This window comes from Papio anubis, chromosome 8 (genome assembly GCF_008728515.1).
Source record: "Papio anubis isolate 15944 chromosome 8, Panubis1.0, whole genome shotgun sequence".
Classification (NCBI taxonomy): Eukaryota; Metazoa; Chordata; class Mammalia; order Primates; family Cercopithecidae; genus Papio; species Papio anubis.
Window position 1 is genome coordinate 20,007,577 of NC_044983.1, and position 234,482 is coordinate 20,242,058.

Sequence of the window (234,482 nt, forward strand, 5' to 3'; positions counted from 1 at the left end):
CCGCAGAAACCTGTAGGGCCAGTTGTACAGCTGGGTCCCTGGCTCGGGCCCACCCCACAGCTCCAGGGCACTCTCCCCAGCCCGGAGGGTATAGGACCCCCGCAGGTGGCACCTCTCACTGGCTTCTGTAGGTCTCATGGTCACAGCAAATTCCTTGTGGGGGGCAACTGGGGAGAAGAAGAGAGAGAAGGTGAAGGCAGTTAATGGGAAACAACTGGCCTGTCTCACCACTGCCCAGTTCTAAATGAGTGTACCAGAAGTTTTCTAGAAAGAGTATTATCCACGCACTCATGGCCCCCTACCTGGGCCTTGGAGGCTGAGCTGCTCTGTACCAGGTCATACTCTCCAAAAGGTCAGGTACCTCCACCACCTACCCTAGTAGGCATCACGCCCCTACCCACATCCACCCCAACCTCATGCCCACATCCTTCCTGCCCCTGTCGCCAGAGCCACTCTTGTCTTCCCCACCCCATCTCTCACCCAAAACCAGCCACCACCCCAGTCCCTATGGTCACAGCTGCAGGTGAAGCCTTGGCCCTGCCCTCCCACTGCCGGGGCCCTGGGGGTGGAGCTTAGATGGAAGACAGATGAAAGCTTCTCCTTCCTCCACCAGCTCCCCAAAAGCAGCACCCAGGGCCGGGCGCGGTGGCTCACGCCTGTAATCCCAACACTTTGGGAGGCTCAGGCAGGTGGATCACCTGATGTCAGGAGTGTGAGACCAGCCTGGCCAACATGGTGAAACCCTGTCTCTACTAAAAATACAAAAAATCAGCCAGGCGTGGTGGCAGGCACCTGTAATCCCAGCTGCTCAGGAGGCTGAGGCAGGAGAATCGCTTGAACCTGGGAGGCGGAGGTTGCAGTGAGCCAAGATTGTGCCATTGCACTCCAACCTCGGCGACAAAAGCAAAACTCCATCTCAAAAAAAGAAAAAAGCAGCACCCTCACCTGGGCCCCCTGCCTTCCCCTCTCCCACCAGCAGGCCCTAGGTAAGATGAGGTGAACCCAGGGAGAGACTCAGGGCAGGGCAGGCTCCCCTAGGTTGGGCTGCACCCGGAAGCGAAAAGGAGAGGCTGATAAGGGGGCTGGCCCAGGCTGGGAGTAACCACAAGGCAGGAAGACTCGGGGCCAGCAGCTAGCCAGCCCACACCTCCTCTCCACCTCACCCTGGGGAGAGCCCCCGGGGGAGAGCAGGGCAGCCCCCGCCCCCTCACCTGTGGCCGCGCTGCTGTACAATTCATTTTCCTCCATGCAGGGCCGGCTCTGCTTTCCCTCTGGCCCCGAGAGCTCCTTCCTCTGCCCCTAGGGAGGAGGCCCCAGGTCTCACCACCTTCCCCGACCAGGCCCCCCTCTGGCCCAGGCCTTCTTTCAGGCCACCTCAGCCTGCTGGCTTTGTCTGCACACTGGCTTCGGGTCCCCGCCATCGAGGAAGCACCCCATTACCCCGACCTCATCCTCTAACACTTGCCCACAGGAAGCATCTAACACCCTCGGTCTGCACGCCCCCTTGCCCTTTCGGCACCCCGGGCGACTCACGGGGAAGGCCAGGAGGCAGATGGCCTGCACCCAGTCGCCGCGCTCTGCAGCAGGGGCCGCCAGCAGGTACAGGCGCTCCTTGGTCTCCAGTAAGAAGGCACTGGTGTCCCGGGGGCTGCTGGCCTCTCCGCCGGCCTCGGCCACCCGCAGGCAGTCACTGAGGCGGATGACCTTCCGGGCAGCCTCACCCCGACGTGGCTTCTCCGGGCCCTCCTGCAGCTCCAGCCGGGCCAAGGCGCAGTCCGATTCTCCATACAGTGAGGCCCCGAAGCGGCGCCATTTCTGTGCCAGAGGCGTGGGAGGCGGGGGCGGGAGGGAGCCACCCAGAGATGGGAGATGGTGAGCCAAGGGGAGAAGAGGAACCGTGGAAGGGGGACTGGGGCAGCCACTTGGAGATGGGGAGAGAGAGGTGAAGATCACAGGAGACCCAGGGAGGCAGAGAAGAGGACAGTGACTGCAGGAATTAGAAAATCGGAGATCAGCCGCCAGCCCCGAGAAAGAGGGCCACGACCAGGAGCAGAGACTGCCCAGGCAGAAAGCAACACAGGGATGAGCCCAAAGCAGGCTGCAAGAAGGCCAAACAGGCCCACCGCAGCGGACTCCGGTCCCGGAGAGGAAAGCGGGGCAGTGGCCGAGGCCCAGAGGAGGGAGTGAGGAGGGCGGCATGTGACCCGGGCTGACGACTTATTTTCCTTCCGTACAAAATTCTGATGGCAGCCCTGTTCTCCAGGAACTTCTCTCTACCCTCCTGAACCTTGCTGCCTCACTGCTTGATAGGTTGGGCCATGAGACAGAGACAGGTATTCCCGCCAGTATTGGTTGGGGGACGAGGACTTCCTGGTTCAAGGAGGCCAGGGAAGGAGAAAGAGGATGGACAGCCGGCTGGGATCCAGGCCCCTAGAGGCCCCAGCCCAAGCTGAATACCAGCTACATGCACCCCACTGGGGTGGGGAAGGAACCTCTACTGTCATCCTAAACTATCCCTCCAGCTGCCCATTCCATTCCCTTCCCAGGTGTCCAGTGAAAATAAGTCAACACAGAGCAAGAGAGCAAAAGAGGCAAGAGATGAAGCCAGCACAGCGCCCTACCCCCACCCAGGGCAAACAGCCCTCAGTAAAGAGCACAGCTTGGGACCTGGTTGGGGCCTGGTTCAGGAGACAGAGTCTAGTAGGAAAAGAGCCCTCCCAAAGTTGAGCTCTGGGTCTAACTTGGTGGGTGCACAGTCAGACCTATAAGGGTTTTGAGTATGAAACTCCCTCTCCACCCCAGGAATTCTAGCAGCCCCCCAGGCCTCCTGTCCAACCCCAGCCCAGCCTCACTCCTACCTTTCCAAACGTCTGTTGCTGCTGAAGATACAGGAAGCCTTGTTTCACTGCCCCGTCTCCCATCCTCTGACCATCTCCGGGCCCCAGGCTTCAGCAATCTCCTTCTCTCCTGCCCTTGCCTCTCTCTTCTCAGTCGTGTGTTCCCCTTCTCTGAAGTTCATTTCCTCTCTGCCTAGGGTTTTCTACACTATTCTAGTCTGCTCGATGACGACAGGCCGATAGGCCCTGTGGTTTCTTCTGAGTGTGTGTTCTTTTTTTTTTTTTTTTCTGAGTGAGTTTTATACTCAAGCTTCCTGCATTTTCAGTGAGTTAGAGACAATTGCCAAAAAGCCAAATGCCAGCTCTTCAGTGAGCAACAGTTCAGGTACAGAAGTTGGCACAGGGAGGCACCAGCAAAGAGTGGCTGACCGGCTGGAAAAGAGACCTAGAAACCAAACTAGACAGTGAAATCAGTAGCAGAAGGGCCCCACCTTAAGCTGTACACAAGTTGGAAGGGACAAACCACTAAGTTACCTGAGGCTTGGAAAGTCTGAGGAATTTATTTGAGGCCACCAAACCAGAACCCAGCCCTCTCAACTCTTAACAGCTAGAACCATACACATGGCATTGCATGGAGAGAAATATAAGACAGCTCATGTGGGCCTAACCAGATACCACTTTCACATATGCACACACACACACACACACACACACACACACACACAGAAAGAGAGAGGCAACCGTTGAACTACATGGGACCACTCCCTGCCTGCCAACAACACACACTCACACCAACCCTGTAAAGATTCTAGAAACATGATCATCCCCTCTGGATGGAGATCAGGAGAAGGGACTGACTCCCCAAGTACATTTCAACTGTTGGATTTTTGCCTTCTTTCAGGCGTTCCTGAGCATTAGAAAGATACTTAGGTTTCATCTGCAAATTATGTTAAGTTTCAATAGCAATCACTTTCATATACATTTTGAAAATGCTTCATAGTTACCGAAAGTGCTTTGCAGCTCACAAAGCTTCTAGGTATCCACTTTTCATCAGCCACACTGTACCTTGACAAAGGCAGGGCTGGTGTGAACACATTTATTTGCAACTTGCCTGAGGTCACAGAGGTAGTTGTGGACAGAGGAAGAAGTAGAGACCAGGGCTCCTGATCTGTAATTCGACATTTTGCAGGGCCCCTAAATGGAATCCAGATCCATGCAAAAAGATCCATTGCTGTGGAGAAATCCAAGCTGCTCAGAGAAGTTTAACTTAAAGCCAGATGGTTTAGAGAAGCAATCTGTATGGAGGCACAGTGCAGAAGTGTTGGAAAAAACTTGAGACTCAGACCAACACTCTTAGGGTTAATCCCATAACAGGTGCTTATATAAACAGGCCCGTTTCCTCTACAACAGGGGTTCAGTTACCCTGGCAAGGAGCAAGCAGCACTGTGCACAGCTCAGGCCTTCTGCTGTACATGCCATGGACTGGACCAAATCAGCTTGAAAAAATGAATGTCACGAGCTCTGTGAGGACAGGGCTGAGTCACTTCAAGCTGACTGCCCTCAGCCCTGATGCCTGGGTTTGAAGAGGTTGATCCAAAGCTCCAGGGAGAACCAAGGATACTGCTTTGGGAAAAGCACACCTTGGGAAGTGGTTAGGGGTATGGAAATGGGATGTGGCCTAATCTTCCTCTTTAGTCCTTAGGGAGAGTCAACTCTGCCTGGGAGCTGCATGGTCTTCGGCTCAGTGAGTGAGAAGAGGAGAGCTTTAGGGCCATCCTGGGGGCTGCCAGAGCAGTGCCTTCCAAACTGTAACATGTAGATCTTGTTCAGAGTAGATTCCAATAAAGCAGGTCTGGAATGAGCCCTGAGATCCTGCTGGTGGCGGCTGGGCCAAACCACACTGAGTAGCAAGGTGACAGAGGATGTCTCCTGGTACCCTGCTCGCCTTCCCTGAAGGTAAAACAGACACGTTCCACTCAGAACCACAGGGGGGCACCCAAGGTTACCAGATTACTTGAAAGCTGTTTAAAACCGGAGGCCTGAACCCCAGGCAACCCAGACACTCCCAAGTCATCCGTTGCTTATGGAAGCTGGAGGAGTTCTCCAGTAGCCGTTGTCTGCAGAAGATAGGGCGGCAGAGTAATACCCTTGAAATCCTTCTAGGCTCCTTCAACTGTCCCTAGCAGGATTTGTGGCGACCCTGATGTAGAAACACTCACCCCAGTACCTTCTTCCTAGCCGTGGGGAAACCCTGTAAGGAGGAGCCCAGAGACATTGCTCCAAGACACAGCAGAAGCACGATGAATGAGAGGCCCTTAAGGTCCTCAGTCACCAATGATGTGTAGAAAAAGCACCGTAAAGGAGTTTAGCGTGCCTCTTGGCTTTCAGGAAGAGGCACTCCAAACCCCACCTGTGGCTCATTCTAAACCACTGGGATCCTGCCCTTTACAATGGTTTCTCTCAGCAGAAGTCAGGAACCACAGCTCCAAGAACTTTGTTACTATTCTGCTGCAGTGATTAGCAACCCAATCCTAACATAAGAGGGCTTGGGACCTTGTCTTTGGGGCAACAAAGGAAGAAGAGGAGACTTTGTCTGACTCCTTGGGCAGGCTTGGGGATTAGGTAACCCTCAAATGATGTGGAGGTAGGGAAGCTAGCTAAGGGGTAGCTCTGGCCACACAATAGGTTAAGTACATATAGGATGGGCAGAGAACTGACATGGGCCTGAGACAGGTGAAGGACCAAGTGAAGAAATCAGTGAGCGTGTGTTCTGAAAGATCCCATCCCTGGCCCTTCCTCCCCCAGTGCTCCCTGACTGTGGGGGGTGGGAGGGGGACAATGCCAATCTCTTGAGCTTCATTTGTAGCCCCCACCCTTTCTCCATTAAGTTTATCACTTTTCTCAGTACTAAGAGAGAACCCAGTTCTAGAAACCTACTGAGAGGAAGGGCCTATAACATAACATAACATAACATAATGTAACATAACATAACACATGTCACCTAACAGTGACATAATATTTAGAATGCTTTGTCTTCATATGAAACCCACATGCACCCTAGAATGAGACATAAAGAAGTTAATACTTCAACAATTTTTAAAATTTATTTTTATTTATTTTTTGAGATGGAGTCTCACTCTGTTGTCCAGGTTGGACTGCAGTGGCACGATCTCGGCTCACTGCAACCTCCACCTCCTGGGTTCCAGTCATTCTCCTGCCTCAGCCTCCTGAGTAGCTGGGATTACAGGCGCACACCACCATGCCTGGCTAATTTTTTTTTAATTTTTAGTAGAGACGGGGTTTCACCACGTTGGCCAGGCTGCTCTCGAACTCCTGACCTCAAGTGATCCACCTGCCGCAGCCTCCCAAAATGCTGGGATTAAAGGCATGAGCCACCATGCCCAGCCTCAACAATTATTTATTGAGCATCTACTCTGTGCAGAGGTACTAGTGATACAACATAGACAGAATCCTTGTTTATACTATGTCTGCCTCTAGTTGGACAGACTGACAATGAGTGAGTAATAATACGTAGTTTTGGACAGTGATCAATGCTATGATAGTGATAGGCACAGGGGGCAACTTTCAAGAGGGTACTGAGAAAAGCCTCTCTGAGGAGGTGACAAGTGAGCTGAAAAGTCCATGAGGAGAGTGAGCCAGCCACTGCAAGATCTGAAGGGAAACCAATCCAGGCAGCAGGAGACCCTGGCTTTGCAGAACTGCAAGGCCAGAATGACCACAGAGCATTGAGCCAGAGGGGGCATGGTAGAGATAAGGTCAGCTCATATGACCTCTTGAGCCACAGCAAAGATTCGGATTCTAAATGCAACATGAGGCCACTTGAGGATTTTAAGTAGGAGTGTAAATTACCTGAATTATGATTTTAAAGGAATGTTCTGGGCAGGCATAGTGGCTCACGCCTGTAATCCCAGCACTATGGGAGGCAGAGACGAGCAGATAACCTGAGGTCAGCAGTTCCAGACCAGCCTGGCCAACATGGTGAAACTCTGTCTCTACTAAAAATCCAAAAATTAGCCAGGTATGGTGGTGGGCACATGTAATCTCAGCTACTCGGGAGGCTGAGGCAGGAGTACCGCCTGAACCAGGGAGACGGAAGTCGCAGTGAGCCGAGATCGTGCCATTGCACTCCAGCCTGGGTGACAGAGCAAGACTCTGTCTTAAAAATAAATAAATAAATAAACAAATAAATAAAATAAAGGAATGTTCTGCAGCCAGCTATATGGAAAATGGGTTATCAAGGGGCAAGACAGGAAGTAGGGAAACTAATTAGGAATCTATTATCAGAGCACAGGAGAAATGTAATGGTGGCTTGGACCAAGGTGTTAACAGTGGAGATGGGATGGAGAAGTGGTCACACTGGGTATATATTAGATACAGATTCAACAGGACTTGCAGGTGACTTGCATGTTGGGGACTGATAAGACTTGAAGAATCAACTCCTGAGTGTTTATTAGGATCAACTGGATGAATCGTGGTACCATTTACTGAGAAAGGGAAGACACAGGGAGAAACACAGGGAGATTGGGGTACGGGGGTGGGAGATGGGAGGGCGGACAGAAATTTGGGCTTGGCTCACTGTGAAACTGTTGCCTCTATTAAGTCCAGTAGCTAATCCAAAAGAATTTCCATTGCAATTGTGACTCTGAGAGTATATCATTGCCCGATGCCAGGTTCAGAAAGCCACTGACCCCACCACCCTGCCTCTTTATACTCTCGGAGCTAATGATTGGACACTGGGAGGTTTTGGGGAAAAACAAAAACCCAACATCTCAAAAGCTCTATGCTTGCTAGAAGTTAACAGTCAAAAGCTATGCCACTTAAATCTTCTGCCTCTTAAATCTCTGAGTCAGCCTAATTGGCAGAGCCTAACTTGCATACAGAACCCTAGCTGCAAGGAAGTTTGGGTAATGTAGTTTCCAGGTGCCCTACCTCTGCAAACCAGGAAGCCGAGATCTCAAGTAAGAGGACGTAAGTTCAAATGAATGCTGAGCACAGGTCCACTATATCCACCAAGGGTGTGTAATTCACTACCACCATCGTTTGCATATGATGGTAGCCCTCTGTAAATACAAACTTAAAACAATCAGTGTTCTCAGAATCCAGCTATGATCTAATCTGGGGGCCTTGAATGGAAGCCACAGTGGAATCCAATGGAAAACAGGAACCGGCATTATCTAACAGATAATTCCTAGTGAGGAAGACTGGAATTGGCCTCAGCATGCAGGGGCTGACCTTATCTGACCCAAAGAGATGGCTTTCCCACTCATACCTCCACAAGACCGAGCCTAGTGGTCCTAACCACCAGCCCCGCTGCCTCTTCCAGCATCTAATCCCTCTCGGGAGGCAGTCTAGAGTACTGGTGACGATAACAATGTCTTTGGGAAGATAGAACTTTGCCTTCGTATGTTTTGATCATCACCACTATTCGGTGGTTATTTCCGTGAATGTTTATCAAGGACGAAAGGACAGAAATGAAAAACACGAGATCAACCACCGGGGTTGCTGGTGAAATCCAGACCAGAGAGCAATGGCCCTGGTCCAGAAAGCTAGACAGACACAAGCACAGAATCGGCCCCCGTTGAGAAGAGGGCACTGGAAAATAAGGAATCTCGCAGGTAGCCTAGGTGGGGTGTGGGCGCGGGCGCCCCGGAAGACTCCTCCCTGGTGTGGGGGTCACCGTAGCTGCACGGTGGGGTGGGGGTGGGAGACGTCCAGGGGCGAGACAAGGGGGAAGACGGTTGGGAAGAGAGGAAGCCACTGCGTGCAGGAGTCCCGGGGCGGCGACAGATCCCGGCCCCCATTCAGGAGCCCTCACCACGCAGACGAGCAGAAGGCAGCGCCAACTCCCACTCCAGCGCCCGCCAGCCGGAGCGAGCGCGGCCCCTTTAAAAACCATGTAAACAAAGCTTTGTTCCCCCAGCCGCCCCTCCTTCGCGCTCCCCGGGCCCGCTCCTTCCTCCCACCCGGCGTCTCCGTGCCGCTGACGTTGCCCGCGCCTTTACGCCGTCCCAGCGGTGCTGCGCATTCTCCAACCACGGCCCGAGCCGCCGGGGCCTGCGCAGCTGAGCGGCGCTACGCCACGAGCGTAGCGCGACGAGCCCCCAGCGCGCAGGCGCAGCGGCGACGGCGTCGGCGGCGGCGGCGGCAGCGGCCCCGGCCGAGGTGCGCGCTGGGGGGGAGGGGGGGCCGGAGAGGAGCATGAATGGAGCAAAATGGCGGATCATGTGCAGGTGAGAGGAGCCGCGGGGGGGAGGAGGCGGCCACGGAGAGCGGCGAGTGGAGTGGGGGGCGCACGCGGCCCACAGGGCGCCAGCCGGCTGGGGGTTCGCCAGGCCCACGCCGCCGCCACTCGGGGCTCTGGAGCCGCCGCCCGTCCCGGAGCCCCGGGGCCTTTCCCGCCTCCCGGGCCGGGGGCCTCCTTCGTCCCCTCCCACCCGGTCCCACGCCTCGCTCGCGGGGCTGCAGGAGCAGGAACGGGCGTCCCGGCGCGCGCAGCCCACAACGCTCGTCAGTCACTGTCTTCGTGCCCAGGGGAGGCCTCCGTCAAGTCCTCGGGGGGCCCCCCCCCGCCCCACGGTGAAGCGAGGGGGGACCCCCTTGCTGACTCTCTCCTGAGGGGGACGCCCCCATTACGCCCGCCATCCCTCAACAGATAACAAAAAGGAAACCTCGCGCTGATAAACCTCGCTCTCCGGAGTCTTTCCCGCCGCCTTCCTCTCACGCCCTGGAATATGGGAGACCCCCCAGCAACCCCGGCCTCCTTCCCCCTCCCACGGATGCGCCCTTCGCTCCTACACTCCAAATCGCACAACCCGGAGGGCCGAGCTCCCCGGTCCTCCAAAATGGGTGCTCAGGCCTCGGCCCGCCTCTCCTCGCGTCCTCCTAGCCACAGTGAAGGAGTTGAGCGCCCACACCTACCATGAAACACTGGGTGGAGGGGGGTGTGTCTGAAAGGAGAGATGAAGGGTTGGGTGCAGACGTTGCTCGGAAGGGTCTTGATCCGGCTCAAGAAGCTGCCCCGAGCGTGCTGTGGGACCAGGCCACTCTCCTCAAAGACAGGCACAGGCCCTAGAAAGGGACAGCCCACATCAAACCCAGTAGCAGCTGGAGGACTGCAGGGTTTAATTTCTTGCAAACTAGATAAAGTTTTTCCTGTCCGTGCCTGAGATCTGATATTTTTATGACAGTTATTGATGCACGTCCATTGTGGGGAACCTTCCAATTTTCTAGGTAACCAACTGCACAGGTTTTGTGTTGTGGGAAGGAAAGATTAGAGGGCAAGAAGTGTCGCCTTTATACTCTATGGCATCATTCCTCAAGTGAAAAGAATGATGTCATTCTTAATACGTCTGCAAGAATCTGGAGTGATGTGACTTCTGCCCCTTTCTTTGTAGAGAAGGGACTAAATAAAATACTTAATTTTCGGGCCAGAGATCAGTAAAGTAGATCTTCAGAGTGTGCGGGACAAGTAGTCAGGACAGAATTATAGCAAGAAACCTAACCACAGATGGAAAACCACGGGATTTGTGTTTCAAAGTCAGTACCTTGGCTTAATTCAGAAGTGGCAGTAAAAGTTGATACAAGGAGATGATGATAATAATAATAATAGTGTAGCACCTTGAGTTTTATAGCAGCCATTTCTAAGAAGCGTGAAAGATTTTATGTGATTTTTAAAAATTCTTGCATCTTAGAAGACTCAGTAGGCAGGAATTACTTCTGTCATTTAAAGGAACAAAAACCAAAGCACAAGAATGATAATGAGATTTGCTTAAGATAAGGCTAAGTGTCCCAAAGTCTTTGGAGGTTGGATCTAGTGCGCTTCCTTACTGGGGGATGGGGGGTGTCTGTGAGCATTCTAGAACAGACTTTGAGTAGATAGCATTTCTGAACCGTGCTTTGGAATGCAGAGGGGGTCAGTACTTTTATGAATATACATCGTGCTATATTTGCTGTTTCCCGTAAAGAAATCTCTCTTAATGTGATCTCCCACGTTTTTGAAGCGAAAAGGTTGTCATTCCTGTGAAAGTCAGGATGCATCAAAGCAATCTTCACGGCATTTGTCGCTCCAAGGAAGGTCTGTTTTATTTTTAGTAAGATGGTGTTCTCCCACTCACCACTCAGAAATCTACGGAAGTAAGAATTTATTAACTTTTCAAAACAAAGGGGAGCATCTTGGTCAATGTTTTATTTGTAGCCTTTATTTACTTTTAAGAGCTGCAATCTGTTGGTCTAAATTAGTGCTTAGTGGTCTTCATATCACCGGGATAAGTTTGTGAGTGAATTTTTTTCTCTTTGGAGAGAATGGGACATACTGCTTTTCTTTGTTAGACCAGTAAGTGTTAATAGTATTGGGCACTCACAGACTTTAAGGTGGTACTTTATTGTGGCAGAAAACCTTCCTATGAAAAAGATACACCCTTCCCTAGGTAGAATGAGTAATTGAAGGATTCATTAAAGACCTGTCTGCAATGAATTGTGGGGAGGGTGGCAGGGATATTTTTCTCATAACACTGATCAAACGTGAAGTTTATATAGGTGTCTGTTACAGATTCATGACTGATTATTTGAGAGTTGCATTTGTAGAACTAAATAGTCGAGTCATTATATATCTAGTGCTTTTCTGAACCACCAGGGTGAGCAGTTTTTTCATAATTCAGGCTGAGTGTCATATGATTCTCGGGTTCTCTCAGGCTTATGTCTTGGATGTCTCTCTTCTAAGGATATGTGTTTTATGGACGATTTTAAGTGCTATAAAACTTTAGTAATGGGGAAATTACAATATTTGGTTTGCTTTTTAGCTCTTGATGTTATAGGGAAGTGTCTGTAGAAGAGTGCCCTTAAGCAGCTTCTCGATGTGATGGGTTTCTTACTCTTGGTCTCAGATAACCTTATCTAACTTTCACCCTGAAGAGAGGGTGGTTACAAAGCTTTGCCTGGGAGAAAAAAAATCAAACTTGTGTTTTGTGTTTAATTATCTTTAGTTGCCATTCCTTTCATGTTTTTTTTTTTTAACATATCTAAAGCTGGCAAGTTATTGCAAAGAGGTGAAGACAATGCTCAGTGAACAGTGGTGATGAAAAAGATTAAGAAGAATCAGATGTTTTAATAGTGCTAGCTGGTGTTCAGGAGCTCGAGAGGAAAAGGAAAGAATATGATTTATATGTCGAATATGCTATTTAATATGAATTAGCTATACTATAAATAATGGAAATGAAGACTGATTTTAGGATTTTGTTGGAATTACTATGTTGTTGTATTGGGTCTTATCCCAAATCCTGAAGTATTATTTAGTGGGCTCTGCATTATGACTATACTAGCAGAATGTACTATTTGCAAAGTAGTCATAGTTTGTTTTAAATTCCAGGCACAGTAATTAAATATTGACTGCCAGTGTAACTCTAGAGAGTTGCGAAGAATCATTACAACTTGTCAGGTTAAATTTTAGCAGGGTGCAAAAATTCGGCCTGATTATAGCAAAAGTGATGGTTGTTTTTTCAGATTTTAACAATACGCAAGGAAATGATAAGTGCTATGGGTAGTCCATTTTGAGAAGGGAGTTCCGTATAACTTTTGAGAGTTTTAAATGTGAAAAACAATAACTTTTCTAACTTTTTTCCAGTTCAGCTAATACCAGAATGCTTAGTGTGTGCAAGGCCCTTTCTGTGCTGGGCACTGCAGAGGATTCAGAATGAGAAAGACCCTGGAGCTAGGCTGCTGAAATGTTCAATTCTGTTGCTCTTTTGGCAGGCTTCAGGAGCACACACGTAGATACAAGAAAGAATACATTGATTTCAAATCCCAGCACTTTGGGAGGCCGAGGCAGGCGATCAAGAGGTCAGGAGATCGAGACCATCCTGGCTAACACAGTGAAACCCCGTCTCTACTAAAAATACAAAAAAATTAGCCGGACGTGGTTGCGGGTGCCTGTAATCCCAGCTACTTGGGAGGCTGAGGCAGGAGAATGGCGTGAACCCGGGAGGCGGAGCTTGCAGTGAGCGGAGGTCGCGCGACTGCACTCCAGCCTGGGTGAGAGAGCGAGACTCCGTCTCAAAAAAAAAAAAAAACAGAAAGAATACATTGATTTCAAAACATACTACATCTGTGTTGGGTGATAAGCAATAACTATGTCCCATTACCCACTCCCACCCTGATATACCTCTTTCGTGGGTTTATACAAATAATACGTGTGTTTTATTTCATTATTTTACTTCCATTCACACTGGAAATGTCTGTATTTAAAACATATATATATTTACTTGATTACTCTGATTTTAGTATATTTCCTCTGAAAGCCTTGGGAAAAATTAAGGGATGTATAAGTACATGTGGGATCATTCAGACACTTAACATACACGTAAAAAAATACAGTACAGTGATGGAAGAATCTCTAATTTAGATGAAGGTATAGAAAGAAGTATCAGGAAGATCCCTGTTATATATCTTACAGAGAAATTAGCTTCCATTTGACCCAGAAATTGATGTTCATAACCACCAGCTGTATTTTCTTTTTTCTTCGTTGGGTTTTGAAAGCAATATTGTACCACAGCCTTTCAAGGTGGGAAAGTTGCCAGTTTAAACCAATAAGCTAATGTCTCTCTGTAGGTACAACTACTGAGGCTACTTTCCCTGCTTCACTATGTTCAAGGAAGATAGTGTTTTGAAACTGCATCTTTTTTTTTAAACACCTAACATTATCTCACATTTTCTCAGAGTTAGGAATCTGGGAGTGGCTTAACTAGATGGTTTTGGTTAGGGGTCTCATTTGCAGTCAGACTCTTATCTGGGGCTCCAGGCTGCATTCAACCTCAGCGTTTGACTTGAGGATAGATAATTTTCTTTCAGGTTTACTCACAGTGGGCCTGGTCAGGCCTCAGTTCCTCACTGGCTGTTGTCTGGAGACTGCAGTTCGTTACCAATGGACCTCTCCTAGTGCATCATTTTTAAGGACTTCATTAAATTCTGCAATGATATATGCTGTGTATAAGTGACCCATCTTGTTATTTGTTTCAAAAACTTTTTATTTAAATATATACCTGCAGACAGGTACAGAAATCATAAGTGTTCAGCTTGATGAATTTTCACAAAGTGAATACTCCTTTGTAACCAGCACCCAAATCAAGTCAATATTATCGGTGCCCCAGAAGTCCTCTGATACCCTCTCAACAGCTACCTGTAGCCCCCGACACCCTGCCACTAACTACTATCCTGTCATTTGAGTTTTAAATCTGCTTTTAGAACTTAAGCTGAGTAACTTGAGAGTTTTAGCTTCAAAGCCAGGGGGAGAAGCAGTACAGAGCAGTGATTATACAGCTTTGGGGGGATTTATTTCAGAATGTGATGGAAGCTATGTTAGTGCTCTCTGGTAGGGGTGGGGAGAGTGTGCCTACACAAAATTTTACCTACAATTTTAGGCCATTCATGAACCTTGTTAGAGTTTAAAGATGGGTGCCTTTTTAGATGAAAATGCTTACAATATTTTATTAAGAAACTGATTTACAAGTATTTCTCTTTTGACTTATTTGAAACCTAGTTCAGGACCACGATAGATGTTCCTGGAGAGTTACATGTAAGCTGAATTTTTAAATACTGAATTAAATTCTTGAGGATGATTAATGGTGACCACTTAAGCATCTACTAATATCCCATTTTTGTTACTGTGCAGACACATAGAAGGAAATATAAGATATGATATTCTACTTTCAGGGCCTTATATTGAATTGAGCATCCTAACAAGCCTGGTCATTGAGTTGTGAATTTGTAATGAGACTGGTTTTGTCGACATGTCCCTGATTGAGGGGGCAGTTACTACCCCATTATATTTTTCCCCCATTCCGATACATCTGAGGAATACATTCATTCCTAACATTTATAGTGACTCATTACTAGGAAATTCTCAATGGAATGGGATTGGTACCCGGGAGGCATATCAAAATCTTGGGGGAGGAAGGACAGTTGTAAAAACCTAGATCCTAAGTATTTCTGATACTTGTTTCGATGGCTGTTCACCCCTTCACACATGTGTGCATACACACAGGGACACACACACTCCTACTGCCATAAAATGGGAAGGATGTATTTAAGAGAAGGCAGAATTGGAAACTTCATGCCAGCATTAATTGATCTCATTTAATGCTCACCGCAGCACTGTAACATCGGTATAGAGCTAATAGTAATAGAATTTTCCTTGAAATAAGCTGATTGAAAGACCTTGTATCTCTGGAAGACCGGAGAACTCGCTGTTGGAAGATTTAGATGATGTTCATGGTGGTGGTTATTGTAAGACTTACTGGAGTGTGACTTGGTTGGGCATAGGGAAAGGGGAATACCAATATTAACTGAGTGTCTGTTATATGCCAGGCACCATTCTAAGCTTTTTATAGTGTTATGCCATTTAATTGGGAAACTCATTTGGTCTCTGAGCCTGGATTAAGTGATCTGTGAAGTCCCTTGTAGTTCAAGCATTCCAGATGGGATTTCCAGTTGTCATCCTTGTATTCTCTCCCCAATATACCACTGTGCTCTCAATTCTTTTTTTTTTTTTTTTTTTTTTTTTTGAGACGGAGTCTCGCTCTGTCGCCCAGGCTGGATCTCGGCTCACTGCAAGCTGCAAGCTCCGCCTCCCGGGTTCACACCATTCTCCTGCCTCAGCCTCCCGTGTAGCTGGGACTACAGGCGCCCGCCACCTCGCCCGGCTAGTTTTTTGTATTTTTTAGTAGAGACGGGGTTTCACCGTGTTAGCCAGGATGGTCTTGATCTCCTGACCTCGTGATCCGCCAGTCTCGGCCTCCCAAAGTGCTGGGATTACAGGCTTGAGCCACCGCACCCGGCCAATTCTTATGTACATGTTTGTAAAATTTCTTAAAATATTTATGCTCAAACTAACATTTCCATTTCATCTAACTTAAATATCTCTTCCTCTTCTTTATGCCCAATTTCTTAAACTCCCAGAGTTTTTTTCTGTAAGATCTAGTCATCTGTAGCACTTCTCACAAATTGAGCTCTCTTATGCCCCAAACAGTAACAAAAGAGGTCGCTTAGTTGGACAATAAGCAGTGAAAGATATTTCTTATGGGACAAGAAATTAACATTATTACTCAAATGTTGATGCCCGTAGGCTGAGAAATGATTCTCACTTAAAACCCCTGGGTTTTAAACCTCTCTTAGAAAAACATTAGTTAGATGGAAAAAAAAATCAAAATAATTTTCTCTGGAAAATAAGGTTCCTCTGAAAACAAGCAGATTATTAAAATATCCCTTATACTACTTCAGGAAATTGTAATGTTATAGCTGTGGTGGCCTTTTAGCTTTTAAGTATATGAACTTGTGTTGGACACATGCCGATCTCGTTGGTATTTGCATAAGAATAATATTTAAAGTGTGCAGTCTCAGAAAGAATTGAGAGTTTTGCTAGACATTTGCCCTAAAGTTTTAGTCAATTTATGGTTTAAAGGGGTGTATTTAAAGCTAGAAAAGGGAAATGAAGCGTTTTCTTAGGATTTTTTCCAATTCTACTTAGAATTGTTTGCAAAGTTTTGAAAGCATATGTCATGAGTTTGGCAAAAATTATTTCAAAGCTTGTTTGTTTTTTTTTTTTTTTAACGTCATTCACCTCCACTAACTCCTGAACTTCAGTGCTTTATTTCTGTCTTCCAAAAAGACATCTAAAATCAGTCATGAAATTTAACTTAACTCTAAGAACCTGTAACATAAAGTTTGCTCTGAAAAACATCTGGGAAACCCGATGTATATTTCTCATATCTATACATCTGTACTCAGTTGAAAAAAAATCTAAATTTTACCCAGTATATAGCCACAAATTATTTAGAATATAATGTTTTGTGTCAGTAGGTGATATTTTTATCTTCAGCTTGTCATTGACCCATCTAAGGATCCCTGCAGGGTCTTGTCAAAAACTAGTCTGGGGCATACCCAAGAATTTTAAAGATTAAATAAAACTTACTGGAAAATGTGACTTTGTTTTCCTTAGTCTTAATATTTTGAACTGGTAATGTTCCAGAACTGACCAACTTTCTTCAGGCTTTCGTAAAACCAGTATTAAATTGTTTTTAGGCAAATTGAACCTGAGCAACAGGGAGTATGTAAGGATAAGCCAGGCAGGGGCACACATGCTTATAGTCCCAGCTACTGGGGAGGCTGAGCTGGGAGGATCACTTGGGTACAGAAGTTCAAGTCCAGCCTGGGTAACATAGCAAGACCCCAAGTCTTAAAAAATAAAATAAAATAAAATAAAATAAAATAAAATAAAATAAAATTCAAATAAAATAAGGACATTATCCCACGAGTGTTACAAATGAAAATTTGTTGTAATGTAAAAGATTATTTGCTAGTTCTTGGAACTCTGCAGTTAGACACACTCCAAATAGGGAGAGCAGAATGTTGTGAGCAAGACGTTTTAATTTCATATAATTCCTAAAACCTGTCCATTCAGAGCTGTTTGGTTTAGGTTACTATTAATGTACCTTAGAGGTTCCCAGAGGCACAGTTCCTGTCAATATTGATAACATTGATAGAGTGAGACTTAAAAACCAGCTTCTTTTTTTTTTTCAGATGGAGTTTTGCTCTTGTTGCCCAGGCTGGAGTGCAGTGGCGTGATCTCGGCTCACCGCAACCTCTGCCTCCTGGGTTCAAGCAGTTCTCCTGCCTCAACCTCCCGAGTATCTGGGATTACAGGCATGCACCACCACGCCCGGCTAATTTTGTATTTTTAGTAGAGATGGGGTTTCTACATGTTGGTCCAGCTGGTCTTGAGCTCCTGACCTCAGGTGATCCTCCCGCCTCGGCCTCCCAAAGTGCTAGGATGACAGGTGTGAGCCACCACGCCCAGCTGACCCAACTTTGTATCTATTCCTCCCATACCTGTCACCTCTAATGTAAACAGCACTCACGAAAGTAGATATTCGGTTCATAAAAAGATGACTTTTGGGTAAATCTGATGCCAGTGGAATAAAATCTTTCCTTTTTACTCAAATTTTATGTGTACAGTAAATGACATCCATTTAAAATGTACAAATTGACAGATACATATGCCTGTGACTCTGGGATCAAAATATGGAACATTTCCATTTTGCAGTCTGTCCCTCCCTTAGCCCCACACAACCCTGTTCTGCTTTCTGTCACTATAAATTAGTTTGCGTTTTCTGGAATTTTATATAATGGACTTACTGTGTACTCTTGTTTTCTGACTTCTTTCACTCAGCAAGGTGACTCTGAGATTCATTCTCATTGTTGCATAATAGGAGTGCTTGGTTACTTTTCATTGTTGACAAGTATTCCATTGTATGAATATATCACACTGGATGTATCTATTCACTCTTTGGGAGACATTCAGGTTGTTCCCAGTTTTTAGTCATTGTGAATAAAGGTGCTGTGAATATTCATATACCAGTCTCTGTATGGATGTACATTTTTATTTTTCTTGAGTATCTGGGAGGAGAATGGCTGAGTCCTATGGTGTACGTTTACTTTTTTTTTTTTTTTTTTGAGATGGAGTCTCACTCAGTTGCCCAGGCTGGAGTGCAGTGGCGCAATCTCGGCTCACTGCAAGCTCCACCTGCTGGGTTCACACCATTCTCCTGCCTCAGCCTCCCGAGTAGCTGGGACTATAGGCACCCACCACCACGCCCGGCTAATTTTTTGTATTTTTTTAGTAGAGATGGGGTTTCACCTTGTTAGCCAGGATGGTCTCGATCTCCTGACCTCGTGATCCGCCTGCCTCGGCCTCCCAAAGTGCTGGGATTACAGGCATGAGCCACTGCGCCCTGCCATGTATGTTTACATTTTTAAAGAAACAGGCAATTTTCCAAAATGACTGTACCTCAAGTTATTTCATAACTTCACCAATATTTAGTATGTCACTCTTTTGCCATTCTAGTAGGATCTCGTGTTTTTAGTTTGTACTTCTTTGATGACTGACATGTTGAGCATTTCTTCACGTGCTTACTGACATTTGTATATCTCAGACTTGCAAACCAGGCTGGTGTTTTGGCCTGACAGCCTATTTTTGTATGGCCTGCACCCTGAGAATAGCTTTTACGTTTTAAATGGTTGAAAAAAATCTAAAAGAATAATACTCCATGTTGCATGATAATTATATGAAATTCTGATTTCACTGTTCATAAATAAGTTTTATTGAAACATGCATTCGTCTCTGTATTCTCTCTGGCTGTTTTTGTACCACAGTGGCAGAGTTGAATAGTCTTGACAGACATTTTGGCCTAAAACATTTACTCTCTGGCCCTTTAGAGAAAACATTTGCAGACTCCTGGTAGATCTTCTTTGGTGATGGATCCCTTCAAATCTATTGCCTGACTTTTGGGTGGAGGAGGTACCAGCCCAGTATGTTTCTAATCCAAGCCCAGTTTGACAGGAACTGCATCAAGTTCTTCAGTCGTGCCAACCACGTTTCAAGTGCTCAGTAGCCACATAAGGCTAGTGGCTACCATATTGCATAGTGCAGATATAAAATATTTCCACTATCATGGAAATTTCTATTGGACAGTGCTACTCTAGAATAAACTTGCCACTGAACCAAAGGGATTAGAAGCAAAGTGGAACATAGGTTATAGGATTGCTTTCCTAGATATCAGTAAAAATAAGCTAGATCCTCGTCCTCTCAGATGTGTGTGAATGCAAATGGATATATTTTGTTATCAGTGTATGTCCTGTTCTCTTGGCCAAGTGATGAGAGAAAGCAGTTAACTCATAAAAGAAATTCAGAATTTTACTGATAGGAAATAATTTTAAGAAGAAAAATACAAGTGTTAATATATTATCTCCCAAAGCATTTTGCAAAGAACAAACCTTCTAAAATTCCTATGTATTTGTAACTATTTTACAGATGACATGGAGGATATGGAGGGAAATATTAAACCATGAAATCACTTTTTCCTGGTGCTAAGTCCTGATATACTAGCAATCCTAGTTCTCTTCAGCTTCTAATTTTAAAATATTATTTACCATAAAGTTTTTCATAATAGCATGAGCTTTGAAAATAATGCAGAAATATTCTAAGTTGAAATGGCTAAGATGGCCTATTTTAAGATTGAATTTAAAGGGTTTTTTTTTTTTCCCCCCTGAAAACTGTTTTGTGTGACTGTGCTGAGGGGCAGGCATAACTGACTCTAAAGAGTGAAGTGAAAGTCAGTAAATCTGTGATTACATAGTCATTCTCTTTGGCAAAAATATTATGTAATTATGCATTATTTTGTTCTTAACATAGAGATGTTTGTAAGTTTTTGGTGATTCATCACTCATGTCAATAACTTCCTAATCCATCCTAGAAATAAATGTTTTGCTGAAGTGGGAATATAAATGCACCAGCTAACATTGAGAAAGTGAAGGAAATGTGTAATGAGTAAATGTTTTAGAGGCATCCAGAAAGATACGTTTTAAAACAACTTCTACCATTTCTGGTTTCAAACATGGTTTCTGTCACATTCTCTAATTGACCAGATATATTTTATGTGTACCCTAAATGTTCACCTATTTAATAGAATAGTATTGTTTAGAATACTATTATCCTCCTGGTTACTTGGTGAGATACACACATCAGTAAACATTCCCTCATTTGGCTAGTATTGTTTGGTCATGTATTGTGTGCCAGATTGTTAGGCAATGGGAATATAAATGTGAATAAAATACAGTGTCCTTGTTCAAGGACCTGAATAGATAGAAATGTACACCAATAAGGGTTATAGAGTGAGATCAGTGATAGGACACTTTTATGCATAGAACATAAGACACAAGTGTCAGTCCTCCCTTGGAGATCCAGGAAAGCCTTCTTAAAGTGGTGAATCATTAAGCCAGATCTGAAAAGGCCTGGTGTTCTCCAGATTGATAAGAGCACACCAAGCAAAGTACCATAGATAAAGCTATATATATGTTCACGTAACATTCCAGGAAAGCAAATATGGGTTCTATAGAGGAAATCAATGTAATGGTAGGAAGAGACCAGAACATGAAGTGCCTGTTGTAGCATAATAAGGAGTTTGTACTGTAGGTGTATAGTTGAAGGTTTTTAAGTAGAGTGACAGAATAATTACTGCAACAGTGGTATAGGAAATTGATTGTTTATCTGTTATCAAGTTGAATTAGAAGTCATATTTTTTTGATAGTGAAATTCCATTTCAGTAGTCTTTAGATGTTGTAAATATAGATGTCAGCTGCTTTGTTGCCCAAGCTGGAGTGCAGTGGTGCGATATCCACTCACTTCTGGGTTCAAGCATTTCTCCCACCTTAGCCTCCCAAGTAGCTGGGACCACAGGCACACACCGCCACACCCAGCTACTTTTGTATTTTTTGGTAGAGACAGGGTTTCGTCATGTTGGCCAGGCTGGTCTCAAACTCCTGACCTCAAGTGATCTGCTTCCCGAAGTGCTGGGATTACAGCCATGAGCCACTGTGCCCAACCCATGCCTATCTTATTTCTCTCTCTCTCTTTTGTTTTTTTAGACAGAGTCTCGCTCTGTTGCCCAGGCTGGAGTGCAATGGCGCAATCTCAGCGCACTGCAACCTCCGCCTCCCGGGTTCAAGCGATTCTCCTGCCTCTGCCTCCCAAGTAGCTGGGACTGCAAGCACCTACTACCACACCCAGTTAATTTTTGTATTTTTAGTAGAGGTGGGGTTTCACCATGTTGGTCAGGCTGGTCTCGAACTCTTGACCTCGGCCTCCCAAAGTGCTGGGATTATGGGCATGAGCCACCGCACCTGGCCCATGCCTACCTTATTTCTTATTAACTTACAGCAACTGCAAGACTTGGGTGAAACACTGATACTTTATTCTATTTTGTTTGCTGGAACAGCCTCTGATTCTGTTACCACTGACAAGAGTAAAATGTTTTTTACAGCCAGCAATGAAATAGGCATGCATTTAATGCAAAAAAGAAGAGGTCGTAGTCTCAGGAGTTTGAATAAATCATGAAATGCTGACTACTCTGGCCGCCAATACCCCTTAAAGGTTTATACCAATTCTATCTTACCTACCCTTGGTCTGTTTTGTTTCTCCATCCCATGTTTTAACTGTTAGAAAATCAGGTTCATTTTCTTTATCCTTTATCAACTGTTGTTTCAAGGTTATCTAGAAAAAGACTTCTTTTTTAAAATCTTCTATTCTGTTAGATTATTTTATTTATTTTGAGACAAAGTCTTGCTCTTGTTGCCCAGGCTGGAGTGCAGTGGCACGATCTTGGCTCATTGCAACCTCTGCCTCCCGGGTTCAAGCGATTCTTCTGCCTCAGCCTCCTGAGTAGCTGAGATTACAAGCACCTACCACCAAGCCCAGCTAATTCTTATATTTTTAACAGAGACGGAGTTTCACCATGCTGGCCAGGCTGGTCTCGAACTCCTGACCTCAGGTGATCCGCCCGCCTCCCAAAGTGCTGAGATTACAGGCGTGAGCCACCACGCCCAGCCAGAAGCTTCTTTTAAATATGCTGTTTGCCTGGTCTTCCTTGTTTGCTGACTTGATTAATAAAAAGCATTTTCCATAGATCATACAGCAGTGTAAACTTGAAAAGCAAATGGATATTTTACAAAACTGTTAAGGGAAAAATGATTTAGAATTCCAGAGAACAAGAAAACTAGCAATGTGTGGGGCATGTATGTCAAAACTTCCTAAGAAACATTTACTTAATATTCTTTTTTGCTTTTTTTTTTGTCAGAGGGTAAATATGAAACCCCGAATTCTTTGCTTCTGTGAATCAAAGTTCAGGGTTCCAAGATTAAGTATTGTGATTGCTTTTATCTTTCTTCCCTTTAATGTTCTGTTTTGAATTTCTTATGCCTCTTTCTTGCCGAGTCTTCTAAAGGAGTACACACAGTATTTAGGGTTTTCTCGTGGGAAAAGAGATAAGGAGGGCTGAAAAGCTTTCTTTTGAATTTTTATGCCAGTTAAAACTCTGTCTTCTTCCTTTATGCCTTTATTTCTTATCTCTTCTTTTATTATTTCTAACTTTTAAATTTTTGTTTGTTTGTTTGTTTGTTTTTTGAGACGGAGTCTCGCTCTGTCGCCCAGGCTGGAGTGCAGTGGCGCGATCTCGGCTCACTGCAAGCTCCACCTCCCAGGTTCACGCCATTCTTCTGCCTCAGCCTCCCGAGTAGCTGGGACTACAGGTGCCCGCCACCTCGCCCGGCTAATTTTTTTGTATTTTTTAGTAGAGACGGGGTTTCACCTTGTTAGCCAGGATGGTCTCGATCTCCTGACCTCATGATCCACCCGTCTCGGCCTCCCAAAGTGCTGGGATTACAGGCTTGAGCCACCGCGCCCGGGCTATATGTTTATATAATAATTGGACCGCAGTTCAGTAGGCCAGAGGGGATGCTAAATGTTAATGTAGTCTAGCAGCTAGGCTATTCGTTGTTTATACCCGTGATACAAAGTTCATACCTGTCTAAACTGTAGGCTATTCGTTGTTTTTACCTGTGATATAGAGGCGTATACATGAATAAATAACATACAAAATGGGAGCATTCAAGGAAAGTTGGCTGTAATGTATATTTAATATTCACATTGACCTCTGTTAGAGAATCAAAGGTGTGTTTCTACAGGCAAGAAAATATTCATTGGCATGTGGTATACTGTAGTATTTTACTGCCAGGATTATAGGCATACATCACATTCTAAGGTTTTAGAACGTGATGGAAATTTCCTTCTCCTTTTGCCGGATTTTTTTTTTTTTTTTTTTTTTTTTAAGATGGAGTCTGGCTCTGTTGCCCAGGCTGGAGTGCAATGGCACGATCTCAGCTCACTGCAACCTCTGCCTCCTGGGTTCAAGCGATTCTTCTGTCTCAGCCATCTGAGTAGCTGGGACTACAGGTGCATACCACCACACCCGGCTAATTTTTTCTATTTTTAGTAGAGACAGGGTTTCACCATGTTAGCCAGGATGGTCTTGATCTCCTGACCTCGTGACCCGCCCACACGGCCTCCCAAAGTGCTGGGATTACAGGCGTGAGCCACCACACCCGGCCCCTCCTTTTGCTGGATTTTACAGTGTTATTGTTGTTACCGTTATTTAATAGATAATATACATTTGAAAATTTCTCTAATTTTTGGCTTCAAGGCTAGATCTATCATTACTTTCCTGAGCACATGTACACAAGTCTATTTAACATTGAAATAGTACCCTGACTCTTGTTTTTAAACAGAGACAGCATTATTCTATTAACAGTGTAACATTTTTTATATTATATTTTATTTATGTGGTGGGTCTATTAAGAAAGCATTGTTAAGCCAGTTAACATTTCTCTACCGGGTCCACCCCTTTTGTTTGCCCATAGCTGAATATTTGTAGTGTTTCATTTGTGAATGCAGAAATTTTACTGTGTATCCATGGTGTTCAGAATAATAACTGTTATCAGGTTAATGAAGTGATGTTAGAATCACATAGTTTTTAAGCTAGAAAAAAATCTTAGAGTATGATTATGCAGTAAAAAGAATTCATACGCCGTTTTTGTAGAGGGTAGCTAACTGTATATTGCTTGTTAGAGATAATGTATGAATTTTTAACTTTTCCAGCCATCAAAATCTTAATTTTGTTTCATTGTTAGCATAATGAAAGAAAATATACAAGTAAACATGCTTAAGGTTTAAACGAGAAAATTTTTTTTCAGTTGTATATTGTTACGGGGCAAATACTGTGCTACATACTAGAGATAAAACGGAAAACAAAATAGACATGTCCTTGCTTTCATAGTGTTTATAGATACTCAGTAAATTATACCAATAAATATATATTTATAAATTGCAATGAGTGCTGTGAAGAAAAAAGTTGTAATGAAATATTTTTATTTTGGGGTGACAGTATTCACTGAAAGAAGGGGACAGTGTGCCAGACAAAAAGAAATAACATGTTGAAAGTTCCTGAGGTGAGAAAGACCCGGAGGAACCGTAAGGAGACATCCCGACTAAACCTCGAGGAGCTAAGGAGGCAATGGGTTTCAAGAGATTAGCAAGAACTAGAATATGATAGGTTGCTATGCAGGCATTCAAGTCAGATTTCCAGAGATTTGAGTGATTTATTAAAATGCGAATTCCATAAATTAGGACAAAGCAAAGAGTGAAACCTTGCGTAAACATCTTGACTATGATTTTCAGTTGCAGGGACTCGCACAAGGTGGATTATAATAGCAAACAACTGAAAGTACGCCACAAAGCAGGTTGTGATATCTGTGTGATTAATGAAGGAAAAACTTCATATGTTTTCAGTTGGGCTGTTTGTTGGAATTAGATCATGAGAAATGATAAACTGAACTAAGGACATTTGCATTGTATGCAGGCATTACCAAGACCAAAATCCACATTTCCCGTTTGCATCAGGACAGTCACAAAGGAGCTTTCATGCTTACTGCTCTGGGTTTTAGTTGTCTTCGGTTTGGGCTCTAATTGATTTTGCCTACTCTTTAGTTAATACAGCCAGGCATCTAAAAGGATTTTTGTATTTAAATAGCAGCTGTAGATATTTGTGGCAGGAAGTTTCGATGCTAACTAGTTTGCCATATTGCTGGAACCAAAAGTCTCAACCTAGTTTACACAGTTTTCAAATGCATTATTTCTTTTGATTTTTATGTCAAGGTGCAGGCTTCTTTCAGGAGAACAAACTAATTGGAAATTAAAGTAATTTGGACATTTTGCCTAAAGTCCTACAAACAGTGAGAGTCAGGATTAAAACTCTAGTTTTAAGCTTCACGTTCAGGTATCTTTCCAGTACTCCCTCCTTTCCGTTAAATACAGATAATCTTAACTCATATATTTGGCGTGTCCATTAGTTTTCACTGATTAGCTTGACCTTTTGCTTCTTTCTCATAGATAGAACTTTAAGAGGAATTTGTTTCATTAGACTGAATTTGGAGGGAGCATTGGATTTCGAAGCAAGATCTAAATTTTTTTTTTTTTTTAGATGGAGTCTTGCTTTGTCACCCAGGCTAGAGTGCAGTGGCACGATCTCAGCTCACTGCAGCCTCTGCCTCCCAGGTTCAAGCGATTCTCCTGCCTCAGCCTCCCGAGTAGCTGGGAATACAGGCACATGCTACCGCGCCTAGCTAATTTTTGTATTTTTAGTAGAGACGGGGTTTCACCATCTTGGCCAGACTGGTCTAGAACTCCTGACCTTGTGATCCACCCGCCTCGGCCTCCCAAAGTGCTGGGATTACAGGCTTGAGCCACCATGCCCGGCCAATGCAAGATCTAAATTTTAATCCATTTAATAGTGGCATGACCTTGGACAAATAACTTGAACCTTCAGAGCTTTAGTTTTCTTATATATAAAATGGTGTTGGGCTTCCTACTAATTAAAACCATGGCCCTTCTCATGCCCATGCAGAGTCCTCATGAGGGGTGGTATGGGGCCAGATCTCTCTCTCTCTCTCTCTCTCTGTCTCTCTCTCTCTCTCGTCTGCAAATCCCACAGACTCAATCAGCTTTCCTTATTTTTTGGTAGTTGCCACTATTCTGTCCCTTGGGGTTTTGTTTTCTCAAAACCTTTTTGTGGACTATTTCTCTCCAACAGTAACAACAGTATTTATTGAACTCTTGTCACCTATCAGACAATGTCTGCTAACCCTACCTCTGTTAAAATTGCCTGGGACCACATTTGAACCTACTGAATCAGGGTTTCGTTGTGGCGTGTTAATTTTTTTTAAGATCAACACCCTCAAGTCATTCCGATTAGCAGCCATTTGTGGATCACTGATAATTATTCCTTCTACCATGGCCTCTGTCTCTGTGTCCAGAAGATGCAGTCAATCAACAGAACAATTTTTGCCCTTTTATTTCATAGATGTAATTTGAATATTGTAGTCTGCAGTCTTGCCTAGTATGCAGGTCACTAGATTTCTGCTCTGTAAAGAATGTTTGATGCTTGTTTTCACCAATGTTACTATGTGTATTAAATGATACATATTCTAAAGATAGTCTCAAAAGATTAATCTCCCAATTTTGATGACTGTTCAAATTTTGTGAAGCCACAAAAGCAGCATTTCCTAAGTATTTTGTGTCTCGTTGGTCTATCACCTATTGCCCACAACAAGGATTATTTGATCTTAAAGTTGGAAACTATGTATTTTATCTTTCTCTTAGAAATTTTTGGCGTATATTAGCATACTAAAGACTCTTACGAGTTCTTCTGTTTAAAAACGAGTTAACTTCTGTTTAAAATTGGTTAACTGGGCAGTTCCCAAATTGGAATTTTTTTTATCGTGTAATCCTATTAGTGGTCAGTGTGAAACACCGACTGCTCTATAGGTAGAATTTTCTGGGGGTTTTTCTCTTTTTTTTTCATTTGAAAAAGAGGAATAATATTTACTTCATATGGGGTAGTTTTGCAGGTGAAATGAGAGTTGAGGGGAGAGCATTGTTGAGTGGTTAACAAGGCGACGGACTACTGACCTAAGTGCCTTGCTGTTACATACTGGCCTTAGCAAAATAAAAACTCACTCTGCCATCAACCTTTAGATCGCTCTTAACAGACTCAGACTTTGACTAATCTGTTAGTTCCAAAATTATACCTTATTTTTAATGCATAGCACAATAAGAGGTTAAAAATTTCAAAACTGCCTATCTTGTGGAATTTTTGGCATGGCTAGAAAACGTTTAGATTAACGTGTAATTTATATAATCATTGGTAGATTATGAACGACCACCATAGGGCATACACAAATTCATATTAGTCGAATAAATGAATGAATCTTATTTGGATGTGTTAAATGTATTTCCAAAACACACTTGAGTTCGGTCATTAAACTGTTTGCTTTTTAAAACATCTTGATCTGTTACGTTTCAGGCTGAAGCACTTTTAATATCTTACGGTAATAGTTACCAAGAAGATTAAACCTCTTAGTACTCATATAATAGGGAAGACTTTTAATTGATGTTTTGCTGGCAGACTCCACAGGAGCTGAGTTTAGTGTACTTTTCAAACTGTGCTTGTCTAATTTCCTAGGATTCTGAAGTAGCTCATGGCTGTTTCCCTCTGTTCCCGTCACTGCTCCTGTCACTGCAGTGTCCCCATCTACAACAGCTACCATTTGTCAGCACAGGGAAGAGATTTCTCTTTGGAGTTAGTTCATTAATTATTAAAAGGTTCACTAAAATCATCAGAAGTTATTTATTGGTAACCCTGTTTAATTGTAGAGGATCAAGCAGAAATTGAAGTACCCTGGACCAAAAAGGAAGTCAGTATCCGATTCTTGGTATCTTTGTTCCTCTTTTATAAAAGCAGTATATATTTGTTAAGCAGATATGTTCAAATTAATCATTAGTTTTTGCAAGTAGAAATGTTACGTGAGTAAATGAGAATCTTAAAAGGTTTTGGAGTAATTTATAAAGTAGATATAAATTTTGCATTAAACTCCCACTTTCATTAAACTTTTATTACTAAAGTTTCAGAGAAATAAGATATAGATAATATTTATGAGCCTTTCATATCAGTTTTTTTTCAAACTTTCTTAATATATAGCCCCCCTTTAAATGGCTATTGGTGTCTCACAAGCCCTCTGGTATTGATTCAAATTATTTTGGTTTTAATGCAACAGATATTAACAAACATAAAAATAGATGTAAATTCCTCAGGGTTGTCTTCTTGTGCAACTATAAACTGATTTACAGATTTAAAACAAACCACAAAACCAATTACGTTCAAATTAGCAACATATATTTAATATATTAGATGATAATGTCTATAATGCTGACTGGTATACCATACTTTCTTTTCTTTTCTATTTTTGTTAACATTTACATAACATAAAACTTAAAATTTGAAAGTTAGAGAATTCATTGACTTCCAGTACATTCACAATATTGTACAACCATTAGCACTATCTGTCTAATTCACATTTTCATCACCCCACAAAGAAACCCTATACCCATTAAGCAGTCACTGTAAGTTCTTTTTTAGTTCAGTATATCAAGACTGCTGGTATGCCATGTGATGACTCAATTTTCTCACCATTTTTCTGCATTCAAGGCACTGAGAAACTCATTCATAATGTAATTTGGCTTTCACTTGGTAGGATGCATCGTTTACATATTAGGTTCACCTCTGCTCCTTTTATTTAGTCCTCGACGATTAAATTATAGCTACTTGACACTAGTCACCCCTAAACAGGAATGTGAAAACCAAGCATGATACAGTACTAGATATGAAGGTGATCAGCCAGATGATTCCGAATACCCTTATATTAACTTTTTTAACAGTCATGAGAAAGAAAATACATCATTAAAAAAAAAAAAAAACTCATAGAGAACTCATGGAGCACTGAGACTTATCTCAGGATCCCAGATTGAGAAATGTTATAAATGATTCTTGAGGTTTTATGCATGCTGCTTAATGAGAATGAGGAGCCTGGGCCTTTTAAATCTCATATTATACTTTTAAGTGTTTAGGATAATTGCCCTTCTGCCTGAAAATTATCTTTTTGGGAAAGTCTTATTCATGTCTCATTTGGTAACAGCAGGATTTTATTTACATAATTTTTTTTCACTGGGAACATGAAAAATACTCCCCTTTGGAAATTTCAAGGTGATAATAAAATGAAATAATGTAGTTTTTAGCTCTTATATCCTTATTTTGTTCTTTACATATTCTTTCCATCTTAAAAATAGATAGGTGTAGGTTTTGCCTATGGAATATGCCCATTGTTTTCAAGCAGTAACTTGGTTTTGGATTTTTTTTTTTTTTTTTAAAGGTGGAGTTTTGCTCTTCTTGCTCAGGCTGGAGTGCAATGGCGCAATCGCAGCTCACTACAAGTTCTGTCTCCCGGGTTCAAGCGATTCTCCTGCCTCAGCCTCCCAAGTAGCTGGGATTACAGGCATGCGCCACCATGCCCAGCTAATTTTGTATTTTTAGTAGAGACGAGAGTTTCTCCGTTTTGGTCAAGCTGGTCTCGAACTCCCGATCTCAGGTGATCCGTCTGCCTTGGCCTCCCAAAGTGCTGGGATTATACGCGTGAGCCACCGTGCCCGGTCTGTTTTGGATTTTTAAAGTTGCTTTAGGGCAATTACTTCCAACAACCAAGTAATGATTTTTTAATGCCAAAATTAATTGAGTCCAATTCTTGTGGAATACTTGTAATATGAGCTGTCTCTAGATTTTTGTGGATTAATTTTTAAACATATCAGGAAAACAGTATCTCCAAAATGGACAACTTTTTTTAATACTACCTGAAACGATCAGAGGATAAATGACAAAGTGGCAAGAAATGAGACTGAAGAGACCAAATCATAACGTGCTTTATGAGCTAAGCTAATGAGATTTAGTTTTATTCTGAAAACCAAGGGGAACTCATTGAAGAATACTTTCAAATGTAATTAGCAAACATTTACTAGTCTTTTAAATTTTATCTGAATTTATTTTCTTTGTATATGTGTTAAGAACGTTATACTTTATAATCTCCCTGAATTCTGTCATATTTTTGAGAACTAATGAGTTATTATCCTTTTCAGAACTGAAATACCTTTGCTGATGGAAATATACCTTTTCAAATGTGAAGTTGATCTTCACACTTCTAAATCTAAATAGCTAAATCTAGTCCTTAGTAGCCAGAATGTGCTGTTTGAAAATTTGGCAGAGATTGATCAAATATGTTTAAATCCATGAGTTCTTAATGATATTTTAAAAGTAATAGTAAAGATAACACCACCTTCAGAGGATGGTAGAATACCAATACCAATTCATTATCTTGAAAATTGATATAGGAAAAGAATCAAGTATTTACCCTGCCCTTTTGTGAGCTAAACCAATAGATAACCAAGTAGTAGATGAGTAATAAAATGTTTTGTTAAGTGTATTCTGACTAATAACTGAAAAAGAAATGATGGAATTAAAGTATCACCATTTTGTAGTCCCCACTGACTGGAGAGACGTGGGAAGTATGGGTAGTAAGCAACAGTGGCTCATGGGATTACAAAAAGATACAAAGTCAAAGTCAGGCTTTTTTTTTTTTTTTTTGGAACTGGAGTCGTTACTCTGTCACCCAAGCTGGAGTGCAGTGGCATGATCTTGGCTCACTGCAACCTCCATCTCGTGTGTTCAAACAATTCTCCTGTCTTAGCCTCCCGAGTAGCTGGAATTATAGGCATGCGCCACACCCGCCTAATTTTTGAATTTTTAGTAGAGACAGGGTTTCTCTGTGTTGGCCAGGCTGGTCTCGAACTCCTGACCTCAGGTGATCCACCTGCCTTGGCCTCCCAAAGTGCTGGGACTACAGGCATGAGCCACTGTGCCTGGCCAGTGGTCAGGCATTTTGATCATCCTGTATAAGTCTTGTCCAAAACACTACCTGTATGTAATCTTGCCATTAGAAGAACCTCAGTCTGATCCAGTCTCCGGATCTATCTGTTAGTTTTCAGGAAATACCCCAAACAGAGGTACATGCTGGATTATACCAAGTATCTGTAATCAGCACAACCTAAAACTAGGGAACTCTATAGGTCAAACAGCCTGGGTTCTTCAATAGGTAAATTACAGTCATGCCTTGGTGTCTATGGAGGATTGGTTCCAGACCTTCCCCATATATGTAAATCTTGAGGATACTTAAGTCCCTGATAGAAAATGGATTAGTATTTGCATATAATAAGTATATCCTCCTGTATGCTTTTTTTTTTTTCTTTGAGTCAAGGTCTTGCTCTGTCTTGCAGGCTGGAGTGCAGTGGCACAATCCTGGCTCACTGCTACCTCGACCACGCCACCAGCCCACTCCTTGGACTCAAGCAATCCTCCTACCTTGGTCTCCCTAGAAGGTGGAACTACGGGGGGTGCCACCTGACTAGTTAAGAAAATTTTTTTTGTGAGACGGGGTCTAGCCCCATTGCCCAGGCTGATCTCAAACTCCTGGGCTCAAGCAACCCTCTTGCCTTGGCCTTTCAAAGTGCTGGGATTATAGGCAGGAGCCACTGCACTCAGACTCATATACTTTAAATCATCTCTAGATTACTTGTACTAGCTAATACAATGTAAATGCTATATAAATAGTTGTTATACTGTATTTTTTGGGGAATAATGACAAGAAAAACAGTCTATACATGTTCAGTACAGACAGACAAAATTTTGTTTTCCAAATATTTTCAATCCATGGTTGGTTGAGTCCATAGGTAACAGAATCCACAGATACAGAAGGCCAACTATATAAGGAAATGAAAGGGATGCTGGAGAAACCTGTGGATTAAAAGAGACCTAAAAGGTATTTTCATTTGTTTGTTTGTTTGTTTTTCACAGACTCTATCTTCTAGGCTTAAGCGATCCTCCCCGCCTCAGCCTTCCAAGTACTAGCTGGGACTACTGGCCTATGACACCAGTAGTGAATTTTCTAAATTTTTGTTGTTGTTGAGTTGGCGTCTCAGGATGTTGCCTAGGCTGCCAGTTTTTTATTCTGATGGACAAAATAAATAAACTATAATGTCTAAAGAAGCACACATAGATGCTAAAACCATAAAAAGAAAATGACAAGGAAGTGATTACTATAAAAGTCAGTAATGGGACGGGCGCGGTGGCTCAAGCCTGTGATCCCAGCACTTTGGGAGGCCGAGACGGGTGGATCACGAGGTCAGGAGATGGAGACCATCCTGGCTAACACGGTGAAACCCCGTCTCTACTAAAAAATACAAAAAACTAGCTGGGCGAGGTGGCGGGTGCCTGTAGTCCCAGCTACTCGGGAGGCTGAGGCAGGAGAATGGCGTAAACCCGGGAGGCGGAGCTTGCAGTGAGCTGAGATCCGGCCACTGCACTCCAGCCTGGGCGACAGAGCGAGACTCCATTTCAAAAAAAAAAAAAAAAAAAAAGTCAGTAATGGTTACTTACATCAGGGAGGGGAGGGTGTTATGTTTGGGATAAGGCACATGGAAAGGGCTTCTGGGGGTGGTTGGCAAAGTTCTGATCCTGGACTTGAATGATGTTCTTATAATAATATCATTGGTCATACATTGCAATATTGGAGAAGATACAGAGGTAGCAAATAGTATTCCTAAGTATTTCTTGGTAAATAAGATAAAGTAGATCATTTGTAAGTCCTACTGTGTGTAAAGAGGCGCGGGACTCCCCAGGGGGAAGCTTTTCATCATCTGTAGCAGCAGTTCCCAAATTTTTTGGTCTTAGGGTCTTTTTACACTCTTTAATATTTTCAAGGACCTCAAAGAGCTTTTATGTGGCTTACAGCTAAAATATTTGCTGTAGAAATTAAAACAATTTTTAGAATATGTGATTCATTTAAAATAACCTTCTTAAACCCATTATAGACATTATTGTGAAAAGCTTTTTCAAGCCAAAGCACACAATTTTAGTAAGGTAGCATTATTTTATAATTTTTTGTAAATTTCTTTAATATGTATCTTATTAGAGTACAGCTGGATTCTCATAGTTACTTCTGCATTCAGACTATTTATGATACATTGTTTTGGTTGAAGTGTGTGATAAAAATCCAGCCTCACACAGATACGTAATTTGAAAGGGGAGGAGTATTTTAATAGCTTTTTAGATAATTGTGAGTATTCTTCAACACTTCTTCAACAAGTGATAGTTTTGTAAAGGTTAATTGCAATGTGGAATCTGAAACCATATCTGAACTTTCCTTACTCTTACATGAAAACCCCTTGGTATGCAGCAGAAATATTTATTTATGCTTCCCATATTGTTGCATTGAATAGTACAAAGATGTGTCCTCAAGTTGAGATTTAGTAAAAATAATACTTTTTCTGCTTCTTTATGAAGGGCAATCTTACTTTAAACTGGCTCGGTTTTTGTTTTGTTTTGTTTTGTTTTAAATGAGTGTGTGGCAGTGAAGAATATAATGGCTCCCACTCCACTTTGATGCCACTGCCTTAGTTTGTGATAAAGTACCAGCTGTTTTATCCACCATGGCCTTTGTACCTTTGGTGTACTGTTTGTGCAAATGTCAGTATAGCAAAGTATATAAATAATGTCTTGGTATTGCTATGAAAATAACTTAGCTCTTAGAGACCTCCTAAGTTTCAGTAACCCCCAGGAGCCCATGGACCACATTTTGGGAACCTATGAACTGAAAAACTTCATATATCCTCACTGGCTGTTATATCCAGCACTCTCAGGTTAATTTTTTAGAAAGATGAAACTAACTACTTGGATTTTTAGGGAATTGGCACACAGTACAGCTTTCCCTGGCTTGTCAAGAATTAAGAACTTGATATTTTATGGCAGTTCCCTTCAAGTGTCATGAATTAAATAAAATATTTGGGACTTTAGTGTTAGAATGCTATGGTGATTGACAGCATGTTTTAAAGTATTCTAATTCACATCATGTGAGAAATGTATAGCCCCTTTTATTCTTTGGATTACTGTAACTGAATACATTTTTCTCACAAGCGTTTCTTGCCGTAATTTATTTGAAGAAATTTAGATTTAAGGATATAAAACCAGATTTTGATACTATTAAAGGGTGAGTCATTTTGTTAAACGCGTAAAATGTTCCTTATTTCCCTCCCTTGAGAGTAAATACAGAATCCTATTTTTTCCCTCCTATTTTCCCACTAGTGAGGGTAGGGCTAAGATGAGAATTCTCGTTTTCTCACCCAAATATCTCACACATTTGAAAGACATCCTGCTATTAAAAAGCATTTATTTATTGACTGCTTGCTGTATGTTCAACACTGTGGAATATCATGGGAAGATAAGTTATAATCTTACTAAATAGTCAAAGAAAAAGGCAGCATACGATTAAAGTATTTAAAAAGTATATTGCTGAATTCAAAGTTGTGCCGGAGAGAGTAATATGGTCTGAATATTCAGAAAAGCTTCATGAAGGATTTAAGACAAGCTAATAATGTTCGTAGAAAAGGGAAATGTTAGAGACAAAAATGTATCTGGAGTTTAACAAAGCATCTGATAAAATCTCTCTGAATACCCTCATAGACATTAGGTAATTGACTAAAATGTAAAATTTAATGCAGTCTCAAATATTCGTTGAATCATTGAGTAACTAGTTGAATGGCCATATCCAAGAATGGTAATCAGTGAATCACTGACAGCTAGGAACAAAGTCTAAGGCCCAGGACTCTGACCATGAGCTTGTCCCGTATCAGTAACTTAGATAAGGACATTCATTCAGTATGCATTTATTGAATACCCCCTGTGAGTTATACATTCCACATGCCATCAAAAATAAAAAATAAGGGCCAAACGCGGTGGCCCTGTAATCCCTGCACTTTGGGAGGCCTAGGCGCCTGGATCACCTGAGGTCAGGAGTTCGAGACCAGCCTGGCCAACATGGTGAAACCCCACGTCTACTAAAAATAGAAAATTAGCTGGGCGTGGTGGCGCACAACTGTAATCCCAGCTACTCAGGAGGCTGAGACTGGAGAATCGCTTGAACCCAGGAGGCAGAGGCTGCAGTGAGCTGACATCACACCACTGTACTCTAGCCTGGGCAACAGAGTGAGATGCCATTTCAGAAATAATAAAATAAAATTTTAAAATAAGGAATGTTCTTTCCTTTAATCTCAAAGGAATTACCCTTTACTCGCGAAGGAAACTCACATGAAAAACTGCTGGGATAAAAGTCTTAACATGCTGGTCATAGACGGGGGGTAGATTATTTGATAAGAGCTAGAAAGATGTCTAAATTATACTGGAACAGTTCTCCAAATCTGACAAGATAAAATTTCATACAAATGCAAGATCCTGCAGGTAGGTATGAAAAAACTGCATAGGTATAAAACAGGAAAGATATAGTTTAACAACATGTTTGAGAAAAAATAGGTCTAATGAAATTTTTAGCGTGTGGCATGGTACATTATCTGAAAATCCTCCTCCTATACAACATCCAAAAATGCTTAGTAAATAAAATATTGAAACAAATCCTTTTAAATACATAGTCAGCCTTACTCAAAGTAAGGAAAATCCGTTGGGAGCAAAAATGAGTAAGAATTCCATTTCCTATTGTATGGCAAACCAATTATTCTAAAGTGCCTTATCACTGTACTATAAGTAGATCCTGTTTAAATTTGAATAAGCCTCCTTTTTTAATACATTGGCAAGCTTGCAAGAAATAAGGGAAATCTCAATACCCTCGCTCCCATTAATTAACTTAAATGAACCTGTTCGTCAGACTGGAGTGTTGGGAGTAGTGAAGTCAAAATTGCTGTAGGGTCAAATGCCAAAGTGAAACACTTACACCCGCTGCCAGATGAGGAAGCCGAAGCTGAGACTTCAGGACCCTAGAAAGCACCTTGGAGTTGTTAGCTCTCCATAGCCACTAACAGAAACAGGAAAATGGAGGTGCTCGGGATTTCCATAGATTTGTGTCAACATATTATGAGCTTATAAACAAAAACTACCACACATACATGCATCTGCATGGGAAAAGCCACCATAGAAGAGATTCAGCACAAGCTGCAAGTAGCAGGTTTAGATTACCCCATCCTCCCACGCTCACACATCAGATACTGACTTCAGATACTGGAAAATCATCAGATACAGAATTTAAGTTAAATGCTTGACAAAATAATATTTAAAAGGAAAAATAAGCAACCGAAAAGTCGTCAAAAACAACAAGGCATACTTGAAAAAGTATCCAATATAAGTTTAAAATATAACAGTTGAAATTTAGAACTCAGTGAATAGATTAGCATATTAGATAGTGTAGAAGAGAACTAGAAGATCTGAAGATACTGTTCAGATTACAGCACAGGGTGACAAAGAACATGAAAAGTACAAATGGTTAAGAGACATGGAGGGTAAGATACCATGAAATAACTAGAAAGAGACTAGAGGAGAGGCTTTTCTAGAATGGAAAAAAAAAAAAAAAAAAAAAAGCATGAATCTAAGTTAAAGAAGTTCCACATATACAAAACAGGATTTTTTTTTTTTTTTGAGACGGCGTCTCGCTCTGTTATCCAGGCTGGAGTTGCAGTGGTGTGATCTTGGCTCACTGCAGTCTCTGCATCCTGGGTTCAAGTGATTCTCAAAACAGGATAAATGTTTAAAACTCATACCTACACACTTTATAGTAAAGCCACAAATATTAAAGACAAAACATCTCAGAAAGAAAACATCACCTACGGAGAACAGACTGGCAGATAAAGACATCTCAACAGCAACCTGGAAGCCAAAAGAGAAAAGTGAATGTCAGCCTAGCATTGTGTGCCCAACAAAATTATCTTTCAAGAATGAGGGCACTGAAAGTCATTTTTAGATAAACACAAACTGAGTTTACCACCAGCACATCTTTACTTAAGGAACTTCTGTAAGGGATATACTTAAAGAAGGAAAGTCCCATAGAAGTGTTTGGTTATGAAAGCAGTAAAGGTGACCAAAGAAATTGGTAAGCATAGGTAAATCTAAACATTGTATGATATAATAGTATTGTTTAATTTTTAGGGCTGTGGAGACAAAGCCAAAATAAGGGACAGTAACAGCGTAACACAGGAGACAACTGATTGGAGTTTATCTTCTAAGGTCACTGTTACTCAAGACGGAAGGAATAAGATACTGCCTAATTTTGGACTTTTTTTTAGAATATGTGATAACTAGTACTGGGGAGAAAAATGGAATTCAAAAACAAGCAAAAACTTTAAAAAAGGAAAAATAGGACAAATATAGCACAAAGGAATAAGGGACAGAGGAGTCTGAGGTATATCAGTAATCACAAATATTAAGTAACCTCAAAATGAAAAGCCAGGTTGCGTGAATTGAAAATAATACTGTAAAGGAAATTAAACCTTACTAATACCATCACCACTACCCCTGCAACGTAGACACATATCATACACAATACTCAACAGGCTTTTAGATCTTGGGTGAAAACAAAAGAAACACAGCTCTTAGAAGATAATAGAAAAGAAGATGTTTATGACTTTAGGATAGGGAAAGATTTCTCCAACAGGGCAAGCAAAGGACTCATCATAAAGGAAGATAATGATAAATTAGGCTGTGTTAAAATTAAGAATGTATGGTCATCAAAAGATGACCACACAAGGGAAAAAGCAATCTACAAATGGGAGGAAAGATTAATAACACATTCTGACAGAGGCCTTTACAGATTACAAGAGTCACTAAATAACAAAAGATTGAGCTCCTCAAGTTGTATGTGCTTTGTGAAATAGCTTCAAATATATACAGTAAAAACTGATAGAACTATAGGATAAAACTACAAAACAAACAAACAAAAAACTAGCAGGTCTGAAGCCCAGAGAAAGAAGGAGCACAGTGGATTTGAAAACCAGAGAGACCAGAGGATTCTCATTGAAGAGTAATGAGAGAGTAAGTTTAGAATAGATGAATTCAAAGTCAGATTACTTATCAAATTTGTAATACTCTTACTCTCATATATTGACCTAAAAGTGAAACCCAACCCTTAATTAGAAGCAGAGTGCAGATTTCAAAGTGCATTCATGCCCTGAATAGCGACATTTTGGTCAACGATGGACCACATACGTGACAGTGGTCACGTAAGATTATAATGTAACTGAAAAATTCCTGTTGCCTAGTGACATAGCTATCATAGCACAACATAGTACTTTAAACATACCTGCTTATGTGTTTAGATACACAAAGACCATTGTGTTACAGTTGCCTAAGGTATTCAGTACAGCGACGTGGTACAGGTTTGAAGCCGCGGAGCAGTAGGCTATACCGTATAGCTTAGGTGTATTGCAGGTATGCCATCTAGGTTTGTGTAAGTACACTCTGATGTTCACACAACAGTGAAATTGCCTAAGGCTGCATTTCTCGGAATGTATCCCTGTCGATGAGCAAGGCATGACTATACTTTAAAGGAGTTTTTAAATGTTTTTATATACTAGATTGACTCACATAAAATTGTCATTTTTACCAGTCAAAAATATTTGGATATTTGGCATTTTCATATGGTTCAACCTAATATAAGATGAGGAACTGAGCTTTTCTAGTTTTTTTTTTTTTTTAATTCATCCTTCTCCAGAAAAATAAGTATTGAGAGGCCAGAATTCAACATCCTATGAAAAGCATCTATGCCAGAATCTTCCTGAATTCATTTAACATTTTACACACCAGAAGGCATCACAGGTTTTAGGAATGACACATTCTCAGACTAGATAGATGTGGGATTATTTCAGAGAAACCATTTGGTTCCTCCAAGGATCCTTTAAAAAGTCACCCTAAAGAGCATAGCTACTGATTGTGTAGACTCATCCATAGTTATTTGAGTCATTACCAGGAAATATGCCCCTCAGTCTGTGGGCTTCTGGCAGCAGTCGCAAGTTATGGGCCCTGAGATGAGAACAGATGAAAGTTTCCACAAGTCAACTTAGTTTTCTAAAGGTTTGCTGATCTCTCTGTTCAAATGATATCCCTGCTTCTAATTTCTGTTTTACTGTTGAATCACATTTTTCAGAAAAATCTCATGAACTGACACGTTAGTTCCAAAATTAACGTTATACATAAAATTGTTTATTCTCACCCTGTGAAGTTTAATTTCTGCATTTATAATTAAGTGACTTTAGTTCCTAGGGTAGCACAAGTCATGGGGATTCCGTTGTTGCTCTGCCAGCCATCAAAATACAAAATACTGACCCAGACATCCTTAGCCCATTGCCTGCCTAGAGGCAGTTGCCCATATAGCTGCCCTTGTCTGAAGCCTACATACTGATAGCATGGCACTGATAATTCTTAGATTCTTACTATGTGTGATACTTCTCTCATTGTTTCCACTCAGATGGAACATCTTTTTTATGCGTTAATTGTGTCAGAGTAGTTACAGAAAGGGTTAGCATTTAAGAATTCAGTTAAAAGCAATGTGGGGGAAGAAATTTTAGAAGAGCAATATAGTGAACACTATAGGAGTGTTACCTATAGTGTTAAAGGCCATGTGGTTCATGACTTTCTTTCCCCCATGTAACAACAAAGGCATGGCAGCAACTGCCCCCTGCCGGAAGTCAGGTGAAGCTCAGTCATGCCCAGGCTGGTGGTGGTGGTGGTGGTGGTGGTGGTGGTGGTGGTGGTGGGTGGTTGTTTTTGAAATGGAGTCTCACTTTGTCGCCTAGGCTAGAGTGCCGTAGCACGATCTCGGCTCACTGTACCCTCCATCTTCTGAGTTCAAGTGATTCTCCTGCCTCAGCCTCCCGAGTAGCTGGAATTACAGGGGCATGCCACCGAGCTAATTTTGTATTTTTAGTAGAGACGGAGTTTTGCCATGTTGGCCAGACTGGTCTTAAACTCCTGACCTCAGGTGATCTGCCTGCCTTGGCCTCCCAAAGTGCTGGGTTTACAGGCGTGAGCCCCACTGTACTCGGCCCTAGGCTGTGTTTTTAAAAAGCACTTGACCTCGGTGTCTTCAGTCTCTTGCTCTCAGGTATTGTTCAGTTCTGAACTTGACTGAACACTGTTGGTCATTTTGGGTAGAGATTTGCAGGTAGACATTTAATGTATTGCAGTTTGGGAAATCTTTTACGTTTCTAACGAAAATGTGGGTAGTTGTAAGGACTTTGCTTTAAACCTAATCACCAAAGCAGAATCAGAAATTTAAGTTCCAAAATAAATTTTTAAGGTCATTTTTAATCTCACTTGTTTCATAGACGTTCAAGGACATTTTCAAAGAAACACTTACCTGAAGGTTTAATTAGCTTTAGTGCCATTCATTGATGGAATATTTCATATTCCTAAACTATAGGATCTAATTTTTGTTCTTCTGAAGAGAACAAAAGTAAGAATTACTCTCTCTATCAAATGAGTAAGATTTGTTGGTGAGGTTATGTTGACATGTTTAGGTTGCATCGTGTGTATTTTGGGGAACATTAGCGGTGTTTTCACTTAGGTTGCTAGATTGTCAAATTAGTTTCAAGTTATCTTTATTAGTCTACAAATAATATTACATGGACTTTCCTTAGATGAATTCGAATTGATGTATCTTGCAACAGATGATTGTTAATTTAAAAGAGTTCTATGAATTAAAAACATATAGTATATACATATATATTCCTATTTGTTTTTCAGAAGCCTTTCCTTGAATTAATTTGTGTAAAATTTATATTTGCCTTTTACTTTTTAGAAAATGAAAATACCAATGGGATTTTGATATTCTACCATAAATTTATATAGAAAATGAGGTATATGTAAAGTACCTAGGGCCTGGCGTGGTGGCTCATGCGTATAATCCCAGCACTTTAGGAGGCTGAGGAGGGCGGATCACTTGAGGCCAGGAGTTTGAGACCAGCCTGGCCAATATAACAAAACCTCGACTCTACAAAAAATACGAAAAAAAAAATTAGCTGGGTGTGGTAGTGCGTGCCTGTAATCCTAGCTACCCAGGAGGCAGAGGCTGGGGTGAGCCGAGATCATACCACTGTACTCCAGCCTGGGCAACAGAGCGAGTAAAATAAATAAGTAAATAAAGTAAGTAAGTAAGTACCTAGCACAGGGATCAGCACATAGTTGGTACTCAGCAAACTGACAGTCTTTCCCTTTTGAGGACTTGGTGGGCATTATCCAGAGAGAATCCTTGTTAGGTGACATAGGTAGATGTGCTCACCTCTTTGGTTAAGTACCTCCTTTTCTTTTTTTTTTTTTTTTTAAACCTGCGAGGCCTACCTTAATTACCCTTTTGAATACTGCAACCTGCATTTCTATATACCCACATATACTCTTAATCATCCTTACTCTTGTCTGTTTTTTTCATAGTATTTATCACCTGCTAACATACCCTATAATTTATTATAATATGTTTAATCAACCATTTAGAATTGTGCTTGGCACAAAGGTACTCAGATATTTGTTGTTGTATGGATCCTGTTTCCCATGTAATGGAATAGAAACATTCAAGAATTAGGGTACTTCAGAGTCACATAGTCTAGGACAGAGCTGCGCATAAAACCACCAGTTAAAGGCCTTTTCTGATTTGCATGTTCAGTAGTCTGCTTTTCTGCCCATTTTCTTTGAATATTAGTGCAGCTTGTCAGCATCTGGTCACACTTAGAAGAACCAGTAGCCATGTAAGTGTGTTGTCAACTGTTTTGTTATTGTCTCCAGCTATTGCTGAGGTTTCTCAGAACCTCATGTTCTCAACCCAGTATTTTGGAAAATTCTTTCTGAAGAGTATGTATGGTATTGGAATTTACATTAAGTCATATTAATTATGAGTCTTATGACTGTCGATCCTGATGCTGTCTCTACAGTGTGAATCCCTAGAAGTGATGGAGACACAGCAGTTAATCAGAATAGGAGGGATTGATGATAACCAGCCCAGTCTCAGCAAATTTCAGTAAAAATCCAGTATCATCCCCACATTGTGGAAAAATGTCTCCTCGGCATTAATAACATGTTCAGCAGGTGTTACTTCTCTCCTTTCATAGGATGGCCTTTGTGAAACTTTGTGAAACTTCCTTTGTGAAACTTTGGCCCAAAAAATATGCCACTTTAGGATGTGAGGGATGGTAAAATACCTATAGTCATTTCCTGCAACAAGTTCTTAAATGAAAACTATTAGGAATATTCAAAAATAAATGTATTGGTATGCTGCACACTGACTTTTTTGTTAAACAGTAACATATCTACTGTGTAACAACAAATCTGCTACAATTTACTATCAACCCTGTTCTTCAGGTGAATGAGTATTGGAATTTTTTTTTTCTTTTTTTTTAATGGAAGCAAATGCTTGATTGAGCTGCAGGAACTTACAGAGAAAATATTTTCAACTGTTGAAGTATGTCAGAATTGTATTCAGAATTTTGAAAGGAGGGTAGAACACCAGAGATGCTATATTTTAGAAGACCCATACAGCAAACTAAAGTATACTTTTCTGACCTACCTGTAGAGACATATGTTTGGATGGGTGGCAGGCAATAATTTAGAAAAGTAACAGTAGATTATTTAATATGAGCATTACTTAGAAATGACTTTATAAATCTAACTAATTGAAGGACTTTCTATATAGATCCTCTAGCAGAAAAATATTTTATACCAGATAGGTACAGTATGGATTCTAGTTTAGATGGCAGAGAGCCACGCTCGGTTACATTGGCTTTGACAGTGAATGTCAGTGTTATAACACCTGTGTTTTCAGCTAGAGAATTGTAACCATTCTGTTTCTATGTCAGGTGGTAGGGAGTGGGAGTTGGGTGTGAAAGCTAGGATATAAAATGTCATGTTTTAGTATTAAATATTGATTAGTAAACCAGCCAGTATTAAGATAAAACTCTGGAAGGAAGAATAGGACGTCTTAAACTGGCAAATTAGATGTTTTTACTGGACTTTATTTTTTAGAACAGTTTTAGGTTTATAGAAAAATTGAGCAGAAAGTACAGAGTTCTCACATACCCTGTTACCCCGAACATCTTGCATTGGTATGGTATATTAACAATTGATGAGCCAATATTGATACATTATTAACAACTGAAGGGCACTCTTAGTGTTGTGCTCTGTGGGTTTTGACAAAGAGACAATGACATGTATCTACAATCATAGTATCAAAAAGAACAGTTTCACTGCCTTAGACATCCCCATGCTCTGCCTCTTCATTCTTCCCTCCCTGCCTCTGTCACCATCATTTCTCCCCGCTGCAAACTCCTGGCAACCACTGTTCTTTCTGCTGTCTCTATTGTTTTGCCTTTTCCAGAATGTCATATAGTAGTCGGAATCATCCAATAATGTAGCCTTTCATATTGGCATCTTAAACTTAGCAATATGCATTTAAATTCCTCTGTGTCTTTTTGTAGCCAAGTTTTGGTAATTATGAATAAAACTGTTATAAACATTTGTTTACAGGTTTTGTGTAGACATAAGTTTTCAAGTCATTTGGGTAAATACCAAGGAGCGCAATTGCTGGATCATATGGTAAGAGTATGTTTAGTTTTGTGAGAAACTGCCAAACTGTCTTGTAAAGTGGCTGTACCATTTTGCATTCTCACCAACAGTTCCTGTTGTTCCACATCTTTGCCGGCATCTGGTGTTATAAATGTTTTGGGTTTTAGCCATTCTAATAGGTATGTAGTAGTATCTCACTGTTACTTTAATTTGCAGTTTCTTGATGATACATGATGTTAACCATCTTTTCATATGCTTATTTGCCATCTGTATATCTTTGGCGAGGTGTCTGGTCAGATCTTTTGACTATTTTTTAATTGGGTTTCTTATTGTTGAGTTTTAAGAGTTCTTTGTATATTTTGGATATCAGTCCTATATCAGATTTTTGCGAATGTTTTCTCCCATGTGGTAACTAGTCTTTTCATTTTCTTAAGCAAATTAGATTCTGTTTGTAAATGCAATTTCTGTCAATCCTGGAAATTTTAAGAACTAGTAACATATTATAGAAAGAAAAGGGGCACTGGGGAAGATATTCTCTGGGTCATTTTATGTATTTGGCTAACCTAATAATAAACCTGAGTATAATTGCTTGAATCTAAAATCCTTTTTATCTAGTCATTGTAAAACATGATGATAGAGCTTAGTGATTGATGGCCTCAGAGAATTGGTGATTGTGTGTTTTTGATCGCTTCCTTTGCTCTATTATATATAATGCAGTGTTTAAATGGAGGTTTTAATAGGATTCTGTACAAAATACACCCAATAATCCATTTTGAATGTTGTATCAAATTGATAGTAAAAACATAAACTTAAAATAATAAATGTGGGCTGCGTGCAGTGACTTACACCTGTAATCCCAGCATTTTGGGAGGCCGAGACAGGCGGATCACGAGGTCAGGAGTTTGTGACCACCCTGACTAACATGGTGAAACCCCATCTCTACTAAAAATACAAAAATTAGCCAGGTGTGGTGGCACACATCTATAATCCCAGCTACTCGGGAGGCTAAGGCAGGAGAATCACTTGAACCCGAGAGGTAGAGGTTGCAGTGAGCTGAGATCTTACCACTGCACTCCAGCCTGGGCAACAGTGAGACTCCGTCTCAAAAAAATAAGATAGATAGATAGATAGATAGATAGATAGATAGATAGATAGATAGATAGATAGATAAGATAGATCGATCCAGCCTGGGCAACAGTGAGACTCCGTCTCAAAAAAATAAGAAAGAAAGAAAGAAAGAAAGAGAGAGAGAGAGAAGAGAGAGAGAGAGAGAGAAAGAAAAGAAAGAAAGAAAGAAAAATAAATAAATAATAAAGAGAGAGAGAGAGAGAGAGAAAGAAAAGAAAGAAAGAAAGAAAGAAAGAAAGAAAGAAAGAAAGAAAGAAAGAAAGAAAGAAAAATAAATAAATAATAAATGTGTCCCTCTGCAGTATAGCTTACATAAGAACTCAAAAACAAATAGCTCTTGGAAACCAGAACTTAATGAAGTGAGTTTATACAACTCTTTCTCATATTTTGACTCCTTTAATATCTAGCCAGTAGGTTATCATTTTCTGAACTTCAGAAGTCAGTTGTTTGACCTTGCTTGCTATATGGTAAACACTATTTGTAAGGAAAAAGTTGATAAGACATTGAATTGATCACATCAATTTAAGTTATTTGAGATGTTGGTTAACATTCTTAGGAGTACTGAGCTATTACAGGATTGTTCTCCCAGTATAGACCTGCTTATAAAAATGCAGTTTTTAGGGAAATGGTAATATAGCAGAAAAGTTTTATTTACATACGTGGTTGTTTCACATTGCAAATTTGGGTTCTCAAATAGCTGGATATTGGCATCCTTTCTTCAAGTAATCTGCCTGGCCTGTATAATCTTTCATACTCAGGCATTTTCATAGTGGAGTACGTTGTTTTGGTCTTTTAATATTGTCCATGCAGAATCAAGTTCCATAAAAGGCATTAAAAACCTTCTTTTTATAAAGAAGGAGTGGAGGTGGCAAAAGCCAAGTATATTGGTTTTTTCTCCTCATCAGAATTCAAACTGTCTTTTGTCTTCGGAACATTAGTTAAAAATGGTGGTGCACCTTTGTAGAAAAACTTTCCAAATTTAAAGTACAGTGTTTACTTTGTCAATCGAGGGCTTTTCTGTGCACTAAACTTCAACATGGATTAAGGTGAAATCTTAAATGAGAATTCTCATCCAGGTATTCTGTCCTCAGGTTAAAGCAGGCAGTGGTGGCAGGGATCTTGGTGATGATTCTGTGAACATGACTTGTCCCTAAAGCCACACTGCTTGAATAAGACCTGGTTGCTCTTAATGGCCAACTCACAGTTGTTGTCCTGTGCCCTTCACTGTCGTTCCAGGGGTTTCCTTGACATCCCTCTTCTCTGTTGGGTTTCATAGGATCAGCATGGCCATATAACTCATGACCTGTAGTCTTACCTTTTTTTTTTTTTGAGACGGAATCTCGCTCTGTCTCCAGGCTGGAGTGCAGTGGCGTGATCTCGGCTCACTGCAACCTCCGCTTCCTGGGTTTATGTGATTCTCCTGCCTCAGCCCCCAGAGTAGCTGGGACTACAGGTGCCCACCACCACGCCTGACTAATTTTGTATTTTTAGTAGAGACGGTATTTCACCATGTTGGCCAGGATGGTCTTGATCTCTTGACCTCGTGATCCACCCGCCTCAGCCTCCCAAAGTGCTGGGATTACAGGCGTGAGCCACTGCGCCCGGCCCCCGTGCTTACCTTTTTATGGAACTACACTTTACTTTGGCGTGAAGTATATTCCTTAGTAGCTCTTCAAAAAGGGGAGCATGGAGGATAGATTTTTGTGGCCTTACACCCTCAAAGATAGCTTTGTTCTAATCACACATGATTCCTTCCTTGACTGAGTATAGCCTCCTATGCTGGAGCTCTTTCTCTAGAAGATTTCATAGGAATTGTTCTGTTGGCTTCTTGTGTCCAGTGTTCCTTTTGTAATGTCCAGAGCCATCTGATTCCTGATCTTGTTTTGTTTTCTAAGTTTCTGTCTCTGCTAAAAGCAGCTTATAGAATCTTCTGTCTGTCATCAGATTTCTGAGGTTTCCTAGTGGTGTGCCTTGGGTGTGGGTTGACTTTCATGTATTATGCTGGCATTGGGTGGACACTTCATTCTGGCAACTGATGTTTTTCAGTTCTAGGAAGTTATCTCAAATTATTTTGTTCATAACTTCCTTTCCTTCACCATTCTCTGTTCTCTCTTTCTGTAACTCCTGTTAATTGGATATTAGGCCTGTGGAACTGGGTCTCTGATTTTTTTAAACTTTCCTCTTTCCATCTTGGTCATTTTGCTCTGTTGTCTGTGAGATTTTAACTTTATTTTCCCACCTTTCAATAGAATATTTTGTCTCTGTCATTGTATGTTTATTTTCTAACATCTCTTTTTATGTTCTTTGAATGTCTTCTTTTTTTTTTTTTTTTTTTTTTAAGCACAGCCTGTTATTCCATACTTGCAATATTGGGCTTAATTATATGTTTTCATCTTTCATTTTTTGGTCAAGTTTCCTTCTCCCTTTATAGTTTTTACTTGTTTCAGATTGCTTTTTGTGTGCTTGTTTAGCTCTCCATCTTCTTTGTTGAAGGCTTTCTTCAGATTTCTGATAATACTTGATTATTTGCTCAGGATGAAGATTAAGATAATACAGAGTTGACTGGAAGCCCTGAAAACGTGGCGAGGCGTGTCTGCTGAGGCATCACAGCAGAGTAATCGGGTGTGCCATTTGTGGGGTACCCTGCATATTAGTGTATCTGCAACTTTTTGCTTTGTAGCTAATGAGATTCTCAGGGGAAAATCTTCCAAACTCCTTCCTAAAGAGTATGTCTGCTCACTGAAATTTCTCGGTGGAACCCAGTGAGGGAAGACTCAGCGGCACTCCCACTTCATCAACATCAACTTGTTACAGGGTGCCCATAGCTTCAGATGTGATTTTGACTGGCTTGGTGTCTCCCAGTCCGAAGAGAGGGACAGTTACTGAGAGGCATACAGTGAGGAGGACTATCTGGGAATCTTAACTTCTCAAAGATACTTTCACCCTGTTTCTCCTTCTTTGGGCCACCCCACTTCACCTTAACATCTGAGCATGTAGTGTAAATGAGGTTTGTTTTCAGCTTTCCTCACTGCTGGCTAGGGATTTGGCTTTCTTAGGTCATTAAGTCAGTTACCATTGATTTTTCTATATTCCAAAATTATGTTGCTATTGTCCCATTCCTGTCTTCCCTATCTATCTTTGTGGGATCGTGAGGATTTAGGGGTTTTGTTTTGTTTTTAATACTGTTAGTGTTGTGTTAGTTGGGTTTTGGGAGGGAGTAAAATTAGATATGTAATCAGTCTGCCATTTTAATATGAAGCTCCTTTGAAAGCTTTGAGAGTTAGACTTACCCAATGTTAAGACATTCTTAGGAAGCTCTTACTCTGTGCCAGACACCCTTGTACTTTCCATTTCCATACCAGTGCATGCACTGTGCTCACTAAAGTCATAATTCATGAGTAATTAATACAACTGGCGATTTAAGCAAACATTTGAGACAGTTGTACGGACATTAATATGGAAATTACATAGGCTAACAAATACTTCTATTGGAACAAATACCTTTAAAAAGTGGCAATAAATATAATTAAGTTTGTATGGGGAAGTATGTGCTGAATCCCACCCAGTGATGCCAGAAATAGAACTGATCCTCATTCCTTGTTGTCATGTTCTATAAAGTCACCGAGAACACAGTTAGCAAATACTGACCCATTGCCCCTAGGGGAAGTATAGGATTAGATCCAGGCCACCTCCTGGTCACCACATTTGCATCAAACAAGCAATATGTAACCATGTTTCATTTGTTATTTTGTTTAAATATACTTTAACACATGTTGTTGATTTATTAACATTAAACTAATGGCCAAAAGCACAGTAACTCATGACTGAATGAAATTTATTTAACACACACAATTTCACCATAAGTTACATCACAGCCTTCTTGCACTTAGGAGCTAGATGTAGACAGCCCTTAGCACTCTGTGGGCCATTTTAAGCAGTGGAATTAGCAATAAAAAGCACAAAACTGCAAGAAACAAGCAGTGAAAAAAAAGACCCCATAAAGGACCTTACAGTTTTTACATTGTGAAAGCTGAAACAGAAGGCAAAGCAAGGCCGGGCATGGTCGCACATGCCTATAATCCCAGTGCTTTGGGAGGCTGAGGCGGGCAGATGACCTGAGGTCAGGAGTTGGAGACCAGCCTGGCCAACATGGGGAAAACCCCATCTCTACTGAAAATACAAAAACCAGCCGAACATGGTGGCGCACACCTGAAATCCCAGCTCCTTGGGAGACTGAGGCAGCAGAGTCACTTGAACCCTGGAGGTGGAGGTTGCAGTGAGCCGAGTTCACGCCACTGCATTCCAGCCTGGGTGACAGAGCAAGACTGTGTCTCAAAAAAAAAAAAAAAAAGAGAAGGCAAAGCATGGCAGTGTTCTGCCTGAGCTGGGAATGTGTAAGTCAGGTAACTCAAATTGTTGATCACTCTGTCCATGTGCATGAATGACTGCGGAAGCACCCTGAGCGAATATCGATTTGATGATTACAAATACATTTTAGTGAGTAGGTGAATTCACAAAACAGAATCTCCGAATAACAAGGATCAATTATATATTTTATCCCTGATGCCCCTGGCCCTACAGGGAAAGGGCGTTTATAATCCCCTTAGAAGAAACAGTGCAGATTTTGTGTGGATTTATGCAAGCAATAAAAAAGCTGCTCTTCTCCAGAGGTTTTGATAGCCAGTATAATCGATAATAGCCAGTAATAATTAGCAGTGCACACACATTACTTCATTGATTTTTACAACCTTGTAAAGTGGGTGTTATTTCTATGTAAAAGAAAGAGAAAACGTTTGAATGATTTGAGTAACTTAATCATGCTCCTACAGTAGATGGAGGGGTAGGGATTTGTCTGGCATGTAAAATCTTACCCATTACTCTGTATTGAATCAGCTCCAAAAGAAACCTTGTTCCTGTTGCTAGGTCACTGAAGTTGTTTGTGGGTAAAGATCCTATGCTACAATCACAAGGATGTGAGTGTTACCCAATTTATTTTTTAAAATATCATTCTCACTTTAAAAAAAAAAAATGTCCTAATCATCATTTTCATGATCATTTTAACTTTGGTATTTGTTTACTTGGAATTCTGATTCACTAATATAATTAAAATATGAAGGATAGTATATTACAGTCAAAGAATTTTAGAACTGGAAGTGTCTTTTAAATATCATAAAATAAAATGCATTTACTTTACCTATAGAGAAACTGAAGTTCCTGAAAGTTAACTCACCCACAGTCACACATTAAGACCAGTATCTAACGATCCAGTATCAACCAAACTCTTCTTTGCCTAAGTTTTATGTAGTTCCTTGTGTTTTAACCCAATTTGGTGGAGCAGTAGTATCCAAAGGTAAGCCCAAATCTGTTGTTCTATCATGCATGCTGCTTTTTAAATTTGACATCCAGGAATGAACCACTGATAGGAGACAAAATTGCCGGAGATCAAGAGGAGAAAACAGCTGTCTACAGAGGAGCCATGGGGAACTAAAGAGAACCTGCCCAGGAAAGCACTCCCTCTGTGACCCTTTGCAGACCCAGTGCTTTCAGAGCTTCTCATTTTTCATAGGAAGCTGGAAAACCAGATAGTGTGAAATATTGCCAACTGTGTCACTTTAAAACCACAGTGCAAGACAAAAACCAAAAATGACTGTGGGCCTGTTTCAGGGCGCCAGATTGAAACCTCTTCTTTAGCGGATTCACCTTGCCCTGCAGCTTTCATTCCTCTGCACCATTAGTGACAATGAGAAGGAATCCAAGCTAGTTTCTAGTGACAACTTAAGTGAATGCTTTTGGGTTAAACTTATAAGTCAATAAACCTTTAAGTGACTAGGTGCATTCTGGCTATTTACTTCATGAAATAATTTGTTTACATGTGTTTTGGCCACATATTACCCATAACACAAAGATCATCTGTGTTTATTACAAGTTAGAATTGATTAGTATTTTGAAGTAAATGTAGAATTTTGCAGTCTCATGTGGTAGCAGACTTGCCATCCTTATCTCATGCACGCCAGGCTCTGGCATAGTATTATCACTTGCTGAAAATATGTATTTTATCTTGTTTTACCGTAGTAGACATACACAGCATCTGCAACCAAAAGTGTTACTCGCTGTCTTAGTCTTACCTTAGTTCTTCCTGAGAAATGAATGGGAGTCATGGTTATAAAAACATTTAGTGTTGTAAAACTAAAGCATTCTGAATCTGAAGTGCAGCTGTAGGTTGTTGATGAAAACTTATTTTCCATTAGTATTAAAAAGTAATCTATGACAATAAGTAACTAGAAAATTTGGGCAGAACTATGGCATTCATCCATACATATACAAAAATACATGAATTATAAATGTACAAATAATTAAAATACGCAAATTAGAAATACACAAACTCAGTGAATTTTCACAAACTGCACATGCCTGGGTAGCCAGCACACAAATTAAGAAATGAAACATCCGGCCGGGCGCGGTGGCTCAAGCCTGTAATCCCAGCACTTTGGGAGGCCGAGGCGGGTGGATCACGAGGTCAGGAGATCGAGACCATCCTGGCTAACATGGTGAAACCCCGTCTCTACTAAAAATACAAAAAACTAGCCGGGCGTGGTGGCGGGCGCCTGTAGTCCCAGCTACTCGGAGGCTGAGGCAGGAGAATGGCGTGAACCTGGGAGGCGGAGCTTGCAGTGAGCCGAGATTGCACCACTGCACTCCAGCCTGGGTGACACAGCGCGAGACTCCGTCTCAAAAAAAAAAAAAAAAAAAAAGAAATGAAACATCCATACTGCTATTGATGGGCATTTGGCTTTCTATTTGGGAACTGTTAATGTTTAGTCCTGCCATGAGTGACCTTAGTATGCATCTCTATTGAGTGTATATCTAGGAGCGGAATAGCTGGGTTGTAGGGTGTTTTTTGTTGTTGTTGTTGTTTTTTGAGACAGAGTCTTACTGTGTCACCCAAGCTGGAGTACAGTGGCATGATCACAGCTCACTGCAGTCTTGACCTTCCAGACTTGTGCAATCCTCCTGCCTCAGCCTCTTGAATACTTGGGATGACAGGGGCACACTGCCATGCCCAGCTAATTTTTTTGTTATTAGTATTTGTAGAGACAGAGTCTCCCTGTATTGCCCAGGCTGGTCCCGAACTCCTGGGATCAAGCAGTCCTCCCATCTCAGCCTCCTGAAGTGCTGCGATTATAGGTGTGAGCCACTGTGCACAGCCTCCATATGTGTACCTTTACACTCCCAGTTTTCCAATGTATTTGAATCAGTTCAGACTAAATTAGCAACATACGAGTTCTAGTTGTTCCACATGCTAACTAACACTTGATGTTGGCTTTTTCATTTTAGTCATTTTTTTCATTTTGTTTTGTTTCTCTGAGACAGAGTCTCACTCTCTCGCCCAGGCTGGAGTGCAATGGTAGGATCAGTGGCAGGATCTTGGCTCACTGCAGCCTCCACCCCGAGTAGCTGGGACTGCAGGCACACACCACCACATTCAGCTAAGTTTTGTACTTTTAGTAGAGACGGGGTTTCGTCACGTTGGCCATGCTGGCCTCAAACTCCTGATGTCATGTGATCTGCCTGCCTCAGCCTCCCGAAGTGCTGGGATTACAGGCGTGAGCCACCACGCCCTGCCTCATTTTAGTCATTCTAATGGCTATCTCATCGTGGTTTGAATTTACATTCCCTGATGATTATTGAGGTTGCACACCTTTTCATTTGTTTATTGGCTGCTTGGCTTATTCTCTTGTAAAGTACGTAAACAAGTATTTGGCACTGACTTGGTAAACTTTTTCCATAAAGTGAGTTTAAAAAATAAATAGTGTACATTTATAAACATTCAAAGAGCAAGCTGGTTTGCCCTGTGAACTCCATTGTAGTAACTTTTGAGAGGTCTACTGATACATCTGTAAACCAAGACGACTTTGGCCACCACGATTGCCTTTCGTATAAATTTATAAACAAGAAGAACCCTTGAATATGCTTTTCAGGCCACTGAGGCTACCAGCATTGGTAAGAAAAAAGAAAATAAAATTAGTAATAAATGCAAATGCAGTTTTTTGTTTTTTAGCTTTGGGAATAGCTTTTTGTCTGTTTGGTTTTATGAATTGTTATATGAATTCTGATTGGTAACAGAATCAGCTGTTAATTAGTAAAATGTTACTAATGTGAAGAGTTAATTTAGGAAAAGAATGTAGCTTAAATTGCCCTTTTAAAAAATGCTTATCTTTACAGTTGTTAGGATTTTTTTTCTGCTTACAGAGGAATACGTGGTTGTGGTCAAAATTTCCAAGGTTACAGAAATTGAATATTCTCACCTCCCAGAGACAATTAAGTTTGGTTTGTGTTCATCCAGGTTTTCTTCTATAAATTTACTAACATGTATCACAAATGGTAATAAACTCAACATACTGTTTTGCCATTTGTCTTCTAATCTAACAATAATTGTTGTTACTGAATTTTTAAAGTTTCTTTTATTATCTATGATAATTGGATACTCAATTACTGACTAAAAGAATGCCTTGTTAAATAGATAAAAATGTAATTTATATGTCAGTTAACCTTCTAGGTTCTTAAAATGATTCATTTTCTGGCACGGTCCGGTATAAATATTTTAATTTACTCGATACAGTGTTTCCCAGTACACAGAAAAATTGCAACTAAGGGGGATGTAAATTAAAAGGGTTTGTGAAAAGGGTGAAAGTGGCTTGGGTTTTTGACCATTCTTTTTATATTTGTGGCATTAGAATTATGATAATTCAGCTACAGAATTGGTAAATCTACTCTAAGTTTGCTAGAACTTCTCTGGATTGAGCCTAAATTTTGTAACATGATGGCAGCTTCTGCTCATCTCTGATGGCCGGGTGGCAGTCAGGTTAAGAATGTGCTCTTCAGAACACCTGCAGATCTGACTGGTCACCCAAGGATTATGCTTGTGTCTAGTTCAGTACTCAGTATTATTGGGAGTGTCATTAACTCCTTCCTAAAAGCAAGAATCCTGGTCTCTGATTGGAACTCTCCATGTGGATTTTTTTTAAGCAGTGAGGCTAATTTTAAAATATAGACCGGGCACGGTGGCTCACGCCTATAATCCCAGCACTTTGGGAGGCCATGCCGGGCAGATCATGAGGGCAGGAGTTCAAGACCAGCCTGACCAATATGGTGAAACCCTATCTCTACTAAAAATATAAAAAATTAGCCAGGCGTGGTGGCACGCGCCTGTAGTCCCAGCTACTCGGGAGGCTGAGGCAGGAGAATTGCTTGAACCTGGGAGGCAGAGGTTGCAGTGAGCCAAGATTGCACCACTGCACTCCAGTCTCTGGGCGACAGAGTGAGACTCCATCTCAAAAAAAAAAGTATAACCACTGGGCTATTTAAAGAGCAATTCTATACAAATAAAGTAAAATCTGAGGTATTCTGCTTTGTGGAGTAATATAACATCTAATGTACAAACAAAATCTTTATTTTCCCCTAATTTAGAGGCAACTTGCCAGACAAATTACTATATTCTAAGTTCTGTAATCTCAACAAATCTCGTCTTATGTTGAAATAAGAATAACTTAGCTGCATATCCTCTATCCAAGTTGAATAGACTAAAATACTGGTGTTGCCAGATATTAAAGAAGATGCATTATTTTAATACCTTCATCGTAATTGTTGTTGGTGAAATCGGTCTGATTCTAGGTTTGGGAATTAATCCTCTTGAGTTTCTTATGCTAAAAAGCAGTATTTTGCTAGCTGAAGATCACCTTTCACTTTTATAAAGCATTTTACCAAATGTGCTTTTCTGTTTCAGCGAGACCAGGCAGAATTTTCTCCGTGGATTATAGGCAATTTTTCAGGAACAGAAAATAGACATTCTTCTCTGGAGGATTTTCTCTGACCAAAGTGGCGTCACAGAATAGATATCCTTAATAAGAACTGACGAATAGGAAAACATTTGACATAGATGTTGTCATGCCAAGGAGAGTGCTGTGGTGTGTTTTTGGCCACCCTTAGTGTGAAGTACTAGTTTTAATAGCTAATCAAATAATTGTAGGATAAATTATTTTTTGCTAGGCCAAAAAGAAGGTGATTCAAAAGAACCTAACCATTAGTTTTGTTTGGGAAACGCTGGTAACTAAAAAACCATAAATGTTAATGTCTCATTCCTCTCTCCTTCATTGGTAGTGTGGGCAACCCAAAGAAAATGACCCTGTTTTTCAGATGTTTCCACTAATTGTTTGGGAAAACATAATTGTTTCCCATTTGTTCTTCTGGGAACAAAAAAAAATGGGGCTGTCGTTCTTCAAACTGTGTAAATGGTCAAATTGCGTTTTTGTTTTTTAAACAGTCTTGTTTCCTGAGCTGAGAATGCATTACCAGACTTACCCTGCAGTATGTTTTGTCTGCTAAATTAAAGCAAATCAAAACAAAACAACAACAAAAAGCCCACCATAACCTGCATGTAGGTTTTTAGCAGTAAGGAATTACCTGTGACAGATGCTTAGCCATTGTCATGTGAACAACTTTGTTGTAATAAACATAAACAAGAGTTGCATGGGGGAACCATGGGAACTGATTGATCAGACTTTAAGAAGAGCCATTATACCGTAAGCATCAGGACTGTTTAGGGAGTGTCTGTTCAGAATGTTGGAAAGCTCAGTGTGTGATGGCTGTGGAGGTTCTGAGGCTGCTGCTACTCCCGGATACCTGATGCCAGGTTTTATAGCAGCTTACGTTTTAGTTACAGTGTCTTTCTCTTGATGTCTTTCTTGTTACCTATTTTCCTAAATAATTTTTTTCAATAAGGTCTTGAGCAGTACTGGCAAGCATAAAAATGGCTTTTGCATGTATTTTATGGAATGTATGTAATCAGCCTTACCTTCTACTTGTGTTCATAAGCCATGTGAATAAACTCAGGTCCTACTTGTAGAACTTTATTGCTTGAGATCTGACTTTGCAATTGCAGTTTTCTCCATGCTCTTGAATTGAAAAAGATATTAAGTGGGACCCCTGGAAATCAGAAACAGGTTAAACATAAGCCTAATCAAAGTCCCAAGATTATTCGAAAGATGGTTTGTTTTGTTTTAAGGGCAAGGTTGTTGTGTTTGTTCTTTTGGGGGCTCTCTGAAGTGAGACTGATGATCTTAGGGTGTCAGTATTCATCGTTCTTAGGGTGTCAGTATTCATCGTTCTTGTTTCTTTTCAGTTAGTGTTGGAAATTTATTAACCAGGTTGAGTAAAATATGAATCCTGCCCTAAGGGCTTTCCTGCTTAGTGGAAAAGCTGTGATTTATAAAGACACAGTGTAATGAAATAAAGTGATAATGAAAAGCCTTGGGCAGACTGGCTGTGTAATGTATTTTAGGCAATTTACACAGGTTGGTTTAATTATTATTATTTTTGTTCTTGTCAGAATTGTCCTTTCTAATAGTAGGATCTCTCAGACTATCCTTGCTGCTGGTGAAAATAGGCTCCAGTTTTTTCTTAAAGTCCAAACCATTCCTTTAAAGGCTAACAGATGTTTACTCTCCACTTCAGTCAGTGAAAGGTGATATTTAAGTATAGTCTTAACTAGTTACTTTCCTCTTTGCCTTTAAATACCACATTAAGTGCAAGTATATATGCATCCCTGTGGGTTTTTGACCAAAGCACACACCCATACCCCTTCCTGCCTCCCTGGAACTGGTTCAAGATTTGGAGAGAAGAGTTTGCTTGTGGGTGTTTCCCTTGTCTTATCTCTAAGTGAGCATATGCTAGGGTTGAATTTATTTTGATCCTTTCATTTTAAATTTGGAACCGAAGTAAGAGTTTAAAGTGCAACAGAAGAGAGTCTGCTGAACTTTAGACATGAGGGATCCAGGGAGGAAGGTGCGTAAATACATCCTGAAGCTTTCTCTAGAGGTTTTCTCATACAGGTGACCATCTTTACACATATACAGTATTGTAAGCTAATAACTACTATTCAAAGGAATATTTAAAGCTATATGAAAATGTATGTGGCACTTATGTCATGTTTATGTGCTTAATTTTAGTAGCCGTGCCTCTAGTATTTCACACTTTTTACATTAATAGCAGAATAAGTAAATTCTGAATTTTTATTTGAAAGCCTTTTAGGAAAGCTTAGGAGGCTGGGTATTTGTAAGGGGAAAAATGTATCATGTATGATTGATCTTCAAGGGAATGATGAAAAAGTATATAGGTATTTTAAGCATTTTATCATTTTGTCTTCTATAGCATCAGATAAAGAGACCTATAAATGGTTATTAGGTGAATGTTACCCAGGTCCTCCTCAGAGTTCAGAAGCAATTCTTTCTTTACTGATTATTATTTATCTTTGTTCGTTAATTTTAAGCACAGTTGCTTGCATTTGTAGTAGGCTGAACTGATTTCTTTCCTGACTGATCTTTTCCAGAGCCTGGCCCAACTAGAGAATCTGTGCAAACAGCTGTATGAAACCACAGACACAACCACTCGACTCCAGGCAGAGAAAGCCTTGGTTGAATTTACCAACAGCCCTGATTGCCTGAGCAAGTGCCAGCTACTCCTCGAAAGAGGAAGTGTGCGTAAGATCTGAAAATCCTAAAGGATAACGGGCACTTAGGAAACTTTATTCTGGTTGTCTGTGTAGGGATGGCTTGGGATAGCTTCTGTTTCCTGATTTTTCTAGGTGTCCCTGACTTATTTTCACTTTTAAAAAGTACCATACCTACCAGGTTGGCAAAACGGCCATACAGTCTCATCAAGAAAATCTCTTTGTACATGCATTTCTGTTCTGTAATTTTTCATCCTAAATTTCCAGAACTTGTTTTCTGCTTTTACATTTAAGTGCCATATCCTATCCTTTCCAGAATAAGATAGGACTGTAGATAAATGACCTTTTTATTTATTATGTTTTTTTTTTTTTTTGAGACGGAGTTTCAAAAAAACTCTTTTTGCCCAGGCTGGAGTGCAATGGCGCAATCTCGGCTCACTGCAACCTCCACCTCTTGGGTTCAAGCGATTCTCCTGCCTCAGCCTCCCGAGTGGCTGGGATCACAGGCATGCACCACCAAGCCTGGCTAATTTTGTATTTTTTTTTTTAGTAGGGACAGGCTTTCTCCATGTTGGTCAAGCTGGTCTGGAACTCCTAAGGTGATCCACCCGCCTCGGCCTCCCAAAGTGCTGGGATTACAGACGTGAGCCTCTGCACCCAGCCAATAAATGACATTTTTATTTTTATTTTTATTTTATTTATTTATTTATTTTTTTTTTTGAGACGGAGTCTGGCTCTGTCGCCCAGGCTGGAGTGCAGTGGCTGGATCTCAGCTCACTGCAAGCTCCGCCTCCCGGGTTCACGCCATTCTCCTGCCTCAGCCTCCCGAGTAGCTGGGACTACAGGCGCCCGCCACCGCGCCCGGCTAGTTTTTTGTATTTTTTAGTAGAGACGGGGTTTCACCGTGTTAGCCAGGATGGTCTCGATCTCCTGACCTCGTGATCCGCCCGTCTCGGCCTCCCAAAGTGCTGGGATTACAGGCTTGAGCCACCGCGCCCGGCCTTAAATGACATTTTTAATCCAAAGTCCTAATACAAGATCCTCAGTCTTCTCTGTGTTTTGTGTCCTCTCTGCCACAGCTGCTGTTTATTGCCTTGCAAGTCCAGGAACAGTGACCTTGACAATGAAATTACAGGAGATTGTAGGATTTTAAATGGAATTAGAACCTCCTCCAGCTTAAAAATGTCATTGCAGTGATCAAAATAATGTTCCTAATGAGATATAATTCGATAAAATCACTATCTTTGGCAAGATGGAAGTGTTGGTAAGGGCAGGATCCCCCCAGGGTCCCATGAAAGGGCATCATGAGAGGCAGATCCCAGCTAGACTTCGGCAGCAAGCACTGGCCTTCTTTAAATAAAGTGGCAACGTACAGTGCAGTCCTCATATTTTCCCTAATCCTCAAATAGCTTCCCAGTCGTGCTTACCTATATTACGCTCTTTCACAGATGAAAGAGAAGACACCAAGAAAAGGCACATATATTAGCCATCATTCTTGTGTGTGTGAAAAAAGAAATGATAATGCCATGTGGTATTCTGAACAACAGTAATCCCTAAAGAATTAGTTAATCGAAATTTGCTTTCCAAAAGTTTCCATAAGGCTGGAATGAAATGTGAAAAAATGAAAGTTAATTGGTTGAAAGGATAGAATTCTAGTTGACTTTATTTTTGACTTTTTATAAGTATCATAATATTGTTTATACAATAAATAGAACAAATTATAATTGGTTGAAATTATCCCTTAGTAGCTGAGGGATATAACTTTTTCCCCAAGTATCTGAATGATACAAAGTCATGGTCAGAGATTGTGTGGTGGTCTGTTCTGAGTTTTATGCACATAGTGTTTTATATATTTCTCTTAAATCACTTGGTGTTTGGATTGATGCGCTTGTATTTGTCCTGTGGGAGATGCCTGCCAGCTAACTCCTGCTGGAGCGACAGTACAGTCTCTCTCACCACTAATCTTATACCTGGTGGTATTATGTAATACTAACATAAGTGGATAGTCTGAAGGACTACCATCTTAAGGACTTTCTGTGTCATAGACAATTGTCCTTGACCCGTGATTAAAATACTTTAATGGTTCTGAGCCTGTTCCTGTTTTATGGCATTGTACATAATATAGCCACATGGAGGAATTCTTCCATGGCTCCTTTTTAGGCATTTTGATCAAATGGAATGCTTTGAGTCTCCATAAGGTTAATACTTGTTAAAGCCACATTTGAGAATGTGATGAAGCTATTCCATTGCTTAAGGCATAATTTTTATTTCTCACAAATAACCTTAAGTTTACTTTTAAACTATCATATACATTTCCCAGCACAATAGCTGATTGATAGCTGCACTGATGGAAAGATACAATTTGGAGATTAATTATACAGCATAGTATGGTGGTTTCCTCTAATAATTCTTTTCTTTTTTCTCTAATATGCCGTAGAAATATTTTGAGGTGAAACTGTTTGAAATATCATTATAACAGATACTGAGGGGAGATTTCTTGGTTTAAATAAGGGGAGAGATTTTTTTTTTCTAATCTCTCTCTTTCTGAAAAGTTGCCCTCTAGTGTCTGTCCCTCAGAGTGAAGCAGATATCTGTATTAGATTCAGTTTGATCATACTGCTACTTTATCTTTCCCATTGTTCATTGTTGAAATCAGCTAAATAAACTTATGCTATGTGGTTCATTTTTCCTCAGAGCAGTAGACCCTCTAAAATCCAGAGGATCAAATCTGCCAAAACTGATTGCCTTTTCTTGAGTCTGAGCACAGATCTCCAAGTTAAAAACCTTGTGGCTGGCTTGCTCAAAACAATTTTAAGTCCTTTTTCCCTCTCTTTTCACAGTCCTCTTACTCCCAGTTACTGGCAGCTACATGCCTTACCAAGCTTGTATCACGCACAAACAACCCCTTACCATTGGAACAGCGAATAGATATTCGTAAGTGGAAAATTTTCTGTTCTGTCTTGAAGAAAATAGTTTGTTTAGTGATGCGCTAGTAATAGTCAAATGTATGTGTTTGTTCAGTGATGTGCTGAGATTGCTAACCATACAAAAATGTCTAGAATCCAGCTTGTTTCCAGAATTTGGGGCTTATGAAAGTGAAGGGCCCAACGCAATTACTTCTGAATAAAGCCTAAGTCCCCCCTTTTGTCATCAGAAGATTTCTTTCATTCATCTTTTCTTTACTGTCGCTAATAACTAAGAAAAACATTGTTAACGATTTTGAATTCTGTGTAGACCACATTCTTTAGCTACCTAGGAGTAGAGTCATAGTGGCTATACTGCAAATTCTTCACGTGACAAAATAAAATTCTGAATTAGAACACCTACTAATCTTAAATTTGGAACAGTAGCATAAAGAATTAAGACAGTTTGGGTTAAATAGTCTAAATTTATAATTTCTTGGCCATTTAGCATGTCTAAAGATATACACCCTTCTCTGGCAGAGCTTTCTATTATGTGGATTGGTTTTGTTTGTTGTTTTTTTTTTAATAGGGAACTATGTGCTCAACTACCTTGCCACTCGGCCAAAGTTGGCTACTTTCGTGACACAAGCACTTATTCAGTTATATGCCAGAATCACAAAACTGGGCTGGTTTGACTGTCAGAAGGATGACTATGTCTTCAGAAATGCAATCACAGATGTCACAAGGTTTTTACAGGTACAGTGTATATATTTGATGTAATGGGAATGACAGAGCCAGCATATACATATATATAAACACACACACACGCTTACACGCTTATCTACTTTTTAAACATGACACAAAATAGAATTATTTGATATATTCTCTTCTGCATGTTTTTTACCCTTAGTGTGTCTTGGTAGTGTTTGCATGTTGGCAAAAACAAACCTTGTCTCAGTCTTTCAAATCCCTATATATGGTCCCAAGCGAAAATATGATAATTTAATTAATTAGTTAATATTTTATAGATGGGCATTTCCTGGGTTTTTTTTTTTTGTTTGTTTGTTTTTTGTTTTTTGAGTGTTAAATTAATACCTCAGTGAGTAGCCCGGTAGATTTATTTTGAATAAGTGTGTATGTAGGGTCAATTCCTAGCCTAGGAAAGATATTTCCAAGTTATCTTCAAAAAAGTTATACAGCATGCACTTCATAATGATGTTTTGGTCAACAGTAGACCACATACACAACAGCAGTCCCATAAAATTATAATGGAGCCTAGTGATGTTGAACTGTCTTAATGTCGTGGCACAATTTATTTTTTAAGTAAATTTAGTGTAGCCTAAGTGTACATATTTATAAAGTCTGTAGTGGTGTACAGCAATGTTCTCGGCCTTCACATCCACTCACCACTCACTCACTGACTCACCCAGAACAACTTTCAATCCTGTAAGCTTCATTCATGGTAAGCGCCTAGACAGGTGTAGCTTTTTTGAAAAAAATCTTTTATGCTGTATTTTTACTTTATCTTTGCTATGTTTAGGTACACAAACACTTACCATTGTTATAGTTGCCCACAGTGTAGTCATGTGGTATACAAGTTTGTGCCTAGGAACAATAGCCTGTACCATATAGCCTAGGTGTGTAGTAGACTGTACCACGTAGGTTTTTGTAAGTACACTCTATGATGTTAGCACAACAGTGAAATCCTCTAATAACACATTTCGTAGAATGTATTGCCATCATTAAGTGACTCATGACTGTATCTACTTCCACCAACAGTTGATAAGAGGACCTGCTTACCTCAGCCCTGGAAGCTAAACTTTTTACTTTTTCCCATTTAATAGGTTAAAAAAATTGGTATCTTATTGTTTGGGTTATGAGTGAGACAAATTTTCATATGCTTGTATTTATTGCTTATATTTGTTTTTCTGTGAACTTCTATTTATATCTTAAGCACATTTGCTCACATTCTTTACCTTTTGCTTATTGTTGTATACAGTCTCTTTGTAAAATGTGTTGCTTACTTGTCATTTACTTTAGTGATGTATTTTGCAATTTACCTTTTTAAAATGTATGTGCTATAATGTTTATGGGAATTTTTTTAATGTAAAAGTTTTAAATTTTAATGAAGTCAGATTTCTCAGTGTTCCTTTGTGGTGACAGTTAGGTTTTATGTCCAGCAAAAAAACAGTTTTATGATTCCTTGCTGCCTTGTCTAGGCAGTTTTACTAATGACATAGGAGGCCATCATTCAAAAGTATGAGTGCATGCCAAATGCCAAAACCGAGCACCCATGACAGCTCTTTCTACCTTATGCTTTTTTTTAACCAGGATAGTGTTGAATACTGCATCATTGGTGTCACAATTTTATCTCAGCTAACCAATGAAATTAATCAAGTAAGTGCTACAGCCTTCCTCATTGAAGTAAGTGCCATATTTTTTCTTAGTATTGGTGTTTTCTGCTGTGTGTGGGATGATCTTTTTTGGCAGTTGTGTGCTTTTGCGGTAAGTGATTAATGCCCTTTTGAAACAAAATAGTTCCATTGGGTTTTCCTCTGTAAGTGCAACTCACTTTTTGTCCTGTTCCTCTTCTGTCTCCAGGTTATTTTCCCCTTTTCCATTTTAGCTTTTTTTTTTTTTTTTAAATTGGTACTAATTTTCATTTTAGAGATAAAAGCGATCCCAGCACTTTGGGAGGCCAAGGCAGGCGGATCACCTGAGGTCAGGAGATCCAGACCAGCCTAGCTAACATGTTGAAACCCCGTTTCTACTAAAAATACAAAAAATTAGTCGGGCGTGGTGGCATGTACCTGTAGTCCCAGCCACTCGGGAGGCTGAGGCAGGAGAATCGCTTGAACCCGGGAGGCGAAGGTTGCAGTGAGCCAAGATCGTGCTATTGCACCCCAGCTTGGGCAACAAGAGTGAAACTCCATCTCAAAAAAAAAAAAAAAAAAAGGGTGAAATACTACTGCTTTGCCCATGAAAGAGAATGACTTCAAAAAAGAGACCATAAAGGTCGACCTTTTGTGTGCCCCTTCTGCTCCTGTATACCTTGAAAGTTTTAAATGGTCATTGATGTCACAGAATACTACAGAGGAAACACCAGTGGCTTTCTTTTGCCCTGGCTATATTTTAGTCATTTACTTTTTTATCCAGCTAAAAATTTGTGATTATAAAGCAGGCCCGTATCAATATTAGTTATAACATCTCACCCTTAAGTTGGAAGCATATTAATGATATTAGCATTACTTTTGCTATTGCTCATAATTCTGCAGACATTTTTATTAACCCTGAGAAATCTTAACTGTGAGTTGGTCCTATTTCAAATGTGTTAGCTGAGAGCCTGTGAAAATTGGGAGTCCCTGTTGTGTTCTCTTGCCACATGCAGTCCCCATTGTGATCAGTAATTACCAAAATAAAACAGCTTACACTTTTGAGTGATCACTGTTACCACCATTCTAAGCACTTTATAGTAACTAATTTTATTCTCGAAACAGTCATATGAGGTAGGTACTGTGTTTATCCCATTTTCTGGATCAGGAAACTGAGGCACATAAAGATGAAATCATTTGCCTAAGGTTTCACAAGCAACGAATGTGATTCAAACCCAAATAGTCTTATGCTAGAGCCTGTGTTCTTAACAACTAATGTGCTGTTTAACCACTCTTACCTTTGCAGCAGAAGAGCAGATACATTAACTAAGGATAGAGATTGTGGACTTAATGTTTTCCCCTTTGAAGCTTGGCCCCACAGAGTACATACATTTTGATATATGTATAATAAAAAACTTTTCAAGATTTTACTTTTCTAAGAAAATGATGAAATTGTGTGTACCATTTAGTGTGTAGTCATTCTCTGTATTATGATCAGTATAACATTATATGATATATAATTTGGCAAGACCTTTATTATGTAAGACACATGATAACACAATGACAGAAGCAAAAATTGGAGAATATTTTGAGCCTCTAAATCATTTGAATTTTCCATTGTTTTGTGATTGTCAGATTCAAAAAAGAAAGTATATTTCTGCCACTATTCTTACTTAGAACCTAGAAATAAAATTAGGAAGACTGGTTTATCAGTAATCTTGGCTGTGTTACACTTTAATGTGGCAGAAACAACATGAGTCTCCTCTTGGATGAATTGATCAGTAAACAGAAGAGATTTAAGCTTTCAGTACGTGGTTAGATTGAAAATACTCTTGACAACTTTGAAGTTATTTTATTCCACATGTTGAGTACCTACTGTGTATTAGGACTAGGAGCATACTAAAGAAGTAAACGATTTAGTTCTTAGCCACAAAAACATTTATAATTTAGCTGAAAACACAAGAACAGCGAAATAAGAGACCAATACAACCACTTAAATTAAGTTTTCACTTCTGCAGTATAGACAATATGTTGAAATAGGTTAGAAAAGGAGGCAAATATTATGGGCTGTTGTCATTTGGAAATTCTGCAGTAACTTCACGTTGAGGTTTTGTTTTTATTTTTGTTTTTGTTTTGAGTTTTGCTTACCAAAATCAAAGCCTCATTACTCTGTCTGTGGGTGTTTAAGAGACAGGATCTCACTCTGCTGCCCAGGCTGGAGTACAGTGCAGCCATGAATGCCTGGACTGAAGGCCCTCCTGAGTAGCTGGGACTTACAGGCATGAACCACCACACCGACTTTTTTTTTTTTTTTAATTTTTAGAGGTGGTGGTGGGGGGTTTCACTGTGTCTGCTCCTGGGCTCAAATGATCCTCCTGCCTCAACCTCCCAAAGTTCTAGAATTACAGAGGTGAGTCACCACGCCTGGCCCATTAACCCACAGTACAACATGAAAGTAATTATCAATAATGTCTGCCAACAATTTAAGTTTTACCTCCCTGAATACAAAGGAAAATAAGAATTTGCAGCAGAGATTATCTCTCCTTTTGTTTTCCTTCTGTAAGCTAGAGAGAAAGGATACCCTGGCTATTAGCAGTTTACTATCCTACATCCTTTCACTAGATATGGTTTCACAATAATTTAAATGTTAAAAATGTATTTTATGTTTATGTTGCTCTTACTGGAAATCCTTCTAGTTTATTTGAAGTCTACATGAAAAATTCTTTTTTTGCAATTAATTCTTTGCATTGGTTTCTTCTTTTTCTGCACAGGCAGACACCACCCATCCTTTAACCAAGCACAGAAAAATAGCCTCTTCTTTTCGCGATTCATCATTATTTGATATCTTCACACTTTCCTGCAATTTACTAAAACAGGTGAGCTTGTAGTTTGGGTCATGTTTCCCAGTTTCTTTTGAAAGAATGAGAATAGATGGGAATTTGTTAAATGTCAGCTTGTAACTGACCCTATAAGAGTTTATGCATCTCTTTAATCATCATCTCTTACATAAGACTTATAGAGGTGTTGAAGGAACTGGTCAGAGTGACCACTGAGGTTGGAGAAATGATTGTCACTTCCCTATTTCAGATCAATTCCTCTAGGTAAAGAGAAGTAAGTGAGCACTTATCCCATACTCCTATCTTAAAGGGATCTGGTTTACCTAACTCAAAGTTTGAAGTTCTGTTGTTGTTGTTTTTATAACCACATAAAATATTTCTATATGGTGTGAAAGCATGTTCGTTTTATGGTGTTTGGATTCTTAGTGCTCTGAAAGTAGGTTCAGACTACATTGTTAGCATACAGAAATCAGGCTGGTTCTCCTGTCCCCCGCTGAGTTAAAAGCAGCACATAAACAAGCAACATCTGTAAGGAAAAGTAGATTTTGAATTTTTAACATCCATTTGGATTTAATAACCTGGAGGGGTAGACAGTATCACATAAGGAAATTACCTGTGTTAAAATTGAAAGTTGGTGTTTCAGTTCATTTATTGATAGAGCTGAACTGAGAAAGAAGTGTTAAGCTGGGAGTTCACACAGTTGCAACACAGCTCAGATGCTTTGTCCCTATAGAAAGCTAAATAGGGTTGGCCTCTGGCTTTTTGTTCATTTTTGTAGTTTTGTTCTCATTTTCCAACATTTCCCAATTTTAGTTTTAGAAGCCAGTTTGTATTCTTTCTGTTATTCCAGTTAACGATATTCATCTTTTTCCTCAATTACTTAGTTTTACCTTAGAATTCCCAGATAATCCTCAGGTTAAGCAAAGCTGCCTAGCAAAAGCTGTTGCACCCCCTGGAGGGGAAAAGCTTTTAAGAAAACTAAGGATTGAATCCTCCTTACTGATACCATCAGAACAAATAATTAGCCAGCCAGTCACGAAGGCTCAGCTAGTGTAACCTTGGAAGGGACAGGCACGGTAGCTGTGGCCAGTCCTCACCTGTAGTCTGCAGGTACATTGCAGATGAGGAAATAAAATTCAGTGATGATTTTAATTCTGGTTTGAGAGATTTTTGGTAATAGTGGTTGTAAAAACAAGGAAAGAAAGTAGGGCAGGGTGCTACTTTCTCAGAGCTCCCTCCAGAGTTTAATCCCTGCCCCGTCTAGAAATAACTAGGATCTCACATGCCAATAAAATAATCACAGGAGCCATATTGCTTCAGAATTCTCTGTGATCATTATGTCTACATTGTGTGAGGAATAAGTGTAAGTGTTAAAACGGGGCTTTCTTTAAATACCAACTTCATGTTTTTATAGTAAATATGTTTTAATAGTATATAAGGAGCTAGGTATTTTCATAGTAACAGGTGATAGAAGTACGGTATCTTTGGAGAGAAGGGGACATTTTACTGTGCTCCCACATAGCCCTCCTTTTCTGACTTAACAGCTTTGTCGAGTCTGGTAGCAAGCTGGGAAGAGAGGAGTGATTTTGGGGGCTCATTATGTGGTAATTTTTACAGGCTTCAGGAAAGAATCTAAACTTGAATGATGAAAGTCAGCATGGCTTGCTCATGCAACTGCTCAAGCTCACTCATAACTGCCTCAACTTTGACTTCATCGGCACTTCCACTGATGAGTCTTCAGACGACCTGTGTACAGTGCAGATTCCCACCAGCTGGAGATCAGGTAACAGAACTCCCTCCACCTCAAAGGCTGTCACTCCCCTACAGAGTGTCTGTAGGATGATCTAAAGAACTCCTGGCAACCCCTGTGTATTCTTTTTTTTCTTTTTTTTTTTTGAGACGGAGTCTCGCTCTGTCGCCCAGGCTGGAGTGCAGTGGCGCGATCTTGGCTCACGGCGAGCTCCGCCTCCCGGGTTTACGCCATTCTACTGCCTCAGCCTCCCGAGTAGCAGGTACTACAGGCACCTGCCACCTCGCCCGGCTAGTTTTTCGTATTTTTTAGTAGAGACGGGGTGTCACCATATTAGCCAGGATGGTCTCGATCTCCTGACCTCGTGATCCGCCCGTCTTGGTCTCCCAAAGTGCTGGGATTACAGGCTTGAGCCACTGCACCCGGCCAACCCCTGTGTATTCTGAGGGAGAATTGAGAAAAAATTCGAACGTCTTTTTTGTTCGTTTGTTTTTTAAAGACAGGGTCTCACTCTGTCACCCAGGCTGGAGTGCAGTGGCACGATCACAGCTCACTGCAGCCTCAACCTCCGGGACTCAAGCAGTCTTCCCATCTCAGCTTCCCAAGTATCTGGAACTACAGGCACATGCCACCACACCCGGCTAATTTTGTTTGTTTATGTTTTGTAGAAGTGGGGTCTCACTATGTTGCCCAAGCTCATCTTGAACTCCTGGGCTCAAGTGATTCTCCTACCTTGGCCTCCCAGAGTGCTGGGACTACAGGTGTGAGCCACTGTGCCCGGCCAGTAACATCTATTTTATAATGTGGGGGAGGTTGTTGGAGTGATCTTATAGATCTGCCAGTGTCAAAGAACTTTTAAAATTGCTGATGAATAATAGTTACGTATTTCACCTTGCATTAATTGCCCAGAGACTTCTGTAATCTAGTTAGGATAATAACTGTCTTTAAAAACAAAATCAAACAGAACAACTTGTTCTTAGTTTGTCTTTGTATTCCAGAAGGATAAAAGTTTTGAATTCTTTTTATGGACAGAGGTGTTCAGATTAAGTTCTCAGAGAATTGAAAGAATGAATCTGTTTCTTAGAGAAGCTAAAATAGTACTTTCAAAAAAAGAAGAGGCTGGGCGCGGTGGTTCACACCTGTAACCTCAGCACTTTGGGAGGCCTAGGCAGGCGGATCACGATCTCAGGAGTTCAAGACCAGCCTGGCCAACATGGTGAAACCCTGTCTCTACTAAAAATACAAAAATTAGCCGGGCATGGTGGCACGTGCCTGTAATCCCAGCTACTCGGGAGGCTGAGGCAGGAGAATCGTTTGAACCAGGACCCAGGAGGCAGAGGTTACAGTGGGCTACAGGGGGAGACTCTGTCTCAAGAAAAAGAGAAAAGAAAAAGGAAAACCGAAAAGCCCCTATTTGCTTATCACTTCCAAACGAAATAAATGCTCTGTAAGATAAGTAGGCATAAGGATGTGCTCCCTGATGTACAGTGCTGGAAGTATGCCAGCGGCAGTGTTCATCCCTAATAAAGTGATGTCTTTTGTCTTTTTCTTCCCCAGCATTCTTAGATTCTTCAACCCTGCAGCTGTTTTTTGACCTGTATCATTCCATCCCTCCTTCATTTTCACCTCTGGTGAGTCAGGACTACTGTTTCTTAAAGCAAACCTATTTCTAGAAGATAGCAATGGTGAATGAGCCTTATATTCATTTTGTTTTATAAAATTACACAAGTAAAGCATAGAAATACTAGGCTAGTTATCTAGTCTTTTGAGATTAAGCTTGTAGCCTAAAGGTTCTAGCCATAAAGTCTTAATTATTTTTAAATTATTCCTGTCTAAAGGCCAATTCCTGCAGATGGTCAAGCTCTTTTGGGTCTCATCGTGTATCTGACTTTATGCTGTTCCTGAAATGGCCACAGGCTAGCACCTGGGGATTCACCTAATACTGTCTAGTTGAACTATTAAGATTGTCCTGACTTAGAAAACCCCTCAGGTGTACGTTAGATTGTCATAAATGGAAACTGTAATGGGAAGGCTAATTTGCATACTTACCCTGAATAACATTTGAAAGCTATTGGGAATGGTGTATTTCTCCTTTAAAGCCATAATTAACCTAAAACCTCAAAATTCATTCAGGTTCTAAAATGCTATTGGTCTGGTATTTCAGATTGTTGGTGTAAATTACTGGTTGGTGTTGTACACAAAATATATAAAGAAAACAGTGAAGTAATGAGTGGTATGCGTAGTGTTTGTGCAGTAGAGGACTTTTCTGGTCATTGTAGCACTTCTCCAAATTAATATAGACCTTTATGGTCGCTGAAACATGATTTCAGTGTTGTTGGATGTATCGTTAAGGTTACTGCAAGAAAAAGTAGCACAGTCAAGAGGGATAATTAAGAAAGTACTTCTTGCAAAAGTGTGGTAAAAATGAAGGGACACCAACACGGGGTGGTGGTACATGCCCCTGGGGCTGGCAGTAGTGGGGAGCCTCAAAGGGCAAGTGAAGGAAATCTGGAGAGAGTTGAAGCTGTGGCCTAGAGGAGGGCTGGACAACAAGAACCATGGCCATCACTAGAGAAACTCTGCCACCACATAGCCAGGTGGATGGTCGGAAAAGGGGTACCATCTTCCCTCTGCCCTCTGATCTCCTGCTGGTGCTTTCCATTGGTTGAAGCCAACTAGAAGCCAGAGGCAAGGGAGCTTGGCTGCTGTCCTCAACAGAGGTCAGCCTCCTAGGGAATAGGGCAGGGTAGAGAAGGGTCAAAAGCAGATCTAGAGGGGCAAACACAGAATATAAATATCTAACAGCAGGAACAGGGGGAAATGTCTTCAGGGATAAAGCTGGCTTGTGTTTTTTTGTTTGTTTCTTTGAGGCAGAGTTTTGTTCTTGTTGCCCATGCTGGAGTGGAATGGCACAATCCATGGGTTCAAGCGATTCTCCTGCCTCAGCCTCCTGAGTAGCTGGAATTACAGGCATGAGCCACCATACCCAGCTCATTTTGTATTTTCAGTAGAGACGGGGTTTCTCCATGTTGGTCAGGCTGGTCTCAAACTCCCGACCTCAGGTGATCTGCCTGCTTCAGCCTCCCAAAGTGCTGGGATTACGGGAATGAGCCACCACGCCTGGCCAAAGCTGATTTTTTTTTTTTTTTTTTTTAGGGCCCAGATTTTTTTTTTTTTTTTTTTTTTCTTTTTTTTTTTTTTTTTTTGAGATGGAGTCTCTCACTGTTGCCCGGGCTGCAGTGCAGTGGCACAATCTCGGCTCACTGGAGCCTCCACCTCCTGGCTTCAAGCAATTCTCCTGCCTCAGCCTCCCAAGTACCTGGGGTTATAGGTGCCCGCCACCATGCCCAGCTAATTTTTTGTATTTTTAGTAGAGACGGGGTTTCACTATGTTAAGCTGGTCTCAAACTCCTGACCTTGTGTTCCGCCTGCCTCAGCCTCCCAAAGTGCTGGGATTACAGGTGTGAGCCACCGCGCCCGGCCGATATGCTTATTTCTTTATAGCATGTATTGACATAAGCACATAATATCTACATGTCAAGCTCAGATTAGCCAAGAAAACTAAATGTAAAACTTTAAAGTATAAATTGCTTGATATTTTTAAGGGTGAAGTAATATATCTTAGCAAGAACAAAGATGCCATTGGAGTGGTCAAAGGAATTTGTACCTAAAGGAATTTCCAAACTGAATTTAAAAGACTGCTATGGTCTGGTTGGATCTATGCTCTTGTCTTTTCTCTTTTTAAAATAATGTTGTTTCAGATATCCTAAAGAAGGATATTGTAGGAGGTGGAACGTTTCTGGTGAAAATAACTGTACAGTCTTTTTAATCATTGTGTTTGGGTTCTGCCCTGCATTTAGGTATTATCCTGCTTGGTACAGATTGCCTCAGTCAGAAGATCCCTGTTTAACAATGCAGAGAGGGCCAAGTTTCTCTCTCATCTTGTTGATGGTGTTAAACGAATACTGGAAAACCCACAAGTAAGTTTATCTGAGAATTTACATATGTATAGGATTAGTGTGCACCCAGCTGTTATGAGTCAGAAGGAAATCCATCCCAAGGTCCAGTAAATAATTCAGACTGTTGTTCTTCAGGGAAGACTGATGTGAATCTCTATTTGTAGGCCAGTTCTGAGAGCATTTGCCCAAAAGAGGAGCTTACATCCTCCAGCTTCAGAAATGTAGGAGTTATGGGAAAGAATCACTTTGCTATAAGGAAATAAGGAAGAAGCTAGTCATTTTTCCCCCAAGAAATTAAGAATCTAACATCGCCAGGCACAGTGGCTTACACCTGTAATCCCAACACTTTGGGAGGCCAAGGTGGGCATATCACTTGAGGTCAGGAGCTCAAGACCAGCCTTGCCAACATAGTGAAACCCTGTCTCTACTAAAACTACAAAAGAAATTAGCCGGCCGTGGTGGCACGTGCCTATAATCCTAGCTACTTGGGAGGCCGAGGCAGGAGAATCGCTTGAACCCGGGAGGCGGAGGTTGCAGTGACCTGAGATCGTGCCATTGCACTCCAGCTTGGGTGACAGTGAGACTCTGTCTCAAAAACAAAAAAATCTAACATTTGCTTTTTGATTTTGTTTACCATTTTTAAAAAATGTTTATTAGTAACCTAAGTATATAGGACTGCTTTTAGGTGGGAAGGCATATACTTCTTTCAAATGTTCATTTCATAACTCGATTGCCCTTTTTGTCTTTTGAAGTCCCAGTGATTCAGTATTTTTTTGAAAGTATCACTTCTCTACACTAGAAGAAAATTAAAAAGCAGTTTATTTTAAAATATACTCAGTTTTGTCCCTCTTTTTAAAATTCATTCATTCATTCAACAAATTATATTGAGTACCTACTCTGTACCAGGGATACACCAGTGAACAAAACAAAGTCTTATTCCACATATGCCAACAGAGGAAGACATATCAGGAAACATACAATTAAATATACTGGTAGAATAGATTTTAAAATATCTGTAATATTTGTTATAACTATATCATATAAACAATATATGAATAAATTACAGTAAGTGATATAAATGTATGAAACATTTGTATAACTTTGCTAACTATTGGTTAGTTTTGCTTAATGATCAGTTTGACAGATGTGGAAATGAAAATTTCATTAGATTCCTTTTGTTGGTAGCAATCAATAAGCAGACAAGCTAGTCACGTCTTAAGTTGTGCCCACTTCTGCCATAATGAGCTTTACTGCCTCAGTGTGATCCTCCTGGGCTTCTGTTTCAAACTCTGTCCATTGAGGCTAATAATGTCATCTCATGGAGTTATTATTGTGAACATATGAAATAATAAATGTGACTGTCCCTTTTCAAAGTGACTTTTTAAAAAATTGTTTCTGAACATTATATAGACGTATCATTCTGAATCATGACCTGCAGCCCAGAAGTTAAAAAGTAGATTTTACCCCTTCCCCCATGCCATCTCAAGTATACATCATTCTTGAAGTATGTTGTCACATTTTACATTTTTATTTTTCTCCTCTGCTATTGCCAGAGTTTATCAGACCCAAACAATTACCATGAGTTTTGCAGACTACTGGCCCGATTGAAGAGTAACTATCAACTGGGAGAACTGGTAAAGGTGGAAAACTACCCTGAGGTCATCCGATTGATAGCCAACTTCACAGTGACCAGCCTACAGGTTTGTCTTTGATTACGTGTGTCTTCCATCCTAAATACTGTAATCTCTTCTCTTGCTTGTTGGTTTTAACCATGTAAGAATATATTTTTTTTCTTGGCAAAGGTAACCATAAATACAGTATGGCCTTGCAGAGTAGTTACTATTGTGGCCTGTGATTTATATTTACACAAGTGCAAGTAGTGTGGGGAGAGGAAAATGTGGGAATTACTAGGATAATATTTAGATTCATCCCAGAGAGAATTCCCTCATAGTCACCCCAAAAAAGCCAAGGTTGGAACAGGGAGCTAGACAGAAGAGTAAAAAGAGAGTTGATGCCCTATCTTTCTTAGTCGTGTAATATAGAACAATGGGTCTCAAATTTTATGGCTTGTATCACAGTCATCTAGGGGACTGATGAAAAAATTTAGATTCTTGAATCTTATCCCCATAATTTCTGGTTCACTAGGTCCTAATGGTAGAGCCTTGGTGTGTCTTAACAATTTCTTCAGGTGATTCTCATGCATACTAATGGTTGAGACCCACTTATACATGGCTTTCCTTGTGGTAAGGCTTACACAGCCAGCATAGAGCAGCCCTTCTCATTAGATGCTTACTCTCTGAAATACTAATAAACACATTTAACTAGTTGTCATACACAGACCAAAGCCCACAAAAGTCTATCCTCTTTTTTAAAAAAAGAAAAAAGTCTTTATCTTCTGTGTTGATAGTATGGGACTAACGTGTACAGAAATGAAAAATGTGCCTTCTGCTTGTCTACTTTTCTTTAGCACTGGGAATTTGCTCCAAATAGTGTGCACTATCTTCTGAGCCTGTGGCAGCGTCTGGCAGCCTCTGTGCCGTATGTCAAAGCCACAGAGCCCCACATGCTGGAAACTTACACTCCTGAGGTCACCAAAGCCTACATCACATCCCGGTTGGAATCTGTGCACATCATACTGAGGTAAGGAAACTTAGCCTCATTCATCCGCGCCCCAGTGGTCTATTGTCACACTTCCTAGAGATCAGACACCCCATTGGCAAAAAGGTATTCGAAGGTTGTCTCATTGGAGCTGCTGCTGTTCATGATTCTTTTTCCTTGTCAGCAGAGTAGCCTGAGAGCATAAAGCCTGATAGAATGGTCTTGTTGCTTGAACCTTTATATTCTATTCATATTCCCCCTTTTCACTGTCCATAGCAATATCTTTGAATACCGAGTATATCCATATGTTCGTCCTTGTCGCTGTTTTTCTTTCAATGTGAGAAACATTTATAAGATATAGATGATAAGAATTATAATGTGTAACTTATAGGTGCTTAATGTGAACTCCTAAAGAAATAAGTGGATAAAGATTACACAATCTAGTTGTCAATTATAATGCCAGAGCTAGAACACATAAGAATTCTAAGCCCCTGATCACTGATTGCATTACATTCACACATGGTTTCTGTCTACATTGACTTAACTGAACCAAAAACCCGTAGCTAAAGAAGTGTCAAGCCCTTTCAAAAATGACCTATATTAAATGAAATTATCCCTGTTTAGATAGCTTTCTTCTTTTCACTGGCTGTTTGTCAAGAGAATTTACTTGGAGTCTAAGGGTCTGGGGCCTTTTTAAGTTGGATTCTTAATTTGCTTAGCCCCAAGTGCATTGAATAGTCGTGAGTTATAGTCTTAACTGTTTATGACTTGAATCAGTTCAAAATCTGAGTATTCATGAAGTTCACCAGCAGGCCTTCTCCTGTCATCTCCATAGCTTCCACTCCTGAGGATTCAGCTGGCTTTAGTGAAGCATTGTTGGGGAGTGGTTATATGTTTGTAGGCTCTGGGGCCAGATAGCCAGTTAGTAGCTGTGTACTCTTGGGCAAGCTGCTCCATTTCTGTATTTGTAAAATTCAAATAATAATAGGCCTACCTCATAAGATTCTTACAAGGATTAAATTAGTATGACCTGGCGCAGTGTGTAGCACGTGGTAAGCACACAGCTAGTTTTAGTGCTGCTGCTGCTGCTGCTGCTGCTGGCATTATCATACTGCAGTGTAACAACAGAAAAGCTCCTCAGTGGACAAGATGTTAAAATCTAGGAGCTGGCAGATAAAGCAAGACCTAGTATAGGTCCACAATGCCTTGTCTGCAATTCCAAAGTCAAAGATGTGACAAAAGAAATTTCCTCATCAGTTTGGCATTAGAATTCACTTGTTACAAAACTGGACAGGAGTTGGTATGAGACCATTTATAGTTTTTTTTTTTAAATCCTACTTCGTATGACCATTTATAATATTCATAAGTTTTGCTATAGGAACGTTGAGTTTGATGTGCCACAAAGCCCATCGAGGGTTTTATATGATGTGGTAGAAGCATCATACTGCCTTCCTCCAATCTGAACAGTTCTGAATTCCAAGACACATCTGGCCACAATGGCCTCCCACACAAGACTGTGTACTTATCCTATAGTTTACTATAGTCAGGAACAAGTGAAAGACTAAGAGTCAAGAGGTCAGAGAGGTGAGAAGGGCAGGACTTTGAGGTTTAAGGCAGAAAAACATTAAGAGTTGAGAATTCAGATTGTAAGATTTGACACCAACAAGCAGAATATACCTAAGGGAGACTGATGCTAGGGGGAAGACATTGGCCTTCTGCCTCATTAAACATTCTTCCTTGGGAAAAAGTAATGTTGGGATGTAGGCCTCTACAGTCGGAAATGGTGGCTAAGTGAAGAAGCCAGAGAGCTGCTATAATGGGGAAATCAGTAGTCATATTTTAAGAGCGCTGCCTTCCTTCTTCCCTTGGGAATAGAGATGGCCTGGAAGATCCTCTGGAGGATACGGGGCTGGTCCAGCAGCAGTTGGACCAGCTGTCCACCATTGGGCGTTGTGAGTATGAGAAGACCTGTGCACTCCTCGTGCAGTTGTTTGACCAGTCGGCCCAGTCGTACCAGGAGCTGCTACAGAGCGCCAGCGCAAGCCCAATGGACATTGCAGTGCAGGAGGGTGAGTGTGCAGCATGCTGGGAACTCAAGACCTGTGAGGAGATATTGTCCAGTACCCTTTCACTCATTGCCACCTCTTTCCTACCTCCCTGCAAAAGGATTCTTTCATCATCAGTTACCTCCATATGCACAAAAATCTTTATGAATGAATAAATCCCTCAGGGGACTAGGGAAGAAGAACTGAAATCACATCTGCAGTGGGATTTTGTTTTACGAGATGAAGTCTTGCTATGTTGCCCACGCGGGCCTTGTACTTCTTGGCTCAAGTGATCCTCCTGCCTCAGCCTCCCAAAGTAGCTGGGACTACAGGCATGTGCCACCACACCTGGCTCCTGTCTACTTTTTAATGCCCCACAGCACAGCTGGGACCAGGCCGAGAGGTTTATGACTACTAAATAAAGGCCTAGGGGAAACAGGGAGATAAGTACAGACAGTAACCTGGGCTTCCTCTTTTCACCAGGCCTGGCTGGTGTTTGTAACATAGCACTGTGCCCAGCTTGGGTGTTTTAACTCTAAGGAAATACTACACTAAAAATAATGGCCTTGTCTGATACAGGAACGTTGGTTACCTAACGAATTTCCCCCTTAGCATTGCTCTTAACCAAAGCAGAGAAGTAGCCATTCTCTGTAAGAAAAGTAAGACTTTATGGTTTCACCATAGTGTTCTTAAGATTAAGGAAGTTCAGAGTGAGGAATGTCTTTAAGAAACTATCACTGGAGGTGACACTGGGTCTGTCTCCTGCTGTAGGAAGGCTGACATGGCTGGTTTACATTATTGGAGCAGTGATCGGTGGCCGGGTTTCTTTTGCCAGCACTGATGAGCAAGACGCCATGGATGGTGAGCTTGTCTGTCGGTAAGTGCTCCCTACAGAAGCTCTCCACTCCACCTCGCTGGCACTTCTCCACTCCCCGATAGGGTCCTCTCCACTTACAGAACATAATCTTAACATGCTAACTGCCCATGAGACACAGCTTTCAAGCCTTTTATAAGTGCCGTGATAACTCTGCCTATGATCTTTACTTTAAAAACAAAAACAAAAACAAAAAAAAACCCAGTAATTCAGCAAGGAAATAATGGATACAGAATTAGGAAAACTAAAGCAGAGATTCTCTGTTAGGTCTGTTTAAGAACAATATCTCAGAGTTAGTAAAATATGGATTGCTTTTGCCATCCCAAAATAAGTCTAAAAGGAAACTGTGGTTCTTTAAAGTTCACCAGCGGTGGAGTTACAGAGTTCCTACAGCCTTTCAAACCTCTTGGCCATACATTTCAAGTTATTTTGCATCTGTGCAGTTCTCATTTTATCAAAACTTTTTAAAAATTTTTTTGGAGATGGAATATCGCTCTGTCACCCAGACCAGAGTGCAGTGGCGCTATCTCAGCTCACTGAAGCCTCTGCCTCCGTGTCGTGGGTTCTCCCAGGTTTGAGCGATTCTCCCAGGTTCAAGCGATTCTCCTGCCTCAGCCTCTCAAGTAGGTATGATTACAGGCACATGCCACCACATCTGGCTAATTTTTGTATTTTTAGTGAGACAGGGTTTCACCATGTTGGCCAGGCTGGTCTCGAACTCCTGACCTCAGGTGATCCACCTGCCTCGGCCTCCCAGACTGCTAGGATTACAGGCATGAGCCACTGCGCCCGGCCTTCAATATATATATATATCTTCTGAAAATCCTCATTTGTTTCTTTCCACCCCCATTTTGTTTATCAGATGCCCATTTGCCCAGAGGTCCCTTAATCCTGACAAAAGTCTCCGTAGCATTTTCCCACTGGCGTTTTTTGAAGAGTTGAGCAAAGCTTTAAGTAAGAATGAAATCTAATGCTTTCTGATTCTGCAGCCCAGTTCAGTACTGTGTGTGTCATAATTTTAGTTCAAACAATGTCTTGCAGACTGGTTCTGAGCTTGATTGTAGCAACACAATGATGGAGTCTCATTCACTCATGGTGTGTCACAAATAGTTAACTATTCCCACACTCAGATGTCAAATGACTCACTTATTATGACATCTGTATTTGCATTCACTCACTTGCATTCCCGTATCCTTTCTTTTGGGGAGAGGGTACAGAGAAAAGGGATGAAGTCACAGGTAGCATTTCTGCTAGTAATCCGTGGAAGTGTTACCTACCTGTGAACATCATCCTTCATGTGTCACCATTCCTTTCATGGCTCTGTGAGAAAAAAAGATGGAAAACTCATGGTCTAGTCCTGTCTCCCTCATTTATATAGATGAACTTGGTTGCAGGAGATTGCTCTACCCAAGTACAGGCATATATGACCACGTCAAGATAGCTTGGGTTGTCTAGAGTAACAAGGATGTCCTGCTGTTGAGAGAATCATTGCTCCTCTTCCTCCAGGGTACTCCAGCTGATGAACCTAACAGATTCTCGTTTGGCCCAGGCGGGTAATGAGAAGCTAGAGTTGGCCATGCTGAGCTTTTTTGAACAGTTTCGTAAGATCTACATTGGGGACCAAGTGCAGAAATCCTCTAAGGTAACAGCCTGTTAATTGGCTCCCCTTAGTTCTCACTTCTTCTCACTTGTGCGATTGCTGATAGAGGGAAACAGTTGCTGATAGTTCACATAACCTCCAGATTTCAGGTAATAGGACAGTGCAAATGTTTTCTCTTAGCTTTTAAATTCTGGGAGATTCATCAAAGAATTGGGCCCATTTCTCTAGTGCTTAACAAATGGCCAGTCAAAACATCTGTTGTTCTCCCACAAATGGGCAATTCTTAGCCTCCATGCATGAATTAATATTCAGAACAGCAGAAGATTTGGACTGTCTTTTTGTAATTTCAGGATTGAAAGGGACCAGTAAGATTGCTCAGCATCTGTCCAGTAATACTTAGAAACTAGCTTATCCCTTCAATAAAGTCCTCTCTGGGAGTCTTGTCCATTTTCTTCCACATCTTACCCACGAGTATGGGCAAAAATAGTACCGGGATGTGATTGTTCTAATTCATGTGTTCTGGTCACTTTCTCTTCTTAACACCAGCTGTACCGCCGACTGTCAGAAGTTCTGGGCTTGAATGATGAGACCATGGTCCTAAGCGTCTTCATAGGAAAAATGTAAGTGTTTCAGCTTGCCACCAGCAAGAGTCCTTTGCAATCCTGTTGCAACTGTAAAATGTGATCTTGGCATTGTGCTGCCAGTGCCTGGTATTCCAGCATTGATCGTTTGCGTCAGAAAATTGTGCATTTGAGTGTGTGACAAGCTGTGCTTAGAGATATGGCCCGGCCCCAGAGCATTCCAGGCTTGTACAGGCAAGGATTTAATTTTGTTCTTGCAGAATCTCCTCTTTAGCCTCTGGAATCACAGGTGAAACCCTGTCATGTCATTAGCAAAACAGACCTCCACCCCAGTAATTGCTGCTCAGCCCCTCACCCAGTTGCCGTGCTCCAGGGATGCCCAGCGTAGGCATTCACTTTCTGTTGCTGATTTCCTCTAGTTATCCCCTCGAAGGGGAAAGCCCCACTTAAAAATGGGCTTATTCCTCCCAGAAAACATCACACCCTTTAAGAGTGTTGAGTCTCCAAAATCTAGTGCTGCTGTTTGAACTGTCTTCAGAGTTGGAGCTCCTAATTGGCCCTTTTTTATTTTTTTATGTTATACCCCTTCGGTTACATTTTGCCCTTTTTAGGAGCTCAATTTATCAAAGCACACACTAGGAGCCAAATATATTACCCAGGGCTGTGTGCAGAGTGACATTTTGCCTCCTACCAACTGTCCCAACCCTAAACACTCATATCCATGAGCTGGTTAATAATTTAAGATGGAAAAAGCAAAGGGGGTCTAAAGGACTCTGCCAGCCAAGAATCCAGAAGCAAGGGCTACTAGAATTCTGCAGCTGACAGTGGATGGTGCAGGTGCAGAATTGCATACGTCTGCATGTTATCACTGCCGCAGAAATCTCTTACCCTTGCTGCAGAAATCAGCCCTGGAGTGCCCCAGAATTCCAAGGGCCTGGGTATGGGCCAGTGTAGCTTTGGAACCAAGTAGTGAAGATTATCTGAAGGATAATTTTTCTAGTCAACCAAATGTAAGTACAGAGATTTCCTACCCATCTTTTTTTGTGGTCGTGATGTCTGTGAATTGGTGGTGCAGATGTGTGGTGACTTTTGATGAATGACTTTCTCTTCTCCCAGCCCTCAAGGAAACCAGCAAATCAAAGGGGTCTCCTGCTTTTTTTTTCTTTTTGTCCTCCAGCATCACCAACCTGAAGTACTGGGGCCGTTGTGAACCAATCACCTCCAAGACACTACAGCTTCTCAATGACCTCTCCATTGGATATCCTTTTCTAAGCTAGTTTCTGTGCACAACAGAAAGTGGCATGCTACAGTCTTAGAATCATGGCCTCCTGCTCTTTCCACTTCAGTTTAACTTTAGTGTGTACTCACATATCTTCCATTTTCCTAGGAGTCCAAAAACACCAATGCCCATGCAGAATATAGGAATAATTTCAGACCCCAAAAATGAGCCGACACCCGACCTGATAGTTCAGTACAGATTTATCCCTGTCTATTCCTAAGTTCCAGAAGTGCATAGTAGCCCCATCTCATAGGTACACACTCTGTGTGACCAAGGTTTTAGTATCCTTAGTAGAGACAAACTCCTTCTTAGGTTGTCCCATCAGCTGGTTGGTAGAAACATCCTGATTCCAAACTTTATGATTGAAATAATGACTATACTTCCTCTTGACTTGAACTAGATCTGCTATAAAGTTTGAATTGCTGTAGGGCAGCTTTTCACAATCAGGGGTCCGCAAGAAGGGTAAACCCTGTAAAATTATTGAAGTGATTTTCTTCTCGCTTCTCCAAATACTGTATATAGCTAGTACCATTCTAAATAGGAAAGAAGTTCATTAATTGTACACAATATATGCCTCTTAGGCAGGGGTTTAGGGCCTAATTCTCCCTTGGAACACCCACTGAGAAAAGCCATTTTAGGATATTCATGATTGTTTGGGGAAACTGCTAGGTTTATCTATTTTCTTACAAATAGGAGTTTGGTATAGGTGTTTTCTTATTGATTAAATAGTGTTTAGAAGAGAACACATTTTTTCATATTTGGCAGTGGTATACTCAAGTTTTTTTTTTTTTTTTTAAAAGATATTTGGGTAAACTGTTCTTTATTCTGGAAAGTTTCCATCTGCCTTAGAGTCTCGGTCTGCTTCACACTTTCCTTGACCTTCTTCCTTTGTCTTTACGTACAGTAGTGTAAGGAAGCTAGTGAAGCTTAGTGCGGTACAGTTCATGCTGAACAATCACACGGTGAGTGATTTTAGCTTTTTTTCCTGCCCCTCCTACCACCCACACATACACTTTCTTGACACACAAAGGAGATATTTAAATTGAGGTCCTGGGTATTGCTACAGCAAAAACTGTGGTCCTGATTCTCACCACACTGCCAGATTACACTTACTGTCATCAGAATGGCTCTTTGAGATCCAGATGATCTGAGTTATGGTGAAGTCACCTACTGCTACTCATACTGCAGATAAATTAGTAATAGTAACAACGGTAGCCTGCCTTCAAAAAAAAAAAAAAAAAAACCTTCAGATCCTCAAGGAATGACTACATAGCCGTTGGCTTGAAAGGGCTCAGTACTTCTCTGATTACTGGCTTGCATTCTGCCTCTAACTCATGTTTTTACCTTTAACTTGTTTTCTTTTTTTCAATAGAGCGAGCACTTTTCATTTTTGGGTATTAACAATCAGTCCAACCTGACAGACATGCGGTGTCGAACTACCTTCTACACAGCACTGGGGCGTCTCCTCATGGTGGATTTAGGTACCGTAAGAAATCGTAGTGGCTCATGAAGTCATCTGGCACTATTCTAAATTTTTATTTGAGGACTGAAAACTAGATGTTGGGGAGGGCTTTTCTGTTATTTCAACGTAACAAAACTATCTGAAATAACAGTCTGATTTCACCAAGAACAGAGCATGCTGTCGAAGTCCTTGTAACTGAAAGAGAGTAACAGTCTGCTCCTGAAGTTTTCATCCGATATGCAGTGGCTTTAAAATTTTCTTCATATTCTTCGGGTGTTAAATAAAGGAATTGAGATTCCTAAATATATCTTGTTGGCCAGATAACTTCACCCCACAGGGAGGTATACACCCACTTGAAACAATCAACATGACTTTTTATTATCCAGTTTTCTAGCACAGATGAGCCAGAAGGGCTTAATCACTTTTGTAGCAGTAGTGGTGATATTAGCAGTTTCAGGTCAGTTAATAACTAAAGCTCAGTGGTATTACTCTAATTTTCAGCTGTTTAAATTTAATCCTACCAAAATGACATAAAACCTTCTAGGTTTATGAAAGATGACTTTTTTAAAAATTGAGTGTGAATGAAACCTCTGTACCCATTTGAAGTTTGAGTCTCATCTAGTTCTCATGCACCAGCTTCATTCTTTTCTCCAATGACTTGCTAATTCTCAGCAAGGCAAAATAAATAAATAACATAGTACCTTATACACATACCAATCTCTGATACTGTGGCTTAGCATCAACAAACCTAGCCTAGACTAGGTGATTTCTGTCATCTTCTAGTTTAAAAATTCTGTTTCTATATATACATGTTATTCTTAAATTGCTACCAATACCTGTTGGGATAATAAAGGGACCCCCTTAAGTTCTCCTGGGTCTGCTCATCTTTCATCCCATCTTCCCATGTATGCACAGCTTTGAATTCTTGGTATTGGGGTTATACCCTGCGATGTTTCCTTTACAGGAGAGGATGAAGATCAGTATGAGCAGTTCATGCTGCCACTCACAGCAGCGTTTGAGGCTGTGGCCCAGATGTTTAGCACCAATAGTTTCAACGAGCAGGAGGCAAAGGTGAGTGAGTCTTTTACCCAGTAATTAATCAGCTTCTGGTTTAGGGCAGTCCCTGATTGAAAATTGTGCTTGACCGTAAACTATCCACTGCCTTAGCTTTTTTTAATATCTTGTACTTCTAGGGTTTTGGAATTGCAGAACCAGATTTGTAAACTTCTATTTTTATATTACAATGTATTTGCTTAAGTAGCTCTTAGGATTTTTTTTATCTGAGTTTTCAAATATATTAGCATGAAGTTGTTTACAGTTTTCTTACTGCCTTTTTAATCTCAGTTTTATCTTTAATTATATCCCCTTCTCATTTTTAATACTGCTCATTAGTGACAAGTTGGGTTTTCTTAAAATTGTGGTAAAAAACAAAGTTTACCATCTTTACCATTTTTACATGTACAGTTCAGTGATGTCAAGTATTTCTACATTGTTGTGAAATAGGTCTTCAGAATCCATGATTTTAATATGGAACATTTTCATTATTCAGTTTTTTGTGATTTCTAATATCCACTGAGATTTCTTCTTTGATACTTGAGTCATTTAGAAGGTTTAAGAATTTCCACATATATGAGTTTTTATTTTTAATTTTTTTTTTTTAGAGACAGAGTCTGACTCTGTTGCCCAGGGTGGAGTACAGTGGCATGATCCTAGCTCACTGCAAGCCTTGAACTCTCGGCTCAAGCAGAGTCCTCCTGCCCCAGCTTCCCATGTGGCTGGGATTATAGGCATGAGACACTATGCCCAGTGAATTTCCACATACATGGAATTCTAAGTTCTTGTTTTCTAACTCTTAGAATTGTCATTTCTTGATTGTTGCTTTCCTCATCTTTTTACTTCATACATACTGTTCTCTTGACCTGTGTCAAAATCAGAAGACACCAGGATGTTAGTATTGGTAGGACTTTTTACAGTATTCCTCAGGGCACCAAGGCTGAATGGTAGAACTACCAGATAGCCAGGGTATTGCCAGAAAAAAATGCCAGGCTTTACCTAACATTCTAAAGCTCTCCTTTTTCATCTTTAGCCTTTTCTTTTTCCATCTACAAATCAGCAGGGTAGACAGAAAGCAATACTTAATCCAGACCTCTCTCCCCTTTATACTTGTGTTTTAGGGTCTGAGATAGGTACCATTCAAAGCCTGGGTTATTCTGGAACATATAGCAACTGTAGGCTAGAGTATCAACCAGTATCAAGGATTTAGGGATATCAGTGAATATCAGCCCTGTTCCCATTATATGGTATTAGTTTCATGTAAAGCAAGTAAAATTAACCAAAAGAACAACCTTGGTAGTGGACTACAGCTATCACCCACTTCTTTGTCATGTCCCATGTAGTCTTTTAAGATACTGACCCAGTCTTAGACTGGAAAACTGAGCTTGTGGTATCAGCTTAGGAGAGAACTGTTTGCTTACAAGCAGACTGTTAACAGAAGGGATGTTTTTGCCAAATGTGTCAAGATCCCCAAATGTGCAACCTTCTTGAGCATATTGATGACGACCAGATATTGTTGTTGTTCTGTCTCCACGTTTGGAGACAAATCCCAAAGTATGATTTTTAAAGTAGTTTTATTGCTGTTCATGTCCCAAGTAAAAGTTTTATTGAGAGAGTGAGTATTGGATTTGGAATCTTGGTGTTATGTATGAGTCCTGATCTGGGCCCTCCTACTACCTGGCAGCATAACTGGGGGAAGTTTTTTGGCCTCTTTTAAGCATCAGTCTCTTTTTCTGCAAATGGAGAGTACAGATTAAACATAGTCTCATCTAGATGGGCCACCCAAAGGGAGAGGTGCTGTGTAGACTCCCCTTTGTCTTCCTCTTGGCAGGGCCTGCGTCTGACTTCCTTTAGGGTATAAACCATTAGGGTATATATGACTCTTCTACCTCTTCTTCTTTGGGACTTCTGTTTTTCTTTTTTGCTTTTTTCTGGCTTTTTGAGTGGGTTTCTTTGCCATGTGTTTCTCTGTCTCTCTCTCTGTCTCTTTGTCTCTCTCTCCCTTCCTTCCTCCCTCCCTCCCCTCCTTCCCTCCCTCCCTCCCCTCCTTTCCTCCCTCCCTCCCTCCCCGCCTTTCCTCCCTCCCTCCCTCCCTCCCCGCCTTTCCTCCCTGCCTCCCTCCCCTCCTTTCCTCCCTGGGTGGACTCAAAGCTTTTTCACTTTTTACATGTGATGTATTACTTCAATGTCTAAAAACCTTATCAGCCTCTATTTTTGCTATGAACCAGGAACCTATTTTCTTGGCAAAACAAACTTCCAAAGCTAACAAACTTCAAACTTCCAAAACATAATGAAAATATGCCATTCTAGCATAGAAGAGATTGAATCAGAATATTTGAGAAGGAGTGTTTGTTGAACAGTGAGAGGAAGAACTTGATGACACATGTGTGGAATCCTCATTAGACTGTTGCAGTTTTGTCTTCTATTTTAACATTTTTGCCTTCTACTACAGCGAACTCTAGTTGGCCTAGTAAGAGACCTGAGAGGGATCGCTTTCGCTTTCAATGCCAAGACCAGCTTCATGATGCTCTTTGAATGGATGTATCCTAACTCAAACTAGGAGCACACTACAGCATGCCTTAACTGGAGTGTGATTGGGTGATGGGGTCCAAGAGGGTGTGGGGGGAAGGGAGGGTAGTGAGGCAAAGAAGATGAAAAGTTACCCAGAAGGCCTATATATGTCCTGGAAGCCACCTTGTGACAGACATAAGGTTGTCTGAGGTTAGAACATGAATGAGGTAGTCTCCCAGTTTTTCTTTTGGATCTCAAATATAAATGCCTGCGGAACTATATACCACTGTAGACCTGTTGGTTTTGCTATATTTAGAGAGATGTTTCAGTCTACTAAAAAAAATTAAAAGGCCGGGCGCGGTGGCTCGCGCCTGTAATCCCAGCACTTAGGGAGGCTGAGGTGGGCGGATCACGACGTCAGGAGATCAAGACCATCCTGGCTAAGATGGTGAAACCCCGTCTCTACTAAAAAACACAAAAAATTAGCCGGGCGTGGTGGCGTGCGCCTGTAGTCCTAGCTACTCGGGAGGCTGAGGCAGGAGAATGGCGTGAACCTGGGAGGCGGAGCTTGCAGTGAGCCGAGATCACACCACTGCACTCCAGCCTGGGTGACAGAGCGAGACTCCGTCTCAGAAAACATAAAAATAAAAATAAAAAAAATGATAAAAAACAACTTTTACAAATTAGGAAGTCTGACTTTACTGACTTCACACCCTTATGCAGATTATTTCAAATCCAGTTGCCTCTTTAATAGTTATGTAAAGGAAATGAGCTGATCCCCTATAATACCATAGAAGTGATGAAAGGATAAGTAACAATATGAAATACATCATACTCTTCAGAAGAAGGGCACTATGTAAACTAAAATGTATTATTAGATGCCTTTTACAGGTTAAAGAACGCAAAATCACTTTAGTATCTTCTGGTTAGAAAGACCCTAAGATTAGCAAGCAAGAGACAGGAACTTAAAGAACTGTAATTTGACAAGTTTGTGCTTGGCTAGTGCTGAAAAACACTTTTAAATTCTGTACCTTTCTGGAATCAGAAATCTTTCCTTAGCTTCTCATTTACAGATATCCATCCTATATGCCAATTCTCCAACGGGCAATTGAGCTCTGGTACCATGATCCAGCCTGTACTACACCTGTACTCAAGTTGATGGCTGAGTTAGTTCATAATAGGTAAGCAGGAGGCAGAGCTTGCAAGGGCACATCTGCCCTGTTATCTGAGAGAATTTGCTGTATCTAGTGCTTTGGGCAGATTGTGGGAGATAATAAGATTCGTTGCTGCATTTTAAAATTTGAAAAGTTTTTCTGTTTTTGTTTGTTTGAAAGAATAGTATTCCTAACTACACAAAACCATAGTCAACTGCAGGAAATAAGTCACTTTTTTTTTTCGAGGTGGAGTCTTGCTCTGTCTCCCAGGCTGGAATGCAGTGGCACAATCTTGGCTCACTGCAAGCTCCGCCCCCTGGGTTCACTCCATTCTCCTGCGTCAGCCTCCCGAGTAGCTGGGACTATAGGTGCCCACCACCACGCCCGGCCAATTTTTGTATTTTTAGTAGAGACGGAGTTTCACCATGTTAGTCAGGATGGTCTCAATATCCTGACCTCGTGATATGCCTGCCTCGGCCTCCCAAAGTGCTGGGATTACAGGCATGAGCCACCACGCCCGGCCAGTAAGTCACTTTTAAAAAGTCTCCAGTGGGGCACGGTGGCTCATGCCTGTAATCCTAGCTCTTTGGGAGGCCAAGGTGGGCAGATTGCTTGAATGCAGTAGTTCTAGATCAGCCTGGGCAACGTGGTGAAACTCACCTCTACAAAAAATTAGCTGGACATGGTAGCACACAACTGTAGTCCCAGCTACTCAGGAGGCTGAGATAGGAAGATCACTTTAGCCTGGGAGGCAGAAGTTGCAGTGAGCCAAGATTATGCCATTACACTCCAGCCTGGGTGACAGAACAAGACCCTGTCTCAAAATAAGTAAAATAAAAAGAATCTCCAGATGTCCATTCTTAGGAGAAGTAAATTTGGCAACCAAGATTCTGATTTCCTGCCCACAGATACAAAAGTTAACATCTGGTAATGGTGTCTTGTCCATCACATTTCATGGTTAGAGACATTGAGAAGGATAGGTATTGGAATACCCTTCCTTAAGAAAGGTATTTATTAGAGAGGTTGTGGCAGGATCAATAAAAATTTGCTTTTAAAAAGTGAGAAAGAAGGCCGGGCGCGGTGGCTCACGCCTGTAATCCCAGCACTTTGGGAGGCCAAGGCGGGTGGATCACAAGGTCAGGAGATGGAGACCACGGTGAAACCCCGTCTCTACTAAAAATACAAAAAATTAGCCGGGCGCGGTGGCAGGCGCCTGTAGTCCCAGCTACTCGGGAGGCTGAGGCAGAAGAATGGCGGGAACCCAGGAGACGGAGCTTGCAGTGAGCCGAGATCGCGCCACTGCACTCCAGCCTGGGCGACAGAGCGAGACTCCATCTCAAAAAAAAAAAAAAAAAAAAGTGAGAAAGATTTTCAAAACACCAAATTAAGGATAGTGAAAAAGAAAAGTCTAGCATCTTAGCTTTCCTAGAATTTCAGGAATGGGCATTGGTCTCTCATGGCAGTCCTGAGAGAATTAATAAGGTCTTTATTTTTATTTATTTATTTATTTATTTATTTTGAGACGGAGTTTCGCTCTTGTTGCCCAGGCTGAAGTGCAATGGCACTATCTTGGCTCACTGCAACTTACGCCTCTCGGGTTCAAGCAATTCTCCTGCCTCAGCCTCCCAAGTAGCTGGGGTTATAGGCATGCGCCACCACGCCCAGCTAATTTTGTGTTTTTAGTAGAAACGGGGTTTCTCCATGTTGGTCAGGCTGGTCTCAATCTCCCGACCTGAGGTGATCGCCCGCCTCGGCCTCCCAAAGTGCTGGGATTACAGGCGTGAGCCACCATGCCCAGCAGAATTAATAAGTTTTAAAACTGCCTTACGGAGTGGGTAATACTTAAAGAGGCTATAACTTCCCAGGAGACTTATATTCAAGAGTTACTCATTTATAAAATAGATGCTTGAGAGCACTTGCTCTTTGCCAAAACTTTTTTTTTTTTTTTTTTTTTTTTTTTGAGATGGAGTGTGGCTCTGTTGCTCAGACTGGAGTGCAGTGGTGTGATGTCGGCTCACTGCAAGCTCCACCTCCCGGGTTCACACCATTCTCCTGCCTCAGCCTCCTGAGTAACTGGGACTACAAGTGCCCACCACCACACCTGGCTAATTTTTTTGTATTTTTAGTAGAGACGGGGTTTCACCATGTTAGCCAGGATGGTCTCGATCTCACAACCTAAGTGATCATGCGCCTCAGTCTCCCAAAGTGCTGGGATTACAGGCGTGAGCCACCGTGGCCGGCCTCTTTGCCAAAACTTCTTAGCCACTATGCCAGACAAAATCTCTACCCTCTTTGATTTTACAAATGGTGGGGAAGACAGACAATAAAAACACGTATGAAAGATCTTTCCAGTGATTAAGGGCCATGAAACAAAATAAAACAAGGCAGTAAAATAGAGGGCAATTGAAGGACAGGAGGGTCGGGGAAGACCTCTCAGAGAAGGTAATATTAACTAGGATCTAAATGACAAGAAAGATTCCAGTAGCCCTGCAAAGATAAGGAGTCTTCTAAACAGAAAACAGCTGCAGGAGTCCTGAGATAGGACAAGCTTGTTGGGACTTGTGGCAGGAGCCTGGTTGGTGGGGGAGTCTGTGGGAGTGGGTCAGACCAGCGAGCGGAGCCAGATGATCTAGCACCTTTGCACAGCAGTGATGAGGAGTGGCATTGATTCTCGTCGCAGTGGGAAGCCGCTCGAGTGTTTTCAACAAGGGATTAAAATTATCTCATTTAAGTTTTTGAAAGGCTACCATGTGAAGAATGGGACTGAAGGCAGATTAGAAGCAGAGAGAATATAAGGGAAAGGTGGATTTGGGGTTATTTTAGAGTTAGATGTTGATGAATTCAGTGTGGGGGTGTAGGAAAGAGGAAGTAGGAAGGACTCCTGGGCTTTTCAGATCTTACCAACTTGAATCTAATAAAGCTCATCAAAACATAGAGCAGACAAAAGAGTCAGGAACTTACAACCAAGATGGTTACAAATTTTGGCCTTCTCTGTCTGACTTCTTTTGGACCATTCCAAGTCCCTATGCATCTTTTCTTCATATAAAATGGTAACAATGTTTTGGCCCCTCCCTCAGTTGCCACTGAAGCCGTAAAGGTGAAGGGCTCTGCATTAGTATCAAGAGGCGATGGGTAGAAAGTATACTTTAATCAAGGCCAGGCGCAGTGGCTCACGCCTGTAATCCCAGCACTTCGGGAGGCTGAGGTGGGCGGATCACAAGGTCAGGAGATGGAGACCATCCTGGTTAACACGGTGAAACCCCGTCTCTACTAAAAATACAAAAAATTAGCCGGGCATGGTGGCTGGTGCCTATAGTCCCAGCTACTTTGGAGGCTGAGGCAGAAGAATGTTGTGAACCCAAGAGGCGAAGCTTGCAGTGAGCTGAGATCGCACCACTGCACTCTAGCCTGGGTGACAGAGCAAGACTCCGTCTCAAAAAAAAAGAAAATATACTTAATCAAATAAGAATTTTCAAATAGTAATTTTATCTGCTGCTGCATTTTTTTTCTTATAAATGTTTTTAATTTGAGCAGCAGAATCTGAATCTAGCATGTTGGTCTTCAGGGTAGAAGCTACTTCATGGTTAAATGTCTATAACTTGGTTATTCTCATATTAGGATAGGCAATTGCTTATCTTAATGTAAATACAGGATCACCCAAAGTACTCAGATGAGAGCCTCAAGTACCCCAGTCTTCCAAGAAAACACCTCTGACTTTTTCTCCTTCTGTGCTCTCTGCTCAGATCCCAGCGACTCCAGTTTGATGTCTCTTCCCCCAATGGCATCTTACTCTTCCGAGAAACCAGCAAGATGATTACAATGTATGGTAAGTGCTTCAGATAATCATGCCTCTAGAAGTTAATTCCAGCTCAGTCACCACACTGTAACCAGCATGTGGGTCTCCAGCCAGCCCTGGCAGCAGCCAGGACAGCATTCCTATTTATGCTAATACGTGTGCATTAGAGTGCCACCTGTCACCAGGGACCTGCTGGAACTTGTATGCCTTTGGAGTAGGAAGGCTGAACTAAACGAGCACTTCTAATGTGGTTGAATAACATATATGACATGTCTACTCAGGCAATCGCATCCTGACACTAGGAGAGGTCCCAAAGGATCAGGTCTATGCTCTGAAGCTCAAGGGCATCTCCATCTGCTTCTCCATGCTGAAGGCTGCTCTCAGTGGGAGTTACGTCAATTTTGGAGTCTTTCGTCTCTATGGAGATGATGCCCTGGACAATGCTCTGCAGACCTTCATCAAGCTGCTCCTCTCTATTCCCCACAGTGATCTCTTGGTAAGCCTTACACTGCATTGCCAGAATCTTGTTCCTCATCACATTCAGCCTTTTTCACCTGAGACCATGATTAAACACTGCTTTTTTTTTTTTTTTTTTTTTTTTGAGATGGAGTCTCGCTCTGCCGCCCAGGCTGGAGTGCTGTGGCCGGATCTCAGCTCACTGCAAGCTCCACCTCCCGGGTTCATGCCATTCTCCTGCCTCAGCCTCCCGAGTAGCTGGGACTACAGGCGCCCGCCATCTCGCCCGGCTAGTTTTTTGTATTTTTTAGTAGAGACGGGGTTTCACCGTGTTCGCCAGGATGGTCTTGATCTCCTGACCTCGTGATCCACCCGTCTCGGCCTCCCAAAGTGCTGGGATTACAGGCTTGAGCCACCGCGCCCGGCCTTAAACACTGCTCTTGAGAAACTATATAAGCTAGCTCCTTTTGCTGTAACTAAGTCTTCTGTTTTCCCAGCTGAAAGGAGCTAAGCTATTTAAGATCGTCCCCCTGCATGCTGGAGTGCATAGTGCCTAAGCTGATTTTCTTCTTCCTCCTCTCCCACAGGATTACCCCAAGCTCAGCCAGTCTTATTATTCACTACTGGAAGTCCTGACCCAGGACCATATGAACTTTATTGCAAGCCTGGAACCTCGTGTCATCATGTATATTCTCTCTTCCATTTCTGAAGGACTTACTGCACTTGGTAAGCACCTGGGTGGGGTGAGTTGGTAGCTTTGTTTTTTTACCACTTAACTAAACAGAAAGAGAGAATCTTGCCCCAGTGTCCAAAAAGATCACTGCCTTGGGGGTTTGGCCATAACAATAAAGTATATAGTGCACAGCACATGCTCATCCAGCAGACACTCACTGATCGCCTCCTAAGTACAAGGCACTGTGGAAGCACTGAGGATACAGTAATTAACAACATATAGTCCCGTCCTTAAGGGGCTTATCTGGTGGGTAGAACAGACACATGAGCAAACAACTGCCTGTTTACCATACTTAACCGCTTAAACATTACAATAGGGGTGAGTACAGAGTGCTACACAAGCCCTCAAGAATACCTAGACTCCTGGTTATGAGGAGGTCAGGATCAAGGAAGACTGGCTGGAAGACTTGGCATCAAAGCATAAACCTAAAAGCTGGACAGGTGTTACCCTGGTTAGCCAGGGAGGGTTCCTAGCAGCAGAGACAGCAAGCACTTGCACCTGTAGACGAAGGAACCAGGAAATCCAGACGGCTGGCACACTAGTCCAGAGGAGTCAGGAATGAATTGAAGCTTTAGAGATAAGCAGGAGCAAATCTGGAGATCTTGAGGGGGATCCGCCCATAAGCTGTATTAGGCCGTTTGAATTGTGTCCTGAGGGCCGTGGAGGCTGGGGAAAGGTTTCATGCAGCTAGCTCCATAAGTTTTTTCATCCTAGTCCATATGGCTCCTGTCAACCATTTTGTTTCTAGGCTACCTTCCAACAATCTTTTTTTTTTTTTTGAGACTGAGTCGCTCTGTCGCCCAGGCAGAAATCTCGGCTCACTGCAACCTCTGCCTCCCGAGTTCACGCCATTCTCCTGCCTCAGCCTCCTGAGTAGTTGGGACTATAGGCACCCACCACCACACCTGGCTAATTTTTTTGTATTTTTAGTAGAGACGGGGTTTCACCATGTTAGCCAGGATGGTCTCGATCTCCTGACCTCGTGATCTGCCTGGCTCGGCCTCCCATAGTACTGAGATTACAGGCATGAGGTACTGTGCCTGGCCCAACAATCTTATGTGTTCAGGGAATAAAACACATTTTTATATTACGCTGAACAAAACGTAAGTAGGAAGATTAAGTCAACTGCCAAATAGTGATGATATATTGCAAATACACATAGACTGACTTTTGGATTGTCAACTGTGGTGAATTATCCATGCCTCTGTGCCACTTTGATACACATTGACTTCCATCATTCTATGAGGGTGCGTAGCCATACCTAGTACAGTCCAATCAAGGTATCAGCCCTTGTTTTGGAAGACTTTTTTATATCTTATTGAAAATACAGGGACCTGGCCGGGCATGGTGGCTCACGCCTGTAATCCCAGCACTTTGGGAGGCTGAGGCAGGCAGATCACAAGGTCAGGAGTTCAAGAGCAACCTGGCCAATATGGTGAAACCCTGTCTCTACTAAAAATACAGAAATTAGCTGGGCGTGGTGGCACGTGCCTGTAGTCCCAGCTACTCTGGAGGCTGAGGCAGAAGAATCGCTTGCACTCCAGCCTGGGCGACAGAACAAGACTCAATCTCAAAAAGAAAAAAAAGAAAAGAAAAAGAAAGTAGAGGGACCTTTGCATAAACCGTCAGTCCCGTAGGAATCAGAGACTTGTTTACTCTTTTAAGGGTTCAGCCCCTTAGTCCTTTGGCCTCACCTCATCAGAGTTCTGTCCACAGGTTGTGCTGTACTGTTGCCTTTGTAAAGATGTATAGATGAGTCTGCAGCTCCCCCCAGAGATGCTTTGGAGATAAACAGATGATGCAGCACACCCTATTCTAACAAACAATAAACATTCAGAGGCTACATCAATCTGGGTTTAATTACATCCCACTGGTAACTCAGAGCATAGGCTCATAAGCCAGGCTTCTTGGATTCTAATCACAGCTCCTGCAGTTACTAGCAGTTGATCATTAGGCCGATGCATAACCTCTCCTAATTCTAGTTTCCTCATGTGTAAAACAAAAAACCTACTTCCTGAATTCTTGAGAGGATAAATTAGAGATAACACCTATAAGGTACTTAGAACAAAATCTGGCACAAAAGAAGCACTTGCTGAATCGAACTGTTTGTTATTTTGTGTGAGGCAGAAGACGTATGTACATCCACAACACATTGAGCCAATAATTTCGGTATTTTTTATTACCACATACTCACTTTCAAACATAGAAATTGAGCCCTGCTATACAATGAGGGTGAGAGGTTAACACGAGTCATCTTGAGCAACCGCCTTGGCTGAATTGGCCACAGTACCCTAATGGATCTCACCCAAAGATAGTCCATATTTGCTCAGGCCACCATCAGTAGCTCTGCCCTACCCCTACCTTTCTTTCTTACAGACACCATGGTATGCACAGGCTGCTGCTCCTGCCTGGACCATATTGTAACATACCTCTTCAAGCAGCTATCACGTAGCACCAAGAAGAGGACCACACCCCTGAACCAGGAGAGCGACCGCTTTCTGCACATCATGCAGCAGCATCCAGAGATGATCCAGCAGGTAAGAAAGTGGAGGCATAGGAGGCAGTGATGGGGTGTCCCACAGAGGAAGGACCTGTGCAAGACAGGGGAGCCCACACATGATTAACGTAACATCTCATCAGGTTCCTGCTGCTGAGATGAAGTCCGTGTCTTAAAGTTGCAGTGGATTTTGAGTTTGCCAGGTAATCACTGGATGTAGAAAAAACTCAGGTTCTGGATTATTATTCTTGAGTGTCACAACGACCCCTGTGCCCTGGACCCATCTCATGAGCACTATCCTCTATCCGTGAAAATTACTTCGCTCGCCCACTGCTATAAATAGAGCAAGAGTTAGCAGCATCCAGCTTTCTAAAGGCCTGCGTTCCTGTTTACAAAACAGGAACAAGAATGTAAGACAGAAGGAAATAACTGGCCACAGAGAGATCAAACCATATGCTTGCTTTTATTTTATTTGTATGTGTCTTGAAGTAACTTACAGAAATACATGCTAGATGAAAATAGATAAGGAAATGGGATCAGTAACTATTGAGATTTTAGCCAGTATTACCTTTGTCCACACTGTTCTCTAAAGAAGCAGAGAAATAATTCAGAACTCCATCACGTTCACAAAATGTCATAAAGCTGTCAACTCTGAGTACCTGGAAGGGATCATGCAAGGTGGTTTTGCTTACTGTAATTTTGTTACGTGACCCCATCCCATTCCCCACAAGTTGGGGTGACCTGGAAAGATCCATTTGTAAGTGAAGTAATCAAACCAATTTTAAGAATAAGAAAGGAAATGAGTATCTTAGAAGAAAAGGTAACCTTGAAATATAAGACTCAGATGAAGCTTCACAAACTATTTGTCTGATTTACCCTATACAGAAAAGGCCTTCAGCCTAATATACTCCTGTATTTGGAATCTGTCGTTTTATCTTGGGTAGCAGTACATTAGGTCACTGCATCAAATTCTCTATTTTCAGATGCTGTCCACGGTGCTGAACATCATCATCTTTGAAGACTGTAGGAACCAGTGGTCTATGTCCCGACCACTACTTGGCTTGATATTGCTTAATGAAAAGGTGAGAGAGCCGGCTCCCTGGTGCCAACCCCAGAAGCAGTGAAAACCACGCACTTGCTATCACCAAGCACTGGGAGAAATGCGTATAGAAACACCCCACGGTGGTGAAACAGGGAAAATGGGTCATTTACTGAGCATGTCCCTTTCAATTCACATTTGTGCTTTCAATATCATATAATCACTTAACTGTTAGAAGTCAGCATGTGTGGTAGCTCACAGACACAGGATAAAGGAGGGTTTCCCCTAGGCAGTAAAAGAAACCTTTCAAGGAAATAATGTACCTGGGTATCAGAGGACCTAAAACCTAAGTTCCAGTTCTAGCTCTGCTATAAACAAGTCTTGAGATTCCGATAAAAGAAAGGTCTGGATCAGATGACCCTTTTAAAGTACTTTACAATTTAAAAATTCTTTATTTTCTTAGTAGGATGAAGACATATTATCCCACAAGTGCTTGCCTGAATTTTTTTTTTAAGTGTCCAATTTTAGTAGATACTCCATTCCTCCTTAGAGAAAAACATTCTTCAACCCTGCAGATGACAGAGGGCTAATCTGCCTTCCCCTGCTTCTCTTACCTTCTGTTCCACTCCTTGCCCCACAGTATTTTTCTGACCTAAGGAACAGTATCGTGAACAGCCAGCCACCAGAGAAGCAGCAGGCCATGCACCTGTGTTTTGAGAACCTGATGGAAGGCATTGAGCGAAATCTTCTTACGAAAAACAGAGACAGGTGAGTATAGAGCGTCCTGCCTAGAAACCTCAATTGCTATTTTTCAAATCAACGAAACAGGCAGTTCCTTTAAAGTGTTTGTACATCTGTGTTTGGAGGCCATCTAAAGCAGTGCTATCCAATAGAAAAGTGAGCCATGTTAAACAGGCAAAATTCATTTTAATAATATATTTTATTTAACCCATTGTATCTAAAATACTGTATCAATGTGTAATCAATATTTTTAAATTGTGGGTTTTCACATTCTTTTTGTACTACATTTTCACAATCCTGTGTACTTTACATTTAACAGCATATGTTAGTTCATATATTTTCATCAGAAATACTTGATCTGTATTTAGATTTCATAAATTTACAGTTGACAAAGTAGGTTCCCATAATACCCAGATTGTTTCAGACATACCTAGGGATTTTCCAATAACTGCATTGTGTATCTGGGCTTTGCAATTAATTTTTAAATTTTATTTAATTTTAATTAATTTAAAATAAGGCATTTTAATTTAAAATTAAGATGCAGTTGGGGAGCTGAATGTTAAATTGTATTTAATTTGGATTCATTTTCTCAGTCACACTGGCCATAATTTAGGGGCTCGGTAGCCGTATGCGGTTATCAGCTGCCCTATTGGACAGCACGGCACTACACCACCTGGTCTTGCTGCATTAAGAAATGAGATGACTTCATTGGTTTACTGCCCTCACGTGTGAGGGCAACTTCCTACCTCTGTCAGTGAGATTTCTTTTGGGCTGCCATGAGCCCATGGTAGCCCTCAGGGCCCCAGATTTGACCAGATCTCTAGGCCAACTTTCTCTTAGAGTCTTAAGACTGAAATTAACTGATCTTTGAAACAGAACCCATCAATTCATACATTCTACTTCCCATGGTTTAAAAAAAAAAAAAAAAAAACCTGTTAGGCAAATACCTCCCCCCACCCCCGCCACTCTCCTCCCCCAACCCACATGCATCCTCTCTGCAGGTTCACCCAGAACCTGTCAGCATTCCGTCGAGAAGTCAACGACTCGATGAAGAATTCCACTTATGGCGTGAATAGCAATGACATGATGAGCTGACACCTCCTTGGACTCTACCTGTACAGAGCAGCGTCCCTTGGTTTGGCCCAGAGGGGCGAACAATTGCAAGGGAGAGGGCCTGGCTGATCCTGGCTCTTTTCTCCAGGGGTGTGGGGAAAATGGCAAAGGTCAACTAGCTACATCCCCAGGGAATAGGGGTGTGAGTGCACTCACTAGGGGGCAGGGCGCTGCTGGTTCCTGGGGGACTGGGTGGGAAGGGTGGTGGGAGGAGATAAGAGACACAAACTGAGACTCCAGCCTCTCTTCCTGGGGCCACCCAAGGGGGGAGAACCCCTAGTGTCCTGCCACAACCTGCCTTGTATAAACATGTACATTTTTTCATAACATTTTGAACAAGGTTTATATTGACTCAAGTTTAAAAACAAAAAGTGTGACTGAAAAATTTTTACAGAGTCTAGTGCACCAATGCTGATGTGAGGGGTTGTGTATGCGAGTGAAGAAAATGTGTATTCTGGTGGCCTGAAGCTTTACTGGACAAGGATGTGTGAGAGTGCAGAGATATATTTAGTGACACAGTAGAGAGGCAAAAAAAAAAAAAAAAAGCTAAAATTCCAAATGTATATTTTTTCGTATTGCCCTGTCCTCACCCAGAAATATCACTTCCTGTTACTGTATTAACCCTTGTTATTAGGAACTCTAAGCCATGCCAGAACACCGTCCCTCCCCTTGGACCATATAGATTCTGCCCTGGGTCCCTAGCCCCTTGCAGTGATAAATAACTCCAGCTAAAAGTGTTTGGTGTTCTTATCTCCATCCTCTTTCCTACTTTGCTTACCCTCATCCTCAGACAGATGCCTCTTGCTTTTAAAAGTTGGATTTAACGACGTGTTGTAGGGTTCTTGGTCTCTGTGAAGGTAGAGACCAGAGAGAAGGAAGTGAGCCCACTGCTCTCCTGTGGAGCAATGTGGGTGAGTCCACCAGAGGCCCTGCTGTGTGTGGCCAATAAATTTTAGTCTTCCCCAGCCCTCGAGGCAGTGTGTGTGGATGTATGCGTGTGGATATTTATATATGTACCCTGCACTCATGAATGTATGAACTGGAGGAAGTTACTACAGTGGAGGGGTTCTTAATAACAAGGTCTACCTAGCATGAAGTATTTAACATTCTCCCACCCCTTAAAAAATATACATTTTTATAAAATGAAAACCATAATAAATGTTTTGAATATTAAAAAAAGAAATAACCTACAGAGGAAAATTAATGGAGAAAGCTATTTGCCTTGTACTTTTTCCACAACTGTTGCTGCTAGTTGTACACATCTCTAGTTCAGCTCTTGCCCACGGGACACTCATCAATTAGGTTTTATTTTTATTTCTCTCCTCTACCCCCAGAAACAAGCCTGTTAATTTTTTTCCCTTCTCCTCTGGCGACTGTGTGATGAATCCTTTCTTGCGTGATCAGGTTGCGGATAGACTTGTAAGGGTGTTTGCTGCATACAGTGTAAGCATTGTGACCGCCAATAAACTTCAATGGTTTCTACTGACCTGGCTTCAGCAATCATGTCCAGTGTGCGTCCAAGGACATGTCTCACTCAAAACACGTGAATATGTGTGAAACCTTCTTTAAAAGCCCGTGAATGACAGGGGCCCCTCCACCTGATCAAATTCACTTGTTTCTCATTGTACAAAGTCTGACTCAGTTTCTTTCAAAAGTATATGATTGATATATCTCTGTCAACAAAACCAGTCACATGCTATTGTCCACAGCTATGAAGCAGAAGCCATTCTACTTTTCTATTAGCTTTCAAATAATAACATGGCTACTAGCAGACAAGTAGTAATTGAAGAAAGCCCACTGTGTTAATATTCTGATATCAGCTTCTCTGATGTGGACTGAGTTTCATTCATTAGACTATGACAAGTTCAGGGGCAAATATTATCCCCCTGGAATATTTTGCAGACCTCACAGGCCAGATTTATCAAACGAGGAACACTTGTTAACAGAGACTACTTCTAACCCCTGCACTAAGTATTCAGAGTACCTGAGTATGAGGAAATTTGATTGCCAGAAACACAGAAAAGTATTAAGACACAGACGTGTGTGTACCTTAATGCAGGTTTCCATCCCATGACTCTCAGGCGCTAGGGTGCCATTCTTGTCTGCCTTGTGTAGATGTACTACTGCCTTTGCAGTTTCAGCTTTCTGGGAACTGCTATAGCTGCCTCGGTCCTAAGTTATTTCAAAGGCAAAAAAAATATTCTGATGGCTACAAGGCAAATGGAGTTGATTCATCTTAGCTAAATTCCATCTCTAAGCCTAACACATATTAAATGGTGAGTTTTCATTAATATGCATATACTTCTGACACATGACCCAGGGACCTGGAATTCTGATTCTATAGTTAGGTGACACAAAATAACTTTCTCATGGATACTTGAAGAGGAGTCCCCTTTCCCCAACTGTTTTGAGATGCTGATTAATCAGCAAAACTCCAGACCTCTCTCTTCCCTGGGCAAGAAACTCACCAAGGATGGTGGTCTCCTCAGTTCAGCCCTGAGTGTAGTCCAGTCACAAGGAGCCGTGATTAAAATCTTCCACAGCTTCATCAGATTTATTAAACAGTGAAGCTTTTCCCTCCTCTGCCATGGTTAAAATTTTCCACAACTTCATCAGACTTTTTAAACAGTAAAGCTGTTCCTTCCTTTGCTGACAATTCAAAGAGGGGGCACCAAATCACCTTTTGGTCAAAAATGGTCAGCGATTTCATATGATTCAACCTAGTAAATGTAAAAGTTGATTTTCTTTAGATTTTGGTTTTGCCAGAAATCATGAGATTTTATTCAGTCAAAACAAAAGTGTATTTGAGAATTTCTAGGTTTATTCCCTAGGCACTGTGTTCATCAAGTAAAGTGTCTTTAGATGATAGTGTTTCCTGACACAAACTATGCCTTACATTGAAAACTTTCTTTACTACAGATTATTAAATTGTATTTGTGTTTGTTGGCTCAGCCCAAGGGTTATCTATTCCCACTAACGTGTAAATCAGATAAAGGAAGAAAGGATTTGGCGCAGGATTGCAATTTTAAGTTTTTAAATTTGAAGAAGTAATGACTTTGGGCATAAGTGCCCATTTTCTAATGACAAGTGACAACCTAAGAAATAAGTTTTTCATTCTCTAAAACATTGGCTTTATTAAGGGACTTTTTCCCCTCCCCACAACCCCCCACTGGAAATAATGTTTTAGTACCTTTTGAAATTTCAGCTAAGTACATCAGACCACTTTCCAAAATATCCATGCTTGTGGGGTAACATGAATTAAATCTAGAAAGCCAGAGAAACTCCCTATATCATATTTGCCACCAGCCAAACCTGTCCAGGCCAACCCTAGCCCACGATTTTTGGCTAGATCTACAAGTCTAAATTGACATATAATGCTGCCAAAACTATCAAATGCCAAAGCCAAAAAGGAGAGGAAAGATAGTTATAGGGACCCTGTAAAAGCTACAAGCTTGTTGATTAGGCCTTGAAAACTGTAAGTGATTCTAACTACTTAAAAGTCCTGGTGGTTCTTTAAGTATTTGAAAGGATGAAAATGTTCATCAGCCATAATTAGATACTAGGTCATGTCTAAAAAGATTCTTGCCTCTGTAGCTTGTCCTCTGGGTCCATTACATTTATCTTGGGTGTCTTTATCCTGAACTCACTGGTCGGCTGCCACTTGGGTGCTTTTAAGGAAGAGCAGATCAACTAAGGGAATCAGGTGCCAGACAACGGGACGTGAGACTGTCAAGGTAGAGGATGAAATTAAGTTTGGAAAATCATTCCCCTTCCTCAGAAAAGCCTTCTGGTTCTCAGGACAGCCTGACTGCTACCCTTTGTCATCTGTTCATCAAATACTTATTCAGCATCTATTATGGGCCAAGTATCTTTTTGATGGTCAGCAATGGAAAAGGAAACTCAAAAGCAGAAAAAGTCATTTGCAAGGCAAATTTATCTCCATTCTTCTGTTTTGTGATCACTTAGTAATACAAACTGACTCTAAAATATAGTAAACAGTACTTAGAAAAGCACCATGCACAATTAAGCATACGGCAGCACCCATATGGCCTAAAAGAATGGCAAGTGGGGAATCTCCTGACCCTTGCTATTGAATCATGAAGTTAGCAAGTCAGAGCGTCTGGATTCAAGGTCTGGAGGACAGACTCAGGATAGAAACTAACTAATGGGCAGTGGATCAAGCCTTATGTAAAGCTCAGAAGGGACAATAAAGAGTCTAACGGGCACTCCCTACAGCTAGTGAAAGGGTGGGAGAATGTAAGAGCCGTGGTCTGAAAGTCAGAAAATGCAAACTTCTCCCTAGTTGACTATACTGTGTAAAGACGGTAAAGCATCCTCTCAAGGCCAAATTCAACTGGAAAATGGTTGGGAGTGCCAACTAAGATGATGGAAACAAAACCACTTTTAAGTTTAGAAGAATGCAGGCCATTATTTCACTAGGAAACTAGGTATCTACCCTTTAACACTTTGCAGTCCAGGGCATGTGTCACAAGTTAAAAACTTTTATCAGCCAAGCTACGAATGCTGCACCAGAATTCATAAATTCAACTATGCGGATACAACCACGATCTCTGCCTCCATATCCTACGCCTGGCCTTTTCAGGTCTGCAGAACTCTCTCTTCTCAGTCTAAATTTACATGCCCTTTGCTCGCCTACCGTTTTCTAAACCCCAAATTGGACCCAGTCCCTCTCTCAAGTCTCCCCTTACTGTGCCCGTTCCTAAGAGCCTTAGAGCCCACCTGCTCTTCTGTTTGGAGTGTTCCTAACCTCAACCCCTGCCTGTCCCAGTAGCCAAAGTGTGCTCCTTACGAGATGCGCCCAGACCATGGTGTCATGGCCAGTGACAAGGATGTACAGTTTCTGGGGCGTGTACAGTAAGGGGAGCGGTGGAACTAATTTGGTTGAAGCCCCAGCAGAGAGATGCCAGACTGTCTGGTTTATGCGGGTTAACCTCACATCGCTGCCATAGCTCACTACGACAATGAAAAGAGCAAAAGCTGTTGACACCATCCCGCCTGCACCCTGCGAAAGAAAGGGCGAGTTCCTACCCCACCCGGCCTGACCCTCCCCGGCCAGCGCCGCAGCCCCGGAAGTAATTTCGGAAGAAGTTTTTTCCACCGGGAGGTGGCGCCTGCGCACTCAGGTGTCCGCGTCCTCTGGTCCGGCTCTCGCCCCGCTTACGCTGCCGCGCGCAGGCGCAGTCCAGACTCGGTCCTGGCCGGGGTTTCTAGTGTTGCCGCTGGAAGAGCGAGGTCTTAATTGCTTTGCAGTGCTTTGCGGGAGCGTTCTTGGGGAAGTCCAAAGCTGGGCTCCTGCGGCCCTTGGGTCCCCACGGCGCCGTGTGCCTGGCAGAGGTTCGAGTTCACAGCAGGCAGCCGCAGTGCTAATCAGCGGCACTGTTCCCGGGCTGGGTGCAGCTGCTAAGGACAAGGTCCCTGCTCCGAAGAATGTGGTGGCGCGGGGATACCCTGAAAGGGACGGCCATGGCGCACACGAGATGCCCTAGGGTTCGTGGGAGGGCATGCAGGAGCAGCTCCCGCAGGGCTTGGCCCGCCAGAGAAGGCAAGGGAGAGCACTCGAAGCTGCACAAATGGCGTGGCTGGAGGGAAGGTGCAGCCTAGTGTGTGTCTGGATGAGGGCTGGCACAGGAGCTTGGTATTTGATCCTGAACGCTCTGCATTTCCAAAGGCCACTTGGCAAAGCAGCCTGGTGACCAGTCTTTGTTTAGCCCACCAGCTAGTGGGGAATACAGACTTGGACCAAGACAAGGACTGCAGGGAGAGTTGGGCGATGTTAGGAGAGGAGGGCTTTGTGATCAGTTGCATTTGGAGTAAAGATTCTAGTATGATTCCCAGGTTCCAGGACAGAGCGGCAACTGAGTAAGGAAGAGGGAGTGTGGAGCACTTTGGGGATGAGGGTGCAGGAGCGAAGGCACCGCGCTGGGTGAGCCTGGATGGGACTCCCATCCAGAGAATTCCCTGCTCTTGCAGGCAGAGCACTGGGGAGATTGCTACAGAAGAAAATGCCAGTCCCACAAAAGCTCAGAAAATAGTATAAAGGGGGCCACGAATGGTGGCTCATGCCTGTAATCCCAGCACTTTGGGAGGCCGAGGCAGGAGGATCTCTGGAGCCCAGGAGTTCAAGACCAGCCTGGGCAACATGGGGAGACCTTGTCTCGATTTTTCAAAAATAAAAATAGTGGTAGAGGGAACACCTCCCAGCTTACTTTGAAATAAGCAGTTTCCAAATACCAAAACCACAGACATTAAAGAGAAAAACAAAACCTTTTTAGACCACTATCCTTCATGAACACAAATGCAAAACTCCTTAACAAAAGAGAAGCAAGTCAAATCCAACAGTACATTTAAAAAGTGGCTGGGCACAGTGGCTCACACCTGTAACCCCAGCACTTTGGGAGGCTGAGGTGGAAGGATGACTTGAGTTCAGGAGGTGGAGACCAGCCTAGACAACATAGTAAGACCCCATCCCTACAAAAAGTGAACAAGACTCATGAGCATATTGGCACTTGCCTGTGGTCCAGCTACTCTGGAGGCTGAGGTGGGAGGGTCACTTAAGCCCAGGAGGCAAAGGCTGCAGTGAGCTATGATCCCAACACTGCACTCCAGCCTGGGTGACAGAGCAAGACCCTATCTCAAAACCAAAAAACACTAGGGGGAAGGGGAGGCATATAAAATGACCAATGGGATTGATCCTAGGAATGCAAGGTTGGTTTGAATTTTTTTAATAAATGTAATTAACCACATAAAATAAAGGATAAGTAATGGCTCATCTCAATAGATAAAGATGTGACAAAACTTAATATCCATCCATGATTAGAAAATAAAAACTCAGCAAACTAGGAATAGAAAGAAAACAATCCAATAAAAGACATCTATGAAAAACCAACCATTAACAACATACTTAAAAGTGAAAGACTGACTGATTCCCCTAAGATCATGAATAAGGCAAGGTTGCCTATTTTCAACACTTCTATTCAGCATTGTGCCAGAGGTTCTAACCAGAGCAAAAAGGCACAAAAAAGAAATGACAGGCACACAGATGAGAAAGGAAAAAGTAAAACTGTTTATTCACAGGTGTCATGATTTGAGGTGTAAAAAAAGCTATTGTAACAAGGGAATTTAGCAACACAGAATAGAATGTCAACATACAAAAAATTTTATTTCTTTATACCAACAAGAAACAATTACAAGGTGAAATTTTAAAATACGTACCTGAATCTTAGCTGAGAATATTTTTTTTAATTAATTAGCAAAATATATACCATTTTCTGTGGCATCCAAAAACATGAAATACATAATAAATTTAGCAATATATGTGCCGTATCTGTACACTAAATTCTATAAACCATTGCTGAGGAAAATTAAAGATTTTAATTGGTGTAACATGTTTGTGAATTGGATGAATAAAATTTGTGATGTCAAGTCCCAATAAAAATCCCAAGAGGTTTTTTTTTGTAGCAACAAGTTGAATCTTACATTTATATAAAAATGCAAAGAATCTGGAATAACCAAAACAATTCTGAAATAGAAAAAGAATCCTAACTCATGCTACCTAATTTCAAGGTTTACTATAAAAATACAGTAATCAAGACAGTGTGGCATTGACACTAGGATAGGATAGACATGCAGATCAGTGAAGCAGAATAAAGTCCAAAAACAGAACAACATATGTGGTGAATTGATTTTCAACAAAGATGCCGAAGTAATTCACTAGGAAAACATTATCTCTTCCAAAAATAGTACTGGAGGAACTGGATATGCAGTTGAGGGGAAAAATAAACTCTGATCCTTATCTAACACCATACACAAAAACTCAAAATGTACGACAGATGTAAAAGATAAAATATTTCTAGAAGAGAACTTAAAACAAAAACAAACAACTTTCATTACCTTGGGTTAAGCCAAGATGTCTTAAGACACCAAAAGCATGAGCCATAAAAGAAAAAAAAAAAAAAAGAACTTCAAATTTCAAATTTTCTGCCCTGCAAAAGACACGTTTTTTTTTTTGAGACAGAGTCTCACTTTGTCACCCAGGCTGGAGTGCCGGGGCGTGATCTCGGCTCACTGCAAGCTCCGCCTTCCCGGGTTCACACCATTCTCCTGCTTCAGCCTCCCAAGTAGCTGGGACTACAGGCGCTGGCCACCGCACCTGCTAAGTTTTTGTATTTTTAGTAGAGGGTTTCACCGTGGTCTTGATCTCCTGACCTCGTGATCCGCCCACCTCGGCCTCCCAAAGTGCTAGGATTACAGGTGTGAGCAACCACACCTGGCCCAAAAGACCCTATTTTTAAAATGAAACAGCAAGCCACAGATTAGAGTGAAAAAAATCTTTGAACATATATATTTGACACAAAACAGGTATCCAGTAAATTAAAAAAAAAGAAGGGCCAGGTGCAGTGGCTCACACCTGCAATCTAGCACTTTGGGAGACCAAGGTAGGAGGATTCCTTGAGCTCAGGAGTTCAAGACCAGCCTGGGCAATATAGTGAGACCTCATTTCTACAACAACAACAAAAAATTTAATTAACCAAGCATGGTGGTGCATTCCTGTAATTCCAACTGTTTGGGAGGCTGAAGTGGGAGGATCACTTGAGCCAGGGAGGCAGAGCCTGCAGTGAGCCATGATGTTACCACAGCACTGCAGCCTGGGCAACAGAGCAAGACCTTGTCTAAAAAAAAAAATAAAAGAAGAAAAAAGAAACATACACACACAAAACTCACTGAGAATAACACAACTTTAAAATGGACAAAATAGTTGAACATGCATTTTGTAAAATCAGATCTACAAATGACCAATAATCACCTTGAAAAGAAGCTCAAAATCACTTGTCATCAAGAAAATCCAAATAAAAACCACAATGAAATGCCACAATACATCCACTAGAATGGCTACAATTAACACCGAATGCCAACTGTTGGCAAAGATGTAGAATAATTAGAATTATTATACACTGGCCGGGCACAGTGGCTCACGCCTGTAATCTCAGCACTTTGGGAGGCCGAGGTGGCTGGATCACAAGGTCAAGAGATCGAGAGCATCCTGGCCAACATGGTGAAACCGCATGTCTACTAAAAATACAAAAATTAGGCCAGGCACAGTGGCTTACACCTGAAATCCCAGCATTTTGGGAGGCCAAGGCAGGTGGATCACAAGGTCAGTAGTTCAAGACCAGCCTGGACAAGATGGTGAAACCCAGTCTCTACTAAAAATATAAAAATTAGCCGGACATGGTGTGGGTGCTTGTAATCCCAGCTACTCAGGAGGCTAAGGCAGAGAATTGCTTGAACCTGGAAGGCAGAAGTTGCAGTGAGGTGAGATTGTGCCACTGCACTCCATCCTGGGCGATAGAGCAAGACTCTATCTTGGAAAAAGAAAGTACAAAAAATTAGCTGGGCATGATGGCACACACCTGTAGGTGTGCTTCCGGGAGAGAGCTGAGGCAGGAGAATTGCAGGAGTGCTTTTTTGAGCGAGGAGTCTGGCAGCTGTAAGCCCAGGCTGGAGTGCAGTGGCTGGCGATCTCGGCTCACTGCAAGCTCCCGCCTCCTGGGTTCACACCATTCTCTCAGCCTCGGTAGCTGGGACTACAGGCCCTGCCGTGCCGGCTAATTTTTGTATTTTTAGTAGAGACGGGGTTTCACTGTGGTCTCAATCTCCTGACCTTGTGATCCGCCCGCCTCGGCCTCCCAAAATGCTGGGATTACAGGCGTGAGCCACCGCGCCCGGCAAGAATTCTTATACGTTATATGTAGAAATGTAAAATGGTACAGCACAGCCAGATGTGGTGACACATGCCTGTCGTCCCAGCTACATGGGAGGCTGAGGTGAAAGGATCACCTGAGCCCAGGGGGGTCAAGGCTACAGTGAACCATGATCATGCCACTGCATTCCAGCCTGGGCAACAGAGTAAGAACCTGTCTCAAATATAAAAATAATAAATAAAAGGGTACAGCATGTCAAAGTAGTTTTGCAGTTTCATATAAAGCTTAACATATGCTTACCATATATCCAGCAATTCCGCTCTTATTTACCCAAGAAAAGTTAAAACATATATCCAAAGGCTTGCTCTCAAATATTCATAGCCATTTTATTCACAATTGTTTAAAACTGGAAAGTTCCCAAATGTTCACCAACAGTTCTATCTGACAGGGACTTACTGCAAGGAATTGGCCCGTGTGATTATGAGGACCGACCAGGAGAGTCTAAAATCTGTAGGGCAGGCCATCAGGAAGAGCAGCTTGGAAGCTGGGAGGAGCAAGGAGCTGAAGCTGCAGCCCCCAGGAAGGACTACAGGAAAACCTCGCTTCTGTTCCTGAGGTCTTTCAACTGATTGGGTCAGGCATACTCTCATCATCAAGGGTAATTCCCTTAACTCAAAGTCAATGGATTGTAGATATTAATTACATCTACAGATTACCTTGATAGCAACACATAGATTAATATTTGCTTGAATAACTGGGTTGATAGCCTAGTCATGTTGACACATAACTCTTAACAGGCAGATGACTGGATAGACCAATTGTGGGATACTCCTCAACCAAAACCAGAAACAAACTACTGATACAAGCACTAGTATAGATAAATAAGTCTCAAATACATTTTGCTTAGCAAAAACAGGTCGACAAAAAGACCCTGTAGGATTCTACTTATATCAAGTTCTAGAACAGGCAATACTAATCTGTAATGTCAGAAAGCAGATCAGCATTTGCCTAATGCCAATTAGGCATGGCAGGGGGTGGGGTGGGGGCATTGACTGCAAAGGGAAACAAAGTAGGAAGGGACAATGGAAATTATATCTTGATTGTGGTGATGCTACATGGGTGTATACATTTGTCACAACTCAAACTATGCAGTTAAAATGAATGCAGTTTTGTGGGGTTTTTTAGACAGAGTCTCACTCTGTCGCTGGAGCACAGTGGTGTGACCACAGCTCACTGCAGCCTCAAACTCCCAAGCTCAAGTGATCCTCCCACCTCAGCTCCCAAGTAGCTAGGACTATAGGAGCGTGTCATACCACCTGGCTACTGTTTTTTTTTTTTTTTTTTTTTTTTTTTTTGAAACGGAGTCTCAGTCTGTCGCCCAGGCTGGTCTTGAACTCCTGACCTCAACCCATCGTCCTGTCTTAGCCTCCCAAATTTCTGGGAATACAGGCATGAGCCATTGTGCCTGTTCAAGTGCAGGTTTTTGTATATAAATTATTTTTCAATAAAGTTAATTTAGCCAACAGGTGTATGAAAAGATGCTTCGACATCACTAACCATCAGCAGAAGCCTGGCTCAAATGCACAAAGAGATATGATCTCAGTTCCTGCTAGGACAGCCATTATTTAGAAAAGACCACCCAGGCCTGTGTGGTGGCACATGCCTGCAGTCCCAGCACTTTGGGAGGCCGAGGCAGGCAGATTACTTGAGGCCAAGAATTTGAGACCAGCCTGGCCAACATGGCTCTACTAAAAATACAAAAACTTAGCTGGGTGTGGTGGTGCATGCCTGTAATTCCAGCTACTCAGGAGGCTGAGGCATGAGCATCAGTTGAACCTAGGAGGCAAAAGTTGCAGTGAGCCGAGATGACACCACAGCAGTAGCCTGGGCGACAGAGTAAGACTCCATCGAAAGAAAGAAAGAAAGAAAGAAAGGTGGCTCACGCCTGTAATCCCAGCATGTTGAGAGGCCGAGGCAAGAGGATCACTTGAGCTCAGGAGTTCAAGACCAACCTGGGCAACATAGTGAGACCCCAACTCTACAAAAAAAGAAAGAAAAAAAAATCAAGAAATGTGTTGGCCTAGTGGTGCACACTTATAGTCTCAGCTACTCAGAAAGTTGAGGCAGGAGAATCGCTTGAGCCCAGGAGGTCAAGGTGGCAGAGAGTCATGATCATGCCACTACACTCCAGCCTGGACTCCAGAGGGAGACCCTGTCTCAAAAAAACAAAAGAAAACAATTGTTGAGGATGTGGAGAAACAGGAACATTTGTACATGCTTGGTGGGAATGTAAAAGCTGCTAAGGAAAAGAGTATGGAGGTTCCTCAAAAAGTTAGAAATAGAGGCCAGGCATGGTGGCTCATGCCTGTAATCCTAGTGCTTTGGGAGGCCAAGATGGGAGGATTGCTTGAGGCTAGGAATTCAAGAGCAGCCTGAACAACATAGCAAGACCCTGTCTCTCCAAAAAAAAAAAAAATTAACCAGACATGGTGGTGCACACCTGTAGTCCCAGCTACATGGGAGGCTGAGGTGGGAGGATTGCTTCAGCCTAGCAGTTCAAGGCAGCAGTGAGCTATGATCACATTGCACTCCAGCCTGAGTGACAGAGTGAAACCTGTCAGCAAGAAAATTAAAAATCGAATTACCGCCGGGCGTGGTGGCTCAAGCCTGTAATCCCAGCACTTTGGGAGGCCAAGACAGGCGGATCACGAGGTCAGGAGATCGAGACCATCCTGGCTAACACGGTGAAACCCCGTCTCTACTAAAAAAAATACAAAAAACTAGCCGGGCGAGGTGGCAGGCGCCTGTAGTCCCAGCTACTCGAGAGCCTGAGGCAGGAGAATGGCATAAACCCAGGAGGCGGAGCTTGTAGTGAGCTGAGATCTGGCCACTGCACTCCAGCCTGGGCAACAGAGCAAGACTCCGTCTCAAAAAAAAAAAAAAAAAAAAATCGAACTACCTATGTTCTAGGAATCCCACTCCTGACCATATATTCAAAGGAACTGAAATCAGAATCTCAAAGGGATATCTGCACTTTTGTGTTCATGACAGCATCATTCACAATAGCCAAAATATGAAAACAGCTTAAATGCCCACTGATGGATGCAGGATATAGAAAATAGTACATACATACAATGGTATATTATTTAGCCTTGAAGAAGAAGGCAATTCTGTCATCTAGGACAACATGGCTGGACCTGGAGGGCATTATGTTTAATGAAATAAACCAGACACAGAAAGACAAATATGCATGATCTCACTCATGTGGGATCTAAAATAGTCAAAATAACAAAAACAAGGAGTATAGGAATGGTTGCCATGCCCTGGGAGGAGAGGGAAACAGGGAGGTGATGGTCAAAGGGTACAAAGTTTCCGTTACTCAAGATAAATCTGGAGTCCACTATGCAACACGGTGTCTAGAACTAACAATACTAAGTATAGTAAGTACAGTAGTATACTTACTATCTGCTAAAATAATAGATCTTACATTAAGTGTTCTTAATGAAAAAACACAGGCCGGCCGTGGTGGTTCACACCTGTAATCCCAGCACTTTGGGAGGCTGAGGCAGGTGGATCACCTGAGGTCAGGAATTCAAGACCAGCCTGACCAACATGGTGAAACCCTGTCTCTACTAAAAGTATAAAAATTAGCTGGGTGTGGTGGTGGGTGCCTGTAGTCCCAGCTACTCGGGAGGCTGAGACAGAAGAATGGCTTGAATCTGGGAAGCAGAGGTTGCAGTGAGCTGAGATCACGCCACTGCACTCCAGCCTGGGCAACAGAGTGAGACTCCATCTCAAAACAAAACAAAACAAACAAAAATAATAATAATAATAAAGAAGGCAAGAGAAAACTTCGGGAGGTGATGGATATGTTCATGGCCATGATGGTGTTGAAGGTTTCATAGGTGTATATTTATCCCCAAACTCAACAAGATGTATACCTTAAATATGTACAGCCTTTTACATGCCAATCATACCTCATTAAGGTGGTTTCTTAAAAAAAAAAAATCAATAAACTTTATATATGGATGAGAAGTTTCCTAGGTGGAATTGCAGGGTAAGAATACCAGGAGAGACAAAAACCATATAATCGTCTCAATAAATGCAGAAAAAGCATCTGATAAAAGTCTACATCCCTTCATGATAAAAACTCTCAACAAGTTATGCATACAAGTAATATACCTTAACATAATAAAGGCCATATATGACAACCCACAGCTAACATCATACTGAATGGGAGAAAGCTGAAAGCCTTTACTCTAAGAACTGGAACAAGACAAGGATGCCGGCCTTCACCAGTCGTATTCGACACAGTTCTATAAGTACTAACCAGAACAACCAGGTAAGAGAGAAATAAAAGGCTTGTAAATTGGAAAAGAAGGGGCCGGACTCAATAGCTCACGCTTGTAATGCCAGCACTTTGGGAGCCCAAGGTGGCCAATCACTTAAAGTCAGGAGTTAAAGACCGGCCTGGCCAACATGGTGAAACCCCATCTCTATTAAAAATACAAATATTAGCCAGGCATGGTGGCGGGCACCTGTAATCCCAGCTATTTAGGAGGCTGAGGAAGGAGATTCACTTGAGCCCAGAAGGCAAAGATTGCAGCGAGCCAAGATCACACCCCTGCACTCCAGCCTGGCCATCAGAGCAAGACTCTGTCTCAAAATAAAATAAAACAATAGGCGGGGCACAGTGGCTCACACCTGTAATCCCAGCACTTTGGGAGGCCAAGGCAGGTGGATCACGAGGTCAGGAGATCAAGACTATCCTGGCTAACACGGTGAAACCCCATCTCTGCTAAAAGTACAAAAAAATTGGCTGGGAGCAGTGGGGGGCACCTGTAGTCCCAGCTACTCGAGAGGCTGAGGCAGGAGAATGGCCTGAACCCCAGAGGTGGAGCTTGCAGTGAGCATTGATTGCGTCACTGCACTCCAGCCTGGGCAACAGAGTGAGACTCCGTCTCAAAAAATAAAATTAATTAATTAAATAAAACAATAAAAAGAAATTGGAAAAGAAGTCAAATTGTCTCTCTTTGTAGACATGATCTTATGTATAGAAAAGCCTAAACAATCCACTAAAAAACTCCTAGAACTGATAGACAAATTCAGTGAAGTTGCAAGACACCAAAATCAACATATGAAAATCAGTAGTGTTTCTATACACCAATAATAAAATAGAAAAGAAATCAAGAAAGTGATCCCATTTACAAGAGCTACAAAAAATAAAGTCCCAAGGAATAAAAGTTAACTAAGGAAGTGAAGGACCTCTATAACAAAAACTACAAAACACTGATGAAGGAAATTGGAAAGGACACAACAAAATGGAAAGACATCCCATGCTCATGAACTGGAAAAATTAATATGGTTAAAATGGCCATACTAGGGCTAGGCACAATGATTCATGCCTATAATCCCAGTGCTTTGGGAGGCCTAGGAGGGAGGATCACTTGAGCCTAGGAGTTCAAGACAAGCCTGAGCAACATAGTGAGACACAACAAAAAAATTTTACAAATTAGACAGGCGTGGTGGTACACACCTTATAGTCCAAGCTACTCAGGAGGCTGAGGCAGGAGGATTGCTTGAGCCCAGGAGTTCAAGGTTACAGTGAGCTATGACCGTACCCCTGCACTCCGGCCTGGGCAATAGAGTGAGACTCTGCCTCAAAAATAGAAAATAAATAAAATTTAAAAATAAGAAATAAAATTAAATTTAAAAGGCTATACTACCCAAAGCAATCTACAGATTCAGTGCAATCCCTGTGAAAATACCATGACATTCTTCACAAAAACAGAAAAGACAATCCTAAAATTTGTATAGAACCACAAAAGACTCCAAATAGCCAAAGCAATACTGAGCAAAAAGAATAGAGGTAGAGGCATGACCCTACCTGACTTCGAAACATACTACAGGGTGGGCAAGCTCATGCCTGTAATCCCAACACTTTTGGAGGCCAACGTGTGTGGATCACTTAAGCAGAGGAGTTTGAGACCAGCCTGGACAACATGGAGAAACCCCATCTCTACCAAAAAAAAAAAAATAGTAGCCAGGCATTGTGGCACACACCTATAGTCCCAGCTACTCCAGAGGCTGAGGTGGGAGGATCACTTGAGTCTAGGAGGTGGAGGCTGCAGTGAGCTGAAATTGCTCCTGCACTCCTGGGAGACAGAGCAAGACCCTGTCTCAAATATAAATATAAATATTATACACTACAAAGCTATAGTAACCAAGCAGCATGGTATTGGTATAAAAACAGACACAGACCAACGGAAAAAATGGAGAACCCAGAAATCAATCTATGTACTTATCACAAACTGATTTTTTGACAAAGGCACCAAGAACTTACATTGGGGAAAGGACATCTTCTTTAATAAATGGTGCTGGGAAAACTGGATATTGATAAGAAGAAGAAAAGTAGACTCCATCTGTCATCACATACAAAAATCAATTCAAAATGGATTAAAGACTTAAACGTAAGGCCTGAAACTATACTACTGCTAGGAGAAAACCTAGGGGAAATGCTTCAGGACATGGGTCTAGGCAAAGATTTTATGGCTTAAGACTGCAAAAGCACAGGCAACAAAAACAAAAATAGACAAATAAGACTATATGAAACCAAAAACGTCTGCACTGCAAAGAAACAGTCAACAGAGTGAAGAGACAACCTGCAGAATAGGAGAAAATATTTGCAAATTATTCATCTAACAAGGGACTAATATCCAGAATATACAAGGAATACAAATGACTCAACCGCAAAAAACAAATAATAATATTAAGTGGGCAAAGGACATGAATAGACATTTCTCAAAAGAAAACAAACAAATGGCCAATAGGCATATGAAAAAATGCTCAGCTGGGCGCAGTGGCTCACACCTGTAGTCCCAACACTTTGGGAGGCCAAGGAGGGAGGATCACAAGGTCAAGAGAATGAGGCCATCCTGGCCAACATGGTGAAACCCTGTGTCTACTAAAAATACAAAAATTAGCTGGGCATGGTGGCACGCACCTGTAGTCCCAGCTACTCGGGAGGCTGAGGCAGGAGAATTGCTTGAACCCAGGAGGCAGAGGTTGCAGAGAGCCAAGATCATACCACTGCACTCCAGCCAGGCGACAGAGCAGGACTCTGTCTCAAAAAAAAAGAAAAGAAAAAAAAAGAAAAGCTCGACATCACTAATCATTAAGGAAATGCAAATTAAAACCACAATGAGATATCATCTCACCTCAGTTAGAATGGCTGTTATCAAAAAGACAAATGCTGACGAGGATGTGCAGAAAAGGGAACTCTTATACACTGTTGGTGGGAATGTAAGTTAGTACAGCCATTATGGAAAGCAGTATGGAGATTTCTCAAAAAACTAAAAATAGAACTACCACATGATTCAACAGTTCCATTACTGGGATAAATAACCCTAGAAATACTGATTCCTAGGAAATCAGTATCTGATTTCCTTTCCTTTGGATAAATAACCCAGTAGTGGGATTGCTGGATCATATGGTAGTCCTGTTTTTAGTTTTTTGTGAAGTCTCCATACTGCTTTCCATGATGCAAATCAGTATCCAAAGGAAAGGAGGGATATCTGCACGCCCTTGTTTATTGCAGCACTATTCCAAGAGCCAAGATACGGGATCAACCTAAGTGTCCATCAACAGATGAATGGAAAAAGAAAATGTGGTACCTATACACAATGGAATATATCCAGCCATAAAAAAATATGGAAGCCCTCTTATTTGCAGCAATATAGGTGGAACTGGAGGTCATTATGTTACGTGAAACAAGCCAGACACAAAAAGACAAATTTCACATGCTCTCATTCATGTGGGAGCTAAAAAAAAAAAAAAAATTGAAATTAGAGAGTAGAATGATGGAATACTAGAGGCTGGGAAGGGGTGGAGGGATGGAGAGAGATCAATGGGTACAAACATAGTATTTGATAGAAATAAGTTGAAATAAGAAATAATAATAAATAAGTTGATAGTACAGTACGGTGACTATAGTTAACAATAATTTACTGTATATTTCAAAATAGCTAGAAGAGAAGACTTGAAATGTTTCCAACACAAAGAAATGATAAACATTTAGCCAGGCCCAGTGGCTCACGCCTGTAATCCCAGCACTTTGGGAGTCCGAGGCAGGAGGATCACTGAGGTCAGGAGTTCGAGACCAACCTGGCCAACATGGTGAAACCCCATCTCTATTAAAAATATGAAAATTAGCTGGGCATGGTTGTGGGCACCTGTAAACCCAGCTACTCCGGAGGCTGAGGCAGGAGAATCGCCTGAACCCGGAAGGCAGAGGTTGCAGTGAGCTGAGATCACACCACTGCACTCCAGCCTTGGTGATGAGAGTGAAACTCTGTCTCCAAAAAAAAAAAAGAAATAATGTTGAAGGTGATGGATACCCCAGTTACACTGATTTGCTCATTACGCATTGTGTGCAAGTATCAAAATATCATATGTACCCCGTAAATATGTACAATTACTATGTATCAGTTAAAAAAAAGTTAATGAGGATGGTACCAGTATTATAGCCTCATTTAGCAGATGAAGAAACTGAGGCACTGAGACATGAATTAACACACCTGAAATCACAGAGTCCAGACTTGAACCCAGACTGTCCAGTTCCAGTCTCCCAGCTCTAGGTCATGACCTCAGGGTCATCCCCCTCCCCTGCCTCAATTTAGCCTTCACTGTGAACCCCAGCTGCAGCCTCACATCAGTGTGATTATTCACGGGGAGGGTGGCCTGGGGCCACTGAAGACCGGTTTGCTTTGAGCACTACTCTCCAATGAGGCTGGAAGCCCTTTGAGGGGCTGTTTCGTATTCACTGCAGGATGCACAGACCCCGCCCGGCTGGCGGAATCACCGTTTGTTGAGTGAATACTTGAACGTCTGTGCATGGCATGCATGTGCCTGCAATTTGCTCATCTTTACCACACACTTGGCTGCAATGGCTGTCACCTCCAGTAGGCCCCCTGCCAAGGACAGAGATCTCAGGGACTGTCAAGGAGACTGGAACTGCTCAGCTGAGGACAGGGAGCCTAGGGGGCCCTGGCAGGCCCCCAAGCCTCTCCTGGGTTGTCCTGGCCAATTCACAGGGAGGTTGACCCCAGCTCCGAGGAATAAAAGATTCTGACCTCTCTGTGGCAATGAGCCCCTGCCCCAGAGGTGTGCGGGAGATCCCTGGTTATCTGAGGTGTCTCCAGGGTATACCCGCTGAAACCCCCCCTTCTCTTCACTGCCCACTGAGCCTGGGACCCGCTACTGGTCACGTGCTTGGCCCTGTAGCGTCGCTAGCCGTGCTCCCCAGTGTGCTCCCCGCCCCCTGCCGCGGAGCCTCCCGGCTCCCCTCCCCACCCCACCTGCGGGCTGTGGCTCTCCGCGGGAGATCTCACCGTTCTGGAGACAGGGCTCCTCTCTCTCATTGGAGACTGGAAGGACGGGCTGTCTGGGCCTTAGGAAAGGCCCATGCTGTATAAGGCATGGGGAAAGGAAAGGAAGAAAGGCAACGAACAAGGAGCGCTTCTAACTGCCGCTTCCTGCCAGCTGCAGGCCTCCCTTCCTAAGTTGGGCTAAGGTTTCCTCTCCATGGGCTGGGGAGGGGTCGCCAGTAGGCCTCGGCGGGTCCTCTTTGGCTCGGACAGCGGTTCTCACGAAGGGTCCTGGGCCGGCATCATCAGTTTCACCTGGGAACCGGTTAGAAAAGCAAATTCCCTCGGCCCCACCCAGACCCACGCCAAGGGCAGCTGTGGAGTGGGGCGCAGCGATGCGCACATTAACAGCCCTCCAGGTGATTCTACCGCGCAGAGGAGGAAACAATGGGAGAAGGGAAGGGGAGAGGCAGGCGGCTTCTTTGCCGCTGATTGGACACCTGCCCTTCCCCTTCCAAGGCTTCTTAGCCCGGCCTTGGGCAGCAGCCCTCCGGCCAGCGGGGATGAGGTTGCGCTGCGCTCCGGGAGCGCCAATGGCGTGACTGGCCCCGCGCGAAGCAGCGACAGTAAGGCTGAGTGGGGGGAGCTGGGACCTAAGCCGCGCGCACACCCCTTTCTCTGCGCCTGGTGGAGGTGCACAGAGGCTTTTGAGTTAGGCCCAAGCGCAGCCAGGTGACCTCCCCGCGGGCTTTCAAGCCTGGGCTCGGTGGACAGCTCCCTCTCGCGTGAGTCCCGCGGTCCTCTCCGCGCCCGGCCGAGCCCCGGGCTGCGCGCCCCGCTGGGAGGTGGGTACTCGTCCTCCAGGAGTTGGCGGTGAGCCCTTGACCGTGGCGGGCGCTCTCCAGCCGCGAGCGACGCCTCAGTATCTGCCGATGCCTGCCGGCCTCTGGCATCCTCCAGTCGAGGGTCAGGGTCGGGGAGCAAGGCCTCACGCGGGCGCCCTCCTTGCAGCTGCCCGGCCACCCTGCTTCTCCGCCCGGAGCCATGAATCTCAGTAGCGCCAGCAGCACGGAGGAAAAGGCAGTGACGACCGTGCTCTGGGGTGAGTGGGAACTCAGGCTACTTCCCAGAGCCACGCCCCACCTCCGGTGCGCGGCAGCTTGGGGCCCAGGTGAGCCCCTCCCTCGGGAACGAATAGAGGGCCCCACTTGCCTCCCTTTCTCCTCCGCAGGCTGCGAACTCAGTCAGGAGAGGCGGACTTGGACCTTCAGACCCCAGCTGGAGGGGAAGCAGAACTGCAGGCTGTTGCTTCATACGGTCGGTGTTCCCAAAAGAGGGGAGGAGGATGGAGTCCGGAGACTTTCCGGTCCCAACAGAGGACTATGGGTTTCTCCCGTCTGCCCTCAGGGTGATGAGGGGCCTCTGTCTATTTTCAAACCCGCGCAGATTTGCTTGGGAGAGAAAGCCAAAGAAGAGATGCATCGCGTGGAGATCCTGCCCCCAGCAAACCAGGAGGACAAGAAGATGCAGCCGGTCACCATTGCCTCGCTCCAGGCCTCAGTCCTCCCCATGGTGGGCCTTTCCCTGCTGGCAGGAAAACTGCTGCCAGCCCCAGCCTCACCCTCACCCTCACCCTCACCCTTGGGTGGGGATGGACACACACGAGGGTGCATTCACCCTACAGAAGTGAGCCATGCCAGGGAGGTAGCACAGCCCATGCAGAAAGCTGGGGTCCAGCCCAGCTCACCCCTTCCTAGAGCTGTGTGACCTTAGGCAAGTTAAGCTGTCTGCAAAAATTACACTTTAAATCAGGGGTCCCCAACCACCGGGCCAGGGACCAGAATCCGTCTGTGGCCTGTTAGGAACCCGCGGCACAGCAGGAGGTGAGCAGCCAGCTAGCCAGCATTACCCCTGAGCCCCGCCTCCCATCAGATCAGAGTGGCATTAGATTCTCAGAGGAGCATGAACCCTATTGTAAGCTGTGCGTGCAAGGGGTCTAGGTTGCATGCTTCTTATAAGAATCGATTGCCTGATCTGAGGTGGAGCAGTTTCATCCCAAAACCACCCCCCACTCCCACCCCATCCATGCAAAAATTGTCTTCGAGGAAACCGTTCCCTGGTGCTGAAAAGGTTGGAGACTGCTGCTTTAAACCATTCACTGCTAGTAACAGGAACATGGTCGATCTACATATTGGTTGTGTATCCAGAAATTCTGTAGTTTCTAATAATTCGTCTCAAGTTTTCTATGCATATAATAATTGAATAATGGCAGTTTTTCCTTTTTTTTTTTTTTTGAGATGGAGTCTCACTCTGTCACCCAGGCTGGAGCACAATGGTGAGATCTCAGCTCACCGCAACCCCCGCCTCCCAGGTTCAAGCAATTCTCCCGTCTCAGCCTCCCAAGTAGCTGGGATTACAGGCATGTTCCACTATGTCTGGCTAATTTTTTTATTTTTAGTAGAGATGGGGTTTTGCCATGTTGGTCAGGCTGGTCTCAAACTCCTGACCTCAGGTGATGTACCTGCCTTGGCCTCCCAAAGTGTTGGGATTACAGGCATGAGCCACCACACCCAGCCAACCCGTCTTTTTTCCCATGCCCATATCTGATCTACCAGCAGTCCTGTCATCTCTGCCTCCATCTTATACCCCGATGGACCACATCTCATCGTCTTCCCTGCTACTCCGGTATAGGTGACAGTTGTCTGTGGCTCCATTCTAATTGCTGGGCCTTCCTACCATCACATGGTCCCCTGTAGTCTATTCCAGGGTAGGCAAACTAGAGAGCTTGAATCTAGCCCACTGCCTGTTTTTGTAAGTAGTTTTACTGGGAACACAGCCACACTCATTCATTTGTACCCTGTCCATGGCTGCTTTTCCTCCATAACAGCAGATTTGAGTAGTCTCCATGGAGACCATATGGTTTGCAAGCCTAAAATATTACCTTCTGGCTCTTTACAGAAAGTTTCCTGGTCTGTGCTCCACATAGTTGCCAAAAAGATCTTTTTTTTTTTTTTTTTTTTTTTTTTTTTTTTTTTTTGAGACAGAGTCTCGCTCTGACACCCAGGCTGGAGTGCAGTGGCGGAATCTCGGCTCACTGCAACCTCCACCTCCCTAGTAGCTGGGACAACAGGAGCTCCCCACCACACCCAGCTGAGGTGGTGGTGGTGGTGGTGGTGGTGGTGGTGGTTGTTTTGTATTTTTAGTAAAGATGGGGTTTCACCATGTTGGCCAGGCTGGTCTTGAACTTCTGACCTCAAGTCATCCACTTGCCTTGGCCTCCCAAAGTGCTGGGATTACAGGCGTGAGCCACTGTGCCCGGCCAAAAAGATCCTTTTAAACACAGGTCAGATCATGTGGCTTCTCCACTAGAACACTTAGGTCATGGCTCTCTCTCACTTAGAATAAGAGCCCAGAGTGTATTACGGCCTGCTTCGGAGCCTTTGTGTTCTGGCCTCAGCTACCTCTCTGTTTCAGATGTGTTTTATGTCTTATGTTCCAGGTATGTATCTTTTACACAGTATGTAGCTAGATTTTGTTCTAGCTGGCCAGTATAGTCTGTATTCATTGCAATTGCTGATGGAATTGGATTTGTGGCATGTACTTTGTACCCCTACTTTCTTTGCTTTTTTATTTTCTTCTCCTTTTCCTATAATTTATTAGACTAATTAAAGTTTCTTTTCCCCTTCTCACTGGTTTGGAAGTTATAGAATCTCATTCTAATTTTTTACTGGTTATCTTTAATTTTTTTAACAATCATGCATGACTCAAAGTTTAAAATTAATGTTTTATTTCCTCCCAGACAATCCAAGGAGGTTTTCTGATTCTCCTCTTTTTATTTTTTTATTTTCGAAATGGAGTCTCACTCTGTTGCCCAGACTAGATTGCAGTGGTACAATCTTGGCTCACTGCAACCTCCACCTCCGAGGTTCAGGTGATTTTCCTGCCTCAGCCTCCCGAGTAGCTGGGATTACAGGTATGCACCACGATGCCCAGCTAATTTTTGTGTTTTTAGTACAGACAGGGTTTCACCATGTTGGCCAGGCTGGTCTTGAACTCCTGACCTCAGGTGATCTGCCTGCCTTGGCCTCCCAAAGTTCTGGGATTATAGGTGTGAACCACCGCACCTGGCCTGATTGTCGTCTTTTTATTAATTAATTTATTTATTTATTTATTTTTTGAGATGGAGTCTTGCTCTGTCGCCCAGGCTGGAGTGCAGTGGCTGGATCTCAGCTCACTGCAAGCTCCGCCTCCCGGGTTTACGCCATTCTCCTGCCTCAGCCTCCCGAGTAGCTGGGACTACAGGCACCCGCCACCTCGCCCGGCTAGTTTTTTGTATTTTTTAGTAGAGACGGGGTTTCACCGTGTTAGCCAGGATGGTCTCCATCTCCTGACCTCGTGATCCATCCATCTCGGCCTCCCAAAGTGCTGGGATTACAGGCTTGAGCCACCGCGCCCAGCCGGTGATTCTCATCTTTTTAACTTCAATATTATTATCTAGTGTTCTAGCTCCAACTTGTCAGCTTGCTCAACACTACTCATTACTAGTACTATTGTATTTTCCAGTTAATTCTTAGGTAGGTTTACTTTGTTTACCAGTGAGTTTGGTTACCACTGCTTCTTGCACCCACTTCTTCCTTCTTGATTTAATTTATCTTTTTTAGAAACACACTTTAGTGAGCCTGAGAATAGTAAACTTACTCAGGCTTTGTCTGGAAATATCATGATTATGCCCTCATTCCTTCACGATGGTTTGACTGTGTATATAATTCTAGGTCGAGAGTTTCCTTCAGCTTTGAAGCTGTTCTATTCTGGTTCCCAATGTTGCTGTTGAAATCCTCAATCTGTCTGATTATTTCCTTTTTGGAGATGTCTTTCCTTTCTGGTTTATTTTAAGGCAATGTCTTTTGTTTTTATTTTCTTTTTATTTATTTTTTTTTGAGATGGAGTCTTGCTCTGTCGCCCAGGCTGGAGTACAGTGGCGCGATTTCGGCTCACTGCAAGCTCCGCCTCCCGGGTTCACGCCATTCTCCTGCCTCAGCCTCCCGAATAGCTGGGACTATAGGCGCCCGCCACCTCGCCCGGCTAGTTTTTTGTATTTTTTAGTAGAGACGGGGTTTCACCGTGTTAGCCAGGATGGTCTTGATCTCCTGACCTCGTGATCCGCCCGTCTCAGCCTCCCAAAGTGCTGGGATTCCAGGCTTGAGCCACCGCACCCGGTCGTTTTTATTTTCTATAGTTTTACCATGATATGTTAAGGTGTAGATTTATTTTTATTTATCTGTTCAGGACTTAGGTTTTCAGGTATGAGGATCTATGTCTTTGATCAATTCTGGAAAATTCTTGGTTGTTTTCCCTTTGAATATTGACTGTCTTCCAGTCTCTCGAGTTCCTTTTCCAATTAGATATATGTTGGGCCTTCTCACTCTGTCCCCCGTGTTAGCTTTTCTTTCATGTTTCTTTAAATCTCTCCCTCTGTGCCTTATACTTGGTAATTCCTTCACAGTATTGTTGATCATACTAATTCTGCTTCTGCTGCTTTATTCTGCTTTTTAATCATTTGTTGAGGTTTTCTTTTATTTTTGTTTTAAAAAAGACAAGGTCTTGCTCTGTTGCCCAGGTTGGAGTGCAATGGCCTGATCATGGCTCACTGCAGCCTCAAACTCCTGGGCTCAAGTGATCCTCCCCTTCAGCCTCCTGAGTAGCTGGGACTACAGGCACAAGCCATCATGCCCGGCTATTATTATTTTTTTTGTAGAGCTGGAGTCTCACTATGTTATCCAGACTGGTTTCTAAATTCTGACCTCAAGCGATCCTCCCACCTTGGCCTCTCAAAGCGCTAGGATTATAGGCATGAGTCACCACGCCCATCCTCAGCTTCCGGTTTTTTATATCTAGAAAGCTGCATTTGGTTCTTTTTCTTGTTCATAATGTCTTGTTCTTATGATAATGATTCCTACTTTTACATTTACTTGGTTTTAAACTTATATATATATACATATACACACACACACACACATACATATTTGTGTATATACATGTTTTAGAGACAAGATCTTGCTCTGTCTCCCGGTCTGGAGTGCAGTGGTGCAATCATAGCTCACTGCAGTCTTGAACTTCTGAGTTCAAGCCATCTTCCTGCCTCAGCCTCCCGAGTAGCCTGGGCTACAGGCATGCACCACCACACCCAGCTTTATCTGATATTTTTTTAGATTGGGGTTCTAAGGTCTTGGTTGGGCTAGTCTGCAGTCACTTCATTTCTTTCTGTTGACTCTAGCTGGATTGTTTCTTGTATGTTTTGTAATTTTATACGGTGAGCTCATCTTTAGTTTATTTTGTTGTTTTCCAAAAGAATTCGATGTGGCCTGAGTTTGGAGAGTGTCCCAACAGAGTGGTTTCGTGTTTGCTTCTGCCATTTACCTCAGGAATATCATAAGCTTGGGATTTTCTTTTTTTTTTTTTTTTTTTTTTGAGACGGAGTCTCGCTCTGTAGCCCAGGCTGGAGTGCAGTGGCCGGATCTCAGCTCACTGCAAGCTCCGCCTCCCGGGTTCACGCCATTCTCCGGCCTCAGCCTCCCCAGTAGCTGGGACTACAGGCGCCCGCCACCTCGCCCGGCTATTTTTTGTATTTCTTAGTAGAGACGGGGTTTCACTGTGTTAGCCAGGATGGTCTTGATCTCCTGACCTCGTGATCCGCCCATCTCGGCCTCCCAAAGTGCTGGGATTACAGGCTTGAGCCACCGCACCCGGCCTTTAAGCTTGGGATTTTCTGTACATTTCTTGGCTTGGCAGTACTCACTGAGTAAATTCAGACCCCGTAAGTGAGAGGCGCAGCTGTGGGTCGTGGGCTCTCACTGGAGGCTTCTTTTATTTCCATTCATGCTTCCTTGTTAGCTTCCTTTTATGGTGGCTAGGGTTTTGATTTTTCTTTTTCATTTTTGAGGGGAAGAGGGCTGGTTTGGGCTTTTTAGTCTGCAATCCTCAACACTTACCTTGGGCCTTTTACTAAGGGTACAGCCCTTGCGGGTCCTAGCCTCCCCATGGTGGTCTCAGCTGCAACTCTCCTTCTCGCCTGAGCCCGAGGCCTTGTCTCCTGTCTGTGAGGTTTTTTGTGTTGCTTTGTTGTATTTTTTAAAGACAGAGTCTCGTTCTGTCGCCCAGGCTGGCATGCAGTGGCACAATCTCGGCTCACTGCAACCTCCGCTTCCTGGGTTCAAGCAGTTCTCCTGCCTCAGCCCCCTGAGTAGCTGGGATTACAGGTGTGCACCACCATACCTGGCTAATTTTTGTATTTTTAGTAGAAACAGGGTCTCACCATATTGGCCAGGCTGGTCTCAAACTTCTAATCTCAAGTTATCCGCCTGCCTCAGCCTCCCAAAGTGCTGGGATTACGGGTATGAGCCACCGTGCCCGGCCTGTGTGTGAGCTCTGAAGCGAAAAGTCCTGGCTATTTTCAGGCCCATTTCCCTTCAGTTGCTGCACACCAGCTCCTGCACCTGCCTCTCTTCATTTTCTTTTTTTTTTCTTTTTTTTTTTTTGGAGACAGAGTCTCGCTCTGTCGCCCAGGCTGCAGTCTTGATGCGTGATCTCAGCTCACTGCAAGCACCTCCCGGAGTTCATGCCATTCTCCTGCCTCAGCCTCCCCAGTGGGACTACAGGTGCCCACCACCACATCTGGCTAATTTTTTGTATTTTTAGTAGAGACAGGGTTTCACCGTGTTAGCCAGGATGGTCTCAGTCTCCTGACCTCGCGATCCACCCACCTCGGCCTCCCAAAGTGCTGGGATTACAGGTGTGAGCCACTTCGCCCAGCCAAAACCTTTATTATGTATATCCATACATTATGCATAAGACAAAAGTACCATAGAGGCTCTTGTCATTTAAAAGTGTGATGATTGGGGTTTCACACTTGTGCATAAGATGTGCCTCCCACAAACCTGGTTACGAGTTGGCACATTACCTGTCTGATGTGAAAAAAGAAAGTAGTACTGTACATAAAATCGTGAATCTGCTTTCTCATTTGATGAGTGTCTCAGTCTGCCCAAGTTGCTATAACAAAATACCACAGACTGGAGGGCTTTAGCAACAGACGTTTTCTCACAGTTCTGGAGGCTTGAGGTCTGAGATCAGGGGGCCAGCATGGTTGGGTTCTGGTAAGGGTCCTCTCCCTGGGTTGCAGATGGCAGCCTTCTTGCTATGTGTTCACATGTGGGGCAGGAGAGTGGAGAGAAAGAGAGTGAGTGAGTTCTCTAGTGTCTCTTACTGTAAAGGTACTAGTTCTATCATGAGGGTCCCGCCCTCATGGCCCCAAACCTAATGACCTCCCAAGGCCCCCATTTCTAAATACTATCACATTGGAGAATAGGGCTTCAACGTAGGAATTTGGAGGATGGGGGAACAGCTGTAATTTAGCCCATAGCAATCAGACTTCCCTATCGACAGCTGCCTTTCAGCTTGGAGGCCCATCTGTGAGCCTAGCAAGAATGGGATTACCAGGTTCAAATTCTTGGACAGAGCCCACCTCAGCAGGGGAGTACAGGGCTGAGAACACAGTAAGGTCCACACAATCCATGAGTAGTGTGTAGGGTTTGGGGAGGGAAATCAACTCAGTATTTCTGCCTGAGGCCAGCCCCCGAGAGGTGCCAGGCCTAAGTGGCCCTCTCTTCTCTGCTTCCTCCCGCTGCAGGTCACCATGGTAGGAGTGCAGCTTTCTCCCCCAGTTACTTTCCAGCTCCGGGCTGGCTCAGGACCTGTGTTCCTCTGTGGCCAGGAACGTTATGGTAAGTCAGCATCTGGGCTCAGGAAGGTCTGAGAGTACCGTGCCAGGCAGGGGCTCGAGATATACTAGCTATTCAAACCCTGGAGGGATTCTTGAGTTTTGGGAGAAAATCCGCAAAGGCAACATCACGACCAGCAGCCTGGACTGGAAGGCAAGGGCGCTGGTCCCTGTTCTTCTTTACCCGCTATGACCTCTGTAGGCTGCAGCCCCTCGCTTGTAAACTTCAAAGAGCAGTTGTGAAGAATAAATGGGATATTCAGGAAAAGTACTCAGCGTAATACCCCGTACTAGGGAGCCACTGTTCAGGATGTGGCTGCTGCAGTGATGCAGACCACAGCAACGCGGACTGTAGCAGCGCAGCATGATGCTGACTCCTTCAAGATCCCTTCAACTGGCCCTCTTTTCTGTATGATTATGCCTCATTCATAATTGTGATTATGCTAAAAAGCCTTGGCAGGTCCCACTTCTCTTAGGATAAAGTTTCAGTTCATTAGCTATTTGCTTTAGATTCTTTCCCCTTCTCCCTCCTCTTCCTCCCCCACTCTGCCTACCTTTAGCCTTGACCCCAGCCCTTGCCAATATGAATCCCCCTCCTACCCAGCCAGAGCCACTTCCCCTGCCCTCTTTCTACCACCCCAGCCCTCTGGAGGGCTTTCCTAGACCCCCTACCCTACCCTGGCCTCCACTGTCAAGAGGTCCAGAAAGGGTGCCGCCCTGTACAGGTGGCAGGCAGGTAACCACTGTTAACTCCAGACTAGGATTCCTCCAGGGCAGTGCTTGGAGCAACATGGATCACAGAATGGGAGGTGGGCATCGAGATTCTGTAACTGAAGCTGTGCCCCTGCCCCCTTTCCCATGCTATCACAGAAGCATCAGACCTAACCTGGGAGGAGGAGGAGGAGGAAGAAGGGGAGGAGGAGGAAGAAGAGGAGGAAGATGATGAGGATGAGGATGCAGATGTATCTCTGGAGGAGGAAAGCCCTGTCAAACAAGTCAAAAGACTGGTGCCCCAGAAGCAGACGAGCGTGGCTAAGGTGGGGGAAGGAGTGTGGCTGTTTGGAAGGAAGTGGTGCCCCTACAGAAGCACCTCAGAGGGATGGGCCACCAGGAGCCTGGGCCAGCCTCCCAAGCTGAGTGTGCAGGATGGGCCAAGGCCACCTTGGCTAGTTCTGGCCAGGTGCTCAGCGGGAACCTTGTGGACCTTGGGAATCTGTTCTGGCTCTGGACTTCGTCCTAACTCTCCTAATAAACTGTTTTTTGGTTCCCAGAAAAAAAAGCTGGAAAAAGAACAAGAGGAAACAAGGTAACTCTTCCTACCTGTTAAATTAGCCGAAGTCTCTTAGCTGAGATATACAGTGTTAGAATACTGTGCTGTTGGCATGTACGCGTACAAATGTACACACAGTGCATATACCTGCACACGCAGGCACACGGGTATGGAAGTTCTGGAGGGTGGCATCACCTTTCTGGAAAAGCATTATAACATTCTTATCTTGAGACCTAATTCCACTGAAGGCAATTCCTTCCACAGAATTCCATCTAAAATTCAGGGGAAATTATCTGCACTAAGATATTTCTCATGGCTGGGCACAGTGGCTCGTGCCTGTAATCCCGGCACTTTGGGATGCCAAGGCAGGCGGATCACTTGAGATCAGGAGCTCGAGACTAGCTTGGTCAACATGATGAAACCCTGTGTTTACTAAAAATACAAAAATTAGCCAGGCCTGGTGGCGTGCCTGTAATTCCAACTACTCAGGAGGCTGAGGCATGAGAATTGCTTGAGCCCAGGGAAAAGTTGCAGTGAGCCGAGATTGTGCCACTGCACTCCAGCCTGGATGACACAGCGAGACTCAGTCTCAAAAAACAAAATTAAAAAAAGATGCTTATCATGGCATTATTCAAATAGTGAAAAAATGGAAGCATTCTAAATGTCTACCAATGTAACAATTGACTAAACTACATCTCTTTTCTCAATGGAATATTAATAATGCTTATGAAAAATATAGCAACCTGGAAGTATGTGTATGGTTTTGGTTTATTTGTTTAATGAGACAGGGTTTTGCTCTGCCACCCAAGCCGGAGTGTGATGGCACAATCATGGCTCACTGCAGCCTTAACTTCCTGGGCTCAAGTGATCCTCCCACCTCAGCTTTCCAAGTAGCTAGGACTATAGGCACGTGCCACTATGCATGGCTAACTTTTAAGTTTTGTGTAGAGACAGGGTCTTTCTTTGTTGCCCAAGCTGATCTCAAACTCCTGGCCTCACACAATCCTCCTGCCTCAGCCTCCCAAACCACTGGAATTACAAGTGTGAACTCTGCACCTGACAAGAGTATTGATAGTTCATATAGCAGGATATAAAGTCATTTTTATTTTATTTCACACATTTTTTTTTAAGAGTTTGACCAGGCCGGGCATGGTGGCTCACACCTGTAATTCCAGCACTTTGGGAAGCCAAGGTGGGAGACTCACTTGAGGTCAGGAGTTCAAGACCAGCCTTGCCAACATAGCAAAACCCTGTCTCTACTGAAAATATAAAATTTAGCTGGGCGTGGTGGCATGTGCCTGTAATCTCAGCTACTCAGGAGGCTGAGGCAGGAGAATTACTTAAACCTGGAATGCGAAGGATGCAGTGAGCCAAGATCACACCACTGCACTCCAGCCTGGGCAACACAGCAAGACTCCATCTCAAAAAAAAAAAAAAAGTTTGACCAAAAAAAAATAATAACCCTGAAAGAAAATACACCAGAATGTTTAGTGTGGGCAGTAAAGAAAACTCTAACTAATGTATTTTCTTGTCTATTTGCTATATTTTGTACAAAATGGTTAATATTTTATAATGAAAAAGACATTTGTGGGCCAGGTGTGGTGGTGCACACCTGCAGTCCCAGCTACTCAGGAGGCTGAGGCAGGAGGATCACTTGAGCCCAGGAGGCTGCAGTGAGCTGTGATGGTGTCACTGTACTCTAGCCTGGGCAACAGAGCCAGACTCCATCTCAAAAACAAAACCAAAAAAAAGACATTTGTGATAACCAAAAGAAGATAGAAGCCTAAGGAAAACACGTGTGCATGCACACACGCACACCCCTTTGTTTAAAGAGTCCGAGTGGTCCCCAGGAGGAGCAGCCAGGCTTGCTTTCCAGGGTGGGCACTGGGAGGGCCCCGCCACGGGTCTGGAGCTGAGCTCTCTTCCTGACCCCCATCCTACTCCTGCTCCACTCCACCCTGTTGCAGAGCCAGCGTTAGAGACAAGAGCCCTGCGAAAAAGGTAAGTAGGACCGGGGGCTGTGGCCCCTGAGACAGGCGGGTATTTTCTGGGGGGGCTGCCTGGTATGGAGAAGGGAATGGGACCCTGGAGCCCTGCCTTCCCTCCACAGGCCAAAGCCACAGCCAGACCCAAGAAGCCAGGATTCAAGAAATGAGGGGCCACGCTTTGGGGGCCACAGTGCAAAGTGGGCCTTCCCTGGACTGTGCTGCGGGCACAGGGTGCCCCTGCCCGGCCCCTCCATCTGTGTCTGAATGTGACAGGGGTGTTGTAGGGGCAACATGAGAGCCCCTCACCCCCAACTCTCCGCTTTCAGGAGACCCCCAGTGAAGAGCCCCACCTCAGGGTCACAATAAAGTTGCCTAGTCAGGACTTCCCTTCTCTTCCCTGGAGCCGGCCTCCTTGTCCGCGGCGCCAGCCCAAGTGCCCGGCAGAGGGCAGCCTTGAACCAGTGCACCCGGGCCCTGAGGTCATACCCGCCTCGCTGTACCCAGCCTCCGCGGCTTGAGCCTGCTGTGTCCCTCCTCCTCGGCACCCCCAATTCTCCCCCAGTGGCAAGGGAAGAGCCTAGAGTCTGCCTTCTGCTGAGCTGAGTGTCAGGTGGATTTGCAGCCCGCACACTCCCTCTGGGCAGGGCTAGGTTTATAGGCACCCAAGGGCTACAGCTGCTCAAGCTACCAGAAAGGGCCTTGCCCTAGGGGGCCAGTCCCCAGGGTCTTCTCCCGACCATACTCCTGTCAGGCAGCTACTGTGTGCAGAGCATCTATAGGGACCTCAGGGACATCCATTCTTCCTGCTTGCTTCTGTTAGGGGCCAGCTCTTACAGGCACCTCCCGCGTGTGCAGATCTGGGTCAGGCAGGAGCCAGAGGCCCACGCCCTCAAGGAAACCTTTGAGGTGGGGTAGACGGGATGAGCTTTACAGAGGCACCAAGCCCCACATGCTATCAAGCCGGCCTCAGTCAAGCATAGGGGCGAGGTCAAGAGAGGACTGGAAAATGGGGTGGGGGACCCCCACCCTCTCCCCGGTGTGCAGAGGGGACTCTGGAGGGCTGTTCACACATGGGTGACGCTGGCGCAGTCCCTGGAGCAGGCAAACACACAGATGGGCCCCCCACTCAGGGTTATCCATGTAGCGCCTCTGCTGGCTCCTCCCTGCCCCTCCCCAGCACCCTCGGGGGCCAGGCCTGAAGTAACCAGTGGGGAGCTGGTCCTGCTATCCTGCCTAGGATCCCCAGGTATGGGGCCCAGGAGGTCGGAGCTCTTTGAACACCTGCCGGGGAAAGTCAACAGCCAGGCTGGGGCCTCCTGTCCAGCTATAGCTTCTCTTGAGACCAGAGACAGAGGTAGTAGAGGGCAGGGTGGTATTCATTTTTTTTTTTAATTTCATTTTTTTAGAGACAGGGTCTAACTTTGTCACCCAGGCTGGAGGGCAGTGGCACAGTCTTAGCTCACGGCAGCCTCGACCTCCTGGGCTCAAGCAATCCTCCCACCTCAGTCTCCCAAAGAGCTTGGAACTACAGGTGCGAGCCACCACACCACAATGAATTTTCAATTTTTTTGTAGAGACAGGGGGTCTTGTTATGTTGCCCAGGCTGGTCTCCAACTCCTGGGCTCAAGAGATCCTCCCGCCTCGGCCTCCCAAAGTGCTGGGATTACAGATGTGAGCCACCGCGCCCGCCCAGGGTGGCATTCTCCCTGCATGTTTCCTACCCCCATGAGACGGATGTGGGTGCTGTCCCGCCCTCCAACAAACAGACAAGCCACTAACTTCAGGTCACTCAGAGTCCCACCCTCCAACAAGGGGACAAACCACTAACTTCAGGTCGTCCAGAGAGTGACGAGGGGGACTGCTCCATGTGGGCAGCTGGTGCTTTTCGAACTTGGTTTCATCCACAGTGACCCGGGGTAGACAAACCCAGCTCCTCACCTTCAAGTCACTTACAGTTTAGGGAAACAAAACCCAACACAGTCATTTCAGTTACTGTCCGGTGCTTTGAAGGGAGTGGAACAGGTGAATTTGGGGGACAGGGGGAAGCAGTTTGGCGAGAAGGTCTCCTGGAGGAGGCAATGGACAAGAAGGGGCCAATGGACTTCATAAGGAGCTGGCAGAGGACGTCCCTGGGAACAGGAGCAGAGCATGCAAAAGGTCCAAGGCAGACACCTACTTGAAGGGGGATCGCTGCAGTGACAGCTGCTAATACCCACGACCCACTCCTTTAATCCTCATAACCGTGCCTTAAGGGGATTGTGATTGGCTCCATTTCTTTTTTTTTTTTTTTTTTAATTTTTTTTAGAGACTGGGTCATACTCTGTCACCCAGGTTGGAGTGCAGTGGCGCAATCATGGCTCACTGCAGCCCAGAACTCTGGGTTCCACCTATATCCTCCCGCTTCAGCCCCCTCAAGTAGCTGGGAATACAGGGACACACCACCACACCCAGCTCATTTTTTTAACATTTTTGTAGAGACGGGGGTCTCACTATATGGCCCCGGCTGGTCTCAAACTCCTGACATCAAGCTATCCTTCTACCTCGGCCGCCCAAAGTACTGGGATTACAGGTGTGAGCCACCACACCTGGCCCAGCACCATTTCTCAGATGAGGAAAGTGTGGCACAGAGAGGTTAGACAAGTTGCCCCAAGGTGACATGGCTGGCAGAGGAGCCAGGGAGTCCGGCCCCAGAGCCCTGGATTTTGACCACTCTGCTGATGGGAGGGAGGCATGAGCCGGTGCACAGTTTACGAAGTCTTGTAAACTGAGAGCAGGAGTTAGAAGTCAGTCAACCATGTAATGGTAGTCCTCAAGGGACAGCCAGGCCTCTCTACAGCCAAGCATGTATTTGGCCCCAAGCACATGAAGGCACGCAGCAGATAAACCAGTGATCACTTGATTTTGATTTGCAAGCAGGCAGTAGGAAATAAATTGCAAAGGTGGAGGCCTGGTGCTGTGGCTCACGCCTGTAATCCCAGCACTTTGGGAGGCCGAGGTGGGTGGATCACCTGAGGTTGGGAGTTCGAGACCAGCCTGACCAACATGGAGAAACCTCGTCTCTATTAAAAATACAAAATTAGCTGGGCGTGGTGGTGCATGCCTGTAATCCCAGCTACTCGGGAGGCTGAGGCAGGAGAATCACTTGAACCTGGGAAACGGAGGTTACGGTGAGCTGAGATCACACCATTGCACTCCAGCCTGGACAACAAGAATGAAACTCCGGTCTCAAAAAAAAAAAAAAATGCAAAAATTCCATCCTCCTTGCTAGAGCGCCCTTTGACCTCTGCCCTTCGCCCTTCGCCTGCCCCAACGCTTCTGTTTTTCAGCAGGAAGAGGGTGGGCTGGGCTCAAGCAGGTGGTGGCAAGTGGCTGACCTGCAGGTGGGCTCTGTGTTTGCACCAGCTGGGCTGTTAGGAGAGGCAGGCGTGAGACGACCCCAGCTGGGGGGTGTTGAACTTGGCACTAGGGGGTGGGGATTAACCACAGCAGCCCAGGCTACTTCTCAGTTCCCTTATCACCTCCTGAACGCCACCCCCCCAGCAATGAATGTTAATAAACTCCACCCTTCTTCACTCCCCCTTACCCCCAGCTCACTCCAGTCAAAGGAGAAAGTCTGACAGTTTAGGTCAACTGAGGCTAAACCACAAAACGGGCCCCTGCCCCCATTCTTGTGGCACTTGTTGCATTTCTGTGAGTCCTTTATCTCAGCTGATGTGGATGGCGGTGGTTTTGACAGCATCCCTGGTAGTAGCCATTTCGTTTTTATAAACTGGGACCTGAAATCAGAGAAGTGAAGGGACTTGCCACAGGTCACACAGCATATAAGGACCAGGGCAAGGTGGGGGTGATAAAATCAAGGGCTCCATGCTGCCTCCCCACTCAGGGCCCACCACTGGCTTCCTCATGGGCGTAAAGGAGCACACCAAGTTAGAAGGCCAGGCTTGCAGGTGCCCAACCGGAAGGGACAAGGAGCCACAGCTGTCTTGCCTATGACACAGGGCATCCAGCCATGCCCAGAGCTAACCCCCTGGCTAAGCCCGGAGGCCCAGCTTGTCTGCAGGCATCTGTTACCATGGAGACCCAGGCTGGCCTGAGGGCTGGCCAGTGACAGCAGGCCCTGTCCCCATGGATAGAAACCAGGTGCTTGGGCTCAGAGGCCTTGAGTGGCTCCCACTGTCCCCATGGCCAGTAAGTCCCGACAGCATAAATTGGAACCCTCACCCAACTTTTGCCCCCAGCTGACACCTCCACCCTGGAACCCAAGGCCTGAGCTGTCCCCTCCACGTGTCTGTGCTCTCTTTAATGCCCTGCCTGGGGGTTGGGAGCTGGTGAGGATGTGGATGTGAGGTTGAAGGTTTCTCAGGGAATGAGCCAGAGCTGCCCAAAGAGGCAGAGTGTAACCCAGACTGCAGATGATGGGAAGAACGCGGAACGGAAGTGACCCGAAGGATCCACAGGGGGAAAGCAGAGAGGTGGGCACGTGGGCACCTGGTGCCTTGTCCCAGCCATGCCACCAGCTAGCTGTGAGGCTTTGGGCGAGTCCCTTGCCCTCTCTGGCTCTCATCCAAGGAATGAGGAAGTTGGAACAAATGATGAATCCCTAAGACCCCTTCTAGCTTTGACGTTCTTTGAGTTTCATTCCAAATCCCCGGACTCCCCCTGGTAAGCAAGGCCAGGGCTCGCCCACCCTCCCCACACAAGCTCAGGCTGCACCCACTCCTGGGCTGGGTCCCCGAGGAAGAGCCTGTGGAGAGGAGAGCCCGGAGCTGCCTGCACTGGTCAGTGCATGGGGGCAGGGGTGGCAGACCACTTTGTGGATTGATGGAGCTCAGGAAGGTGAGAAGGAACCCACAGGTGAGAGTTTCGCCCCCCTGGTCATCTCTTTAGGTAAATAAATCCACATCCGCCACTTCCCCTTCCCTTCCCACCCTGGGCGCGCAGAGAACTCCAGGGAGCCCAGAGCTGGGGCCTGAGCTCTGCTCACTCACAGTGGGTCTTCCCTCAGAGATCCCCAAGCAGACCCCCAGGCCCTCCTATCTTCTGCAGTCACCGTCATCCACTTTTCTGTAGGGAGGGAACAGCATGGAGCTCTCTGTTCACCAGTCTCCAGGACCTCGGATTCCACCTTTAATCCTGAAAACCCAGGAAGGCTTCTGTGTCCCTACAATGAAGCAGGTTTGGGGCTGGATCTGGAGGGTGGCAACTCAAACCATGCAGAACAGAAGAAGGATGGACTTTTCCATTCTGGCTATTCCATTCACTAGCTGGGCCATTCTGAGCAAACTACCTCCCAGTGTGCCTCAGTTTTCTCATCGGCAAAATGGGCTAGTCCCTGGCATTGTACCGAGCAATGTGGGACCGGAGGTCAGGGGAAGAGGCTGGTAGGCACTTCATCCCAGGCAGCTGCTCAGGAACATGGGACACAGGGAGGGGACTCTGAGCTGCTCCTAGCTCAGAGAGGCTCCAGGGACAGGCACTGGGAGGAAGGGGATGCAGAATGGTGAGTGGAGCTGGGTCTCGGAACACAGACCTCTTGAAGTCTGCTGTGTGCTGATTTCACACTAAACCCACAACACCCTGAGGCATTCCTGTCCTCATTTCTCAGATGGAACTACAGAAGCCCAAGGAAAAGGGGCTTAGGCCAGGACACCCAGCTTTTCTCTGAGTCTCTGTCTCAGGCCAGCTTTTGCACCTCTCCATTGGGATTTTCCTAGACCTCCATCTATACCTGCCAACCCACCTCTGACCCCCAATCTGTTGCGCCCAGTATTTGCTGCTGGTCAGGACAGCCTTAACCCCTCCTTCCCAGCAATCAGCTGCTCCAAGCCAAGCCCACCCCTGCCCCCTGGAGGGAGGCTCCTCCTTTTAATGCTGCTTCTGGGAATTTCCACTCCTGAGCCAGAACCAGAGACCCCAGCCCCACTTGACACCTGCGGCTCACCCTTGGGGAGGTGGGGCACCAGACCTGAGGGCAGGAGACTGGGGAGGTGGGGCACCAGACCTGAGGGCAGGAGACTGGGGAGGTGGGGCACCAGACCTGAGGGCAGGAGACTGGGGAGGTGGGGCACCAGACCTGAGGGCAGGAGACTGGGGAGGTGGGGCACCAGACCTGAGGGCAGGAGACGCAGACCCGGAGAGGGGAGGAGGGGCTCCCCCTCCCTTGCCTGCCACACATCGAGTTTGCCTGCGTCGGCCAGTCTGTGAGGGTCAGGAATAGAGCGGGAGACAGCAGGGCCACCTCCTTCAGGAGGCCCCCACTGCTCCATCTCTGCACTGGGTGGCCCAGGAGAGACTGGCAGCCCAGAGGGCACAGCGCGCACGCCCCCACCCGCATCTGCTTTGCAGCCTCACTGGCCAGGAAGGTGGACACCTCATACCTCAGTCTCCCAATTACGCCCTCCTCCTCCCCCTCCTCCTCCCTCTTTTTTCTCCTCCTCCTCCTCCCCTTTCTCTTCTCCTCGCCCCCCTGAAAACCTGTGGCTCGGAGAGACCTTGGCTTCTCTGGGACTCTACCCCTGGGGACTTCCCACATCTGCTCCTGAGCTTGGGGGCAGGGGGGCAACCGCCTGAGGAACCTCTCCAGCGATGGGAGCCGCCCGCCTGCTGCCCAACCTCACTCTGTAAGTGTGCTACCTCTCCCACTGGAGTTTTGTTGCCATTTCCAGCCTCAGGGCAGCCCTCCTCTTCCCGGGACTCCCACGCGTGCGTGTGCAGGGCTGGCAGGGCGGGGGCGGGGGCCTGGGTGCACCCTAGGCTTGTGGCTGGCACCCACACCTGGGCTTACCTCCTGTTCCCGCACAGGTGCTTACAGCTGCTGATTCTCTGCTGTCAAACTCAGGTAGGCAGGCGTTCCCACCGGCTTTCCCCCAGTTTTCCCACCCCACCTAACCAGGGCGGGTGCAGGCTCCTTTCAGGTGGACAGAGGCAGAGTCTGGCCTCTCCCTGGGTCCAGGAGGCACTGAGATTTGGAGGGGAGTGAGCCTTTGATGGGGAGGGCAAGGAAGGGGGCTGACTGAGGTTTTATCTCTGTCCTCCCTCTGAGGACCCTCCCCACTTCCCCTGGGTCTCTGCTCCTCTCCCTCCCTCTCCACCGGGTTCCCCCAGAAGGCTAAGTGCGTGGGCACTCCGGACTTGAGGGATGGAGCCTGGAGCGGTTGGAAGCGGGTGGAGGTGATGGCTCAGGTGAGGCTTGGGTTTGCCAGTACCTGAAAGGACAGGTTTTGATGCAAAACCACTCATATGTCCCTCTCGCCACCCCACTCCCATCAGTACGGATGCCCAGGGTGGGGTTATCATGAGCATGTCCGGAATGCCTGGCCAGGGTGAGGTGACTCCTCACCTGGAGGGCACAGAGGTCAAGCCCAAAGAGGTTTGTTGGGGACGGGATGCAGGGTTTGCTTCTCCACATTCCCCCACCCCAAGTCGGCCCCCCACCTCCCTCCATGCACACCTCCCACCCCCAAGTCTCAGCCCCCAGTGCGAGGCTTGCTCCCTTTTTTGTGATCCTCCATAAAAGTGCAGCTATTAAAATGCACTGGTCCAGAACCGCTCTGGGGCGAGATCGCTTGGCTTTCCCAGGCCAGAGGCCCGCTTCTCTTCATATCCAGTGGGGACTTTTTTTGAAGGTAAATGCCTTTTCTCTGGGAGAGGGAAAGGGGCAGCCTTTGAAGCAGTGGGGGGGTGGGAGAGGGAGAGACAACTCCCCCCCCCTTCCTTCCCCCTTTTGCTCCAGCCCCGTTCCAGGCCTTTTGCTTCACACATCCAGGGGGAGCCAGAAGAAAGCCCCCAGCCTGGCTGGGAGGGGGCTGGGGGTGGGCCCAACCTGTTCTGGAGGGGAACTAACACAATGGTGCGGCTGGCCGGGCGTTTATGGCCTGGCTGAGGCCCCATTCAGGACTCAGGGAAGGTGGCAAAGCGGTCCTTTCCCCCTTGAAGTGCCCCCTCACCCCCCTGGGAGGGGGGGCCAGCAGGCCGGACCACAGCCATGCTTGAGGGGCTGTCTGACAAGCAGCTGTCTGCAGTGGTGGAAGGGGAGGTCCTCCCGCAGCGGGAACATGAAAGGGACAGGCTAGGTCCCGCGGGGAGAGGGACTTGTGGGTTGTGGGCTGTGGGGGGGCGTGGGGCTGCCTTTGTGAAAGGCTTGAAGGGGACAAGGAAAGGAGGGGGCTTCGGGGGGGCGCTCTCTGCTCCTGACCTGGAACAGACTGCCAGAGGAGGCCGTCAGCCAAGAGGGGCGGAGGGCCTGAACCTGGGCCAGGAGGCGGGACTGGGACAGGCAGGACCCCACCCCCTGGAAGGGAGGCCAGGGAGGGGCAGGCTGGGCAGGTCCCCCACCCCAAATGCTCCAGGGTGGGGCAAGGGGCAGGTCTTGCAGAGGCTGAGCAGAGGCTGCTCTATGGGGAGCTGCAATTGGAAATGAGCAATGGTGCACAGGAAGTGTGAACCCTGCGCAGGTTAAACGTCCAGCTCTGAGAGCTGCTCCCTCATTCCCCCTGCCTCAAAGGTGATATTTCCTACCCCCTCCCTAGGAGAGAGTAGCCCCTAACAGATGCTGATCTGGGTCTAGCTCTGTCCAGATGGCTGAGGTTGGGCCTGGGATAAAGGTGGAATTAGGGATTTGGGGCAGGGGATAGGAAAAGCTGTCCCAGCACAGGCAGCAGCATCCAGGTAGAGAGAGAAGCAACAGAAAAGGTGCATTCTCCTGCCGGAGCTGAGGCTGCTGCCAGCAGCCAGGAAACCTAGCCCGGGTCGCACCTTGCAGGATGGAGAGGAGGAAGTACTCTGAGTCTCTCCCACTTAGCCTTACAGATGGTTAAGGAGAGACCTAGCTGGGAGGCGGTACTCCTCCTGGCTTTGCACAGTGTGTGGGGGGAAATGGTTCCTCTCCCCCAACCCAAAGGGGAAGCAGGTGGGCAGGCGCATCCCACCAACTGGCCGGGAGCCTCTGTTACATTGTGGCTAAGGAGCCGCCTGGCAAGGGCAGCCACTGGGCCACTGCTGATAGTGCCTGTCCTCTTGGTGCTGCCTCTGCCTCCCTCTGCTAAGGAGGCACTTTGCCTGCCTGTTCTCCCATAGTGCCCAGCCCCAGCTCCAGCCCATAGAGGAGGGAGGAACGCTGGAAGGGCCCTGAGCACCAGGGGGCGAGGCCAGGGAGAAGATGGGTATGAGCTCAGGATTCCACGGTTAGTGCTTCGAAGAAATGCTCACGGGACCCTGCAGGAGCTTTCAGAGTCCCCCACATGCTCTCTGGTGACCCTAACTCGCAGCACCATCTGCTCTGTGCCCCTGTGTGCTGGGCACAGGGTCTTTCAAGGCCAGTGGAGAGGATGAGGAAGGGATCTGGTTGTCCTGGCTAATGGAGCATGTCCCTGGAGTTCTGGGGGAGATGACAGGCTCTGGTCTAAGAGGCGGGGGCAGCGGTTCTGTCCCTAATGAGCTGTGTGCCCCGTGCACCTCCTTCATAGAATATGAGGATGGGATAGAACCCCGAGGGCTCCTTCCAGCTCCCAGAATCCTGATTCCAGGGCTGTGTTCTGTCAATAAGTGTCCCCCAGCCTGGGCAGACCCCAGTCCCTTCTGTAAGGTAGACACAAAGCCAAGAAGTTATGACCGGCTCACCCAGGAGCCTGGGAAGGTTATGGCCACATGCCCACTTCACTCTGCAGGACAACTGGCCTGTCCCCAATACATTCACCTCCTCACCCCTCTCCCTTGGATGGACCAGTGGTGGTGTCACCCAAAGCAAATTGACACTATTTTTCCCTTGGTAACCGCAAAGGGGGAGAATCACCCGTCTCCTAATTTTAACCAGTACGTGAGGGACCAGGGCGCCATGACCGACCAGCTGAGCAGGCGGCAGATCCGCGAGTACCAGCTCTACAGCCGGACCAGCGGCAAGCACGTGCAGGTCACCGGGCGTCGCATCTCCGCCACTGCTGAGGACGGCAACAAGTTTGGTGAGAGCTGGCCCTCCCCCCAGGCCACCCACACCTCCACTCTGCCTCACCTCCGCCCTGCCTCACCTCCTGGTCCATCCCCAGATCCTGTGTCAGGGCTGAGGGCCCCAAGGGCCTGAGCGTCCCCAACCCCTTCGCCTGAGTCTGGAGGTCAGTGTGGCTGGGTGGTCCCCTGCCGTAGCCATAGGCTGGCAGCCCCGATGGACGGAGGTCTTTCTCCCCTTCCCCACCACAGCCAAGCTCATAGTGGAGACGGACACATTTGGCAGCCGAGTTCGCATCAAAGGGGCTGAGAGCGAGAAGTACATCTGTATGAACAAGAGGGGCAAGCTCATCGGGAAGGTGAGGCTGGGAGACTGGAAACAGTAACAGAGAGTCAGCCCTACTGGGGTGGGGACATATAAGGCATCAAGCTCCCCTCTCTCCTCTGAGCCACACCCTCCTGTGTAAAGACTTCCCATCCTACTCTCAGCCCGCCCACCCTCTCTGGTTTCTTTATTTTATTTTAGAGTCGGGGTCTTGCTCTGCTACCTAGGCTGGAGTGCAGTGGCACAATCATAGCCCACTGCAGCTTCAAACTCCTGGGCTCAAGCAATCCTCTCGCCTCAGCCTCCGAAGTAGTAGCTGGCACATGCCCAGCTAATTTTTTTTTTTTTTGGTAGAGATAGGGCCTCACTATGTTGCCCTGGCTGGTCTCAAACTCATGGGCTGAAGCGATCCTCCCATCTCAACCTCCCAAAGTGCTGGGATTACGGGCGTGAGCCACTGAGCCTGGTCTAGTTTCTCTATTTAAATGAGTCCCCGGGACTCTATTAGCCCTCTGAGGGGACTGGCAAGCCATTGGGATCTGTGGGGCTGATGTCAGGAGTATTTCTCCAGCAGGCATCAGTAGGAGTTTAGCATCTACCTGACACTGCAGCCTCTGGGTGGAGGACTAAAGGCTGTTGAGGGTGGAAAGTGGGGCACAGATGTAAGACAGGAACTCCCCCAAGTTCAGTGGGGCCAGTGGGCTCCAGCTAGCAAGACAGACACTAAGCAGCTGCTCCTGTAACTGAAGCGCACAGTGGGCCCAGTCCTGCTGGGTGGGAGAATTCCACTTGGTTTGAAACCAGGCAATCCCATCTTCCCATTCGGCTGTTGCTGACCAAATGACCTCTGGTTTGCTTATCTTTGTCAAGTCTCAGGCTTCTTGTCTGTAGAAATGGGCACAGACCCCTGACTGCTGACAGGGTGGGATGGGTGGCCACGCTGGCACCCTTCTTTCTTCTCATCGGAGGCTGCTGCCTCCTCTCCCATGCTCAGCAGCACCACTCACCTAGGCTCCATGAGCATTTCAGTGCTAAGGGCCCGGGCATGCTGAGAACTGCTGCAGGACCTTGATCTTCACCTGCATCTCAGAAAGCTGAGGCCCAGCCTAGTACAGGACAGCTAAATGACAAGCCTGCAACTCAGATCCACAAAGCCTGTTCGCGTTGGCCACGGTTGCCTCTCTACCTAGGATGCCATCTCACCAGGCAGAGTTCCCTGGGTTCACGGCCCTGTTGTTCCAGTTGTCCCTCCTCAGTCGTCCAAAATAGGCCCTAAGGGCAACACCCCAGACCAGGGTAGGTGGCCAAATGCCCTTCCTGTCCTTGCTTCTCCCGCAGCCCAGCGGGAAGAGCAAAGACTGCGTGTTCACGGAGATCGTGCTGGAGAACAACTACACGGCCTTCCAGAACGCCCGGCACGAGGGCTGGTTCATGGCCTTCACGAGGCAGGGGCGGCCCCGCCAGGCTTCCCGCAGCCGCCAGAACCAGCGCGAGGCCCACTTCATCAAGCGCCTCTACCAGGGCCAGCTGCCCTTCCCTAACCATGCCGAGAAGCAGAAGCAGTTCGAGTTTGTGGGCTCCGCCCCCACCCGCCGGACCAAGCGCACGCGGCGGCCCCAGCCCCTCACGTAGTCTGGGAGGCAGGGGGCAGCAGCCCCTGGGCGCCTCCCCACCCCCCTCCCTTCTTAATCCAAGGACTGGGCTGGGGTGGCTGGAGGGGAGCCAGATCCCCCAGGAAGGACCCTGAGGGCCGCCAAACATCCAAGCCCCTAGCTGGGAAGGGGCAGGCCAGTGCCCCAGGGGCGGCTGGTACAGCACCCCCTTCCCGGACGGGTGGCAGGCCCTGGAGAGGAACTGAGTGTCACCCTGATCTCAGGCTGCCAGCCTCTGCCGGCCTCCCAGCCGGGCTCCTGAAGCCCGCTGAACGGTCAGCGACTGGAGGCCTTGCAGACAACTGTCTGGAGGTGGCTGTCCTCAAAATCTGCTCCACGGATCTCCCTCGGTCTGCCCCCAGCCCCCAAACTCCTCCTGGCCAGACTGTAGGAAGGGACTTTTGTTTGTTTGTTTGTTTCAGGAAAACAGAGGGACAGAGAGAGAGAGAGGAAAATAGAGGGTTGGCCACTCCTCACATTCCACGACCCAGGCCTGCACCCCACCCCCAACTCCCAGCCCCGGAATAAAACCATTTTCCTGCAAATAGGTTATCTGAAGCGGGGTGGGGGATCCGACCACCGAGTACCCCTGGAAACGAGCCTGCCCTTCCCCGGCCGGGCGTGGCCCCATCAGGTGCAGGCGCGGCCCGCAGCGCTGGGGCCCCCGGGAGGCGGCGGGCTCGGCCCCGCGGGAGGCGGGCGGTCCCTCCCTGGCGCGGGCTCGGGTTTCCTGGGCTCGCGCGGCGCGGCCCGTGCTACCTGTTGGGGAAGAAAACCCGAGCCCCGAGAGGGGCCGGGGCCGGGACGTGCATCCAGCCGGGCCCCAGGCCCGAGACGCGGGCGAGGGCCCTGCGGAGCCCGGCGAGGCCCGGGCGGCCCGCGGACGCCAGGAGCCTCCTCGGGCAGCGAAATTGCTTTTTTTCCGGTGAGGAGGGCGGGGGCGGGGAGGGGGGCTGGGCGGCCGGAAGGGGGAGGGGGCGAGAAGGCGTCCCCTGTCCTCCCGGGTCCCCGCGGGGCCGGGGCGGGGGCCACACCTGAGGGCAAATCTCAATTAGAGGCAGCGGCCGGGCCCGGATGGCCGGGGGCATCAGGTGCGGGGCAGAGGGGCGGGGAGGAAGGGGCGGCCCTGCCCCCACCCCAGCTTCTCCGGTGGGCTTTCCCAGGGGCCTCCAGGTGTGCGTGTGGGGAGTGGAACTCGGGGGCGATAAAACCCGCCTCTTCAGTGCGTTGACTTTTAATCTTGTCGAGGGGGAGGTCCTTCCTCGCAGGGACCACCCCCCCCACCCCAACAGGTCAGCTCTTCAGGGGGAACACCGTCAGCGAGCCCTCTCTTCTGGGGTTGGGGCCCCAGCCTCAGTTTCCCCTACCCTCACTGAGCCCTCTCTTCTGAGGATGACCCCCAGCCTCGTTTCCCGTTCCCTCACTGAGCCCTCTCTTATGAGGATGTACCCCCTCCCCTCCCTCTTCCTTCTGAGAGTACCTTGAGGAGGGGCATTATGGAGAGAGAAGGATGAAAGACATCCCTTCTCCTCTCTGCTCCCTAGAATGGCCTAAAAATAAGGAAAGAGGAAGTGGGGAAGGGCCCTGGTCCAGTGAAAATGGGAGGTGGGTGCAGCTACAGTCCTAGTTGATGGCGAGGGCTGGCGCAAAGTCTGACACCCCCACCACGGGGCAATTTAGAAGGTGGGGACAGCGGCAGCCAAGAGGGAGGTCCCCGGCCCTGGGACAGACATTCTCCCTACTGCTCGTCATAATTGCTTTTCACCAGGTTACTTTTTTCTCTCCCCCATCACAAAGAGCCTTAATCCCAGTGAAGACCGCGCCGTGCTGGGGGTAGTTTTCTGGGATGTGTGTTGGGAGGGTGGTCTGGAGCCACAGCTGATAACTGGCGAGTTCAATGGGACTTAACGGGGGAAACACCCAGCAATTACTTGAGGACAAAGGGTTGGGGGCCCCCCAGGTGTAGAGGACTGGACTTTGGGGGGTGGCTGGGGAGGAGGCTGGGAAGGAGGTGTGTTGGGGAGGGGGCCTCTTACAATCCCTCTGATTTCCGCAGGAATTTGAGACATTCTTTAAAACTAGACTGCCTCCCCGCTAGCCGGGCTCTCGGGCCCACCCCCGCCCCTCCCTCGCTCGGGTTAGAGACGGCTTCAAAGGTGGACGGGGCCCTTTGTCTTGCCTCTGCTTTCTTCTCGGCCTTTCTCCAGCCCCTCCCTCCCTCTCTTTGACCTCCCCAGTACCGACAGGCCTCTGGGGGCTGGCTCCAGAAAGCCTTCACTGTTTTCTTTCTTGCTTTTTGAGGTGAGACCTGGCAGGGAGGGACAGAGAACGGAGAGGGAGGGCCACTCTGGAGGCCTGTGCTGTCCCAGGGAGTGCCCTCATCCCACCCCATCCCCGAGGTGTCCAGCGCCTGCTCTCGCCCTGGGGCGCTGGGTCCCTGGGTCCCTGGCTGGACTCTGAGCCTTCTCCTCACCACACCTCTCGGCGCCTCTGCCCAGTGTCCAGGCGCTGCCATGCCCCAGGTGGCTCTTCAGGCTCTGGAAGTCTGTTCAGCTCATTCCCCCTGAACTAGTGGTGACTTCGAAGATGCTAAAAGGAAGAAGCCAAAAGAATAGATCCCTAATGATGGCACTTCAAATGGACTCTTTGAACATGCACATCTAGGCGGTGGGAAGGAAGGAGACTTCCCCCAGGTCCTCAGACCACACCTGGCTTCAGCAACCCTGCTTGCCTCTAACTGCCCGGGTCTATGCAGGTGTGAGCATGAAGTAGCCACAGGGGGCTAATTGCTAATAGCCCCTTGCTGTTGGGGAAACATGAATCCCTTTAGGGGAGTATGTGACCAGGTGGATGGAGGTGGCAGCAGCGGCCACCAGTGCCTCAAATCTCACGCCAGTTTGGGATTACCAAGAACTCTCACTAAGAATGGCTCACAAATTGACCTCCCCTTTCTCCATCCCGTCCTCCAAACAGCCTGATGAGGCAGAGGGGAGCCAAGCAGGTCGTCAGAGGGAGACATCACTCACTCTTTAGGCCACACAAACTGGTTCCACTTACATCAGTCTATTCAACCCTGTCCCTCTGATGCTGAGATAGTGACTTTCCAGGGACCAAGCCGAAAGCCTTGCCTCAGTCCTCAGTGTCTTCAGCGTCAAGCTCTTGCCATGCCCCCTTGGCCTGCCCTTGGCTGGCCTGCCTGGCTTCTCTTTCCCAGCTCCTCACAGAGGACCCTTCCCCAAGATTCCCTCCCACTCTGCTCTCCGTCTGCCAGCTGCCTCTCTGAGCAACCTCAGCATCTCAGTCACCGCCTCCTTGCCCTCCTTGTGCGTGACTGCTGCCTCCCAAACTCTGGGGCTCTGCACCGTGGCCAGACCTCACTGGGATCTGTCTAAATCTCTGCTTGCTCCCTACATCATCTCTGTGCCTCCCAACACTGCCCTCTACTCCAGTACATCGGAGTTTGCTCCACTTACCTTCTCTACCACAACCACAGCTCTACCCAGTCCACACTATCCCGGCCAAACTCCTTAGCGTCATCTTTAAGACTCTTATCCAGCCCTGTCCAGTCTCCCTGTTCGGCCCTAGCCCCACAACTACCCTTTAGAATGCTGGAAAACTGGAACTCTATCAAGCAAGCATGTCCCCATCCTCATTCAAAGGGTTCCTGCCACCTGTTGTGCTGTAGCACACATGCACACACACACCCCCGCCCAGACCGCAGGCTCCTTCTCTGCTCCATAGGCTCTCGGCACTACCCAGGGAGGAGCAGCTGTCTCCACTACCACTGGTCTTGCCAGCCATTCACTTGCCCTTGCCTTATGATACATGTCACAGCTAGTCCAGAACTGTCATGATGTATGTACTTGTCATGATTCCGCTAAATAGCAAGTGCCCCAGATGTAGAAATAGTCCATCTTTTCCTCCCTGACTGCCCAGCACAGTATGTTCACAGGGTAAATGTTTATTGAGGAAATACACCACCTGAAGCCCCAGAAAGAAGTCATTATCCCAACACCCCACTGTCCCTCTAGGCGGAGGCAGGAGAGAGGCCGGAATCCTGCCTTCTCCCACCTTCTTTGGCAGACGTGGGTGGGGCCGGGGCTTAAGCAGTTAGTCCCAGTGTTTATTTTTCTGCCACAACATTCAAGCCCTGTGCTAATCCCTCTGTTAATAAAAAAGATAGACAAGATAGAGCTCTCAAGGCACTTGAAATTTAATTGGAGGGATAAACCCATAAAAAGGCAATTATTTGTTCTTTGATGGGACTTTTGGAAATCCCTCTTTTACACATGACATAACAAAGCAACTTTTTTTGTTTGTTTGTTTTTCGTACGTCCCCAAAGACGTAAAGGGGAGACAAGAATTATTGGAAATAAGGAAACTAATATGTACCGAGCTCAGGAGATGTGCTAGGCCACACTCAGGGCACATTTGCTTGCACTCCTTCTTTAGGGCGGTGAGATGTTCCCATGTAGCACATGTGGATGAGTTCACACTCAGAGATGCCAGGCCATTCACGGTCTCGCAGCTAGTGAGCACTGCACTCTAGATTATGCCTGGCTTCCACACTTTGCATGTAAGGTTCTCCACTCCCTCCCCTGCCCATGCATCGTGGGTTCTGGGGCAGGAGAGAGCACAGGCCGGGGTGCTTGCGGGAGCTTTGTGGAAGCCCTGGGGTTTGCATGATTTCAGTGCAGAAAATATGCACAGAGCAGAAAATGATGAGAGGAAAAACGGGCATGAGAATCAAGGCGGGAAAATGGGAGGTGTGCTCCAGGGAAGGGGAACAGTCTGTCTACCTGGCTGGAGCTGAAATTTGTGTAGAGAAGTGGCAGGAAGTGATTGGATCAAATGATGAAGAGTTTGGTCCTTATGCTGTGGCGGGGAGGAGATGGTGAGGGGCTTTGCGGGGGCCCAGTGCAGTGGTCTGGTGGCAGCATGCTGGAGGATGGAGGCTCTGGGGTCCGGGCAGCCGAGTCCAATGCCCGGAGGCAGGGGCACATGGCTCCCAATCTCTGATGAGAATGGTGACTTTGGGGCCCTCATCCTTCTTTTTCTTCAGGTCTCTGTCACCCTTTCCCTCCTCCCTGAGTATCCAGGTGCCCTGGCTCTACCTCTCCAGAAGTTAATATTTACATAGCTCCCCCGCCCAGCAGGTTGGTGTGTGGGGTGGGGCCAGGGGGCACTGGAGTGAGACAGACCAGAAGTGGACAGAGAAGCCTATCGAGAGGGCCTGGGGGAGGGAGGAGGCAGCAGGGCCGGAGTCCGCCCAGGACATCTGGCACCAGTGACCTTGTGGGGAAAGGAGCCAAGAATGGGGCGTCAGGGGGCCTGGGACCCCCCTGCCTGAGAGACACAGGAACCCTGGCCCCGTGTTGTGGACACAAGCGCCCATCCTCAAGGTCTTGAGAACTCCTGAACTTCCAAAGGTACGAGAGCCCTGGCAGCCACCGCCTGCCTGCTGGGTACGGAGCAGAGCTGAGGAAACCCACCCGCCTGGGGCCCGAGCCAACAGGCACCTGTTGTTCAGTGTTGCCAGCTTTCAAGGGGAGAACCTCCCCTTTCAGACAAGCCATGGGGGAGTTCAGTTCAGCCGGCCTTGAGGGGTCAGAGGCCTTCCCAGGGGGAGGAGGCTGGAGGCAGAGTCAGTCTTTCCATGGGACAAGGACAGTGATGAGATGGGGGCAGAGGATGACATGGGTGAGAAGGGTCCCCTTGCCGCCCCTCTGAAGGCCCACCACCAATACACACACACACACACACACACAGCCCAAATCCCTGGCAGCAAAATGACCTTGGCAGTTACCACTCCTCAGGTCGACAGAGGGAGCTCTCACTCTGCAATCCCCTTGGGTCCAGGCCTGGCTGGGCTGATCACTCTTCCTGCCCAAGGTGGCCCGCCCGCCCCACCCATGGAGGGACATTCCGATAGAATGTGAGACTCGGGCGCGGTGGGGGACAGTGGGAATGGGGCCTTGAGGGATTGGAAGAGAGCTGTCCCGTGCCCTGACTTTTTTCAGTGGAATGAGAGAGGGTTTAGGACCAGATGAAGGTGCTCACGTAGAGACGGCAGAGGTGTGGGGCCCGCAGCCGAGTGCCCAGTGCAGATAGCGCCCAGGGGCCTCTGCACCCTGCTGGAGCAACCCCTCTGGCCCTTCAGCACAAGGACTGTCCCTGCCTTGCTGTCTGTCACCGTCCCGAGCTCCACACTGGGCTTCCTGGAGTGGGGACTCTCCCCAGTGCTGCACACTCTTCAAGACTGGCCTGCTCTCCGGCCCTGAATTAGGGTTCTCCTGAGGTCACCCCTATAGCCAATTCTAGAGCCTTATGAAGGGAAGTGGGGGGATGGGGCACTTGGTGGGGTTCACTGGGCACCCTAGCTCCTGAAGCTGTCCCCTAACCCCCAGTGCCAGCACTGAGGACACACCCTCAGGCCCCCTCCCTCCATCTCTGAGGAAGAGGCAGCGGGAGCCACAGCTTCCTCCTCCCCCCTCCCTGCCGCCGCAGCTGAGCCGGGCCTGAGCTGCCGGCAGGTTGTCTTGGCAACGGGAGGCGGAGAGGAGATGCGCCGAGGGATGGAGGTGTATGTCACCGAGGAGGCTGCTGCGCTCCTGCCCCACGCCCTGGGCCCTTGAAGGTACCGAGCACCCTCCCCTCCTTTTCCCCTCCGCCCTTTCCCCTTGACTCCCCCGACTCGGCCCTACATGTGCTGGTTTCGATAGGAGGAGGCACCCCTCCTCCCAGGCCCAGCGGTCCTACACATTCCTCATCACCCACCTCGTTCCAGGCCCCTGGCCACAGTGTCCTTCCTGGCATCAGCTCACTTCAGCTCTACCTCTGGGGACCCTCGCACCAGAAGACAGCTCTCCTGGGGTGGGGCCTGGTGGGGGAGGGGCAGCGGCAGGGGAGGAACCCAGGTCGGGTGCGGCAGGGATCAGGAATCCTAAAGGGCTGAGGTGTCAAAGCCCCCGGTACCTGGTCAGCTGGAGGGACCGAGAGATCATCTAGGGCTGGAGTGGGGCTGGGGCTTCCCCTCTGCCTCTCAGCCCCTGATTACAGGGAAGTAAGGGTGGGGTTGAAGGTACAGAAAGCCGAGAGGCTGGGCTGAGGCCGGGCTGGTTGTGGAGCAATGGCCGGGGTGGCTCCTCCTCCAAGGCTGTGCCCCTTCCTGCCACATTAAAGGTATGCCCCCTCCCACATCACTCTCCTGGCCTTTTTCTCCGCAGTTCCACGGATCCTGTGCTTCATCCCCCACCCCCAGGTTTTCTCTATACCTTCACAGCCACCCCCACCCGGCTGCAGCAGCTCAGCCTGTGTTCTGTCTCCCTTCTCAGCCACCTGCCTCCCTCCTTCCTCCCTTCTCTCTGGAGCCCATCCCTCAGGTTACTGTCCTCTCTGTCCCCACCAGCCAGATACATTCTGTCCCCTCCTGGCCTCTTCCCTCAAGCCCCTCCCTCTGTGCTTCTCCATTCAGACACCCCAGAGCCCCCTCCCCAGATTCTAGATTTCCCCAACAACAGCTGATACCATCAGCTGACCGGCTGTGGGCAGGGTTGCCAGGGCAACGGTGAGGGCTGCCTAGGTAGGCAAGTCTGCGGTGTGGAGGTGGAGAGGACGCTGGGGCCAGGGCGAGGGTCAAGGGCAAGGCTTGTTGCCTTTCCCTGTCCTGCCCAGGGGGCCTGAAAGGCCAATGACAGGCTCCTGGGATGGTTGAGGCTTTGCTAGAGACAGGGAAGGCACGTGCCTGTAAATTCTGTGCCGGGACCCGGGGGTTACCGGGCAGGAAGCTCGTTTTTCATGAAGCCGCCCTAGGGAGAGATGGGGTCTTTCTCTCTCTCTGCCGCATCCCATTGGAGTTCCCAGGGGATTCAGGTTACCAAGGGGCCAGCCCACATCTCAGTACTGAGAACCTGGTTGCATCCCTCCATTCTGCCCTCCCAGGAGAGAGCTCATCCTTGGGTAACCAATTCTGGCCTGTGCCTGCACCCCCACCTCGAGAGGCTGGGCCCCAGAAGCCTCAGTTGCTGCTGTCAGATGGTGGGGTGGTCATAAATAGGGTAGGAGGTGCAGGTGCCTGGAGAAACCAGGCGTTGTCCCCCTGGGTCATCAGTAGCCCCCTCCCCCTACCCACTGCCCACAGCAACTTGAACTCTGGCTGTTTAGGAGGAGGCTGAGGGACTCTGGGTGCATGTAGGTGTGTGTGAGTGTGAGTGCTGCAGACTGGGGTGTGGGAAAGGGAGAGGACAGTGCTGGCTGATTCTGCTTCGTCATGACGCTAGGTTAATGCTCCTCTTGTTTGAAATGGATTGAGCTGCAGCGTTGGTGGAAGAGCGCGCACATCCACACACACACACCCTCGCCAGCCACACGCTATCAGCTGGAGGTGGGGAGGGCGCGGGGAGGGCGTGGGGGGAGCCGGCAGCCTGCCCGCCCGCCCCCAGACAAGGACTCCCCAGCACCGGGGGATCCAGGCGGTCGTGGCTTGCAGAGAAGCAGGGTGGGGGCAAGGGGGGTGGGGACCCAGAGGGGAGATCAGACCGCTCAACCGAGACCAGCTCCCCTCCTTCGCCAGCTCCCACCCCGCCCACCCACCCCAAGCTGGCTTTTTTCCTGTTATTTGTGCTCCGGGGAAGCGCGGCTGGGTTCCTGGAAGAGACGCCTATTACCTAGGCTCCTGGGGGAAGTGGCAGCCCTTGGATCTGGCCTACGCCTCTCGGGCCTCTGTGGCCTCAGAGCGTCTTGTCCACACTGTCTGGGAAGAGGTAGGTGGCAGGGTCTCCGCCTCTTCTCCCCTCTGTGGGCACTGTGGGCCACAGCGCTTGCTGGTGAGCCAGGCTTTGGGTGGCGGCAGGGTATCTCGGGGGAGTCCACGGTGGTCCCTGTCCAGTGGGAGGATGGGCCGGCCCCTGGGACTAGCTGGGCCTGATCTAATGGAAACTTCTTCTGATTTGGGGAAGAGGGCCTGGGGTGTTCTCATCCCAAGGATGAGAACTGCTCCCAGCCCAATCCCCTCTTCGTTAGCATCTCTGCCCGGCCCACCGAGCTGAGCAGGCCAGCAGTGGAAGGGATGGACTGTGGGGGCACGGGGGCAGGGGAGCATTCCCTGTCTGCTGAATACTGGCCTGCTGGCCTCCCCGCAACCACGCCACATGCTCTGGGGGTTGGAGCAGTACATTTAGGGGCCTGGGGCTGTTTATTTGGAGCCTGCTTTTTAGGGGGAGTGGGAGGAGAGCCTGCTCCCAGCCAGTGACTGGCCAGGCTGGGGTGGGGCTGAGTGAAGAGTGAGGCTGTGGCAGGGCACAGCTGCAGGCCCAAGCCCAGTTCTCCCCCTGTGCCCGCCGCTGGGATGCTTGAAGGGGGCCAGGGCTGAGCAGACATGCAGCCCCCACAGGGTTCCGGGGCTCCCCTCCCTAGCTCTGTCCCTCAGGGCCCAGCAGGCCCAGCTCCCTATCTTGGGCAGACACACCCGGTGTGTCCCTTCCAGGGACCGGTTGCCTGGTTGTGAGAGTCAGGGGAGCAGGGACAGGTCCAAGACAAGGAAGGCAGTTGGGCTCTGGGAATGGGGAGCCCAGGGAAGGCCTCCGGAGCTGGGTAAGTGGAGGGCTCTGTGTGTGTTGCTGTACACGTGCACAACTCTGGGATGGATGCCAGGGACAGGACCAGTGGGTGGGTGCGAGCGGGTGTTGGCAGCACCATGTGTCACTGTGAGGGGGCCTCGATGGGAGAGTGGGGGCGTGAGCTGGCACACAGGGCTTTGGAGTCTCCCCACGTGCATGAGTCCTGCAACAGTTTCAGCGCAGGTGCTTCTGCCTGTGCCCACCTGTCCATCTTGTGTGGTGCTGCCGGCCTCTCCGTGGTCAGATGTCAGACTCCTGGGTGAAGTTGTCCACCCGTGGGTGGATGTGGGCAGAATCCCTCTTCTAGAGCTCCTGGGTGTTGTGGGGACTGGAACAGGGAGGCCCCAGGATCCAGAAAGCTGAATTGAGGCTGCATCTCCCCCAGCTCTGCCAGTCCCGCTTGTACAACAGGACCAGCTATAAATGGAGGGGGAGCAGTCAGCCTGAGGGGCTGCAGGATGCAGAAAGCAGAAAGCGGGGTCTCTTCAGAGGGAGAGTGGAGAGGGAACATAGAAACCAAGCCAGAGAGAGACCTAGGAGAAGATGGCTGCACAGATGCGTCTCTGGGTGGGCCAGAGAGGTAGGAGGGGGCATCTGGGCCTGGTTTTGTTGTTATCAAGAGAACAGGGGAGGGCAGGCCTTGAGCAGGGGGACTCTGGGCTCCCCACCCACCCAGGCCTGGTCCTTCATCCGAGTGTGAGAGGGTGCCCTGTAGTGCTGGGTTAGGGGAACCTTCATCGCGGCAGACACAAGGGTAAAAAACATTGGAGTAGGGGAGAGGGAGAAACTGGGAGAAGAGGAGGGAGTCCCCAGGCTCTGCCAACCTTAGGACAGACTCGGAGTTCAGGCTTGGCCTAAGTAAGGGACACCTCTGAAGAGCCACTGGCCCAGAGCAGGCCTCAGCCTCCTGGTGTCCTTTTCCAGTGGGGGAAGGGGGGAGCAAGGTGCCCTGCCCCACCCACATCACACGCATACACAGCACCCATGGGAGCGCCTGGCCCCTGCCCTGCCGTGCTGCACTGCTCCACCCTCCCTGCCCCTCCCCGCCCGGGATGCTGTTTTGGGAACTGGTGACCTAGCTGGATCCTGCCTTTATTTCTGGCATTGAATTGTTGCCACAGTAACTGCGGGGGTGGGGCCGGGTGGGGGAGAGGGTGAAAGGGAAAGAGGGAGGGAGGGAGAAAAGATGAAGAAAGCAAAGAAAAGGGACCAGAAGAGAAAGCAGAAAGACGGGAGGAAGAAAGGGAGAGAGGGCCAGGCAGTCACTGTGAACAGAACAGGAGAAGGCGAAGCGGGGCAAAGTTCCCTGCCCACCAGATGCCAGCCCGCTTGGATGACTTGCCTCATTTCATCATTCGTTTACTGTCTGCACCGGCTGGCCTCCAGCCTGGCTGGACTCTGCTGCCTGTGTGGCCCAGAGCCAGAGGCCCCCAGACTCCCAGCTGCTCTTCTACAGATGCCATCAGTGAGCAGGACTCTGGGTGGCTCCACTGTCTAAGGTTAGCACGTGGGACCCCCAAGTCCCACATTTTGATTGAAGTGGGATCTCTGGTACTCATTGAAAAGAGCACTTGGCTTTGGCCTCAGGCAGGCCCTGGTAGGAATTCTGGCTTGGCTTCTATTTGGGTGGCCTTCGGTAAGTTCACCTTTCAGCCTCATTTTTGTTCATCTCTAAATGAGGAGAACGTTGTTTTGTGTGAGGTTTAGAAAGGATGTATGAAAGTCCCGAGTACAGGGGCTGGCACCAAGCAGGTAGTGGTTGGCTGGAGACAGGAGCACAGCTAGACCAGGGGCCCCCTACCCCGAAGCTGCCATTCTGCCTGCGGAGGTTTCATTTCTAAAAGCCCAGGGGAGCCACGGTCTGGATCAGTTTCTGCCTGGAAGAAGAGCCCGCCAGGATGGGTGGGCACAAACTCGGAAGGCCCAGTGGGCGGGTCTTATCACCCACATCCCGGGGAGCTGTGGAGAGGAGAGGGTGGTGGGTGAGGTGGGGCTGGGCTGGTGGCTCAGATAAGGCAGGGACACACAGCTGGGGGAGGGTGGGGCTGAGATGGAGGGCGAGCAGACAGCTGGCGTCCGACCAGGGCCAGGGGCAGCTGAGCTGTCCCTTCCGTCACCTGGACCTGCCTTCCTCTGCGGTGCTCTCTCTTCCTCCATCCCTCCCCTCTTCCTGCTGCAGCTCGCCCTTTCTATCTCTTTGTGCACGGAGGTCGCTGGGACCTTGGGGGCGCCTGCACAGGCAGGCGGGGTGCGTGGATGGGAGAGCGGTCTGGACGGGACGAGGTGGAGTGGACGGGACGAGGTGGAGTGAGCCGGCACTGACCTGGGAGAAATGAGCTTTGATGGAAGGGGCTGCTTGTGGGTGGAGTAGGCAGGGTGTGATTTGAGAGAAGCTGAGGACACTCTCTCTCTCTCTCTCTCTCTCTCTCTCTCCCCCCCCCCCCTCCCTTTCTCTCCCTCTCTCTCTCTCTCTGTCTCTCTCTCTCTCCCTCTCCCTCACACATGCATGCACACACACATATACACACACTCTTCTCCACCCCCAAACATTTTCCCTGCTGGCCTTCTGACAGCTTAAAATTTAACCAGCAAAAACTTTATGCCTTAAAGCTAGGCCCGTGTTTACATGCAAATGTCCCCCAAGGGGTAGGACCAAATTTCTGCCTCTGTGGAAATAATTTATCAACCAACATGCTCTCTAACAAATGGCAGGGGGTGGCGCCAGGGTGCAGGGCCCTGGCTGACCCCAGGAAGCAGACCCAGATGCTAAAGGACAAGACCCAGCAGTGGGGTTGTGGGCAAGAAGGGATTGGGGACAGAGCAGAGGTGAGAGGCCAGGGGCTCAGTGACTGACATCAGCTTTGCCTGGGCGGTATCATGGTGAATGGTTTTAGAAGTCAGACAGACCTGAGCTTAGATTCCACACAGTACTGTGTCCTTGACCAACTACTTGACCTGTTCAAGTCTCAATTTCTTCATGTGCAAACGAGATACTCGAGATACTCGCCAATCCAAGCCAACCCCACAGGATTGGAATGTAAGGGTTAAATTGAAACAAAGATGGGCTGGGCAGTGGCTCACACCTATAATCCCAACATTTCAGAGGCAGAGGTGGGAGGATCACTATTTTTTGTTTTTTTGTTTTTTTTTTTTTGAGACGGTGTCTCGCTGTGTCTCCCAGGCTGGAGTGCAGTGGCACAATCTTGGCTCACTGCAAGCTCCGCCTCCCGGGTTCCCGCCATTCTCCTGCCTCAGCCTCCCAAGTAGCTGGGACTACAGGTGCGCGCTGCCACACTGGGCTGATTTTTTGTGTTTTTAGTAGAGATGGGTTTTCACCATGTTAGCCAGGATGGTCTGGATCTCCTGACCTCGTGGGGAGGATCACTTGAGCCCAGGAATTTGACACCAGGTTGGGTAACATAGGGAGACCCCCATCCCTACCAAAAAAAAAAAAAAATTGTTTTCGGGTGTTGTGGAGTACTTCTGTAGTCCCAGCTACTCGGGAGACTGAGGCAGGAGAATGGATTGAGCCTGGGAGGTCGAGGCTGCAGTGAGCTATGATCATGCCACTGTGCTCCAGCTTTGGTAAAAGAGTGAAACCCTGTCTCAAAAAACAAAAAACAAAAAACAAAAAAAAAAAAAAAAAAAAGAAAAGAAAGAAAAGAAAAGAAAAAGAAAGAAAGAAAAAAATGTGAACTGCCCAGCACAGTGCCAGTCGTAACATAGACATTCTATAAATAGCAGCTGTTAACGTGACTGTGACCATCAGGATTTCAAATCATGCTTCTGAGTGCCCGTGCCTCTGGGACGGTATTTGTGCACGTGTGAGTATGGGGATATATGACCACATATTCCTGAGACATGGCTCACCCTGGGCCACTCACCTCCCACCTCTCTGAGTAGCCAGCACTCTGACAGATAGCTGCTGTCACACTCTGTACCCCTCCCCTGGCTGGTGTTCCCAGAAGATTCCAGGGCCTCCCCCAGGCTCCAGAACACACTGAAGTTATCTAGTCTCCCTCCAGCCTCTCTCTGTGTGCAGCTGCACAGGCTCCTCAGAGTGACCCCTCCAAACCTCTGACTCACTTGTAAGATCTGCAGAGAACCTTAATTCTCTTTCTCTTTTTTTTTTTTTGAGACAGAGTCTCACTCTGTTGCCCAGGCTGGAGTGCAGTGGTGTAATCATAGCCCACTACAGCCTCAAGCCTCTGGGTTCAAGTGATCCTCCTGCCTCAGCCTCCCAAGTAGCTGGGACCACAGATGTGCAACCACCATGCCCCGATAATTCTTCATTTTTTAAAAAAATAAAGACAGGGCTCACTATATTTCCCAGGCTGACCTCAAACTCCTGGCCTCAAGCGATCCTCCTGCCTTGGCCCCCAAAGTGTTGCGATTACAGGCATAAGCCTCTGCACCTGGCCACCATCTCTCACTTTTGCTGGGAAAATGGAAGCCCTGTATGGTTGTTACCCAACTTCTTTCCCTGTTCTCTCCTTTCCAGGGAGCACAGTGACATGATCATAGCTCACCGCAGCCTTGACCTCCCGGGCTCAACCCATCCTCCTGCCTCAGCCTCCAAGTAGCTGGGACTATAGGCGTACTTCACAACACCCAACTAATTAAAAAAAAATTCTTTTGTAGAGATAGGGTCTCTCTATGTTGCCCATGCTGGTGTCGAATTCCTGGGCTCAAGTGATTCTCCCACCTCTGCATCCCAAAGTGTCGGGGTTATAGGCATGAGCCACTGCCCAGCTTATCTTTGTTTCCAGGAAACCTTTCTTCCCAGAGCCAGTCTTGTACTTGGCCATGAACTTGATCCCTTCCCTCCTGCTGCCATCTTGCTCCGCCCACCTAGTGCCCACTGCCCCCTGCAGCCTCAGTCTTTCCTGTCTACTGTTCCCTCTCTGCTGTCTGCAAAAACACATTAAAGGCCTTAGGCCAATCTTGCCTCCTCCAAAATGACCCTGCCCTTCTATCACACTTCTTGGAAGGGCCACTCCCCATGGCTGTACCACCTCGCCAGCACCCTCGTCACCCCCCAATCCCTAACCAGGAGGCCACTATGGCCCTGACATTCAAGCTGGAGGAAAGCACTTCTCTCACCTTCTCCACGGTGACACATGGCTTCCATGATGTTCTACTCTCTCACCCCTCCCTCTATCCCTCCCTCCCTCTCATTCTCTCTCTCAATATGCTTTGCACATTTACTGTGTATCAGACCCTTTGCTGAAAACACAAAGACCCACTAGAGACTCCTCGGCCCCTGGGAGCTGCCATCTAGTTTTCCTCTCTCTTTCTGACTGTGCCATCTCTGGCTATTTCTTTTCAGTCCCCCAAGTTCCCAGGATGCTGTTTTTGACCTTCTTTCTCCTTTGGCAATCTCGTGTTCGGACTATGACCTCTAGGCAAATGGCTCCCACATCTCTGGTTCCAGCCTGTCCTCTTCTGTAGGTTCCTTTCCTCCTGGACATTCCTACCTGTTCCCCTGCTGCACCCACCACAACCTTCACCTGTCAAAGTGACTTCCTCCTTTCTCCTTCTCCCAGTTTCTCAGACTTGCAGCCTCCGCCATGGGTGCCCCAGATCCAGTCCTGCTTTGCACATTCTGCCTCTAGGGTTTCTCCAATTTGCCCTCTCTCCTTCCTGTCCAAGTCTAGATCTTCACAGTGCCCTGCTGAACTACTGCTGCAGCTTCCGGACTGGTCTCCCCGTGGACATGGATCGGCTCTGCCTGTCCAATCTGGCTGTCAGGCTGCCACCAGATTCATTTTCCCAAAACACTGCTTGAGTTGTGTCACTTCTTTGCTTAAACAAAGTTTTTGAGCCTTCTGTGCCCCTCTGTTGCCAACAGATTACGACCTAACCCTAGGTTGGGTTCAGGGCCTCCACAATCTGGCCTCCACCTCCTGTCCCAAATGCATCTCAACCTCATGAGTTCTCCAATCCAGCCATATTTGCTGTTCTCCACGCAGGCCCAGTACATCCCCATGTCCCCACCTTAGGCTGCTTTCTCTGTCAGGAGGCCCTTTTTCCATTTTTGCATGATCTCAAACTGGGCATCTTTCGAGGCCTACCTCAAATACCTCTTCCTCCAATAAACCCTTTCCCCTCTCTTGACATTCCAGCAGGAGGAATCTCTTCTGTGACTTTTCATAGTGCTTTATACTATGTTATCTGGTACATGTAGTTTTCTACTTTGCATGGCAGTTATCTAGATGCATGCCTTATTTCTGGAGAGGCAGCTTAGCTCCTCTGACTCATCTTTCTGTTCTCCATAAGACTTACTGCAGAGTCCTGCTCTGTGTTCATTGCAGAATAGGTGTTCAGAAAGTATTTGTTGAATGGATGAATAAAACAGTACATGACTAAGTGGATGGATGTATGGATTCAGAGATGGATGGATGGATGGATGGATGGATGCAGGGATGCAGGGATGGATGGATGGGTGGCGAGATGGATGGATGGGTGGATGGATGGATGGATGGATGGATGGATGGATGCAGGGATGCAGGGATGGATGGAGAGATGGATGGATGGATGCAGAGATGGATGGATGGATGGATGGATGGATGGATGGATGGATGGATGGATGGATGGATGGATGGGTGTAGGGATGGATAGATGGATGAACAGATGCATGCATGCATGGATAAGCATTTGCCCCTAGGGCTAACTCAAGTGTATAGCTAGTTTGATACTAGCTATAAACAAAGTAAAAATAAGAGAGGAGAGAGAGCTAACAGCTCTTCAAGTATGTACCAGAATTTATTCTTCTTTTTGCTTAATTAAAAGCATTACAAAGCAAGTACTAAGAAGGCAAGAGGAGTATAAAGTTCCAGAACAGAGTCTTTCCATGCGCACCAACACCTTGTGTGACTCTGATGGCCAGAGTCTTTTTTTTTTTCTTTTTTTTGAGACGGAGTCTCACTCTGTCGCCCAGGCTGGAGTGCAGTGGCACGATCTCGGCTCACTGCAAGCTCTGCCTCCCGGGTTCACACCATTCTCCTGCCTCAGCCTCCCGAGTAGCTGGGACTACAGGCGCCTACCACCACGCCCGGCTAATTTCTTGTATTTTTAGTGAGATGGGATTTCACTGTGTTAGCCAGGACGGTCTCATTCTCCTGACCTCGTGATCCGATCCACCCGCCTTGGCCTCCCAAAGTGCTGGGATTACAGGCGTGAGCCACTGCGGCCGGCCTATTATAGTCTTGTTTTGGAGATGCCATGGTTCTAGAATCCCAAACAGACTTGAGAAATCTGGCAGATTCTAGCTTTCCTCACTCTCACCTGATACTGAGGACTAGCTAGGCACTGTGAATCATGCTGAAGACACAGTCATTTTCAACTCCACGACTCTGGACAAATTTTAACCTCTCTGAGCCCATTTCCTTATCTGTAAATGGGTCTACCTTATAGGGCTGTTGTGGCAATGAAACAAAATAATCCTTGTAAAGGGCTTCTCAAAGTACCTAGCGCATAGTGAGCACTGAATAAATGACAGCTCTTTGCTCGGCCACCTAAGCTGGAATACAGTGGCGTGATCACAGCTCACTGCAGCCTTCACATCCTGGGCTCAAGCAGTCCTCCCACCTCAGCCTCCAGAGTAGCTGAGCTAACTACAGGTGCACATCACGACATCTGGCTAATTTTTAAATTTTTGTTAGAGACGAGGTCTCCCTATGTTGCCCAGGCTGGCCTCGAACTCCTGGCCTCAAGCCATCCTCTCTCCTTGGCCTCCCACATAGCTCTTATTGTTGTTTTCATCCTCCTGCAATTAGCAATCTGTCTAGTTAGGGAGAAAACATGTTCCCTGTAATCAAGTGCTTAGCTACACTGGTCTGTTTTTAAGTCCCACTGGGATTCAGAGAAGGGTTGATCCATGAGGACTAGACTAGTACAGGAGGCCTCCCAGAGGAGCGGCTTTGGGATGGCCCTGGAAGGCTGGAGGCACCTGGGAGGCAGAGAGGTGGACAAAGCAGTGGAAAGTGTCAAAAGCAGGAAGGTGGGGCTGGGCACAGTGGCTCACACGTGTAATCCCAGCATTTTGGGAGGCCAAGGCAGGTGGATCACTTGAGATCAGGGGTTCAAGACCAGCCTGACCAACATGGTGAAACCCTATAGCTACCAAAAATACAAAAATTAGCCAGGCGTGGTGGCACACGCCTGTAATCCCAGCTACTCTGGAGGCTGAGACAGGAGAATCGCTTGAACCTGGGAGGCGGAGGTTGCAGTGAACCGAGATGGCACCACTGCACTCCAGCCTGGGCAACAAAGCAAGACTTTTTTTTTTTTTTTTAACGAGGCAGGGTCTTACTCTGCAACCCAGGCTGGAGTGCAGTGGTACGATCTCGGCTCACTGCAGCCTCGATCTCCTGGGCTCAAGTGATTCTCCCACCTCAGCCTCCCGAGTAGCTGGGACTACAGGCATCCAGCACCACGCCTGGCTAATTTTCTTCGTAAAGACAGGGTTTCGCTATGTTGTCCAGCCTGGTCTGGAACGCCTAGGTTCAAGCGATCCTCCTGCCTCAGCCCCGCAAAGTGCTGGGATTGCTGGCATGAGCCACTTATGCTCGATCTATGCAGTGTTTTAAAAATAATTTTGTCCATGAAACAAAGTTTGTGTGAAGTTCTGACGTGTGGAATTTCCACTTGTGCGTCATGGTAGACACTCACAAAGTTTCGGAGTGCGGATGTCAGGTTTTGGATGAGGGATGCTGAAGCCGGGCTGCTCATGGAACCCTCTCTGTTAACCCTTCCTGGGCGAGCGCCGGGAGGTGGCGGCGGGGACAGTGTCCCGAGCGGGAGTGGGACCAGCGGCCGGGAGGGAAGGGCCTGAGCCGGGGCCACAGGCCAGGCCGGGGAGGGGAGGGCAGGTGCGGCGGAGCCAGGCCGTGGAGGCCTCCGCCCGGGCGGCAGGCTGACCCCTGCCGTCATTTCCTTTGGAACCAGAGAACAATGGCTCAAAAACAAGCGCAGCCCGTCCCTCGGTCGCCTCCCGTCCACGCGCGCGTTCTCCGGGGCTGAGCGGATGGGAAGCCTGAGCCGCACGGGGCCCGGCTGCCTGGAGAGCTGCCGACCGCGGAGGTCCCGCAGCCTAACGCCGCCCCGGCGCGGCCTCCCTCCCTTCTCCCTGCAGCCTGGAGAGTCACCGCCGAGGGATGAGGACGCGCCAGCCCGGGGGGACGCGCCGGCTGCTTTCGCGGCCCCAAGCGCGCAGCGCCCAGCAGCCGCGCGGAGCCTGACACGCTGTCCTCTCCCCTCGCGCACAGGGCTCTGCGAGTGACCTGGCCGGCGAGCTCCGTGCTGCATGGAACGGCTGCAGAAGGTGCGCGGCGCCGCCCCGGGCCGGGGGCGCCGAGGGCGGGTGGGGGCCGCTTGGGAGTCCAGGGCGCCACCTGGTGGCCACCAGCCGCGCAGCGCCGCGCAGCGCCCCGGGTCCCCCAGGCCTAGGGCCGCCCCCGCCCCGCTCCCGCACACACGCACTTGCCCACCCGCCCACCTTCTCGCTCTCCCCAGCAACCACTTACCTCCCCCGGGAGCGTGAGCCCCTCCCGAGATTCCAGTGTGCCTGGCTCTCCCTCCAGCATTGTGGTGAGTACCCCTCTCGGCCACCAGCACCTCCTGGCTGGGAGGGGGGAGGGGGGAAGACCCCTGGCTGCTAGGGGAGCTTCCCGCGGAGCCTCCCCAGTGGTGGTCCCGCCGGTGCTGGCGGGCAGAGAGAACCCAGAAACCCAGAGAAGCTCCCGTATACCCCTTCCACTGGTCTGGCCTCGTTACACCCCAAGTGCTAGTCAAAGGACTATCATGTTTTAAGGTGACTAATTTCTTAAAATAATAGAATTGTTAACGTCTGCAACGGCAGTCTGTTTTCTTGGTAATTAACGTAAGTCTAGCAAGCAGGGCCAGTGTCCTAGGCCAGGCTTTCAGCACAGCTGTTTCACGTGCACCTTTCCCTTCAGGCCAAGATGGACAATCAGGTGCTGGGCTACAAGGACCTGGCTGCCATCCCCAAGGACAAGGCCATCCTGGACATCGAGCGGCCCGACCTCATGATCTATGAGCCCCACTTCACTTATTCCCTCCTGGAACATGTGGAGCTGCCCCGCAGCCGGGAGGTGAGGGGGCTCCTCTTGGGCAGGACTTGGGGGGAGGCCCCCCCAGCCACACTGGGTGGGGACTGATCCCTCCCGTGCTTCTTTTCCTGGAGGTCTGCCTCGGCAAAACAAGAGAGGGAACTGTGCGCAGGAATCAGCCAGTCAGTCCATCCAGCGTTCAAGAGAGCAGGCAGAACGGGCTCTGGGCTGGCATGTCGCTCAGATGTAGAGGGGTGGACACATTTGGATGGCAGCAGCACACAGGAGGCACAAAGAGCAAGATTTGTGGAAACAGTTTGGAAGCACTGAGTGTGGGGGCTGAAAGTCTAGTGGAGGGACCTATGTGATGTTGTGGCCTCAGTTTACCCTCCTGTAAAATAGAGGTGACCTCTCTGCCCATCCATACACAAGGTAGTCAGGGTGCAGGAGAGAGTGCAAGGCAGGTACTCATCAACTGCCTTCAAGACAAGGTAGGCCGGGCGCGGTGGCTCAAGCCTGTAATGCCAGCACTTTGGGAGGCCGAGACAGGCGGATCACGAGGTCAGGAGATCAAGACCATCCTGGCTAACATGGTGAAACCCCGTCTCTACTAAAAAATACAAAAAACTAGCTGGGCGAGGTGGCGGGCACCTGTAGTCCCAGCTACTCGGAGGCTGAGGCAGGAGAATAGCGTAAACCCGGGAGGCGGAGCTTGCAGTGAGCTGAGATCCGGCCACTGCACTCCAGCCTGGGGGACAGAGCGAGACTCCGTCTCAAAAAAAAAAAAAAGACAGGGTAGTGTCGTGGCTGACCAGTGACAGGGGGCTAGACCATGGGGTGAGTTCAGTGCCTGCATGATGAACTCCGACCTCATCCTTGGATGCTTCTTGGTCTTGTCCCTTCTATTTGTTTTGAGGCTCTGAGGACAGGACCAACTATTCCCCAATTGGTTCTCAGGCTAGGCACGGTGGCTCACATGTATAATCCCAGCACTTTTGGAGGTCAAGATGGGAGGGTCACTTGAGGCCAGGAGTTTGAGACCAGCCGGGGCAACATAGGGAGACCCCCATCTCTACAAAAATTAGCAAGGCGTGGTGGTGTGCACCTGTAGTTTCAGCTGCTCAGGAGGCTGAGGTGGGAGGATCCCTTGAGCCTGGGAAGGGGAGGCTGCAGTGAGCTGTGATAGAGCTACTCATTCTAGGCTGGGCAACAGAGTGAGACCACAAGAAAGAAAGATGAGAGAGGGAAAGAGGAGAAAGAATAAGAGAGAAGAGAGAAGAAAGTGGAGAGAGAGAGGAAGGAAAGAGGGAAGGGAGGGAGGAAGGCAGGAAAAGAAAGCAAAAGAAAAAGGAAGTAGGAAAAATATAAAGATGAGAGAGGGAGAGAGGAGAAGAGGGGAGGAGAGAGGAAGGAAGGAAGGAAGGAAGAAAAGAGTTGGCCCTTGGAGCCCCAGGCGCACTGCTGCAAGGCTTGCATGCTTCTCTGTGCCTCCTGTGGGAAGACTGAGGACTTGGTGCAGGGAACTGTGGGAAGGATCCAAGAAAGCAGAGGTGGCCCAGGAGCTGGCCAGGAAAGTGTGCAGCATTGGGTGGGGGATGAGGTGGCCTCTCTGGCGTTCTAGGGAAGAGGCTGAATCTGCCCCTGTAGCTCTGACCAGCCCCCTCTCCATTCACAGCGCTCGCTGTCACCCAAATCCACATCCCCCCCACCATCCCCGGAGGTGAGTCTGCCCCACACCTGCAACTTGCCCTGCCCTGCCCTGAAGGGAATCCTAACTCCCTCCCCTCACACATCAGACTGAGCTCTGCAGAGCCCAGGGAGTGCCTGAATCAGCGGCGCCCTGGCTGTCACTGGCCAGCTCTGTGTCCATCATTCTGTCGGACGCAGGACCTCGTTCAACCCTTTCTCCCTGGGCCAGGCACCATCAGTAGGTCCTTGGAACTGTGCCACAACATTGCCCTGGGTTTGGAGGGCTGCAGCCTGCCAGGATGGGAGGATAGAAAGGGTGGTGTGAGCTGACGGGGGGTGCATGTGTGGGTTGGAGGGGGTTGGGGGGCCTGGAGCCACACGCTTCTGCTCTGCAGGTGTGGGCGGACAGCCGGTCGCCTGGAATCATCTCTCAGGCTTCAGCCCCCAGAACCACTGGAACTCCCCGGACCAGCCTGCCCCATTTCCACCACCCTGGTAGGTCTTCTCGGCATGACCGCATTGGTTCCTAAGACTTTCTCCATCAGGAACCCCAGTGCCCTTACGTTCAGTCCCCCACTCTCTGGGTTATATGCTCGCCTCAGACCTAAGTAGACCCCAGGAGGCCAGGACCCCTCCCAAAGATGGGAGACCAGTCACTTTTTCTCTCTCCCCCAGCCAGAAAAGTGTAAAAAGTCCCAAACCCCTGAGGGACAGTGCCAGGAATGCCAGCCCTGTCTTGGCTCTTGACAGGGGCCATGAGTTCCCCATCTTGTCCATCGTCTCCATTCTCCTGGCCCCAGCCTCCCTGCCATCAGCATGTCCTCCTCCTCATCTCTTCTTCCTCCCACAGAGACCTCCCGCCCAGATTCCAACATCTACAAGAAGCCACCCATCTATAAGCAGAGAGGTGAGGGTGCCCCTGGTTCACCAGAGCCCGCTTCCGGCTGCTTGCTGGGAGGCCGTGCCCTGGGGCTGGGGGCTGACTGGAGGGGGACCAGAGGATAGCACGTCACGGCAGCACGTGTGCCCTGTGCTCAGTGTGTACACTGCTTTTACCTGCAGGACCTCACAGGTGTGAAGAGGGAGGGGTGAGGGTAGCCAAGTTGGCCTCGGGCAGGGCACACCTGGCTGACCCTGGTCTTTGTCTGCAGAGTCCGTGGGAGGCAGCCCTCAGACCAAGCACCTCATCGAGGATCTCATCATCGAGTCATCCAAGTTCCCTGCAGCCCAGCCCCCGGACCCCAACCAGCCAGCCAAAATCGAAACTGACTACTGGCCGTGCCCCCCGTCTCTGGCTGTCGTGGGTAGGAGAGATGGGGAGAGGGGAATGGGAGGTCTGGGACTCCCTCCCCTTGGCTCCTGCCGAACCCACTCCCACCCCTGCCCTATGGTGTCCTCTGGGCTTCTTCCCACCTTCATGAGCCCCCAGGCTCGTCGCTCACCCACTCTTGTGTTCCCATAGCGCCTGATGCAAGTGACCCTCTTTATTGGTTATTCATTTACTTCCCATTCATTTATTTAGTGACTCAACAGACATGTATCAAACTTTTTCTGCATCCCAGGCTCTGTGATGGGAGCTCTGGGAAAGAGACAGATAAATCATAGATGGTTTGGTCCCCAGTGAATTTTATTTTAATTTTTATTTGTATACATTTATGGGGTACAAGTGTAATTGGTTACCTGCATGGATTGCACAGTGGTGAAGTCAGGGTTTTTATGGTATTATTATCTGAATAGTGCACGTTGTATCCATTAAGCAATTTCCCATCACCACCCCCCACACCCTTCCGAGTCACCATGGGCCATCATCCCACTCTCTACATCCAGGCATACACGCTATTTAGCTCCCACTCATGAGTGAGAACATGCAGTCTTTGTCCTTCTGTGTCTTTGTTTGACTTAAGACAATGGCCTCCAGTTCCATTCATGTTGCTGCACCCACTGAATGTCAGTCATGAGTGTGTAGATGTGTGTGTTGCCTACCCATACTCATGGCAAGGTGAGAAAATGTTACTCTTATTTTACTTTATTTTTATTTTATTTTATTTTTGAGATGGAGTCTCACTCTGTCACCCAGGCTGGAGAAGTGGCACGATCTTGGCTCACGGCAACCGCCACCTCCTGAGTAAAGCATTTTTCCTGCCTCAGCCTCCCAAGTAGCTGGGATTACAGGCATGCACCACCACACCTGGCTAATTTTTTGTATTTTTAGTAGGGACAGGTTTTCATCATGTTGGCCAGGCTGGTCTCGAACTCCTGACCTCAAGTAATCCACCCGCCTCAGTCTCCCAAACTGCTGTGATTATAGGCATAAGCCTCCATGCCTGACTCTATTTTTAAATTTTGAGACAGGGAGTCTTGCTCTGTTGCCCAGGATAGAGTGCAGTGGCACCATCTCAGCTCACTGCAACTTCCACCTCCTGAGTTCAAGCGATTTTCCTGTTTCAGCCTCCCAAGTAGCTAGGATTACAGGTGCCCACCACCACACCTGGCTATTTTTTATATTTTTAATAGAGACGGGATTTCACCATGTTGGCCAGGCTGGTCTCGAACTCCTGACCTCAAATGATCCACCCACCTCGGCCTCCCAAAGTGCTGAAATTACAAGCGTGAGCCACTGTACCAGGCGTTACTTTATTTTTATTTTTAAATATTTATTTATTTATTAAGACGGGGTCTCACTCTGTTGCCCAGGATGGAGTGCAGTAACGCCATCACAGTTCACTGCAGCCTCGAATTACTGGTCTCAAGCAATCCACCTACTTCAGTGTCCCCAGTAGCTGGGACTACAGGCATGCCCTACCACACCAGGCTAATTTTTAAAAATAAATTTCTATACAGACTATATTACCCAGGCTGTTCTCAAACTCCTGGGCTCAAGCGATCCTCCCACCTCAGCCTCCCAGTGTGTTGGGATTACAGGTGTCAGTCACCTTACCCACCCTACTTTATTTTAAAAAAATAATTTGTAGTGGTCTTATCAAGGTCCAGCCCAGGGCAGTGCACAGAGGCTGTGCCACATAAATGCACACTGACCCCACGGCGAGTGACTCCCTGCCTGCCTTTGCTTGTGTCTCCTAGAGACAGAATGGAGGAAGCGGAAGGCGTCTCGGAGGAGAGCAGAGGAAGAGGAGGAGGAGGAAGATGACGACTCTGGAGAGGAAATGAAGGCTCTCAGGGAGCGTCAGAGAGAGGAACTCAGTAAGGTAGCATCTCGCCACCCCTCACCCTCTACGCATGTGCAGGAGTCTCGTTCTGTTGCCCAGGCTGGCATTCAGTGGCATTATCTCAGGTCACTACAACCTCTGCTCCCGGGTTCAAGTGATTCTCCTGCCTCAACCTCCTGAGTAGCTGGGATTACGGGTGCGCCACCACCTCACCCAGCTAATTTTTTTTTTTTTTTTTTTTTAAGTAGAGACAGGGTTTTGTCATGTTGGCCAGGCTGGTCTTGAACTCCTGACCTCAAGTGATCTGCCCACCTCAGCCTCCCAAAGTGCTTGGGTTACAGGCATGAGCCACTGTGCCCAGCCCACCCTGTGTCTTTTTGTGGACAGAAGTTCTGGCTCTGTAGCCAGTCGAAGGGGCTCCTACCCAAAAAGCACGCTTTTTGGAACATGTTGGGGAACGTCTTCTTGCCAAGACCCCAGGTTTTTGCTTTTGAAGGGACACCTCGACTTTATGCTGCTTTCTGGGGGACACTACTTGATATTAGGATCAAAAGCACAGAAAAGGATAGTCCCACCAGAGCTGGGCGCTAGCAGCCTGAGTGATCCATGGGAAGAGCAAAAAGGAGAGTATGGGCTACGGGCCTCCAGGGGAGGAGGGAGAACCATGGAAAAGCCATTGACAGTGACATGGGCCTGGGCTCTGGGCAGGGTGACCTGGGACAGGGACAGGGAGGCCGCCGTGGTAGAGTTCTACCGAGCAGCTCGGACTCCTGGCTCTCGAGGGTGGCCAAACCCAATGTGGCCATGTGTCAGTCACGAACAAGAGGCTCCGTGAGCTCCAGGGCACGAACTAGCCACTTGGGAAATGTCCCCAGTCCTGCCGGCGGCATGCCCGACTCTGGACCTTTTGGAGATAAGAAACGAGTATTGGCCCAGCACGGTGGCTCACACCTGTAATCCCAACACTTTGGGAGGCCAAGGCAAGAGGATCGCTTGAGCCCAGGATTTTGAGACCAGGCTGGGCAACATGGTGAAACCCCATCTCTACAAAAAAATTAGCTAGCTGGGTGTGGTGGTGCATGCCTGTGGTCCCAGCTCCTCAAGAGGCTGAGGAGGTTGGATTGCTTGAGCCCAGGAGGTCAAGGCTGCAGTGAGCCATGTTTGTGCCACTGAACTCCAGCCTGGGGGACAGAGTGAGACCCTCTCTCAAAAAAAAAAAAAAAAAAGAAAGAAAAAGAAAAGAAAGAAACAAGTGTCTACGTCTTGGCTCCATCTTCCTTTCTCCCTCCTCAGGTTACTTCCAACTTGGGAAAGATGATCTTGAAAGAAGAGATGGAAAAGTCATTGCCAATCCGAAGGAAAACCCGCTCCCTGCCTGACCGGACACCCTTCCATACCTGTGAGTGCTGTGGAGGGGACTCAGAGTCACCTGGCCAGAGATGGAGGCCTGACTCTGTGCGTCTGTTGACTTATGACACATACAGGATGCAATCCCTGACCCAAAGTATGGCTGCTCTCCTGGGAGCAAGACTCCCAGTCGTGGAACAATGTCAGATGATAAATGAGAGTATCGGCTAAAGCAGAATTCAGCAAGTCTGGTTTAATTGACAACCATTTATTGAGCGTTTACCATGTGCTAGGCACTGGGCATATAAGCAGGGAAAAAGTCTAGTCTTGTCCTCTGGTAGCTTGTGGTCAGCAGGGAAACTGTCATGGAACCTGGGGTTTCGGTGCAGTGTGGCCGGTATTGTGATCAAGGTGTGCAGGGTGCTTTAGGAGCACAGCAACAGGGTCTGGGAGGCTAAACTGAGGGGTTTTGTTGTTGCTGTTTGTTGCTTGTTTGTTTTATTGAGACAGGGCCTTGCTCTGTTGCCCAGGCTGGAATACAGTAGTGCAGTCTCAGGTCACTGCAACCTCCACTTCTCGGGCTCAAGCAGTCCTCCTACTTCAGCCTTCTGAGTAGCTGGGATTACAGGTGTGCGCCACCATGCCTGGCCAATTTTTAAAATCTTCTGTAGCAACAAAGTCTCACAATGTTGCCCAGACTGGGCTTGAACTTCTGGACTCAAGCAATCATCCTGCCTTGGCCTCCCAAACTGTTGGGATTACAGGTGTGAGTCACCATATCCAGCTTAAACTGAGTCTTGAAGGCTGAGACTCCAAGCAAGCCAGACAAAGTGAGTGGAAGACGGCATCGTAGACATTGGGAATGGTGTGGGAGTGAAATTTGAAACATGAAACCTCTGGCTGGCTGAGCCTCCAGAAGTCTGGAATTACAGAGCACAGAGCACACTGTGGGGCAGTGGGCAGTGCGGCCAAGAGACGGGGAGCGGGGCAGGCTTTGAATGCCGTGCTCCACTATCCAGCACGCTACCCTGGACTTCCTCAGAGCTTGGCGACTGGAGAGGAGAGGGAGAGACCTGAAAACCCAGGAACGGAAGCTGCGAAGACTCTTAAAGCCTAAGAGGGGGCCCGGCATGGTGGCTCACGCCTGTAATCCCAGCACTTTGGGAGGCTGAGGCAGGCGGATAACAAGGTCAGGAGTTCGAGACCAGCCTGACTAACATGGTGAAACCCCATCTCTACTAAAAATACAAAAATTAGCCAGGCATGGTGGCGCATGCCTATAATCCCAGCTACTTAGGCGGCTGAGGCAGGAGAATCACTTGAATCCGAGAGGTGGAGGTTGCAGTGAGCTGAGATCAAGCCACTGCACTCCAGCCGAGGTGACAGAGCGAGACTCCATCTCAAAAAAAAAAAAAAAAAAAAAAAGCCTAACAGGAAACCACATAGTGTCACTTCTGCATTGTAGCTACCAAAGCCAGTCACTGGCCGCCTAGACTCAAGGGGAGGGGAGCTAGACTGTCCTTCTCCTTCTCCTTCTCCTTCTCCTTCTCCTCCTACTCCTCCTCCTTCTTCTTCTACTTCCTTTTTTTTTTCCTTCTTTTTTTTGGCAGGGTCTCGCTTTGTTGCCCAGGCTGCAGTGCAGTGGCACCATCTTGGCTGACTGCAATCTCTATCTTCTGGGCTTGAGTGATCCTCCTGCCTTGGCCTTCTGAGTAGCTGGGACTACAGGTGCATGCCACCATGCCCAGCTAATTTTTTTTTTTTTTTTTTGAGACAGAGTCTCACTGTCGCCCAGGCTGGAGTGCAATGGTGTGATCTTGGCTCACTGCAACCACTGTCTCCCTGGTTCAAGCAATTCTCCTGCCCTAGCCTCTCGAGTACCTGGGACTACAGGCACACACCACCATGCCCAGATAATTTTTGTATTTTTAGTAGAGCTGGGTTTTCGCCATGTTGGCCAGGCTGCTTTCAAACTCCTGACCTCAGGAGTGTTGGGATTACAGGCGTGAGCATGTCTGGCCTAATTTTGGTATTTTTAGTAGAGATGAGTTTTCATCATGTTGCCCAGGCTGGTCTTGAACTCCCGGGCTCAAGCAATCCTCCTACCTCGGCCTCCCAAAGTGCTGGGATTACAGGCGTGAGCCACTGCGCCCAGCCAAGACTCTAATTCTTGATGACAGGCACCGCAAGGTCTGATTGCAGAAAGCATGAAAGATGGGAGGCAACGGTACAGGCCATCTTTGGAAACAATCTACCGCACTCTCCAATAGTCTGGATAAGGGCTAAAAACAGATGTGGGTCCAGAGACGAGCGAATGGATTTGAGAATATATAAACAATTGAATCTGCTGGATTGAATCCAGTGGCTGATTGGACGTGGGAGGTGCGAGAGAGAGGAGTTGAGGTTTTTGTCTTGGGTGCTAGGTGATGACCAACTTGGAACTGAGATAATAAGAGAGGCGGAGTTTCAGGGCAAGATGAGAGACTGGTTTTGGACATGTGAGGTTTGAAGTGCCCCGTGTAGAGCACTGTGGGTAGGAGGCGCATCTGGCAGAGTCAGGAGCTTGAGGGTCTTCAGCTTGCTTATATGTGGCAGGAAAATAGTGAGGAGAAAGTGAGATTGTACAGAGAGAGAAGGGAAGGGTGCCTAAGGCTTCCGTTAGAGGTCCAGTCGAGGCTCACGCCTGTAATCCCAGCACTTTGGAAGGCTGAGGTGAGAGGATTGCTTCAAGTCAGGAATTTGAGATCAGCCTCAGCAACATAGTGAGACCCTGTCTCTACAAAAACTAGAAAAATTAGTTGGGAGTGGTGGCGTGTGCCTGTAGTCTCAGCTAGTTGGGTGGCTGAGATGGGAGCTATGATCGTGTCACTGCAATCCAGCCTGGGTGACAGAGTGAGACCCTGTCTCTAATTTTATATATATATATATATATATGGGCTGGTTTGAGGGCTGGTTGAGATCGAGCCCCAGAATGTGAGGGAGGCTGGCCTTGAAAGGCCTCCCCTGGTGGTTGGGAACTTGGATCCAAGGGCAGGCCAGATGAGAAGCTGAGGTTGTCTGCTGAGCATTAGTGGGTGAGACTTCGTGAGAATGGCGAGGGTTTGGAACTGCCATGGAGGGGAGGAGAAATGTGTGAGGCTTGGCCTTTGTAGTGAAGCTCATCTACATTGTGTGGGCTGTATGTCCACAGCTGGGGGCAGGATGGGAGCTGCTGGGTTGACCCTGGCTTAGCGTTTTGTAAGGATAGGTACTGAGGGGCCAGGCTGCACCGTGGAGGAGCCGATGAAAGTGGTTACTGTGCCCAGCCACAGGGCCGAAGCGGAGAAGGTAATGACAGAAGGCGGGCGGTGGAGGAGGTAGGAGGGGAATGAGGAAACTAGAGGTCTCCATGAGGTTGGTGGGCTGGGTGGTGGGGATGGAGCTGAGCCAAAGCCACAAAGTGAATGGTCCAAGCTAACAGTTTCTAGGCATCGTGGTTCGGCTGATGACAAGATCCTGGGCGTGACCCTTTGAAAGGATTGTCTCACGTGGAGCAGAGGTGAAAACCACTGGAACTGGGGAATTCAAGGACCTCAAGGTTAATACGTGGTTAGGACATCTGAGTGTTCCCCAGAGCTCTCGGGATGCTGTCTCTGTGGGTGGGAAGAGCTACAGAAGTTTATTAGAGAATGTGGAATAAAGAGTTAAGGCCTGAAGAATGATGTGGACAGAGGATGTGTGAAGGTTGGATTCAGTGTCAGTGTTCTGCCAGAATCTTCTATTCAGCCCAGGTTAGCTCTTTAACTTCCATTTCGGCCTCATGAAGTTGAATAGCCAGATGCCTACCTCGGGATCATCTTTGGCGTCCCTGAACTTGCGGGTGATTAATGATCACATGACTCTGTAGGTTACTGTCATATTAAAACAACCTGAATTCAAGAATCATGAACAGGCATGTCATTCTGATTTAATGGTGACACTGGAATAGTCGCTGTGGAACACACGTAAGCATTTTATAATAGAAGTAATTTGGAGGGGAGAATCTTCGTGCAGGGTTTGAAGGTTGAAATTCTATCAGTCGGTTGAATAAATGTATACTTATTATTGTAAGAGTGAAATGCTTCTGTAGTGAATGGTGATTGTGAAAGCTATTTTCTAAATAAAAATAAGTGTTAGGGGAAAAAAAATGAGGTTTTGTTCTCAATAATTGAACCCTTCCAAGCCACAGATTTCATAAGAATATTTTAAGAAAAGGCTGGGTGCTGTGGCTCACGCCCGTAATCCCAGCACTTTGGGAGGCCGAGACAGGTGGATCACCTGAGGTCAGGAGGTCAAGAGCAACGTGGACAACATGGTGAAACCCTGTCTCTAACAAAAATACACAAATTAGGGGGGCATGGTGGCATGTGCCTGTAATCCCAGCTATTTGGGAGGCTGAGGCAGGAGAATCACTTGAGCCTGGGAGGCAGAGGTTGCGGTGAGCCGAGACTGTACCACTGCACTCCAGCCTGGGCAACAGAGCGAGACTCCATATAAAAAATATATATATGTGTGTGTGTGTGTGTGTGTGTGTATACATGTATATTTATATATATACGTATATATACATTTATATGTACATATATTTATATATGTGTATATATATTTATATATGTATATATATTTTAAGATAGTTCCTCATAGTTTTGAATCTATGGAGGTTAACTATTTATACAGAAATGCTTGTGGAAACAGTTGGTATAGATGCCAGCCATTTCTAGCAATTGGAGGTGAAGGCATTTTGAGATCACATCGAGCTGAGGATCTTAGGTACAAAGTTATTTCTAGGAAAACATTACTGGAAACAAATTTTCTTGAATTACAATTTGCAATACTTGAAAACTGAGAGATCCTATTAAATGTGCAAGTTGAGACTGAGGTCCAGTAATGCTGACATGAAGTTGTTGACTGCTGGTACAAACCCCAGTGACAGTACTGAGAACATGACTCTTTCTGTAGAATAATGTCAGACTTTTTTTTTTTTTTTTTTTTTTTTTGAGATGGAGTCTCGCCCTGTCGCCCCAGGCTGGAGTGCAGTGGCATGATCTTGGCTCACTGCAAGCTCCGCCTCCCAGGTTCACGCCATTCTCCTGCTCAGAGTAGTTGGGACTACAGGCGCCCGCCACCATGCCTGGCTAATTTGTTTTTGTATTTTTAGTAGAGACAGGATTTCACCGTGTTAGCCAGGATGGTCTCGATCTCCTGACCTCATGATCCACCCACATTGGCCTCCCAAAGTGCTGGGATTACAGGTGTGAGCCACAGAGCCTGGCATAATGTCAGACTTTTAAAATTTACTTAGTTGGCTCACGCCTGTAATCTCAGCACTTTGGGAAGCCAAGATGGGAGGATTGCTTGAGCCCAGGAGTTCAAGACCAGCCTGGGTACCATACTGAGGCCTGGTTTCTACAAAAAAAAAAATTAGCTGGGTTTGATGGTGTATGCCCCTAGTCCCAGCTACTGAGGAGGCTGAGATGGGAGAATCACTTGAGCCTGGGAGGTTGAGGCTACAGTTAAGCTATAATCACACCACTGTACTTCAGCCTGGGTGACAGACTGAGACCCTATCTCAAAAATAAATAAATAAACAAATATGAGTACTAGCTGAGCAGGTGGCCCGTGCCTGTAGCCCCAGTACTAGGGAGGCAAAGGCAGGAGGATCACTTGAGTCCAGGAGTTCAGGTTCAGCCTGGGTAACATAGTGAGACCCTATCTCTATCAAAAATTTTTGGCCAGGTGCAGTGTATTTTTTTATAGAGACAGGGTTTCTCCATGTTGGTTAGGGTAGTCTTGAACTCCCAGCCTCAGGTGATCTGCCCACCTTGGCCTCCCAAACTGCTGGGATTACAGGCATGAGCCACCATGCCTGGCCAAAAAATATATATATATATTTTTTAGATTTGATTACTAACATTGTTAATAATATTATAATAATGTAATTATTGTGATTCGATTTTAGATTTCTTTGTGTATCCCAGAGGTTCATTTTCTGATGTGAGCCTTGGCTCCGGCTGACTCAATTTTCACATCAGGCATTGGGCTCAATTGTATATTTGGGCCATTTCTAGTTGGAGAGAAGAGGGATGGTGGTAGAGACAACTGAGAATCGCCGGCACTGTATTGCTTGCTGAGGGTGACCAGTCGGAGCTGGGAGCTAGCAGAAGCCTGGCAGGTTCCCTCCAGCGTGACCCCTTCCTGCCCTGCCCCAGGTGTGGAAGGCCAGTGAGGGAGCTCTCTCAGAAAGGGCTGTGAGGGCCAAAGGAACTGAACCAGGACCTTTTGCTCTCTTCCAGCCTTGCACCAGGGAACGTCTAAATCTTCCTCTCTCCCCGCCTACGGCAGGACCACCCTGAGCCGGGTAAGGCCTCGGGACCGGAGATATAGACTATGTGGGAGGGGCGTGCCTATGGGGGTGCTGAGGGACTGAGCCACTTGGGTACCCTCAGGGAGCGGGGAGGCCCCCAAAGTGAAGGGGACCAAAGGCGAATATCCCCAACTGCCTCTGATTCCTTCGTGTCCTTTCTAGTTACAGTCCACAGAGTTCAGCCCATCAGGGAGTGAGACTGGAAGCCCAGGTGAGAAGTGGGCCCTGGTGCCGGCATCTGGGGAAGGGACTTACGCAGGTCCCTGGGCATCCGGGGTCTGGGCTGTGGGCAGGGGTCTGGTGAGGTCAGATGTGTTGGCCTGCTGACCTCAGAGCTGCCTCTGAACCATACCCCTTCTCTCCCACAGGCCTGCAGGTGAGTGCCTCCTGGAGGGGAACAGGCGGAGCACCAGGAGCCGGGTCCTGGTGCCTGGAAGTGTCAGGGGAAGGGGGGTGTGGGGCCACAGAGTTGCCCGGTGAAGAAGAAGAAGTCGGGGTAAGGCTGGGAAGGTCTCCCTGCCCCACTCTGGCTCACTGCGGCTTTGGTCTCCCCAGAACGGAGAGGGCCAGAGGGGGAGGATGGACCGGGGGAACTCCCTGCCCTGTGTGCTGGAGCAGAAGGTGAGGGGCAGGGGACCCAAGCGCCTATAGCGGGGCGGGAGGCTGGGGAGATGCCAGGCAAGTGGAATGCGCTGCGGGGTCTTCCTGGTGTCGAAGATGGGAGGGATGGCAGGGAAGTTGGGGGAGACAGAGGGCAAGATGGCATGAACCCCAGTGGCCTCTGCAGGTTGATGTGGGGGGCCTAGGGAGTCAAAGGACAGGACATTCTATGAATCTAAGATTGCCCCTCCCCCACTCCCAGATCTATCCCTACGAAATGCTAGTGGTGACCAACAAGGGACGAACCGAACCAAGCTGCCATCAGGGGTGGATCGGATGCGGCTTGAGGTAGGCAAGGAAGATGCCCTGGATGGGTGCGGGGCTGTCCACGGGCACTCTCCTGCCTGGGAGAACACCCGGGGCCTCTTTGAGTGAGTGTCCCCTAGGTCACTGGGCACAGCCCCACGCTGAGCTGCCCGATTCCCCATGCAGAGGCATCTGTCTGCCGAGGACTTCTCAAGGGTATTTGCCATGTCCCCCGAAGAGTTTGGCAAGCTGGCTCTGTGGAAGCGGAATGAGCTCAAGAAGAAGGCCTCTCTGTTCTGATGGCCCCCACCTGCTCCGGGACAGCCCCCTTGCCCCTGCTGCTTCAGGGCTCTTCCCCGGCGGGTTGGGAGGGGCAGGAGGTGGCGTGGAAGTAGGGTGGGCTCCTTTCCTCAGGTAGAGTGGGGGCCAAGACCTCTGCAATCCCGGGCAGTGAGCTATGGACTTTCTTCCCCCTCACAAGCCTGGGGCCCTCCTGCTCTCGTCCCTGACCCTCCCTGCACAGGGCAAAGCCAGTTGGGGTTCCAGCACACAGAGTTCGTGTTTGTACCATCTCCCCGCCCCTCACCCCAGAGGGTGAGGAGGAATGAGGGGCATTGGTGGTTAGGCCTGTTGGCTGTCTTGAACAGCTGGAGGGAAGATGCAGGGGTGGGAAGCGGCCAGGCAGAAAGAGCTCCAGGCTCTCGTGTCGCCCACCCATCCCTCCCACACTCACTCCTGACAGCTTTCCCGCACTGCAGCCTCCTGCTCCTCTGATTCTAGTGGGAACAGGCCCCAGCTCAGCCTCCAGCAGGGAGGTCGCCTCCCAATTTCAGCTTGCCCTGACCTCTGCTCGCAACCCCCGAGCTTCAAAGCCTCTTGCTCCAGCCCTGCGGCTTCCCCAGAAGCCTGGGCTGAGGGTGGAGATGCCACCTACACATGACCCTGGCCCTCCACCTGCCTCCGGGCCACGAAATGGGAATTGCAGCACCAAGCCAGGCACCGGGCAGAAGCTGGGCGTTCCGCCTCCCTTGGATGGGGTCAAGAGGCCAGGCCTGGCACATTTTGGAGTGTCCTGGCTACCAGCTCTCACCCACACCCACGCACCCCCCACACACTATGCTCTCTCAAGAATGTAATTTATTGGGGCCCCCCCAGCTGCTTTCCTCACCTGCCCCTGCCCTACCTTACACCCCCAGCTTGACTTCTTTCCAGTCCATGTGTGTATATAATGATATCTATATTTTTGCCCAGGTCTGGGTATTGCTTCTGCCCAGACCCTGGCATCCCTTTCCACTGTGTGTGTGACCATGCTGGGGGAGGGGACTCTGCTTGGAATTAAAAGGTTGCATTGGGTCCCTACATCTGTCTTTTCCTTATGAGCCACCAGACCTGGGTGAACGAGACAAGCCATATCAGGTGGAGGGAAGCCCTGGGAGTCAGGGTTCCAACGCAGGGGCCACCTAGGGCTGGAGGGGTGAAGACGCAGTCCCTCAGTACTCTTCCTCCAAGCCCAGGCCCAGAAGCAGGGGCCGTCTAGACGGACCTGTCTGCCTCTCCTTCAGGGACTCTGTGATAGGGGCAGGAGCCCTTGAGTTTGGGGCCAGAGGGAACTCACACCTCAGGGAGGGTCTGGTAGAGAACTGGCTGGGAGGAAAGACTGCCCTAGCCCTCCACCAAATCCCGACGTGCTCGCATTGGTGGCCAAGCTCAACATCGGACATGGTTGTCCCTCCCAAGGGGCAGGGTGCTCATGGTTCAATGGGGAGGCCAAACACAGAAAAGGTCAGCAGATGTGAATGTGTGGTGAGCTGATCCCCAAGAGTCAGGCAGGGGCAACTAAGGAATGAAGAAATGGCAGTTGGAGGACGAGTCAAGTGGAGGCCAAGGGAGGAAGACGGGAATCTGGTCTAGGTTGACTTGGCAAGGACTCCCAAGGGGAATAGACAGGGAATTGCACGTTGCGGGGGTGGGGGGTGGCAGAGGGGCTGCAGATCTGACGGAAAGACCAGAAGGAGGACTGCCTGCAGGTGTGGGTGCTTATGTGGAGAGGGGCCGCCCCCACCCGGCTGGAGCAGAACCATGTGTGGGCACATGAAGAAGCAGTAAGAGGGACCAGGTGAGTTGGAGGGTACGCAACTTGTGAACCTGAGACTGGAGCTGGGGCCTGGCCTGAGTCCCCTAGTTGAGTCCCTAGCCCCTGCGGCTGAAATAAGCAAAGTGGATAAGAATCCCTCAAATGTGAATGATTATTTTACATTGTAGGAGTTCTGTTGCATCCACAACATCATTTTATCCCTTCAGCAAACCTATGAGGTCAACAGGACAGATCACTGTCATCTTCTTAGCAAACGAGAAAATGTTGGGACAGAGACATTTCCTCTGAAGCCCAGCATGGCAGGAAACCAATGAGTGGAGAACGGAGACAGCATTCAGGTTTCCAGGACTTTCCCAATAGGTACTGTTGTCTGTGAAGGAGAAGCAGAGGAGGGCAGACTAGGAGGGGCAGAAAGAGAGAAATGGTTTCTGCACACATACCCAATACTAGGCATTCAGAAACTGCTGGGGGGCTTACCCTGCTCTGAGCATGGGGAACACAGCAGTGACCAGGCTGGCATGCCCCTTGTCCACAAAGAGCTCCCAGGCTGTTTGGGAAAATGTCGAGGTCATTGAACCCTAAGGGGTGCTGGAGACAGGGTTTGGGAACCGTATATAATAGGGGCAGGTTTGAACCTAGGTCCTAAAGGATTTTCAGTTCATGAGAATTTAGAGCATATATATGATGGGATACTACTTAGCCATAAAAAGGAATGAATTAATGGTATTCGTAGCAACATGGATCAGATTGGAGACTATTATTCTAAGTGAAGTAACTCAGGAATGGAAAACCAAACATCGTATGTTCTCATAAGTGGGAGCTAAGCTATGAGAATTCAAAGGCATAAGAATGTCACAAAGGACCAGGCACAGTGGCTCACACCTGTAATCCTAGCACTTTCGGAGGCCAACACGGGAGGATTGCCTAGGCTCAGAAGTTCGAGACCAGCCTGGGCAACATGGCGAAACCCCGTCTCTACTAAAAATACAAAAAATTAACTAGGCGTGGTGGCACACGCTGTAATCCGAGCTACTGAGGAGGCTGAGGCACGAGAATCGCTTGAACCTGGGAGGCGGAGGTTGCAGTGGGCCGAGATCATGCCACTGCACTCCAGCCTGGGCGACAGAGCAAGACTCTGTCACAAAAAACAAACAAAAAACCCACAATGGACTCTGGGGACTCAGGGGGAAAGGGTGGGAAAGGGTCGAGGGATGAAAGACTACAAATTGGGTACAGTGTATACTGCTCGGGTGATGGGTGAACCAAAATCTCACAAATCATCACTGAAGAACTTACTCATGTAACCAAACACCACCTGTTCTCCAATAACCTATGAGAAAAAAAAAAAAAAAAGGCTAGGCGTGGTGGCTCACGCCTGTAATCCCAGCACTTTGGGAGGCCAAGGCAGGTGGATCCCCTGAGGGTCAGGAGTTTGAGGCCAGCCTGACCAACATGGTGAAAACCCATCTCTACTAAAAAAAAACAAAACAAACAACAAAAAAAACTTAGAGCAGCTCAGAGTGGAGCTCTCTGTCCCTAAAACAAAGCCTTAGGAAGTGCCTCTCAGTGCCTCCTCCCCACAACACACACATAAATAAAAAATAAAAAAATTAAAGTGTGAGCAAATTCTTTCACATTGAGAGTCATTGACTGTATGGCTTTTTTTTTGAGACGGAGTTTCTCTCTTGTCACCCAGGCTGCAGTGACAATTAATGCTAATTAATACAATGCTAATTAATACAAGCTAAGTGCTAATTAATACAAAAAATTAGCCGGGCGTGGTGGCAGGCACCTGTAGTCCTACCTACTTGTGAGGCTGAGGCAGGAGAATGGCATGAACCCGGGAGGCGGAGCTTGCAGTGAGCTGAGATCACACCACTGCGCTCCAGCCTGGGTGACAGTGCGAGACTCCGTCTCAAAAAAACAAAAAACAAAAAACATAAAACCCAGTTTACCATGAAATCGTCTTCAAGTCTTCATTTAAGCTAATAGGAGAGGCTTCATTCAAAGATCTTCCCCTAAATGGGCTAACCTGACATCCGAATTTAATAAAATTTAATAAAACATCACGGTCTCTGATACTTCTGGAATATAACACATGTAGTGTGTATACTGACTTTATTAGAGTTTTAAAAATAACATTTAAAAAGTTAAGTCGAATAAAAGGTTATGCACTCCTGATGTACTTTCATTATCCCCTAGAGTACTCTGAGACATGCTGAAGGGAAGCAAGCTGATTTGATCTATCCAGCCTGTGTCCTTTACCTGTGAGGAGGTGGGCCTAGAAATCTGCAGAGACTGGACTGGAACTCTCACCTGTCAGAGAACTGAGGTCCCAATCAATTCTCACTCGGCCTGGACTTGGCCGAACCCTGGCCCTCCCTAGGGCCTGAGGCCCAGACCCTGGCCACCCTGGCTCAGAGTCTGGACTGCAGGCTCCACACCACAGCACAGAGCCCACTCTGGGCAGGCCAGCATTTCCTGTGCCTCAGCCCCACTCGGGAATGGGTCCTAAAAGGTGAGGCGGGTCCTGTGAAGCCGGAGACACCAAAACTCTAGGTTCTATAATTCTGACAGGGGCTATTCTTCCTTCCCAAGGGAAACTGAGTCCTTTCCCTCTCATCATATGTCAGTGATTAGCAGAGACACTATTTTTTTGTGTTTGTGTTTATTTTAGAGACACTATCTTGCTGTCACCCAGTCTGGACTGCAGTGGCACGATCATAGCTCATTGCAGCCTCGAACTCCTGGGTTCAAGTGATCCTCCTCCCACCTCAGCCTCCCAAGTAGCTTGAACTACAGGCGTATACCACCACACCTTGCTAATTTTTTTTTTTTTTTTGGGGAGACAGGATCTTGCTATGTTGCCCAGGCTGGTCAACAGTCTTGGCCTCCTAAAGTGCTAGGATTTCAGGCTTCAGCCACCACACTTAGCTGCAGAAACTTCCCTTTTTTTTTTTTTTTTTTTAGACGGGGTCTCACTCTGTTGCCTGGGCTGGAGTGCAGTGGCATGATCTTGGCTCACTGCAACCTCCGCCTCCCGGGTTCAAGTGATTCTTCCACCTTAGCTTCCCAAGTAGCTGAGACTACAGGTACTTACCACCACGCCTGGCTAATTTTCTGTATTTTTAGTAGAGACAGGTTTCAGCATATTGGCCAGGCTGGTCTCAAACTCCTGGCCTCAAGTGATCAACCCGCCTTGGCCTCCCAAAGTACTGGGATTACAGGTGTGAGCCAATGCCCACAGCCCATAAACTTTCTGATAGCCATGTCAAAAAAGTAAAAAGCAAGACGTGAAATTAATTTTAACAATATACGTTATTTAACCCAACACACCTAACAGTCACTTCAATATGTAATCAATATAAGCCATGATTATTGCAGTTTCACCTTCTTTCCTTTCTTACTGTATCTTCCATATCGGGGTGTGCTTGGCATTGCACATCTTGGTTGGGACCAGCACATTGCAGGAGCTCATCAGCCCATGTGCCTGGGGCTACCTGAGACTTCAATTCAGGAGGAATTGTAATTCCTCCTCGAAAACACCCCCCTTAGCTCCCGCCTTAATCCCAGCTACTCAGGAGGCACTGGCAGGAGGGTCACTTGAGGCCAGGAGCTCAGATCAGCCTAGGCAGCATAGTGAGACCTCCCCTCCCAGGAAAAAAACACAACAACAACAATTGGCCAGGCGTGGTGGCGCGCCTGTGGTCCCAGCTACTCTGGAGGCCAGGGTTGGAGGATCGCAAGAGTCCAGGAGTTGGAGGCTGCAATAAGCAGAGATCGCGCCACTACACTCCAGTCTGGGCAACCAAGCGAGACCCTGTCTCGAAAGAAAGGAAAGAAAGAAAGAAAAAAAAAAAACCCCTCCCAGCCAACTCTCAGGGCCCACCGCTGGCGGTCCCCAACCCCCTTCCCCGGCCCGACCTGGCGCCCCCAGTCCGGCTTAGCCAGCGCCACGCAGCCGGGCCGGGAAGGGGCGGAGCCGCCGGGCCCCGCCTCCCTTGCCGCGCCGGGGCCGCCGAGGCCAAGGGGCTGCCTCCTCCGCCTAGAGCGCCGCCGCCGACGCCTTCGCCCAGGAGCCGGGGGGCCGGGCGCCATCATGCTGAGCCGGCTCGGGGCGCTGCTGCAGGAGGCCGTGGGGGCGGTGAGGCCGGGAGTGCCAGGCCGCCCTGGGTCGCGGGCCTAGGCCGGGCCGGGCGGGCGCGGAGCCGGGCGCGGCCGGCGGGAGGGCGGGCGGGCGCGGGCCCCCTCGGGCAGGGACACCCGGGCCGCGGCGCCCCTTCCCCGGCCTCTCCTCGCCGGCCGCGCCCCACTTCCCCTCGCTCTTCCCAGTCCCGCTCCCAGACTCCTCCCGACCGCCCCACCTCCCCGGCCTGCTCCCGCGTCGCTTCCTGTCTGTGCGTCCTGGCCGTGGAGTCTCCCAGTTCCCGAACTCGCCTTCGCCGGGACGCTCCCTGTCACCCCTTGGGGTGTTTCCTGCCCCCTCGGGCCCTAGACCGCCTCCCCCAGTACCGGTGGGCCTGCCTCCTTCCTCCGCTCCACCCCGCCTGGGCTTGAAAAAATCGCCGCCCCTTCCCCTCGGTCTGATCTCCCAGACAACTCCAGGACCTTGTTGGGGTGCAGGACGCCCTTCCCGTCACCCCGGGACGTGGGAAGTGCGGGCCCTGCCGGTCCAAGTCCCCACGAAGGGTAAAGACCCGGGGCAGGCTGGTGGGCGCCCAGCCGGGGAAACCGCCTTCTGCAGCGTGCATATGTTTCCAGCGTGGCTGTCACCCCTCACAAGCCAAATTGACTTTGAGTTAGGGACAGGCCGCCCGTGGTGGGGCGTGAGTGGCCCTGTGCGGGGAGGAGAGTCCATTGATGCTTCACATGCCGTCAGAGTTTGTGTTTTTGCCATTTTTTGTTAGGGCTGCAGGCTGGCAAGCAGCCCACTACTAGGGTTCGTTCAGCAAGATGTAGTGCTGTGTACGGAGGGCGGGGGTATTCCTGGTAGGGTGGGGGGGGTGCCTGCTGTTGAAAGTAACTCTGCCAAGAATCTGTCTGTAAAGTCAACAATACTTTTCTGCCTCCAAGTGTAAATCTTCCCCCAATAGATGAGTTGAGTATCAGATTTTCTCAGGAGAGAAAGCCTTGGGTTTCACCCTCCTTCCTCCCCACCACCTCCTCCCCCACCCTCATGGGAGCTCCTGTTGAAGGAAGTTTGCCTTAGGCAAACTTGGGAAGAAAGTCAGAAACTATGACTTCCTACACCTTCCCAGCCCTGCTGTTGACCCAGGTCCAGGGCCTTGGGGCATCCAGGTAGAGAGGGTTCCAAAATGATTTTTCCTCCCCTTCCCTCATCCCCAGTCAAAACAGCTGTCATCTTAAAAAGTGATCTGATAAACTAATTCATACCTGTGAGGAACACTCCATTTACAGGAGGTGAGACAGGCCAGACAGTTCCTCAGTCCTGAGGAGTGAATTTCTTTTTCTTTTCTTTTTATTATTATTTATTTATTTCTGAGCCCAGGCTGGAGTGTAGTGGTTCGATCTCGGGCTCACTGCAGCCTCCACCTCCTGGGCTCAAGCAATCCTCCCACCTCAGCCTCCTGAGTAGCTGAGACTACAGGCATGCTGCACCACGCCAGGCTAATTTTTGTATTTTTTGTAGAGACAGGGTTTCATCGTGTTGCCCAGGCTGGTCTTGAACTCCTGGTCTCAGGCGATCCACCCACCTTAGCCTCCCAAAGTACTGGGATTACAAGCGTGAGCCACTGCGCCTGGCTAGGAGTCAATTTCTAAGGCTTCCAGTGACGGAAGTACAGGCATCAGTGGCAGGAGGAGATTTTGGCAGTGGAGGGACATCTTTTTAGCCAAGTGATCTTCTGGGCCCTTTAGTATTGAACATGTAGGCTATGTCTGGGAGGTGTGGCTGGCCCTACAGGGAGACAAATTCCTCTTTTCTGCTCTACCCCCAGGTCTCCAGTCTAGGTCTTTTCCAAGCTTGGGTCACCAAGTAATGTGTGATCCCAGTAAGTCAACTGACTCCTCATTGAGGAGGAAGAGTGCTCCTTCCCACCCTCTTCTGATCCAACAGATAGGAATCATTACAGCTCTTTTTTTTTTTTTTGGACTACAGGTCTGCGCCACCACGCCCAGCTAACATTTGTATTTTCAGTAGAGACCAGGTTTCACCATGTTGGCCAGGCTTGTCTCAAACTCCTGACCTTAAGTGATTGACCTGCCTCAGCCTCCCAGAGAGCTGGGATTACAGGTGTGGGCCACCACTATGTCCGGCCACTAATAATATCTTTAAAGAGAAATTGTTGGGTTCAGTGTCTTTGGTTTGGAGTTACCATAGCCGGTCATGGAGTCAGGTAAAGATGACACACCTGTGTCACCAGCTCTCTAATGGCCTGTGCTGGTTAACCTGCCTCTCCCATGTCTCCTGTCGTACTGGAGCGTTCTTTTTGGTTAAAGCCCAGCTCAAGGTTTTCAAAGACTGTAAGTCAATTTTGAGGCTAAAGGAGACCCCATCACACAAATTATGAGATAATTGTAGGGCTGCTGAAGGGCCAAAGGACTTTCTGAAACAAGGAACTGGGGAAAGAATGTCTCCAGGAGGTTCCTGAGATATTTGGTAAATATTCATGGGTATTCACTATGCGCTGAGCCCATCGAGGGCAGGCTAGCTGTGAAACACAGAACCCTGGCTCTCAGGGAGCTCATCGTCTAGCAGAAGAGACGACTGCTCAGCACGGCAGGCACTGTCACATGGAAGGTGGTGAGATGCCATCACTCCACAGGGATAGAATATTTGGAATAACTGTGGGTGGTGCTACTTTTGAGAAGGGTCATAGCCCCTACCAACTAGCTTTGAAAGAAGCCAAGATGCCCTGTGGACCGAGGGGAGTTTCCAGTTCTCTGAATGTCATCCCTCCCTGTGTTGCAGTGGCCTTCTAAGCATATTCTTCCTGCCTTTACCTCCTCTCCCAAGCTCAACTGCCAGATGAATCTTCCTAAAACACTGCTCAGACGGTGCCAGTGGCTGGGTGTGGTGGCTCACGCCTGTAATCCCAGCACTTTGGGAGGCCCAGGCGGGCAGACCACTTGAGGTCAGGGGTTCGAGACTAGCCTGGCCAACATGGTGAAACCCTGTCTCTACTAAAAATACAAAAATCAGCCAGGCGTGGTGGCGCACATCTGTAATCCCAGCAACTTGGGAGGCAGGAGAATCACTTGAACCCAGGAGGCGGAGGTTGCAGTGAGCTGAGATGGTGCCGCTGCACTCTAGCCTGGGTGACAGTGAGACTCTCTTTTATTTATTTAAAAAAAAAAAAAAAAAGCTGTCATTGACCTGCTCCCTGCTGCCTGCAAAAAATGATAGAGGCTCCAGAGTCTCACCAGCACCCCTTCCCCAGACACACTTTGCAGAGTTCCTTCCGGTTCTTCAAGTTTTAGTTCAGATGTGATCTTGGTAAAGCCTTCCCTGTTCCAGCCTGTTAGAAGTTACCCCTTTTTCTGAGAGGTCACCACTTTCTACCTCTCCTGAGGCCTCACACTACTTCCTTGTAGCTTCATTATTCAATGCAATTTTATATTGTCTTCTCCATGGCACGTTTCTTTTTTTTTTTTTTTTTTTTTTTTTGAGACGGAGTCTGGCTCTGTCGCCCAGGCTGGAGTGCAGTGGCTGGATCTAGCTCACTGCAAAGCTCCGCCTCCCGGGTTTTTACGCCATTCTCCTTCCTCAGCCTCCCCGAGTAGCTGGGACTACAGGCGCCACCACCTGCAGCCCAGCTAGTTTTGTATTTTTTTTTTTTTTTTTTTTTTGAGGCTGAGGTCTCGCTCTGTCGCCCAGGCTCCGGGTTTACGCCATTCTCCTTCCTCAGCCTCCCGAGTAGCTGGGACTACAGGCGCCCACCACCTCCCCCGGCTAGTTTTTTGTATTTTTAAGTAGAGACGGGGTTTCATCGGGTTAGCCAGGATGGTCTCAATCTCCTGACCTCGTGATCCGCCCATCTCGGCCTCCCAAAGTGCTGGGATTACAGGCTTGAGCCACCGCGCCCGGCCCATGGCACGTTTCTTGAGGACTGGGTGTTAGTCATCCTCATGTTGCTTGTGGCATCCAGCATAGTGTCTTGTACATAGTGGGCGCTTGGAATGAATGAATGATTTCATGAGTGGCTACTCAGCTCTGTGGTGCAGTGAAGTGTGAGGTCAGAGAGAGGTGTGGGCAGGCAGGGACACTGGAGAGGGCTTGGTGGAGCTGCTGGGGACTGAACCTCACTGGGGACTCTCAGGATCCAGACAAGTTATCGGGATACAGAGCACCTTGGGCAGAGGAGTGGCCCCAGCAAAGACCTAGAGGCAGAAATGCACAGCTGTGGGGAGGGATGATTAGAATTCTTTCTTTTTTTTCCTGAAAACATTTACTCTGCAAGAAAAGTGAAGGAATGGTTTTGTTTGTTTTGTTTTTGAGAAGTTTTCAGGGAAAGTGGTTGTTCTCAGTGCAAGGCCAGTATCAGCCATGGTGCAGAGATGGAGAGAGCTTATGGAAAAGGGGGAGGTTAGGGGCTTTCCCAGAGCAGAACCAGAATTTTCTGAGGCTTGATAGAAGGAGCCGGTAGACGAGGAAACGAGAGCAGCACTGGCTAAGGAGTTGGGGTTGTGCAGGCTCAGACTTTGGACACAAGATGAAAGCATGTTAGAAGGAAGGCACTTTGTTAATATCATGCTAATGTTACCTACCCATCAAAATGAACAGAGCCTGTGGTGGTCTTGAACAGATTTTCATAGACTCTCAGATTGAGAGGAATGGGAAAGTTTTGTCTTTTTTTTCTTTTTTTTTTTTTTTTTTTTGAGATAGGGTCTCACCTCGTCACCTAGGCTGGAGTGCAGTGGCGCGATCACAATTCACTGAAGCCTTGACCTCCCTGGGCTCAGGTGATCCTCCCAGCCCAGCCTCCCAGGTAGCTGGGACTATAGGCACACACCACCATGTCCTGCTAGTTTTTAAATTGTTTCTAGAGACAGAGCGTCATCATGCTGCCGAGGCTGGTCTCAAACTCCTGGACTCAAGCCGCCTGTCCACCTTTGCCTCACGGTTGGGCTTATGGGCCTGAGCCACTGCACCTGGCCTTTGCCACATTTTCCATCTGCATCATTTTGCTTTTCTTTGGGGGACTGCGTTCCTCTATGTGCCTCTACTGTAGTGTAACCATGCTGTGTTGAAATAATCTGTGTCTGTTTCCCCCAGCAACATTCTTAGCACCTCCAGGACACAGGACAGGATTGTGACATATAGCAAGAAAACAGCATTTCCAGGAGGGAGGGGTATCTAGGGAGAAGTGGCTGTCAGCAGATACTTGGCTAGATATGGAGACAGTGCCAGTGTGTCCGGGAGAAAATGTGTTATTCCTCCCTTTGAAAACCAGGGAGCGGGGTGCCTCCTCATGAGGAGGCCTAGCATGAACCTGACACTTGGCATGGAATGTCTGTTCCCATGAAGGCAGGGGCTCCCTGGCCTTTGTGGCCCCCACCGAGGTTGTGTCTCTGCCCTCTCCGCAGCGCGAGCCCAGCATTGACCTGCTGCAGGCCTTCGTGGAGCACTGGAAGGGCATCACGCACTACTACATCGAGAGCACAGGTGCGGCCTGGCCCTCCCCAGCCGGGGGACCCTGGAGGGAGCGGGGAGGAAGAAGTGTGCAGAGTGTCACCACGCAGGTGTCCTGGGAAAGGTAACGTGCCCACTCGTGCAGAATTGGAGCCGAGTTCATGGAGACAGAGAACCGGACAGACAGAAGACCCAGAGCCCTGGGCCACTCTGCTCCTGATGATTTAGCTGCCGGTCCCACCCTGACCTTTTGGAAAGCACTGTGTGAGGGAGGAGTAGCCTCGCTGGGGGTCTCACTGGCCTGACTCTGCAAGGAAGAGGTGGCTGCACTTCCCCCAGCTTCCAGCTCCAGGCCTTCAGGCCCCAAGAGCATGTGCCTAGGGTTTACTGATCAAAAGAAAAGAGTTTAACAACTTCCCCTTTCCCCTGAGCCAACTTAGGGGCATTTTCCTTGTAGAGATCTGGGGTAGGAGGAGAACAAAAACCAAGGTGGGTAACATGCCTGGGTCCCTCTCCCCAAGCTAACACCCCAGACAGCCAAAGCCTTGGGTCACCTGGTCCCATCAGGATCGCTCACTGAGGGGACGGCATCTGAGTGGCTGCTCTGCAGTCACGATGCTGCCACGGGTGGATACAGACTTGTTGCCAGGTAACCATATCCTGCATCCCTCACTTTCCCCTTCCTGGAGTTCAGACTGGGGCTTCGTTCCAGCCCACACCTTTCCTACAGGCTTTCTTTCCAGCCCGGGCCAGCCCAGGAAATTCAGAAATCTGTGGGACCCTCTGAGGGTTCTGCTAGATCAGGTTTCTCAATCTTGGCACAGTTGGCATTAGACCTGGAGCCTTCCCTGCGCGGGGCTGTCCTGGGCAGTGTGGGATGTGCAGCAGTAATTCTGGCCTCTACCCACTAGGTGCCAGTAGCACACCCCACCCCCGAACTGGGACAACCAGCAATGTCTCCAGACATTGCCTCATGTTCCCTGGGGGAGAAAAGCCCACCCCCAGTTCGGAACCACCTCTTCAGGTGAACGATCTCTTGAAGGAGAGCCTCGGTCCACCAGCTGAGTAAGATCAGATCAGAACTGGCTTAAATTCACCTGGGGCTCCCCGCACCCCCCAGCCCTTTCATTTCCAGAATGGTCCCTAGACTAGAAGGGTCGGAAGTGCCTGGGGCAGGCCACCCTACTCAAGCTCCTGTTCCTTAAAGGAAAGCTAGGGGGTGCTCCAAGGCCAGTCCTGAAGCACCAGCACTTTCTTTAAAAGACACACTGAGACTGACTGCAAAAGCCCCACTAAGTAGCTTCCCTGTCAGGGCCTTGGTACAGAGAGCAGGACTGGGTCAGACCTGAAGGTGGTGATGCAGATGTTTTTTTCCTCTTTGTGAAAAACAGAGGCTTGCCTTCTCTGAGTGTCAGCTGGGGAGGCCCCGGGAGGTTCTCTCTCAGGCAGCTGCTGGAATTACAGCTTCTAAGTTACGTGACAAGAGCCCTGAGCCCACAGCGTCTCACTCAGGCCCAGAGCTGACAGCAGCCTTCTGTGGGCCCAGGACCACGTGTCCCTGTCTCTGTACCTATCCCAGGGTTTGAAGGAAGCCGATGCTGCTGCCCCCAATAAAGTGCTGGGCACGCATGCGTTCTCAGAGGACTGTGTCCTGAGCCTGGAAAGACTTTTGTCTTCTTAAATATTGAAGCATCCACTGTCAACTTCCATTTCCCAGTTGCCCGCAGCTCTCTTCCCCCACCTCTCCCAGACAGGACCTCCCCTTTCTGGGCTTTGGCAGGAGATGGTGAAGTTTTCAAGCCAGGGTGCCCCTCTTCACCCTACTTACACTTGTTTCCCAAACATCAATTAGATGAAAACACCCCCGCCAAGAAGACAGACATTCCCTGGCGGCTGAAGCAGATGCTGGACATCCTGGTGTATGAAGAGCAGCAGCAGGTGGCCGTGGGTGAGGCAGGGCCCTGCCTGGAGTACCTGCTGCAGCACAAGATCCTGGAGACTCTCTGCACACTGGGCAAGGCCGAGGTGGGAGGCCCCCTGCGCGCTGGGCCAGGCCGAGGTGGGAGGCCCTCTACGCGCTGGGCAAGGCTGTGGTGGGCAGCCCCGGGCTCCCTGGATTCCAGGCTGAGGTGGGCAGCCTGGGGTTCCCTGGATTCCAGGCCTTTCTGCCTGTGCTCCTCCCAGTCCTGACACTGAAAGTGGCAGCTGCGGGGAGAGGAGCAAACAGGACAGGCACTGTGGCTGTCTCACTTAGAACACTCCACCATCCCAGCGCCCCTGTTCCCAGTTCACTCCACAAAGATGGGCCTGCCACATGCCAGGCTCTGCTCTAGATGCTGGGGACACAGTAGGGATTCAGACTGACAAGAGCCAAGGCATGGTGGTGCACGCCTGTAGCCCCAGCTACGTGGGAGGCTGAGGTGGGAGGATTGCTTGAGCCCAGGAGGTGGAGGCTGCAGTGAACTGTGATCATGCGACCGCACTCCTGCCTAGGAGGCAGAGCAAGATGCTGTCTCTTAAAAAAAGGAAAGAAAATCCGACAAGAATCCTAGTGGGAGAGGCAGGACCATCCTGTGATGGATCAATAATGACCCAGTTATGGAGCACAGTGATGCAGGAAAAGGGGTTGCGAGTGCCAGGAAGGCCAGTTTCGAACAACGTGGCGAGGGAAGCAGGCCTGTGAGAAGGGGCCCTCTGAGCCAGGATTGAGGGAGGAGTTGAGCCTGGGCCTCTCTGGGGGTGCAGCATTCCAGGTGGGGGACACACCTCTGACAGGAGCTCCTTCCCTGGCCTCAGTCCCCCCAAGACATGCGGCAGGCAGGGGACACAGCTTCTGACAGGTGCTCTGTCCCTGGCCTCAGTCCCCCCAGGCATGCGGCAGGCGGGGGCCACGGTCCTGACAGGCGCTCTGTCCCTGGCCTCAGTCCCCCCCAGGCATGCGGCAGGCGGGCGCCACGGTGACAGGCGGCTCTGTCCTGGCCTCCGAGGTCCCCCAGCAGGCATCCAGCAGGCTGGGGCCACAGGGGTCCTGACAAGCTCTGTCCCTAGCCTCGGATTCCCCCCAGGCATCGCGGCAGCAGTGTTCCAGTTCTTCAGCAAGGTTCTGGCGCAGGTGCAGCACCCCCTGCTGCAGTACCTCAGCGTCCACAGGCCTGTGCAGGTGAGGGGCCCAGAAGCCAAGGGGTGTGTGGGTGTAAGGCCCCGCTCTCTCCCCCGCCACACCTCTCCCCAATGTTTCTGTCCTGCTGCTCTTCCAGAAACTCCTCCGACTCGGTGGGACAGCTCCTGGATCTGTTACAGAGAAGGAGGAGGTGCAGCTCACCACTGTCCTCTGCTCCAAGATCCAGCAGGACCCAGAGCTGCTCGCCTACATCCTGGAAGTGAGCACTCCCATTGGGAAGAGGAGCGGGAGGGCCTGGAACCCCAGGGCAAGCCCCCTCGGCCGTCCTGAGGAGGCAGACGCAGAGAGCAGGTACCCAGGAGGCACGCAGGCAGCTTCCCCTCCAGCTCCAGGCTGAGGCCCTGCCAGCAGCCCACCCTGCGGTCCCAGTGGGGGACCCTGGGAAGTGGTCCCCACCAGGCCTGGCCTCATCCCACCCTCTTTGCAGGGTAAAAAGATTGTAGGTAGGAAGAAAGCATGCGGAGAACCCACTGCCCTGCCTAAGGACACAGCCAGCCACAGGGACAAGGACTGCTCCCACGATGATGCTCCTGCCAGGCCCCAGCTGGACGGGGAGCCCTGTGGGGCCCAGGCCTTGAACAGCCACATGCCTGCTGAGACCGAGCAGCTGGACGGTGGGACTGCAGAGAGCAACCTGATCACCTCCCTGCTTGGGCTGTGCCAGAGCAAGGTGCTGGCAGCAGAGATGGAGAGGGTGGGGGCGGGGGAGGGGTGGGTCGATGGCCAGGAGGTGATTTGGGGGCTCACATGCATGTCCCTGAAGTTGCGTCCTCATCCCCTAGAAGAGTCGGGTGGCCTTGAAGGCCCAGGAGAACCTGCTGCTCCTGGTGAGCGTGGCCTCCCCAGCAGCCGCCACTTACCTGGTCCAGAGCAGCCCCTGCTGCCCTGCGATTGTCCAGCACCTCTGCCAGCTGTACCGGTCCATGCCTGTCTTCCTGGACCCCGCAGACATTGCTGCCTTAGAGGGCATCAGCTGGAGGTGGGTGCCCAGCCCGGGAAGGCTGGCCAGCATCTTCAGTTGCTGGCAGCCCTGCCTGTCTTTAGTGGCCAGCTCCCCTGGTATTCCACGTTGCTAGGGACCCCTGCTGGCCACCATCTCCCCAAGGCTGCAGCTGATCTCCAGGGGCCTTCGTGCCCTCCAGGGAAGCACTGCTTTTGCTGCCTCTGTCCATAAAACCCCCAAGATAACCGATCCCCAGCCACAGAGGTTCCACAGGAGAGGGGAAGGGCCCAGTTTCGGGAGACATTGAGGAAGACCTTGAAGCTCCTCCCCCACTCTCTGAGACTTCTCTCCCCTCTTCAGGTTACCCAGTGCCCCATCTGATGAGGCTTCCTTCCCTGGGAAGGAGGCCTTGGCTGCCTTCTTGGGCTGGTTTGATTACTGCGACCACCTTATCACAGAGGCACACACGGTGAGCAGGGGCGGGCGGGGGCCGGGCTCTCATGCTATTCCCTGTACCATCTCCATCTCGAGGACTAAGTGGAGCAGGGACATGGAAACATGGGGTCCAGGAGCTAGGCGGGGCCCCAGGCAGGCTGGGAACCCTCCTGTGGCATCAGGCGCTGCGCAAGGACATGGTTATTTCTCAGCGGGAATTGTGATGAGCGCAAAATGCGTTGACGACATGCTCTGTGGAACCCAGGTGGTTGCAGACGCCTTGGCGAAGGCCGTGGCTGAGAAGTTCTTCGTGGAGACCCTGCAGCCCCAGCTCCTGCATGTGTAAGTGTCCAGTTACCTCAGGCATGACTGTGGTCTACAGCAAACCGCCTACCCCACCCAGCCTCGTCCGGTCCCTAAGGCCAGACACCTTCTTGACCAGAATCCCATCTGTGGACCCCATTGGGTGATGTTTGCCAGGCCTGCCCTGTGATGTGCACATGGCTCTGAGCTACGTGGGCTAAACGAAGGCCTCCTACCCTTCCCTGCAGGACCCCAGCAGGGATGGGCAAGTGACCACAGACATACCAGCCAAAGATGCGAGGCAAGCAGGAAGGGTTCTGCCACCCGCACTCATGTGCTGTCTGCACACCCCGGGCCTGGCTAAGGTGCCCTCTTCCCATAGGTCCGAGCAGAGCATCCTGACCTCCACCGCGCTCCTCACAGCCATGCTGCGCCAGCTCCACTCCCCTGCGCTGCTGCGGGAGGCCGTGGCTTTCCTCCTGGGCACAGACCGGCAGCCTGAAGCCCCCAGGGACAACCCCCATGCCCTGTACGCTCACCTCATCGGGCACTGTGACCACCTCTCTGATGAGGTACGGCGGGGGACTTCCACCTCTGTTCCTCTCACCACCCCTGCCAGAGGGAGTTCCTGAACACTCTTCCCATAACTCCACCTTTGAGATGCTGAACTGCAAAACACTGCCGAGCCGCTTTTGTCACACACTAGTTTTCTCTGATCATATGCATTTTTTTTTTTTTTAAGAGACAGGGTCTTTCTCTGTCACCCCAGGCCCTGGAGTGCACTGGTGTGATCCTAACTCACTGCAGTCGCCAACTCCTGGCCTCAAGCGATCCTCTCACCTCAGCCTCCTAAAGTGCTGGGAATGCAGGCATGAGCCACTGTGCCCAGCTTATTTTACAGTATTTTATATTTTGGACAGTGCTTTTATACTCACTTGATTTGCGGGAGGGCTGACACCTACTCCGTGAGGTAGGCAAGGTTGCTACTCCCATTTCTCAGACATGGAAAGTAAGGCACAGAGAAGCAATTTGGCTTGCCTGAAATCGCACGTCAAATTAGTCACGTACCAGGGACCACCCAGACTTCTTGATTCCTAGGCCCACACCCCCCGCCACTCCCCCCAAAACCTGCCACCTTAGCATCCAGCCAAGGGGGGTGACTCTGCCTCAGGCCTTTTCTTATCTGGGTTAGCCATGCCAAGGCACTCCTGGGAGCTGGGTGGGGAAGGGGCTATCCTGCCGACCGCCTTCCCGCTCCAGATCAGCATCGCCACACTCCGGCTGTTTGAGGAGCTGCTACAGAAGCCCCACGAGGGGATCATCCACAGCCTGGTCCTGCGCAACCTCGAGGGCCGCCCTTACGTGGCCTGGGGCTCACCAGAGCCTGAGAGCTATGAGGACACACTGTAAGTGAAACCAGCGCCCTCTGGACCCAGCCCGGCCCTCAACACTCGCACACTCACTCTGTCCATTCATTCATTGGTGCCGCACTGTTCTGTCCTGGCCATAGAGATCTGGAGGAAGACCCCTACTTTACCGACAGCTTCCTGGATTCCAGCTTTCAACCTCGTGCAAAGCCTCGCCTAGCTCCTGCCACCAGCTACGATGGCAAAACAGCAGTGACCGAAATCGTCAACAGGTGGGGAACAAGTTAGGCAGTCTGAACCACTCGAGTTTTACTCTCTCTTTTTTTTTTTTTGAGATAGTCTGGCACAATCTTGGCTCACTGCAACCTCCACCTCCCGGGTTCTGGGTTCAAGCAATTCCTGTGCCTCAGCCTCCCGAGTACCTGGGATTACAGACATGCACTACCACACCCAGCTAATTTTTATATTTTTAGTAAAGACGGGGTTTCCCAATGTTGGCCAGGCTGGTCTCGAACTCCTGACCTCAGGTGATCCGCCCACCTTGGCCTCCCATAGTGCTGGGATTACAGACCTGGTCACTGTGTCTGGCCTGAGTATTCTTCTTTGGCCACAGCCCTGGGGTCCAGTTGGGAAGGGAGATAGGGGTCCCACGAGCAGGGGAGAGCAGGGTGAGCCGGGAGCGCCTCCACACCAGCTCCTGTCTCTCAGTTTCCTGTGCCTGGTCCCCGAGGAAGCCAAGACCTCTGCCTTCCTGGAGGAGACGGGCTATGACACGTATGTCCACGATGCTTATGGCCTGGTGAGTGGCTCCTGCTACCAGCTCCCACTTCCTGTCCTCCAGAACAGCTGGGTGATAAGCTCTGGGTTCCCCCTCTCTCATGCCCAAGGACCCCAGCCCATCCCTCCTACGTGGGGCCCCGTCTGCTGGTTCCCAATCCCTGGGCCCGCTGCTTCTACTCTCCCGCCTGTCTTAGTTCCAGGAGTGCAGCTCCCGCGTTGCGTCCTGGGGCTGGCCTCTGACCCCCACACCTTTGGACCCCCATGAGCCTGAGCGACCTTTCTTCGAGGGCCACTTCCTCCGAGTGCTGTTTGACCGCATGTCCCGGATTCTGGATCAGGTAGCCAGTGGGCCTGGGCCAGAACTCCAGGCTGGTGCCTCTGGGGTCCTTTGAGAGCAGGGGCTGGCCACAGGGTTGCCTCCACTTCGGTTCTTTGGTGCACAGCACCCCTGTCCTTTCCCCAGGTGGGAAGCCCCGTCTCGCCCCTGCTCCACACGTCCTAACATGTTCTGGCCCTCAGCCCCATGGAATCCATGACACACACACATCACGTGAGCCTCCCACCCCCACACACATTCACACTAGCCAGGCATCTTGCTGGAGGAGTGCAAAAATACTCACCAGCCCTGCCAGCCCTCAGCTCTGTCCACCATGTTCCTACAGCCATACAGCCTGAACCTGCAGGTGACCTCAGTCCTGTCCCGGCTTGCCCTCTTCCCCCACCCCCATATTCATGAGTACCTCCTGGATCCCTACATCAGCCTGGCCCCCGGCTGCAGAAGCCTATTCTCCGTGTTGGTGAGGGTGAGGATGCCTCGGCCCGAGGGAGTGTGCCCAGTGGGGGTGGAGGGAACAGCAGGGAAGGGGAACGGGGCAGGTGGTTGGGGGCTGGAGGGGTGGGCACCCTTGCCAGTGCCAGGGAAAGCACAGTCTCCCATGCTCTGCATGGTGTGGCAGGGCCAGGGGACCCGCTGGTGTTGCTGGCCCCATCTGAGTCCCCTGTGGTTCCTAATCTAGGTGATCGGGGACTTGATGCAGAGAATCCAGAGGGTACCCCAATTCCCAGGCAAGCTGCTCCTGGTGCGCAAGCAGTTGACGGGCCAGGCTCCTGGGGAGCAGTGAGTACCAAGGGTGCCAGGTGAAGCCTGGGGGTGGGAGGGTAGAAAGTGCCTCTGGAGGACAGGTGGCCAGCCACAGGGTCAAGCCTCATGGATGCTGGGCTGTCATGCTGGGCACAGTCCTGCCCCCACCCAGCCATGCCCCCTGTGTCATCTCCCCTCAGGCTGGACCACCAGACCCTCCTCCAGGGCGTGGTGGTGCTGGAGGAGTTCTGCAAGGAGCTGGCTGCCATTGCCTTCGTCAAGTTTCCCCCGCATGATCCTCGCCAGAACCTCTCCCCAGCCCCGGAAGGGCAGGTCTGAGCCAGGAGCAGGGCGGTGGGAGACTCCTGTCCACACCTCTGCCCCAGAGCGGCCTCCTGCCTGGCACTGCCGCCACACTCCCCTCCTGGGATGGGGCTTCTGCTCCCGGGCTCACTCAAGGAGACTGCGGCATGTTGACCACACCAGACTGGGTTTCAGGGAGTGGGCATGCCAGGCGCCAAGGAGCCAAACAGATGGCTTTCCAGGCAGCAGGGTCCTTGGGGCCTTCTTGGAGGAGCTTGGGTGACAGCCAGGTGAGCACCCAGGCCCCAGACCCTCATGTGCTATGTGCCTGGCCCCCTCTGTACTGGCCATTTGTGGCCAGGGCCAAGACCTGTGACTCAACTCCAGGGGCAAGATGGGGAGTGAGCTGATGGCTCTGAGACTGGTCGGGAGCCCAGGCCAGGGAGATGGGGCCTGGAGCCTTGTCTGTGTCACATTAGGTACCATGGGAGCTGCTGAGACCTGACATTTTGTCCCCTGCCTTCACGGCTTGGCCCACTTGGCCCATGGAGGAGGAGCAGTGAATAGGATCGTTGGGGAAGCCCCTCTTCCCGCTCTGCTCCCCTGGAAACTGTTGCAAAACGCCCAGCCGCCTCATGGCAAATGCCCAAAGCATGTTCCGCACCCAGGCGGGGGCCGCTGCTAATGAGAACCTTGGTGCAGCTGCAGCCAGGAGGGGAGCGGGCCCGGGAGCCAGGCTCAGGTCCAGCTAGCTCCTCTCTGGCGCCTTCTGAACCCGTCTCAGCAGGTCCACAGCACCTGGGCAGAGAGGTCAGAGACCAGGGGAGGCCAGGCCTTGCCCTCCCTTCTGCTCAGGGCCCAGTGTTCTTGATAGAAGACCCTTCTGGGTGGCCAGGGAGCTCAGGGGACAGATGAGGGCAGGACGCCCCCTGACTCCAAGCCCCTGAGCCTAGCGGGGAGTGGCTGCGGCCCAGGCAGCCAGTCCTGGTGGTGTTCTCCCTGCATGCCCTCTGTGGCTGGGGCCGCCACCCCACCCGGCCCGAATCTGTCTTGACCTGCAGGAATACACGGGCGGCGCCAGGCATTACCTCACAGCGGGACTACACGGTTGCTGGCTTTGCTCCTGGGCAAGGAGGAGCAGGCCAGAGCCTCTTTCGCTTCCTTTTCTTGCCCATGCCACTTCTAGAAGCCAGACACAGGTTGCCAAGAGGTGACACGAAACAGGAGGAAACTCAGTGACCTCTGCCTCTCCCGCATTCCTCCCCACGGGGGAGGACCTCGCCGCTCTGAAGAGCACCGTGCGCATGTGCGTGCACGAACGTGGGTGTTGGTGTGGACAGGGCGCAGATCTCCGTGGATGAACTGCGTCTGGACTCTTAGATTCATAAAATATTCGAGGATCTGGGAGTCAGAGACCCTCCCCTCTCCTCCATGCACTTTGGCGTTTGCATGGTGTCTTCCCCGGACAACACAGCAATAAATGGTGTGATTGCGTGGACATGGTGGCTCTGTTCTTGGCCAAGTTTCCCCTCCTTCTGCCCAGGACTCCACTGCTAATTCGGGCCCATCTTCCTCCCCAAGGAAGACAAATTCTTTTTCTAGCACTGGAGCAGGGAGGTGGGGTGGGCGGTAAACAGACAGGCTCTGGCAGTGCAGATCTGCTGATCCTCAGAGCCTGCCAGGAGCCAGACTCTTGGCAGAGCAGTGCCACTTCTGCTGGGCTGACCTGCAGCCGAGAGCCTGCCCGCCCCGGAGACGCCGTGAGGGAATGGACCACGTGGGAGCATCTATGTGCAAGTCTCCCTTGGGTGTGTGTATGCTGTGTGTTGTATGCCTGTTTTAGTTGTAAAGTAGGCCTGGTATTTAAAACCTTGTCTTTAAGTTCAAGGCTGCAGTGAGCTGACTGCACCACTGCGCTCCAGCCTGGGCAACAGAGTAAGACCCTGTCTCTAAAAAAAAATAATAGTAATAATTCACAGGTGTGTTCTCAGGGAAACAGAAAAGTTAACACATAAATAAATAAACCCTTTGTCCTTAGATGTGTGTGGAAGGGTGGGGGATCCTCTGAGGGGGTTCCCCAAGAGACTGCGGGAGGGCAGGCTGAGAACTTGGAGGAAAAGGAGCCAGACGGTGGCTCTCAACTCGTGTTGATCACTGGGTGGCTTTTTAAAATCCCAATGCCCAGTGTCCCATCACCAGTTAAATTATTGCTGCTGGGGGTGGGCCCAGAGTTCAAGCTCTCCAGGTGGCTGTGCATGGTGGCTCATGCCTATAATCCCAGTACTTCGGGAGGCTAAGGCAGGAGGATCACTTGAGGACAGGAGTTCGAGACCAGCCTTGGCAATATAGCGAGACCCCATGTCTACTAAAAACTTAAAAATTAGTTGGGTGTGGTGGCATGCGCCTGTGGTTCCAGCTACTTGGGAGGCTGAGGCAGGAGAATCACTTGTCACTCGAGCCTGGGAGGTCAATGCTGCAGTGAGCCAGGATCACACCACTCCACTCCAGCCTGGGTGACAGAGCAAGACCCTGTCTGAGAAAGAAGAAAGAAAGAAAGAAAAACAAAAACCCAGGTGACCCTAATGTGCTCCCAGGGTTGAAAACTACTAGGCTAAATAATGGGGGCAAATAGCCAAATGTCATTGCCCGGCTGACTGGATGTGGGCCGGTGGGTCCCTTCGACACTGACAGAAATGAACTGAAACAAAAGAGTTTGGTTCCATCATTTGCGAGGCATTTGTCCTCAGAGGGTACAAGGATTCCTACCACCTTCCAGGGGCCAGAAAGAGGGCAGCCAAGGGAGGCAGGGAGGGGGCTGGAAAAGGGGCCTTGGAGGTTATCTCGGCCCTCAGGAGAAGGGGAGCCCGTGCAAGTGTTTCCTTGCTCAGAATCAGAAATCTCTACCGTAGAACACTTGATATATTTTATCTGTTCATTTCCTTTGATTTTCGCTTAAATGTTCTTTCTTTTCTCTTTCTTTTTTCTTTTGAGAGAGGGTCTTGCTCTCTCACCCAGACTGGAGTGCAGTGGCCTGATCATGGCTTACTGCAGCCTCCACCTTCTGGGCTCAAGCAATCCTCCTGCGTCAGCCTCCTGAGTAGCTGGGATTTACAGGTGTGCGCCACCTTGCCTGGGTTTTTTTGTTTGTTTTTTGTTTTTCTGTAGAGACAGGGCCTCACTATGTTGCCCAGGCTGGCTTCAAACTCTTGCCTTCAAGCGATCCTCTTGCCTTCAAGCGATCCTCCTGCCTCAGCCTCCCAAGGCACTAGGATTACAGGTGTGAGCCACCGTGCCTGGCCAAAGTTTTTTTTTTTTTGAGACAGTCTGCCCAGGCTGGAGCTCAGCTCACTACAACCTCTGCTTCTGGGGTTCAAGCGATTCTCCTGCCTCAGCCTCCTAAGTATCTTGGATTACAGGCATCTGCCAACATGCCCGGCTAGTTTTTTGTATTTTTAGTAGAGATGGGGTTTTGCCATGTTGGCCAGGCTGGTCTCAAACTCCTGACCTCAAGTGATCCACCTGCAGCAGCCTACCAAAAAGTGTTGGGATTACAGGCGTGAGCCACTGTGCCTGGCCACTTAAAAAAAAAAAAAAAAAAAAATTCCTACCGTGATTCAGACAGGCTGAGGGGAAATGAAAAAAAGGTTTGGTCTGGTGTGGGCTGAAGCTGTGAAAAGGCAGAGGCAGGAGAGCCGGGGGAGGGGTCTGTGCCAGGGAGGCTCAAGGAGAGAGCAGAGGCAGCACCTGCAGCCCGTCCCACGTGAAGTTCCTCTGGGGCCACCCGCTGCCCAACCCTTGGAGGACTCAGAGCTGTGTTTCATTAGGGATGGGTCCCCTCAGAGTCACATCCCGGGCCAGCAGGCCAGCTGGAAGGAGCCCCGGGGGCCATGCTGGACAGCAGACTGGCCCACACTGTCAGTGCACTGGGAAAGGCATGGGCAGCTGTGGGTAACACGATGGGAACAGCAGCTCTTGGACAGCAGTCCCCAACACTTGCTCCCCAGAGAGACGTTTAGGCAGGGAGGCAAGGTAAGTAACACCTCTTTACTCAGCAAGGGGCTCCTCCCTCAGGACACCTTCCCCAGTGCCCCTCCAGGCTCCAAGGGCCTGGAAGGATCAGGATGCAGGCCTTTGCCAAGGAGGGCACAGAGCATGAGGAGGAGATGCCACTGGTGGTGCAGAAAGCTCCCCATCCCCCTGGGGAGAGGTGTCAGTGTGCCCTCAGGGTTGTCAGGTCCTGAGCTTTGGACTCCTTGCTTGGTTAAAGGCACTGTCCCTTGTGCAATGTAGAGGAATGCTCCTCAAAGCATCTCTCCCGGGAACCAGGAGAGCCGCCCCTGCTCCCAATGCAACAAGATCCCTGATTGCCAGCCTCTTGCCTCCCTCAGAGAGAGACATGTCTGCACTGGAGGGAGCATGGCTGCCTAGCTCCTTGTCACCTCCTCCACCTCCCTATCTGTTCACTGGGACAACAGAGGATCCCTGAAGCCGCTTGAGGAGCTGGCTTTGCAGGTCTTCCTCAGTCACCTTCCACCAAAAGAAGTTCTCACCCCGAATCTTTGGGGGTTCATCCTGGATCCCTGGGCTCCGAAAAGCCACAGTCACCAGCACATTCAGACAGATGCCATCACTGTGATCTCGGCCCAGGTGCTGCAGTCCAAGCAACCCCTTGATCTCCACCACCAAGTGGTGCAGGGTCAGACACTCCTGCAGCAGCCGCAGGATAGCCATCTTCATGCCACCCCTCTGCTCCACAGGGTCGAGGCCACAGGCAGTGACAGGCAAGTGAGGCATCCCCACTGTGCCCACCAACACCCACACTGTCTGGGTGCTGGTAAAGGTGACCACGAGCCGCTGGCAGACCAGATCACAGGGTAGCTCTTGCGGCAGAATGAGAGGGTGCCTGGCTTGCTGGCGATACTGGGCGGCTAGCTCAACCAGGTGCAGGATGTCATGGGCCCGCAGCGGAGTGGGCAGGGAGCTCCGTGGGTACCAGGCAGCCTGCAGGGACTCTGCATCGGCCTCCTTGGAAGTCTTGAGAATTCCACCTGGGGGAAATGTGGGGGATGGGGCAGGGACAGGCTGTGTGGAGAGAAGTGCAGGTGTGGCAGTCACCAGACATCCCTGACCCAGAAGAGAGGCCCCCAGCCCAAAGGCTGGACTCTGCCCATGCCAGGCTGTGCCAGTCATAACAGGACTGGCTGTGGAGGGGCTCACTTCACCGAGGAGCTGGGGGAAAGGTGTCAACTGGCCCTGTTCACACTGCCTCCAGGTGGGCCATACCTGTGGGGCGAGCGAGGAACACGAAGCGGACCCAGGAGGGGCCCCGCTCCTCCACGGACAGCAGTGTCTCGGGCTCACAGTGCAGCCCCGCCTCCTCCTTCACCTCCCGCTGCAGCGCCTCCACGATGGTCTCCCCCGGCTCCATTCTCCCCGCAGGCAGGTACCACGACCCCCGGCACTCCCTCTTGGCCTCCTGGATCAGTAGCACCTCATCCTGAGGGGACAGAGGATCCTCACTTCCTGCCACAGCCTTCCCTCCCCCGGGGACCAGGGGACACCTCAAACACAGTCGCCCGAGACTCGCCTCTGGGTGGACACCCTCAATCCGGCTAGCGCTCCAGGAGACCTGCCCTCGTGTAGCTGGGGGCTGCAGCCCTCTCCTCCCTGCAATTCGTCCCTCTCTGGATTTAGGAAGACTTCCATTTCAGGAAGGGCTGAGATTCCTGGAAGCTGCTTCAGGGGCTGGAGATGAGGCCCCAGAGTGAGGGTCACCATGTGTCTTGCACTGATTTGCGTCTGTACATGTCACCGTGTATCTCTCGCCTCCAACGGCGTGGTTTACAAACTGTGATGGTTCCTCACACTGGGGTCTGGCTTTGAAACACGACCCCCCACCTCCACTCTGTACAACCCTGCCCTATGGCCCTGGCCCCTTCTAGTTGTCATTACATCGCCTACTACAGGGATCAGCACCAAAGGCCTAAGGGTAAACACGGATTGAGCCACTGCTACCCGGGGGACCCTGGGCATTCCGCTAGACTCTGGGGAAGGGAAGGAATGAGCCCTAGTGGGATGAGACAAACAGGCCCCGGGCCTCAGTTTCCTCTACTGCATATCGGGACGAACGCAGGACACAGATGCGACTGGGAGTGGGAGTGCTTTGCAAAACTGGGGAGCGCCACGCACGCGGCAGCGCTGGCTGTGGCCGTTGGGTCTTCTGTCCCCACCTGGGCTGGCTGCGCGCTCCCGAGGCCCGGCGGGCCCGGCGGGCGGCCGCTCACCTGCTCGCTGAGGAACACGGCCAGCACCACGTAGCACACGTTCTTCCGCAGCCGCACGGGCACCGGCGGCTCCCCAGCCGGTGCCGAGTCGCAGCTCTGCACGCTTGGCCCCTGGCCCGCCAGCACGGCAGCCAGCGCTCCCGTCAGGCCCTCCGAGGCCATCGGGTCCCCCGGGGGGCGGCGGCCTGAGTACTCGCAGACTGGCTGAGCCGAGCCGCGGGCGAGCGTGGGCTCCTGCGCCCTCTCCCAGTCCCTGCGGCAGCAGGCCGGTACCGCACGAGAACGCGGAAGCGCACGCGAACGCGGAAGCGCACGCGAGCCCTGGCCGCTGATAGGCTGCGCGGCGCCGCGGCCTGCCCGGATTGGCCGGCCCGCGGCAGTCTCCGAAGGGGCGGGGCCACCCGGGGCCGCCGGGCAACTGGGTGGGCGCCGGGCCGGGCCGCAGGACCCCGCCCGGGTTCTGCCGCCTGTCAGTCCCGCGCGCTCAGGACGTCTCCCAGCCGCCCCCGACTCGCCTACTCCCCGAGCGCGCACTGGTCTGCAGGAGCTCCGACCGTGACGTCATCCTTCCTGCAGGGCGCGTTGCGCCGCAGGGGTAGGCGACTATGACGCGAAAAGCCCGGTGACGTCACGGAGGCCCGGGACCGCCCCTTGGACCCACTGCCCCGCTGTTGCCGTGAACACACGATGACATTGCCGGAGTTGATCATCTCCCAAATAACTTTCTTCTCACTCCATTCAAGAGTAATAAATGTCACGTGGCCTGTGGGGAGGGGGACATAAACCCCTGCCTTTAGGGAGATTCTGTTGTAGTTGGAGAGAGAGACGGAGTCCTAGATGAGGAGTCAGCTGAGGGTTTGAGACTAAGTGCTAAATGCTTGGTTTGGGCAGGAAGAGTGACAGGCGCTGGGAGGAGGGAGGGGAAGGGCTGGGGATGGCGGGAAGAGTCGGGGGCTGAGAGAGGGCTGCCGTCAGCCGCGCATCCTCATCAGTGTCCCTCTGCCCACCGCATTTCCCACGCAGCTCAAGGCCCTCTCCGCTGCAGATGGTGCGCCCGGGGAGGGCGGGGGTGGGGCCCCGCTCCTCCATCCTTGTCGTCACCCTCCCACCTAGCGTGCAGGACCTGGCGCGTGGAGAGCAGGGTGGGGGTTGTGGCGAGCGCCTGCTCCTCTCCCAGCTCGGCCTTTCCTCCTTCACCCGCCCCTCAGAACTGGAAGGCAAGGCCAGCTGGAAGGGATCTGCGAAGCAGGCCGTCTGGCTTCTCACCTGGCAGAGGCCACCCCTTTCTTCTCCCTCGGCTGGTCTTGTGTGCCTCCCTGCTTGATGGTGTGGACAAAGCTCAGGACCTGGAGCCAGATGGCCAGCCGCTGCTGGCTGGCTTGCTCTGTGCTCCTGGGTGAGCTGTGAGCCTCAATTTTCTTATTTGTAGAGTAGGGTCATAACAATTATTGTTTTACAGAGGTGTTGGGAAGGCACGACAATCGGAGAGGAGCTGTGTGGATTCTCCAGTACTGGGCACCGTCCCCAGGCAGCCCACCGACCCTCAGGGATGGGCCCTCTCCACCACAGCTCTTCTTGCTACAACACACAAGGCCCACCCTCATGAAATGTGCCTTTTGTTACCCCCTAGAGACAGGATTTCACTCTGTTGCTCAGATTGGAGGTGCAGTGGCATGATCACAGATCCTACTACAGCCTTGATCTCTTGGGTTTAAGCCGTCCTCCTGCCCCAGACTCCTGAGTAGCTGGGGCTGCAGGTGTGCACCACCATGCCCGGCTAAATTTTTAATTTTTAATTTTTATTTCTTTGTAGAAACAAGGGTCTTGCTATATTGTCCAGGCTGGTCTTGAACTCCTGGCCTCACTGATCCTCCTGCCTTGGCCTCCCAAAGTTCTGTGGTTGCAGGCATGAGCCACCATGCCTGGTGAAATGTGCCTGTAGAGCTGCCTTAGAATTGGACTGAGGAACTTCAGCAACACAGGATGTGTTTCTTTAGACTCCTCTCACCTGCTGATACCACAGGCTCCCTGGAGGCAGGGCCCGGTGTTAGGCTGTGGGATATCCCTACAAGGCCCATGAATTTTGAGGCACTTGCTGAACGCAGCTGGGCCAAGCCCTATCCTGGACCTCTCACCTCCCAAATAACTGCAGGCACAGGACCCCAGGACTGCAGAGCAACTTATCAACATATTTGCTCTGTGTGTGTGTGTGTGTCTGTGTGTCTTGTGCGTGCCCGCACGTGTGTGAATCCCTCAGTTTTCCCACCTGTGAAGTGGGGGCAGGTTGGTCCCAGACTCCTGTCTGCCTCGCAGGGATGATTTGAGAGAATGAGATCATGTCTGGGCAGGGCTCTGGGAGCTTCAGAGGCAGCCTAAGGTAAACAACAGAAAGCCTCACTGCCCAGAGAGCAGAGACCGCAGCAAACCATGGCTCCATGCCTCCCATTATCCCGGGGCGGGGGAAAGCCCTCCCCAAAAGCCCCTTGTAAACTGGGAAGGGAGTGCTGAGACAACAGAGAGGCAGGCGTTCCCAAGGCCTTGGGAGAGAACAGCAGCCAGACAGAGGCTGGAGAGGCGCCGAGACAAGGGAGGCAGCTGAGGGAGGACGGGAGGCTGGATAGGAACCACCAGGGTCCCCATCAAGTCAACTGTGTGTCCTCCAGTCCCAGAGAGGGAAGAACCCTGGCCAGTGTGGTGGGCCACACAGCATGGTGAATGGGAGTAGCCTAATGCTCCCAGCACCCACGGGAGCCAAGCTGGAGCCAGCCATTTCAGGGCATGTGCGTGCATGTGCCGGGGGTGAGCAGGGGGAAGCACATGAGCAGGAAGGCCTGGGTAGGTGGCCATGGGGATGGGGACAGGGACAGGGGCAGGCAGGGCAAGGTTGTATCAGGGCGTCTGTGATGCTAGAGTCATGGACAGAGCAACAAGACCTGTGTCTTGACAAGGTAGGAAGGTGAGGAGGGCAGGAACCCAAGCTACAGTGGGAGAGGGAGGGCTGGCCACAGGCTAGCTCTCTGAGGGACCCTGGGGATGCCACATCTACCCTCCAGACCATCTGTCAAATGCAGGCATGGTTGGATCCTGGAACAGAAAAAGGGCATTCGTGAAAAAACTGGTGAAATCCCGGTGAGGCGTGTTGCTTCGTTAGTAGTGTGGTATCAATATTAATTTCGTAGTTTTGATCAAGGCACCATGGTTATGTAAGATGTTCACAATAGGGGAGGCTGGGTGAAGGATAATTGGGAACTTCCTGTGCTATCTTTGTGACTCAGCTGTAAATCTAAAATTATTTCAAAATAAAAAGCCTGAGCATGTATATTCAGGGCAACTTGAATCTATGCTCCTGGGTAAAAAGGGAAAAAAAGAAAGTCTAAGAATTTTACCAGAGAAAAAGGAAAGAAGGCATTGGATATGCAACCGTGCGCTCACTTCCAGCTTGGCTGGTTGTATGTCTGGGATTTCTGAGCGACAGAGGGGCTGCAGCAGAGCATGGCTGGTAGACCCTGTGAGCAGCAGAGGCCCAAGGGTCTCTGTGAGGAACAGTGCCACCGAGTGCCCCATGAGGAGTCTCAGGCTCAGTCCCTACCTGGCCTGGCTGCATTCTCAGGAACAATGCTGGGACAAATGAACATTGATTCATTTCTGTTTACAAAGAGACTAAATATATCCTCAAGGGCATTGTGACCCACCTGGAAGGACAAAGGGGGTGAAGAGGAGACAAGGTCTTTTGGGGAAGACGGAGGCTCAGTGATGCACTGTCCCCACCCCTAATGGGTAAAATTCAGAGAACCGTCTTCCCACAGGAATGACCCCAGATTTGGGGTTCTGAGGTGACATCAGGACATGACTACGGAAGATGAAGTGAGGCATGGTAGATCATGCTTGTAATCCCAGAACTTTGGGAGGCCAAGGTGGGCAGATTGCTTGAGCCCAGGAGTTCGAGACCAGCCTGGGCAGTGTGGCAAGACCCTGTCTCTATGAAAACTACCAAAATTGGTCAGGCATGATGGCACGCACCTGTAGTCCCAGCTACTCAGGAGGCTGAGGTGGGAGGATGGCATGAGTCCGGGAGGCAGAGGTTGCAATGAGCTGAGATTGCGTCACTGCATTCCAGCCTGGGTGACGGAGTGAGACCCTGTCTCAAACAAAAGATGAAACGTAGGTAGGAATGGGTCATTCAGGACCACTTGGAACATGATCAGCTATAAAATAAAGCACATACATTGGAAGAAGGAGGACAGACAGGAGGGCAAGCCTGTCTTTAAATTCCACTAAGAGTTAAGACTATAATGTGAACAGGTGGCTTGACTCAGAAAACTTGGTTCAAATCCCGTTCTGCCACTAAAATTGCTATATGACCTTGGGTAATTTACTTAATTGTAGTTTGCCTTTTTTTTTTTTTTTTTTTTTTTTTTTTTTGGAGACGGAGTCTCGCTCTGTCACCCAGGCTGGAGTGCAGTGGCCGGATCTCAGCTCACTGCAAGCTCCGCTTCCCGAGTTCATGCCATTCTCCTGCCTCAGCCTCCCAAGTAGCTGGGACTACAGGCGCTGGCCACCTCGCCCGGCTAGTTTTTTGTATTTTTTTAGTAGAGACGGGGTTTCACTGGGTTAGCCAGGATGGTCTCAATCTCCTGACCTCGTGATCCGCCTGGCTCGGCCTCCCAAAGTGCTGGGATTACAGGCTTGAGCCACCACGCCTGGCTAGTTTGCCTATTTCTTCTTCTGTAAAATGGAAATAAATCCTATCTGTCTGAAAATCATGATAATGGATTAACTGAAATCATTTTAATGAAAGGAGTGAAATGAGATTAATAATAATAATGATTATTATTATTTTAGAGACAGAGTCTTGCTCTGTCCCCCAGGCTGGAGTGCAGTGGCATGATCTCAGGTCATTGCAATCTCCACCTCCCAGGTTCAAGCGATTCTTCTGCCTCAGCCTCTGGAGTAGCTGCGATTACAGGCGTCTGCCACCATGCCCGGCTAATTTTTTTTTTTTTTTTTTTTTTTTGGTATTTTAGTAGAGACAGGGTTTCACCATGTTGGCCAGGCTGGTCTTGAACTCCTGACCTCAAGTGATCCACCTGCCTCTGCCTCCCAAAGTGCTAGGATTACAGGGGTGAACCACCTCGCCTGGCCAGATGAGATCAATTAAATGAAAACAATAGCAAAGTAAACGTAGAGTTCTCAGTTTTTTCTTTTCTCCTCTCTATCCCATAAAAAAATGAAAATAACTGAGTTCTCCAAACAATGAAGAAAGCCCTGCTTTTTTTTTTTTTTAAATAAAGGATGATTTTGTAAATCATGGCAAAGCCGCTTAATGGAATATAAGCAGTCATTTAAAATGATGGTTAGGTAGAAACACAGAAAATGATTATGATATGGTGTTGAAAGAAAGAAACCAAGGACAAAACAGCAATCCAGCCATGTGTACAGCAAATCCTTGGGGAAAGCACTGGGAGGGAATACGCCAAAATATTCATAGTAGTTGGAGGTGTGTAATGATAGGCTTGAAGGTGACTTTCTTATTTTCTAAATGTTCTGAAAGTATATTACACTTATAATAAAAAAAAAACTTTATTTAATAAAAAAAATTCCCCAAACCACAGCAGGAACAATTAGGTATGACAAGAGTGGGAGTGTTTCTCTTTGTAGGGCTGAGATACACAAGGGAAGCTGGAGAGGGCAGAGCGCCACCGGAAGGCTGCAGGTGTGGAGTGGGGACAAGGAGGGGTCAGCTGTCTGAAGCAGTCAGGCTCAGTCCCAGGGTGGCTGGGCCTGGCGTCGGTCACGGCCACCAAGAGCAGACAGGTGGGGCAAGGGCTCCTCTGGGCCACACCTCTGGATCTCCAGGTCAAGGTAGACGGGAGAGATGGGGCGGCCTGGAGCTTGCTGGGTGGAGTAGGGCTCCGGAGTCTCTGCACAGGGAGGTCACCTCGTGGCTGTGCCCCAGGACTCTGCCTTGCCTGCTGTTACACTCAGGAGCATCTTTGGGGAATAGCCCTCCACCCCACCCAAAGGTTCCTCAGTGGGAGGCAAGGACCCAGGCCCCGGAGGAAGGAGGAAGAGCAGGCAGTGGTGTCCTGTCCCTCAGGCCCCAGCTCCGGGCTGCCCTACTCCATTTGCCTCTACTCTAGGGCAGATTTCCATGTCCCCCTCCCTCCCTGGACCATGTGGCCTGCAGGGGCAGGGCCAACCACACTGGCAGCAGTCACAAAACAACAGACTTTAATGGAAATCATGAAGGAGGGAAGCGGGCGGACCTGGAAGGGGCTGAGTGACATCGCCCATGCCGCTCCCTCAGCCAAGCCTGAGCAGCTCCTGATGCCACCCTCTCCTCACCTCCGCAGGAGGGCGGAAGGTCAGGGACCCCTTGTTCAGCATGCCTGCAGTGAGCCCAGTGGGGATGCGGTGGTAGAAGCGGAGCTGGGGCAGTAGAGCAGGCTCAGCAGGAGTGAGCAGCAGCAGGTGTTGCTTAAGCCAGAATGATTCCCGAGGTCCCCCAAGGAAGGGCTGTTTGTCTCCTGGGTCGGGGAGGAATGGGGGTTGGAGGAAGTCAATCGACCCCAATGCAGGCCTGGTACCATGGAGAGGGGCATAGGGTGGGGGAGGTGCCAGCCTGAGAAGGACAGGTGTGAGCTAGGTGGCACTGTGGTTGTTGGCTTAAGGGGGAGGGGAACAGGGTGCCCTGCTTGTGCCCGGAGTGGTGCTTGTGGGGTTGACCAGAAATCCTCAAGTCCCCTAGCGTCATTCCCTGCTAAAGTTATACCTGGGCTGAGCACCTGGTCTACCTGTCCCCACCCCGACCCCAAACACCCAGCATCCCTCTATTTGGCCTCCTGCAATGTCCCCACGGCCACCTTCACTGCTTGGAACACAGCCCAGTCCATCTAGGAAAAAGAGAGAGGACAAAGCATTTTCAGCCACATTCCTGGACCCCCCACTGTCCCCCACCCTGCTTAAAAGGAATACTCTGGCCAGGTGCAGTGGCTCACACCTGTAATCCCAGCACTTTGGGAGGCGGAAGTGGGTAGATCATTCGAGGTCAGGAGTTCGAGACCAGTCTGGCCAACATGGTGAAACCCCACCTCTACTAAAAATAAAAAATAAAAAAAAAATTAGCCAGATGTGGTGGTGGGCGCCTGTAATCCCAGCTACTTAGGAGACTGAGGCCAGAGAATCGCTTGAACCCAGGAGGCGGAGGTTGCAGGGAGCTCCACTCCAGCCTGGGCGACAGAGCAAGACTCCATCTCAAAAAACAAAACGAAACAAAATAAAAAGAATACCCTGCCCCTGCACAGGGTAACTGCATGCTTGGCACAGGGTGGTATCTGCTATGTCCACCGAAGCAGCACACCCAGCCTGCTGGCCCACATCCCACTTACCTGGGCACAAAGCAGGCGGCAGTCAGGGTGAAGGCTGGATCCCTGGTGGCAGAGCTGAGCAGAGAGGGCAGAGGTCTCAGGGGAGAGGAAGTGCTGAGTGACGCTGACTGTGCTCACCAGGCCCTGCACCTGTGTCAGGGGAACATGGACAGTGAGGCTCAAGATCACACATCCTCTCCCTGTCCCCCTGGTCCCTGAGATTTGCTTCCTCTAATGACACCCACTCCCCACCCCTAGCTCTCAGAGAGCAGATTCCTGGATGCACCACTGGACACTTCAAAGGCTGGGCCAAAACCAGGTGTCAGGACTGCCAGAGAGACCCCGAAGTCTCCCCGCGAGCCCCCTGACATCAGCATGCCCAGGAAAACAGTAGTGGACTCTGGCGCCAGTCCCAGTTGGGCTCAGTGTCTTCAAGGCCTCTTGGCTCCCCTGTTTTCTGTTCCCCACAGCAGTGTGCGGCTCCCTGCCCTGCCCAGCTCTTGGGTATTGAGGTGATGTTGGATGCCTGCAGCCTTGATCGGATCGCTCCTGCCAGCCTGATCTCCCCGCAGAGCCCCTGCCCGCCGGGAAGCACCTGGTGGGGAGCCCCTGCAGGCACCAGCACGGCCTCTCCGGGGGCCTGGAGCAGGGTCCAGCAGCTCACGCCCCACTCCTCCCGCAGGCGCCGCCGCAGCCCTGCGTCCAGGTAGCAGCTGCCTGGGGCGCCAGGCTCCAGGGCGCCTGCCCCGGCCGGGCACACCTCAAAGAAGAGAAGGGGGAATGAGCAAGATGGGGAGGGAAGGGCAGGGCTGCAGGAGGATGGGACATGGACTTTCCAGAGGCCAGAGGTGGAGAAAAGAGCTGAAGGGTCAAGTCTTGAAGGGCCGGCAGGGAGGGTAGGGTTGGGTTTGTTTGGGGCTGGGGTAGCTCAGGTTGGCAGAACACACATTTGGCTGGAAGGAGCTTAGAAGGAAGGGGTTCAAGGCCCTACAGGGGGGCAGACTGAATCCCTGCTTTTCTGGGGCTGGAGGCCTTTAACAGCCTCTGTGACCTCAGCCCCTCTGCTCCCTCTCTCAATGGTGCCCCTTTCTGCAAAGCCAAGGGAGACGTCCTGCATAATCCCAGTTCATAAACTGTCTACCAGGACTTCTTAGTCTGGAATGGCCAGAATTGTGTGCTAAGTGGTGGGTGAGCAGGGAGCTGTATGTCCCTGGGGAGACAACTCAAAGCGTTCATCAGGGTCTCCCTAAGATTCTGGACGCGGAAAAGGGAAGGACCACTGCGAGGCTGTGAGTGCCTGCAGGTGAACAGGCTTTCGGGCCGGGCCCAGGTCTCTGCAGCAGCCACAGCTACGGGGACCTCACAAGCCCAACCAGAGCAGGGAGCTCTCTGGGCAGGCAGGGACTCGCGGAGGCCAGAGGTGCCCAGGGAACATGTGCAAAGGGGACGCCGGCATCATGCTCCAACCCGCCACCAGCCCAATCCACCCCCTTCAGCAAGGACCTCAGCCATTGCCCCTAGGCTTAGGGCTGCAAGATGGGGCCATCAGGGAAGGGAAGGCTAGTGAAGCCGATGGGACCCTAGAGGAGTCCCGGTTGGGTGCCAAGATTCCTTTGCCCTTGGAGATTCAGGTCCATCCTGGAGCTGAGCAGTGTTTCCCAGGCCACCCAGGGAGACTGTGCCCCTCAGCCCTGCCCCGTGAGTCACTGGGTTGGGCCGTGGGGACTGCCCACGGCCAGCCACACCCAGCCTGGAAGAGGCCATCTGTGTGTGGAGGTGTGCTCCCCTCTGCATGTCCCAGCATCTGTGTGTGCATCTACACATGTGTATGCCTGTGGGCAGGAGGGGTGCACACCATGCTGGCTTCTGCAAGTCTCCGTGTGTGTGCTTTGGCGAGGGGTGACACTAGGTGGAAGTCTTTTCCCCGGGATAATGAGGGCCCAGCTGGACTTGGGAACCACGGGGCTGCCCTCGCCTTACCCCTGGACTCTCCTCCCCTGCGCCTCAAGCTTCTTGCCTCCAGCCCACCCCATCACTTTCCCTTTCCCTGGCTCCTTACCTGACCCATCTCTCTTTCTACTTCCCTCAGCCCCCTTCCTTGCTAGCCCCTCCAGGAGCATCTCCTCCAGGCAGTCTCCCCTAACAAGATGCAAATACCAAAAGCGGGGCAGCAGGACGGAGTCTCAGAAGGGAGGGAAGGCTGCCTGCCTCCAGGAGTAGCACAGAGTAGTGACCTGGGGCCATGACAGACAGAAGCTCAGATCCCAGCCCTGCCACTAAGCCTCGGTGTTCTCATTTGCCAATGGGAAAGGAGCAGTACCTGCCTCATGGGGCAGGGGACTGAGACAGGTAACAGATATTACGCCTAAGGCCCTGGTACCACGTCCAGCCTCAGGCAGCTGGTGCTGTCATTTCATCATCAGGTCCAGGCTGTCCTGCCGCAACCCCCTGCCGCTTCTCTGAGCCCCATGGCAGAACTCCGGGTCCCCTCTGCCTTCTCTGCACCTGTCTGTGCGAGTTGGTCTGTGCAGCTCACCTGAGGGCGCGGGGCGGGGAGCGAGTACACTAGGGTGGGACTGGACGAGCTTCTAGGGCTGAGCAGGGGGAAGGGTAGGGCTCCTGGCTGCCTCCTCACCATCTGGAGAAAGCGGCGGATGCGCTGGGCGTCCTGTGCCCGGAACACGTGCCACACAGTGCTGACCTGGCTGCCCGGAGACCAGAGCCCCTCCCCGTCCAGGCCTGAAAGGAAGTCTGAGGAGGAAAGAGAACTCAGGCAGGCCCTGGGCTGGTGGCAACAGACACTCGCCTCTGTATCTTGTCCCTGCTCCTCCTGCCTCTGGCCGAGGACCTACCTTTCTGTACCCGGTGCCAGGCAGGCAGTGGTGCCTCGGCGTGCACCAGGATGCTGACCAGGTCAGCCACCTCCACACAGAGGTTCTTGGTCCCCAGGTGTCCCCGGTGCGGGCTCACACCTGCATGACAATAGAGAAAGAACAGTTAGAAATGGAATCAGAGAAGCACTTCAAGCCCCAGGGCCTTGGCACAAATGCTCGTGTGCCCTGAGATGACAGGCACGGGAGTAGAGACTGAGCAGGAGTGGAGGGACACTCACCATAGGCTGCCCAGAGTTGGGGCTCCAGTGGACGCAGGGCAAGGCCAGGTGGGAGGTAGGAAGCCAGGTTGAGTTTTCCACGGTGGGCGCAGTACTCCGGGAGTGGCAGGCTGGCAGCTAGGTTCTCCACCCTATGGGGCGAGGGGGTCATGCCCAGCAGGCCCAACCCACGCACCAGAGACCCCATCAAGGCCCTCCCACTGCCAGGGTAACTCCCAGAGGGCAAACATGAGAGTACCGGGGGCCACAGGGTGGGGGTGGGGGGCAGAGGAGGAGGGGAGGGCTGAACCAGGCGGGGCCTGCAGTGGCTGGGGAGGTAGGGCTGGCCCTTGGTGACATACACACCTGCTGGCGTCCTCATCCCCCAGAGCTCGATGCAGCAGGAGGACAGAGCCCTCATCTGACTTTGGGCGAACTACAGGAGGAGATAGAACGGCCATTGGCCTCCTCAGCTCCAAAGCCCCTGCCCCAGCAGCAGCAACCCCTGCTTCCAGCCCCTCAGGGTTACTCTGGGACTCCTCTGCCACCCGGTCCCTAGGGCTTGGGCTCCCAGCTCCCTCTCCCCTGTGTCGGGGACACTTACGCTCAGGCCAGGAGAAGCCCTCCCAGAATGCTGTGCTGCCCAGGCTGGTGGGCTGGGGAGGCCCAAGGGGACTCAGCGCCTGCACCTGGCCTCCAAGTGCCCCAAGAGCTTCTGTCCCCCACAGGTTGCCCTGCAATGTCCTTTGGATCCCTGACACCAACACAGGCTGTGGTGGGAAAGGAAGGAGGCCATGAGGAGAATGGCCAGGGTGCCCGCCGTGGCCAGGCAAGAGTGTGTTGTAAGGGCAGTGAACAGCTCAGAGACAGCCCTCTTGCTCCCTCTGAGCCATTAGGTCTGTCTGGGCCTAGGGACCAAGGCCCCAAGGGGCAGGTGGGGTGGCCAGGGCTGGGAGGGGAGGGGCAGAGCACCTCACCTGGCCCTGCCTCCAGTGCTCCTGGAAGAGGTGGAAGCCACGCCGAGGCCGAGGCCGGGGCTCCTGCAGCCACAGCAAAGCCCCCGGGGGAGGCAGTCGGGGCCGCACTGGAGAGAGAGGCAGGCCCAGGCCCTTGCGCAAGCCCGGGCCAGCTCGAAGCCCTGGCCCCAGGGCTTTCTCCTGGATCTTCCGTTCCACCACCTGTGCGATAATGCTGTCCAGGATGTTGGTGATGCGGTCATCCTGCAGGAAGGGGCACAGTGGCTCAGGACCCGCTGGGCCCCGCAGGGAGGGCAGGCCCAGCCTCTGGTCCCCTGGCTCCTAGCCCTCCCTCCATGCCCTCACTCACACTGGGCAGGGCCGGAGTGACGGGGGCGAAGGCCATATGTATTCGCTCATGACCCAAGCAGAGTTTGACCGCGGTGGAAGCCAGCAGTTCGCAGAGAGAAGGACAAGGCAGGGGCGCTTGGCCAGCACGGTCCTCTGCTGGGGTCTCAGTGGAATCGGGGGTCTCTGTTAGGGGGGAAGATGGTGGGGGGCTTCGCGTTTGGTCCTTCCCCTTCCCCTTGAGGCCCTCTTGCTCATGCTGCTCGTCCCTCTCTTCCTGGCTGAGCCCACTCTCTCCCCAGCCAGCATCCCCCACTGCAGCTCTGCACTGGGTCTCCCCACGCTACTGCCTTTCCTGCTGGCAGCTCCAGAGCCTCTAAAAAGAGGGGTTCGGGGGGGTCTGGCCAAAGAAGGTGTTTGGAGGCGTGTCCTGAGGGGAGTGGTGGAGATTATTGGGGGTGAGAGGGTTGCTAAATCCCTGGAGACTTCTGCTGGCTGTCCCCTCCTGCCTCAAACTCTGGCCCAGCCTCCCTCCTGCACAGGCCAAGGGGCAAGAGGAGCCGCTCACCCTCTTTGATGCTCTTGGTCCTGTGGGTGTCGCCATTGCACGAAGGTTGTGGAGTTGGGGGCATTTTCTGTGTCAATTCCTTCTGTTAAACCCATCCACCACCCCCCAATCCAACCAGAGATTTTAAAATGGCAGACACAGTTCAACACAACCCACAAGAATGAACAATGGACTCTTGTCAGTCCTAAAATCGTGTTTATAGGAACAAAATGCTATAGGATATAACATTAGGTGGAAAAAAGTTGCTCATAGACTTCTACCTATGGTAGGGTCTGTAGTCTACTAAAATAGACAAATGGCTGGAAAGAAATATGTCAAAACTAATGGTGGCATTAAGGTCATCGTCATTTTCTTCCTTATACTTGTCTGTATTTTCCAAATTTTCCACAATGGGTATATAACACAGTGTCTGGCACCCAAAATGCATTCAATGAACAATTTATTTTGAATGGATGATTTTTATAATAAGAACATGAACTTCATAAAAACTTTGCAAAATGCACATTGAGTGCCTGCTAGGTGTTAGGTGCTGGGGATACTGAGAAGGCGGGCCAACACTCCACCCAAAGGAACCCATGGCCTGGGGACCCGGCCATACCAACAAGCACCTCTAGCATGATGTGGCAAGCGCTGAACTAGAATACGCACAGAGTAGGGCAGATATGCTCCAGGAAGGCAGGGGGTGAGGACCTCCAGGGTGTGGGGGTGGGAGGGGCCAGCGCTCAAGATCGTGCATGGCTCCTGATCCCCAAGGTGGGAATTAGCCTGATTCCACAGGCTTCTCTCTTGCTCTTCATCCCCACCAAAAAAACAAAGGGGGCCAAACCCCTGCAAAGCTCAGTCATTTGCAGGCATGATACCCAACCGGTGGCATGCCCTGGGTCTTACCTGCTGGCCTGCATCCCCGGGGGCCCATACCCGGGCATCAGCTTGGCAGGGGCAGTGCCCCCGGATATCAAACTTGACCCAGACCTGGTGCATTGCAGTGCTCAGCTCTGCCAAAGCTGGGGGTGGGGGTGGGCAGGAGAGGGAGGTTGGTGGTGAGTGTAGACCAACAGGCAGCTTGGCCTTGCCAAGCAGAAGGGCATGGCACTGGGGGGAGGGATAATCAGACAGGAAGCTGGTCTCTCTCAGGACCCAACCTCTGCACGCCCCACCCCTCCAAGATGGCTCACCCTGGCTGGAGACAAACTGGGTCAGCATCAGGGAACAGGCAGCGTGCCCAGCCTCCTGCGTGCACTCCTCCGTGGACTGCTCCCGAGAGCCTGTGGGGCAGGAAGGGAAAAGCTGCAGGTCCAGAAATCAAGGTAATCACAGGTTAAGGTCAGAGAAGGTCAGGATATGATATCTAAATCAGGGGACTCAATAGTCCATAAAACTCGTGCTTTCTGGGAAACCTGGTTCACATAGAGACACAGCACTCTTTGCTTGTAGAATGCACAGCCTTTAATGTGCTGAGATGCTTTGCAAGCCCTGAGGCTAACCATGTGGAAGACAATGTTCTAAAACGTATCTGACCCTGGAGCTCTTTTTGGTCATTCCTACTGGAACACAGGGAAATTTCAAGCTCTCCCATGGCCAACTTGAGCCAAGGGGGAGAAAGCTGAGAACCATGAAAAGAACAGTACAAAATCAGAAGACCTGAGTCTAAGTCCTGGCTGCAACACTTTACTAACTGTGACTTCGGACAAGTCACTTATCCTCTGAGTTTTTCTTATCTGGAAAACAAAAGCAATAATACCCACTTCACAGTGTTACAGCAGGTTTTAAAAGGTGCCGGCTGAACAGAGTGGGAGACACCGAGTGGGCACATTCGTCTTTGTTTAAGGGTGGTCAAGGGCGCAGGCATGGTCCTCTGATCTGCAGAGAGGGGAAGTCTGCTCTAAGGGCATTGAGCCACGGTGGCTGAGGCTGGGGCTGGGCAGGGCGTAGGGCGCTTTTTGGGGAGAGGCAGTCAACGAATGACCACAGGCTTGCAGCAGTCCCCCTGAGGGCTCCATCCTGCCCTCCCACCCCCAGCTCCTCTCCCTACCTGCTTTCTCCCTGGCCCGCCCAGCGCCTGCCACACGACCGCAGGCCACACACAGCCGGTGGCTGCAACGGGGACATCGCCAGTGGGTGTTGAAGAGTCCGTGGTGGCAACGGCTGCAGCAGCGTGGAATGCCTGGGTTGTCCTCTGTCACGGCTGGCCCTTGGCCTGCTGACCACGGAGAGAACAGGGTCAGAGGGTGAAGGCAACAGGCCCCAATGGAAGGCTTCATGTAGCAAGGATCCAGGCAGGGGCAGGAGAAGCAGGGAGCAGCTTCCATGGAGGGGCCCCCCAGGGAAGGGAGACAAGCCCCTCGACAGCTACCCACTGCTTACTCCTCAGCCCTGTCAAGAGCCTCCCTGCAGAAACCATCCTGTCCAGCAAAGCTTTCCAGGGATAGTGGAGGCCTCAGCTCCACCATTCCTGCCCCACACCCAGCCCTGCCCCAGGGACTTCCCCACTGGCCCTGAATTACTAATCCACACCACTTCTAGCACATTCTTTCCTCCACCTCCTTCCCTCCAAGCCGTATGTGCTACCAGAAATGGTAACCATGCCCAGGTGTCATTTCCTCCAGGAGACTTTGTTGTCGTTGTTTTGAGATAGGGTCTCACTCTGTCACCTAGGCTGGAACGCAGTGGTGTGATTACAGCTCACGGCGGTCTCCATCTCCTGGGCTCAAGTGATCCTCCCACCTTGGCCTCCCAAAGTGCTGGGATTACAGGCAGGAGCCACTGCACCCAGTCAGGAGTGGGGTTTTCTAAGAGCCAAGTATCAGACTAAGCCATTGTTGGTAGGTGGAAAAGGTGCCACTGAGTACAGTTCAACAAACGCCTTGCCTTTGGATGCAGGGGACTCAGAGGTGGTCAGGACTTGGCCCTGCCTCACGGTGCACACATTCTGGATAGGGAGATGTACCCATAAATATGGCAATGACTGTGGCACCATGAGGCGGGTGCTGGAGGAAAATGCCAGGGAAGGGTGAGGATGGCAATGCGGGGGAGCTTCCCAAGAGGGCCCCAGAGGATGAGTAAGTTTTCATTCACCAGGTAGAAAGGGAGGAGCAGGGCATTCCAGACACTGGGACAGCCAGTGCCAAAGCCTGAGGGGATGACAAGCTCCAGGGAGCCGGGAAAGGAAGGATGGGTGGCGTGTGTGCTGGGAACCCAGGCTGGGAGTGGCAGGAGCCGACAGGGAGCAGGGAGCTGGCTGAAGATGCACCAAGGGGCCTGGCCTGTCTGAGGCAAGAGGGAGCCCCAGGGGTCTCCATCCAAAAACTGACCAGCAGCCCAGGGCTGTGTGCTTACGAGGAACTCCCTCTGCTGCGAAAAGGCGACCAGAGGGAGCGCCTGCAGCCAGAGGGACCTTAGCCCAGGTCCTGCCAGCCCTCCAGGCCCAGGAGCTTCGCCTGACCCCCAACCCCTCAGGAGCTCCCCCACCTCCCAGTGCCTTGCAGATACTTGGCACTCATTCTTGTTTTCCCAGCAAGCCCAAAAACTCCCAGAGAACTGGGCTGTACCCAGTTTGACACCTTCCTGATGTCCCCACCCAGGCCAGGAGCTCTTCCGAGGTTGCCTTAGGTCTAGGAGTGTGGGTGGGGTCAGGGGAGGGACACCTGGGGCTCCTCCTACAGAGACCCCATGCAGACCCAGGAGGTCCTGTTCACCTTCCCGCTGGGCCCAGGCCAGGGCTTCCCGCTCTCTCCGCAGCAGACGGCACAGTCGGTCCCCTAGACTACTGAGCAGGTGCTTGGCGAGGCCTGTGCTGAGCCTGCCATCAGGGCCGGACCCTGGGCCTTCCTCAGAGCTGGAGTTGGCGGCTGTGTCTTCCTCCTGCTGCGGTTCCCCTCCCAGAGGTGATCTGGAGAGAGGGCAGGGGGAGATGAGGAGGGAGCCCTGGCGGGAGGGCACTGGAGGCATCCAGGGGCAACGGCTCACCTCCGCACTTGCTGAAAGTGGCTGGTGGGCCCTCCTCCCTCTCCAGCTGCCTGGGCACAACTTTGGCATTGAGCCAGTTTTGCAGGGAGAGCCAGGCATGGTATGTCCTGAAGTCCTGGGTCCTGGAGACTGGCCTGGCCGTCTCGGGGTCCTGAGGGGACAATGCGGAGGTCAGGAGTCTGGGCTTCCTGGGCTGCTGAGAACCCCATCCCAGCCTTAGCGCCCACCCCGTCCACACTCAGAGCCAGCCCAGTTCCTCGCCCCAGGCCTCTGAAGCTTAATTCAGAACCAGCAAGAGTGGACCAGGCAGCTGGAAGGCTCGCACGCCAGGCTGAGCAGGGAGTCTGAGGATGCCCTGACACGGACCAGCAGCCGAGGGAAGAGGTTGTCTGTGTGTTGAGCCCAAGGCTTTGGGCAGCTGGGGCGATCGTCCTGACACATGTGCAGGATCCAGTCAGTGTAGACTTTGGATAGCTCCACTGAAGGCTTAGTGATACGGCTGGCTGTGTGACATGAGGAGACAATCCCAAAGTGGACGGAGGGCGCCGGAAGGTGAGAAGGCCGGAGAGTTTCGACACAGGCCACAGGTGCAGTAACCCAAGAAGGCGAAGGGGCCAACTTCCCAGCCAGGGCAGAGGCCTGGGAGGGCACACACAGGCCCATGCCAGGTGCAGGGGCATTTGAGCAAGGCCATGGAGAGTCCTGATCCACACCCAGCCGTCCAGGAAGCTGAAAAACTGAAGTGATCCCGAAGAACTGAGGCTGAGGCCGGCAGTGCCAGGGCCCACCGTGGAGGGCACAGTGTAGCAGAGGACTCCAGGGTGCGCCCAGAGCCCTAACACTGGCAGAGTCCAAACTGAGTATCCAGTTCCCTCTGGCCAATAGAGCAGCCGTTCCTGGGGCAGGACAAGGAGAAGCAATCCCCAAACAGGGATTTGTGGCACAAGCAGTCATCGTAGTGAACATTTACTGAGTGTTCACTGGGTGCCAGGAATTCTTCCAAACCCTTGCTATGAATTATTCTAGCATTTAGCTTTTGCAGCAGTCTTCCTGAGGTAGGTGCCATCTTCATCCCTATTTTATAGATGAAGTAACTGAGGCCCAGAGAGGTGAAGTTGCTCATCCTAGGCCACACAGCTACCAATCAGCAAAGTCAGGGACGAGGTGCTCTGGCTCCAGAGCCGTGCTCTGAACCATGTCATTATACTGCTACCAGCACACCAGGGCTTGGGAGGAGACAGAGATAGAAGCTACTTGCTGGAAGGCTCTGGCCTGGAGATGCTGAGGAACTCCCAGAGAGCCATTGCGACCCAGGTGGGAGGCTAACCACTGGCTGTGGTCCATTCATAAAGCCTATGGACCCCGCCCCATGCGAAGCCCCAGCCCCGGCTGCCTCCTCCCACGCAGGGCCTGCAGCCCCTCCCGGCCCCCTTACCTCTCTGGTCATCATGCTGTCCCGAGTCCGCCTCCTTGTTCCCTATTGATGTGTCCCGTACCTCCTGCCAACCCCCAGCCCCCTGTTCTGCAGTGCCTGGAAAAGGGTCCGGTGGCCGCTTGGGGGCTGGGCCGCCCACTGCTCCTTGGATCTCGGGGCTGCCTGCCCTTTTGAGGGCCCGGAGCTGAGCAACCGGCCTCTCCTCGGCCTCAGGGCAGCCGCGTGGACATTCAAACTGCTCCGAGTGCCGTGTGAGCCATGTCTTCTTCAGTTTGGTATGGTGGCTGGGGGGGCAGGCCCTGGGGCCAGAGGCCTTGTTCACTTCCTCGCTGGGTTCGCTGGCTCCACTGGCAACCCCGTCCAGGCCCTCCTGGCACTTCCCACAAGGGCCAAGACCCCCATCTTTAATGGGTGGATAGGATGAGCAGCAGCCCCGCTGGGTGATAAGCGGCTCGGGAGAGGGGCACCTTGGTGTGGTTGGTGGCCCCAGCTGGTACCCAAGGCTCCCACCGCTTGGTCCAGCCCAGACATTGCCAAGAGTATGAACGAGGCCTGGGGGATAAGCGGGCCAGGGGGTCCGGGGCACAGTGTCTGGCTGCCCCAGGAAGAGTGGGCAAGGATTCTGCTGACGGCCAGCTCCCATCTCTCCATCCCTCTGGTGCAGTGAAGGACGTTCGGCCTCACCGGCTCTCTGCAGGTGCCCACCAGGGTTTAAACCCAACAACCCAGGTTCCACAGCTGCCAAGGGCTCTTTTGCCAACCTGAGAATGCTCGGATCCTTGTGGTAAAAGCCCTAAAGAGGGGAGAAAGTGTTACGCCTGGGCTGACTTGGGCTCCCCGTGCCTAAATGTATGGGCAGAACTGACAAGCAAGAAGGAAGGGAGAATACTGAAGCCCTCACACTCTGATTAATCAATGGCACTGCCCTAGGTCTCTGGAGTGCCTCCGACACTGTCCTGGCAATCCCCACCTCCTCCCCCAGGATTTCTCAGACTTCCTCACAAGGAAGTCTAAGAACTAAAGGGTGAATGCCTGGCACAGCCAAAGGGCATCCAGGGTCTGTTTGGGCCGTTTGGTGTCCTGTGCCATACTGAGTTTCAAGTGTTCTAAAATCTCATCCCTGGGAGTGGGAGTCATCCATGGGGGAGGTACCCTAGACATGGGCCATGGGGTCCCCTGCACATCCCACTCTTAGATAGAGAGGCCTTGTCAGCTCGCCCATCTCCTCCCAGGACAAGCCACACATTCCAAGGCCACAGTTCCCAGGACCTTATCCTAGGCAGACAATGGGTGAGTCAGTGGCTGCAATGACCTGAGGGCAGGGGAGGCCTAGAGAGATGGAGCTGCTCAGGGAAGGGCTTGCTTGGGGTTGACTGTGGGGCCTGGGACAGCTCCAAGCTGATAGACCCCTCTACCTCGGTGCTGCCTTCTCTTTTCATCACAGTGGAAGGGCAGCTTGGGGACCACCGAGCCACTTTGCAAGGCCAGAGCCACAGGTACCCTCTCTGCCCCTGCACTCACCTTGCTGCCTAAGCTGAAGGCAGAGGGCACTTTGGGCTGGCCCCCGGAGTGTACCCAGGGGTGTGGGGCCAGGGGCCAGTCACGTGGACGCTCTGGGGGCAGGCCAGACACTAGGTAGGGTGGCAAGCAGGTGGGCACCCAGAAGGGAGCTCGCTCCAGGATCTTGGTCTCCAGAAGGAAAGGGCAGTGCCAGGGCCGGAAGGCCACAGGGTCACTCTTGAGATGGCCACCACTATGCTCAGGCATCAGGGGGCCACACCGAGGTGGGCACGCTGGCCCGCAGAATGCCAGCGGATGGGTAAGCATGGCCTCCTTCCAGCGCAGTCCCTCTTTGCTGCCCAGCCAGTTGACCTTCCTCTCCCCATTCTGGGGGCCCTCGCCCTCCACAAGTGGGAGCGTGTCCTTGGGGCCCTGGGGGAAGCCAGGGGGAAGCCAGGAGTCTGGGGTGCTTGGGATGCCCCCCCAAAAGGGAGCAGGCTCTCCCAGGCACAGCGGCCCACGGTGCAGGCCATCTCGAGGCGGGCTGCCGGGCTCCTGTCTGACGATGCCGTTCTCTGGGGCCGTCTTCTCCCAGGTGCCCTTCAGGAAGCTGGGCGAACTCTCCATCACTCTCCTGCCCTCATGGGGCTCTCCCAGAGGGGGGGTCCCTGGAGCATAACCATCAAAGCATGAGCTTCTGGGGCACATTCCCCAAGCACCTTACTGCCTGGCACAGAGTGGGCACTGCCCTGGCAGCACCGAGGCAGCTCAAACCAGTAAGGCAAGTGCCAGCCCACAACTGGGCACCGTGCTGCCTCTCCACATGCAGCCGGACGCATCTTGTTCCTCCAGTATGGGGATATCATCCGTTCCCCAAATTCCACCTAGGCCAGTGCCCCTCAGCGGAGGCTGCCATCGCTAGTAGGGCATGTCCTAGCCTCACGGAGCTAGGAATCTGCTCACAACCCATGAGGCAGGACAGAAAGTGGAAGGCCCTGAACGAGGAGAAAGGCTGGATCCTGAGCCTGACTCTGTCCTATGCTGCATGGCCCCGGGCAAGTCATGTCACTCCTCTGGGCCTCAGTGTGCCCTTGAGGGTTGGGTCGTCTCAGAGGATTCTTCTCATCCTGCAATCAGTGGTTTTGGGGGTGCTGCTAGCCCAACCCTAGCCTACAGCCCCAGCCAGGTTTGTAGCCGTGGGAAGTGCAGGCCTGGCAGGCTGGAGTCACTGGGGAAAGCTGCCAGCCAGGGCCGCTGGCTGTGTCTCTCTCTACACCTGGGCGGCCCTGAGTCAGCCTCTTCCGAGAGCCCTGCAGTTTCTCAGCTTCTCAAGCAGAGTCCCAGGACAACTGCAGGGGGCTAGGAACCCCGCCCTGGCCCCCAGCGGGAAGAACGCGCCGGCACAGGGGAGGGGGATTAAGAAGCCTCAGCTGGATGGGTCAAGTTGCCCTAGCCCTGCCAGCAGTGCCAGGGCAGCCGCCACCGCCGCTGGAAACTTCAGCTTGGCGGGGAGGGGAGAGGGAAGGAGGCGGGGAAAGCGGGCTGGGCCCCAGAGAGAGGCAAGGGAGGGAAAATTGAACGTGCGTACAAGGGACCAGTATGACAGGTGGCACTAGAGCGGCAGCGCTCTCTTGGTGCGGTCCCCTCGGCCAGCGCGACGAAGCCCCAGGCAGGAGGTGACGGCGCAGTGGCAGAGGGCGCCCAGGTTTTCTGGAGCCACGGCTCTGCCGTGGTCTGGCCGGGTCAGGCATCCTAACTTTCAGGTGTCAGAATGGGTGGCCCAGCCCAGAGGGGCACGGGGAACTCACTCCGTACGGGCACCGCAGGCTCGGCTCAGAAATCCCCCTCCACGAGTGTCCCTAGACGGCGCGCTCCTGGTGCTTACCTGGGCTTCACCGGCCGGTCGCAGCGCAGGCGGTGGCGGTCGTCGTGGCCGGCACCGGGCGCCTGCTCCCCATGGGCCAGCTCCGGGGCCTCCCGGCCGGCGGGCGAGGATGCGTTCTCCCGCTCTGCTCAGCGCGCTCGCGCTCTCCTTTCCCCGGGGCTGCGGGGGCGCTCTAGGGCCGCAGGTTGGAGGGGTCGGACTCCGGGATCTGCAGGATGCGGCACACCGCGCGGATCGGCCGCACCAGCTTCTGGGCCGAGGCCGTGGGTTGCGCCATGGGACGCCGAGACTCCGTGCTGCGCCGCGGGGAGGGCCGGGCCGGGGCTAGGGAGCGGGTGCCCCCGGAGGGAGAGAAGGCGCCGGGCCGGGGGGAACACGCGCCCCGGGTCGGAGATGGCCGAGTGGGGGGAAAGGCCGAGGGGCCGGGGGAGGGGGTCGTGCCTGGATGGGGGTGCCGATCCTGGGACCCAGGAGAGAGGCACCGGCGAGGGCGCAGTACCGCGCAGCGCGGCTAATGGAGGTAGAGCGCAGCGGAGAGCGCAGCAGGACCTCTGATCGCCATCGCCAGACGCGCAACTGAGAGTGGGGAAGCTGCTCCGCCGGTTTCCTCCTCCAGCACCCTGCGGGAAACAGGAGCCCGTGATTCGGCGGCCGCGCCTGGGCCTGCCCCCTCCCGGGCCCCGGGGGCTTCCGCCAACGCCCCGGCGATGCCACCGGCTGCGCACGGGGAGAATGAGCCCTTTGTTCCCCCTCCCCCCCGCCGCACCCGGGCGCCTGCCGAGAGAGGCTCCCCCGGGGCAGCGTGCCAGCTTCCCAGCCGCCCCACCCTCCCGTGGGCCCGGCCCCGGAGCCTGGCAGGCGGGCGGCACCCCCACTATAGGTGCCAAGCCCGGGAACTGGAGCAAAGGGCGGGAGGGGCCGGACCAGGCCACGGTGGGGCGGGGTGCCCCCCAGGGTGCTAAGGCGGGGTGGCTGGGAGGGGGCAGTGCCAGAGCTGGCAGGGGCAGACGAGTTCTCACGGGTCAGTGATGGGCGCTCTGGCCCACGCCAGCCGGGCTGTGCCTGCCGGGCCACGCCTGCCGGGCCACTGGCTCCTGGTCATCTCCAGCTCTGGCACATGGCACGCCCCACTGGCCTGTGTCTGCCCTGCCTCATCCTCACCTGGTCAAGCTGCTCTTTGCCATCTTCCACCCCAAACCCTTCCCAAACCCCTTCCAGAGCCCAAGGGCACAAAGGGTTGCGGCCTAGGACCTCTGGGAGGGCCTGGGCTCGGGTCTGTCCCTGGTCTAAGGGCCTTGATTTCGCCAAATGTCTGGAGAGGTCATGGGCCCAGATGAGCTCCCACACCGGCTCCAGACCCTGGGCTGTGAGTGTTTGCCCCATCCCCAGGGTTCCTGGTGCTTCCAGGCCAGGGGCTGGAGAGGCGCCCATGGGAGTGGCTCCCGGGAGAGCACAGAGAGGAGGAGAGGAAATGGAAAAGCAGGGCACCCTCCACCCGAGGAAGCATCCCGGCTCCACTGCGGGGGTGGTTCCAGTGCAGACACAAACAGACAGATTCAAACACACACAGACAGATTCAGACTCACACAGAAACCCACACGCCCAACGGGCGCTTCCCTTCCCCTCAGGCACCCACCTCCCACCCTCAGCTACCCTGGCTCCCTTCGGAAGCCATCCTCAGCCTGCCTGGGACAGAAGCTGCACTCCCTCTTTCCCATCCCATGGAAGCCATGGGTTCTGGATGCCTCTAGCTTGGTCCCAAGTCACACCACCATCCCCACAGAGGGAAGCCCTGAAGAGCCAGAAGCCTTCCTCCTAAGGGATGAGCAAGGCCTAGAGCCTTCTACCAATTGAGAATAGTGGGGGTCCTGGGGAGCAGGGTCCTAAAGGAGCGGGCACTGGGCCGGACTTGGGCTGTGTTGGCATCAATTCACCCTGCCCCTGGCCTCCCCCCAGAGGCCAGTTCTGTGGCAAGGCAGGCTGGTAGGGGTTGTTTACATGACTAACACTCCCTTCCTCCCCAGCTCCCCTGAGGGTGGCAGGGACCTGAGTGTGCCAGGGGAGATGCTTGTAGAGGGTCTAACATGGACTGGAGGCCCCAGGCTCTGAGGCCCAGCCTCCCACTTCCAGCCTGGCTCCAGGGGTGAAGGTGAGGGACTGGGGTGTGCCTGTGGTCCCCCATCTGTGTCCTCTGGCCTCCCTCCTCAGCAGCCGAAGCTTGTGGGAGCGCCAGGGGGAGATTCCTGCGGCTTGGGGCCTGGAAGAGGCCAAGATGGGAGCCTGCGCTGTTCAGAACCCTGAAAGCCTATGGCTGACATCCCCAAAGGGGTTGGGGACTATCCCAGGGGTGTGGGGCAGATACCCCCCTACCCCACTTGCCATGTCTGCTTTGTCAGGCCACAGTCCCTGGACTAGAGCAGCAGGGCTCTTGGAGACAGGCTGCTGAAAAGCCCAGGGGCTCGTGGGGACTTGCGGGGTGGAAGGAAGGACCTCTTCCCCACCCTCACCCAGCTCCCCATCCCGCTTTGGGGCCCATGCCACAGGCCCACAGAGTCCTTGTAGCCGGCTGTTCTGTGCCTGAAGACGGAGCAGAGCTGAGGAGACACACAAAAGACACAAACACAGAAGGAAAGCCACACGGCGCGTGGACACAATGCCAGACTCGTGGACAAAGGCAAGCTGACCAGCACCCCCAGCCCAGCCCCTCACCGACCCCTGGCGCACTGACACACACTCGCTCGCTGACATACGCTCGTGCTGACGGGCACAGCAGCACTCACGAGCCGGCGGCCCTCATGCCATCCCCAGAGCCCCTTACCTGGGCAAGCACAGTGCCCCCCGGGCAGAGCAGCCCCCGGCCCAGGGGAGGGCAGCAGGCGGGGGCGGGGGAAGGAGCCCCGGAGAGTCAGGCCAAGCTGCCACTAATCCGGGCGGGGAGAGGGGGGGCACCCACGTCAGAGCGGGGACTGCCGGGTGGAGGGCATCTGAGGACATCCCCTCCCACACACGCGGCCGTCTGGGCACCTAGCCCTGCTTCCCCAGCCCCTCCATCCTTCAGACAGCTGAGGCTGGCCTCCCCCCACCCCACCCCCACCCTGTGGCAATGCCTGGGGGGGATGGGGGAGGGGAAATACCAGGCGAATTCTCCCGGGACCCGTGGGGGTGGGGGCAGGGGGTGGGGAGGAGGGGAAGGGAAGTGTGGAGATGCGTTTGGAACCCGGAGGAAGCTCCGAAGCAGATGCCACCCTCCCCTCTCGCCCACCCACCTACATCCCTGACCTAATTCCTCTTCTCAGTCTGCACCTCCCAGTGCGCTTCCTCCTCCCCCCACCTCCCCTCCCCTCCAGGTTAGCCCCACAAGCTACCCACCCGGGAAGAGGAAGCCAGCTCCACTCTGCCCTGGGCTCGGGACCTTTGTGCCTACCTGGAAACACCAACTGTGGCCCCCAGGATTTCTCCAGCAGCAGAGAATCCTCCTGCCCAGGCATCTGCCCCCTACCCAGCTCTTGAAACCCCTGGTCCCTGATGCGGGGTAGAGGACGGAGCCAGAGCCCGGGTGACACCTCCTTAACCCCCTCAAGGTGGAGGGCAGGGCCAACCAGCCCCGACCCAGCTTGGGCCAGGGCTGTGTCAGAACTAGAGGCTAATCAGTGGCGGCTAAAAACACAGCCAATGCATGCGGCACACATGGAGGCTGGAGACAGGGAAGGGGACCAGGACACGGAGGGCCCCAGGCCAAGAGGGATAGTGATGGGGGCTGAAGAGGCAGAGAGGGAACGGAGCCACCTGGAAGGGCCAAGGGATGGCAGTGGGTGGAGAGGAGAGAGAAGAGAGGGGCAAGAACAAAGGGCCATCTGCACCCAGAAACCAGGATGGATATGGAGGAGCCCCTCAAAAGCAGACAAGCTGCAGGGGAGGGGAGGAGTGAGACCAGGGCACGAACTGAGTGGGGCAGGGGCCAGGACCCAGCGGAGGTATGCAGCTCTAAGGGGGCTGGCTGTGGCAGCTTTATGTCCCCACCAGCCCTGATCCTGCTGGTGGTCCACTGTCTGGTGGGGAGGAGAGGGTTGGGGGTGCTTAGGCTGGCTGGCACGCAGCCTACTCTTCCTAGAGAGACCAGGCCAGAGGAGGTGGAGGGTGAGACAGTAATCTCCTCCAGTGTACAACCATGCTGGGCAAAGGTGAGGTCTCAGGGGTTCTCAGAGAGGCAGGGCTGACTCTCAGGGAAGCCCAGTTGACAACCAGTGCCCTGAGCCTCCGGGTCATATGTGTGCTCACCCAGAAATGCCCCAGAACTTGGACTTCTGGCTCCTTCCTCTCTGTCCCCAGCATGTGTTGGACTTCATACAACTGCAGTCAGCCGTTCACCAAACCCGTGTTCTAGGGGCCTTGGCATGTTCAAGGCTTGGCGGTAGGCCCCAGGTGACGCAGAGCACAAAGGCAGAAATCACGAGGCCATCCCACCGCCACCCCCACCCCCGGCCTCCCCCACCCAGAACTTATGGTCACTTGGCGCGTTTGCTCTTTCACCAGCAAAACTCCTCCAGGCCTCTTAGGTGCTGGCCCGGTGCTGGGCGCTGGGGGTGTTGGGCTTGTTCATGAATGATTACAAGATGCTTCTAGTCCCGCCCTGGGGAAGTCAGGGGAACTTCATGGAGAAGGTCAGAGAATGAGCAGGACTTCACCATCCAGTCGCGAACTTACAAAAATATTTCTCTGTGGTTAGACCATTTGTTCCAGGCTGAGCTACAACAGTGTGTAAAATACGTCTGTTCTTTATGAAGTCACAACACAGTGGGGGAGAAAAGGCAACGTGCTCAAGGCAAAAACAGAAGTCTGTGCAAGAACAGAGGTGGTGTGGTCCAGACAGCAAACCACTCTGAGGTGAGGGAATGCTTGCAGAGGGCTTCCTGGGGAGGCGATGTCTGAGTGGGGTTCAAAGGGCAAGTAGAAATGGGACAGAGTTGGATGGTGGAGGAAGAGCATGTCAGAGGCCAGCATGCATAGGGCCACACGGAGCCACCAGACAGTCTGATGAGATGGTGAGGACAAGGGATCATAAGCTCCGCCAAGGGGCTTGGTAGCCCTGTGGCCCTCTCCAAGCACCCATCCTAGGAGGGAGGGCAAGTGAAGCCCCCGCCCCAGTGAAATCTCCCTCACCACCCCACGACTTCAGGCCTCTCCCCAACTCTGTTTTCTTTCACTCTGTTTTGTTTTGCCATTCATCACATGCCCTTCTGGGTTTATTTATTTATTTTTTTTGGAGACGGAGTCTTGCTGTGTCACCCAGGCTGGAGTGCAGTGGCTCAATCTCGGCTCACTGCAACCTCTGCCTCCCCGGCTCAAGCAATTCCTGTGCCTCAGCCTCCTGAGTAACTGGGATTACAGGCACGTGCCACCATGCCCGGCTAATTTTTGTATTTTTAGTAGAGACGGGGTTTTATCATGTTGGCCAGCTGGTCTCGAACTCCTGACCTCAGGTGATCTGTCCGCCTCAGCCTTCCAAAGTGCTAGGATTACAGGGGTGAGTCACTGCGCTTGGCGCCCTTCTGGTTTTTTCTTTGTTTGTTTGTTTTTGTTTTTGTTTGAGATGGAGTCTTGCTCTGTTGCCCAGGCTGGAGTGCAATGGCGCGATCTCGGCTCACTGCAAGCTCTGCCTCCCGGGTTCACGCCATTCTCCTGCCTCAGCCTCCTGAGTAGCTGGGGCTACAGGCACCTGCCACCATGCCCGGCTAATTTTTTGTATTTTTACTAGAGACGGGGTTTCAACGTGGTCTCAATCTCCTGACCTCGTGATCCACTCGCCTCCGCCTCCCAAAGTGCTGGGATTACAGGTGTGAGCCACCGCGCCCGGCCAGCCCCTCTGGTTTTGTTTCCTCGGTTTGGGTACATGGATCCTGCCAGCCCGCCTCTATCAATGCAACACCCAGGCAGAGGTGCATCAGGAGTCAGGGCCCCCGGCTCACAAGCAGCACAATGGTACACAAGTTGTTGTGGCTCTCCAAGCCTCGGTTTTTCACCTGTAAAATGGGTACAGCCCTGTGGGTGCGGTGGCTCATGACTGTAATCCCAGCAGTTTCAGAGTTCAATGCAGGTGGATCACTCGAGCCCCAGAGTTCAAGAACAGCCTGGGCAACATAGGGAGACCCTGTCTTTACCAAAAAAAATATAGTAATTAGCCAGGTGTGATGGAGAGTGCCTGTAGTCCAAGCTACTCAGGAGGCTGAGGTGGGAGGATCCCTTGAGTCCCGGAGTTCAAGGCTGCAGTGTACTATGATCATTCTGCTGTATTCTAGCCTGGGCGATTCAGTGCGAACCTGCTTTAAAAAATGGATATAGTCCCTACTTGGTAGGCTTGTTGGGAGGATTCAAGGAAATCATCTCTGTAAAATGCCCAGTACAAGGTCAGGCACACAGCAAATATTCCATACGTGTTAGTCTCTGTGTCCTTGCCTCCCAAGCAAGAATCATCTCCTTCACTCTGGTACTGCTTAGTGATTAAGTGCACAGACTCTGGAGCCAGACCGCCTGATTCCAAGCCCTTCTGCTACCTACTAGCTATGTGACCTTGGGCAAATCACTTGCCCTCTCTGTGCCTGTTTTCCTGTTTGTAAAATGGAGACTATCAGACTAGTATGTACCTGCCCCCCACAAGATCGTTATGAGAATTAAATTAATATATGCCAGGGGCTTAGAGCAGCGTCTGCGTGGGCAGCCACGCTCTGGGCGCCAGCCGTTACTACTCCCTGCATCCCTGCAGTGTCTGGCAACATGTCTGGTACCTGCTCGAGGCTCAATATTCATTTTTGAATGAATTAATGAGGAGATAAGACAACCCCACGATGCAAAGGCAGGCCATGTTGGACGCCAGTGAGCCCCCATATGTGAGAAGCTAAATCACCGCAGCAGATTAAGAGCCTCCTCCAAATAAAACCCAGATAATCCCCACACCAAGAGTTAATCCACACTCTGGGGCCACTCCAGGTTACCACCCTGTTTCCCCTCTTCTCATCCCACACTCTCACCCACCTCTTTGCTTAATCAAAAGCAGGGAGGAGGAGCAGGTGCGGCCGTGGCAGAGGGGTGCACCCTGGGCATCGTGGCGAGACCAGCATCAGGGGCAGGAGAGGGCAGAGCTGGGTACCCCAGTTGCCTCAGGAATCAGAGGAGTTGGAGTGGAGCCAGCCAGGCAAAGAGCCTCGGTCTCAGGAGAGCAGAGGAGACTCCTTGGATGGGGCAGGCTAAGGACCAGTGACCACAAGCAGCAGGCAAGGGCCATTGGAGGCCTTCTGAATTCCGCCAGGCCCCGTAGGGCGAGGCTCTGGCCAGTCTCCCAACCCCACCCTCCTTGACCTGGAAGCCGGGGGCAGCCCAGATCCTGGCCACTGCTGCCCTCTGGTGGCCACTCCTCGGAGGTGCAATGGTGCCCCTGCTGTTTCCTGAGTGTTTACAGAACTAAATGTCCCCAGAGCTGCCCCAGGGGGCTCCTTCTTCAAGGCTCCTAGAGGAGATACTCCTCCCCAGGCCTCTTCTGTCTAGCTTCGACCTCCCTATGGGAATAACGTGCTGCCCCAAGCCCCTCCTGCCTGTGCTCCCACTGGTTTCTCTACAGCTGCACCTTCCTGCCAAGGCCTAACTTCTGCCTAACTGAAGTTTTGGGTTCTGACCCGTCCTCTGGACTGGTCCCCACTTTCCCATCAATGCTCTCAAAAGCTCCCCAAGAGCTCCTTCGTGAGATCATGTGCTGCATCGCAACTCTCTGTCAATGGTTCTGTCTCCTCCAGAGGACTGGGCTCCTTCAGCCTTAGACCTAGGCTGGGACTGGGCTGTTCAGTTTCAAGGGAGTGATGCGAGCAATGGGAGTAAGAATCAGGAGAAACAGAACCCCTTTATGTATTTATTTATCAAAACATTGGCAAACCTGACCTCACTCACCAACACACACACAGAACCAGGACACACGCGCCAGGCCTTATGAAAGGCTATCAAGTACTTTGAAGGACAGGAAGGAATGAACACACCCAGGTGGACGTTTAGTTTCATTTGCAGGGGTTCAGGGATGGCTCTTGTCCCACAACTGGGGAAGGGAGAGGACAGAACAAGGCAATAAATAGAACCCTGGGCCCAGGCTGCTTTGGTACATTGTGGGTGCATGTGGCCTTGGCAGCATCTGCTCCTGGCCCTTAACCATCAGCAGGAGTCAGGAGGGCGGGGCCCAGGCAGTTGGTGCAGGCCAGATGTGCTGCCAAAGGTCGCTCCAAATAGCCCTGGAGCCCTGCAGGGCACGAGGTAAGAAGGGGCCAGATGCGGCAGACCCTAGCTGTCCATGTCTGAGGGCACAGTCTTTTTCCTCGTCCGAACCTTCAGGGAGCGCGAGGTGCCCTGGGGAGAGAGGAGGCACAACATGAGGGTGTGGGGAGCACCAGCCAGCAGAGCCCTCCTCCCTCCTGTCGTCCTCCCACACTGACCTCCCGCACTGGTGGCTTCCTCTTGACCACACGCAGGCTCTGGCTACGGATTAGCGGCTTCTCTCGGGGCCGGGCTGGCACCCGGGGGACTGTCTCAGTATCTGACCAACACTCATTCTCGGTGTCGCTGTCCTGCAGGCCCCCAGCCCGGTACCCTGTGTGGAGGAGGTGAGGCTGAAAGCCTGCGGCCAGGCCAGCTCTTCCTCGAGCCTTGGGGGAAGCCATGGTGCGAGTGAAGGAAGCCATCCCTCCTGGCATGGCTCTGGGTCCCTCTGCCCACTCACCAATGGGTGGCCTCCGGTGGGACACCTGGTCCTCCAGGTAGAGGGGGTCCTGGTAGGCAGGGGCAGGCACGTCAGGGATGGAGCGCAGGTCCTGCATGGAGAAGCTCCGCAGCCTGCCGGCCAGCGCCCCTTGACTCTGTAAGGGGGAAGAGGCTTCAGCGGGGAGACTGCCCAGGGAAATCGGCCAACCAGCTAATCACTGGGGCTGAGACGCAGAAGTGAAAACTGCTTAGCAAGCTTCTGGCGCCGCGCCAATGTGGCACCAACAGGAAACCAAAGTCAGAGAGCAGGAGCCGCTGCTCACGCTCAGTGCCAGAGCCAGGAAGGAAGGTCTGACTCCAGTTCCATGCTTCTGCCAATATCCCCTGTCACCTTCTCACCCCTGCTCCCCAGCTGCCATCTCTGGGCTCCCTGGCAGAGGAGCTGAATGAGCCCAAAGGGCCTTAGCGGTGGGATGGGGGCTGCTGGAGGGCTGGGGGCCTGGAGCACCTTGGTGGCAGCCTGCACAGCAGCCGAGGCGGCAATGTTGAGGCCCCGCTTCCCGAAGGTGAGCACGGTCTCGTAGCTGCGCTCCTTGGCCTGCACGATGTACGCGTCGATCTCCTGTGGACCCGATGGGGAGGAGAGCTCAGGTGGACAGCCAGAGTCCCTCTTCCTCTGCAGATTCTGAGAAGCCACTGATTGTGGCACCACCCAGCCCAGCCCAGCCCAGCCCAGCCCCAGCTGGTGCCCAGAGCCACAAATCTGGGCCACAAACACATACCAAGAGCAGGGCCACCAACCATTCACCTCAGTGACAGGCCATGCTCCAGCTGCTGCCACCACTACCCCCAAACCAACTTCCATCCTCAGAGGTCATTCATGTGCACCCCACCTGATTATCCCAGAAGATGAGGTAGGCTGGGCCCTGTCAAGGTCCTGCACCTCAACAGCAGCAGGACTGGGATAGAACCCTGGTATCCCCAGCATCCTAAATCCCAGGTCCAGAGCTCTTTCCCTCACACACACCCCTAAGCCTCCCTTCCCGCCTCCCCCTGGGGTACCTTCTCATGGCGGGACAGGGACGGGTGGACAAACTTGCGGTAAAGCAGGCTGGCGCCTTTGGTGTAGGGTGAGAGCAGCCACAGCACAAAGGCCATCTTGATCTCATAGTAGAAAGGGAACCTGTCACAGCGCAGGGGGCAGGGTGAGCCAAGGAGCAGGGCTGGGAGGGGCCACCCCTGACCCATGGTTTGCGGACCCTGTGTCCATACCAGGAGATAAAAATGTCTGTAATGATCTCTGCGGCCATGAAGAGTGCAAAAACAATCCAGTACATCATCCACCGCACCTGTGGGGTGAGAGCGCAGAGGTCAGCCTGGGGCTGGCAGCACCAACTCCCAACCCGGGCCAGTCTAGCCCAGAGATTCCAGGGAGCCTGTCCGGCTGCATAGCTGCTTTCCCCCACGCATGGCTGGACAGGAGCTCTGAGAAACTGCTGCTCATTCCTATGCCCGCCTCCAACAAGCTTCACCCACGAGATCTTCCACAGGCACCCCAATGGCCTGCCCTCTATCTACACCCTCTTGAACAGGGCCCATTCTCTCTCCCTCCCCACTCCACTCAGGAAGTACCACATGACCTTGCCCCTGGAGGAGGGAGAAGCCAGCTCAGACCCTCCCCACCTCACCGGGTCCTACTACACACACCCAAACCCCCACGCTCACATATTCACGAATGTTCTTGGTCTTCACAGCCTTATAGGAAGCATAAGCTGGACACAGCATCCCAAACACCAGCCTGGAAGAGCAGCCATGGGGAGTGTGAGGGGCACTATGCCCCACTCCCACCTTGCCAGGTGGCCATTTCTCCCCACTGGGGTGCAAGGTGGCAGTACCCGCCCTGTTTTTCTCGCTTGGCTTGTACAACCTGTGCCTGAGTCAGAGCCCTGGAGGCCACCTCCCCACCCTGCTGTTTACAAACATCCAAGCCTGCCCAGGCCTGCACCGGTGGCCCATGGGTGCGTGATGGAGCGAGAGGACAGCCACTCCACGAAGTGGGTGAGAACACCAGACTGTCCCCTCCCATGGGCATGCAATCAGGCCCAGGGTCACCAGACCTGGCACTGCCGGGCTGCAGAAGGTGCTATGGGAGCCAGGTGTTGGCGTACTCAAAGGTGAGGAGCAGGATGGTAAGTCATGTGACTGCTCAGATGGCAAGCAGGCACCTGGATTCTCCGCCCACAACGTGCCATATCACCTTGTGTTTGCCAAGGGGCAGTAAAGTAGGCCTGTGGCCCTCGGCCCCAGGCATCTGTTTGCAGTGTGTGTGGCGTGTGGCAGGGGTCGTCCTCAGCCAACGAGGCTTGGTGGGGCGGGGAGTGGGCGGTACCCCAGACACCGCGTGCAAGCCCACAGGTCCGTTAACCCTGGTATGGAGTGCTGGAGGGCGGAGCTCAGAAAGTTCCCCCTCCCATAGACGTCCACAGCTTCCACCACAGGGGCGGGACGGCACCCCGGGGTAGAGGAGGTCTGAGGGCGGCCATACTCACACCACCAGGCGACAGATCATCCAGGACACCATCTTGCCGGCCTTGGGGACGTGGGGAGAACCCCAGGAAGCCGCTCAGAAGGACGTTCACTCAAGGGCTGGAACGGGGTTTTTTGCGGGAAGCAGAGGGGCGATCCGGCTGTTCCTTGGCGGAGGCAGAGCCCGCCGCCCACGGCCTCCGACTGTGCAGTTCAGGGGACCTGGAGAACGGGGAGACCCGAGGCAAAGCGGCCCCGGCGGGGAGGGCTTTGGAGCTTGGGAGCGGGCGCGCCCCGCGGCCGGGACAGTTACAGCTCCCACCCGCCCTTCCTGCCGCGGAGAACCCGGCGCTCGGCCCTTGCTGCTGGTCCCGCGCTGGAGCGGGTCGCCGCGGTGCCAGCGCGCCGGGCCACCAGCACCGGCCTGCAGGGCGGAGTTTGCAACTCACTTGAAAGTTGCACGGAACCGAGTGCTGCCCAACCCCAGGGCTCCGGCTCGCCACGCAGGCTCAGTGTGGCTGCGGAGGGGGCGGGGCGAGGTCAGGGAGGCGAGAGGCCGGCCCCTTAAAGGGGCGATGTGCCGCGGGACTCGCGCGCGGGGCCCACAGTGGAGTCACCTTCCCAATCGGAAAGATTAGAGCGTGGGAAGCTGTAACGAAAAAGCAGGGGGAGTGTGGGGGTCGGCACACAAAGAAAATCTGGACTCCAGAGTTTTCGCGACCCTTAACTGGCTTTTCCCCGTGTCTTTCCCTCTCGCCTCATTTTCCCGTCTGTGAAATGGGTAAAGGCATGAGATGTGGTTGGTGGGGTAGAGGGGAGGATCCCCGCAGGCTCAGGCAGGAAGCTTGGCTGAGCGCCCCCAAGTCCGGGTCTCACACCAGTGGGTCCAGGAGGGAGAGGGGGGAGGCGTGGGGGGAGAGGGAACCTGAGGGACTCTTCGCCCCCGCAGGTTTCAGGGGTTCCCTTCTCTCTGGGATGCCTTTCCAGAGCCCTGACTCCGGGGCAGGCTGACCGCGATGATTTGAGGCATTCTGGATAGAGCTCCCAGCTCCCACACTCCTTCTTCAGCAGAAGTTTGAAATTCCACCTATTCCTCTGAGCCAAATACACAAATATCACTGGGCCCTTAATAGTAGTATCAACCATTGCCATTTTGTAATGCACGTTTGCACGCAAGGTCTTAGTCTTTGCAAACATCCTTTTTACCATGTAGGAAATAGGACGCTCAGTGGTGAAAAGCAACTTTCCCAGTATCACCCAGTGGTATTTATTTCCGGCTGGTGGCTACATGCTCGGCTTGATCAGTCTTCTGAGAGATCAGCAGCTGCAGGCTGAGTGGTCCTGCAGAGGGTCGTGGAACCGGAGAAGTTTCTCTGGGCGGGAGGCAGACACCAGGAAGAAGGGGGAAGGCTCTAAAACAGAAGGCAAACGTTGCTGCTTCTACTACTTGCTCTGTGAGGTTTCATTCTTTTTGACATCTTCAGCTTACTGCCTCTGTTGTTCCCTCTGAAAATAGTGTCCCTCCCACCCTGCAAAGGGTGGGAGCAAAGCTGTCCGGGCGTGTGGGGTGGAAACACAGGCAGTTACTGCTTTTTATTGGAGCCACAGTTAACGCCCACCAGCTATCATAAGGATGGAATAGGTAATCATGGGGCCAGGGAAAGGAGGCTTCTGGGGGATAAATAAACACATGGTGATTATATGGTCTTAATTATTATCATCAGTTTTATTGGTATTGCTGGGTGTGAGAGCTAGCAGTGAAACCAGCCCACAGCAGAAACTCCCCCGAGGCCCCATGTCTCCCTCTCCTCTCTTAACCACCCCCTCACATTTGCCTGTCCCCCCTTACACACACACATTGGAATAACCAAAAAGGCCAAGGGCTAGAGGAACCCCTAAGGAAGGCCCCAGCCCCTGTCCATCTTTAGGCACAGACATGGTTCTCTAGGTGAAAAGTGTCCTGGGTCTCCCTGAAGGAGGAAAGGTGTGACTGAAGAGGGGAGCAGCTCAGGAGGAAAGGGACATCCATGACTTAGGAGGTCACTGCACATGTGAGCCTCAGGTCCTTTGGTGCGTGCTGCAGAACTGTCCCTTCCCCGATGGCTGCCTTCTGGGGCCACGTGCCTGACCTTAGCATCACATGCCTCTGTCTACCCCCATTTGCTGAGAAACGTTCCCTGGGCCCACCCAAAGCCCACTCAGCTGGAATGGTCTCACGGATGGAGACTCCTGGTCCCAATGCCTGTGCTTGGCAAATCTAAGAGAAGAGATGTCAGAGGTCTGCGCTGACAGCAAGGCTCAGCATGGAGGGCAAGAGGCTGGCAGCTGAGGAGTGTCACCATCCCTGGTCTTGGCAGAGTGAGTGGACCTTGCCTCTTGCAGCCTTTGGTCCTGAGCTGTTGACACAGTCACCCAGTTCTACTGGGTTGCTAAGCAGCACTCTGGACGTGGACAAGCCCCAGGGCAAGTGACCCAGCAGGCACACACAGAAAGCGGGGCACTCAGGCCAAGGGAGGAAAGTGCCTCCCACCCATCAGAAGAGCTCCCCCCGGGGGCAGCAGCTGTCAAAGTGATATTTATCTTTCTACTGGGCAGCAGAGTGCCAGCATGTCTGGGAGACTCAACCCACTTTCCCTGGCAACCTCTCCCAAGCACAGGATAAGGGCTTGTTTCCCATTTGGAAAAGAAGGACAGGCCTCCCCAGGATGATGGAGGTGCCTGCTAAGCTAAGAGCATGTTTGAGGAGGTGGAAAGCAGGTAAGTCACCTATTGCTGGGGGCGAGGAGGCCGGGTCAGAGGCTACAGGTAAGATATGGGGCACAAGGGCTCCGAGACTGAGGATGGGTGAGGAACCATCACCCACAGACAGTTCTCTCCAAAGATCCACCTCCTCCTCTTGCACAAAACACCCTTATCTGAGCCACTTCTGT

At 49.0% G+C, this 234,482-nt stretch overlaps 9 protein-coding genes, 2 long non-coding RNA genes and 1 other non-coding gene across 28 annotated transcripts in view; 6 read left to right on the forward strand and 6 right to left on the reverse strand.

The window, feature by feature from the left end:
- Positions 1–3,488, reverse strand: part of DOK2 (docking protein 2) — a 4,988-nt gene extending 1,500 nt beyond the window's left edge. The window contains exons 1-4 of one of the 4 annotated variants that reach the window (XM_021942097.2): positions 2,859–3,488; positions 1,534–1,815; positions 1,212–1,299; positions 1–167 (exon numbers count right to left, since the gene is read on the reverse strand). The exon at positions 1–167 is cut by the window's left edge and continues 18 nt beyond it. In XM_021942097.2, coding sequence (XP_021797789.1) covers positions 1–167; positions 1,212–1,299; positions 1,534–1,815; positions 2,859–2,921 — 600 coding nt within the window. In that variant the 5' untranslated portion in view covers positions 2,922–3,488. The remainder of the gene's footprint in view (positions 168–1,211; positions 1,300–1,533; positions 1,816–2,858) is intronic. The other 3 variants (XM_031669420.1, XM_021942098.2, XM_021942099.2) reach the window with 3 other exon arrangements.
- A 5,479-nt stretch (positions 3,489–8,967) lies between these two features.
- Positions 8,968–98,084, forward strand: XPO7 (exportin 7). 4 transcript variants are annotated; one of them, XM_031669418.1, is made up of 28 exons: positions 8,968–9,088; positions 57,126–57,272; positions 60,086–60,179; positions 60,738–60,904; positions 62,480–62,572; positions 65,292–65,396; positions 66,975–67,140; positions 68,665–68,738; positions 70,968–71,087; positions 72,620–72,766; positions 73,534–73,706; positions 75,540–75,733; positions 76,481–76,586; positions 78,090–78,225; positions 78,730–78,803; positions 79,942–80,022; positions 80,942–81,005; positions 81,416–81,524; positions 82,470–82,576; positions 85,011–85,099; positions 86,143–86,250; positions 89,967–90,049; positions 90,301–90,515; positions 91,063–91,201; positions 93,585–93,745; positions 94,689–94,787; positions 95,385–95,512; positions 96,487–97,143. In XM_031669418.1, exons 1-28 carry the CDS (start codon positions 9,071–9,073, stop codon positions 96,578–96,580), a joined length of 3,291 nt encoding a protein of 1,096 aa, XP_031525278.1. In that variant the 5' UTR covers positions 8,968–9,070; the 3' UTR covers positions 96,581–97,143. The 4 variants fall into 4 exon arrangements, with proteins under 4 accessions (XP_031525278.1, XP_003902542.1, XP_009210894.1 ...); XM_003902493.3 differs by having other exon boundaries at positions 62,480–62,545; XM_009212630.4 differs by lacking the exon at positions 8,968–9,088 and adding an exon at positions 54,042–56,581 and having other exon boundaries at positions 96,487–98,084.
- On the reverse strand, positions 80,822–115,791 carry LOC116276339. The gene is made up of 2 exons (XR_004185771.1): positions 115,710–115,791; positions 80,822–83,424 (listed from the first exon to the last, which is right to left on the reverse strand). It is a non-coding gene; the product is annotated as an uncharacterized LOC116276339 (long non-coding RNA).
- On the reverse strand, positions 96,512–104,608 carry LOC110743916. The gene is made up of 2 exons (XR_002523725.1): positions 99,067–104,608; positions 96,512–98,770 (listed from the first exon to the last, which is right to left on the reverse strand). It is a non-coding gene; the product is annotated as an uncharacterized LOC110743916 (long non-coding RNA).
- A 230-nt stretch (positions 115,792–116,021) lies between the features above and the next one.
- Positions 116,022–134,444, forward strand: NPM2 (nucleophosmin/nucleoplasmin 2). 2 transcript variants are annotated; one of them, XM_031669422.1, is made up of 9 exons: positions 116,022–116,104; positions 116,697–116,787; positions 116,917–117,002; positions 117,132–117,257; positions 124,369–124,462; positions 125,329–125,495; positions 125,730–125,764; positions 127,696–127,729; positions 132,787–134,444. In XM_031669422.1, the coding sequence occupies exons 1-9, from the start codon at positions 116,081–116,083 to the stop codon at positions 133,099–133,101; spliced, it is 972 nt and encodes a 323-aa protein (XP_031525282.1). In that variant the 5' UTR covers positions 116,022–116,080; the 3' UTR covers positions 133,102–134,444. The 2 variants fall into 2 exon arrangements, with proteins under 2 accessions (XP_031525282.1, XP_009210892.1); XM_009212628.4 differs by lacking the exon at positions 132,787–134,444 and adding an exon at positions 127,839–128,098.
- On the forward strand, positions 123,550–123,652 carry LOC116268772. Its single transcript, XR_004175937.1, has one exon. It is a non-coding gene; the product is annotated as a small nucleolar RNA U13 (small nucleolar RNA).
- A 2,846-nt stretch (positions 134,445–137,290) lies between the features above and the next one.
- FGF17 (fibroblast growth factor 17) lies at positions 137,291–140,177 on the forward strand. Its single transcript, XM_009212624.4, has 3 exons — positions 137,291–137,672; positions 137,908–138,014; positions 139,319–140,177. Exons 1-3 carry the CDS (start codon positions 137,354–137,356, stop codon positions 139,610–139,612), a joined length of 720 nt encoding a protein of 239 aa, XP_009210888.2. The 5' UTR covers positions 137,291–137,353; the 3' UTR covers positions 139,613–140,177.
- Positions 140,178–146,157: 5,980 nt separating this feature from the next.
- On the forward strand, positions 146,158–174,172 carry DMTN (dematin actin binding protein). The gene is given in 17 exon segments (XM_031669421.1): positions 146,158–146,269; positions 158,386–158,574; positions 158,766–158,840; positions 159,209–159,364; positions 160,998–161,042; positions 161,407–161,506; positions 161,862–161,918; positions 162,163–162,315; positions 164,093–164,217; positions 165,472–165,577; positions 171,837–171,901; positions 172,070–172,118; positions 172,276–172,283; positions 172,463–172,528; positions 172,770–172,808; positions 172,811–172,855; positions 173,000–174,172. Coding segments are annotated over 16 exon segments (1,221 nt in total). The 5' UTR covers positions 146,158–146,269; positions 158,386–158,556; the 3' UTR covers positions 173,114–174,172.
- A 4,738-nt stretch (positions 174,173–178,910) lies between these two features.
- On the forward strand, positions 178,911–194,391 carry FAM160B2 (family with sequence similarity 160 member B2). 2 transcript variants are annotated; one of them, XM_031669423.1, is made up of 18 exons: positions 178,911–179,052; positions 184,455–184,533; positions 186,353–186,525; positions 187,425–187,449; positions 187,581–187,660; positions 187,758–187,880; positions 188,109–188,351; positions 188,464–188,660; positions 188,985–189,093; positions 189,325–189,401; positions 189,745–189,934; positions 190,623–190,768; positions 190,873–191,001; positions 191,438–191,528; positions 191,704–191,847; positions 192,172–192,312; positions 192,526–192,626; positions 192,791–194,391. In XM_031669423.1, exons 1-18 carry the CDS (start codon positions 179,008–179,010, stop codon positions 192,927–192,929), a joined length of 2,232 nt encoding a protein of 743 aa, XP_031525283.1. In that variant the 5' UTR covers positions 178,911–179,007; the 3' UTR covers positions 192,930–194,391. The 2 variants fall into 2 exon arrangements, with proteins under 2 accessions (XP_031525283.1, XP_031525284.1); XM_031669424.1 differs by having other exon boundaries at positions 188,467–188,660.
- Positions 194,392–196,917: 2,526 nt separating this feature from the next.
- Positions 196,918–199,977, reverse strand: NUDT18 (nudix hydrolase 18; the record flags this gene model as incomplete). Its single annotated transcript, XM_031669425.1, is given in 5 exon segments — positions 196,918–197,941; positions 198,177–198,390; positions 199,178–199,603; positions 199,605–199,793; positions 199,795–199,977. Coding segments are annotated over 5 exon segments (1,608 nt in total), but the record flags the coding sequence as incomplete, so codon positions are not given.
- Positions 199,978–204,732: 4,755 nt separating this feature from the next.
- Positions 204,733–223,228, reverse strand: HR (HR lysine demethylase and nuclear receptor corepressor). 7 transcript variants are annotated; one of them, XM_021942104.2, is made up of 20 exons: positions 223,112–223,228; positions 220,294–220,913; positions 218,430–219,076; positions 216,909–217,701; positions 215,474–215,624; positions 215,203–215,396; positions 213,540–213,707; positions 212,683–212,772; positions 212,396–212,511; positions 211,508–211,589; positions 210,962–211,125; positions 210,613–210,855; positions 210,240–210,405; positions 210,002–210,071; positions 209,657–209,787; positions 209,397–209,516; positions 209,180–209,295; positions 207,140–207,304; positions 206,566–206,694; positions 204,733–206,070 (listed from the first exon to the last, which is right to left on the reverse strand). In XM_021942104.2, the coding sequence occupies exons 3-20, from the start codon at positions 219,033–219,035 to the stop codon at positions 206,008–206,010; spliced, it is 3,567 nt and encodes a 1,188-aa protein (XP_021797796.2). In that variant the 5' UTR covers positions 219,036–219,076; positions 220,294–220,913; positions 223,112–223,228; the 3' UTR covers positions 204,733–206,007. The 7 variants fall into 7 exon arrangements, with proteins under 7 accessions (XP_021797796.2, XP_003902545.2, XP_003902546.2 ...); XM_003902496.5 differs by lacking the exon at positions 223,112–223,228 and having other exon boundaries at positions 213,540–213,704; positions 220,294–221,932; XM_003902497.4 differs by lacking the exons at positions 207,140–207,304; positions 223,112–223,228 and having other exon boundaries at positions 213,540–213,704; positions 220,294–221,034.
- A 4,948-nt stretch (positions 223,229–228,176) lies between these two features.
- REEP4 (receptor accessory protein 4) lies at positions 228,177–232,078 on the reverse strand. 3 transcript variants are annotated; one of them, XM_009212661.3, is made up of 9 exons: positions 232,002–232,078; positions 231,576–231,774; positions 230,752–230,824; positions 230,299–230,375; positions 230,089–230,209; positions 229,535–229,648; positions 229,046–229,181; positions 228,762–228,916; positions 228,178–228,675 (listed from the first exon to the last, which is right to left on the reverse strand). In XM_009212661.3, exons 2-9 carry the CDS (start codon positions 231,605–231,607, stop codon positions 228,610–228,612), a joined length of 774 nt encoding a protein of 257 aa, XP_009210925.1. In that variant the 5' UTR covers positions 231,608–231,774; positions 232,002–232,078; the 3' UTR covers positions 228,178–228,609. The 3 variants fall into 3 exon arrangements, with proteins under 3 accessions (XP_009210926.1, XP_009210925.1, XP_003902557.1); XM_003902508.3 differs by having other exon boundaries at positions 231,576–232,063; XM_009212662.2 differs by lacking the exon at positions 230,752–230,824 and having other exon boundaries at positions 228,177–228,675; positions 231,576–232,003.
- Between the last annotated feature and the right edge of the window lie 2,404 nt (positions 232,079–234,482).

Excerpts from the sequence above, each read along its gene's own strand:
- XPO7 (XM_009212630.4), top strand. The coding sequence starts at position 56,561 with ATGAGGGATCCAGGGAGGAAG. Across the intron at positions 60,180-60,737 it reads GGAACAGCGAATAGATATTC|GGAACTATGTGCTCAACTAC; the intron begins GTAAGTGGAAAA and ends TTTTTTTAATAG. Across the intron at positions 94,788-95,384 it reads TGATATTGCTTAATGAAAAG|TATTTTTCTGACCTAAGGAA; the intron begins GTGAGAGAGCCG and ends CTTGCCCCACAG.
- REEP4 (XM_009212661.3), bottom strand. The coding sequence starts at position 231,607 with ATGGTGTCCTGGATGATCTGTCGCCTGGTGGT. Across the intron at positions 230,376-230,751 it reads CCAAGAACATTCGTGAATAT|GTGCGGTGGATGATGTACTG; the intron begins GTGAGCGTGGGG and ends CTCACCCCACAG. Across the intron at positions 228,676-228,761 it reads GGAAGCCACCAGTGCGGGAG|GGCACCTCGCGCTCCCTGAA; the intron begins GTCAGTGTGGGA and ends CTCTCTCCCCAG.
- NPM2 (XM_031669422.1), top strand. The coding sequence starts at position 116,081 with ATGCGCACATTAACAGCCCTCCAG. Across the intron at positions 116,788-116,916 it reads AGTGACGACCGTGCTCTGGG|GCTGCGAACTCAGTCAGGAG; the intron begins GTGAGTGGGAAC and ends TCTCCTCCGCAG. Across the intron at positions 124,463-125,328 it reads CTGTGGCCAGGAACGTTATG|AAGCATCAGACCTAACCTGG; the intron begins GTAAGTCAGCAT and ends ATGCTATCACAG.
- FAM160B2 (XM_031669423.1), top strand. The coding sequence starts at position 179,008 with ATGCTGAGCCGGCTCGGGGCGCTGCTGCAGGAGGCCGTGGGGGCG. Across the intron at positions 188,661-188,984 it reads TTAGAGGGCATCAGCTGGAG|GTTACCCAGTGCCCCATCTG; the intron begins GTGGGTGCCCAG and ends TCCCCTCTTCAG. Across the intron at positions 191,529-191,703 it reads TCCACGATGCTTATGGCCTG|TTCCAGGAGTGCAGCTCCCG; the intron begins GTGAGTGGCTCC and ends CGCCTGTCTTAG.
- FGF17 (XM_009212624.4), top strand. The coding sequence starts at position 137,354 with ATGGCCACATGCCCACTTCACTCTGCAGGACAACTGGCCTGTCCCCAA. Across the intron at positions 137,673-137,907 it reads TGAGGACGGCAACAAGTTTG|CCAAGCTCATAGTGGAGACG; the intron begins GTGAGAGCTGGC and ends TCCCCACCACAG. Across the intron at positions 138,015-139,318 it reads GGGGCAAGCTCATCGGGAAG|CCCAGCGGGAAGAGCAAAGA; the intron begins GTGAGGCTGGGA and ends CTTCTCCCGCAG.
- HR (XM_021942102.2), bottom strand. The coding sequence starts at position 219,116 with ATGTGCCCCAGAAGCTCATGCTTTGATGGTTATGCTCCAGGGACCCCC. Across the intron at positions 215,397-215,473 it reads CACTTTCAGCAAGTGCGGAG|ATCACCTCTGGGAGGGGAAC; the intron begins GTGAGCCGTTGC and ends CCCTCTCTCCAG. Across the intron at positions 211,126-211,507 it reads GACCAAGAGCATCAAAGAGG|AGACCCCCGATTCCACTGAG; the intron begins GTGAGCGGCTCC and ends CCCCCCTAACAG.